Source organism: Phyllobates terribilis, unplaced genomic scaffold (genome assembly GCF_046119375.1).
Source record: "Phyllobates terribilis strain yellow unplaced genomic scaffold, ASM4611937v1 Scaffold_9__5_contigs__length_417890890, whole genome shotgun sequence".
Classification (NCBI taxonomy): domain Eukaryota; kingdom Metazoa; phylum Chordata; class Amphibia; order Anura; family Dendrobatidae; genus Phyllobates; species Phyllobates terribilis.
Genome location: NW_027362769.1, coordinates 229,073,941 through 229,362,298, shown reverse-complemented (window position 1 = coordinate 229,362,298; position 288,358 = coordinate 229,073,941). Strand labels below are relative to the sequence as shown.

The window sequence follows — 288,358 nt, the reverse complement described above, 5'->3', positions numbered from 1 at the left end:
GGTAAGCTGCCAATTGACCTAGAAATGGGAGTCCTGACACCCGAGGACACCTCACCAGAAGCAGACTGGGACACTGAACGGCAGCAGCAGTACCGGAAAGTACAGGAGACCGTGGAGCGAAGTCTGTCTCAAGCAAGAGGAAGGCAAGAGAGGACTTGCTCCCGCTGTTCCCCTGGCACCTGGAGAGCAGGTCTTGAAGAGGAAGAGACGGCTCCAGAAGTTGGATGACCAGTGGGAGAAGGACCCGTACACCGTACTGCCCTCAAGCCATGAGAACCCAAAAGTATGTGTCATCAGTAAGGACGGAGGAGAGACCACAGCCACTGTCTCCAGAGACCACTTGAAGAAGTGTCCCGAGCAGCTACAAGGTGCTGAAGAAGACCAGGATATCCTTCAACCCGCAGAGGGAAAGGAAGAAATGATCAGTAACGTACTCGGAGACTTTCCCCGATCCTGGACTCAAATCAACAACGGAGTCGTGGTACCCGTCATCACCTTTCTCCAGCCAGCCCCTCAAGGGCCTACAGAAGAACAGGGAGAGTCGGGAGAGCAGCCAGCCCAGGAGGCAGAAGGATCCATACATGCAGCCCAGGAGAATCAACCCTCTGCTAGTAGTGAGCCTGTCGTGCCCCTAGTAAGCCAAAGAGTACGCAGGAAGCTGCCAGGCCTACCCGCAACACCTCCTACACCCTGTAGTGCAGAGCCAGATAGTGGGTTACGTAGGTCCACCAGGAGTACTAGAGGACAAATGCCCGCTCGCTGGAAAATCTAAAATGTAATGTGAATTTACCTGTAAATTGCAAATGCTGAAAATGGTTTATGTTTTGTTGCCTGTTTATTAATTATGTTTCTCTAGTTACCCTGCAGGTTTATTTGGACTGACAGGTTATGGACGCTGAATAACCGGAACTACATTGTAAAGAGTTGCACTTGGTGCCTCTTGCGAAGACGGCCACGGAAGAAAAACCTGTCTGGCGTGGCCCCGTGTGGTCCAAAGTAATACGCTTCGCCTTGCACCAACGCCCAGGGCAAACGTTTGGGGTTTGCTTTGGACAGGTCCCCTACTACGTTCTAAAACTTCACCTTGGGTGATATGGACACCCGGTTACGGAAATGCCATGACCATCAAGACAAAATGTACTTTTTCCTGTTATTGTTTATACCCTTGTATTTGTGTTTTTCTTAAAAATGTGTTTAGTCCCGGAGTACTAAATTTCACTAGGGGGGAATGTGGCACCCCAGGGGTCTGGTTACAACAGTAATAGAAATATTACGTCTGAGAGCAAGTGGGAGGTTTCCTGGTCAGGAGCCTTTAAACATGCAACACCTCCTGTCCCAGACCAGATAGGGGAGGAATCTGCCCTATATAAACTGGGTCTGGGGCGGGGTTAGAGAGAGAGAACAGAGAGAGAACAGAGAGAGAACAGAGATAGAGTTCAGAGAGAGTGAAGTTCCAGACACAGGGAAAGCAACAGCTAGGAGCTCTGTAGGAGCAGGAGCTGAGTGCCAGTGAGTGGAAGCAGATATTGCTCGTCCTGGCTGAAGACACTACGACCAGACAACGGAGTCCGAGGCTGTGGTGATCTCTAAGTCCAGCAGTAGAAACCAGCCGGCAGGGGATTCCAGGTCCTCTGGTCATAGAAGCCGGAGGCTCAGTCACGAGCAAGGGACCAGCACCGCCATCGAGGAGCGGAGGCTATCAGAAGGCCCCAAGTCACCAGCCATACGGGTGAGCACCACACGGTATACTCAGGGACGTGGGCTACTTCCACTCGCTTACAGCAAGGTAGCCAGGAAGAGTGCAGACAGACGGGGAGGCCTACTACTCCACCTGGCCAGGGGAACTCCTGTTTGTTCACAGACTCACCAGGCCCCTTATGCTAGCCAGTACTCCTGGGAGGGTCTGCATAATCATCATCAGTAAAGACCCTGAACTGCACTGCAAAGGCTCTGAGTCGTTCCTGCTTCACCCGTGCACCATCACTCCCATCATCCACACTCACTGCCCTGAGGCTATACTCCTCCCGTGGTGAGTTGTCCCATCCTCTGCTGCGCACACAACACCAGCCTCAGCGGTCTGCCTCGCAGCGACGGTACACCCTGACCGCAATCCACGGGTGGCGTAGTCGGACATTAAATCATAAAAACCCTATAAAAGACTGCCACTGGTTTGACCACCCTGAGCCACGGGACCGGGTCGCCGCCACGCGGAGACTACAACCCCCAGCATCCCACAAGAGACCAAGCTCCGGGTAACCCACACGCGTGCATACACGGCCCAGGGGGCGCGTCATTTACCCAGTGTGCCGTCAGGGAGATGTACCGTCCCTGGCCACAAGCACTTGTCCACGTGTCCGTTGTCAGGTGGACTCTCCCAATAACTGCGTTGTTGAGGGCACGACAGATGTTTTGGACACGTGCTTGTGGAGTGCGGGGATGGCACACTGGGCAAAATAGTGTCGGCTGGGGACCGAGTACCGAGGTTACGGCCACCGCCATAAGGTTGCGGAAGGATTCCGTCTCCACCAGCCTAAAAGGCAGCATTTCCAACGCAAGCAGTCGTGAAATGTGCGAATTTAGGACTGTGGCCTCTGGGGCGTTGGCAGCGAATTTGCGCTTTCGTTCAAAGCTCTGGGATATGGACAATTGAACGCTGCGGTGAGACGTGGACGTGGACGTTGATGCTGTTTCTTGAGAAACTGCCATAACAAGTGAAAACTGAGAGGAGGGGACATCTTTGCATGCAGTATGGACAGGGGATTGCCTTGCATGCACAACAGGGGGTTCTCTTACACACACAACAGCGGAAGAAGCAGTGGTGACACCCGCTGACACTGGTCGTGGACTCTGCGGTTCACCCCACAAAGTTGGGTGCTTTGCTGACATGTGCCTGATCATGCTGGTGGTGGTCAGGCTGGTAGTTTTGTCACCCCTGCTGATGCTGGCCTGGCAGGTGGTACAAATGGCCTTTTTGGGGTTATCAGCAGAGTCTTTAAAAAAATTCCAGACTCTGGAAGACCTACCGGTTGTACTGGCAACGTCCCTTGTGTTGGTGTTATGGGGAACGGTTGCCCGCCTTCTTCCTGCCTGTTGGGGTACTCTGCCTACCTCCCCCTGTGTGCTGCTGGCCTCGCTCTGCGTGTCCTCCTGCCACGTTGGGTTTGTTACTAGATCATCTACCACCTCCTCCTCTTCCACTTCCGCACCACGGTCCTCCTCCTCACTTCGTGGCAATTGTGTCTCGTCATCATCCACCTCTTGTGACAAATTGGCAGCGTCGCCTTCCTGTGGCTGTGGCTGTTCAAACATTTGACCATCGCTACATGGGATCTCCTCTTCCACCACTTCAAGCGGAGCAGGCGAGGGGCCCAAACATGGAAATGGACCAGGGAACAGCTCTTCAGAGTGTCCAACTGTGGGATCAGTTGCTGTCTGACGACACTCGGCATGATGGGAGGTAGGAGCATCAGGGTGAGGAGGAGTATATGGTCGAGACTCACGACTGCTAACACTTGACCATGTGGAAGACAGACCGGAGGTGGTGGTGCCCAGGTGACTGGAAGTATTATCTGCTATCCAATTAATAACCTGTTAACACTGATCTGTTGGCAATAGTGGTGTTGTTGTGTGCTTCCCTAGTAATTCGGTCAAGAACTGGGAGCGAGAAGATGTGGCTGTTGGTTGTTCCACATTTTCACCTTGGCCACGGCCCTGTCCTCTGCATGCACCATCACCAGAACGTCCAGTTCCACCTTCCTTGCCACGCGCCTTGCCATTGTAAATGAAGTAAAATAGCTTACACTCGCACTATCAATGGCAAAAGGGTAATAAAAAGGAGATTAGAACCGTGGAAGAGGAAAACCACAGTTCTATTTCTCTGGCCTACGCCAGAATCTTTTAAACAGATATATTTGTGTCTGATCAGTCAGCGAGACACTCAAACTGTTTTTTTTTTATGGAAAAAAGGCAAAAAAGTGGATAATACAGAGATTTGAACTGTGAACTGCAAAACCACAGTTCTAGTTATGTGGCCGAAACCTGACTCTTTTAAACAGATATATTTGTGTCTGAACACTCACAGACACACTTAATTTTTTTTTTTGGGGGGGGGGGGGATATCAAAAGGTTAATAAGACGGGTATTTGTACAGTCTGACTGACGGAAAAAAAAAAAAAGAGGATTTAGATGAAAAAATAAAGGATTTTTCCTGGCCCCTGAGACCTGGTGCTAAGTCTAGCAATTTGACCAGCGGCAGCACACAGGACTGTAATGCAGTGTTTGTTGGTATAACCACTGCGTCTCCTATACAGCCTGCCTGCCTGATATCTGGGATGGATATTAGTCCTGAGAAGGACTGTTTGTTTGATTTTGCAGGCTTTAAAGACCCTACACTACCTATTTCGCAGTATAAATGTCTACCTAGTTCAGCAGCACTCTCCCTACACTGTGTGATCCGGAGCGACTGTGTCCAAGATGGCGGTGCCCCGGTTTTAAATAATCGAGGTGACGCTGTGCGGCCAGCCAATCTCTGTAATGCCCACAACCAACATGTCTGCGGCATTACAGTGACTGGCTGGCAATCCCTGCATGTTCATTGGCTCTGTAAAGAGCGCCAAACATGCAGGGCGGAGACCCGAGTAGGGAGATGCTCGGGTCAGTACCGAGCAGTGTCGAGCATGCTCGCTCAACACTAATAAATATACTTGGAAAAGGGGTAAATAAAAGAAGTTAAAGTGGACCTGTCACCAAATTTCATGATACATTCTGAATACATTATCTTAGACTTTGAATATCCTTTTAAGACAGGCTGTATGATACTATATGAAAGCTTTCCTGCCTAATTTGAAAATTATTTTTTGAGTCTAGGTCTAGCTGGACTCATAAAATGCTGTTTTAAATTTGAGAATTAGACAGCTATTTTGATATTAATTTACATGGTAAGTACACCAATCTCATCAGCTTTAAAAGACATGACTAACAGATCCACTGTTAAGGCGTATTCCCATCTTAGACAGTTCTGTCCATTGAATATGCCATAAATGTCTGACAAATGCCGTTTTCACATTTGTACTCCACGCCTTTTTTCAGAATGATGTTCCCTATCCTGCTTTTACTTTTTTTTCCTTAACTCCCATGGAAATCAATGAAGAAGACCACGAATATGCATGATCATCTCTCTATTCATAGTAAATTGGAGTGCATCTATCAGACAGTGATGACATATCCTGTGGATAGGCAATAACTATTTATGTTGGAAATACCCTTTTATTAGACTGTTTAATGTTTAAAGGGGTTTTCTATGAGTTAAGAAATTCTTAGCCTGAAACTTTTTTTGTGTTGGAAGTTATTTCAATGCATTTTCTCTTGATTTGGTGTTTTTTTCTGGTACCATTATCCTGGGCACATGCCACTCAATGGCTTTCAGGTTTGTGGTCATGTTGCCTATTCAGCTTACTATAATTATAACTTTACATTGTGGTATTCCGTTCCCACCATCTTTATCCCGCCACTATACCTCCTTGTTCTGTAAGATCAGCGACACCTCCTTTTTCCATCTATAACCACAGAATACATTTCTTGCTGCACTAATATATTCTACTAGCTATTGAGCCCATTCTACGCCTGGGTGGCAAGCATTTTTATTGGTATATGGTCTCCCATGCTGGTATGTGCTGCCCCCATCCTGGTATTTGTGCTGCACCCATCCTGGTATTTGTGCTGCCACCATCCTGGTATTTGAGCTCCCCAATCCTGTTCCTCCATCCTGTCATGTACTGCCCTCATCCCTATCTTGGTATGCATGGCATGTCTCATCCCTATCCTGGTATGCATGGCACCCCTCACCACTAATCCTGGTATGCACGGCACCCCTCATCCCCCAATCCTGGTATGCACGGCACCCCTCATCCCCAATCCTGGTATGCATGGCACTACTCATCCCTATCCTGGTATGTATGGTACCCCTCATCCTGGTATGCATGGCACCTTCATCCCCAATTCTGGTATGTATGGTACCCAATCCCTCATCCTGGTATGCATGGCATCCTCATCCCCAATACTGGTATGCATGATACCCCTCTTCCCCAATCCTGGTATGCATGGCACTACTCATCCCTATCCTGGTATGTATGGTACCCCTCATCCTGGTATGCATGGCACCCCATCCCTCATCCTGGTATGCATGGTACACCTCATCCCTATTCTGGTATGTATGGTACCCCTCAACCTGGTATACATGGCACCCCTCATCCCAATTCTGGTATGTATGGCCTCCTCATCCCTCAATCCTGGTATGCATGGTACCCCGCATTCCTATCCTGGTATGCATGGTACCCATCATCCCTATTCTGGTATGTATGGTGCCCCTCATCCTGGTATACATGGCACCCCTCATCCCAGTTCTGCTATGTATGGCCTCCTCATCCTTCAATCCTGGTATGCATGGTACCCCACATTCTTATCCTGGTATGCATGGTACCCATCATCCCTATTCTGGTATGCATGGTACCTCTCATCCTAGTATGCATGGCACCCCATCCCTCATCCTGGTATGCATGGTACCCCACATCCCTTTTCTGGTATGTATGGTACCTCTCATCTTGGTATACATGGCACCCCTCATCCCAATTCTGTTATGTATGGCACCCCTCATCCTCCAATGCTGGTATGTATGGCACCCAACCCCTCATTCTGGTATGCATGGCTCCCTCATCCCCAATCCTGGTATGTATGGCACCCTCATCCCTATCCTGGTATGCATGGCACCACATATTCCTATCCTGGTATGCATGGTACCCCTCATCCCTATTCTGGTATGCATGATACCCCTAATCATGGTATGCATGGCACCCCATCCATCATCCAGGTATGCAAGGTACCCCCCATTCCTATCCTGGTATGTATGGTACTCCTCATCCCCATTGCTGGTATGCATGGCACCCCTCACCCCCCAATCCTGGTATGCATGGCACCCCTCATCTCCAATCCTGGTATGCATGGCCACCCTCATCCCCCAATCCTGGTATGCATGGTACTCCTCATCCCTCAATCCTGGTATGCACGGTCCCCTCACCCCCAATCCTGGTATGCAGCATGGTTTCCTCATCCCTGCAAATGTGTCTTCAGTAAAATGGCGCCAGATAGCGGTATGCGCATTTGCCGACTCCGATGCCTTCACTCCTGCCCCGGTCTCCGGCGAGAAGAGAGGCGTCGTGGCAACACTCCTCCCAGTCAGGTAAGTATGTAAGTATGGCACCGGAGATCGCGGTATGCGTTCAGTGTATACGCATACCGCGATCTCCAGCGCCATACACTCCTTTCACCTGTAACGGCTCCATGCTTTCTTCTGTCTGGAGCCAGACTACGCGTCGCAGATGCGCAGTCTATAGAGGCTTCAGACAGAGGGACGCTTGCAGCGTTATATTATAGATTCCCATTACAACCCCTTGCACCAGGTCCATCTTTCCATATGTGATGGGCTGGAAGCTGCTGAATTGGTGTACAGTTTGGAGCGACAGTGGGGTAAGTACAGTGACTATGGAATATGACCGTTCTCAACATGAACTGTGATATGCAGGGAATTTAGTGGAGGAGACTACACTGGTGTTACAGAGCAGTAGCTGATGATGTTAGCCCTATCCCCATGTGTGACAAGCAGAAGTAATGCTGTTGCTTCAAAAGCATCCAGCAACTAGAAGAGTTAACATAATCACAGGGACAGGAAGTGGTTTTCTTCAGAAGCATACAGCAACTAGAGGGGTTAACACAGTGACAGGAGACAGGGAGTGGTTAGCAGATCCCCAGGGGGATTGTGGGGAACTTGTTTACTATTCTGGCAGCAGCCAAAGGGATGAGTGGTGTGTGATCTGTCTCTCACAGAAGTTCAGGCATGTGAACCATAATGGAACAAGATTCCAGTACAGAGTGAAGCTGGGAAAAGGTCAGAATCCCATTGTACTCCTAGTTGAGAAAGTCTATTATCGGGCAGGAAGATAAAGACTGGAAGGAATTGTGTCACAGCGATCATCTCCCTCACCAAACCCTCCCCCTCCTCCATTTGACTGAGCTATAAAGAAAGCTGTTGATTACTGTGCCTTTGTGAAGAAGCAGTTTAATGTTGAAGAAGGACTTGATTTGTACTGGCTGTGCTTCTACATTAAATTCTATTGTTCACCTGATCATGAGAACTCTGTCAAGTGTGTCTCTGCCAGCAAGTGAATACATCTTATGCCTGAGAAAGCTGCAATGTATGGGCGTTCTGAGTAACTGTTCCCCCACGATTCCAAGAATTCATGAGACCTGTCTCGCCCCATTCTTAACCTAGCGGCATGCACGTAACACATGTACAACATGTGATTGATGATGTGGAGCATATTGGGGCAGTGACATTAATTTGGGAAAGCCATATGACAGATGGCCATAACATCACTGTCATGATCGGAAATAATCGGCAGCGAGATCAAGTGACCCAACTCCCCACAAAAAAAAGTTGGATTAACTCTAAATTCCTTGCCATGTGCATATTCACTACAGCATTCAAAAATGAAAAGAGTCACAGCGGAATGAACAGAATATAAAGACGCAGACACAATGAATAGAGTTTATCAATTTATTTTTATTCTCATCTATTATCAAATTTAGTTACATTTTTCATCCAGTGCCATTTATAGGATTTACTGCATAAAAAGTATATGAACCAGAGGAAGGCAAAACAACCCCATGTGTGGGGAAAAATTCCTTCCTGACCCCAAGCACTGGCGATCGGCTAATCCCTGGTTCACTGCAGTGTCAGCTCTGGATGGGACCCTGTCACACCTTTACATGGAATATTTTATATGAACCTAAAACATATATGTCTAACTTATCTTTATATCTAGACTATTTAAAGCTTATGTCTAACTAAGGGCACACTTACACTGGTCGATTTTTGGGAATTGGAGTTTACCTATACTTATTACATACCTATGCTTATCCTTTCTTACATATGCTTTTCTTTACTTAACTATGCTTATCCTTTTTTATTTTTTATTGAATGCTAAATATACTTATCCTTTTCTATCAGCACTAATATTTTTTTACCTATTCTAATCCTTTCCCACCTATAATACTCCATTTTTACTTATACTTATCTTTTTTTATTAAATTTTAAATATGCTTCTTCATTACTTATTCTTATCCTTTTTTTACCTATACTTTTCTTACCTACACGTATCCTTTTTTACCTATACTAATGATTTTTTTTCCTAAACTTACCTATACTTATTTTTTTTTCTACCTATAATTATCCTTTTTAGGCTGTGTGCCCACGATGCATTTTTAAGCGTTTCCGCAGCGGCAAAAACGCTGCTGAAACTCTTAAAAAACGCATGGTAGAAGGCCTCTCATGTTCCCCAATGATAATCCGCATGTGCTGTGCACATGCTGCAGAAATTTCCGCTGCGGATTATTATTGCAAAAAAAAAACGCGGCACTACCAATTATTTTGCGGAAGTGCTGCGTTTTCGCCGCCATTGACTTGCATTAGACCGCATGGACTACATATGTAGATGCGCATTCCATGCGTTCTAATGTGCGGATGGTAACCAGGTCTAGAGGAGAGAAGACTTTCCTCCGGGCCCGGGTACCATAGAAAACTGTAAAAAAAAAAAGAATAGAATAAAAACTAAATATATACTTACCTTCTGGCGGCCAGCGATGCGCTCCTCCTTGCATGACAACAGTTCGCGATGTACTGAAGGACCTGCCTTGACGTCATAGTCATGTGACGGGTCAAGCGACGCTGACGTCGGCAGGTCTTTCAGTGTACCGCTGCTGGCAGCTAGGACGGAGTGAAGCAAAACAGCACGGGCCATCAGAGGGTAAGTATAGATTTATTTTTTTATTTTTTGACATTCTCTCGGGTCACACTATATAAATGCAGGCTGTTTGCATGGATTTATATAGTGTGACCTAGTTGACAAGCACTTTCCAAGTGATGCTAAAATCGCTTGGAAAGCGTTTGTCAACCCACATGCGGAAATGCAAGTGAAGAACGCTTCACATCCGCATGTCCCTGGCAGGAAAATGCATGTACAATCTGCATGCGTTTTTTTCTGCCAGGGAGATGCAGAAATGCTCAGGAAAAAATCCTGAGCATTTCTGCATCGTGGGCACATAGCCTTAATCTATACTTCTTCTTCCTTACCTATACTTACATATACTTATCCTTTTTAACCTATACTTATACTTTCATACCTATACTAAGCCTTTTTTGTCTATACGTATCCTTTCTTCTTACCTATACTTTCTTATACATACCTATATTTATTCTTTCTTACCTATATTTACCTTTACATGTCCTTTTTACCTATACTTATCCTCTCTTACTTATATTTAGCTATACTTATACTTTCTTACCAATACTTACCTATTCTATCTTACTAAGACTTATTCTTTTTTCCTATACTTATCCTCTTGTACCTACACTTATCCATACTTACCTATACTTATCCTTTCTTACTTATATTTACCTATACTTATACTTTCTTATATTTACCTACACTTATCACTTATAGATATCTATGTGGAGGCTCCTCATGATGTTGGACGTCCGATCTTCTGGTCTTCTCTGCATGGTCTTCTGGAAGCTCAGGTACACAGCTTGCTCTGAGATTTTTGAGCTGGTGTCTTGTTGAGGGTTTTCTAGTTGACAAATGAAAACCCTCTGAACACGGCCTGGTCCTTTGGTGTTATAGATAATGTAGCCTCTGCCGCTTGGATCTTGTCAAGCTTAAAAGCACGGAACCTGGGTTTAGGCTTAGTTGGCTATAGAAAAGATACAGAAAAAAGTAATGGTGAACTTGGTGTCTAATCAAAACAGTCTTGACTTGAAGTATTGAAAAAAAATTGCGCAATATTAAATTAATGTCTTCAAATGTAAATAAAATATCTTATAGACAACACCAGCACCATGAGTATTGCAGCTCTAGTCTAGTTACTTCAAAGAGCTGAAGTGCCACTAATAATCTCTATGACCAATCATACTTCTTTCTCATCATGCATAGGATGCAGAATTATGTGCAGGTACAACGAGAAGTTTCTAAATTAGTACAATCTGTAATTACTTCAACTCTGAACACTTTGACCTGTTAACAGACTCTTTCCAAATTGGTCTAGCTCCATCAGTAATTTTTTGTTAACAAAATTGGTTCATATTTTTTGTTTTACTTTTTCTTCTGGTCAAAAACAGCAGTGGAGACTATAAAAAGGAGAATTATTATTGAAAAATGTAAACTAATCTTCTTTAGATGCACTTCCAGGTTTGCCTGAAAAATGATCAAAATGTTGTGAACTGGTCCTTATGGAGAGCTCATTAAAAACATTTTTTAGCCAAGAATCTTCTTTAGCTCCAGCTACAGATCCCTATGCAATATTTTGCCAGATTAAATGGCTTGCACCTGACAGAACGTATAGCTAGTTAATTATTTGCATATTGCCTACAAAAGAGTCTGAAAGAAGTATAATACTATAGACTAGACATGCACGCTAATAAATTAAATAGTCCAACCAGCCCAATCGTCTATAATAGTAAAGTAAAGATTAACGCTGTCTAAATCATTTTCCAACCCTGACCTTAAACATAATGTATCACAGAGCCCAAAGCGTGGAAGCTTGTGGGAGATCCATGTAACAATCTGTACATTTACTTACTACAGGGATGTATGGTGGGGCCATCCTAAGGGCTTCCACTGAGACCCAATCGATTCGCTGGAAGAAGGGGTGTTCTCGGATGTTACCATTGACTCCTAATCGCTGGACAGGATCTTCCTGGAGGAGCTGTTCAATGATGTCCTTGGCGCCGGAGGAAGATTCATCAAAGAGTGTGGGATGGTAGTTACACTCACTGGTCAGCATTTCGTTTAAGATGACTCCAAACGAATACCAGTCTACTCCGGCGTTATACTCCTCCATGTCCAGGATCTGCCATAGAGAAGCATTATTAGTAGTGCTACCTCTTGTATGTCACCGTACTTATATGTCACTCATATTATTATGTGATTCTATAGTAAATGACAGTAAGTCTTATTACTTAATCAAGAGACAAAAAGGATCTCTCATAATTATGCTCCAAAAAAGAAATTAATAAAGGTTATTAAAAATGTAATATGTATGATTGTGATGGCACGCACAACACTCAGCTCAGTGTATTACTGGCTAAGACTTTTAGCTCTTCACCCTGGGTGATTTTTCATTTTTTCGCCCCTTTCTTACAATAGCTTTTTTTTTTAATCTACATAACCATATGAGGGCTTGTTTATTGCGGGATGAGTTGTACTTTTGAATGATACCATTGATTTTATCATGTGATGCACTTGAAAGTGGTAAAAAAAAATTCAATTGCGTTGAAATTGCAAAAAAAGTTCAATTTCAATATTATTTTTTATTTTTTTTTAAATTTAGCATGTTCACTATACGGTAAATCTGATCTGGCAATATGATTATCGAGGTCAGTACAATTACGCAGATACCAAACATGTGATTAAATTTTTACGGATACCATTTTGAGGTAGATACAATGTTTTGATCACCTCTTATTGCATTTTATTAAAATGTTGCAGAGTGATCGGACTTTTACCAACACAGCAATACCAGATATATGTATTTTTATTGGGCAAAAGGATGGGGGGGTGATTTGAACTTTTCTGTATTTTTAGTTTCCTCATATTTATGAAAACATTTTTTTTACTTTTTACTGTATTTATTAGTCCCCTTAGGGGAATTAAAGCTGTGACTGTCTGATCGCTGATGCACTGCAATGTATAGCTAAAATCACAATCTCCAATGAAATCAGCCATCATCAGCTGGAAAAGATGCGGGCTCGGCGTGCGACCCCGCATCAAAGGCAGGGACATGACATATGACCAACATGTACGCCATATGTCATGAAGGGGTACTTTTATATTGATGACCAGAAAAGGTCATCAATATAAGTTTGGTGGAACACCCGGCAGTCCCACTGATTGGCTGTTATCTCCTCCACTGGTGGTTGGATATAACCAATAAACAGACGTCACAGCTCCGTTCACTAGTTAGTGGCAGCTGCTGGTATTACAGATTACCCCCTACTGAAATGAACACGGGCTAATCTGCAGATCTCGGTACTGCCCAATATACAGTACAGAGGTGTGATGTTCTGCTTTGATGATTACATCAGGTTGCAGCCAGAGATAAGAACAGCTAATCAGTGTGATTGGACCCCCAATGATTTTATATTGATGAACTAGCCTAAATAAAGCTCATCAATGTGAAAGTACCTGAAAACCTTCTAAACACAAAAAATTAAAACATTCTATTCTCACCTCAGGAGCCATGTAACCCATGGTCCCAGCGAAACCGGTGGCTGTTCGGTCTCCATGCATGTTCTCAAGTGCAAGACCGTAATCCGTGATCTTAATGTGGCCCATATCAGCCACCAGGATGTTCTCGGGCTTCAGGTCTCTGAAAGAAAAATAAAAGTAACCTGAGTATAAAGTAAGTATTCTTATGTCTGTGGTCGAATGATGACATTTGTGAATAAGCATATTTTCTCTTACTGCTGCACTTTCCTCATTTGAGAACTCCTTTACAGTATGCCCTAACTGTACCACTGTAGAGATCACTGTATTACATGTGACGGCCGCTCAGCTGCCGCTTCCTGACAGTGATACCAGATTGGACTTCTAGACCCCAGTTACAGGGCATCAGTCAGCGGATCACCAGGGTGGAGGAACTGAGTGCAGCCAAGCTTTAAGGGCTTGTACACATGACCGTATTTTTTTCTTAGGACCGATCGCAGCATGCCCGATTTGGAGCTAATCATCGGATCACATTCGGCCATGCAAGTCAATGAGTCCATGGAAAACATCAGACAGCACTCAGATGACATCTGAGTGCAGTCCGATTTCCACGGACTGACAGAATGGAGAAGATGGAGAATAGTTTTTCCATTTTCTCTTCATCAGAAAAAATTGGATCACACTGTGATCAAATTCTGTTCAGTGTTTAATCAAAGTGTGATTTGCATAATCGTCCGGATTCTGTTAGATGAGAGTATATACGCTGGTGTGACCCAGCCTCACACTGACTACATTACCTGTGGATGACGCCCTTAGAATGGAGGAACTGGATCCCACACACTAGTTCGGCGGCATAAAATCTGACAAGGAGAAAATTAATAAGTATCAGATCCCATAGGTAGTAAACTTAGGAATTCATATTAGTCAAGGACAATTTTCTGTCATTCTAAGCATTTTCATTTCAGATACTTTACACAACAATGAGAATGAATCTGAGCTCTTGACTGTTCTAAAGTATTTCCACATTCAGAAGTAGAGAAAATCTCAGGAGTCAGGACCTGACATGTCAGGAGTGGAAGTAACACTGTGACCTACAGTATCTAACTGCCCTTTTATATACAACGTAATTTAGAGTTTTGTTTAAAGAGGTTATCCAGTCTCAGAAGAAAAGTCTGCAGTCACTCTATGTGGCTGCGGAATCGTGACAGTGTAAAAAGTGCACACTGTCAATATTGCAGTCTCGAGAATGCATGTATGAAAATTACATCCTAGCAATTATATACCAACTACACTCCTGCAGGTCTCTCAATTTCTTGAGAGAAGCTGGGCGAGACTAGTCGGCATGTGACCACAAGTATGCAAATTGTACCTGTGATCATAGGATCGCCCCCCTGAACTGGGTATGGACATTGCACACTTCCACGATTTGGCAGTCTGCCATCATGTAGAGTGCCTGCTGACTTTTCTTCTAAGACTGGACAACTCCTTTAACACATTACCTGGCACTGGTGATGTCAAGTGGCCCCTTCCTATGTAGAAGTTGGTAAAAGTCCCCGCAGCTCATGTATTCCATACCAAGAAAAACATTCATCTGTAACATGGAACATTTGCATTTATTATACAGTAAAGGCAAATACACATTTCTGTACTTGAAGCGGGTTTCCATCGAAGAAAGTTAAAGTATATTGCTAAGATATGTAGTCACTCAATAAAAAGGTGGTTTAACTGCTGCGACCCCTAAAATTCTAAACAATGATATAGAATATATTAATAAATTTAGAAATTCTTCTTTCAGCCAATGTTTGGTAATAATTATTTTTCTTTTAATTATAGACATAATGTCACGGGTGTGTCTGGTGTGACAGACAGTCGCTGCAGATCTGTCTGCAGAAGGTCACTGCACTTGGCATTGCAGACGCCTTCTTAATCCCCTCATCTGTGCAGTATAGTTATATGCTTCTCCCTTCAGGACCCAGCAGCGACCTCAACCTTCTGCTGCTGATTGACACACCCTTGCTTGGTAGTTAAAAACTCTCAGTTTCTCCAGAGACTCGCCAGTGATAGTTCTATGCACCTCTGTACAGGCTTGGAGTACTAGCAGTCGGCTAGCCTCGTCTTTGGTGCCCTTGGAGGACAATTGGTGTTATCTTTCTGCTGTCTGCTCAAGTTAAGTGTATCCCCTTTGTTTGTTTGTTTGTTTACCTTGTTGTCTTTAGTTTGTAGTGGGGCCTGACTAGAGCTCACCCTGTCCCCTCCCTATCTAGGGCCAAGCTCTAGGGACATTCAGGGTTTAGGTTCCTGCTCAGCGATAGGTGCAGAACCTTTATGGGGACGATAGTGTAGGCAGGGTGATATTAGATCTTCATAGGGGTCTCCACTACCTTTTTCCCTAGTTGTTTGGCTCCCTCCCCCCTGTTTCTGCTGTTGTACACTTACTCCTTCCCTCACCTTGATTGACACGTAGGCCCAGATTCATTATTTGCATTTTTTTAATCACTTTCTTTTTTTGACTTGTGGTATTTGTTGCTCTTTTTGGTGCTAAATTCTTCAAAATGGAGCACACAATTCCAGAATTTGTTGCAAAGTCAATGGTCTTTTTCTGCCTTGAACTGTTTTTGCAACTTTTTGGCGTCAAAAATCACACATTTTGCAAATTGGCCCAAAAATTTGGCCAAAAAACTGGCTTACTCAAAAAACATGCCAAGACGGACTGAAATGAAGACTGTGTCATATTTGCGGCTATACAGTAGCCGTTTTCTGTGCATCCCGTTTCCCAAAAAGTGGAATAAAAGACAGTTATAAAGTCCTGTGTACTCCATAATAATATCAACGTAAAGTGCAGGCTATGCAGAAAAAAACAGCTATGTTAATAACAACAACAACAAAGTAATGAGTCTTGTAAAACAGTAAAACAAAGCATGCTTTGTTTTTTTTTTTGTTTTGTTTTATTTTTTCAGTATGCTAATATAGCAAAACATAAAAATTATATAAATCATTTTTTTCCATAATCCTAAAGACCCCGAGCATAAAGTTAACATATTATGTAAGTGGCATAAAACCCCCAAAATACTAACATACTTGCTGTTTTTTTCAATCCAACCTTAGAAAATGAATAAATGTTATCCAATACATATGTGCACTCTAAAATGGTGCAATTTAAAATACAACTCATCATGCAAAAATAAATATAGACTTTCAAACAGCTATAGTGATAGAAGAATAGAAAAGTTACACTTTTAGATTGTGGAGATGAAAAAAAAACAAAATAAAAATTGCTGCTCTCTTACAGTCTATGCTGCTTCTTTATGGGGATAAAGGGGTTGTTCAAGTTAGGAAAAAGGCTTGCTTTTTTTCCAGAAAAAAGTATTGCTGCCCATGAGCTGCGCCTGGTATTTCAGCTCAGCCTCATTCAAGACTATACAGAACCATTTTGCTCTGAACATTAATACCCTTTATGTCCCCTCTGTAGAGTTTGTCCCTGGCAGAGGTATTGTCCATTGAGCAGTGAAGCTTGTAGTGCATGCAGTGACAAACATTTGTTAAAGGGGTTTTCCACTCTTATGATGTACCTATCCTTAGAATAGGTCATTAATATCAGTTTTGTGGGGGTCCAATCAGCTGTTACCATCTCTGCCAAAAGCCGGATGTAAACAGTGTACAGAGCAAACAAGGTTTAGTGATCGCTCTTGGTACAGCAGGGCAGCTCCTATTTAGGCGAATAGGTCATCAACATCAAAGACGTGGCCAAACCTCTTAGCACTAAGTAGTCACAATTCTACCTTGGTCTGGAATCCAAAGTCCGCGTGGACGAGGAAGGGGCTTCCAGATGCCAGCTGAAGAACTCGCCTCTCCACCATGACATCCAGCCTATCACCTCCGGCTAGCAGGGCTCTTTTGCTGATGATCTTAACAGCAAATTCTTGGCGGGTTAAAGTATCTTCCGCCATCAGGACCTTTCCAAAGCTTCCGATGCCGAGCACATGGTGGAATAATAATCTCTCTTTGATGGAATGAGAGATTGTGCTGGAGCTGAATGGCCGAACACCGCTGCATCCTATCAGGGGAGAAAAATGGGAAATATTACAATAAATCTAACATTTACAGGACATTATTCAGACTGAGCAAATCTTCTGTTCTAAGTAAAGCTTGTACTTCATTTTATAAATTGTCTTAATGGATTTTATTAGTAAGAAACTTCGTATTCATGTAATCAATCTGACAAAGTTTTGTCTGTTAAAGAGGAGAAGTCATAAAATGATTCCATTTCCATTATACACTTGGTTGTGATGAGGTTGAACAATATGAACATTTAAAGGGTTTTTCCATAATGACACTTATCACTAGCGACAAATCGCATAGATTTTACCAGGACATTCGATTAACAGTGAATTTATACTCCTCAAATTCAATTTCCTTTATTAAGCTCTGGAGTACTGGGGTATGTAAAGACTCCCAAAGCATAGTAAAGGTAAGATGTAGAAAAAAAGAACCCAAAAAACTAATACTCATCTCACTTCTCACCTTTTCTTCTCTCTGTCTCCCGCAAGGTCCTTGTCGCTGCTCCTTACCACCAGCATGCGCTGATGGAATCTGGTCATCTTCACACTAAGCCAGGACTTCCGGCCGCAACTAGGCCTGGGATGTCCTTGCGCGTGCGAAGGAATATCCTGGGCCTACTCGCAGCTGGTAGTCCTGGTCTAGAGTCATGAAGCAAGTCATGATGTTACGACATGCGCCACGATCTTACGATGAGCGCTCTAGACCAGTGGTTCCACTACATCAATTTTGGATTCCTGAGCTGTGATTGACGTCCATGTTATACCTATGTACACCATGCCGTTCATGGCCATGTTTTCTGGATGTTTTTATTCAATTTTGTATTTTTGCTGATTTGCATTGGTGTTCCACAATTGTATTGATCAGTGCTTGTTATATATTGTATTGATGTCTATGTACATGTTTAACCCTTTGAATATAGCCTACCACATGTATATTGAGACTTTAATGATATATATAGATGGGAAATGATAATATTATAATCTGTATACTACTTGCACCGCCCATATATCATGTACATCCTTTGTCTCCCTTGATGTGCGATATATGTGTTTGTATGTTATTATTCTGGCAGTGTCCTACCCATGACCATTGATGTAGGCGGTGTGCAAAGATACAAATATACTGCCATTCTTTTTATATCGGCACTTACACTTCACAGCATTGTACGCAGTCCCCGCCGGCTCTCCGTATCTCCTTGTGCCTTCTGACGTTGGGTCACGTGTGGCACACGTGATCTTGATGTTGGTTGTCACATGACGCGGACGCCGGCTGGCATCGCTGTTACCGCAGTGCCGCATGCATCACTTCCGGGCCGCAACATCACATGCATTCCTTATTTAAATAGCTACTATTTTCAACCATTATGCCCCCTGACGAAGGATTTTCCAAAAGGCGGGTGGGGGCGGCCGGGCGGCAGTTTGGAAGTATATGTAGCACCCCGAGGGCTCGGCTGCTACAGGGGTATTGCACCTCAAACCAGAGGTGTGGTATTCCACTCCCGGGTAAGGATGGAGTGTGGACCAGGACTCAGTAAGCTGCATGCACCACACACACCCCATTTCCGAGGGACAGCTCAACGGTGCTCCCACTAGACAGAAGTGCAGGCACGACAGCATTTGTTCCTGGCTGGAGTGGGGAGGGGGAGGAAAACCCAGTGGTGTAGGAGCAGATAGGGGTAGGTCTCTGGGCATAGGTAGGAGCCCATTGGTTGCTAGTCACCTGGGCTCTGGTGTCAGAAGGAGGTATAAAAGGTGGGCACCATCTTAGAACAGTGTTCAGTGCAGTGCAGAGAAGAAGCTAAGAGTGAGAGGAGAAGACAGGAAGCAGAGCCCCTGCATGGGCTCTGCTCCGCAGGCAGGCCTTGTCAGGAGGCTGGAGCCTGAGAGAGAGAGAAAGGAGAATGGAAAGTAAGAAAGGAAGCAAGGAACAGGAACACACAGAAAGGCCCAGAGACAGGAGGATAGAAAGAACCCCATATGCCCTGGAGATACAGGGTGAAGGGTTGGCAGAGCAGGGTACCGGAACCCAAATTGGTGGAGGCGACTAATCCTCAGCCAAAACCGGAGGTTGTGACCACATCTTGGTGCGACCCCTCACTACATCCACCAGGAAAGCATACCACATAGGGTCAGGGAAACCGGAGAGAGGTTTCGCCAACAGAAGGCCCGAGGAAGCTGGACAAAGGTGGGTCACTGGTGGGGACGGCCAGAGAAAGGAAAGGAAGGGAGTCCTGTGCCACGCTCTGGAATTGCCTGGGAGTTGGTCGAGCCCCTTGCCTGGTGGACGCAGCACGGCTTGGGCAGTCACCGCCGGTACCGAGGTGACTAGGACCAGTAAAGAACTGTGAGTAAAGCATTGGAAACTGCAACCACACATCTCTGTGTTTCATCGCCGCACCAGCACCATTAGTACTGGGACGCTCACACCATTACCACCATCATCCACATTAGCTGCCCCGAGGCAATACTTCTCCCATGGGGAGTTATCCCATACTTGGCTGCGCATACAACACCAGCCTCAGCGGTCTGCAGCGCAGCGGCGGTCCCCACTGACCGCAATCCACGGGTGGCATAGTCGGACACTTATTATAACACCAATAGACTGCCACTGGTTTGACCACCCTGGGCACGGACCGGGTCAGCGCCACGGAGACTACAACCCCCAGCATCTTACAGAAGGCCCGGTTCCGGGTTCCCCAGCACAGGCCCAGTGGGCGCGTCAACTTTGGCGTAGTCGGCAGGATCGAGACCAACCCGCCACAAACGGGTATTGCGTGCCTGAAGAAAATTGTACATGTACCTGGAAAAGAAGTCTCCCGCCATTTCCCGAAGTTTCCCGCCGTCCGGAGTCGTTTCCCGCCATCCGGAGCCGATTCCCGCCATCAGACGCCATCTTGGACCGTTTCCCGCCATCGGACGCCATCTTGGGTCATTTCCCGCCGTCTTCCCGCCATCCGCAGTCGTTTCCCGCCATCGGGCGCCATCTTCGGGACGCCGCGCTGGAAGAAGAGGGGCGTGGACGCCGAAAGCGCGCGAGATCCGAAGCTCTGCCCCACGCACTGATGCTGCGTAAGGTCCTGGAAGGGAGAGAGAGCGACGCTGACGTCACAGGAGCGCGACGCAAGGTCCTCAACCCCGACGATCAACTGCGGAGCCGAGGCCTACGGAGGAAGATCAACGCAAGGTAGGCCACGGTCCACCAGGGGGGAGGAGGACACCAGGAACGGAGAGCAAGATGGCGGACCGGCAGCAGACTAAGCTGCCCGGCATCGGCAGTGCCCCAGCCGTCATGGGCCCCGACCAGTGCCAGGAGAAGACGCGTGATGCAGGAACGGTCGCGGGAGCAGGTAAGAGGAGTCTCCCTGTCCCGGACGCTGCCAGCGTCAGCCTGCTCCCGGGCCCCCTGGTGGAGCCGCCGATCCCGGGCGCTGCAAACACCGACCTGCTCCAGACCCCGCAACAAGCCCTGCTGCCGAGCCCTCCAGCCCTGGTCACTGCCGCCACCAGCCCGCGCCCAGGCCCAAAGTCGCACCCTCTGACCCCGGGCGTCATTAACAGCGACCTTCTCCAGGCCCGGTCGCAAGGCCTGCTACACAAGGGCGCAAAGGGACTGTATGCCCTCCATGTCCACCATCTAACAGAGGAGGAACTGCGGTACCGCCCAGACATGGACTACCCTTAGGGCCCGGACTGGTCTGAAGAGTACAAGAAGGAAGCATCAGGAGGACACCGTTACCAGTGAACGGTAAATGGAACTGTATATAGTTACCCGTAAGGGTATAGAAACTGTTACTGAGTGGAGTATGGTCCCCGTTGGGACTGATATAGAACTGTGTAGAAGTTACCCCCTATATCCCTTATCTGGCTGGGGACTGAGAACAGCCATCCCTTTTTCCTAATCTGGCTGGGGACTGAGAGCAGCCATTCCCCTAAGAAGAAAGAACACCTGGTCGCAAGTCGCACCACGGCCAGAACTCAAGAATGTGTTTTTGAAGAAAATGTTTTACTTGAAAATGTCTTAAATTGGAAAGTTTAATATGCTGCTAAAAGAGTTTATAGTATTTTATATGTGTGTGAAGAAAGTCTTATAATGTTTTATGATGTTTATACCAGTAACGTTAAAAGGAAAAAAGAGTACCTCCCATAAAGGGATGGGTTAAAAGTTAATGTCTTATATGCGAATGCATTCTAAAAATTTGTATGTTTTAAATTGTTTTGCTCTTTTCCAGCCCGAGGACGTGCTGTGATTTACCAGGGGGGAATGTAGCACCCCGAGGGCTCGGCTGCTACAGGGGTATTGCACCTCAAACCAGAGGTGTGGTATTCCACTCCCGGGTAAGGATGGTGTGTGTACAAGGACTCAGTAAGCTGCATGCACCACACACACCCCATTTCTGAGGGACAGCTCAACGGTGCTCCCACTAGACAGAAGTGCAGGCACGACAGCATCTGTTCCTGGCTGGAGTGGGGAGGGGGAGGAAAACCCAGTGGTGTAGGAGCAGATAGGGGTGGGTCTCTGGGCATAGGTAGGAGCCCATTGGTTGCTAGTCACCTGGGCTCTGGTGTCAGAAGGAGGTATAAAAGGTGGGCACCAGCAGAGAAGAAGCTAAGAGTGAGAGGAGAAGACAGGAAGCAGAGCCCCTGCATGGGCTCTGCTCCGCAGGCAGGCCTTGTCAGGAGGCTGGAGCCTGAGAGAGAGAGAAAGGAGAATGGACAGTAAGAAAGGAAGCAAGGAACAGGAACACAGAGAAAGGCCCAGAGACACGAGGATAGAAGGAACCCCATATGCCCTGGAGATACAGGGTGAAGGGTTGGCAGAGCAGGGTACCGGAACCCAAATTGGTGGAGGCGACTAATCCTCAGCCAAAACCGGAGGTTGTGACCACATCTTGGTGCGACCCCTCACTACATCCACCAGGAAAGCATACCACATAGGGTCAGGGAAACCGGAGAGAGGTTTCGCCAACAGAAGGCCCGAGGAAGCTGGACAAAGGTGGGTCACTGGTGGGGACGGCCAGAGAAAGGAAAGGAAAGGAAGGGAGTCCTGTGCCACGCTCTGGAATTGCCTGGGAGTTGGTCGAGCCCCTTGCCTGGTGGACGCAGCACGGCTTGGGCAGTCACCGCCGGTACCGAAGTGACTAGGACCAGTAAAGAACTGTGAGTAAAGCATTGGAAACTGCAACCACACGTCTCTGTGTTTTATCGCCGCACCAGCACCATTAGTACTGGGACGCTCACACCATTACCACCATCATCCACATTAGCTGCCCTGAGGCAATACTTCTCCCGTGGGGAGTTATCCCATACTTGGCTGCGCATACAACACCAGCCTCAGCGGTCTGCAGCGCAGCGGCGGTCCCCACTGACCGCAATCCACGGGTGGAGTAGTCGGACACTTATTATAACACCAATAGACTGCCACTGGTTTGACCACCCTGGGCACTTACCGGGTCAGCGCCACGGAGACTACAACCCCAGCATCTTACAGAAGGCCCGGTTCCGGGTTCCCCAGCACAGGCCCAGGGGGCGCGTCATATACACCTGTGGCACCCCTGTGGGTTCCGTCGCCAGAGAGGTACTGCATTTACAGCAGGGACATCCGGCGCAGGATCAGTACCCTGGTGACAAGGTCACCTACACCAGGCACAGAGGAGAGCGGGGCTGGTACACCCTCCATGTTCACAGGGTGGTGGAGGAGAGTGTACCCTCGCCATCTGAAGATGATGACCCGGCTGAGCCATCTAGTGGTGGGCCATTGTTCCCCCGGAGGGGATACCACTACTGACTGCTTACTGAAAAGTTGAACTATATATAGTTACCCGGAAGGGTAAATCCTTGGTTGAGTGAACTGAAAAGGTTTTGTGTGTTACCTAGTTACCCGGTGAGGGTATAAAAACTGACAGGCTGAGGACTGTGAGCAGCCAAAAACTTTTAAACTGTAAATAGTTTGCACTTCTTAAAGTTCTTCTTATTGGTTTTATGCAGACCGCAGAACAAAAACCCGTTTGGCGTGGCCGAAGATGTGGTCCAACAGCTGGATCACCTATGCCCTGCAGCCACGCCCAGGGCCTATGTTGAGGGTTTTCGGACGGGTCCCTCAAATTGCACCTTCTTCAGTAAGATGGACACCCGGCGATAGATTTCACTGTAGTTTATTGAAAAAGTTTGATATGGAAAAATGTTTTATAAATGTGAAGAGAATTTAATTGGAAAAAAGTTTTATAATGTTTTATAAGCTAATAAGAAACATGTAACGTTCAAGAAATGTGCCTCCCATAAAGGGAAGAAAAAGTTTTGATTATTCTTCTAAGTGAATGCATTCTAAAATTTTTGTATGTCTAAAGTACCTTGTTTTTACTCTGTTCCAGCCCGCGGAGGTGCTGTGTTTTACCAGGGGGGGTATGTGGCACCCCTGCGGGTTCAGTCGCCACAGAGGTACTGCATCTCACCCAGAGGTGTGGTATCCCTCTCTCAGGTAAGGATGGAGTACTGCCCGGGACCCACACACTTGCATCCATTACACTCCACTTCAGAGGGAAGGGTGAAATTGCTCCTAAGGGAGAGCACAGTCCCAGGTCCCAGGCTGGAGGGTGGAACCATGTAGTGGGTGGGTGGAGGAAGTAGTTTAGGGGAGCACTTCAGTAGGAGTATAAAAAAGCAAGGAACCATCTAGAAGCAGCCAGTCCTGCTCAGGAGAGCAGTGGAGGAGGTCCAGGCTCCTGGCTCCAGGAGAGAGAGAGAGGACGGGAGCAGAGGGAAGGCTCCAGGAACAGAGGGGATCCTAGGGGTATGGGAAGTGCGGATGCCACCCGTGCGCCCGAATCTGCAGGATCGTGGAGGGATCAGGCCGCAGAGGGGACCGGCCCCTAACTAGTGGAGAACTATAAGGCTCAGCTAGAAACCGGAGGCTGCTGTACTTGCAAGGTTTGGGACACTGATTGTGAGGCGCAGGGCAGGAGGGCGAGAGCCAGCGCAGGAAGACGACCGTGAAAGGAACATAGAACGGGGTCCCGTTTAAGTACTCCTGAAATACCTGAGGGATTGCTGAACCCCTTCCTTGGTGAACGCAGGACGACGTGGGTGGTTATAAGCTGGCAGTTGTAACCAAGAGCAGCGTCATAACTGTGAGTAAAATCTGAAGACTGCACCCCACTATGTCATTGAATAATTGCTGCACCATCACCAGCCCTGCACTATACACCACTAGCAACATCTACCTCATAACATCACTATTACTTGCCCTGGAGCATTGCTCTACCTGTGGAGAGCTGAACCAACTCTGCTGCGTCACCATCAGCTCCAAGGGATCTGCACCGCAGCGGCGGCTCCATATAGACGCATACCACAGGTGGTGTTACGAACATTAAACTATAAAAACTATAAATCCCCTTTTATTGACCGCCCTGGGTCACGGACCGAGCCACTGCCACTGTGACATCCCCTGCACCGATCGGCCCGGCACCGAGTACCCCACGGCCCAGGGAACGCGTCACACCCATCGCCTCATATTGGTCATCGCCTTCAGGTCTCTTGTTGATATAGATAAGCCTTTATTTATATGGGTATAAATTTGAACCAATATTTGCAGTATTATTTGCCTTACAATCAATTTACCCTATAATGATTAACCAGTATGTGGATATATATAGCCCTGCACATACTGAAGTGGTTCTATACTGCCTTTAAGAGTGACATATCATACTAAGACAGACATATATTGGTTCACTCTTAGATTTATGGATTCCAGGATATATAGGGGGTGTACACATATATACAAATTATACTGTTTAACTTATTGCTCTTACTATGTATCTTCACTGCTGCGCGTTCTTATGCATAGCCATTTGTACAGTGTTCCTCTCACTTCCATGCCCTGTGATTGATTATTGTTACTAATAAAGATTATTGTAGTTTTACAAAACGGCCTTTGATCGTTTACTATTTTATTTTTGCTTTTTTCATTTTTTGTTTCAGATATTTTACACAATATGCCTCTATAAGGCCTTAAAAGACCTTACAACCAAGCAGCTCCTGTTCCTACCCTACACCTAGCGATCACATGTTTCCTGGATCCGGAGGAGGCAGCACGGTCAGCGCTTTCTAATCTCTTCTTCTTAACCAGTATACAAAAGTGCTGGTTTACCTCTGTGTATACAGCCATGGAGATGGTACAGTTGTGCTCAAAAGTTTACATAACCTGGCAGAATTTTTCCTTTCTTGGCCTTGTGTCACGGGTATGTCAGAGGTGACAGACAGTCGCCCTGCTGTGGTTTGCAGGAGGTCTCCACGTTTGCCAATGCAGACAGCTGCCTAGATAGGAGGCTGTTTTTAGGACCCAGCGACTACCTCCCTTTAGTCTGGGTGTATATATACTTGGTGTGTCTAGGTGGGCGTCGCCAGTTATACTCATTTCTACTTGGAACTTGGCTGAAGCAGCATCATGTCCTCTTTGGAGTCTTGAGGCTGTGTGCCCTGTTGGAGCTCTTCTAAAGCTAAGTTATTATTTGCCTGTGTTGTCTTCCCATTTTGTCTTTAGAATGCTAGTGGAGGTTGACTAGTGCTCACCTCCTTCCCCCCCAGCTTTAGCCTTACGCCAGGGATAGTAGGGAGAGGCACGTGATCGGCGACAGCTGCGGAGGCTGTATAGGGACGTTAGGGGGAGACAGGGTGACGCTAGTCCAGATTAGGAGGTCACCTCTTCCCCCTTTCCCTAGTGTCTGGGCTCCCTTTCCCTTTACACTCTGTGTTGCACTCACACCTGGTGTGACACCTTGTTTCAGAGAATATGAATGATAACAAAAAACTTTTTGTCCACTCATGGTTATTGGTTGGGTGAAGCCATTTATTGTCAAACTACTGTGTTTTCTCTGCCGGGGTATGTAAACTTTTGAGCACAACGGCAAGTATGGTAATAACCCATGTTCTAACTTCTGTCTGAGAAGTCTGTCTGTATATGAGAGCCTGCTCCCCACCCCACAGGTTCACGATCTTGTGCAAACTGCTTATTACACTCCTTTGATGTTTTAGAACGTCAGTACAGAGTAATGAACTGACTGCCCAGAAATGTATAATCTATGGGTCGTCCAGAAGTAGTTTATTTCATCCCACCTTCATTATAGGGAATTGGGTTATGTGATCTCCAGTCTGACAACTATTCCAGTACATGCTCTAATGTGTTGACAGGAAGTCAGTCTGACATCATGTGAACTGTAAGATGACCTCATCACCTATCAAATCCCTCCTGGCAGCTAGGACTTTTCCGCTCACCACCCAGCTTCAGCCTCTTTGTATGTCCTCCCATGCAGTTAAAGATATGTACTGTATGAAGACTTGTCTAAAAGAAATCCTGTCTTTGCTGCCATAGCAGCCAATCATAGAGCAGCTTTCATTTAGTTTATTTATACAGTGATGAGCAAAAGGGTAACAATTAGTGATGAGCGAGCATGCTCGCCACTGCTCGGTACTCGCCCGAGCATCTCAGTACTCCAGATGCTCGGAGCTCGCCGAGTATTTTCAAGATGCTCGGGCGGGAGCTCGGGTCCCCGTCCTGCATGTTTGGCGCTATTTAGAGCACCAATCATGCAGGGATTGTCTGCCACTCACTGTAATGTCACAGCCATGGTGGTTGTGGCATTACAGTGATTGCCCAAATCGATGGGAACAGTGCTCACAGTGAAACATGAAAAGCCGGCAATTCAGCTGCGGCATACATCGGTACCTGACAATTTAGAACAAAAGAATAGAGCATCACACATAGATTAAATAGATAGAAACATGTCAGTCACATATATAATAAGTAGAGTGACAGTGTTGGTTACTGTACTTGTCATTTAGTGTTAAAATAAAGGATTTATTAAAAAAAAAATTGGCGTAGGGTTCCCCGTAATTTTAGTCTCTAGCGGAGGTTAAGCAGACGGCTGGGGCAGATGTTTGAAGCCTGGGAAGGGGGTAATACCCACGGAGCTTCCCAGGCTACTAATATCAGCCCCCAGCTGCATACCTAGCCTTTACTAGCTATTAAAATGGGGGATCCCAAAAAAAAATGACGTCGGGTCCCCCCTATTTTAATAGCTAGCAAAGGCTAGGCATACAGCTGGGGGCTGATATTAATAGTCCAGGAAGGGTGCCATGAATATTGGCCCCCTCCCAGGCTAGAAACGCCAGTCGTCAGCCGCCCCAGAAATGGCGCATCCATAGGATGAGACGATGTCCATGTTCAATTCTCCCACGCTGTCAGTGACGTGCATGAGGTGAGCTGAGTTCATTGGACATGAACTCGGCTCATCTGGATGCCGTCACAGCCAGACACTGAGGAGCGCAAGCATGCCTGCGCTTCTTAGTGTCTGCGGCATGGCAAGCTGGATGGCAGCTTTCTGCTGCGATCCAGCCTGTCATGTGAATGTAGCAGAGCTGGAGCCGTCCTGGGAACCATGGAAAGGTAAGGATGAGGTTGGTTTATTATTGTAGCGCTGGCGTCCCTGCCCTCTGCTAGGCAGGGACGCTGCTCCCCTCACCGCTCTGCTGTCAGCGCGCGCTCCGTCCCGGCGTCCTCTCCCCGCTCTGCTGTCAGCGCGCGCTCCGTCCCGGCGTCCTCCTCCTGCTCTGCTGTCAGCGCGCGCTCCGTCCCGGCATCCTCCTCCTGCTCTGCTCTCAGCGCGCGCTCCTTCCCGGCCCCTGTGCTTAGGGCGCGCGCGCGCGCGCTCCCCTCCTCTTAAAGGGGCCGCGCGCGCCGCCCTAAAGAGTCCCCGGCCAATGGCCGGAGGACTTCATCATATATAAGGCACCTCCTCCAAAATGGAGGTGCCCGAGCAATGTTGTTTGCACCTGTGTCTCACCTGTGCTTCAGCCCTCAGGTCCCGTTGCCAGTTTCCTGCCAGTTTCCTGCCAGTTTCCTGCCAGTTACCTGCCAGTTACCTGCCTGAATACTTGTTACCTGTCTGCCAGTCTGAGGTCCGACGGTCTGCCTTACTACTCCTGTCAGTCTGTCTAAAGGACCAGCCTGCCCGCTCACCTGGGAGCGCATATCAGCTACCTGCCTGCTTGCCTGAGGTCCGACGGTCTGCCTTACTACTCCGGTCAGTCTGTCTATGGACCAGCTTGTCCGCTCACCTGGGAGCGCTTCTCCGTTATCTGCCTGCTTGCCAGCCCGGAGGCTCCGTTGTCACGTGCTGTGACCACCAGCTATCTCAGAGACTCTTGCCCGCTCACCTGGGAGCACATCTCCGTTACCTGCCTGCTTGCCAGCCCGGAGGTCCCGTTGTCACGTGCGGTGACCACCAGCTATTCCAGAGACTCTTGCCCGCTCACCTGGGAGCGCTTCTCCGTTACCTACCTGCCTGCCTGCCCGGAGGTCCCGTTGTCACGTACGGTGACCACCAGCTATTCCAGAGACTCTCGCTTGCTCACCTGGGAGCACACATTTACCATCTGCCTGCTAGCCTACCCGGAGGCTCTGCCATCACAGGTCGTACCTACCCCTTACCCAGAGACTGCCCTGATCACTTGCCGTAACTCCCTGTCCGTTCACCCAGAGACTGCCACCCGCTCCCTTACAAGGGCCGCCCCCTTGTATAGTAGCTCAGAGGTTCCGCCTCCCGGACCCGTTACAGTTTGCTCGGGCCATGGAACCCGGTGGCACCCAAGCTCCCTCGCTCACGGACCTGTGTCATGAACTGTCCCGTCAAAGGTCCCAACAGGAGTCCATCCTGGGTCACCTGCGGAATGTCAATACTCGCCTGGATACTCTGACAACACCACCTGCAACTACGGCCAGTACCATGGTATCCTTTTCCGGACCCCGGCTCTCTGCACCTCCTCGCTTCGGAGGCGACCCCGTCCAGGCTCGGGGCTTCATAAATCAGTGCACCCTGCATTTTGAACTATTGTCCCACCAGTTTAACTCCGACCGAGCAAAAATTGCATTCATCATGTCCCATCTCACCGGGGAGGCCCTGGCCTGGCTAAATCCTCTATGGGAGAGAGGAGACCCCCTGGTGTCCAACTTGCCTGCTTTTCTCTCGGCTTTCCGGAAAGTCTTCGACGAACCCGGACGGAAGACCTCATCCGCATCCTCTCTGCTACGCCTCCGTCAGGAGGGTCTCACCGTGGGCCAATATGCCATACGGTTCCGCACCCTTGCCTCGGAGCTGGCCTGGGATAACGACGCTCTGGTATCCGTCTTCTGGGAGGGTCTGTCCGGTCGTATTAAAGATGAACTTGCTGGTCGGGACATTCCTACCTCTCTCGATGATCTAATAACCCTTGCCACCCGGATTGACCTACGGTTCCAGGAACGTGCCAAAGAGGTCACCCGTGAAAAGGGGCTTCCACGTCTGGTTCCTACTTTTCTGAAACCCGTCACTCCTTCCGTTTCTCCCCAGGTACACTCTCCTGAGCCTATGCAGGTCGACCAGACCAAGATGGTCAAATCCCGTCAGGACTTTCGCCGTGCCGAGGGGAGCTGCTTCTACTGTGGCAGTAAGGAGCATCGGATCCGTGCCTGCCCGGAGAGGTCGGGAGAACGCCTGTGTCTAGGTTCGCTCAGAGGACTTGATCTAGACAAAAATAAATCCTCTCCATCCCTGCTGCTGTCTGTCTCAATCATCTGCGGGGAGAATCGTTATTCCGAACTAGCCCAACTTGACTCTGGAGCAGCCGGAAATCTTATTTCACTGTCCCTGGTGGAGAAATACCGCATCCCCACCAAACCTCTGGCTGTACCCTTGTCTGTTGTTGCCGTGGATGGGCGCCTCTTATCTCGCCCCATCCAATTCATCACCGAATCCATTACTCTGCAAGTGGGTATGCTGCATTCAGAGAGTATCTCCCTTCACGTTCTGCCTGGACTCTCTCACGCCCTCTTGCTAGGTCTGCCTTGGCTCCAGAGACATGCACCCGTGCTTGACTGGCAAACCGGAGAAGTCCTTCGCTGGGGACAAGACTGTCATAAAACCTGTCTGGTTCCCGTCCATTCCGTCCGTCCCTCTCCTATCCCAGCTAATCTACCTGGACTTCCGATTCCTTTTTGGTCTTGTGCTGATGTCTTTGATATGGAGGAGGCAGAGATATTACCACCTCATAGACCATGTGACTGCCCCATCGATCCCGCCAGAGTAATGCAGGTGGCTCCCGTGAGTCTAAATTGTCTCCCTCCTGGTAAGACGTTCGTATCAGTACCTGATCGGGAGAGGATCCTACACTGGGGTCATTCGTCTAAACTAGCTGGCCACGCCGGTCAGAAAAAGACCCTCCAGCTTATTACCCGGCACTACTGGTGGCCTAACCTGCACAAGGATGTTATGGACTTTGTTTCTGCCTGTGTGTCCTGCGCCCGCAACAAGGTTCCGAGACACCTGTCGGCCGGCCGCCTTCTTCCTCTGCCAGCACCTGCTGCCCCCTGGCAGCATATAGCGATGGACTTCGTAACTGATCTGCCCGTCTCTGCCGGTTGTACGGTCATTTGGGTGGTCGCTGACCGCTTTTCCAAGATGGCTCACTTCATTCCCCTGCCAGGTCTTCCGTCTGCACCCGAGCTGGCTAGAGTCTTTATCCGCCACATCTTCCGTCTTCATGGCCTGCCCCGTCACATCGTGTCGGATCGAGGAGTACAGTTCACTTCTCGTTTCTGGAGAGCCACTTGTAAATTGCTAGACGTCACTCTGGACTTCTCCTCCGCTTACCACCCACAGTCTAATGGTCAAGTGGAGCGGATCAATCAGAACCTGACCAGTTACCTCCGGCACTTCGTTAATGCCCACCATTCTGACTGGGTGGATCTCCTGCCATGGGCCGAATTCTCGTACAACAATCACGAGAGCGAGTCTTCCTCCATATGGGAGAGTACCCGGTCCGCACTCCTTCTGTCATCCGAGCGTATGAAAAGGCACGCTGACAAAGGACGTCTGGATCCTCCTCAATTCCGTCCTGGGGATAAAGTCTGGCTCTCGTCCAAATATGTCCGGCTCAAGATCCCTTCCTATAAGTTGGGGCCTCGGTTCATCGGCCCACTGGAGGTTATCAGTCAGATCAACCCGGTGGCCTATAAATTGAAACTCCCGGCCAACTTACGGATCCCTAACTCCTTCCATGTATCTCTCCTCAAACCTGTGGTACTTAACTCTTTTTCTAAGTCTACAGGTACGCCTCTTGCTCCGGTTTCTGCTGAGGACGAGTTTGAGGTAGAGAACATTCTTGCCACCAAAAGGGTAAGAGGAAAGACCTTTTTCTTGGTAGATTGGAGGGGGTTTGGTCCTGAGGAGAGAACGTGGGAGCCCCGGGAGAATATCCATGCCCCTCTCATCCTAGCTAAATTTCTGTCTGGCCTAAAAAAGGGGGGGCCTAAAGGGGGGGGTACTGTAGCGCTGGCGTCCCTGCCCTCTGCTAGGCAGGGACGCTGCTCCCCTCACCGCTCTGCTGTCAGCGCGCGCTCCGTCCCGGCGTCCTCTCCCCGCTCTGCTGTCAGCGCGCGCTCCGTCCCGGCGTCCTCCTCCTGCTCTGCTGTCAGCGCGCGCTCCGTCCCGGCATCCTCCTCCTGCTCTGCTCTCAGCGCGCGCTCCTTCCCGGCCCCTGTGCTTAGGGCGCGCGCGCGCGCGCTCCCCTCCTCTTAAAGGGGCCGCGCGCGCCGCCCTAAAGAGTCTCCGGCCAATGGCCGGAGGACTTCATCATATATAAGGCACCTCCTCCAAAATGGAGGTGCCCGAGCAATGTTGTTTGCACCTGTGTCTCACCTGTGCTTCAGCCCTCAGGTCCCGTTGCCAGTTTCCTGCCAGTTTCCTGCCAGTTTCCTGCCAGTTACCTGCCAGTTACCTGCCTGAATACTTGTTACCTGTCTGCCAGTCTGAGGTCCGACGGTCTGCCTTACTACTCCTGTCAGTCTGTCTAAAGGACCAGCCTGCCCGCTCACCTGGGAGCGCATATCAGCTACCTGCCTGCTTGCCTGAGGTCCGACGGTCTGCCTTACTACTCCGGTCAGTCTGTCTATGGACCAGCTTGTCCGCTCACCTGGGAGCGCTTCTCCGTTATCTGCCTGCTTGCCAGCCCGGAGGCTCCGTTGTCACGTGCTGTGACCACCAGCTATCTCAGAGACTCTTGCCCGCTCACCTGGGAGCACATCTCCGTTACCTGCCTGCTTGTCAGCCCGGAGGTCCCGTTGTCACGTGCGGTGACCACCAGCTATTCCAGAGACTCTTGCCCGCTCACCTGGGAGCGCTTCTCCGTTACCTACCTGCCTGCCTGCCCGGAGGTCCCGTTGTCACGTACGGTGACCACCAGCTATTCCAGAGACTCTCGCTTGCTCACCTGGGAGCACACATTTACCATCTGCCTGCTAGCCTACCCGGAGGCTCTGCCATCACAGGTCGTACCTACCCCTTACCCAGAGACTGCCCTGATCACTTGCCGTAACTCCCTGTCCGTTCACCCAGAGACTGCCACCCGCTCCCTTACAAGGGCCGCCCCCTTGTATAGTAGCTCAGAGGTTCCGCCTCCCGGACCCGTTACAATTATTTTATTTTTATTGCAGGAGATCGTTGGCTTCAGCTGGAATGGACGTGATGGTAAGTATGGTTTAATTTAGAACATTAAAGAATTGTGTGTTTATTTCAATTAAAGGACTTTATTCTGGGTGTTTGTGTTTTTTTTTAACTTTAACTATGGGGGTGTCTTATAGAAGCCTCTCCATTACTAACATGGGCTTGATGTTAGCTGGCATTATAAGCTGACATCAACCCCAGCCCTATTACCCCACTGCCACCGCTACAGGGCAGTTGGAAGAGCGAGGCTAAGTGCCAGAATTGGCGCATCCTATGGATGCGTCATTTCTGGGGCGGCTGACGGCTGGTGTTTCTAGCCTGGGAGGGGGCCAGTATTCATGGCACCCTTCCTGGGCAATTAATATCAGCCCCCAGCCGTCTACCTAGCCTTTGCTAGCTATTAAAATAGGGGGGACACCACTTCATTTTTTTTTTGGGTCCCCCATTTTAATAGCTAGTAAAGGCTAGGTATTCAGCTGGGGGCTGATATTAGTAGCCTGGGAAGCTCCGTGGGTATTACCCCCTTCCCAGGCTTCAAACATCTGCCCCAACCGTCTGCTTCACCTCCGTTAGAGACTAAAATTACGGGGAACCCCACGCCAATTTTTTTTTTAATAAATCCTTTATTTTAACACTAAATGACAAGTACAGTAACCAACACTGTCACTGTACTTATTATATATGTGACTGACATGTTTCTATCTATCTAATCTATGTGTGATGCTCTATTCTTTCTGTTCTAAATTGTCTGGTACCGGTGTATGCTGCTGATGAATGGCCGGCCGGCTTTTTTAAAGAGACGGGTGCATGAAAATCGGAGGGCACTAGTGTGTTCCAAGTGCCCTGCTATGTTTTTCATGCACCTTCCTATATACCCTGCCTGCCTGTCTGCCTATATATTCTGCCTGCCTGACGTTTAATTGAGCACCGTTCCCATCGATTTGGGCAATTTTTGACCTTCTGCAGACCGCCGGGGGCACAAGCAGAGAAATGCTCGAGTTTCCCATAGACTTACATTGGGCTCGTTGCTCGGGTCGAGCACCCGAGGATTCCAATGTGCTCGACCCGAGCTTCGAGCACCCGAGCATTTTAGTGCTCGCTCATCACTAGTAACAATGTTTTGAACTTTTGACTTTCAGGCTCCATATCTCACCATCCACTACTGCTTCGAATGTGAGACTACCATCATTTTATAGACAATCATTTTGGCTATCTCATACATAAATTTGACTTGCAACTGTTTCACATATGATTAGTTATGCAGATTCTTGTCATGTCACTGCATTGTTACTATTTTGCTCCTGGTGATGGAAAAATCTTTTTCTTCTTGCATACTGCAAAGTACAACCTGTTATCACATGCCCTAATAGCTCAGTGTGTTATTAAATTGATTCCCAAGTGAAAGGTCACTGGTTTGAATAGAGGAGAAGCTAAGAAGATTTCCCAAGAAAAAAGAAACAGCATCATCCAGCTCATCGATAGCGGTCTCTCAGCCAAGAACATTGCCAAACTGCATCATGTGAGTGCCATGACAGTTGGAAAAATATTAAATGAAATCCATCCATTCAAAAGCCAAGAGGTGGACGTCCAGGCAAAATGTCGGAGTCAACAAGTCGACTCATCACAAGGTCTATCAGTTCTGGCACAACAAACAAGGCAGTTGAAGTGGCTCGTATGCTTCATAATAGTGAGATCACAAACATACATGGAAGCACTGTGCGATGCACATTACACAAGTCTGAAGTGATGGCTCGAGAAAAGGTGAAGAAGCCTCGACTTCAATATCGTCATAAGAAGCGTCGGCTCGAGTTTGCAAAACAGTGGACTGTAGAAGATTGGAAATAGATGATTTGGAGCGAGAGACAAAAGTCAATAGACTAGGCTCTGATGGATGCAAATGAGTCTTGTAGAAACAAGGAAAAAAGTGACTAAAGAAGGGAGAAATCAAAGGAACTGTCAAGTTCGGTGAAGGAAGCCTGATGATATGGGGTTGTTTCACAGCCAAAGGCATTGGGTGCTTGACCAGGATTGATGATGGTCTTAATGCTGAGATATATGTGAATATCCTACAAGACAAGTTACTTTGTACAATCGAGTGCTATGGGAATGAAAAGGACGACATAGTGTTCCAGCAGGACAACCCGAAGCATATGTCGAGATTGGGGTAGAAATGGTTCAATGACAATGAAGTAGATGTGCTGGATTGGCCCCCACAGTCCCCAGACCTCAATCCAATTGAAAACTTGTGGGTAAAGTTGAAGAAAAAACTGTATACATATCCAAATGAGTCAACCAGTATGCACCAACTTTGGGAACGTGTAGAAGAGAACTGGGATCGGATTTCGATTGCGACATGCCTGAATTTGATCGAGAGCATGCTCAGAAGGATTTAGGCAGTGTTGAAAGCCAAAGGTGGATTTACAAAATAATGAAAATTAAAATTTAGATTTTTAGGAGCAAAACAGTAACAATGCAGTGACATGACAAGACTGCATAACTAATCATATGCTAAATAGTTGCAAGTCAAATTTATGTATGAGATAGCCAAGATGATTGTCAAAAAATGATGGTAGTCTCACGTTCAAAGCAGTAGTGGATGGTCAGATATGGAGCCTGAAAGTCAAAAGTTCAAAACATTGTTACCCTTTTGTTTTTCACTGTATAAGTGAGCAGTGACATAGTAGGGGAGACCAGCTGAAGCTGCATCAAATAAGGCATCATCAAACCTGTCTAAGGGTATGTGCCTACATTAAGTATTTGGTGCAGAAATTTCTCCACCATTTCTGCATCTTTTGGCAGGAAAAATGCAGCAGGAAAAACACACGTTTTTGTTGCATTTTTACTTGCATTTTTGGTCCAAATGTTTCCCCACTCATTAGTATGGGTGAAATCTGCACGAAAAATGCTGAAAGAATTGATATTCTGCAGATTTAACTCTTTAACGACATCCGCTGTACATGTACAGCGCAAGTTGGAAGCGAGTCTATGAAGTGAACTCACGGGGTGAGCTCGCCCCATACCCGGCAGGTGATGGCTGTGTATTACAGCCAGGACCTGACACTAACAATCGTGGGTGGAGCACTGCTCTGACTGCTATTGTTAACCTGTTAAATGCCGCTGTCAATCTCTGACAGCGGCATTTAACAGGAGACGGCATGTCTGTCGTTACGAAGCTCCATTGAAACCTTGCCTGTGGCAGAGCTTCAAAGGAGACTATCATGTCTGCTATAACCAGCGATGCTGTGGCATCGCTGTATATAGCACAAGTAATCGGACGAACGCATCTTCAAGTCCTCTAAGGGAGCTAACAATAGTGAAGAGTAAAAAAAATCTTTGAAAAAAATTTTTTTTTTTAAATGTAACCTTTATTAAAGTTTATTAAAATTGTAGAGATCAATGTAGGGATGCCCAGATTATGGTTTGCTGCAGGGCATCCCTACATTTAACCATTTACCATAGATTTCCTGATGAACCAACATCTGGTGGGGAAACGCTGAAGGGCTAAGAATTTACATATGAATCAATGGGCATATTTGTGTGATGTAATATCCTGTATATATATCGACATTGAAGCGTATACAATATTATATTGCTGCCTTGCTGACCTTTATGCATATTTTGGACTCGAGATAATCTCCTACGCTTATATATTGTTTGCATACCCTGCAGACATTTTTTATGTGGTTACAGTGGATGATTTATTTATATATACATTTCTAATCCCATTCCTATCATACTAGCCCTGCGCTATCCCTCTCTATTGGTGTTCAGGGACTTTTAGGGATAGAAGACTTGTGAGTGGGTGCTTCATTGTCCTACAAATTCTAAGGTGCCAACCCCTGCGGTCAGGAAGGGTCACCCTAGGGGAATATAGGAGGACACTAATTCCCGTAGTATCATTGATAACTTATTATATTTATTCAATCCCTCGATTATCATATTAGCCCTAATCTATTGCTCACTTTTGGTTCCAGGGACTTATAGGGACTTTGAGGGATAGACGACTTGTGAGTGGGGGCATCATTGTTGTACTATATTAAGCGTGCCACTGCCAACCCCTGTCGTCAGGAAGGGTCATTATAGGCGACAATAGGAGCAGGCTAGTTCCCATTGATATATTGTCTATCATACACATACTTTTGTATTTTTATATCACTAGTTTTGCACATTTATTATTTTTCCCTTTGATCTTTGGGATATTTGTTTGCAGGGAAAAAATCAATTATCTTTAATTATCCTTTAGGGATAGACAACTTGTGAGTGGGGGCGCTATTGTTGCACAAATTCTAGGGTGCCAACCCCTGCGGTCAGGAAGGGTCATCCTAGGGGACAATAGAAGATGACTAGTATCATTGATATATTATGATATTTGTTCAGTCCCACTATTATCATATTACAGGTGGACGAACCTTCTGTTCCCACCCTATACTTGCTCCCCAAGGTCCATAAGTGTCTACAAGACCCTCCGGGACGCCCCATTGTCTCAGGCAATGGGAGTCTATCTGAACCAATTTCTAGTTTCTTGTATTACTATCTAAAACCTATTGCTATGGAACTTCCATCTTTCATAAAAGACAGTACAGAAGTTTTACAGAGATTGGATAATATTCATGTTGATTTGGATATGTTTCTCATCACATGTGATGTAGAATCATTATATACTTGAATTTCATATGAATATGGATTTTCCGCTACTAGGTTTTTTCTATCAGCCTGGGTTTGGATGAATCTCTTGTGGATTTTCTCATGATTCTTTTGGAATATGTTTTGTTATATAATTATTTTGTATTCAAAGGTCACTATTACCTACAGAAGAGAGAAGTGGCAATGGGCGCTTGGGCCCCATCTTCCACAGAGGTGTATCTAAGCTTTTTGGCACCCGGGGTAACAGTTCAGTTTGGCGCCCCCCTCCCCCTAAGTACATAAGCGATTTGCACACTTAGTCACGTGCCGACGAGCTGCTCTGCCTAATTCTCTCAATGTTCAGTGAAAAACTGAGAGAACCAGAAAGAGAAGCGATTTGTCACATGACCGTAAGTATGAAAATCGCATATGAGTGAGGTATCCATGTGATGGCTGCTGGAACCCGCAAGCAGAGCTGAATCCTGACAGCGAGTATATTACACACAGTTAGGATTGGCTACAAGGCTTAATTTTATAATTAAAGGGCTTGTCCAGGTTTGAGATTAAAGTCTGCAGTCACTATGTGACTGCATGCTTCTGAATTCTCACAGCATATGCACTGCACACTTTTAGGATTCTGCCTTGAACAAGTATGTGATTTGTACACTTCTGGCCACAATCCGACTAGACGTGTCCGGCCTCGTTCAATTCATTGTCATTGAGTGAGGCCACGCATGTCTAGTCGGCATGTGACTGCATGTATACAAATCACCGGCACCAGAGAATCCTGACAGCGTGCAGTGCGCACTGTGAGAAGTCAGAAGTCTGCAGTCACATAGAATGACTGCAGACTCATGACAAACTTAAATAACCCCTTTAATGCTTCTAACATAAATAAAAATATGAGAATTAGTCAGTATTATAAAAAACATTTACAACCAGGTACCTGATAGATGACGTTGTCTCTGGAGTCATTCTCTTTCTTCTTCATCTTCACCAAACGCCATGATGATTTTTCTCATCCACAGCTCGTCTCTATAGACTTCCATCTTCTCCGGTCTTCTGCAGCACATCCCCACACAATGCCCTGAAAGATAGCAGAGTTATTATAATGCTCCTGAATAAAAATATCTTCCCTACGCTGAGCCCCTGAATAAATAATTGCCCCTCACTATATTCCCTGCACAAAATATCACCCCCACATTGTCCCTCTTATGCTACATGCCCTCCACATTGCCCTCTCCTTACCATACTAGGCCTCCGTTTCACACTATTCTCTCACACTGTGTCCCCCTATAGGTACCATTCTCTATACTGTGCCCCCTCATCACACTCCCCCTCCTTGACTTACTGTCCCTTCCTGGCTGTGCCCTTACACTGTCCCCCCATACTACACCCCCAACACTACTCAGTCTCTATTCTGTGTCCACTCTCACTTTTCTCCACCCATTATTTCCCCCTCATCCTCTTACTGTCTTCTCTCACATCCCCCTGCTAACCATACTGTCTCCTCATATATTTACCCTCACACACCCCCCCAATTCCCCATGCTGTGTCTGCACACATCACATCACCCTCGCTCCACATGCTGTGTCTGTATACATTCACCTCCTTCGCTCCCCATATTGCGTATGCACCCATTCTCCCCATTCCGCACCAATCAACCCCACAAAAAATCTCCCCCACCCCTTCAGCCACACTAAATCCCCCCTACCCATACAATTAATCTCCCCCACACTAAATCTTCCCCCAAGCATACAATAAATCTCCCCCCATAGTAAATCTTCCCCAACCATACAATAAATCTCCCCCAGCCATGCCATAAATCACCCCAATAGTATATCACCCCCAGCTATACAATAAATCCCCCCCATAAATACAATAAATCTACCCCTATAGTAAATCACCCCCCAGCCACATCATAAATCACCCCCCATAGTAAATCTCCCCCGAGCCATACCATAAATCTGCCCCTAGCCATATCATAAATCACCCGCAGCCATGCCATAAATCAAACCCATAGTATATCACCCCCAGCCATACAATAAATCCCCCCCTATAAACACAATAAATCACCCCCAGCGATATCATAAATCACCGCTATAGTAAATCACCCCCCAGCCATACCACAAATCACCCCCACAGTAAATAAACCCCCAACCATACCATAAATCACCCCCAAGCCATACCAAAAATCACCCCCCATAGTAAATTACGCTCCAGCCATACTGTAATCACACCCCATAGTAAATAACCCCCCAGCCATACGACAAATCACCCCCCAGCCATACCATAAATTACCCCCTATAGTAAATCACCCCCCCAGCCATAGCATAAATAAACCCCTATAGTAAATCACCCCCCCAGCCATAGCATAAATCACCCCCCATAGTAAATCACCCCCTAGCCATACCATAAATCAACCCCTATAGTAAATCACCTCCCCAGCCATACCATAAATCACCCCCCATATCATGTCACCCCCTAGCCATAGCATAAATCACTCCCCCTTAGTAAATCACCCCCAGCCATACAAATTGCCTCCCAGCCATACTATAAATCACCCCCCATGGTAAATCACCCTCTAGCCATACCATAAATCACCCCCCAGCCATACCATAAATCACCTCCTATAGTAAATCACCCCCCCAGCCATAGCATAAATCACCCCCCCAGCCATAGCATAAATCACCCCCCCAGCCATAGCATAAATCATCCCCAGCCATACAATAAATCACCCCCCATAGTAAATTACGCCCTAGCCATACCATAAATCACCCCCATAGTAAATCACCCCCTAGAAATACCATAAATCACCCCCCAGCCATACCATAAATCACCCCCTATAGTATATCACCCCCCCAGCCATAGCATAAATAAACCCCTGTAGTAAATCACGCCCCCTAGCCATACGATAAATCAACCCCAATAGTAAATCACCCCCCAGCCATACCATAAATCACCCCCATAGTAAGTCACCCCCTAGCCATATCATAAATCACCCCCCATAGTAAATCACCCCCCATCCATACCAAAAATCACCCCCAGCCATACAATAAATCACCCCCCATAGTAAATCACCCCCAGCCATACAATAAATCACCTCCCATAGTAAATTACGCCCCAGCCATACTATAAATCACTCCCCATAGTAAATCACCCCCTAGCCATACCATAAATCACCCCCATAGTAAATCACCCCTAGCCATACCATAAATCACCCCCCAGAGTGAATCACCCCCTAGCCATACCATAAATGACCCCCATAGTAAATCACCCCCTAGCAATACCATAAATCACCCCCATTGTAAATCACCCCCTAGCCATACCATAAATCACCCCCTAAAGGAAAATCACCCCCTAGCCATACTATAAATGACCCCCCAGCCATGGCATACATCAACCCCCATAATAAATCACCCCAAGCCATAACATTAATCACCTCACATAGTAATTCATCACCTAGCCATACCATAAATCACCCCCTATAGTAAAACACCCACTATAGTAAAACACTCCCAGCAATACTAAAAATCACCCCCAGCCATACAAATCACCCCCCATATTAAATTATGCCCCAGCCATTCTATAAATCACCCCCCATAGTAAATCACCCCCTAGCCATGCCATTAATCTCCCCCCAGCCATACCATAAATCACCCCCTATAGTAAATCACCCCCCCAAGCCATAGCATAAATCACCCCCCATAGTAAATCACCCCCTAGCTGTACCATAAATCAACCCCTATAGTAAATCACCTCCGCAGCCATACCATAAATCACCCCCCGTAGTAAGTCACACCCTAGCCATATCAGAAATCACCTCTATTGCAAATCACCCCCCAAGCCATACCAGAAATCACTCCCAGCCATACAATAAATCACCCCCCATAGTAAATCACCCCCCAGCCATACCATAAATCACCCGCTATAGTAAATCAACCCCCCAGCCATAGCATTAATAAACCCCTAAAGTAAATCACCCCCACAGCCATAGCATAAATCACCCCCCATAGTAAATCACCCCCTAGCCATACCATAAATCAACCCCTATAGTAAATCACCCCCCCAGCCATACCATAAATCACCCCCCATAGTAAGTCACCCCCTAGCCATATCAGAAATCACCCCTATAGCAAATCACCCCCCAGCCATAGCAGAAATAACCCCCAGCCATACGATAAATCACCCGCCATATTAAATTAAGCCCCAGCCATACTATAAATTACCCCCCATAGTAAATCACCCCCTAGCCATACCATAAATCACCCCCCAGCCATACCATAAATCACCCCCTATAGTATATCAACCCCCCAGCCATAGCATAAATAAACCCCTATAGTAAATCACCCCCCCCAGCCATAGCGTAAATCACCCCCCATAGTAAATCACCCCCTAGCCATACCATAAATCAACCCCTATAGTAAATCACCTCCCCAGCCATACCATAAATCACCCCTATAGTAAATCACCCCCCAAGCCATACCATAAATCACCCCACATAGTATATCACCTCCAGCCATACCATAAATCACCCCCCATAGTAAATCACCCCCTAGCCATACCATAAATCAACCCCTATAGTAAATCACCTCCCCAGCCATAGCATAAATCAACCCCTAGAGTAAATCACCCCCCAACAATACCATAAATCACCCCACAAGGTAAATCACCCCCTAGTTATAGCATAAATCAGCCCCCATAGTAAATAACCCCCTAGCCATGCCAGAAATCACCCCCCATAGTAAATCACCCCCTAGCCATACCATAAATCACCCCCCATAGTAAAACACCCCCTAGCCATACCATAAATCACCCCCCAGCCATAGCATACATCACCCCCATAGTAAATCACCCCCTAGACATACCATAAATCACCCCCCGAAGTAAATCACCCCCTAGCCATACCATAAATCACCCCCCAGCCATAGCATACATCACCCCCATAGTAAATCACCCCCTAGCCATACCATAAATCACCCCTCATAGTAAATCACCACCCAGCCATACCATAAATCACCCCCCAAAGTAAATCACCCCCTAGCCATACCATAAATCACCCCCAGCCAAACAATAAATCATCCCCCTAAAGTAAATCACTCCCCCCATCCATAGCATAAATCACCCCCTCTAGTAAATCAACCCCCCAGCCATACCATAAATCACCCCCTATAGTAAATCACCCCCCCAGCCATAGCATAAATAAACCCCTATAGTAAATCACCCCCCCCCCAAGCCATAGCATAAATCACCCCCCATAGTAAGTCACCCCCTAGCCATAGCATAAATCTCCCCCCATAGTAAATCATCCCCTAGCCATGCCATAAATCAACCTCTATAGTAAATCACCCCCATAGTAAATCACCCCCCAGGCATAGCATAAATAAACCCCTATAGTAAATAACCTTTTAGCCATAACATAAATCACCCCCATAATAAATAACCCCCTAGCCATACCATAAATCACCCCCCATAGTAAATCACCCCTTAGCCATACCGTAAATCACCCCCATAGTAAATCACCCCCTAGCCATACCATAAATGAACCCCCAGCCATAGCATACATCACCCACCATAGTAAATCACCCCAAGCCATACCATTAATCACCCCACAAAGTAACTCATCCCCTAGCCGTAGCAAAAATCACACCTCATAGTAAATGGACACCCAGCCTTACCATAAATCACCCCCCATAGTAAATCACCCCTTAGCCATACCATAAATCAACCCCAGCCATACCATAAATCATCCCCTTATAGTAAATCACCCCGCCATCCATAGCATAAATCACCCCCTATAGTAAATCACCCCCCCAGCCATAGAATAAATCACCCCCATAGTAAATAACCCCTGGCCATACCATAAATCACCCCCATAGTAAATCACCCCATAGCCATACCATAAATCACCCATCATAGTAAATCAACCCCTAGCCATACCATAAATCACCCCTATAGTAAATCACCCCCCAAGTCAAACCATAAATCACCCCCATAGTAAATCACCCATAGCCATACCATAAATCACCCCCCCATAGTAAATCCCCCACCCCAGCCATAGCATAAATCATCCCCATAGTAAATCACCCAACAGCCATACTATAAATCACCCCCATAGTAAATCACCCCTAGCCATACCATAAATCAGCCCCCAGCCATACAATAAATCACCCAGTAGAGTAAATCACCCCCATAGTAAGTCACCGCCCAGCCATACTATAAATCACCCACTATAGTAAATCACCCCCCCAGCCATAGCATAAATCACCTCCCATACTAAATCACCCCTACCCATGCCATAAATCACCGCCCAGCCATGCCATAAATCAACCCCATAGTATATCACCCCCAGCCATACAATAAATCCCCTCCATAAATACAATAAATCTACCCCTAAAGTAAATCACCCCCCAGCCATATTATAAATCACCCCCTATAGTAAATCACCCCGCATAGTAAATCACCCCCCAGCCATACCATAAATCACCCCCATAGTAAATAACCCGCCAGTCATACCACGAATCACTCCCAATAGTAAATCACCCCCCAGCCATATCAAAAATCACCCCCCAGCCATACAATAAATCACCCCTCATAGTAAATTACGCCTCAGCCATACTATAAATCACACCCCATATTAAATCACCCCCATCCATAACATGAATTACCCCCATAGTAAATCACCCCCTAGCCATATCATAACTCACCCCCCAGCCATACCATAAATCACCCCCTATAGTAAATCACCCCCCCAGCCATAGCATAAATCACCCCTCAAAGTAAATCACCCCTACGCATACAATAAATCACCACCCAGCCATACAATAAATCCCCCCATAAATGCAATAAATCTACCCCTATAGCAAATCACCCCCAATAGTAAATCACCCCCAGCCAAAGCATAAAACACCCCCTATAGTAATTCACCCCAACAGCCATAGAATAAATCACACCCTTAGTAAATCACCCCTAGCCATACCATAAACCACCCCCATAGTAAATCAACCTCCAGCCATACAATAAATCACCCCCCCATAGTAAATCACCCCCTAGCCATACGATAAATCACCCCTATAGTAAATCACCCCCCCCAAGCCATACCATAAATCACCCCCTATAGTAAATCACCCCCCCAGCCATAGCATAAATCACACCCATGGTAAATCACCCCCCCAGCCATACCATAAATCACCCCCATAGTAAATCACCCCTAGCCATACCATAAATCACCCCCCATAGTAAATCACCCCCCCAGCCATAGCATAAATCACCCCCATAGTAAATCACCCCCCCAGCCATACTATAAATCACCCCCATAGTAAATCACCCCCAGCCATACCATAAATCAGCCCCCAGCCATACCATAAATCAGCCCCCAGCCATACCATAAATCACCCCCTATAGTAAACCACTGCCCCAGCCATAGAATAAATCACCCCCATAGTAAGTCACCCTTCAGCCATACTATAAATCACCCCCCCATAGTAAATCATCCCCCATTCATAACACAAATCATCCCCATAGTAAATCACCCCCTAGCCATACCATAAATCACCCCCCAAAGTAAATCACCCCTTAGCCATACCATAAATCACCCCCAGCCATACAATAAATCATCCCCCTATAGTAAATCACCCCCCCATCCATAGCATAAGTCACCCCCTCTAGTAAATCAACCCCCAGCCATACCATAAATCACCCCTATAGTAAATCACCCTCCCAGCCATAGCATAAACCACCCCCATAGTAAGTAACCCCCCAGCCATACTATAAATCACCCCCATAGTAAATCACACCCATCGATAACATAAATCATCCCCATAGTAAATCACCCCCTAACCATATCATAACTCACCACCCAGCCATACCATAAATCACCCCCTATAGTAAATCACTGCCCCCAGCCATAGCATAATCACCTCCTATAGTAAATCACTCCTACCCATGCCATAAATCAACCCCATAGTATATCACCCCCAGCCATACAATAAATCCCCTCCATAAATACAATAAACCTATCCCTATAGTAAATCACCCACAAGCCATATCATAAATCACCCCCTATAGTAAATCACCCCCCATAGCAAATCACCTCCCAGCCATACAATAAATCACCCCTCATAGTAAATTACGTCCCAGCCATACTATAAATCACACCCCATATTAAATCACCCCCATCCATAACATAAATCATCCCCATAGTAAATCACCCCCTAGCCGCATCATAACTCAACCCCCAGCCATACCATAAATCACCCCCTATAGTAAATCACCTCCCCAGCCATAGCATAAATCATCCCCATAGTAAATCACCCCTAGCCATACCATAAATCACCCCCAGCCATACAATAACCACCCCCATAAATGCAATAAATCTACCCCTATAGTAAATCACCCCCTATAGTAAATCACGCCCCATAGTAAATCACCCCCAGCCATAGCATAAATCACCCCCTATAGTAAATCACCCCCCCAGCCATAGAATAAATCACCCCCATAGTAAATCACCCCTAGCCATACCATAAATCACCCCCAGCCATACCATAAATCACCCCCATAGTAAATCACCCCATAGCCATACCATAAATCACCCTCCATAGTAAATCACCCCTCATAGTAAATTACCCCCTATTCATACCATAAATCACCCCCATAGTAAATCAACCGCCAGCCATACCATAAATAACCCCCCATAGTAAATCACCCCCTAGCCATACCATAAATCTCCCCTATAGTAAATCACCCCCCCAAGCAATACCATAAATCACCCCCTATAGTAAATCACCCCCCCACCCATACCATAAATCACCCCCATAGTAAATCACCCCCCCCAGCCATACCATAAATCACCCCCATAGTAAATCACCCCTAGCCATACCATAAATCATCCCCCATAGTAAATCACCCCCCCAGCCATAGCATAAATCACCCCCATAGTAAATCACCCCCCCAGCCATGCTATAACGCACCCCCATAGTAAATCACCCCAAGCCATACCATAAATCACCCCCATAGTAAATCACCCCTAGCCATACAATAAATCACCCCCATAGTAAATCACCCCTAGCCATACCATAAATCACCCCCATAGTAAATCACCCCATAGCCATACCATAAATCAACCTCTATAGTAAATCACCCCCTATTCATGCCATAAATCACCCCCATAGTAAATCAACCGCCAGCCATACCATAAATAACCCCCCATAGTAAATCACCCCCCAGCCATACCATAAATCAACCCCTATAGTAAATCACCCCCCAGCAATACCATAAATCACCCCCCATAGTAAGTCACCCCCTAGCCATAGCATAAATCACCCCCCATATTAAACCACCCCCAAGCCATAACAAAAATCACCCCCAGCCATACAATAAATCACCCCCCATAGTAAATTACGCTATAGCCATACCATAAATCACCCCATATAGTAAATCACCCCCCCAGCCATAGCATAAATCAACCCCTAGAGTAAATCACCTGCCCAACAATACAATAAATCACCCCACAAAGTAAATCACACCCTAGTTATAGCATAAATCAGCCCCCATAGTAAATAACCCCCTAGCCATGCCAGAAATCAACCTCTAAAGTAAATCACCACTCATAGTAAATCACCCCCTAGCCATACCATAAATCACCCCCATAGTAAATCACCCCCATAGTAAATCACCCCCTAGCCATACCATAAATCACCCCCCATAGTAAATCACCCCCTAGCCATACCATAAATGACCCCCCAGCCATAGCATATATCACCCCCATAGTAAATCACCCCCTAGCCATACCATAAATCACCCCTCATAGTAAATCACCCCCTAGCCATACCATAAATCACCCCCAGCCAAACAATAAATCATCCCCCTATAGTAAATCACTCCCCCCATCCATAGCATAAATCACCCCCTCTAGTAAATCACCCCCCCAGCCATAGCATACATAAACCCCTATAGTAAATCACCCCCCCAAACCATAGCATAAATCACCCCCCATAGTAAGTCACCCCCTAGCCATAGCATAGATCACCCCCCATAGTAAATCACCCCCTAGCCATACCATAAATCAACCCCCATAGTAAATCACCCCACAGCCATACCATAAATCACCCCCATAGTAAATCACCCCCCAGCCATAGCATAAAAACAACCCTATAGTAAATCACCCTTTAGCCATACCATAAATCACCCCCCATAGTAAATCACCCCTTAGCCATACCATAAATCACCCCCATAGTAAATCACCGCCTAGCTATACCATAAATGACCCCCCAGCCATAGCATACATCACCCCCCATAGTAAATCACCCCAAGCCATACCATTAATCACCCCAAAAAGTAATTCATCCCCTAGCCGTACCAAAAATCACACCTCATCGTAAATGACCACCCAGCCATACCATAAATCACCCAACATAGTAAATCACCCCTTAGCCATACCATAAATAAACCCCAGCCATACCATAAATCATCCCCCTATAGTAAATCACCCCGCCATCCATAGCATAAATCACCCCCTATAGTAAATCACCCCCCCAGCCATAGCATAAATCACCTCCATAGTAAATCACCCCATAGCCATACCATAAATCACCCTCTATAGTAAATCACCCCCTATCCATACCATAAATCACACCCATAGTAAATAAACCTCCAGCCATACCATAAATCACCCCCCATAGTAAATCACCCCCTAGCCATACCATAAATCACCCCTATAGTAAATCACCCCCAATCCATACCATAAATCACCACCTATAGTAAATCACCCCCCCAGCCATAGCATAAATCACCCCCATATTAAATCACCCCTAGCCATACCATAAATCACGCCTATAATAAATCACCCATAGCCATACCATAAATCACCCCCCATAGTAAATCCCCCACCCCAGCCATAGCATAAATCACCCCCATAGTAAATCACCCCCCCAGCCATACTATAAATCACCCCCAGAGTAAATCACCCCTAGCCATACCATAAATCACCCCCTATAGTAAATCACCCTCCCAGCCATAGCATAAATCACCCCCATAGTAAGTAACCCCCCAGCCAAACTATAAATCACCCCCCATAGTAAATCACACCCATCGATAACATAAATCATCCCCATAGTAAATCACCCCCTAACCATATCATAACTCACCACCCAGCCATACCATAAATCACCCCCCTATAGTAAATCACCCTCCCAGCCATACTATAAATCATCTCCCATAGTAAATCACCCCTACCCATGCCATAAATCAACCCCATAGTATATCACCCCCAGCCATACAATAAATCCCCTCCATAAATACAATAAATATCCCTATAGTAAATCACCCCCCAGCCATACCATAAATCACCCCCATAGTAAATAACCCGCCAGCCATATCATAAATCACCTCCCAGCCATACAATAAATCACCCCTCATAGTAAATTACGCCCCAGACATACTATAAATCACACCCCATATTAAATCACCCCCCATCCATAACATAAATCATCCCCATAGTAAATCACCCCCTAGCCGTATCATAACTCACCCCCCAGCCATACCATAAATCACCCCCTATAGTAAATAACCCCCCCAGCCATAGCATAAATCATTCCCTAAAGTAAATCACCCCTACCCATACCATAAATCACCACCCTGCCATACAATAAATCCCCCCCATAAATGCAATAAATCTACCCCTATAGTAAATCACCCGCTATAGTAAATCACCCCCCATAGTAAATCACCCCCAGCCATAGCATAAATCACCCCCTATAGTAAATCACCCCCATAGTAAATCACCCCATAGCCATACCATAAATCACCCTCTATAGTAAATCACCCCTCATAGTAAATTACCCACTATTCATACCATAAATCACCCCCATAGTAAATCAACCGCCAGCCATACCATAAATAACCCCCCATAGTAAATCACCCCCTAGCCATACCATAAATCTCCCCTATAGTAAATCACCCCCCCAAGCAATACCATAAATCACCCCCCCAGCCATACCATAAATCACCCCCATAGTAAATCACCCCCCCAGCCATACCATAAATCACCCCCATAGTAAATCACCCCTAGCCATACCATAAATCATCCCCCATAGTAAATCACCCCCCAGCCATAGCATAAATCACCCCCCAGCCATACTATAAATCACCCCAAGCCATACCATAAATCACCCCCCATAGTAAATCACCCCTAGCCATACCATAAATCACCCCCATAGTAAATCACCCCTAGCCATACCATAAATCACCCCATAGCCATACCATAAATCACCCTCTATAGTAAATTGCCCCCTATTCATACCATAAATCACCCCCATAGTAAATCAACCGCCAGCCATACCATAAATCAACCCCTATAGTAAATCACCCCCTAGCCATAGCATAAATCACCCCCCATATTAAACCACCCCCCAGCCATAACAAAAATCACCCCCAGCCATACAATAAATCACCCCCATAGTAAATTAAGCCATAGCCATACTATAAATCACCCCCCAGCCATACCATAAATCACCCCATATAGTAAATCACCCCCCCCAGCCATAGCATAAATCAACCCCTAGAGTAAATCACCTGCCCAACAATACCATAAATCACCCCACAAAGTAAATCACCCCCTAGTTATAGCATAAATCAGCCCCCATAGTAAATAACCCCCTAGCCATGCCAGAAATCAACCTCTAAAGTAAATCACCACTCATAGTAAATCACCCCCATAGTAAATCACACCCTAGCCATACCATAAATCACCCCCCATAGTAAATCACCCCCTAGCCATACCATAAATGACCCCCCAGCCATAGCATACATCACCCCCATAGTAAATCACCCCCTAGCCATACCATAAATCACCCCTCATAGTAAATCACCACCCAGCCATACCATAAATCACCCCCAGCCAAACAATAAATCATCCCTCTATAGTAAATCACTCCCCCCATCCATAGCATAAATCACCCCCTCTAGTAAATCAACCCCCCAGCCATACCATAAATCACCCCCTATAGTAAATCACCCCCCAAGCCATAGCATAAACCCCTATAGTAAATCACCCCCCCAAGTCATAGCATAAATCACCCCCCATAGTAAGTTACCCCCTAGCCATAGCATAAATCACCCCCCATAGTAAATCACTCCCTAGCCATACCATAAATCAACCTCTATAGTAAATCACCCTTTAGCCATAACATAAATCACCCCCATAATAAATCACCCCCTAGCCATACCATAAATCGCCCCCCATAGTAAATCACCCCTTAGCCATACCATAAATGACCCCCAGCCATAGCATACATCACCCCCCATAGTAAATCACCCCAAGCCATACCATTAATCACCCCACAAAGTAATTCATCCCCTAGCCGTACCAAAAATCACACCTCATAGTAAATGACCACCCAGCCATACCATAAATCACCCCCCATAGGAAATCACACCTTAGCAATACCATAAATCAACCCCAGCCATACCATAAATCATCCCCCTATAGTAAATCACCCCGCCATCCATAGCATAAATCACCCCCTATAGTAAATCACCCCCCCCAGCCATAGAATAAATCACCCCCATAGTAAATCACCCCTGGCCATACCATAAATCACCCCCATAGTAAATCACCCCATAGCCATACCATAAATCACCCACCATAGTAAATCACCCCTATAGTAAATCACCCCCCCAGCCATACCATAAATCACCCCCATAGTAAATCACCCATAGCCATATCATAAATCACCCCCATAGTAAATCCCCCACCCCAGCCATAGCATAAATCACCCCCATAGTAAATCACCCCCCAGCCATACTATAAATCACCCCCATAGTAAATCACCCCTAGCCATACCATAAATCACCCCCTAGAGTAAATCACCGCCCCCAGCCACAGCATAAATCACCCCCATAGTAAATCACCCCTGGCCATACCATAAATCACCCCCATAGTAAATCACCCCATAGCCATACCATAAATCACCCACCATAGTAAATCACCCCCTAGCCATACCATAAATCACCCCTATAGTAAATCACCCCCCAGCCATAGCATAAATCACCCCCATAGTAAATCACCCCCCAGCCATACCATAAATCACCCCCATAGTAAATCACCCATAGCCATATCATAAATCACCCCCATAGTAAATCCCCCACCCCAGCCATAGCATAAATCACCCCCATAGTAAATCACCTCCCCAGCCATACTATAAATCACCCCCCATAGTAAATCACCCCCATCCATAACATAAATCATCCCCACAGTAAATCACCCCTACCCATGTCATAAATCACCGCCCAGCCATGCCATAAATCAACCCCATAGTATATCACCCCCAGCCATACAATAAATCCCCTCCATAAATACAATAAATCTACCCCTATAGTAAATCACCCCCAGCCATACCATAAATCACCCTCATAGTAAATAACCCGCCAGTCATACCATGAATCACCCCTCATAGTAAATTACGCCTCAGCCATACTATAAATCACACCCCATATTAAATCACCCCCCATCCATAACATAAATTACCCCCATAGTAAATCACCCCCTAGCCAAATCATAACTCACCCCCCAGCCATACCATAAATCACGACCCAGCCATACAATAAATCCCCTCCATAAATGCAATAAATCTACCCCTATAGTAAATCACCCCCCAGCCATATCATAAATCAACCCCCTATAGTAAATCACCCCCAGCCATAGCATAAAACACCCCCTATAGTAATTTACCCCCCCGCCATAGAATAAATCACCCCCTTAGTAAATCACCCCTAGCCATACCATAAATCACCCCCATAGTAAATCACACCATAGCCATACCATAATTCACCCTCTTTAGTAAATCACCCCTCATAGTAAATCACCCCCTATTCATGCCATAAATCACCCCCATAGTAAATCAATCTCCAGCCATACCATAAATCACCCCCCATAGTAAATCACCCCCTAGCCATACCATAAATCACCCCTATAGTAAATCACCCCCCAAGCCATACCATAAATCACCCCCTATAGTAAATCATCCCCCCAGCCATAGCATAAATCACCCCCATAGTAAATCACCCCCCCAGCCATACCATAAATCACCCCCATAGTAAATCACCCCTAGCCATACCATAAATCACCCTCCATAGTAAATTACCCCCCCAGCCATAGCATAAATCACCTCCATAGTAAATCACCCCCCAGCCATACTATAAATCACCCCCATAGTAAATCACCCCTAGCCATACCATAAATCAGCCCCCAGCCATACCATAAATCACCCCCTATAGTAAACCACCCCCCCAGCCATAGAATAAATCACCCCCATAGTAAGTCACCCTCCAGCCATACTATAAATCACCCCCCATAGTAAATCATCCCCCATTCATAACATAAATCACCCCCCAAAGTAAATCACCCCTTAGCCATACCATAAATCACCCCAGCCATACAATAAATCATCCCCCTATAGTAAATCACCCCCCATCCATAGCATAAGTCACCCCCTCTAGTAAATCAACCCCCCAGCCATACCATAAATCACCTATAGTAAATCACCCCCCCAGTCATAGCATAAATAAACCCCCATAGTAAGTCACCCCCTAACCATAGCATAAATCACCCCCCATAGTAAATCACCCCCTAACCATACCATAAATCAACCTCTATAGTAAATCACCCCCCCATAGTAAATCACCCCACAGCCATACCATAAATCACCCCCATAGTAAATCACCCCCTAGCCATAACATAAATCACCCCCATAGTAAATCACCCACCAGCCATAGCGTAAATAAACCCCTATAGTAAATCACACCCCAGCCATACTATAAATCACCCCCCATAGTAAATCACCCCCTAGCCATACCATAATTCACCCCCTAGCCATACCATAAATCACCCCCCATTGTAAGTCACCCCCTAGCCATAGCATAAATCATTCCCCATAGTAAATCACCCCCTAGCCATACCATAAATCTCCCCTATAGTAAATCACCCACCCAAGCAATACCATAAATCACCCCCATAGTAAATCACCCCCCCCAGCCATACCATAAATCACCCCCATAGTAAGTCACCACCCCAGCCATACCATAAATCACCCCTAGCCATACCATAAATCACCCCCCATAGTAAATCTCCCCTAGACATTCTATAAATCCCCCCCAGTCATACAATAAATCACCCCTTAAGTAAATCACCCCCCCAGCCATAGCATAAATCACCCACTATAGTAAATAACCCCAAAGCCATACAATAAATAACCCCCCACAATGAATCTTTACCTCCATTCCATCTTCGGTGTCTTCAGCTCTGAAGCACAGAGCACTTTCCACCAATGTGCACCTCTGCAGCAGCAGCACCGGTGAGCGACATCAGCAGCGCGATCACATGACCTGATCTCACTGCTGGCATCGCTCTGACCATGAGGTCAGAGCTTCAACGCTGGGAGCCGCCACGCTGCAGCTTCTCTGAGCACGGTGTCAGCTTGATACTCTGCTCAAAGAATTGCCGACTCCCAGTCCGGGGGGCGGCAGAACGCTTTCGCCGATGGACACACATTGGACCGGTGCATTAGCGCCCACCCCCCCACCAGCTGCGCCTTGGAACATGTCCCGGCTGCCCCCCTAGATATGCCTGTCTTACGCCAATCTCTTCTTGAGATTTTGGGAGCGTGAATACATCCAAAACATTGAACTTACGTCATTGGCATCAGTGATATCTTGGATGACATTCATAGACGATGTGTTGTTTATTTGGCAGGGCTCCGGTGAGGAATTTGAAAAATTCTTAAAACATCCCATCACATTGATCAAAGAAAAGTGATTTTCTGGATTTGGATATTCGTGTTGATGACCATGGACAGTTGCATACAAATATTTATTGCAAGAAAACTAGTGTCAATGCTTTCATGCATGCCAAATCAGCACATCCGGCACATGTAATACGGGCAATACTGACCGGCAATTTATTAGGGCACATCGTTTTTGTGACCAAGACAAAGCTTTTGAAGAACTGGCATGTGATATGACCAGTAGATTCTTACAATGTGGGTACAAAATGGAAAATATTCAACAGACCTACTATCAGGCCAAACACACCAATAGACAATCTCTTCTCATTACTAAAAAGAAAAAGGAATCTGATGGGCATGTTCGATTCATCACGAATTATCATGCGAGGTGGAAGGAGACGACCAACATCTCCAAATTTTGGCCAATTCTCCAACAGGATCAGACAATAATTCCTTTTCTATCAAATCGTCCATTAATTACGGCTAAACGTAATAAGACACTATGTGATATACTGGCTCATAATCATCATGTACACGATACGGCTACATATATCTTTGGCTCTAAGGGTCCCAAATGGGGCACATGGATGTGTGGCAACTGGAAAGCAGACAGATATATTGAAAAAACGGATACCTTTCAGGATTCGATGGGTGAGCGGATGTACAAGATTCTGCATTTCATCAATTGTAGAACATCTATGGTCATCTACCAAGCCACATGTTCCTGTGGACTCTTGTATATTGATATGCCAACTCAGGAGCTGAAGGTGCGTACTTTGTAACACATCAAACATATTATAGCAGCGAGAAAATTTCTCAAGATGAGGTGGGTGCTATTTCTAAACTTAAACCTTTGGCGAGACACTTTTGGGATTGCCACCCTCATCAATGGCATCTCTTGCATGTCAAAGGGATTGACCATCTGTATCCTGGGAATAGGAGGGAAAATCTAGCCAAAAAGCTGGCCCAGATTGAATGTAAATGGATCACCACTCTAAGTATGACCCTCAGAGGTTTAAATGAACAGTGGGGTTTTTTGAGTTTTCTTTAAGTATACACTTGGATTTTTTAGTATATTCTCATTATCAGTGTCTTGTCCTTATTATCAATCGAATCTTATAATCTATATAGTCAAAGTGGATTTGATTGAATAATATAATATATACATGTATTGTTGGTTTTATTGTATATATAAATGGTGGTTTATGAGTTTGTGGAGGTATTTTTATGGGATATATGTGGATACTAATTTTTATTATATCTTTCAGATTGGAGGATTCCTTGTATTATCATCATCGCCCAAACAGCCATACAGTCTCACATGTATTCCGTCACGAAGTACAACATTGGATATATATTTTTTGTATTATCCTCTCTATCATGATCACGTCTCTTTTTCATATATATTCTTAGTATATTTTATGTTTTTTTATTTTTCATATATACACATATATAACTATCACTTACATACACTTATACATTGAATTAAGGTTATAAAATTATTACATGGAAATAGCTTCTAGTATATTCATTCACCTCTATACATACACAAGGTAATTAGATATATTCATTTGTAGATGTCATATTTTTATGGGTTCGTACAAGAATCAACATTTTAATACATACACTCATACTTTATTATGGTTGGTTTGTCTCCATCTTTGCTCTGTTTTAACTTGGCTGCGCTGGCTCTGCATGTTATATTACGCATGTGCTGCACAGAATAATTGAGCAAACTGTTCACCTATATCATATACATGTTGAGAGTTTATAGTGTGTTTATTCACTTTGACATATACACATTATATATGGCATTATATTGTGTGTGCGCACATTAACTATATTATATATAGATCTTTTTCTGTATTTCATACAGTTCTATTTTGGGACATATAATTATATTTCGGCTTTGATGTTGACCCACACATTTGGCCTTTTCTAATATGCGTGCAGGGCCGCTCTGCGCCACACTGCGCATGCTCCGGTGTGCTCTCGCGCCCAATACTGGGGTCTGGTCATTGAACTGCGACCTTCGGTCGTGCTTCGGTGATGCACATCCGGTCGCAGACAGGACAGCTATCCGGACGCAAGGGACAGTAATGGCGCCTGATAATATGGCACCCTTGATTTGTAAGTAACCACAGCTGTAATCCCCCTATAAAACATCGCCCCTTCCTCCTCCACCTCAATCCCTGACGAAGCGCTAGCGAAACGTGCGTTGGAGCAGGTGGAGAGGGTGATGATGTGCCTCTGATCAGTACCTATTCATATGCATAAATGAAACTTACTATGATCTTTTGCTCTTTGATTATTTTTTGCATTATGACATTTGATATCACATGGTGATCACTTTTACTGTTCATCCTGTGGTTTGGATATGTATAGTTCCTTACATATATAAATTTATCTTTCTGCGTTCGTAATTTAAATATATTTGGATATACACATGCATATGTATATAACATGCACAATGCACTTTTTGGATAAAATCCATTTTATAAATAGCAGATTTTTGTGCATTAACAGTGGAATTATGTTTGGACATGCAGCAGACATATATATAACATGCATTATGCATATTTCTTGGGTTATATCCTTTGGATGAACAGTAGTTTTTTTGCACATAGGTATATATAATCTCAGTATTAAATCTTTAGACTTAATATAATACTTGTTTGTGCAATATATCCTTTTTTTGGTCTATATATATTAAAAATAAAATTATATTGATATTATTCAGTGGGACCAATGAAGTTATGTCATCAGGATTTTGCATATGCACTTTAAATTTAATTATCATGTAATGTATAATAATATTCTATGCAATTTATCATATATGGACCTTTTGGAATTGGTATTCCCTGTATGTAGCATGGAGTGCACACTCACCCCCCTCCCCCTATAACATCATTTTATTCCTTTTCACCCCTTTCTTTCCTCTCCTCAGAATTTTTTATTACATTCATTTATGTTTTGTTTTTAATTGATTTAATAAAGAGATACATATTTTACTATATACTCTTGTTGCCTAATTCATGGATGTAGTTTTCTAGGTTTATATTATCATATTAGCCCTAATCTATTGCTCACTGTTAGGGCAGTTTCACGCGACTGTATATTACCGGTACCGGAGATATCCGTGTCTCGTGTGTCCGTGTGTGTCACACATGTGGCAACCGTGTGCCGCAACAGGATCACATGGACCGGCGCCTGTGAATCAGTGGTACAGTTAGTGTTGTTCCCAAGCGCCTGGTGCTGAACGTTGCCCTCATCATGGTTCCCTGTCAGTGCTGCGATCAGCACCAGCAGGGACAAAGATGAGGGTAGTAGTAGTCGGCTCCAGCAGTGTCCCTGTGTAAAAATAAGAATAAAATAATAAAATCCATGTTCTTACCTGTCCCCCGCTGTAATCCTCTGACCACTGATGCCGAGGTGCCCTTTTCTATTGCTCACTGTTGGTTCCACTTATAGGGACTTCGAGGGATAGACGACTTGTGAGTGGGGCATCATTGTCGTACTATATTTAGGGTGCCAAGCCCTGAGATCAGGAAGGGTCATCATAGATGACAAAAGGAGTAGACTAGTACCCATCGATACAGTATATTGTGTATCATACACATACTTTTGTATTTTTATATCACTAGTTTTGCACATTTATTATTTTTCACTTTGATCTTCAGGATATTTGTTTCTATGGACAATTGTAATTATCTTTAATTAAGGTTACATTTTAAGGGTTTTATATGCAAATTATATTTCTATACCCTTTAATTGTTTGATATGCTGTTAGTTGGTCAAATAAAAAAAAGCAAAATAAAAATTCAAATCACCTCTTTTCCCCCATTGAAAGTAAAGATATTAAAATGAAAAAATACACACATGTGGTTTCATTTTTTTAGTTGCTGCAATTCCACAAAAAATGCTGTAACAAGCGATCAAAAAGTCACATCTATCCCAAAATGGTATTAATAACAACGTCTTCTCACATCACAAAAAAAGCCATTAGACAGCTCCATCGACTGAAAAATGAAAATGTTAGTGGTCTCGGAAAATGACGACACAATCCATAAAATTTTTGGGGGAGGGACTTGGGATTTTTTTTTTTCACCCCTAAAAAAACTGGACATGTTGGGTATCGCCATAATTGCACTGAAGAGGAGAATATTACTGCAAGGAAATTTTTACTACAAAATGTACACCATAAAAACAATTCCCAAAAAGCAATGTCCAAATTGCGTTTTTTCCACAATTTCATTTGGAATTGTTTCCCATTTTCGAGTACACTAGTGGTAAAATGAATGGTGTCATTCAAAAGTAAAACTAGTCCCGCAAAAAACAAGCCCTTATACGTAAGTGTGGACAGAAAAATAGTTATGGCTCTGGGAAGAAGGGGAGGAAAAAACGGAAACACAAATGGAAATTATCTGCGACTTGAAGGGGTTATGTCACAAATAAGCAACATGTGCATGAGACTTCAGGATTCTCATTCACTTTGCTGGCATCAGGAAACTCTTCAGGTTTTGTGACAAATCTGCACTGAAAAAAAAAAGCTGCAAAAATACGTGTGCACACAGCCTTACAGTAGGAGTGTGTATTTTGCCCATAACAACCAATCAGAGATCAGCTTTCCTTTTACCAAAGCAGGTTGAGAAATGAAAGCTGAGCTCTGGTTGGTTGCTATGGACAACAAAGACAATGTAATGAACAGTTTGATAATTGAGGCTCTGAGACCCTGCATTATACATCAGGGGACTGCAGCTCTATGTCACTGATCTACCACTGCTGTCAGGAGATGGGATCAAGGACAATTGATGAGAATCTAGCAATATGGGTGATGTGGTCTGCATTACAGGAACCCTATAGGAGAAGACCTCAATATGGCGGATAACGCAGACATGGCACATCCGCTACAGCAGGTACACAAGAATTTCTAAATGAACGGCGTATGGTGCTGAGGAGAAACTGCAATGCTCATGAAATAAACCTCCTAAGAGATGGACAATCCTATACAATTATCACTAGGATTATTATTATTTATTATTATAGCGCCATTGAATCCATGGCACTTTACATGTGAGAAGGTGTATACATAGTAAAGACAAGTACAATAATCTTGAATAATAAAGTCGGCGACTGGTCCAGGAGGAGAGAGGACCCTGCCCATGAGGGCTCACAGTCTACAAGGGGTGGGTGAGGATACAGTACGAGAGGGTACAGCTGGTCATGCAGCGGTATGGTGGAGCGAGGGTTACTGCAGGTTGTAGGCTTGTCAGTAGAGGAGGGTCTTCAGGTTCCTTTGAAGGTTTCCCCAGTAGGCGACAGTCTGATATGTTGGGGTAGAGCGTTCCAGAGTAGGGGGGATGCACGGGAGAAATCTTGTATGCGATTGTGGGAAGAGGAGATAAGAGGGGAGTAGAGAAGGAGATTGCAATATTCTAACATTTGCACAAATTTGGCAACTTTTTGGGACAGTTTTCTGCAGAGAAAGTCACTTAAGGTGTTGTCCACTACTGGTCAACCTCCTCTGAAATTCTAGAGTGCAACAAATAAAGTTAAAAACGCTTCATATTTACCTCAGCGCCAACATCGCTGGAATAGCGCCATTCCAGGAGCAGACTTGCCAACCGTCCAGAAATTCCAGGACAGTCTTTAAAAAATAGGACACTTTTTTTTAACCCTGTTCGCAAAAAAAAACTTAAGGTGTCCGTGATTTTTTTGAAGAAACTTATACAGATTATTGTGACTGCAATTGTCATGATTTTACAGTGTACAGATAAAGCAGCTGATGTTATTATCAGAATTATTGGCTGTAGACATGTGTCGCTTATCATCGTAATGATTTATTATGGTTTTCCAATGTGTCTGTCAAAATATTGTCTGTCCATGATTGTTTGATAAGCTGCCCAGAAAAAAAAAAAAAGTAATTTGGCAACACTGTCCAGGAGGTATGTGTTTTTTATTTTATTTCAGGCACTGTAGCATTTATAGGGACTATGTCTCCAAGGTTTTGACAAGTAATCTGAGATATAATATACAGTATATAGAGATATACTGTATAGATATATAATATATAGAGATAAATGTGTCACTTATTCGGCTGCTTGCTGAAGTTTTGATACCTGCTGCCAGGTAGTCATCCATATTCATGAGCTATGTATAACCCCGCCCCTCATCACTAATCAGGAGCTTTCTGCCTATGCACGGGGTACACATACAGAAAGCTTCCAATCAGTGTTGTTAGTAGGGTTATACAGAGCTCAGCATTCAGAGAACTGGTAAATCGGTAGCAGATAAAACTGTGATGTTATCAAAATTATACCATGTAGCACAATGAGTAGTCTCTGTCCCTATTTCATGCTGTTCTCAGATAGGGTAAAAAAAACTTCTGACAGATTCCCTTTAAAAAGGTGTCAGCAGTTTCCATGTATTGTGGTAAATCTCAGCAGAACTGAACCTGGACATTACACAATGATAAGAACATTTCACCATGATTTGGGAACAGATACTCTGACCACTTTGTATTGGTAAACTGCCTACAACCCCTATAATCATCTGCTGTAATATAAAACAGTTTTTGGCAATTTTTCATTGTAAAGGTAGATTTGGAATAGTTTTGCTGACTTTATCCCTGGATTACATGTGGAGGTATAAACATGTACAATAATGTTCCTTATAATTATTAGTTACATTTCTCTACTTACCTGAGCCTCCAAGGTCTTCTTTCTTCTGGCTATTAGCCTGGATTGATGATGTCTTTCCTTCCTCTGAACAGTCCAGGCTGATTCTTCTGTTCTTCGGTCCTTTACTCTGGGCAATTACGTCTTCATCCACTTGCTTCATCTCTGGGGTGGGAGACATCTTCTGTCCCGAGTCTCGTTTCTTCCTCTTTTTTCCCTTCATTTTGGGCTTCTTGATTGAAGACTTCTCATCAGCTGATGAGTCCAAGTGTCTTCTGTTCTTCAGTTCTTCACTCTGGGCAATGACGTCTTCATCCACTCGCTCCATCTCTGGGGTGGGAGACATCTTCTGTCCCGAGTCTGGTTTCTTCCTCTTATTTCCCTTCATTTTGGGTTTTTTGATTGAAGACTCCTCATCAGGCGATGAGTCCAAGTGTCTTAATTTCCTCACTCTCTTCCTCCCTTCAACCTCCTTTTTCTCCATATTAACGTTTTGCTCACAATCCTAGACAACAACTTCACTATCACCAGTCACCTCCAACTGTCACTTTCCTCAACTGTCAACTGAGCGCACGGGCACCTGGATGGCACTGGTCATGTGATCAGTAACTGACCAATAAGATTCCAAGGTGTATGCTACAGTATAAGTATTGGACTGTATCAGTTTGATACAAGTGTTGTAATAAAATTAAATCTGTTTCTGTTCTACTGTTTTTTAATTAGTTGATTTAAACTTTATTTTTTCTATTTTCCATCACTTCAGTATTATCTCACAGATAATTTTAGGATTTTAGGGCCCATTTTAACAATATGCTGTATTATTTATCCACACGAAAATCAATAAACTAAACATTATATTTATTGAGAAAGAGTTGAGAGCTCTACATTATTTGCATCAAGTGGCTGCGAACAAAGCAAGCAAAATGAGTTTCTCATCCACTGCTGTACTCAGCATAAGCAGCGGCTGAAATGATAAAGCTAAGTACAATAATGTTTGTTTTGATTGCTGCCTATGCAGAGCGAAAAAGTCTATGACAAACTCATTTCGACTTCAGTGCTATGTATAAGCAGTGATCAAGATGAAAGGAAATGAGCAGCTAATTATTGGAGACAGCTATAATCATGTGCTGTGCATATAACCAGTGTTCATTCATTCGCTACTGATTTTCTGTTGTCTCAGTCGCTGCCTATGTAGAGTGAAGCACTCGAGAGGAGTTTCCCATGGGCTGTTGTGCTCTGCTTAAGCAGAAACTTACATGATAAAGCTAATTTCATTATACTAAGCATTGTAATTTCGATCTTTGCTTATGTAGAGAGCAGTAGCCACTGGCAAACTCATTCCTTCATCTGCGCTCTGCGTAAGTAGTGTCAGGTGGGCATTCGCTTTGCCACTCAATACTGTCTTCATTTAGAGCTGCGTTTATAGTTTTACATTTTTTCTAACCCGAACTTGTGTTACAAGTAAGGCAAGGGACTGGTTTAGGATTAGGCTTATGGTTAGGGCTAGAGCTTGGCTTAATGCTGGGGTTAGGGATCAAGTTAGGAATAGGGTTAAGGATAGGATTAGCATTATGGTTAGGGTTAGGAATAAGGCTAATGTAATAAAATTGTTACAGAAAAAATATAATAAGAAAATAAAAAGCAAAGGAATAAAATTTATAACGTTTGATATTTTTAAAATTTGAGATCTGATTTCAGCAAAAAGCAGAAAAAAATTAAGAGATAAAAATGCAAAGTATAATTACATCAGTATTTTCCTTAAATTGCAATACATGTGCAATACTGGGCTTTTGGAAAGGACTCAAGAAGTGCTAATGGTTCACGGTTAGGGAGGCACATACTTGTCTTGTCCTGGGTGCTCGCATCCCACGCTGTGACAGTGTGCTATCAGCATAGTGGACAGCAACCATCAAGTTTTCTTATTTAACATTTTTTTCTGCATTTTTTCATCTGTAACCTAAAAGACAACAAGTAAATATTAAATGCACTACAAATGACGCGCCCCCTGGGCCATGTGCAAGGGATACCCGGAGCCGGATCTCAATGGGGGTAGTAGTCCTTGTGGCGGTGACCCGGTCCGTGCCCAGGGTGTCAAACTAAGTGGCAGTCTATGGCAGTAGATGTTAATTTGATCGACTACGCCACCCGTTGAGTGTGGCTTTGAAGCCGCCGCTGCAGAGCAGTCCGCTGAGGCCGGTGGTATATGTGCAGCAGTGATGGTATAACCCCCAACGGGAGGGGTATGGCCTCAGGGCAGCAGGTGTGGATGATGGGTGTAGTTATGTTGTAGAAAGGAGAGTCAGAGACTTGAGGTGCAGTTTCAGGGTTTTTACTCACAGGTGTTCTCTCAGTCACTCTGGCCTTGAGTGACCACCCGAGCCGTGCTGCGTCCACCAGGTCCTGGACTCGGCCAACCCCCAGGCAGTCCGGAGCGTGGTCCTGAGCTTCCCTGTCTCTCTCTCTTCCTCCTGGCCGTTCCCACCAGGGATCCACCTTTGGCCGGCTCCCTCGGGTCTCTTGGTGGTCAAACCTCCTCTGGGTTCCCTGACCCTATGCTTGGTGTGCCTTTCTGGTGGATTTGGTGAGGGTCGTGGCAAATCTTGACCACGACCTCCGGTTCCTGGCTGAGGATAAGTGGCCTCCACCAGTTCGGGTTCCGGTACCCGTGTCCGCCAACCCTTCACCCTTTCTGGTCTGTTTCTGGGTTCTTGGGGTTCCCTCTGTCTTTCTCTCTGGGTCCTTCTTACTCCTCTCTCTGCAGGCCTTGCTCTGGAGCTGGGCCCAGCCGGAGCCACAGCTCCCTGTCAGCCCTCCTGGCTGAGCTCCTCTGCTAAAAAGACCCTGTCCTAAGATGGTGCCCACCATATATACTCCCTCTATGTGTGAGCCCAGGTGACTAGCACCCAATGAGCTCCTAGCTTTACCCAGAGTACTCCCCCTATCTGCCCCTACACTACTGGGATGTTCCACCCCCCTCCCACTCCAGCCAGGGACAGACGCTGTCGTACCTGCACATATACTGGTGGGAGTACCGTAGTTCTGTCCCCCGGAAATGGGATGTATGTAGTGCATGCAGCCTACTGAGCTCAGTCCCACACTCCATCCTTACCCGGGAGTGGAATACCACACCTCTGGAGTGAGGTGCAATACCCCTGTAGCAGCCGAGTCCTCAGGGTGCTACACAAACTTCAGGCTTTTTTTTTTTTATTGTGTGATAGCTCACTTTAGGTGTGTTTTTTGACAAGCCCTAAGTGAGTATGAGTATGCATATAATGATATGGTATGTCTTATTTTTTCATGTGTATGGTATATTTATATGTATATTGGAGGCTATGTGGGGTTCACACTGCATATATGGAGGCTATGTGGGGCTCACTATATATGGAGTCTATACTGGGCTGACACTGTATATATGGAGGTTTTGTGGAGGGCTCATGCTGTATATAGGAGCCTATGTGGGTGTCTCATACTGTATATTGGTTGCTATGTGGGTGGCTCATGCTTTATATAATGAGGCTATGTGGGTGGCTCATACTGTATATAGGGAGGCTATATGGGGCACATGCTGTATATAGTGAGGCTACGTGGGAGCTCACGCTGTATGTAGGGAGGCTATGTGGGAGTTCAAGCTGTATGTAGGGAGGCTACGTTGGGCTCACACTGTATTTAGGAGGCTATGTGAGGGCCCATACTGTAAATAGGAGGCTATGTGGTGGCTCATACTGAATGTAGGAGGCTATATGGGGGCTCAAACTGTATATAGGAGGCTATGTGGAGGCTCATGCTCTATATATGTGGGGTTATGTTGGGGCTTACGCTGTATATAGGGAGGCTATGTAAAGGCTCATGCTGTATATAGGAAGGCTATGTGGGGGCTCATACTGAATGTAGGAGGCTAAGTGAAGGCTCATACTGAATGTAGGAGGCTAAGTGAAGGCTCATACTGAATGTAGGAGGCTAAGTGAAGGCTCATACTGAATGTAGGAGGCTATGTCATGGCTCATACTGAATGTAGGAGGCTATGTCATGGCTCATACTGAATGTAGGAGGTGATGTGGGGGCTCATACTGAATGTAGGAGGTGATGTGGGGGCTCATACTGAATGTAGGAGGTGATGTGGGGGCTCATACTGAATATAGGAGGTGATGTGGGGGCTCATATTGTATATGGAGAGGCTATGTGGGGGCTCATACTGTATATAGGGGGCTTTGTTGGGGCTCACACTGTATATTGGAAGGCTATGTGTGGCTCATGCTGTATATAGGAGGTAGTGTGGGGCTCACATTATATGTAGGGGCTCGCGCTGTATATACGGAGGCTATGTGGGGCTCATGCAGTATATAGGTTATGTGGGGCTCATGCTATAAATAGGAAGGCTATGTGGGGGCTCATACTGAATGTAGCAGGCTATGTTATGGCTCATATTGTATATAACGAGGCTATGTGGGGGCTCATACTTTGTATAGGAGGCTATGTGAGGGCTCATATTGTATATAGAGAGGCTATGTGAGGCTCATACTGTATATAAGGGGCTGTGTGTGAGCTCTTATGGTATAGAGGTGTGCAGTATTCCTCTTTTCCTTCTGCTCCAATATGGCCACAGGTAATATTTATCCATTGTGATGTTTATTCGTTATGGTGTTTTTCTACTACATGTTAATTCATATGGCAATACTGGGGTGAAGGATTTATTTATCCATTTTGAACGCTATAAGAGCGATTACTGTATTATCATAATATATATGGCACAAGTCATTTGGTTCTGCCATGTTTTTCTGGCCTAGATTAGCCAAGAGTTAAAAGTATGTCTGCTATAATATTGCCAATACATATGTCCTGCATTATACTGTATTACATAACTCTACGTGCCACACCATATGAACTGTCTATAGGGTTCCAGTTTGTGTTCTCTGTATTCTGTCTGCATAATATGTTGATTTTATGGACAACTGACAACAGATTGTTCTTTTTATTGATTTTGGTATTTTGTATCTTTAATAAAATTATTCTATATTAAAATATTGTTGATCATATGCTCCTTCATAGTCTCTATAGGCTTACATGTGTCGTTTTGAAGTGATCTTTTCTCTTTATTTTTTGAGGAAAAATATATAGTGTCTATAGATATATAGGGGGCTGTGTGTAGTCTCATACAGTATATACAGTGGCATGGAAAAGTTTGGGCACCCCCGGTTAAAATTATAGTTAAGCAAGTTAAAGATGAAATGATTTAGGCAAAAAAATATAAATATAAATATTGATATATATAATATATATATATATTATATATATATTAGCTATTGAGCCCATTCTACGCCCGGGCGGCGAGCATTTTTATTGGTATATGGTCTCCCATGCTGTTATGTGCTGCCCCCATCCTGGTATTTGTGCTGCCTCCATCCTGTTCCCCCATCGTGTTGTGCTGCCCTTATCTCTATCCTGTTATGCATGACACCCCTCATCCCTATCCTTGTATGTATGGCACCCCTTACCCCCAATCCTGGTATGCATGGCACCCCTCACCCCCAATCCTGGTATGCATAGCACCCCTCACCCCCAATCCTGGTATGCATAGCACCCCTCACCCCCAATCATGGTATACATGGCACCCCTCACCCCTATCCTGGTATGCATGGCACTCCTCATCCCTATCCTGGTATGCATGGTACCCCTCATCCCTATCCTGGTATGCATGGCACCCCATCCCTCATCCTGGTATGCATGGTACCCCTCATCCCTATCCTAGTATATATACTGTATTGCCCCTCATCCCTATCCTGGTATACATGGCCCCTCATCCGAATCCTGGTATGCATGGCCCCCCCACATCCCTATCCTGGTATGCATGGTACCCCTCCTTTCTATCCTGGTATGCATGGTACCCTCATCCCCAATCCTGGTATGCATGGCACTCCTTATCCCCAATCCTGGTATGCATGCCACCCCTCATCCCCAATCCTGGTATGCATGGCACCCCCCATCCTGGTATGCATGGCACCCCTCATTTCAAATCTGGTGTACATGGCACCCCTCATCCCCAATCCTGGTATGCATGGCCCCCTCATCCCCAATTTGATATACATGGCACCCCTCATCCCAATCCTGGTATTTATGGCACCCCTCATCCCCTAAGCCTGGTATGCATGGCATCCCCCAATCCAGGTATGTATGGTACCCAATCCCTCATCCTGATATGCGTGGCTTTCTTATCCCCAATCCTTGTACGTATGGCCCCCTCATCCCTATCCTGGTATGCATGGCACACCTCATCCCCCAATCCTGGTATGCATGGCACACCTCATCCCCCAATCCTGGTATGCATGGCACACCTCATCCCCCAATCCTGATATGTATGGTACCCCTCATCCTGGTATACATGGCACCCCTCATCCCAATTCTGGTATGTATGGCATGCCTCATCCTCCAATCCTGGTATGCATGGCACTCCCATCCCTCATCCTGGTATGCATGGTACCCCACATTCCTATCCTGGTATGCATGGTACCCCACATTCCTATTCTGGTATGCATGGTACCCCATCCCTCATCCTGGTATGCATGGTACCCCTCATCCCAATTCTGGTATGTAAGGCTTCCTCATCCCCCAACCCTGGTATGCATGGCTCCCAATCCCTCATCCTGGTATGCATGGCTCCCTCATCCCCAATCCTGCTATGTATGGTACCCCCCCATCCCCCAATCCTGCTATGTATGGTACCCCCCATCCCCCAATCCAGATATGCATGGTACCCCTCATCCCCCAATCCAGATATGCATGGCACCCCTTGCCCCCAATCCTGGTATGCATGGTACCCCACATCCCCCAATCCTGGTATGCATGGTACCCCACATCCCCAATCCTGTTATGCATGGTACCCCACATCCCCCAATCCTGTTATGCATGGTACCCCACATCCCCCAATCCTGGTATGCATGGTACCCCTCATCCCCCAATTTCTTTTTTAATACATTTGCAAAGATTTCTACATCTCTTTTTTTTTTCAGTCAAGATGGGGTGCAGAGTGTACTTTAATGAGGAAAAAAAAAATGAACTTTAGAATTTACCAAATGCCTGCAATGAAACAAAGTGAAAAATTTAAGGGGGTCTGAATATTTTCCGTACCCACTGAATATGTATACATGCACTATATATATTATATATACAGTGGTGGCCAAAAGTATTGGCACCCCTGCAATTCTGTCAGAAAATAGTTTCTTCCTGAAAATGTTTGCAATCACAAATTCTTTGGTATTATCTTCATTTAATTTGCTTGCAAGGAAAAAACACAAGAGAATGAAGCAAAAATCAAATCATTGATCATTTCACACAGAACTCAAAAAATGGGCCAGACAAAAGTATTGGCACCCTCAGCCTAATACTTGGTTGCACAACCTTTAGCCAAAATAACTGCGAACAACCGCTTCCGGTAACCATCAATGAGTTTCTTACAATGCTCTGCTGGAATTGTAGACCATTCTTCTTTGGCAAACTGCTCCAGGTCCCTGATATTTGAAGGGTGCCTTCTCCAAACTGCCATTTTGAGATCTCTCCACAGGTGTTCTATGGAATTCAGGTCTGGACTCATTGCTGGCCACCTTAGAAGTCTCCAGTGCTTTCTCTCAAACCATTTTATAATACTTTTGGAAGTGTGTTTTGGGTCATTGTCCTGCTGGAAGACCCATGACCTCTGAGGGAGACCCAGCTTTCTCACACTGGGCCCTACATTATGCTGCAAAATTTGTTGGTAGTCTTCAGACTTCATAATGCCATGCACACGGTCAAGCAGTCCAGTGCCAGAGTCAGCAAAGCAACCCCAAAACATCAGGGAACCTCTGCCATGTTTGACTGTAGGGACCGTGTTCTTTTCTTTGAATGCCTCCTTTTTTTTACTGTACACTATGTTGATGCTTTTTCCCAAAAAGCTCTACTTTTGTCTCATCTGACCAGAGAACATTCTTCCAAAACGTTTTAGGCTCTCAGGTAAGTTTTGGCAAACTCCAGCCTGGCTTTTTTATGTCTCGGGGTAAGAAGTGGGGTCTTCCTGGGTATCCTACCATACAGTCCCTTTTCATTCAGACGCCGACGGATAGTACGGGTTGACACTGTTGTTCAAGCTGTCCTGCAGTCCGAGGGTACTTGTTTGGATGTTAGTCGAGGTTCCTTATTCACCATCCGCACAATCTTGCGTTGATATCTCTCGTTAATTTTTCTTTTCCGTCCACATCTAGGGAGGTTAGCCACTGCAATTCTGTCAGATAATACTCAGTTTATTCCTGAAAATGATTGCAATCACGTTCTTTGGTATTATCTTCATTTAATTTGTCTTCAATGAAAAAACACAAAATGAATTGTCCCAAAGCCAAATTGGATATAATTCCACACCAAACCTAAAAAAGGGGTGGACAAAAGTATTGGCACTGTTTGAAACATCATGTGATGCTTCTCTAATTAGTGTAATTAACAGCACCTGTAACTTACCTGTGGCACCTAACAGGTGCTGGCAATAACTAAATCACACTTGCAGCCAGTTAACATGGATTAAAGTTGACTCAACCTCTGTCCTGTGTCCTTGTGTGTACCACATTGAGCATGGAGAAACGAAAGAAGACCAAAGAACTGTCTGAGGACTTGAGAAACCAAAATTGTGAGGAAGCATGAGCAATCTCAAGGCTACAAGTCCATCTCCAAAGACCTGAATGTTCCTGTGTCTTCCGTGCGCAGTGTCATCAAGAAGTTTAAAGCCCATGGCGCTGTGGCTAACCTCCCTAGATGTGGACGGAAAAGAAAAATTGACGAGAGATATCAACGCAAGATTGTGCGGATGGTGGATAAAGAACCTCGACTAACATCCAAACAAGTTCAAGCTGCCCTGCAGTCCGAGGGTACAACAGTGTCAACCCGTACTATCCGTCGGCGTCTGAATGAAAAAGGACTGTATGGTAGGATACCCAGGAAGACCCCACTTCTTACCCCGAGACATAAAAAAGCTAGGCTGGAGTTTGCCAAAACTTACCTGAGAAAGCCTAAAACGTTTTGGAAGAATGTTCTCTGGTCAGATGAGACAAAAGTAGAGCTTTTTGGGAAAAAGCATCAGAGTGTACAGTAAAAAAAAGGAGGCATTCAAAGAAAAGAACACTGTCCCTACAGTCAAACATGGCAGAGGTTCCCTGATGTTTTGGGGTTGCTTTGCTGACTCTGGCACTGGACTGCTTGACCGTGTGCATGGCATTATGAAGTCTGAAGACTACCAACAAATTTTGCAGCATAATGTAGGGCCCAGTGTGAGAAAGCTGGGTCTCCCTCAGAAGTCATGGGTCTTCCAGCAGGACAATGACCCAAAACACACTTCCAAAAGCACTATAAAATGGTTTGAGAGAAAGCACTGGAGACTTCTAAGGTGGCCAGCAATGAGTCCAGACCTGAATCCCATAGAACACCTGTGGAGAGATCTCAAAATGGCAGTTTGGAGAAGGCACCCTTCAAATATCAGGGACCTGGAGCAGTTTGCCAAAGAAGAATGGTCTACAATTCCAGCAGAGCGTTGTAAGAAACTCATTGATGGTTACCGGAAGCTTCGGTGATGTAGGACCCGGAGAAGCAGGCTCCAGCACACATAGTGCTGAGAGGAATTTAATGGGCCCGGATTACAGGGCCGGGTTTTACGAGCAGCTGAAGGGAGGGGGGGGGCAGCTGCTCACTTACTTCCAGTCCAGATCTTGGAAGGCTAATTTAAGACAGCTGAGCCTGTCTGTCTGTCTGTGTTTGTTGGGCAAGGTGAGCAGACCTTGCATGTGCTTCTCAGAGTCTGCTGGAGGCAGAGAAAAAGCACTTTGTTTATATGGCTGAGGCCGTGCTGCATGGACCTGTTATTTTGAGCTTTGTTCTGTTATTCCTTTTCGTGCCAGGAAAGGGCTGTTACTTTTGTTTCCACACTGGTGTATGGACACTAAATAAAGCACCAGTTTGTTTGAACCCGTGGACTGCATCACTGTGTGAACCTGTGCCTACCTCCAACGCGGCTCAGTGAGTACAAATCCATACAATTGGTGCTAGAAGCAAGGGCACAGATCCCAAGCGGCAGTGTCACTGCTACAAGAAGACGCATATGTCTTGGGTGAAGTCGGCCATAAGCTCGCAAGTGTCGTTGGACAAAATGGAGGACCTACTTAAACATCTGTTGCAGGCACAACAAGCGCAGCACCAGCAGCAGCAAGCGCAACACCAGCAGAGCATGCTGCAGCAGGAAACAAATAAACTTCTGATGCAGCAGATCCAACAGCAGCAAAGACAAATGGAAATCTTAGCAGAGCAGATCCGTGGCAGGACGACCGCCACATCCTCAGATCCAGGTGATGACTCGTATGTCAGGAAGACGGTAAGAAGAGCATTACAAAAGATGACCCCGGGTGACGACGTTGAGGCGTTCCTGACTGTCTTTGAGAGGGTGGCAGAGCGGGAGAAATTGCCTCCGGAGCAGTGGGCGGAGATTCTGGCGCCATATTTGACAGGCGAGCCTCAGAAGGCCTATTATGACTTGGCCTTGCAGGACGCGAAAGAGTACGCTAAGTTGAAAACTGAGATTTTGGCACGCTTAGGAGTGACTGACTGTCAGGGTGCACCACTGGGCCTATTGCAGTGACAAACCTCCCCGATCACAGATGTTCGACCTCCTACACCTGGTCCAAAAGTGGTTGCAACCTGAATCTTCCTCCCCAGCACAGATGGTGGAGAAGGTAGTTATAGACAGGTTTATACACTCTTTCCCAAAGTCGGTGAAATCCTGGGTTGCCCAGGGAGATCCCCAAAATGCCGATGACTTGGTGGGGTTGGTGGAAAGATACCAGGCGGTTGAGAGTCCGTTGGGAAAACAAGGGGTCGTAGCCTCTCATTACTGGGGATCCCAAAAGGCGTCCGACAACCAAAAGAAGTGAGCCAACGCCACACCTGGGGGGCATCCTAGAGTTCAGGAGGGGTCTGAGTTGCTGCCCAAGGTCCCACCCCATAATATAGTGTGTTGGAGAGGTCATACCCCTGGCCATATTGCCGCCCGGTGTCCCATAAACTCTGAGCCAATGGACTGCAACATGGGCCGGCGTTGCTTTTATTTTGCCTACCCTGCCTGCAGCGCGGTTCCTCAACATGGCGATGGCCCTCAGGCATGCTCAGTGTCAGTAAACGGGGCACAAGTCTCTGGACTATTGGACTCAGGAAGTTTGGTGACCCTGATAAGGGCCACACTCCCTCATCGACTGGTTCCTGGGAAGGTGGTGGGTGTACGGTGTATGCATGGGGACGCTAAGAACTATCCTGTGGCCCAGGTGGATGTAAACACGGACTGTGGCACCACATCTCATGAAGTGGCTGTCGTTAAAGACCTATTGCATCCCATAATAATTGGATGCGACTTTGCATTATTCTGGGAAATGTGGGGGAAAGCGGGGACACCAGGTTGCTCGAACGACAGCCAGATCGCCCCTAAGGAAACTTACCCGCAGAACATGGTAGATGAGTTTCCCATGTGTGAGTTTGTGGGCGATGAGGATGAGGCAACATGAGGGAAACTTTGGAACTGCCCAACTCAGGGATTTAACTCTGAAAGTGGCCTTTGAAAATGTTACTGTGTTAAATGGGGTGCCTCAGGAACCGGGGCTGACACTCAGTTCCCTCATTTTGCTGTGAATGGGGATTTGCTGTACAGAGTAACCAAGCCAAGGGGTGAGGTAATAGAACAGTTGCTTGTGCCAGGGCCCTATAGACGCAGGGTGTTAGACATGGCTCATTCTCATGTGTTGGGTGGTCACCTGGGTGCAGACAAGACTCAGGAACGGATCTTCCAGAGATTCTACTGGCCAGGTTGCTATAGAGAAATAAAGAGTTATTGTCGTTCCTGCCCCACATGCCCGATAACCTCCCCAGTGGCCCACTTCCGCAGTCCCCTAGTGCCCCTACCCGTCATCGGGGTTCCATTCGAACGCATAGCAATGGATCTAGTGGGGCCTCCGGTCAAGTCCGCCCGAGGGCATCAGTATATCCTGGTGGTATTAGATTTTGCTACACGGTATCCGGAGGCCATACTGTGGCGCCCCTGAGGGTCCGGTTGCCACAGAGGTACTGCACCTCAACCAGAGGTGTGGTGTCTCCTTCTCTCAGGTAAGGAGGGAGTGCTGCCCGGAACCCCAACACCTGCATCCAACACTACACTGCTCCAGGCCGGCTGGAAGGGCAAGATGCAATGTGTTTTCCGGCTGAGCCCTGTCCCTGGCTGGAGTGGGGGGGGGGGAACCCAAAGGAAGGGGGAACCAGTAGTGGGTGGAGGAAGAAGTTTAGGGGAGCACCATAGTAGGTATATAATGGGAAGCCATCTTAGGGTGGCAGAGTGGAGTAGATTAGATGAGTGGGAGAAGTCTGTCAGGGAGAAGAGTCTCTTGAGGAGCTCTGTCCACAAGCCGGGCCCAGTCCTAGAGGCCCAGGAGGGGAGCAGAGGAGTAGGCTCCGATTTAAAGAAGGGATCCCAGGGTGTACGGCGAGTGCGGGACAGCACCCGTATGCCCCGAATCTGTCAGAAAACAGAGGGATCATAGGCCGCAAGAAGGGGACCAGCCCCTGGACCAGTCATGTAATTCCAAGTCTCGGCTGGAAAAACCGGAGGCTTCTGGCTTTCATAGTCCAGTTGCCGAAGCCCTATTCTAAACTCCGTGAGGGTCAAGCAGGTCTGGGAACTCCAGTGAGAAAGGAGGGACCTCCGAGCACCTGAGCGGGATTGAGAGTGGGGAAGCGCAGGGCAGGAGGGAGAAAGACCCAGTGTGAAGACGGTCTAGCTAGGAACACAAGAATGTGGGGTTCCGTCAAGTGCTCCCAATCTGCCTGAGTAAGAGCTGAACCCCGGCCTGGTGAACGCAGCGCGACGTGGGAGGCTGACACCAGTATAGTGCACCAGTGGAACTGTCATAAGAACTGTGAGTAAAGACTCGGGTGACTGCACCGTACTGCCTCCGTCCATTCTTTCATCTGCGCCATCTTTCCCTCCCTGCACTACAACGCCCAGCGCAACTCACTTCCTTCACTGCCCTGGAGCTAGCTCTACCTGTGGAGAGTCACACCATCCCTGCTGCCGTAACACCAGCTCCAGAGGACTGCTCCGCAGCGGCGGCTCCCTTTGGCCGCATTCCATAGGTGGCGTCACGAACACTATTACAAAACCCCCCTATAAATATTCCCCTTTTTGTTGACCACCCTGGGCCATAAACCGGGCCAGCCACCGTGATATCCCACACCGGCATCCATAGACCCGGCTGCCGAGTACCCCACGGCCCTGGGGGCGCGTCCGTACCACTACGAAACTCCTCCGCCAGGTGTATAGCCCGGGAGTTAGTCCACATGTTTTCAAGAACGGGGTTGCTTAAGGAGATCCTAACAGACCAAGGAACTCCATTTATGTCGAAGGTCATGAGGGAATTGTGCAAGACATTGCAGATTGCACAACTGAGAACCTCCGTGTATCATCCCCAGACGGACGGACTGGTCGAGAGATTTAACAAAACCTTGAAAGCAATGTTGAGGAAAGCAGTGAAAAAGGATGGTCGAGACTGGGACTGTCTGCTTCCCTATCTGTTATTAGCCATCAGGGAAGTTTCCCAAGCTTCCACAGGTTTCTCCCTATCTAAACTACTCTATGGACGACACCCTCGAGGACTCCTGGATGTGGTGAAAGAGTCCTGGGAAGCTGAGACCTCTCCCTATAGGAGCGTGGTGGAGCACATTGCCCAGATGCAAGAGAGGATTGCCCACGTGATGCCCATTGTGAGGGAGCACCTCCTCAAGTCACAAGAGGCACAGTCCAGGGTATATAATAGGTCGGCCAGGGTGAGGTCGTTAAACCCAGGAGGTCGAGTGCTTGTGCTAGTGCCCACAGTGGAGAGCAAGTTCATGGCCAAGTGGCTGGGCCCCCATGAGGTGGTAGAGAAAGTGGGGGAGGTCAACTATAAAATCCACCAATCAGGGAAGAGGAAGCCCTACCAAATTTACCATGTTAACGTGATTAAGCCATAGCAAGATAGAGAGCCCATGGAAGCTCCCTGTTCAGTGGCTGAGGCCGATGTGAAAAAGATCAAGGTGGCAGAGTCACTGTCATGTGTCCAAAAGCAACAGTGCAAAGAGTTGCTACAGTGAAATAAAAACCTGTTTTCGGAGTTGCCAGGACTCACTCAGGTCATAGAGCATGAGGTTCTCACAGAGCCTCATGTTCGCTTCAATCTAAAACCATACCAGATACCAGAGGCCCGCAGAGAGGAGATATCAAAAGAAGTGAGGCGGATGTTTAACCTGGGAGTCATTGAAGAGTCCAAAAGTGGATGGTCCAGTCCTATAGTCTTAGTGCCGAAACCAGAAGGGGAATGGCGGTTTTGCAATGACTATAGGAAGCTGAACGAGGTCTCGAAGTTTGACGCCTACCCAATGCCTAGGGTAGATGAGCTTATCGAAAGGCTAGGACCCGCTCGGTACATCACCACAGGATATTGGCAAATTCCCCTGTCCAAAGAGACCAAGTAGAAGACAGCCTTCTCGACGCCAGATGGATGTTATCAATACGTCAGGATGCCTTTTGGGTTGCAGGGAGCTCTGGCCACCTTCCAGAGAGCCATGGACCTGATCTTAGCACCCCACAAAAAGTATGCAGCGGCCTACCTAGATGACATCATCATATTCAGCCAGGACTGGGAAAGTCATCTGGACAAAGTTCAAGCCATACTTGATACCAAAAGGAAGGCGGGCTTTACTATCAACCCAAAGAAATGTGCCATGGAGGAAGCCAAGTATCTAGGGTGCGTGGTTGGTAGAAGGGGAAATAAAGCCACAAATAAATAAGTTCGAGGCGATCTTGAACTGGCCACAGCCCCCCTCGAAGAAGCAGGTCAGGGCGTTTCTAGGCATTGTGGGCTACTATGGAAGATTTGTCCCTAACTTTGCCCTGATAGCAGCCCCACTGATGGATCTTCTGAAAGGGATTAAGTCGGCTATGGCCAAGTGGTCCCCGGAAGCAGAAGCGGCCTTCCAGGAATTGAAACTGGTCCTCTGTAAACAGCCAGTCTTGGTGGCACCCAACTTCTCCAAGGAGTTTGTGGTCCAGACGGATGCATCGGATGTCGGGCTGGGAGCAATCTTGTCCCAGGAGATTAACGGAGAAGAACATCCTGTAATATACCTCAGTCGGAAGCACTTCATTGTAGAAAAAGAATGTTTGGCCATTAAGTGGGCGTTAGACACTCTGAGGTATTACCTGTTAGGTAGAAGGTTCAGGTTAGTGTCAGACCATGCCCCACTGAGGTGGATGCGAGAAAAGAAGGGGAAAAATGTCAGAGTGACTGGGTGGTTCCTGGCTCTACAAGATTTTAGTTTCCGGGTAGAGCATAGGCCTGGGAAACAACATGGGAATGCTGATGCCTTGTCGAGGGTTTATTGTATGGTGACAAAAGGTGTGAAGCCCCTAGGCTTTGGGCACGGGGTGGGGGGGGGGGGGTATGTGAATGTAGCACCCTGAGGATTCGGCTGCTACAGGGGTATTGCACCTCAAGCCAGAGGTGTGATATTCCACTCCCGGGTAAGGATGGAGTGTGGAACTGAGCTCAGTAGGCTGCATGCACTACATACATCCCATTTCCGGGGGACAGATGGACGGTACTCCCACCAAAATATGTGCAGGTACGATAGTGTCTGTCCCTGGCTGGAGTGGGAGGGGGTTGGAACATCCCAGTAGTGTAGGGGCAGATAGGGGGAGCAGTCTGGGTAATGCTAGGAGCTCATTGGGTGCTGGTCACCTGAGCTCACACATAGAGGGAGTATATAAGGTGGGAACCATCTTAGATCAGGGTCAGACAGGCAGACAGTTACCAGTCAGTCTGTTGTAGAGGGTCAAGCAGTCCTGAAAGAAGAGAGAGAGGAGAAGAAAAGGACCCAGAGGGGAAGAAGAGGGAACCCCAAGAGCCCAAATACAACCAGAAGGGTGAAGGGTTGGCACAAGGGTACCGGATCCCAAGCTGGTGGAGGGCACTAATCCTCAGCCAGAGACCGGAGGTTGTGGGCAGGATCTGCCACGACCCCCCACTAAATCCACTGCGAAGGCACACCAAGTATAGGGTCAGGGAACCCGGAGACAAGGGTTTTACCAACAAGAGGCCCGAGGGAGCCGGACATAAGTGGATCCCTGGTGGGGAAGGCCAGAGAAAAGGAACGTCAGAAAGGGAGCTCAGGATCACACTCCAGAATTACCTTGGGGTTGGCCGAGTCCAGGACCTGGTGGACGCAGCACGGCTCGGGCGGTCACTCAAGGCCGGAGTGACCAGCACAACAGCAGTAAGTAAAAACCCTGAACTGCACAGCCCGACTCTGAGTCTTATTACCACCCTCACTGCACCACCACAACCACCACCCTCTACAACTGACCCCCTGAGGCTATACCCCTCCCGTTGGGGGTTATACTACCAGAAGCTGCACACACACCACCAGCCTCAGCGGACCCTGCTGCAGCGGCGGCCGTATTGACCGCAAATCAACGGGTGGCGTAGTCGACACTAAAGAACATCCAGCAACATCTGTAGGACTGCCACACACTGAGCTTGACACCCTGGGCACGGACCGGGTCACCGCCACTCGGAGACTACAACCCCCATCTGATCTTGATCCGGGTATCCCCCAAACAACACTGGCCCAGGGGGCGCGTCATAAGGCGGCTGTCGGGCAGGTCGTGGATGGAAGGTATGTGTCCCCGAAGTGCCAAGCTTCGGTGATGTAGGACCTGGAGAAGCAGGCTTCAGCACACAGTGCTGAGAGGAATTTAATGGGCCCGGATTACAGGGCCGGGTTGTACGAGCAGCTGAAAGAGCTGGAGTGGGGGGGGGGGGGGGGGGGACAGCGGCTCACTTATTTCCAGTCCAGATCTTGGAAGGCTAATTTAAGACAGCTGAGCCTGTCTCTGTCTGTCTGTGTTTGTTGGGCAAGGTGAGCAGACCTTGCATGTGCTTCTCAGAGTCTGCTGGAGGCAGAGAAAAAGCACTTTGTTTATATGGCTGAGGCCGTGCTGCATGGACCTGTTGTTATTTTGAGCTTTGCTCTGTTATTCCTTTTTGTGCCAGGAAAAGGCTGTTACTTTTGTTTCCTCACTGGTATATGGACCCTAAATAAACCAACTAGTTTTTTTGAACCCGTGGACTGCATCACTGTGTGAACCTGTGCCTACCTCCAACGCGGCTCAGTGAGTACAAATCCCTACCATACACTTTTTTTTTTTTTTTTTCCTACAATGCAAATGAAATGTGTCATTTTTAGGCCTTTTAGAGATCATTGCATCTTCAAATTGCTTTACTGTTCACAACAACAGTAATTTTTACAAGGGTTGCTCATACTTTTACATGCCACTGTAGGGGGGCTGTGTGCACGCTTATACTGTATAGGGGAAAGTATTCATACTTAATTCTGAATTAATTCAGAATTAATTTCAGCCTATTGGTTCGGCCCTCCACAAGTCACGGTCTCATGTGGCCCCACGGAAAAATGAACTGCTCACCCCTGATCTAACCCAATGTATCTACCAGTGCCAATTAAAACTATTTTCACACGTTGCGATTTTGCTGCCTTTTTTAACCACTTCGCGCCAGAGCCTGTTTTTGCCTTCATGACCGGGCCAATTTTTTCAATTCTGACCACTGCCAGTTTATGAAGTAATTACCCTGGAACGCTTCAACGTATTCCCCTGATTCTGAGACTGTTTTTTCGTGACATATTGTACTTCATGATAGTGGTAAAATTTCTTCGATATCACTTGCGTTTATTTGGCGAAAATTTTGAAAATTTTGCAATTTTCAAACTTTGAATTTTCATGCCCTTAAATCAGAGAGATATGTCACACAAAATAGTTAATAAATAACATTTCCCACATGTCTACTTTACATCAGCACAACTTTGGAACCCAAATTTTTTTTTGTTAGGGATCTATAAGGGTTAAAAGTTGACCAGCGATTTCTCATTTTTCCAACAAAATTTACAAAAACATTTTTTTAGGGACCACATCATTTGAAGTCACTTTGAGGGGTCTTTATGACAGAAAATACCCAAAAGTGACACCATTCTAAAAACTGCACCCCTCAAGGTGCTCAAAACCACATTCAAGAACTTTATTAACCCTTCAGGTGCTTCACAGGAATTTTTGGAATGTGGAAGAAAAAAATGAACATTTAACTTTTTTCACAAAAATGTTACTTTAGACCCAATTTTTTTATTTTCACAGGGGTAACATGAAAAAAATGGACCCCAAATTTTTTTGTGCAATTTCTCTTGAGCGTGCTGATACCCCATATGTGAGGGAAAACCACTGTTTGGGCGCACGGCAGGGTTCGGAAGGGAAGGAGCGCCATTAGACTTTTTGAATGTAAAATTTGTCTGAATAATTAGCGGACGCCATGTCACATTTGGGGAGCCCCTAATGTGCCTAAACAGTGGAAACCCCCCACAAGTGCCACCATTTTGGAAACTAGACCCCTTAGGGAACTTATCTAGATGTGTGGTGAGCACCTTGCACCCCCAGCTGCTTCACAGAAGTTTATAATATTGAGCCGTAAAAATAAAATTTTCACATTTTTCCCTCAAAAAATGTTTTTCATTCCCTAATTTTGTATTATCATAAGGGTAACAGGATAAATTGCACCATGAAATTTGTTGTGCAATTTCTCCTGAACACGCCGATACCCCATATGTGGAGGCAAATTACTGTTTGGGCACATGGCAGGGTTTGAAAGGGAAGGAGCGCCATTTGACTTTTTGAATGTAAAATTTGTTTGAATAATTAGCGGACGCCATGTCACATTTGGGGAGCCCCTAATGTGCCTAAACAGTGGAAACCCCCCACAAGTGCCACCATTTTGGAAACTAGACCCCTTAGGGAACTTATCTAGATGTGTGGTGAGCACCTTGCACCCCCAGCTGCTTCACAGAAGTTTATAATATTGAGCCGTAAAAATAAAATTTTCACATTTTTCCCTCAAAAAATGTTTTTCATTCCCTAATTTTGTATTATCATAAGGGTAACAGGATAAATTGCACCATGAAATTTGTTGTACAATTTCTCCTGAGTACGCCGATACCCCATATGTGGGGGAAAACCACTGCTTTGGTGTACGGCAGGGTTCGGAAGAGAAAGAAGCGCTATGTTGGCTGGGATAGGCAGCAGACACCATGTCACATTTGAAGAGTCGCTGACATGCCAAAACAGCAGAAACCCCCACAAGTGACCCCATTTTGTAAACTACACCTCTCAAGGAATTCATCTAGGGAAGTAGTGAGCATTTTTTAATTTTTAAATTTATACCATTGGGCAGTGAAAAAAGCATAATTATATTTTTACCACAAAAAAATGTTTTACCCTCAGATTTTACATTTTCACACAGGGCAATGGGTAAAAATGGTGCCGAAATGTGTCACACAATTTCTTCTAAAAGTGTCAATACCCCATATGTGGCTGTATCGTACCACTTAGCCATACGGTGAGATTTGAGGGGCAAGGAGCGCTATTTGACAATTGGAGAACAAATTATTGTAGAATAGGCATTTGGATTTGGGAGCACAAAATTTTCTGAATTTCTTTTGGGGGGCAAGGACCATTTTGCTTTTCCAGAGCCTTTCTGCTACCAGTAACTTGGAAGTCCCTTATATTTTTAACAGATGATGGACCTGAGTGGGGACTAGCTTTTTTTGAGGACTGAGTTGAAGCTTTTATTGGGAACATTTTACGTAACATTTATATGGCGCTCTAGGCTGAGCACTTACATCGGGGTTTCCATCTAATTTTCCAAGTGATGTAATTCAGATGAAACCCCTGCAGGATCCATTCACTGTAATGAGGCAGCAGAGTTACTCTGGACTCCGTCTGGCCTCTGTTTAGTGGTGTCCTTTTTTTCAGAAGTGCACAAAACTGTGGCCAACCGCACTTTTATGCACGCCTAAAACAAATGACACCGTGGGATCCCAGGCTAGACGGCATCCACAGTGGCCTATATCTGCCTCATTACAGGGAATCTTCCATCATGGGTTCTGGCTGAATCACGTATTTCAGAGATTTACACGGAAACTCTGGTGTAAGTGTAGCACCCTGAGGATTCGGCTGCTACAGGAGTATTGCACCTCAACCCAGAGGTGTGATATTCCACTCCCGGGTAAGGAAGGAGTGTGGAACTGAGCTCGGTAGGCTGCATGCACTACACACATCCCATTTCCGAGGAGCAGACCGACGGTACTCCCACTTAGAAATGTGCAGGTACGACCGAGTCTGTTCCTGGCTGGAGTGGGAGGGGGGAGGTACATCCCATGTAGTGTAGGGGCAGATAGGGGGAGCAGCCTGGGTAAAGATAGGAGCTCATTGGGTGCTGGTCACCTGAGCTCACACATAGAGGGTGTATATAAGGTGGGCACCAACTAAGATCAGGGTCAGATGCAGAGGATCAGATGCAGAGAGGATCAGCTGCAGAGAACAAGTCAGGAGAGGAGAGAAGAAAGACCAAGACCCAGAGTGAGAGAGGAGAAAAGAGAGAGACCCAGAGCACAGAAGAGAAGGACTCTGAGATCCCAACTAAAAGCACCGGGTGAAGAGTCGGCATCAGGGTACCGGAACCCAAGCTGGTGGGGGTAAAAACATTCCCCAGCCAGAGACCGGAGACCGTGGGCAGCGTCTGCCACGGTCACCCATCACATCCACCCCGAAGGCACACCACATGAAGGGTCAGGGAACCCAGGGCCAAGGGTGTCCCAACAGAAGGCCCGAGGGAGCTGGACCTAGGTGGATTACTGGTGGGGACGGCCAGAGAACGGGACAGAAAGAGAGCTCAGGGCCACGCTCCGGACTTGTTTGGGGGTTGGCTGGATCCAGGACCTGGTGGACGCAGCACGGCTCGGGTGGTCACTAGCAGCTGGAGTGACCAGTACAACATCTGCAGTAAGTAAACACCCTTAACTGCACAACCCGACTCTGTCTTCACTGCCGTCTGCACTACACCACCACAACCCCCATCCTCTGCGCCTGTCCCCTCTGAGGCTATACCCCTCCCGTTGGGGGTTATCCCACCAAGCTGCGCACCCACCATCAGCCTCAGCGGACCCTGCTGCAGCGGCGGCCACAGTGACCGCATCACAACGGGTGGCGTAGTCGACACAAAAGAACTCTTAATAACATCTGTAGGACTGCCACATAACACTGAGCTTGACGCCCTGGGCACGGGGCCGGGTCACAGCCGCTCGGAGACTACAACCCCCCATCTGATCCGGTGCCGGGTATTCCCCTCAAAAAGGAATATGTCCCAGGGGGCGCGTCATAAGTGCTCAGCGCAGAGCACAGGATAAATGTGAGCAGAGCCTTAGGGTATGTGCACACGATGCAGAAATGAAGCAGAAAATTTCTGCATCATTTCTGCATCTCCCTGGCAGAAAAAACGCATGCAGATTGTGCATGCGTTTTTCCTGCAGAATACATGCGGATCCACATGCAGATTGACATGCGTTTCCGCATGCAGATTGACAAGCGCTTTCCAGGCGATGTTAGCATCACCTGGAAAGTGCTTGATAACTAGGTCACACTATATAAATCCATGCAAACAGCATGGATTTATACAGTGTGAACCGAGAGAGTGTATATACTTACCTCCGATGGCCCGCGCTGTCCTGCTCACTCCGTTCTCCCGGCTGCCGGCAACTTTGAATTGAAAGACCTGCCGACGTCAGCGTCACGTGACCCGTCACATGACTCTGACGTCACCGCAGGTCCTACAACTCACTGCAAGTGCCGGGAACCAAGCGGGAGCGCTGCGCGGGCCGACAGAAGGTAAGAATACATTTATTTTTTATTTTATTCTTCTTTTTACAGCTTTTTTAATGGTACCTGGGTGTGGATGAGACTCTCCTCTCCTCCACACCCGGGTACCATCCGCACATTAGAACGCACCAATTACTCAAGTACAAATGCTGTCTTGCGGAATTGGCGCGTTCTAATGCAAGTCAATGGCGGCGAAATCGCCGCGTTTCCGCAAAATTAATTGATATGCTGCGGATTTTTGACCGCAGCGTTAACGCTGCGGAAAAATCCGCATCATGGGCACAGCACATGCGGATTTCCATTGGGGAACATTGCTGCCCTTCTACCATGCGTTTTTCATGCGTTTCCGCGGCGTTTACGCAACTGCAAAAACGCCGCGGAAACGCATGAAATACGCATCGTGTGAACACAGCCTTACTGGGATCTTTGGGAGACATAATAAACAAATCAGTAGCAGGTGAATAATATTTGTTTTATTTATTTTTTATGCCGTTCCTAGTGTGATATAACTGATTAGATTACTTTATTCTTCGGGTCGGTGCGATTACAGAGATACCAGATTTATATCGGGTTTTTATGACTGACAGCTGTCACACACTAAAATACGCTTTTTTTGCAAAATCTAGTTTTTGCATCACCATATTTTGAGAGCTATAATTTTTCCATATTTCGGCCGATAGAGTCATGTGACGGTTTGTTTTTTGCGGGACGAGTTGAAATTATTGGAACCATTTTTGGGCACGTGACATTTTTTGATCGCCTTCTATTCTGTTTTTTGGGAGGTAAAGTTAACAAAAACAAACACTTCAGGAATTGTTTTTTGAGTTTTTTTTTTATGCCGTTCTGCGTGTGGTAAAAGTGATCAGGCAGCGTTTTTCTTCGGGTCAGTACGTTTACAGCGATACTACACTTACTGTATTTTTTTATGTTTTGGCGCTTTTACACAACAATTTTCTAGAAAAAAATTTTTTTGCATTGCTTTATTCTGAGCGCTATAACTTTTTTATTTTTTGGCTGATGGAGCTGTATGGTGGCTTTTTTTGCGGAACAAGATGACGGTTTCAGTGGTACCATTTTTATTTCTATTCTGCTTTTTGATCACATTTTTTTCCCACTTTTTGTTTGGCGATATGATGAAAAAGCATATTTTTTTGCTCCTTTTTTATTTATTTTTATTACGGTGTGCACAGAAGGAGTTAGTGTGACAGTTTTATAGCTCGGGTTGTTTCGGACGCGGCGATACCAAATATGTACTTTTTTGGTTTTGTAATAATTTACGGATTTATTGGTTTAATATTTTATTTATTTTTTTTATTTATTTTGTGATTTTTTTTTTTTAAGTTTAAAAACTTTTTTTTTACATTTTTACTTAGTCCCTGTATGGGACATTAATTTTTATTTTTCTGATCACTGATCTCATGTAATGTAACACACATATATTACATTATATGAGATATTCACTGACTGTTTCAGTCAGTCTCCTGTCTGACTTCAGCTACATACAAGCTGAAGCCAGACAGGAAGGACACCATATATGGCAGAGCTGGAGGCGGTCATGTGACCTCCAGCTGCCATAGCAACCCCAGGTCCTCAAACGAAACGGAGGTCTTCGGCGGTAAGTAAGACGACCCCCTCTCTTCCTGCTGTCTCCTATATGCCGCGATCACTACATATAGAAGACAGCAAAGGGTTAACATCACTGGGACCTGATCTAATCAGGTCCCGATGATGTACCCTGTCAGAGCTAACGCTCTGCACCGGAATCGCAGTGCTTGCAGGACCCTGGGGGTCCTGAGCACTGCGAGACCACCCACCGTTTTTAAACGTCGGCACTGCACAGAGCCTGGCAAGCGCCGACGTTTATCTACAGTTGGCGGTCGGGAACCGGTTAATGAAAATTTATGTAAATTATAAGTTGCATTTTACAGTACCAGCAAAAAGCTACGAGATTTCAGAAATGTTATGCACACACTTTTTTTTTCCTGACTGCATTGTAAAACTGCTGCGTTTTTCAATAAAAGGCAGCATGTCACTTTCTTCAGCATTTTTGCAGCGTTTTTTCACCCATAGAAGCAATTAGTAAGTGCAAAAATGCAGCAAAAAAAGCAGGTATCAGGTTTTGCTGCGTTTTTAGTGAAAAAAAGAGGTACAGCATTATGTGAAATATATTTATTTTTGTGATTTTCCCCAAGTTTAAATCATAATGTCTTGGTGTTCTCACATGAGCATGGCAGTTAGGATTAGTACAGTTTAATTAAATTAGTGATATGTGAAAGGAATCATTGGCTCACCAAGGTGTGAAATTGAACAATACCTGAACGACTCAAGGGATTACCAAAGGGTGAAAGTAAACAGTGTCCTACAATCTCAATGCTTTGCCAATGTCTAAAGGAAAATATTTCCAACCAATTCACCTCCCCCCTGCTGTTACATTTGTAATTGTGTATTTTTTCATGAACTCATATGAGCTTTTTTGTTCAGAATAGCCACTATCTTTTCAGACAAAGATCTTTTTCAAATAAAAAATTTGATTAAATTGCCCTTTTTTCCAAAAGTGGTTTTATGGTTTCACATATGTCTTGCATTGGTACCCTGTGTTCATGCTTCAGTGGTGGAAGCAAAGCTGAACTTTGGGATCCTGCAAAAAATGCAGCAAAGCCTGCTTTTGTAAGCACCTTCTTTACTGCCAAGAGAGCAGGTTTTGCCTGCAGAAAAAAAAAAAAAAAACAGAAAAAATGGAACGTGTGAACATAGCCTTATGTAAGACTTAGGCTATGTGCCCACGATGCAGAAATGCTGCATATTTTTTACGCTTCTCCCTGGCAGGAAAAAACGCATGCGGATTTTACATGCATTTTTCCCACCAGGTAGAAGCGTTTGTAAAGCGTCTTTGCATGCATTTCTGCATGCAGGTTATCAAGTGCTTTTCCAAGCGATTTTAGCATCACTTGGAAAAGTGCTTGACAACTTGTTCACACTATATAAATCCATGCACCCGGCATGGATTTGTAGTAGTGTGACCAAGTTAGTTAAAAAAAAAGAAGAATGGTAAAAAATAAAATAAAGTTTATACGCACCTTCCGTTGTCCTCCCGGTGTTATCTCTGCTGCGTCCGGTGTGTTGCACTGCTCGCGGTGGTGTGAAGGACCTGCGGTGACGTCATTGAGCCATGTGATGGGTCACATGACTCAGTGACGTCATGGCAGGTCCTTCACAACAGCGCAAGAAGTGCAAGACACCGGATGGAGCAGACAAAACACCCGGAGGACATCAGAAAGAAAGTATAAACTTTATTTATTTTAAATTCTTCTTTTTTTTTTTTTTTTTTTTTTTTTTTTTACAGTTTCTATGGTACCCAGGTCTGGATGAGAGTCTCCTCTCCTCCAGACTTGGGTACCATCCGCACATAGAAACGCATAATATCCGTGTATACAAATGTACTGACACGGATATTATGCGTTTCAATGTAAGTCAATGGCGGGCTGCGATTACGCTGCGTGTCCGCAAAATTAATGGACATGCTGCGGATTTTTGAGCGCAGCATGGGCATTGACATTGCGGCTTGTCATTGGGGACCATGAGGGGCGGATTACCAAGCGTTTCCCAAGCGTTTCATATACGCTTGTAAAATGCTACATGGGCACATACCTTCAAGGTTTTAACACTGACACACAGTGTAGGGATTGTACTCACTCAGGTGCGATGACAGGCAAAAAGGAGGCATGTTTCTTTAAATGTCCATAGCAGTTTATTGGCTTCATAAACTGTGAAAAGAAAAATGCAAACAAACAGCCTTTAGTCCAGGCAAAAGCAAAAGTAAGACAGTCCTTTAGCAAAGTCTCTGGTAAGCCAGACCTGTGGTCACACAGGCTGGTTTTCTGGTCCAGCACTCAGCTCAGTCTGGAGACACCACACAGGAGGCCTTCTCCCTCCAAACACAGCCCATGTGCCAAACAACAGCCTCCATTTTATAGGCTGTTAACCACACCCAGAGGTGAGATATGTGGGTTGCTAGAGCCGCCCATTCTCTCCTAACAACCCTTAACCCGTCTCACAGGTGCACCAATTAGTCCTCTTAGTGCATGCATGCACTAGAGAAAACACTCTGGGTTACATTAGAGACCAGCCATCTCTGTGATACATACCTCCCATCAACTATGCGACCATTAGCCACCTTACATCAGCAACAAACTTGCATTCATTTTCATGAACATTAGAGCAATTTTTAGTATATACTGTATTTTGCAGGTTATAAGACGCACCCCAAATTTGAGAAGGAAAATAGAAAAAAAATGTTTTTAATAAAATGGTGGTTCGTCTTATAGTCTGATTTTACCATAGCTTACTGGGGGAGGAAGACTGTGGTGGATCGGGGTCCGAGAAGGTTGGGTCGCTGCTGCAGGAAGTGGAGCCTCCACACTTCCCATGGTTTTCAATGCATTGGACTTCGGGTCTTACTGTAATAATGTTCATCATCCTGGCCTCTTCCTGTAATAATGTCCCCCATCCTGGGTCTCTTTCTATAATGATAATAATATCCCCCGTCCTAATTCCTTTTTGTAACAATGTCCCCTATCCTGTAACCATGAACCAGTTTGATAACAAACATCCTACCCTCACCCGCCCACCACCAACAAATCAAAGCTTTAAGGCATAACTACAAGACCTAAACATTTTATTTATTTTTTGAGGGCATTATTTTCACACTTTTTTCAAATTTCCAAACTAAAACCACAAGGGTAAAAATAAAATATGTTTTCACATGACCATTCTTTTAACCAAATTAATTAAATTTAAAATAAAAAAAAGTGTTCAGTTAGATTAGACACTCCTAGTTTATTTCTAAACATCATTTAAAGGGGTTATTGACGCGCCCAGGGGATAGGGATGACTACTCGGCGCCCGGGCCTTGCTGCTAGTTTTGGGGGATGCCGCGGTGGCCGGCTCCCAGGGCCGTACCCTGGGGTCACTCTTAAAAGCAAGGAATAATGGGGGAAAGGTGTATGTGAAAGGGGGAATGTTCGTGGCGCCACCCGTGGTGTCTGGTGAGGATCACCAGCGCTGCTACAGTCCTCTGAGGCCGGTGATCAGGCAGCTTAGTTGGTGTGGCTCCCTACAGGTGGAGCGGGGCCTCAGGGCAGCGTAGGAGAAGGGATGCAGGACAGAGGGGACCCAGCCGGGTCAGAAGAAGAATAGGCACACTCACAACAGTTCACTTCAGTACCTTTTACTGGTGGTGTTTCAGGCACGATCCAGGGCACTGTAGGGTGAAATGTGCATTTCAGGACTCTCCCCAGTGAGCGAGTGTGGGGCCTCCTGTTTCTTGCCTTTTCCTGATAAGTTTATGACCTGCCTGGAGCTAGGCCTAACTTGGTCTCTGTCTTGCACCGGCTGACCTGGTGGTAGGGCCTTCTGTTGGAGATCACACTCCCAGGTCTCTTGGGCCTCAGTGACTCCTGACCCTGGTATAACAGTCAGCTTTTGGTGTTCCTGGGACATGTAGTTCACCAGGGGTTCCGGTAGTTTCTGCTGGTCCTAGAGATCCTTGCAGACGCGGACCCGGTGTCCGGTAAATGATCCTGGGGTGAGCTGGCTAAGCTCCTCTGCCCCCTATGTAGCTCGCTTACTCCACTTACCTTCGGCCATGCTCGGGGCCCTCACTAGGCTTCACACTGGTAGTAGGCCTCGCTACTCTTCACCGCTCTTATGGCGTCAGTACGCCTTAGGCTCACTAACCTGAGCTCCCTGAGTCTGGGCTGGACTGACAACCTCTCTCTGGCTGCAGCAGACTGACTTTAGACTGTGTCTCCAGGCTGTAGATTCCAGACTTAGACTTCAGACCAGACTGAACTGCCTAGCTCCACCTTCCCTTTTTATATCCCTATCCGGGCTCCCTCTGGTGGTCTGAGGTGGAAGGTGGAGGTGTGTGTATGCTATGAGGGCCTCTTGTGGAGGAATCCGTCCATGCACCCCTCTAGGATCTGTGGCACCAATGCGCAGCAGGGCGCCACATTCCCCCCTAGCAAAGCTCAGTACTCCCCGACTGAAGTACTTTTTATAACAACAATACAATAACTCTTCTCTTTATGGGAGGCACTTGACTTAAACGTTACATATAAAACATTATAAATAATAAATAGATATGTACATATAATAAGCAACCCCAGAATTCAAGTCTCTTCGGTGAGGTTCCCCGACAGGATGTCCATCTCACAGGGTAGAGTACTTGGTAGCTTGAGGGACCTGTCCAAAGCAAACCCTCCATGTAGGCCCTGGGGTGGCTGCTGGGCATGGCGATCCTGAGTTGGACCTCCGTTTGTGCCACACCAGACAGGTTTTTCTTCTGAGGTCACCTAAAGGGGCAAGTTAAGGAATTCATACATGAAAATACACAATATAATACCCCAAGGGCAACTATCTACACTGTCAGAGTTTCCTTCATTATTCTCTGTATCTGACAGGGGTCTGACCTCGTGTGCTACGTGTCGACCTACGTGGTACTGGGATGCGTGAGGCACTAGTATTTGCACTACCACCCATTCTGTCAGTTCTAAGTGTTTGGAAACTGCTGGGTTGCCTTAACCTCTCTAGAGGACTGGCAAGTATATCATTGGCTGGGCCTTCTTGCTCTGCTCCAACTGGGGATCCTTCTTCCGGGGATTCTTCTTGAGCAGGCTCTTCTGAAGCACTTACAGGTTCTACTTGCTGTGGAGGGTGTAGCGTCGGCGTCCCTGCCTCCTGCTAGGCAGAGACGCTGTTCCCCTCACCTCTCCACTCCGTGCCCGGTGTCCTCCTCCCGCTCTGCTGGCAGCGCGCGCTGCTTCCCGGCCACTGTGCTTAGGGCGCGCGCGCTCCCCCTCTCTTAAAGGGGCCGCGCGCGCCGTCCTAAGGAGTCCCCGGCCAATGGCCGGAGGACCTCACCATATATAAGGCACCTCCTCCAAAATGGAGGTGCCCGAGCAATGTTGTTGCAAAGCCTTCACTCTGCTTCAGCCCTCAGGTCCCGTTACCAGTCACCTGCCAGTCACCTGCCAGATTCCTGCTTGTTACCTGCCAGTTACCTGCCAGTCACCTGCCAGAATCCTGCTTGATACCTGCCTGATATCCGTTTACCTGCTTGCAAGCCTGCGGTCCGACGGTCTGCCTTCCGACACCTGTCAGTCTGTCTATGGACCAGCCTGCCTGCTCACCTGCTACCTGCCTGCTAGCCTACCTGGAGGCTCTGCCGTCACTTGCCGTGACCACCTGCCTGTCCAGAGACTCTTGCCTGCTCACCTGGGAGCGCTCACCTGCTACCTGCCTGCTAGCCTACCTGGAGGCTCTGCCGTCACTTGCCGTGACCACCTGCCTGTCCAAAGACTCTCGCCCGCTCACCTGGGAGCGCTCACCAGTCACCTGCCTACTGTCCTTCTACCCAGAGACTGTCCCTGTCCTTTGCGGTGAGTACCTGTCCTTCTACCCAGAGACTGTCCCTGTCACTTGCCGTGACTACCTGCCCTTCTACCCAGAGACTGTCCCTGTCACTTGCCGTGACTACCTGCCCTTCTACCCAGAGACTGTCCCTGCCACTTGCCGTGAGTACCTGCCCATCTTTCCTGGGAGCCACCCGCTTCCTCACAAGGACTGCCCCCTTGTAGAGTTGCTCAGAGGTTCCGCCTCCCAGACCCGTTACAGTTTGCTCGGGCCATGGAACCCGGTGGCACCCAAGCTCCCTCGCTCTCGGACCTATGTCATGAACTGTCCCGTCAGAGGTCCCAACAGGAGTCCATCCTGAGTCATCTGCGGAATGTCAACTCTTTCCTGGACACTCTGACTGCTCCACCAGCAACCACCGCTAGTGTCACGACTCGCAGCCCGGCAGCGCCGCTGCCCACCAATACCATGGCATCCTGCCCCGGACCCCGGCTTTCTACACCTCCACGCTTCGGAGGCGACCCCGCTCAAGCTCGGGGCTTCATAAACCAGTGCACCCTGCACTTTGAACTCCTGTCCCACCAGTTTATCTCCGACCGGGCCAAAGTAGCCTTCATCATGTCCCATCTCACGGGGGAGGCACTGGCTTGGCTAAATCCTCTATGGGAGAGAGGAGACCCCCTGGTGTCCAACCTGCCAGCCTTTCTCACGCCTATCCGGAAAGTCTTCGACGAACCCGGACGGAAGACCTCATCCGCATCATCTCTGCTACGCCTCCATCAAGGAAATCTCACCGTGGGCCAATATGCCATACGGTTCCGTACCCTTGCTTCGGAGCTGGCCTGGGATAACGACGCCCTGGTGTCTGTCTTTTGGGAGGGTCTGTCCGGCCGTATTAAAGATGAACTCGCCGGTCGGGACATACCTACCACTCTCGACGACTTAATAACTCTTGCCACCCGGATTGACATCCGGTTCCAGGAACGCGCCAAAGAGGTCACCCGTGAGAGGAGGTTTCCACGTCTAGCCTCTACCTTTCAGAAACCTGTCACTTCTCCCGCTACTCCCCAGGCGCACTCATCCGAGCCTATGCAGGTCGACCAGACCAAGATGGTCAAGACCCGTCAAGAGTTACGCCGTGCCGAGGGGAGCTGCTTCTACTGTGGCAGTAAGGAGCACCGGATCCGTTCCTGCCCGGAGAGGTCGGGAAACGCCTGTGTCTAGGATCGCTCAGAGAGGTCGTCCTAGACAAGAGTAAACCCTCTCCATCTCTGTTGCTGTCGGTCTCTATGATCTGCGGGGAGAACCGTTATTTTGAACTAGCCCAACTTGACTCTGGAGCTGCCGGAAATCTCATTTCTCAGTCTCTGGTAGAGAAATACCGCATTCCCACCAAACCTCTAGCTGTACCCTTATCTGTCGCTGCCGTGGATGGGGTCCTCTTACCACATTCCATCCAACTCATCACCGAATCCATAACCCTGCAGGTGGGAATGCTGCACTCTGAGAGCATCTTCTTTCATGTTCTGCCTGGACTCTCTCACGCCCTCTTGCTAGGCCTACCTTGGCTTCAGAGACATGCACCCGTGCTTGATTGGCAGACCGGAGAAGTCCTTCGCTGGGGACAGGACTGCCATAAGACTTGTTTAGTTCCCGTCCATCCTGTCCGTCCTTCTCCTACTCCAGCCAATCTACCTGGTCTTCCGGCTCCTTATTGGTCGTATGCGGACGTCTTTAATAAAACGGAGGCAGAGACATTACCCCTTCATAGACCATACGACTGCCCAATCGACCTGATGCCCGGCGCTACTCCTCCCCGTGGGCGCATTTACCCTTTGTCCGCTGCTGAGACCCGATCCATGTCAGAATATATTGAGGAGAATCTGGCCCGGGGATTCATCCGGAAATCTACTTCCCCGGCGGGAGCAGGTTTCTTCTTCGTCAAAAAGAAGGACGGCTCACTCCGTCCCTGTATAGACTATAGAGGCCTTAACCAGATCACGGTGAAGAATAAATACCCCCTTCCGCTCATTCCGGAATTATTTGACCGTCTGAGGGGGGCTAGAATCTTCACCAAGCTGGACCTCCATGGGGCGTATAACCTGGTCTGTATCCGTCAGGGGGATGAATGGAAGACGGCATTCAACACCCGGGACGGCCACTATGAATACCTGGTAATGCCCTTCGGTCTCTGTAATGCTCCCGCCGTCTTTCAAGAGTTGGTCAATGACATCTTCCGGGACTTTCTCTACTCCTGCGTAGTGGTGTACCTGGACGACATCTTGGTCTTCTCTCCGGATCTCCCCACACACCGGAGGGATGTTCGTCAGGTTCTGCTCAGGCTCAGGCAGAACCACCTCTACGCCAAATATGAGAAGTGCCTCTTTGAGCAGACCTCGCTTCCGTTTTTGGGCTACATAATTTCTCAGACCGGCCTACGAATGGATCCTGAGAAACTGTCTGCCATCGAGAAGTGGCCTCGACCAGAGGGGTTGAAGGCTATTCAGCGGTTCCTGGGCTTCGCCAACTACTACCGCCTCTTCATACCGCACTTCTCTTCCCGGACTGCCCCAATCTCTGCGCTCAGCCGTAAGGGCACTAATCCCAGAGAATGGCCGCCCGAAGCTGAGGAAGCCTTTCTTTCCTTAAAACAGGCTTTCTCTTCCGCCCCGGTGCTGCATCGCCCGGACGGCAACAAACAATTCTTCCTGGAAGTTGACGCCTCCTCCTCTGGAGCCGGAGTGGTACTTACCCAAAAATCGTCTTCCGGGAGAATGGTAACTTGCGGCTTCTTCTCCAAACTCTTCTCCTCTTCCGAGCGCAATTATTCTATAGGAGACCGAGAGTTATTGGCCATTAAGCTGGCATTGGAGGAGTGGCGTTACCTGCTCGAGGGGGCTCTTCACCCGGTAATAATTTACACGGACCACAAGAACTTGGCTTTCCTCCAGAGTGCCCAGAGACTTAACCCGCGCCAAGCCCGGTGGGCCTTGTTTTTTGCTCGCTTTGATTTTGTTTTTCATTTTCGCCCGGCTGACAAAAACATCAAGGCTGACGCCTGGTCCCGATCCTTCCTGGTGTCTGATCTTGAGGAGGAACGTAAACACATCATCGATCCCGCCAGAGTAATGCAGGTGGCCCCCGTGAGTCTAAATCGTCTCCCTCCCGGAAAGACGTTCGTAACGGTACCTGATCGGGAGAAGATCCTACACTGGGGTCACTCGTCTAATCTTGCTGGCCATGCCGGTCAGAAAAAGACCCTCCAGCTTATCACCCGGCACTACTGGTGGTCTACTCTGCACAAGGACGTAATAGACTTTGTTTCTGCCTGTGTGTCCTGCGCCCGCAACAAGGTTCCGAGACACCTGCCAGCCGGTCGCCTCCTTCCTCTTCCAGTACCTGCTGCCCCCTGGCAGCATATAGCTATGGACTTTATAACAGATCTCCCTGTCTCTACCGGTTGTACGGTCATTTGGGTGGTCGCTGACCGCTTTTCCAAAATGGCTCATTTCATTCCCCTGCCAGGCCTCCCGTCTGCACCCGAGCTGGCTAAAGACTTTATCCGCCACATCTTCCATCTCCATGGCCTGTCCCTCCACATCGTGTCGGATCGTGGGGTTCAGTTCACCTCACGCTTCTGGAGAGCCACATGTAAGCTGCTAGACGTCACCCTGGACTTCTCCTCCGCATACCACCCACAGTCCAATGGTCAAGTGGAGCGGATCAATCAGATCCTGACCAGTTACCTCCGGCACTTCGTTAATGCCCACCATTCAGACTGGGTGGATCTCCTGCCATGGGCCGAATTTTCTTACAATAATCACGAGAGCGAATCTTCCTCCAAATCCCCGTTTTTTGTAGTCTTCGGTCAGCGTCCTCGGATCCCATTTCCCGTCTCCACCTCGGTGGACAATCCGGCTGCGGAATCTCTCGTTAGCAAATTTTCCTCCATTTGGGAGAGTACCCGATCCGCACTCCTTCAGTCGTCCGAGCGGATGAAAAAACACGCTGACAAAAAACGCCTGGATCCTCCACAATTCCGTCCTGGAGATAAAGTCTGGCTCTCGTCCAAGTATGTCCGGCTCAAGATTCCTTCCTACAAGTTAGGGCCTCGGTTCATCGGCCCACTAGAAGTTATCAAACAAATCAACCCAGTGGCATATAAATTGAAACTCCCGGCCAACTTGCGGATCCCTAACTCCTTCCATGTATCTCTCCTCAAACCCGTGGTACTTAACTCTTTTTCCAAGTCTACAGGTACGCCTCCTGCTCCGGTTTCCGCTGAAAACGAGTTTGAGGTAGAGAACATTCTGGCCACCAAAAGGGTAAGAGGAAAAACCTTTTTTCTGGTAGATTGGAAGGGGTTTGGTCCTGAGGAGAGAACGTGGGAGCCCCGGGAGAACATCCATGCCCCTCTCATCCTTGATAAATTTCTGTCTGGCCTAAAAAAGGGGGGGCCTAAAGGGGGGGTACTGTAGCGTCGGCGTCCCTGCCTCCTGCTAGGCAGGGATGCTGTTCCCCTCACCTCTCCACTCTGTGCCCGGTGTCCTCCTCCCGCTCTGCTGGCAGCGCGCGCTGCTTCCCGGCCACTGTGCTTATGGCGCGCGCGCGCGCTCCTCCTCTCTTAAAGGGGCCGCGCGCGCCGTCCTAAGGAGTCCCCGGCCAATGGCCGGAGGACCTCACCATATATAAGGCACCTCCTCCAAAATGGAGGTGCCCGAGCAATGTTGTTGCAAAGCCTTCACTCTGCTTCAGCCCTCAGGTCCCGTTACCAGTTACCTGCCAGTCACCTACCAGATTCCTGCTTGTTACCTGCCAGTCACCTGCCAGATTCCTGCCTGTTACCTGCCAGAATCCTGCTTGATACCTGCCTGATATCCGTTTACCTGCTTGCAAGCCTGCGGTCCGACGGTCTGCCTTCCGACACCTGTCAGTCTGTCTATGGACCAGCCTGCCTGCTCACCTGCTACCTGCCTGCTAGCCTACCTGGAGGCTCTGCCGTCACTTGCCGTGACCACCTGCCTGTCCAGAGACTCTTGCCTGCTCACCTGGGAGCGCTCACCTGCTACCTGCCTGCTAGCCTACCTGGAGGCTCTGCCGTCACTTGCCGTGACCACCTGCCTGTCCAAAGACTCTCGTCCGCTCACCTGGGAGCGCTCACCAGTCACCTGCCTGCTGTCCTTCTACCCAGAGACTGTCCCTGTCACTTGCCGTGACTACCTGCCCTTCTACCCAGAGACTGTCCCTGCCACTTGCCGTGAGTACCTGCCCGTCTTTCCTGGGAGCCACCCGCTTCCTCACAAGGACCGCCCCCTTGTAGAGTTGCTCAGAGGTTCCGCCTCCCAGACCCGTTACAGAGGGTCTTCTGGCTGTTGAAAGAAGTGGATCACAGGTATTATTACTGCTCCTCCTAGTTGGGGCCAATCTGCCGGGAAATCTCCTAAGTCAGTATGGAGTACTGCTTCTTTAGGCTCCTCCAGTACGGTGAGAGGCACTTCTTTTTGGGGCTTTAGCAGGTCTGGACACAACTTCAGATGGTCTCTAGATACCGTTGCAGTCGTTATTCCTCTGTCTTTACTAATCAAACAGGTCTTCTTGTTATCAAATCTTGAATTTAACACAGTGTAGGGTTCTCTCTCCCACTGGTCATCAAGATTGTGGTTTCTCCTTTTCCTCTTTAACACCACTTCTCCTGGTGTGAAGGGTTCTGCGGGCGCACTTTTATTGTAGTGGGCTTCCTGATTGTCCCTTACCTGAGTGAGACTGTCTTCGACAGAGGCCTGTACTCTTCTGTACTGCTCCTGTCTGGTCGTGTCCCAGTCTTCAGTGGACATATCTGCTTCTGGTTCTACTACACCAAGATCCAGGTCCATGGGCAACTTCCCGGGTCTGGCTCGCATGAGATATGCTGGAGTACAATTGGTGGAACTCACAGGTATGTGGTTGTACAAATCTACCAGGTCAGGTAGTAGGTCTGGCCACTGATTTCTCTCCCCTGTGGTAAGGTTTTCAGCAGATTGATGACGATGTTATTCATCTTTTCACAGAGACCGTTGGTTTGGGGGTGGTACGGTGTGGTCCGGATCTTTTTACACCCGTACAGATGGCAGAACTCCTTGAACAATTCGGCTTCAAAGGCTGAGCCTTGATCTGTCAGCACCTGCTCCGGGTATCCATGGGGCCTGCAGAAGTATGCCTGAAACGTCCTCGCTGCTGTCTCTGCCGTCAGATCCTTGAAGGGGGCAACCACCAGGAACCGGGAGTAGTGATCCACCATGGTCAGGGCATAGGAATATTCTGACCTGCTGGGTGACAGCTTGACATGATCCAGGGCCACGATCTCCAAGGGTTGAGTCGTCTTGATGGGTTGCAGGGGTGCCTCCTGGCTGCTGTAGTCTTTTCTTCTGAGGCTACAGGGTCCACAATTCCAGCACCGCCTCTCAATGGAACTGCGCATTCCTACCCAATAAAACCAACACTTCAGCAGGGTTTCTAGCTTCTTCCAGCCAAAGTGCCATGCCTGATCGTGGTAGGCTTCCAACACCATCTGGATGTCTGTCTTGGGCACCACTATCTGCCATACCATCTCATGGGTTTTGAGGTTGACGTACCTTCGGCACAGCTTCTCTCTATAGATGAACAGCCGGCTCTTCTCATTCCACAGCTGCTTGGCTTGTAGAGACTAGTGTTGAGCCACCCCCGTAGTGTTCGAGTTCGGTTCGGTTCGTCGAACACCCGTGTGTTCGCCGAACTGTTCGTCGAACTGTTCGTCGAACACCTTCGAACACCGTTAAAACCAATGGCAGGCAAACAAAAACACATAGAAACACATAGAAAACACCTTCAAAGGTGTCCAAAAGCTGACAAACTGCTCAGAAGACACAACTAACACATGGAAAAGTGACAAGTACATATAGTCATGCGAAAAGAAAAGAGGTGGAGGAGTAAAAGGAGGGGGAGACACAGATATAGGCATGTCATGCCCTTCTAAAATCCAAAAAGTGAGAAGCCGAGACGGCCAGTCCGCTCCTGCCCGTGCCACCTCCGTGTCGCCGGGTTTGTGCCAGAGCCGCGGTGAACCCTGACGGCCAGCCCCCCTCTCCCAATACTGGTGCCTGTCCGCTGGTGGGTCGAGAGAGCCCCCCTGTGGTGGAGGCAGCTCTAAGCTTTTTAATTTAAATTGTCCCTCTAATTTGAATGAATACACTTTAAATCCATTTACAAGGATCTATTGGAGGGCAAGTCTCATGCCAGCAGCCGCGTAATTCCAGCTCCAGTAGCGTCCACTAAAGCTGCTGCAGTTAAAAAGCTTTTATAAGGATCGAGCTCGGCTGTCCACCGCAAGGCATCCTAGTGCCAGTCCCAGCCCCTATGCCTTGGGGTGCCTCCTGATGCTCTTCACTAAGTATCCCGTGGTCCCGAAGCATTTCCTTTGAAAAAATTAAGTGTCCAAACTACAGGTGGTGTAGCTTGCTTAACAGCCGGGATAATCCGCTGACTAGCAGACACTGCTACTAGGCACAAAGTATTTCCTGGGCTAGATGCAGTTAAAAATTTGTAAGTAGATACTCTCGTTGGATGCTGAGAAAGCATTCCATAGAGTCTCCTGGCACGCCATATATGATTCTCTTAAAAAGCTTGGGGTAGGGGTCTAGGGGACCCTTTTATAGCCAAAATCACGGCCCTGTATCACAATACGTCACCTAGGCTGAAGATAAATGGAACTGTAGCACCGAGGGCTCGGTTGCTACAGACGTATTGCACCTCACCCAGAGGTGTGATATCTCACTCTCAGATAAGGATGGAGTGTGGATCAGGACCCGACACCTGCATGCATTACACCACATTGCCGTGGGGCAGGGCGACCAATATGCCCCTGAGATGGGCACGACAGTCCCTGTCCCTGGCTGGAGTGGGGGGAGGGAACACTGAGGAAGGGGAACCCTGCAGTGCAGGAGCAGGGAGGAAGCAGTTCCTGGGTGCATTGAGAAGGGAGTATAAAAGGTGGGCACCATCTTAGTTCAGTGCAGAGAAGTCTGAGCAGAAGTGGCAGGGAGCAGGGGCTCTGCATGAGCTCTGCTCCGGAGGCGGGCCTAGTAACAGAGGCCCAGGCCTGCAAGAGGGAGAAGGAAGGAAGAGGAGCGGAGAAGGCTCCAGGAACGAGGAATGAAGGGATCCCAGGGGTGCGGACGGGCGAGTCGCCACCGCACGCCCGAATCCACCTGCGTGGAGGGGTCAGGCCAAAGGGGGAGACCGGTCCCCCAACTAGTGGAGGCAGGAAACGACCCTCAGCTAGAAACCGGAGGCTCTGACATTTTATGTGGCGCAGCCCCTTGCTCCACCCGCTAGGAAGGCACCACATAGGGTCAGGGAAACTGGCGCCAAGTTTACCAAGAGGAGGCCCGAGGCAGCCGGACAGAAGTGTTGGTAAGAAAGGCCAGACAAAGGACACACAAAGGGGGTCCTGTGAAGCGCTCCAAAGTTATCTGGGAGTTGTCTGAGCCCCTCACCTGGTGAGCACAGTACGACGTGGGCAGCCGTTACCTGCAGACGTGGTCTGGATAATAAGAACTGTGAGTAAAGGCCCTGAACTGCATCACTGACTCCGTGTCGTTACTGCTGCTGCCCTGCACCATCACCCCCATCCTCCGCATACACTGCCCTGAGGCTATACTCCTCCCGTGGGGAGTTATGCTACGCTCTGCTGCACCCACAACACCAGCCTTAGCGGTCTGCCCTGTAGCGGCGGTTCACTCTGACCGCAATCCACGGGTGGCGTAGTCGGACATTTAAACATCAAAACCACATAAATAGTTCCGCCACTGGTTTGACCGCCCTGAGCCATGGAACCGGATCGCCGCCACGAAGACTACAACCACCAGCATCCACCAAAAAGGGTCCGGCTCCGGGTGTCCCAAGGCCCAGGGGGTGCGTCAGAACATTTTCATCACCTTTCACAATCACCAATGGGACAAGGCAGGGATGTCCTCTGTCCCCTCTCTTATACATCCTAGTGACGGAGCACCTGCTCTCATCAATTCGCCATAACCCCAATATTAGGTGGATTGAGGTGGGAGGCACCGAGTACAAGTGCTCTCTATTTGCTGATGATGTCCTAGTATATATCACTCAATCACATATATCCATCCCTGCTGTTATGGCTGAAATAGATCACTTTGTTACATGGTAAAATTTTAAAATCAATGCAGCGAAGTCTGAGGCCCTCGATGTCTCCCTCCCTAAATCCATATAGGATTCCATCCAGTCCAACTTTCCCTTTGCCTGGCCCTCACAGGGTATCAAATACTTAGGAATTCCTATTCATAGAGACCTCTCCCATCTATGTTATCTTAATTTTGGGCCCTTTATTGAACAATTCCATACAGACCACGGTTGGCAAGTTAGAACTGTAAGATTCACTACGTGAACCACTGGTGTTTTGTGGAAAAGCACATGTACACCGCGTTCCAAATTATTATGCAAAAAGTGTTTAGGAGTGATAAGGGAAGAATTTGTTTGTTTGTCAGTTAAACTCATTGATGGTGATGTGTGTCAGGGCTCTTTATATCACTGTAAGCAATTGCAGACACCTGTGCTAATTAGTTTGGCAGGTGTGTCCAATGAAAGGCAAGACTACTTAAGAAGGCTCTCTCACATTATTAAGCAGCCTACATTTTCTGCCAAAATGGGAAAGAAAAAGGATGTGTCGGCTGCTGAGAAGCAACAAATTGTGGAGTGTTTAGGTCAAGGCATGACTACAATCAACATTGTGCGATGATCAGGATGAAGTGTCTTGGCAATCAAGAAGTATGTAGCTGATTCACAGTACACACGTGTGCGTGCTGATAAGGGCAAATTGAGGACTCTTTCCTACAGGCAATTACGTCAGGTTGAAAGAGCAGCGGCAAAAAAGCCTTGTCATAGCAGCAGACAAGTTTTTGAAGCTGCTTGTGCCTCCAACGTCCCCCGAACAACAAGATGCAGGGTCCTTCAGAGGTTTGCAGCTGTGCATACGCCATCCTGTCGACCTCCTCTATCCACTTCACACAAGCAGAAACGGCTCCAGTGGGCCAAACATTACATGAAGACTGATTTCAAAACTGTTTTGTTCACGGATGAGTGCCGTGCAGCGCTCGATGGTCCAGATGAATGGAGTGGAGGATGGCTGGTTGATGGACACCCCACGCAAACACGGCTACAGCGCCAACAAGGAGGAGGTGGAGTAATGTTTTGGGCTGGAATCATGGGGAGAGAGATTGTCGGCCCCTTTAGGATCCCTGAAGGCGCTAAAGATGAACTCCATAATGTATGTGGATTTTCTCAAACAGCACTTCCTGCCATGGTTCAAGAAGAAGAACCATGTATTTCACAGCAAGATCATTTTTCTGCATGATAATGCATCATCTCATGCTGCACATAAAACATCTGCATCTCTGGCTGATATGGGCATAAAAGGGGACAAACTTATGGTGTGACCCCCATGCTCCCCTGACCTCTACCCCATTCAGAACCTTTGGAGCATCATTAAAAGGAGTGTCTATGATGGCGGGAGGCAGTTCACATCTAAGCAACAGCTCTGGGAGGGTATTCTGTCCTCATGCAAAACAATTGAAGCAGAAACCATCCAAAACCTGACAAATTCAATGGACGAGAGAGTTCAGAAGCTCCTTTCGAACAAGGGGTCCTATGTGAAAATGTAACATCACCTAGAATAAAGTTTTGAGTTGAAAACTGTTTGATTTCAGTTTCTAACAACCTGCTAATGCTTATAATTTCAAAAATGACCATTTTTTTGGTCTTTATTAAAATGAAAAGGTTGATCGAAAAGTTTGGGGGATCTAAGAGTGTGGCAACCCAGTAGTCATGATTACTTCGAATTCTGACAATATGAGGGTCATGCTGCAGGTAGTGCAGCAAGAAGGCACTTATGTGTCTTGCGCATCTCGGAGCCCCAAAATTATTTTCCGGGCTAGATGCAGCTAAAAATTATTTTTAATTTTAAATCTGGTGAAGCTTATTATAGATGGCCTAATAGGATCAGTGCTGCACACTGCTACAAAGCCCAAATTATTTTCCAGTCAAGATACAGATAAACATGATTAGTAATTTGAAAGCTTAAAACGGTTGGTAGGGTGATTTTAACCAATCATCAAGCTTTTACTCTCCCCAGGATGACACAGGGGTAGAAAAGTCGTTTCGGATCCATGATTTGTTCATCTTTATGAACGTGAGTCTGTCTACATTATCAGTGGAGAGCCGCGTGCGCTTATCTATCAGCACACCACCAGCAGCGCTGAACACACGTTCAGACAGAACGCTGGCTGCGGGGCATGACAAGATCTCCAAGGCGTAAGTGGCTAGCTCCGGCCATTTATCCAGATTGGAAGCCCAAAAAGAGCAAGGGTCCAGTGACACAGTCGTGGCTTCAATGTTTACTTGGAGATACTCCTGTACCATCGTCTCTAGGCGTTGACTATGTGTCAGACTTCTTGTCTCCTGTGGCCTTGCAAAGGATGGGCTAAAAAAGTGGTGAAATGATTGCGCAAAATTGATGTTACCAGCAGATACTGTGGTTCTGTTACGGTTTGAGTGCTGAACACTTGACGGTCCCACGGTTGGCAAGTTGGAACTGTGAGATTCACTACGTGCACCACTGGTATTTTGTGGAAAAGCACATGTAAGATTCTGCAACAGTCTCTGCTGATACTCCTGCATGCGTGCATCCCTTTCTATGGCAGGAATAATTTCTGCAAATTTACTTTTGTACCGGGGATCTAACAGTGTGGCAACCCAGTAGTCAGGATTATTTCTAATTCTCCCAATTCGAGGGTCATGTTGCAGGTAGTGCAGCAAGAAGGCACTCATGTGTGTTGCGCATCCAGGAGCACCAAGTCCCTGTTGTGTTGGTGGCGAGGTAACAATCATGCTTCCTTCCTCTGTCCTCTCCCCCCAACCTCGCACAACAGAAATGTGATCAAGGTCTCCCTCATCTGATGAGTCTTCCATCAGTTCGTCCTCCACGTCTTCCTGGGCTCCTGCACCTTCCTCACTAGTTTGGCTGCTACCATGCGCCCTGGTAAAATCATCTCCCCCACCCTCACATGCCTGCCGCCCTGGTGCTGCCGACCGTCTGGACCTTGCAGATGTTAGCCCTTCCGCATACAACTCCTCCTCCTCTACTTCCTCCACCTCCTCTTGTGCCACCACCTGACTCCGAATTCTGTTTAACATGTGCTCCAGCATGTAAATCACCGGAATAGTCATGCTGATAATGGCATCGTCAGCACTAAACATCTTCGTCGCCATTTCAAAACTGTGCAGAAGGGTGCATAGGTCCCTGATCTGAGACCACTCCTCCAGCGTGATTTGCCCCACCTCTGAATCTCGTTGGCCCAGGCTATACGTCAGAACGTATTGCACCAGGGCTTGTCGGTGCTGCCACAGTCGCTGCAACATGTGCAGAGTTGAATTCCACCGGGTAGGCACATCGCATTTTAGCCGGTGAAGTGGCAGGCCCAACGACTTCTGTAGAGATGTAAGTCGCTGAGCTGCGGGATGCGAACGGCGGAAGTGAGCACACAGCGACCGTGCCCTCTGCAGAAGGCCATCTAGTCTGGGATAGTGGGCTAAAAATTGCTGGACAACCAGGTTCAACACGTGAGCCATACAAGGCACGTGTGTGACATTGCCCCGGCGAAGGGCCGCACCCAGGTTTGCAGCATTGTCGCACACGGCCTTCCCTGGTTTCAGGTCCAGTGGAGACAACCATTCATGAAATTGGTTCTCCAGAGCTGACCACAACTCCTCAGCTGTGTGACTCACATTTCCCAGACATTTCAATGTAAAAACCGCCTGATGACGTTGAGCCCTACTGCCAGCATAGTAAGGAGGTGTGCAGGATCCCTTCTGCGCAGTTAGAAAGCTTGTGGCATGACCAGACAGGCTTTGGGTGCAGGTGGAAGACCGAGAGGAGGTTGAGGAGGCAGAAGCAGTGGAGGAAAAATGACATAAAGAGGATTGACGCACAACTCGTGGGGACGGCAAGACTTGGACAGCAGCCCCTTGTCCTGCTGTCACCATAGTTACCCAGTGCCCAGTCAGCGACATGTAACGCCCCTGTCCATGCCTACTCGTCCAAGTGTCTGTGGTGAAATGCACCCTGTCACACACACAGTTTCTCAAAGAAGCGGTGATGTTGTGTGCGACATGCTGGTGGAGCGCAGGCACACCTTTCTTTGAGAAGTAGTGCCGACTGGGCATCTGGTACTGGGGCACTGCGACGGACATAAGGTCTCGAAAATCCTCTGTGTCCACCAGGCGGAAAGGCAGCATTTCTGTAGCCAAGAGCTTGCAGATGGTGAAATTCAACCTCTTAGCTTTCTCATGGCTAGGAGGAAATGGTCTTTTACTTGTCCACATCTGAGGGACCGAGGGCTGGCTATTGTGCTTAGACGGGGTTGATAAGGGTGTCCCCGGCAAACTGCCGGTCTGTGAGGAAGATGCAGGCGGACATGTTAGGTTGCCTTGATCCAAAGGTGGTGCTATCGATGTCGGACAGCGCTCAAGACCAGCTGGTGTTACCACCTCCAAAGAAAATGATGACCTGCCAATCACGCTGGCTGTTGCGGGTAAAGAGGTGGCAGGTCTGCGCCCCAAAACAGGTGTGACTACTGTCCCCCCAGTCACAGAGGATGAAGAGGCCGCGGATGCACAAGATATGGCAGACGGTGGTTGGCCCGGCCGGCTAGACCGCATTGTAGCACACTGAGCTTCCCACTGCAACTTATGCTTCATGTCCATGTGCCGGTTCATGCATGAAGTACTCAAACTATGTATTTTTTGGCCTCTACTTAGCTTTTGCTGACAAATGTTACAGATAACACGAGTTGGGTCATCTTTATCGATCTGAAAAAATGCCCAGGCTATGCAAGGCTTAGCACCCATGCGACCTGAAGAGCCACCACGACTTGTGGTGAGAGGCAGAGTTGTGTTTGAGGATGCAGTTGTTGACGTGCTTCCAGTACTACGTCTCTGTCCAGGAAGGCGCAACCTGACCTCGTCGTCACTAGCATCTTCCTCCACCTCCTCTGCTGACCTCATCTCTTGGCTGACTGTGGGTTGACAGTAAGTGGGATCTCCGACCTCATCATCATCACCCTGTGCGTTATCACACCCGTCGTCCTCAGAGCCAACCTGTTCCTGCCCTGACAAAAAACTAAAGTTGTCGCTCCAATCAGGTATTTGAGTCTTATCATCGTCTTCCTCATTGTCTCCACCAACAGGAGTTACAGTTTGGGAATGAGGGTCTACATTATGGTCAGAACCTTCTGCGTCTGGTCCTGGATCCGACTCATAAAGATTCTGGGCATCAGTGCAGATCATTTCCTCGTCTGGATTCACAGAAGCGCTGGAGTCGACCTCTGATTCCCAGGCTATAGTATGAGTAAACAGCTCTGCAGACTCAACCATCTGTTCTACCTCATACTCAGACGGGCAGCTGGAGATTTGGGAGCTGTGAGGAAGCAAGTGCGATTTGGGTGACACCTTTGAGGACTGGAGTATTTGTGATGTTGAAGTTGATGTGGAGGAGAGCCCACTTAAAGGAGCACTTGATATCCGTTGAAGCACCTGCTGTTTTTGTGCCTCATCTGGAATTTGTAGCGATTGGCGTGGCCGTAAGAAAGGGATCTTATCACATTGTCCGCTAAAAGAAGTAGACATTTTAGTTTGGCTGGAAGATGGTCTTTCTTCTGCACCTACCCCACGGACACAACCTTTTTTCCCCTTCCCAACACGCCTATTCCCCTTTCCACCAGCAGCAGGCCTTTTTCCACTCATTTTGGTGGTTAACTAATTCACAACTCTGGAGTTGTTTGCACAAAAAAACAATGGATGGTAACCGAGCAGAGCTGAGTGGCCAAACTGTGGTATTAGGCCAAAACTATTGGCTGGGTTAGATGCAGAAAAAAATTATTTTTAATTTGCAACCTGATGGAGGTCAGTATAGATGGACTAATAGACCAAGTCCCACACACCGCTAGAAGCCCAAATATTTTTTCAGAGCTAGATGCAGAAAATTTTTTTATTCAATTTGCAACCTGATGGAGGTCAGTATAGATGGACTAATAGACCAAGTCCCACACACTGCTAGAAGCCCAAATATTTTTTCAGAGCTAGATGCAGAAAAAAATTATTTTTAATTTGCAACCTGATGGAGGTCAGTATAGATGGACTAATAGACCAAGTCCCACACACCGCTAGAAGCCCAAATATTTTTTCAGAGCTAGATGCAGAAAAAAATTATATTCAATTTGCAACCTGCTGGACGTCAGTATAGAAGGACTAATAGAACAAGTCCCACACACTGCTAGAAGCCCAAATATTTTTTCAGAGCTAAATGAAGAAAAAAATTATTTTTAATTTGCAACCTGATGGAGGTCAGTATAGATGGACTAATAGACCAAGTCCCACACACTGCTAGAAGCCCTAATATTTTTTCAGAGCTAGATGCAGAAAAAAATTATTTTTAATTTGCAACCTGATGGAGGTCAGTATAGATGGACTAATAGACCAAGTCCCACACACTGCTAGAAGCCCAAATATTTTTTCAGAGCTAGATGCAGAAAATTTTTTTATTCAATTTGCAACCTGATGGAGGTCAGTATAGATGGACTAATAGACCAAGTCCCACACACTGCTAGAAGCCCAAATATTTTTTCAGAGCTAGATGCAGAAAAAAATTATTTTTAATTTGCAACCTGATGGAGGTCAGTATAGATGGACTAATAGAACAAGTCCCACACGCTGCTAGAAGCCCAAATATTTTTTCAGAGATAAATGAAGAAAAAAATTATTTTTAATTTGCAACCTGATGGAGGTCAGTATAGATGGACTAATAGACCAAGTCCCACACACTGCTAGAAGCCCAAATATTTTTTCAGAGCTAGATGCAGAAAAAAATTATTTTTAATTTGCAACCTGATGGAGGTCAGTATAGATGGACTAATAGACCAAGTCCCACACACCGCTAGAAGCCCAAATATTTTTTCAGAGCTAGATGCAGAAAAAAATTATATTCAATTTGCAACCTGCTGGAGGTCAGTATAGAAGGACTAATAGAACAAGTCCCACACACTGCTAGAAGCCCAAATATTTTTTCAGAGCTAAATGAAGAAAAAAATTATTTTTAATTTGCAACCTGATGGAGGTCAATATAGATGGACTAATAGACCAAGTCCCACACACTGCTAGAAGCCCAAATATTTTTTCAGAGCTAGATGCAGAAAAAAATTATATTCAGTTTGCAACCTGATGGAGGTCAGTATAGATGGACTAATAGAATGATGCTATGCACAAAAGATTTTACTTCACTAGGTGCAGTAAAAAAATTGGTATTCTATACACAGGTGGTATATCTTGCAACACAGATAGGCTACTCCACTGACTAACACACTCTGCAATAGGCCAAAAAGGATTAGCTTTGCTAGATTCAGCCAAATGCTGTGAAAAAAACTTGCACAGCACTGGCACAGACCTGCCTGGCAAAAACTGATAGGAACTGATGTAACCTAGTCCTGAAAAGGACTCCAATTACAATTAGTCTTTACTCCCACAATCTATCTATTTAAGAGCACAGACCTGCCTGATAAAAGTCGTAGGAAATGCTGTAACCTAGTCCTTAAAAGGACTGCAATCACAACTATTCCCTACTCCCAAGCTATCTGTATATTTGTGCGAAAATTGGCTTGAAATTAACAAGGTATAGCGCACACAGCAACAGCGGTGCCGTCTAACACGCAGCTGCAGCAGTGAGAAAATGGTGGCGACGGGGAAAATGGCTTGGTCTTATAGGGCAAGGACATGTGACATACACTGCCAATCACACATGCCCTTGCTTGTGTGAAAAAAAGCACTTCGCTCCGTGTGTGCGCTGCTGATAGGCTGACAGATTGCACCTCCCCACTGCAAATGCGGGAAAGAGAAAAAAAAATGGAGATCTTCATTGTTCCTGCAGAGATCCATCCCCTGCCCCTCCCCCCGCCCCGCTGTACACTCAAACTGCGTATTAACATTAATTTTCATCATTACTGAGAAAAAATCCAGTTATGATTTTGGTGCACGAACAGTTATCGAACATAACCTCGAACAGCCGAATTTTTCTCAAATTGTTCGTGTTCGCCGACCGGCTCGAACACCGCCCAAAACAGCTCGAATTTGAGATTGGCGAACAGTTCGAGTAGAACAACGCTCATCTCTAGTAGAGACGAGTCCTTCTCCAGGGAGGAACCTTCCGGGATTATCAGCTCTTTGATACGGCTGACAACCGGGTCGCTGTCCTGGGTCTCCTTCCAGCTGTGGTGAGGCAGGGGGTTTAACATCTTACCGCGATGCCTCCTGGAGGCTCGCTGCTCGTGGACCATTCCATTCCGATAAAAGGCAGGTAGTTCAATCTCCTCCAGGTCATCCACTTCTTCTTCAGTGTCCGACTGGTGAGACATCCTGGACAGGGCATCGGCGTTGGTGTCCTTGCGGCCCGCCTGGTACTTAATAGTGAATTGGTAGTTTGACAGCCGAGCCATCCATCATTGTTCCATGGCTCCTAACTTGGCTGTTTCTAGATGAGTCAAGGGGTTGTTATCAGTGAAGGCAGTGAATTTACTGGAGGCTAGGTAGTGCTTGAACCGCTCGGTGATGGCCCAGACCAGGGCCAGGAACTCCAACTTAAAGCTGCTATAGTTCTCTGGGTTCCTCTCGGTTAGGCGGAGCTTCTTGCTTGCATAGGCAATCACCTTTTCTCTGCCATTCTGCTTCTGACTTAGTACAGCTCCTAATCCCTCGTTGCTGGCATCGGTGTACAGCAGGAACAGTTGGCTGTAGTCAGGGTAGGCTAGGATCTCTTCGCCGGTCAGGATCCCCTTCATCACCTCAAAGGATTCAGCTTGCTCCTTACCCCATTGGAACGGGGGGTTTCTGCCTCTCCCGGACTGTCCTACCAGAAGATCTTGCAAAGGCGCTGCTTTCTTGGTATAGTCCTTCACAAACCTCCGGTAATACCCGACTAGTCCCAGGAACTGACGTACCTCCTTGAAGCTCTTCGGCTCCAGCCATTTCTGGATGGCAGTGACTTTCTCCGGGTCCAGTGCTAATCCTTCTGGACTAACGATGTGCCCCAGGTACTGTACCTTTCGCTTGAGCAGGTGGCACCTAGAGGGCTTCAGCTTCATCCCATACCGGGACAGCGACTCAAATACCTCCGCCAGGTGCTTCAAGTGGTCCTCATACGTTTTGGAGTACACTATCACGTCGTCCAGGTATAGTAGTACAGTCTCGAAGTTGCGGTGTCCCAGGCAGCACTCCATCAATCTCTGGAACGTTCCGGGGGCGTTGCAGAGTCCAAACGGCATACTATTGAACTCGCAGAGTCCCATCGGGGTGGTGAAGGCCGTCTTCTCCCGATCCTCCTCAGCAACAGCTACTTGCCAGTACCCACTAGTGAGGTCAAGGATGGAGAAGTAATTTGCAGACTTTAAGTCAGCCAGGGATTCCTCTATACGTGGTAAAGGGTATGCATCTTTGTGTGTAATGCGATTTACTTGCCTGTAATCTACACACATTGTCATTAGTGTTGAGCGAGCAGGCTCGACACTGCTCGGTACTCGCCCGAGCATCACGCTACTCGGGATGTTCGGCGAGCACCGAGCATTTCCGGGTTACTCGGGCGGGAGCTCGGGTCTCCGCCCTGCATGTTTGGCGCTCTTTACAGAGCCAATGAACATGCAGGGATTGCCAGACAGTCACTGTAATGCCGCAGCCATGTTCTTTGTGAGCATTACAGTGATTGGCTGACTGCACAGCGTCACCTCGAGTATTTAAAACCAGGCGCCGCTATCTTGGACACAGTCGCTCCAGATTAGACAGTGTAGGGACAGCGCTGCTGAGCTAGGGAGAGATTTTTCCTGCGAAATAGTTAGTGTAGGGTCTGTAAAGGCTGCCAGAACAAACAAACAGTCCTTCTCAGGACTAATATCCATCCCAGATATCAGGCAGGCAGGCTGTATAGGAGATGCAGTGGTTATACCAGCAAGCGCTGCATTACAGTCCTGTGTGCTCCTGTTTCTGAAATTGGTGGACTTAGCTCCAGGTCTCGGGGGCCAGTAAAAATCTTTTTTTTTTTCATCTAAATCCTCTTTTTTTTTTCCTCCTTCACACTGTACAAATACGCGTCTTATTAACCTATTGCTGCCCCCCCCCCCCCCCAAAAAAAATAAATAAAAATGTGTGTCTCTGATTTTTCAGAGTCTGGTATAGGCCACAGAAACAGAAGTGTGGTTTTGCATTTCCACAAGTCAAATCTCTGTAGTATCCAGTTGTGGGGCTTTTGTATCTAAAAAAAAACTGTTTAAGTGTGTCGCTCACTGTTCAGCCGCAAATCTATATATTTAAAAAAGTCTGGTATGCACCAGTAAATTATAACTGTGGGTTTGCTGTTCCACGGTAAAAAATCTCTATTATCCTGCTTTTCGCTTTTTTGGCCTTAAAGAAAAACAGTAGTGTCTCCTGACTGTTCTGACACAAAAATATATCTTAACCACAAAGAGACTAGAGCTGCATAAACTCATGCTCAAGGAAGATACATTTACATATGTTAAAATAAATATATTTTTATTTCAATAATTTAAAACAAAAAAATATGTAAAATCAATTAAAAGCAAAAAGCCTTCCAATTCCAATTTGCAAAAACCCTTAGTATAAACTCCAAAAACATGTATCAATGGTTAATAACCTAAAAAATGGCCCACATAATATGTGAGTGTCAGTATTGCACTTTGACCAGTTAATAAATTATACATGTAAGGGAATTCCTTATCATAAATAAAGGGAACTGCTAAGATTATAATAACTGTAATGCTGATTTCATATGGTACATATATCTGCAAAACCCCAAATAACTGGTCTATATCCAAGTTGCAATCAAAATCGTGTAGTTAAACGCGGTATATCAAAAACAAAGTGTCTGAAACATAATGCAGAGCCAAGTTGTGGGATTATACTTACAAATAGACAAGGTTTGCAAAGAGGAATCAACCCCGACGACGCCATTTCGCCAAGTGCTTCATCAATGGGGGCGTGTTTGTATGTATGCAGCACCCCGAGGGCTCGGCTGCTACAGGGGTATTGCACCTCAAACCAGAGGTGTGATATTCCACTCCCGGGTAAGGATGGAGTGTGGACTAGGGCTCGTTAGGCTGCATGCACCACACACACCCCATTTCCGAGGGACAGCTCAACGGTGCTCCCACAGAAGTGCAGGCACGACAGCTTCTGTCCCTGGCTGGAGTGGGGAGGGGGAGGAAAACCCAGTGGTGTAGGAGCAGATAGGGGTGGGTCTCTGGGCATAGGTAGGAGCCCATTGGTTGCTAGTCACCTGGGCTCGGGTGTGAGAAGGAGGTATATAAGGTGGGCACCATCTTAGATCAGTGTGCAGTCTGAGGAGAAGTGACAGGGAGCAGAGCTGCTGCTTGGGCTCTGCTCCACGGGCAGGCCTTGTCAGGAGGCCGGAGCCTGAGAGAGAGAGAGAGATGAAAGAACAGAAAGGAAAGTAAGAAAGGAAACAAGGAACAGGAACACAGAGAAAGGCCCAGAGACATGAGGACAGAGGGAACCCTAAGGACCCAGGAGACTGCGGGTGGCGGGTTGGCAGAACAGGGTACCGGAACCCAAATTGGTGGAGGCAACAGATTCCTCAGCCAAAGACCGGAGGTTGTGACCACATCTTGGTGCGACCCCTCACTACATCCACCAGGAAAGCATACCGCATAGGGTCAGGGAAAACGGAGATAGGTTTCGCCAACAGAAGGCCCGAGGAAGCTGGACAAAGGTGGGTCACTGGTGGGGATGGCCAGAGAAAGGTAGAGAAGGGAGGCCTGAGCCACGCTCTGGAATTGCCTGGGAGTTGACTGAGTCCCTCACCTGGTGGACGCAGCACGGCTTGGGCCGTCATCGCCTGCAGGATTGACCGAATAACAACTGTGAGTAAAGCATTGGAAACTGCAATTACAAGTCTCTGTGTTTCATCGCCGCACCAGCACCATTAGGACTGGGACGCTCACACCATTACTCCCATCATCCACACTAGCTGCCCTGAGGTAATACTTCTCCCGTGGGGAGTTATCCCATACTCGGCTGCGCAAACAACATCAGCCTCAGCTGTCTGCAGCGCAGCGGCGGTCCCCACTGACCGCAATCCACGGGTGGCGTAGTCGGACATTGTTATTACCTAAGACTGCCACTGGTTTGACCGCCCTGGGCACGGACCGGGTCACCGCCACACTGAGACTACAACCCCCAGCGATCCGGCTCCGGGTATCCCCTGCACAACACAGGCCCAGGGGGCGCGTCATGTACATAGTGTCCCGTTTTATATATACTCATGGTCAGCTGTTTAGGATCACCTGGATAATCAGAGTGGTCAGGTGCATGCGCAGGTTACTAAGACTTCCGTTTTGAAAAAAGTGACTTCCGGAATCTAGCGTCTGACACGCATGCGATGGAACGCATGACGTGTCTAATGCGCATGACCGGAAGTCCAACGGGTCCGTTCACGCGCATGCGCGCTCTCTGTTCCAAGATCCCCTTATGGCAATAGCGGAGCTTGGAGGGGGTGTGTATTATTTAAATAAGGTAATGTGCTCCAGTGATGGATATTAATAGATGTGAGTGAAATAGAAAACAATGAGATTGAAAAGTGCAACTTAAGACTATATCACAATAATTAAACAAGTAGGGACATAGATTAAATATAATGTGGGAAGTATACTGGGAAGTATTATCAGTGACCTGTGTGGTATATACAAAAATATATCTGTTGAAAATAGTCTGGTGTAGGCCCGAAAAATCCCAGTGTGGTTATGCATTTCCACAGGTCAAATCTCTGTAGTATCCAGTTGTGGGCCTTTTGTATCTAAAAAAAACCAGTTTGAGTGTGTCGCTCACTGTTCAGCCGCAAATATATATATTTAAAATTTTATGGTATACCCCAATAAACAATAACTGTGGTTTTGCCATTCCACGGTAAGAAATCTCTATTATTCAGGTTTTGGTATTTTTTCCGTAAAGAAAAACAGTAATAGTTTATCCCTGATTGTTCTGATTGTTTAAAAGAGTCGGGTGTAGGCCAGAGAAATAGAACTGTGGTTTTCCTCTTCCACGGTTCTAATCTCCTTTTTATTACCCTTTTTCCATTGATAGTGCGAGTGTAAGCTATTTTACTTCCTTTACAATGGGCAAGGCGCGTGGCAAGGGACGTGGAAGTGGACGTTCTGGTGATGGTGCGTGCAGAGGACGGGGCCGTGGCCAAGGTGAAAATGTGCCACAACCAACAGCCACATCTTCTCGCTCCCACTTCCGACCGAATTACTAGGGAAGCACAGAACAACACCAGTATTGTGAACTGATCAGTGTGAACAGGTTAAAAATTGGATAGCACATAATACTTCCAGTTACCTGAGCACCACCACCTCCGGTCTGTCTTCCACACGGTCAAATGTTAGTAGCCGTGATTCTCGATCGCATACTCCTCCTCACCCTGATGCTCCTTCCTCCCACCATGCCGAGTGTCGTCAGACAGCAACTGATCCCACCCTTGGACACTCTGAAGAGCTGTTCACTGGTCCATTTCCATATTTGTGCCCCTCGCCTGCTCCGCTTGAAGTGGTGGAAGAGGAGATCCCATGTAGCGATGTTCAAATATTTGAACAGCCACGGCCACAGGAAGTCGACGCTGGCAATTTGTCACAAGAGGTGGACGATGACGAGACACAATTGCCAGGAAGTGAGGAGGAGGATCGTGGTGCGCAAGTGGAAGAGGAGGAGGTGGTGGATGATCTAGTAACTGACCCAACGTGGCCGGAGGACATGCAGAGTGAGGCCAGCAGCACACAGGGGGAGGGAGGCAGAGTACCCCAACAGGCAGGAAGAAGCAGTGTGGTGGCCGCAGACAGAAGGCGGGCAACGGTTCCCCTTAACACCAACACGAGGGACGTTGCCGGTACAAGCGGTAGGTCTTCCAGATTCTGGAATTTTTTTAAAGACTCTGCTGATAACCCCAAAAAGGCCATTTGTACCACCTGCCATGCCAGCATCAGCAGGGGTGACAAAACTACCAGCCTGACCACCACCAGCATGATCAGGCACATGGCAGCAAAGCACCACGACCAGTGTCAGCGGATGTCACCACTGCTTCTTCCGCTGTTGTGCATGCAATAGAACCTCCTGTTGTGTGTGAAAGGCAATCCCCTGTCCATACTCCATGTAAAGATGCCCACTCCTCTCAGTCTTCACTTGTTATGGCAGTTTCTCAAGAAACAGCATCAACGTCCACGTCCACGTCCCACCGCAGCGTTCAATTGTCCATATCCCAGACCTTTGAACGAAAGCGGAAATTCGCAGCTAACGCCCCAGAGGCCACAGTCCTAAATTCGCATATTTCACGACTGCTTGCGTTGGAAATGCTTCCTTTTAGGCTGGTGGAGACAGAATCCTTCTGCAACCTTATGGTGGTGGCCGTCCCTCGGTACTCGATCCCCAGCCGACACTATTTTGCCCGGTGTGCCATCCCCGCACTACACAAGCACCTGTCCCAAAACATCTGCCATGCCCTCAACAACGTAGTTACTGGGAGAGTCCACCTGACAACGGACACATGGACAAGTGCTTGTGGCCAAAGACAGTACATCTCCCTGACGGCACACTGGGTAAACATAGTGGAAGCCGGGACCCAGTCGGACCTTGGGACGGAACACATCCTCCCCACACCGAGGATTGCGGGCCCTATGTCAGTCAGAGTTGCCCGCACAGTGTACAGCTCCTGCGCATCATCCTCCTCCTTCTCCTCATGCTCAGCCTCCAACTCAGATATCACCACATCAGTTACAAGCTGGAAGCACTGCAGTACTGCCTCCGCCAAGCGGCAACAGGCTGTGCTGAAACTCATAAGCTTAGGTGATAAACCTCACACTGCTTGTGAGTTGTGGACAGCTGTGAAAGACCAGGCAGATCTGTGGCTGAGACCGCTGAACCTACATCCAGGCATGGTCGTGTGTGACAATGGCCATAACCTGGTGGCGGCTCTGAGGCGAGGCGAGATCACACACGTACCATGCCTGGGTCATGTGCTTAACCTCGTGGTTCAGCGGTTTCTTAAATCGTACCCCGAGTTGCCAGATCTGCTCGTGAAAGTACGCTGCCTGTCAGCTCATTTTCGCAAGTCGGCTACATCTTCCGCCGCCCTTGCTGTGTTGCAGCAGCGTTTGCAGCTTCCGGCACACTGACTGGTGTGTGATGTCCCCACACATTGGAACTCTACCCTTCACATGTTGCTAAGGATTTGTGAGCAGAAGAGAGCAGTTGTGGAGTACCAGCTGCAACAAGGCCGTCGATATTCAGGTCAGACTCCACACATAAGACCTCAGGAGTGGACCTGGATGTCTGACATATGTACCATCCTGACAAACTTTGAGGAGGCCACCAAGATGGTGAGTGGCGATGACGCCATCATTAGTGTCAGCATCCGACTTGTCTGTCTTTAGCATCGCTCTCTGCAGAGAATTAAAGAGGAGGCATTGCAGCCAGAGTATGATGGGATGGATCAAGAAGCCGTAATGGGCGATTACACACAGCCCAGCCTCATCTCATCCCAACATGCATTGGGGGACAATGAGGGAGAGGAGGAGGAAGAACAGGAGCTGGTATCATGCGCTGTAGACGGTAGTACCTCTACAACTGTCATACCGTCGGTTCAGCGTGGGTGGACTGAGGACAGGGGGGGGGAGGGAGGAAGAGGAGGAGGAGAGCATGGTCAGTCGTCATCTTGGTGAGGACATGGAAATCTTGCCCGTTACCAGTCTGGCACGCATGGCTGACTTTATGTTACGCTGCCTTAACCGTGACCCTCGCGTTGTTAAAATGTTGGGTGACAGTCATTACTGGTTGGTGACACTTGTAGACCCCCGCTACAAGGAGAACTTTCACTCTTATTCCTGAGGTGGAGAGGTCTACAAAAATGGGGCAGTACCAGAAGGTCCTTGCTGCAGAGCTGTTAAAAAAATTCCCATCTGAACACGCTAGCAGCAGAGGTCACAGTTCGTTGTTGCCCAACCAAGGCGTACATGCGAGTGAGACGCAACTCCAATCCAGCAGAGGCAGGGGAACACTGTCAACGTTCTGGGACAGTTTTCTCAGACCCTGCCTTCGGACAGACCCTGAGGTGCGTGGTACTCTCACAAGGAGTGGAAAGTTTCAAAAGATGGTGAGGGAGTACCTTGCCGACCGTACCAGCGTCCTCCGTGATTCCTCTGTGCCTTTTAATTATTGGGTATCCAAGCTGGACACTTGGAATGAACTCTCTCTGTACGCTTTGGAGGTCCTGGCCTGCCCTGCAGCTAGCGTGTTATCGGAGCGTTTTTTTAGTGCCGCTGGGGGAATTATAACTGATAAGCGCACTCGCCTGTCAACTAACAATGCTGACAAGCTGACCCTTATCAAAATGAACAAGGGCAGGATTTGGCCAGACTTCTCATCACCACCAAATGACAGTAGAGTAACATAAAGTCAAATCCACTGTGGTATTTTGGGAGGTGTATTCACATGCACCGCTTCACACCCACACATGGGTATACGCTTCCTCATTTCGGCTGTTTTATGTTCTTCTCCTTATCCTCAGCCTCCACCACCACTACACCACCAGGGTGACCGTGGTCCATGTTGCCATTATTGAACGTTACTGCATCCTGATTTTTGTCAGCTTTTGCTTGGAAGGCATGAGCAAAGACTGTGGGAGACCCACTCCCCAATAATGTGAATAATATTTTTAAGATGCTGTACTGTATGGCTCTTCCAAGGGGCATTAAAAGCGTCTTGTTATACCACTCTGACGTCCACGTCTCTTCCGAGACGCATTAAAAGCATCTTGTTATACCACTCTGACCTCCAAGTCTCTTGTAAGGGGCATTAAAAGCATCTTGCTATACCACTCTGACCTCCACGTCTCTTGTAAGGGGCATGAAAACTGTCTTTTTATACCACTCTAACCTCCACGTCTCTTCTGAGGGGCATTAAAAGCGTCTTGTTATACCACTCTGACCTCCACGTCTCTTCTGAGGGGCATTAAAAGCATCTTGTTATAACACTCTGACCTCCACGTCTCTTGTAAGGGGCATTAAAACCGTCTTGTTATACCACTCTGACCTCCACGTCTTTTCTGAGGGGCATTAAAGCGTCTTGCTATAACACTGTGACCTCCACGTCTCTTCTGAGGGGCATTAAAAGCGTCTTGTTATACCACTCTGACCTCTACGTCTCTTGTAAGGGGCATTAAAAGCATCTTGTTATACCACTCTGACCTCCACGTCTCTTGTAAGGGGCATTAACAGCGTCTTATTATACCACTCTGACCTCCACTTCTCTTCTGAGAGGCAATAAAAGCGTCTTGTTACAACACTCTGACCTCCACGTCTCTTGTAAGGGGCATTAAAAGCATCTTGTTATACCACTCTGACCTCCACGTCTCTTCGGAGCGGCATTAAAAGCATCTTGTTATACCACTCTGACCTCCACGTCTCTTCTTAGGGGCATTAAAAGCGTCTTGTTATACCACTCTGACCTCCACGTCTCTTGTAAAGGGGCATTAAAAGCGTCTAGTTATACCACTCTGACCTCTACGTCTCTTGTAAAGGGGCATTAAAAGCGTCTTGTTATACCACTCTGACCTCCACGTCTCCTGTAAGGGGCATTTAAAGCATCTTGTTATACCACTCTGACCTCCATGTCTCTTCTGAGCGGCATTAAAAGCGTCTTGTTATACCACTCTGACCTCCACGTCTCTTGTAAGGGGCATTAAAAGCGTCTTGTTATACCACTCTGACCTCCACGTCTCTTGTAAGGGGCATTAAAGGTGTCTTATTATACCACTCTGACCTCCACGTCTCTTCTGAGGGGCATTAAAAGCGTCTTGTTATACCACTCTGACCTCCACGTCTCTTCTGAGGTGCATTAAAAGCGTCTTGTTATACCACTCTGACCTCCACGTCTCTTCTGAGGGGCATTAAAAGCGTCTTATTATAACACTCTGACCTCCACATCTTTTGTAAGGGGCATTAAAAGCGTCTTGTTATACCACCCTGACCTCCACGTCTCTTCCGAGGGCATTAAAAGTGTCTTGTTATACCACTCTGACCTCCACATCTCTTCTGAGGGGCATTAAAAATATCTTGTTATTACACTCTGACCTCCACGTCTCTTGTAAGGGGCATTAAAAGCGTCTTGTTATACCACTCTGACCTCCACGTCTCTTGTAAGGGGCATTAAAAGCGTCTTGTTAAGCTACTGGGACCTCCACGACCTTTCGAACGGGCATTACATTTCCTCAAAATTTTTGGAAGCCTTTGCTTGGAAGGCATAAGCAAATACTATGGGAGACCCACTCCCCAATAATGGGACTAATGTTTGTCATATGCTGTACTGCATGGCTCTTGTAAGAGGCATTGCAAGTTTCTCCTTCCTAATTTTTGCAATCTTTTGCTTGGAAGGCATAAGCAAATAGTATGGGAGACCCACTCCCCAATTATGGGACTAATGTTTGTAATATGCTGTACTGCATGGCTCTTGTATGGGGCATTAAAAACGTCTTGTTAAGCTACTGTGACCTCCACGTCTCTTCCGAGGGGCATTAAAACCATCTTGTTAAGCTACTGTGACCTCCACGTCTCTTCCAACGGGCATTGCATTTCCTCCTAATTTTAGTCAGCTTTTGCTTTTCAATGCATAGGCGAACACTAAGGGAGACCAACTCCCCAATAATGGGTAGAAGGTTTTTAGTATGCTGTAATCCACGTCTGTTTCAAGGGGCATTGCAGTTCCTCATAATTTTTGGAAAGCCTTCCATTCACTGCTTAGGCCAACAGTGCACAGGAGACCGAGTTGCTATAAATGGAAAAAAAGGTTTAGTTAAGGCCCTCTGACCTCCATGTCATTTCCAAGGGGCATTGGAGTGCCTCAAATTTTTTGGTAGGCATTGCACTCACTGTATGCCCTATAACTGTGTAGCCGAACCGCTCCTTTTGTTACAGAAACATATCCTACAAGACATGTGTGGTTGACTGGTCTGATATTGATGTGAATGGTCCCTGTTCCTCCTGCTCTTTCTCAATTGCCACTACCACATCCATCATTTATCAACTGAAGCTTTGTTTTAACGGGAGTCATAGAACTTGGATAGGAGCAGGAAAACATCCAGTAATCCTCGGAGGAGGTAGGATATGCGCCAAAATTCTGACCACCTCAGGCCTAGCCGCTACTACATACATGTGCTTGCATTCCTTGAAAACATAGCAGATGCTAACTTCTATCATCCTCATCATGCTCCTCACCTTGGCACTCTCAATTCCCCTGATGGGGAAGCCAGGGCCCACTGGAGGAGTCGGGTTCTCTGGTGGGCTCGTCCAATGCTGCCCAAAAGCAGGCCAGTCTAAGAAAAGTGTGTGGGGATGTTCCGCGGAGAAATCGGGGCGGCTGGGGACCGTTTATAGACACCCGGCCGCCCCCAGGTGGCTGGGGACCATGTGTGGACACCCGGCCACCGGGCGGCTAGGGACTGAGTATGGATAAAAGGGCCGCCGACGCAGCCATGACATGGTGGCCACCGTCTGCCTCAACATGCCTAAAAGTCCAAATTTCAAGTGCAAGCAAGCTAGCAGTATGGTATTGCAGCCTGAGGGTGGGTGGGTGGCAGGTTGCACACTTACGCTTGCATTCGAAGAAAACAAAGCAGATGCTAACTTCTATCATCATCATGCTCCTCACCTTGGCACAAACAACTCCCCTGATGGAGAAGCCAGGGCCCACCGGAGGAGTCAGGTTCTCTGGTGGGCTCGTCCAATGCTGCCCTAAAGTAGGGCAGTCTAAGAAAAATCTGTTTGGATGTTCCTCAGAGAAATCGGGGCGACTGGGGACCATTTATGGACACCCAGCCACCCCCAGGCGGCTGGGGACCATGTGTGGACACCCGGCCGCGGGACGGCTGGGGACCGAGTGTGGAAACCCGGCCGCCGGGCGGCTGGGGACTGAGTATGGATACCTTGCTGCCGAAGCAGCCATGAGGTAGTGGCCAGCTTCAGCCTCCTCAAAACTAAAAGGCCCCATTTCAAGTGCAAGCTAGCAGTATAGTATTGCAGCCTGGGGGTGGGTGGGTGGTTGGCTGCATATTTGCGCTTGCATTGCAAGGAATGGGGGAGGTACAATTGAACACTGCCCTGGGACAAGGACTTGCATGGGGATAGTTGCAAGTCTGCATCTTCTGATGCGGCAAGGATCACTTCTGATGGGCACACTTTTAGGCAGTGACCTGGGAGTCAGAGATGCTTCCAGGGGTCTTCCCCATGCTGTCCCCATGTCTTTTCAGCACTGTATGCATGTGTCACACAGCACATGGCCAGATAAGGTTGTAAAATGTTAAAATGACATTTCCCGGTGAATGCATTTGTCGCAGTTGAAAGCAATACAAAAGTGCAAAAACACATAAAAAATGCTACTTGTGAACATAGCCCAAGGTGTGGAGGAGTATTTTTGTTTTTGGTTATTTATTTTACCTTATACACAAGTCTTTACCCTGGAAAAGAAATTCCTTCACATATTTCACAGGAAAAAAGTTTCACTTTCGTTTTTGAACGTTTTATTATGAGCCTGTAAAAGTGGCTTAATACCTCTGAAGACGTTATTGACAACAGTGACCTGGGGGTCAGAAATGCTTTCTGGGGCGATCCCCATGCTGTCCCCATGTCATTTGAGCACTGTCACTATCGTTTTGGGCACTTTTTAGGCTTTCTACAGACTGCCGGGGGTGCCGCCGCAAAAATGCTCGGGTCTCCCATAGACTAAGATTGGGCTCGTTGCTCGGGTCGAGCACCCGAGTATCACGGCGAGCTCGGGCCGAGCTTCGAGCACCCGAGCATTTTAGTGCTCGCTCAACACTAATTCTCATGCTTCCGTCCTTTTTCCTGACTAGAACTAGGGGAGCTGCCCAGGGACTACAACTATCCCTTATTACCCCTGCCTTCTTCATGTCGTGCAACATCTCTTTCGCCTTCTGGTAGTGTGCTGGTGGTATAGGCCTGTAACGTTCTTTGATGGGTGGATGGTCACCTGTGGGGATATGGTGTTGAACCCCCTTAATCCTCCCAAAGTCAAGTGGGTGCTTACTGAATACCTGCTCGTATTCCTGAACCACCCGGTGTACACCCTACTTCTGATGGGCAGGAGTTGTGTCTGTCCCAACATGGATCTGTTGACACCAATCCTCCACCTGAGTTGCCGGGTCATTATCCTCCACTTCGTCTGGTGAGGTTAAGGACTCCGCCATGTGTATGGAGTTGTTATTTACTGTGTACAGTTTGGCAACAGTGGCATAGCATGGTAATCTAACCTCGTCCTCCCCATAGTTTAGGAGGCGTACGGGCACCCTCCCATTGCGTACATCCACTACCCCTCTGGCAGTCAAGAGTGTAGGCCTATGATCCGAGCTAAGGGGCTCTATTACCGCCTGGTAGCTCCGTCCTTTGAGACCTATTGTTGCTCTACACCAAATCAGCATTTCACTCATCGGGGGAATCACAATGGGTACCGGGTCTGTCACCCGTACATTACCAATTTCACCGCCTGTTAGCTTTACCTGTTGCTGGTACTTAAGGGCTCGGATCTCTTTCTGGAGCGCCCTTCTCTGCCCTGGTCTGGCAGTGTCAGCTATCTGTTGGAGCAAGAACAACACTTCTCCCAAACAGTTACTAACAATATTTGTGCCAAGTACCATATACAAGTCTGTATCATCAGAATTAGTCTCTACTACAATTAGTTCCTGGTCCTTCAGTTCCACTCTTCCCACCTTTACTGCCACATCCTTAACCCCGACTAGGTTAAGGGGGAGGCCGTTTGAGGCATACACGGAAAGATTTGGATTTGGTGGGTGAAGTTCGTCTATGGACCAGAACCTTTTGTAGAGGACATCAGGTATGATGGTTACCTGAGATCCCGTGTCCAGCAGAGCGGGTGTCGCGATGCCGTCCAGCACGATGGACAGGAAAGGTCTTCCTCCCACGAACCTGCGGTACCAGTTTGATGGGCCTGAGGGGTCTACTCCTGGGTGTCGGCCCTCGGCCCCAGGGTTTGCTCGTTTAAAGGACAGCTCTGGACGGCGTGACCTGTCTTGTGGCAGCGGTGGCAGACAGGGTCCTTCGGCGGGCGGCATTGGTCGCTGGTCCTCCCAGGGGGTGGCGTTGTCCTCCTTCTCATCCAGGGGACATCCTTAGGGCTGTCGGCTAGCAGGATCCTTCCTTCCTCCTCGGGCTCCGTCTGCAGCTGCAGGGCACTCAGTACAGTGGTCAGGGTTTTGCTCAACTGACGCACTTCAGAGCGCAGGCTGTTCATCTCACTAGGGGACGTTGCTGGAACCTTGGCTACAGCAGCCACCGGGGAAAAGGTGGACGTTGCAGGCACTGGGGTGGCCCCACCCTGGTAACATTGGATAGCAGTTGTTTCCAGGAGCTGCAGTCCTTTTATAGCCATGTCCTTAAGGGTGTCAAAGGTGGCATCTGGATGATCCAGGGACCACCAACGCACAGTCCTGCTCTCCTCTTGAGACCTCAGTCCCCGGATAAACTGTTCCTTCAGCATTTTATTTTCATTATCGATGCTGGTTGGACTAACCTGTTTCAGAGCTCGCAGGGCCCCTTGTAAACGCCAGGCATAGTCCCGAACACTGTCCTCCGGTTGCTGAGAGCAGTTGTAGAACCTCATCCAGAGGTCTGTCTCAGTACGATTCTCAAAGACAGTCTGTAACTTTTTAAAGATTGCGGACACTTACTCCTGGACTGCGGCCGACCAGGTTTCTACTTCTCGCTCCGCAGCACCAGTCAATTGTCCCAATACAACAGCGGCTCTTTGCTTGCCTGTCATAGAGTACATGTCCAGTATACCGCATATTTTCCTTTTGAATCCAGACAGGGTACTGGGGGAGCCACTTCGCTCCAGGGATGTACGGTAGGGTCATGGGTATGACAGCGGTTTAGACGGTCTTCATACGTCCTCGAGTACACGATAACGTCATCCAGGTATAGCAGCACTGTCTCAAAGTTCTGGTGTTCCAAGCAACACTCCATCAACCTCTGGAACGTTCCAGGTGCGTTGCAGAGTCCAAATGGCATGCTGTTGAATTCGCATAATCCCATCGGGGTGGTGAAGGCTGTCTTCTCCCGGTCTTCCTCAGCAACAGACACTTGCCAGTACCCGCTAGTGAGATTCAATGTAGAGAAATAATTGGCAGATTTTAGTGCAGCCAGGGATTCCTCTATACGGGGCAAAGGGTATGCATCTTTATGTGTTATTCAATTAATTTGTCTATAATCTACACACATCCTCATGCTACCGTCCTTCTTTCTGACCAGGACCAGGGGAGCTGCCCAGGCGCTACAGCCATCCCTTACTACCCCTGCCTTTTTCACGTCATGCAACATTTCTTTTGCTTTTTGGTAATGTGCTGGTGGTATGGGTCGGTCACGCTCCTTAATGGGTGGATGGTTACCTGTGGGTATGTGGTGTTGTACCCCTTTGACCCTTCCAAAATCAAGTGGGTGTTTACTAAACACCTGTTCATATTCCTGAACCACTCTGTAAACACTGTGTTTTTGATGGGCAGGAGTGGCGTTAGTTCCAACATGGAGCTGTTGACACCATTCCTCCGGCTGGGTTTTGGAGTCATTGTCCTCCACCGTATCTGGTGGGGTGAAGGATTCCACGGTGTGTATGGCATTATTATTCACAGTATATAGTCTGGCAACAGTGGCGTATCGTGGCAATTTGACTTCCTCCTTCCCACAATTTAGGAGGCGTACGGGTACCCTCCCATTGCGCACATCAACTACCCCTCTAACAGGAGCATAGGTCTGTGCCCTGAGTTTACGGGCTCTACTAGTGCCTGGTAGTTCTGTCCCTTGAGACCTATTGCTGCCCTACACCAAATCAGCATTTCACTCATTGGGGGAATCACAATGGGTATCGGGTCTGTCACCCGTACATTACCAATTTCACCACCTGTTAGTTTTACCTGTTGCTGGTACAGGAGAGCTCGAATCTCTCTCTGGAGCACCTTCCTCTGCCCGGGTTTGGCAGTGTCAGCAATCTGTTGGAGTAAAAACAACACTTCTCCCAAACAGTTACCAACAACATTTGAGCCAAGTATCATGTATGGGTTTGTATCACCAGGCTTAGACTCTGTTACAATCAGTCCTTTGTCCTTTAGTTCCACTCTTCCCACCTACACTGTCACTTCCTTAACCCCGACTAGGTTAAGAGGAAGGCCATCAGAGGCATACACAGAGAGGTTTGGGGCTGGCGGGTGGAGTTCATCTATTGACCAGTACCTTTTGTAGAGGACATCAGGTATGATGGTTACCTGTGACCCGGTGTCCAGTAGTGCAGGTGTTGCTATGCCGTCCAGCACGATGGACAGGAAAGGCTTTCCTCCTACAAACCAGTCGTACTTCTACTCCTGGGTGTCGGCCCTTGGCCCCAGGGTTTGCCCGTTTAAAGGACAGGTCCGTGTGGTGTGGCCTGCCTTGTGGCAACGGTAGCAAATGAGTTCACCTGGAGGGCGAGGTCGGTCGTTGGTCCTCCCACGGGGTGGCGCTGTCCTCCCTCTTCTCCTCATCCAGGGGACATCCTCAGGACTGTCGGCGAGTATAATCCTTCCTTCTGGCTCGGGCTCCGTCTGTAGCTGCAGGGCGCTCATTACAGTGGCCAGGGTTTTACTTAGCTGACGCACTTCAGAGCGCAGACTGTCCAGCTCGCTAGGGGACTCTGCTTGCACTTTTGCCTTAGCCGCTAATGAAGGGGCAGTGAGTGCCATGAGCATTGCGGTGGCCCCACCCTGGTAACGCTGGATAGCAGTATCTGATGTTTCCAGGGGCTGAAGGCCCTTAATAGCCATGTCCTTCAGGGCATCAAAGGTGGCATTTGGGTGATCTAATGCCCACCACCGTACAGTTCTGCTCTCCTCCTGGGATCTTAACCCCCGGATGAATTTGACTCGCCCCCTGGGCCGTGCGGCACTCGGAGCCGGGCAACAGGGCAATAATGGGGGTAGTAGTGGCGACCCGGTCCGTGGCTCAGGGTGGTCAGACCAATGGCAGTCCTCTATATGTTTTGCAATGTCCGACTACACCACCCGTGGATTGCGGTCAGGGCTAACCGCCGCTGCAGTGCAGACCACTGGGGCAGATGTAAATGTGCAGCACTGAATAGTACAACTCCCCACGGGAGGAGTATGGCCCCAGGGCAGTATATAATGGATGATGGAGGGGATGATTCCGACAGCAATAGCCAGGAAACGGAGGCCTCTTAAACAGTTCAGGGTCTTTATTAGGACAGGTGAGACGACCCAAAAACAGTCCCGGCTAGGAGGGGGCCTGGATGTCTGAGAACAAGTGGGAAGCTGGCCCTGATCAGGGTGAGGGTGTAGGTCTACCGTGCTCTCTGCGCTCTCTCTCTGGCTATTTCCCTCCTCGTGGTGTAATAGCCCACGTTCCTGAGCTTGCCCTGTCTTCTCGCCCGTATGTCTTGCAACTTGGGTCCCTTTCTACTCCCGGCCTGGTATTGCTTTGCTGGTCCCTTCTGCTGTGGCGGAACCTCCGGGCTTCTTAGGCCAGGGAACATACAATCCCCTGCGGACTGGTTATTTGCTGTAGGACTTGGAATCCTCACAGCCTCAGACACCAAAGTCTGGTAGATTAGTTTCTCTATCTGCCAGGACAGGCTCGCTTCGCCTCTTGTCCCTGGCTCGTGGCTCTCCTACTGCCACACGGCCTCTTAGGCTGCAACACAACTGTCTGTCCCTGCTCTGGGACACCTCTTTCTTCAGACACAGGTTGTCCAGTTCTCTCTAACCCTGCCCCCAGTTCCAGCTTTTATAGGGGCAGCCTGCTCCCCCTACTGGCCTGGGACAGGAGGTATTGCATGCTAATGGTCCTTGACCAGAGAACCTCCCCTTTGCTCTCAGACACAGCTTTATTATACATTTGTGGCATCCAGGCCAGGGTGACACATTCCCCCCTAGTAAAATTTAGTACTCCGGGACTAAACAAGAAACAAGTAATATGCATGACCATAAAACATTAGTAGACAAACGACGCACAGGTTGAGTTCTTATGGTCACAGTGTGGTCTATGACCAGGTGTCCATTTCCCCAACACAACGGGGAGCCTTAACCAGGTGGGGGTCTGTCCTAGCCCCAAGTCCTTTACAGTCTTAGTTCATTCCTTGGTTAGGCTCCGAACCGCAGTTCATACAAGGTCCCGATTATTAAAAGTTCATAACCTTTGAGTCCGTACGGCAACTGTAAGAAACTGAAATACACAATTACTAATCATGCATGTAACTTTGCAAACATTTCAACACTTGGCAACAGGGTTATTTACAGTTTTAGTGCACCCTATATTCTCCAGCGAGCGGGTATCTGCCCCTTTGTGCTCCTGGTTGACCTGTGTAACCCACTGTCTGGTGGTGGTCTAACCTGGTTTTCTTCACTACCATTTAGGGTACAGTCACTGGCTAGACTTACAGGCAGGGCAGGCAGCTGTCTGCGGGTCCTCTGGCTTACCGCAGGCATGGCAGGCTCACTGTCAGCTGAGGGTTGATTCTCCTGGGCTGCTGGTACAGGCTCTTCTGCCTCTGGAACTGCTTGTTCTTCTTCACTTTCCCGCCCTGGTGTAGGTTGTTGCTGAGTTGGTTGCAGGAAATGCAGGACGGGTACCACTATGGCATTGTTTATTCGAGTCCAGGACTGAGGGAACTCCCCAAGAACGGTGCTGATCATTTCTTCCTTGTCCTCTGCGGGTTCAAGGTCACTTTGATCCTCTGCTGCATTCCGTAGTTGCTCGGGGCACCTTTTTAGATGGTCTCTGGAGACGGTACTAGTGGTTTCTCCTCCATCCTTGGTGATCACGCACACCTTTGGGTTGTTGTGATCAGACTGCAGTACGGTGTAGGGTTCCCTTTCCCACTGGTCGTCCAACTTGTGTAGCCTTCTCTTTCGCTTCAGGACCTGCTCACCAGGTTCTAGGGGACCAGCAGGGGCATGTTGGTTGAAGAGTCTTTCTTGCCTTTGTCTCACCTGGGCCAGGCTCTTCTCCACACTCTCCTGTACCTTCTTGTACTGCAGTCGCCTTTCCGTATCCCAGTCCACATCTGGGGAGGAGTCCTCGGGTGTTAGGACTAGTGTTGAGCCACCCCCGTAGTGTTCGAGTTCGGTTCGGTTCATCGAACACCCGTGTGTTCGCCGAACTGTTCGTCGAACTGTTCGTCTAACACCTTCGAACACCGTTAAAACCAATGGCAGGCAAACAAAAACACATAGAAACACATAGAAAACACCTTCAAAGGTGTCCAAAAGCTGACAAACTGCTCAGAAGACATAACTAACACATGGAAAAGTGACAAGTACATATAGTCATGCGAAAAGAAAAGAGGTGGAGGAGTAAAAGGAGGGGGAGATACAGATATAGGCATGTCATGCCCTTCTAAAATCCAAAAAGTGAGAAGCCGACACAGCCAGTCCGTTCCTGCCCGTGCCACCTCTGTGTCGCTGGGTTTGTGCCAGAGCCGTGGTGGACCCTGACGGCCAGCCCCCCTCTCCCAATACTGGTGCCTGTCCGCTGGTGGGTCGAGCCCCCCCCGCGGTGGGGGGGGGTAACATCTGCAGAAGAAAGACCATCTTCCAGCCAAACTAAGATGTTGACTTATTTTCGTGGACAATGTGATACGATCCCTTTCTTACGGACACGCCCATCGCTACAAATTCCAGATGAGGCACAAAAACAGCAGTTGCTTCAACGGATATCAAGTGTTCCTTCAAGTGGGCTCTCCTCCACCTCAATTTCAACATCACAAATACTCCAGTCCTCAGAGGTGTCACCCCAATCGCACTTGCTTCCTCACAGCTCCCAAGTCTCCAGCTGCCCGTCTGAGTATGGGGTAACACAGATGGTTGAGTCTGCAGAGCTGTTTACTCATACTATAGCCTGGGAAACGGAGGTCTGCTCCAGAGCTTCTGTTAATCCAGACGAGGAAATGATCTGCACTGATGCCCAGAATCTTTATAAGTCAGATCCAGGACCAGATGAAGAAGGTTCTGAGCATAATGTAGACCCTCGTTCCCAAACTGTAACTCCTGTTGGTGGAGACAATGATGAAGACGATGATGAGACTCAAATACCTGATTGGAGCGACAACTTGACTTTTCGGTCAGGGCAGGAAGAGGTTGGCTCTGAAGACGACGGGTGTGATAACACACAGGGTGATGATGACTAGGTTGGAGACCCCACTTACTGTCAACCCACAGTCAGCCAGTCGATGAGGTCAGCGGAGGAGGTGGAGGAGGATGTGACTAGCCCGGAGGATGGGGATGACTCGGTACCCAGGCCTTTGCCTAGCCTTGGGGATATCGGGGTGGTCGGCCCCCTGGCCCATACCCTGGGGTCACTCTTTAAAAGGGTGGATAATTGTTAATTTTATAAGAGTTCATGACGCCACCTGTGGTATCTGGTGAGAAGCACCAGTGCTGCAGCAGTCCACTGAGGCCCGTGATAAGGCAGTTCGATGGTATAGCTCCCCACAGGTGGAGCTAGGTCTCAGGGCAGCGTATGCAGGGGGAATGCAGGACAGGCGAGACCCAGCTGGGTCAGAGCAAGAACGGGAACGGACACGGTAGTCACTTCAGTACCTTTTACTGGAGGAAATTCAGGCACATCCAGGAGCACTGTAGGGTGAAGGGTGCATATCAGGATCCTCCCCAATGAGCGGGTGTAGGGCCTCCTGTTTCTTGCCTCTGCGTAGTAAGTTTCTGACCTGCCTGGAGCTAGGCCTAACTTTGTCTCTGTCCTGCGCTGGCTGACCTTGTGGTAGGGCCTTCTCTTGGAGTTCACGCTCCCAGTATGCGGGGCTATGCGTCTCTTGGCTCTGTTACGTATCAGCACCTTAGCGATCCTGGGACTTGTAGTTCTCCAGGGATTCCAGTTATGCCTTACTGGGTCATAGAGATCCCGGTAAGCTCGGATCCGGTGTCCGGTAAATGCTTTGGGGTGAGCTGGTTAAGCTCCTCTGCCCCTTATGTACTAACTCGCCACTCGCCTTCAGCCTACTCAGGCCCTCACTAGGCTATACACACTAACGGCAGCTTGCCGCGCTTCACCGATCTTATGGCGCCGGCACACCTTAAGCTCTAACTGGGCTCCCTGAATCTAGCTAACAGGAGCCTCGTGCTCCACTGCTGAACTATTAACTGAGTTCTCTAGACAAGACTGAGCTCCACTGCAGACTGGCCTCTCTTAGGCTTCTCTACTGCAGGAACTCTTCAGAGGAGCTGAACTGCCTAGCTCCACCTTCCCTATTTATATCCCTAATGGGCTCCCTCTGCTGGTCTGAGGTGGAAGGTGGAGACTTGTGAATGTTTATGGGGGCCTCTTGTGGAGGATTCCATCAATACACTCTTCTAGGATCTGTGATACCAAGCGCAGCAGGGCGTCACAGATGCTATTGACGACGAGGTTAGGTTGCGCCTTCCTGGACAGAGACAGAGTACTGGAAGCACGTCAACAACTGCATCCTCAACCACAACTCTGCCTCTGACCACAAGTCGTAGTGGCTCTTCAGGTCGCATGGGCTCTAAGCTTTGCATAGCCTGGGCATTTATTCAGATCGATAAGGATGACCCAACTCGTGTTATCTGTAATATTTGTCACCAAAAGGTAAGTAGAGGCCAAAAAATCCATAGTTTGAGTACTTCATGCATGTACCGTCACATGGATTTGAAGCATAAGTTGCAGTGGGAAGCTCACTGTGCTACAATGCAGCCTAGCAGGCTGGGCCAACCACCGTCTGCCCCATCTCTTCATCCTCTGTGACTGGGGGGACAGCAGTCACACATGTTTTTGGATGCAGACCTGCCACCTCTTTACCTGCAACATCCAGTGTGATTGGCAGGTCGTCAGTTCATTGGGAAGTGGAAACACCTGCTGGTGTTGAGCGCTCTCCGACATCGAGAGCACCACCTTTGGATCAAGGCAACCTAACATGTCCGCCTGCATCTTCCTCACAGTCCGGCAGTTTGCCGGGGACACCCTACTCAACCCCGTCTAAGCACAACAGCCAGCCCTCGGTCCCTCAGATGTGGAAAAGTAAAAGACCATTTCCTCCTAGCCATGAGAAAGCTAAGAGGTTGAATTTCACCATCTGCAAGCTGTTGGCTACAGAAATGCTGCCTTTCCGCCTGGAGGACACAGTGGATTTTCGAGACCTTATGTCCGTCGCAGTGCCCCAGTACCAGATGCCCAGTCGGCACTACTTCTCAAAGAAAGGTGTGCCTGCGCTCCACCAGCATGTCGCACACAACATCACCGCTTCTTTGAGAAACTCTGTGTGTGACAGGGTGCATTTCACCACAGACACTTGGACGAGTAGGCATGGACAGGGGCATTACTGTTATGATCTGCTACAAGCACTAAGGAAAGACAGGAGATCTGTCCCTACAATAGAACTAAACTGGATCCCTACAATGTAACTGGGAACCTGATCCTGCGATCAGACCCTCTAAAGTCCTCAGCTAGTCTGTACGAAGACCTATAGATGCAAGGGAGGGATCCCTACAAGAACTAGGGACTGGGATAAAGTTAGACACCTCCTAGCAGAAATTGTAGCAGAAAAGACAAACACACAACATAGAACATAGAGGTCAGAAGACCTAGCAAAACTAACAGAGAAAGGTAACAGAGCACCAAGCTAGCTCAAGAGTAGTAACTACAATGAAGTCCAGCAAGGCCAGGAGGGCGGAGCCTGATTAAATAGGCAAAAAAAAAGGTCATGTGACCAGCAAACAAGAAAAAAACCAACAGGAGAGTTCTAACAGTACCCCCTCTTCAAAGAGGATCCTCCGGATCCCCTAGGCCCGGGCTTATCAGGAAACCTCCTGTGAAACGCTCTGACAAGTCTGGAAGCAGAAACATCATCCGCCCTCACCCATGAGTTATCCTCGGGTCCGAAACCCTTCCAAGCGAAGAGATACTGCAAACTCCCTCTATACCGTCTAGAATTTAGGATGCGGGAAATTTCATATTCCCCGTCCTCCACCACCGGAGGAACAGTGACAGAGGCGTCACCAACCGACACATCAGCTCTTTTCCATAGAGAAACATGAAACACCGGATTAATCTTCCAGGAGGTAGGAACCTCCAACCTAACAGCACATTGGTTAACTATCTGAAGCACCTTAAAGGGCCCTACAACTTGGGACCCAATTTTTTAGAAGGAATCCTCAATCGCAGATTCTTAGAGGACAACCAAACCATGTCACCAATAGCAAACAAAACCTCTTGCCGTTTCCTATCAAAGTACCTCTTAGATTTTTTGTTAGCTCCTGAAGATTATCACGCACATCCGTCCAAACTCTCTCCAAATCACCGGAAAAACTCTCCTCCTCAGGCACAGCCGATACCAATTTGGAGAATGACCCAAAAGACGGATGTCTCCCAGAACAACAAAAAAAAGGCGAACACCCAGCAGAAGAGGATGTATGGTTGTTAAGAGCAAATTCAGCAAGAGGCAGAAACTCAGACCACCCCTCTTGATTGTCTGCAACAAAGCAACGCAAGAACTGCTCAACATCCTGGTTCTTTCTTTCTGTCTGGCCATTAGACTCAGGATGATATCCGGATGAAAACGACAAATGAACTCCCAACCTGTCACAAAAGGCACGCCAAAAACGAGCCACGAACTGAGGTCCCCTATCAGAAACAATGTCAGTAGGAACGCCATGTAGTCTGACAATTTCCTTGACAAAGGCCTTAGCGAGTGTCTTAGCGCAAGGCAGTTTGATGAAGGGAACCAAGTGACACATCATGCTAAAACGGTCCACGACCACCCAGATGACCGTGAAACCTTCAGAGGGGGGAAGGTCAGTAATAAAGTCCATAGCCAGATGTGTCCAAGGTGCACTAGGAACCTCCAGAGGGCAAAGCAACCCGGCAGCAGGAGCATGCGAAGACTTAGATCTAGCACACACAGTACATTGACGCACCCACTTAATGACTTCCTTCTGCCATCCAGGCCACCAAAAACTGCGACCCACAAGTCTCTTGGTCTCAGAAATTCCTGGATGACCTGCCAACCGAGACTCATGACACTCAACAAACAAATCTCTCCTAAAGGTCCTAGGCACAAACAACCTCCCATGGGGAGTGTTAGATGGGGCATTCTCCTGAGCTTTAAGAATCTCATCCTCCAAAACGGAGTCCAAAGCAGCAATCACAACACCTTCTTGTAAAATGCTCTCCTCCTCCTCCTCAACACCGACCATGGGAGAAAAGCTGCGAGACAAAGCATCCGCTTTAACATTCTTGGTACCCGGGATGTAAGTAACGGAAAAATTAAACCGCGAGAAAAAAAGTGCCCACCTAGCCTGACTGGCATTCAAGCGCTTGGCAGCATCAAGATAGATCAGATTTTTATGATCAGTGAAAACCTGAATGGGAAATTCAGCACCTTCCAAGAGATGACGCCAGTGTTCAAATGCGAGTTTAATAGCCAATAATTCCCGATTACCAATATCGTAAATCAGTTCAGTCTCCGAAAAAAATTTTGAAAAAAAGGCACAGGGATGTAATCCATCCCCGTTATCCTGAGACAATACTGCGCCAACCCCCACAGAGGAAGCATCAACCTCAACCAAAAACGGCTTAGTCACATCAGGCTGCATAAGGATGGGAGCAGAGGTGAACCTCTCCTTGAGATACACAAAAGCTTCAATGGCCTCAGAAGACCACTGAACCGCATCAGCACCTTTCCTGGTGAGATCGGTCAGAGGTTTGACAATACTAGAAAAAATTTTTATGAATTTTCTGTAATAATTGGCGAAACCTAAAAACCTCTGTATCGATTTCAAACCAATAGGCCTAGGCCATTCCTGTACAGCTTGAACTTTAACCGGGTCCATCTCAAAACCTTCGCTGGAGATAATGTAACCCAAAAAACTAATTCTCTGTACAGCGAACTCACATTTCTCCAGCTTAGCAAAAAGCGAATTGTCCATTAATAACTGTAATACCTCACGTACGCTCCGCCAATGAGACTCCAGATCCGGCGAATAAATCAAAATGTCATCCAAATACACAACCACATTTTTGCCGATCAAAGGTCTAAGGATGTCATTAATAAGATTCTGAAAAAATGCAGGAGCATTAGTAAGACCAAAAGGCATAACGAGATTCTCAAAATGACCCACAGGAGTGTTAAAAGCAGTCTTCCATTCGTCACCCTCCTTCATGCGCAACAGATTGTATGCCCCCTTAAGGTCAATTTTAGAGAACCACTTGGCCCCCATTAACTGGTTAAACAGATCAGGAATCAATGGCAGTGGGTAAGGATTGCGTACAGTAATTTTGTTAATCTCACGAAAATCCAGACAAGGACGTAAGCCGCCGTCCTTTTTTTTTACAAAAAAAAATCCAACCGCCACAGGAGACTTAGAGGGCCTAATGTGGCCGGCGGCCAAACTTGTCTGTATGTATTCCTCCAAAGCCTTCCTCTCAGGAATAGTAAGGTTAAATAAACGACTTTTAGGAAGAGTCGCTCCAGGGACAAATTCAATAGAACAATCATAGTCTCTATGGGGAGGCAAAACCTGCGATTCCTTCTCAGAAAAAACTCTCCAAAAATCCTGAATAGGAACAGGCAATTCTCCCCTATCCAAAGCTGCAATACGCCCGTTACAACACTTGTCATAACATTTATGGCTCCAGGATTTAATTTCACTGGTAGACCAATCCAGTACAGGATTGTGAAATTTTAACCAGGGCAATCCCAATATTACTGGAGAAGGCAAGTTATTCAAAACTACCAAATCCAATTTCTCATGGTGAACACCATTAATAGTGAGAGGAAATTCACAGACCTTGAGAGTAATATTCTTCAAAGGGGAACCATCCACAGAAACCACAGCAATGGGGGATGATAAAGGTTCGGGTTTTAAATTGAGTCTTTCCAAGAATCCCCCATCAATAACATTCAGAGTAGACCCGCAATCAACAAACACCCGAAATTCCATTAATTTTTCCTGAGCAATCGTGGAAGCAGCTAAAAATACACCCTTGGAATTTAAACAGGCAATACGGGCATGACTGACCATTTTTTTTTTCTTTCTTCATACGAAGCTCACAGCCTTTAATCAAATGACCAGATTTTCCGCAATAGAAACACAAGCCTTCAGAAAATCTACGATCTTTTTCTTGAGAGCGAGGTGCCACCGATCCAATCTCCATCGGTTCACCACTGTTAGTACACACATTCTCATAACCAGAAACTGACATAGCAGAGGATTTGCTCTCATTAACCCTTGCACGCAGTCTCCTATCCACCCGTATAGCTAATTGCATAGCCTGTTGCAAATCTTCAGGTGTAGAATAAGCAATTAGCAGGTCTTTAACCCTTTCATTGAGCCCAGCAAGAAATAGACTTTTCAGAGCAGAATCGTTCCACCCTGTTTGAGTAGACCAACGACGGAAATGAGTACAATATTTTTCCACATTACCTGATCCCTGTCTCAAACGTCTCAACTCAGTCTCAGCTGATGCGACACGGTCAGGATCATCATATAATAGTCCCAAAGCAGAAAAAAAACTATTCACTGATCTGAAGCATGTATCACTAGGTTGCAAAGAAAAGGCCCACTCCTGAGGCTCTTTGCGCAAAAGTGACATTATGAACCCTATGCGCTGGGATTCATCCCCAGAGGACTTGGGTCTCAAACGAAAATACAATAAGCAAGCATTTTTAAATGAAAAAATTCTCGGTGTTCACCAAAAAATAAATCCGGCAAACATACCTTAGGCTCCAAGAAATGTGCTCCAGGACAGTTACTCACGTGCTGACGGAGCTCGGCCACTTCCAGAGAGAGTCCCTGCAGGTGTTTAGCCAAATCCTGAACCGACACCATGATGGAACAGAAAAATCTTTCCTTAGAGAATTTGCAGGCTGGACTTACTGTTATGTTCTGCTACCAGAGCTAAGGAAAGAGAGGAGATCTGTCCCTACGATAGAACTCAGCTGAATCCCTACGATGTAACAGGGAACCTGATCCTGCGATCAGACCTGCTAAAGTCCTAAGCTAGTCTGTACGGAGACCTATAGATGTGGGGAAGGAATCCCTACAAGTACTAAGGACTGGGAGGAAAATGGGACACCTCCTAACAGAAATAGTAGCAGACAGACGAACAAACAAAATATATAGAACATACAGGTCCGTAGACCAAGCAAACTAACAGAGTTAGATACAGAGCACAGGCTAGCTAGAAAGTAGATATACAATGAAGTCCAGCAAAGCCAGAAGGGCGGAGCAGGATTAAATAGGCCAACAAGGTCATGTGACCAGCAAAGGAAAAAAAACCTAAGAGCAAGGTTCTAACAGTCCAAGTCTTACCGTCCCCACGAGTTGTGCGTCAATCCTCTTTATCTCGAAGTTCCTCCACTGCTTCTGCCTCCTCAACCTCCTCTCGGTCCTCCACCTGCACCCAAAGCCTGTCTGGTAATGCCACCTGCTTTCTAACTGCGCAGAAGGAATCCTGCACACCTCCTTACTATGCTGGCAGCAGGGCTCAACGGCATCAGTGTTTACTTTGAAATGTCTGGGAAATGTGAGTCACACAGCTGAGGAGTTGTGGTCAGCTCTGGAGACCCAGTTTCATGAATGGTTGTCTCCACTGGAACTGCAACCAGGAAAGGCCGTGTGCGACAATGCTGCAAACCTGGGTGCGGCCCTTCGCCGGGGCAATGTCACACACGTGCCTTGTATGACTCACGTGTTGAACCTGGTTGTCCATAAATTTTTAGCCCACTATCCCGGACTAGATGGCCTTCTGCAGAGGGCACGGTCGCTGTGTGCTCACTTCCGCCGTTCGCATCCCGCAGCTCAACGACTTACATCTCTACAGAAGTCGTTGGGCCTGCCAGTTCACCAGCTGAAATGCGATGTGCCGACACGGTGGAATTCAACTCTGCACATGTTGCAGCGACTGTGGCAGCATCGACAAGCCCTGGCGCAATACGCTCTGATGTATAGCCTGGGCCAACGAGATCCGGAGGTGGGGCAAATCAGGCTGCAGGAGTGGTCTTAGATCAGGGACCTATGAAGTTGACGCACCCCCTGGGCCGTGGGGTACCCTGAGCCGGGCCGGTAGACGCTGGGGGTTGTATTCACTGTGGCGGTGACCCGGTCCGTTACACAGGGCGGTTAATCCAAGGGTAATTTGTATATATGGATTTTATAATGTCCGACTACGCCACCTGCGGAGTGCGGCCAAAGGGGCCGCCGCTGCGGAACAGTCCTCTGAAGCTGGTGGTTTTGCAGCAATGGTATTATTACTCCCCACAGGAAGGGTGTAGCTTCAGGGCAGTGTGGGTGGATGATGGTAGTTGTATTGCAGGGAGTCAGTAATGAACACAGAGTCCGTGTGATGCAGTCCCAAGATCTTTACTCACAGTTGTTGCAGTCCAGATTACAGGTACCAGAGCAATCTCATCCGTCGTGCTGTGCATACTCAGTGAGGGGCTCAGTCCACCCCCAGATAGCTCCGGAGTACTTTGCAGGACCCCCTTCTGTGTGTCCTTTCTCTGGCCTTCTCCCTGCACCTCACACCCAGTGACACTTCTATCCGGTATCCTCGGGCCTTGGCGGGCGACTTGTGTTCCGTCCCCTGGGTCCTATGTGGCTACCTTCTTAGTGAGACTGGTGTGGACTTTGGCCTGCAGTACATGAAATGCTGCAGCCTCCGGTTTCTAGTTGAGCCTTGCTGTTTCTCCGCTAGTTGAGGGACCGGTTCCCCTTATCTTGCCTGACCCCTCTACCTCCTGGTAGCAGCGGGAGTAAGGGTGGCCTTCTGCACGGCCCATAGCCCTAGGGTCCCTTCGGTTCCTGGAGCCTTCCTGCTCCCACTCCTCTCTTCTCTCCTTCAGTCCTGGGCCTCCCAGGCTAGGCCCGCCTCCGGAGCAGAGCTCATGCCGAGCCTCTGCTCCTGTCACTTTTCCTCCTCTGACTAGCTTGCTCTTTCTAAGATGGCTTCCTATTTATACTCTCCCTGTCATGTGCTCCCCTAAGCTGCTCCCCTAAGCACCCACTACATAGGACCCTCCCACCAGCTAGGACCTGGGACTGTGCTCTCCCTTAGGAGCAATCTCGCCCTACCCCCACTGCGGGTATGTGTTGGATGCAGGTGTTAGGGTCCCGAGCCATACATCTTCCTTACCTGAGGGTGAGATACCACAACTCTGGGTGAGATGCAGTAACTCTGTGGCGACTGAACCCTCAGGGGCGCCACACACCCTTCTGCACAGTTTTGAAATGGCGACGAAGATGTTTAGTGCTGACGACGATGCCATTATCAGCATGACTATTTTGGTGATTTACATGCTGGAGTACACATTAAACAGACTTCAGAGTCAGGTGGTGGGACAAGAGGAGGTGGAGGAAGTAGAGGAGGAGTCGTATGCTCAAGGGATAACATCTCCAAGGTCCAGACGGTTGGCAGCACCAAGGCGGCAGGCATGGGAGGATGGGGGAGAGGGACTAACCAGGGCGCATGGTAGCAGCCAAACTGTTGAGGAAGGTGCAGGAGCTGAGGAAGAACTGGAGGACGAACTGGCGATGGGCATGGAAGACTCATCAGATGAGGGAGACCTTGATCACATTTCTGTTGTGCGAGGTTGGGGGGAGAGGGCAGAGGAAGGAAGCATGATTCTTACCTCGCTACCAACACAACAAGGACTTGGTCCTCCCGGATGCGCAAGACACATGAGTGCCTTCTTGCTGCACTACCTGCAACATGACCCTCGGATTGTCAGAATTTGAAGTAATCCCGACTACTGGGTTGCCACACTCTTAGATCCCCGGTACAAAAGTAAATTTGCCGAAATAATTCCTGACATAAAAAGGGATTGACGTATGCAGGAGTATCTGCAGACGCTGTTGCAGAATCTTACATGTGCTTTTCCACAAAACACCAGTGGTGCACGTAGTGAATCTCACAGTTCTAACTTGCCAACCGTGGGACTGTCGAGTCTTCATCACTCAAACCGTAACAGTAACACAGTATCTGCTGGTAACAGCAATTTTGTGGAATCGTTTCACCACTTTTTTAGACCATCCTTTGCAAGGCCACAGGAGACAAGAAGTCTGACACATAGTCAATGCCTAGAGAGGATGGTGCAGGAGTATCTCCAAGTGAACATCGAAGCCATGACTGTCACTGGACCCTTGCTCATTTTGGTATTCCAATCTGGAAAAATGGCCGGAGCTCGCCACTCATGCCTTGGAGATCTTGTCATGCCCTGCAGCCAGTGTTCTCTCTGAACGTGTGTTCAGCGCTGCTGGTGGTGTGCTGACAGATAAGCGCACGCGGCTGTCCACTGAGAATGTAGACAGACTCACGTTCATAAAGATGAACAAATCATGGATTCGCAAGGACTTTTCTACCCCTGTGTTATCCTTGGGAGACTAAAAGCTTGAGGATTTGGTAAAATCACCTCACCAACCGTTTTAAGCAACTGTGGGGCAATTGATGCCACTTAACCCTAGAACGCATGACCATAAAAATCTACACTTTCACATACCTAGGGCCTTTTAGGCCCGTGTGCAAATAACATGGAATAACTCAAACTGAAAGCTGTTTACTCAGAGGTCTGCTCCAAATCTTCAGTGTCTGCTAGTCAGCGTAGAATTTTTAACTGCATCTAGCCTAGGCAATACTTTGGGCATAGTAGCCCAGCTGCGAAGCAAGCTGCACCGCCTGTGTATCTAATAAGAATTTTTAAATGCATCTAGCCTAGGCAGACTGTGGGGACCCCCAACCAAACCCAGACGCTCAGCCCCCCTACCGCCCCCCTTTCCTTGACAATACAATAATTTAACTCTTACAACTGGATGGGTGAGGATCAGTCACAGCTTTATTAACTCTTTATACTCATTCCATTAGAAAGGCATTTTATTTCTAAAATAATTCAGCTTGTTGCAGCATGCCCTGGGTCTCCACTCCGGCAAGTTGGCCAACAAGTGTAACTCTCCAACATGTCCTTTCTATTTCCAGGCCACTCATACTCGTATGCAGGACCTTGACCCCCACCCATCACTCTTAACGCTTGTTCCACTCCATCCTGGAGTCCTGACAGGAATATGTCCAGTCCAATATCCATTAAGCGAACATCGTCGGGCCGTATGAGGCCTGCTTTATCTCCTTCCAGTTGTCGGTGTCGTACCACTACACCGCCTCTGTCTCTTCTAAATTTTGCCATCCGAATATTTATTACCCGCCTTGTCCGTTCGATGGCCGTGATGTCTCGCGCACCTTGCCATACCGCTTTCGGCACTATCTCTGACCATACTATAGCTAGTTTTGTGAAAAATTCTCTGAAGAGCTCAGTGTCTAGTTTCATTATTACCATTAGTTATGCGCTCTTGTGATGACCTAGGTTGTTTCCCCCGGCCTGTATAACTAAGATGACCGGACCTCTTGCCTCTCTCCCTACCTTAATTACCTCCATTAGTACCTGTGGCCATAGCAGGCCTCTAATACCTGTCCAGTTGAAATATGTGTTATGAAACTCTAATTTCCTCCCGCCTGAGTGGACTTTCGCCCTTTTTTCTGCCCAATATATATACGAGTGGCCTATCACCCACACTGTTGACTTAGCGTCACCTGTAAAAGAAACAAACCACGTTAGGATAACAAGTCCAGTCTTATGTATCTCGCCAAACATGTGGATCGCCATCTCCCTATCTTCTGAACTTCCGTTTCTGACAGTCCTGCTCTTGCTGCTTCCGTGGCCGCGCCTATGCGGAATGAGTGTGTCCCGTAATCTTTGGGGTGGTTCCCTGCCGATGTTATGCATTTATTAAATATAGCTTGGAACTGGTATCTTGTTAATGGCGTTCCATCAATGTGTAATAGGAAGAAATTACTTTGTGATCTGATGGTTAGATATGTTTTTACTATTGTTACCTGACTCAGTGTACCGTTTGTGGGTTGTAGAAGTACCCAAGTGCCCCTGCCCGCTGGAACCGTTTTCGATTGGTGTATGCGTAGACGTATTGCATTATTGGCTATGACTACGTCCTGGTGTAATAAGCCTTCAACTATTCGCCACTAGATCCCATAGGGAAGGTGGGCAACTGTTGCCCGATGGGTGGGCGTTGTGGAGGAGCTCTGTGAAAATCTGCCAATTGAATTGTTATAAAGCGTTAGCAGCAGCTTTAGACCCCTCAGCATAGTGGCTAGCGCGGACCCATACATTGTGTTTTAGGCACAGGAATGCTAGCCTGCATAGTAGGCCTAGCACTGGGAGAGACGATGATGCCATCTTATTAAAGCAGTGCGCTAGCCTGGTGTTTTTTGCAATGAAGCGTATCTTTTTGTAAGCCAGGCGCGCGCCCCATATTTCTATCGCTACCACTATTGGGAAGAAAAATTATTTTCAGGGCTAGATGCAGCTAAAAATTATTATTAATTTCAAAGCTGGTGGAGCTTGGTATAGATGGACTAATACAATGAGTACCACACACTGCTAGAAGCCCAAATATTTTTTCAGAGCTAGATGCAGAAAAAAATTATATTCAATTTGCAACCTGATGGAGGTCAGTATAGATGGACTAATAGAACAAGTCCCACACACTGCTAGAAGCCCAAATATTTTTTCAGAGCTAGATGCAGAAAAAAATTATATTGAATTTGCAACCTGATGGAGGTCAGTATAGATGGACTAATAGAACAAGTCCCACACACTGCTAGAAGCCCAAATTTTTTTTCAGAGCTAGATGCAGATAAAAATTATATTCAATTTTCAACCTGATGGAGGTCAGTATAGATGGACTAATAGAACAAGTCCCACACACTGCTAGAAGCCCAAATATTTTTTCAGAGGTAGATGTAGATAAAAATTATTTTTAATTTGCAACCTGGTGGAGGTCAGTATAGATGGATTAATAGACCAAGTCCCACACACTGCTAGAAGCCCAAATATTTTTTCAGAGGTAGATGCAGATAAAAATTATTTTTAATTTGCAACCTGGTGGAGGTCAGTATAGATGGACTAATAGAACTAGTCCCACACACTGCTAGAAGCCCAAATATTTTTTCAGAGGTAGATGCAGAAAAAAATTATATTGAATTTGCAACCTGATGGAGGTCAGTATAGATGGCCTAATAGAACAAGTCCCACACACTGCTAGAAGCCCAAAATTTTTTCAGAGCTAGATGTAGAAAAAAATTATATTGAATTTGCAACCTGATGGAGGTCAGTATAGATGGACTAATAGACCAAGTCCCACACACTGCTAGAAGCCCAAATATTTTTTCTGAGGTAGATGCAGAAAAAAAATATATTCAATTTGCAACCTAATGGAAGTCAGTATAGATGGACTAATAGAACAAGTCCCACACACTGCTAGAAGCCCAAATATTTTTTCAGAGGTAGATGCAGATAAAAATTATTTTTAATTTGCTACCTGGTGGAGGTCAGTATAGATGGACTAATAGACCAAGTCCCACACACTGCTAGAAGCCCAAATTTTTTTCAGAGCTAGATGTAGAAAAAAATTATATTCAATTTGCATCCTGATGGAGGTCAGTATAGATGGACTAATAGAACAAGTCCCACACACTGCTAGAAGCCCAAATATTTTTTCAGAGGTAGATGCAGAAAAAAATTATATTCAATTTGCAACCTGATGGAGGTCAGTATAGATGGACTAATAGAACAAGTCCCACACACTGCTAGAAGCCCAAATATTTTTTCAGAGGTAGATGCAGATAAAAATTATTTTGAATTTGCAACCTGGTGGAGGTCAGTATAGATGGACTAATAGACCAAGTCCCACACACTGCTAGAAGCCCAAATATTTTTTCAGAGGTAGATGCAGATAAAAATTATTTTTAATTTGGAACCTGGTGGAGGTCAGTATAGATGGACTAATAAAACAATTCCCACACACTGCTAGAAGCCCAAATATTTTTTCAGAGCTAGATGCAGATAAAAATTATTTTTAATTTGCAACCTGGTGGAGGTCAGTATAGATGGACTAATAAAACAAGTCCCACACACTGCTAGAAGCCCAAATATTTTTTCAGAGGTAGATGCAGAAAAAAGTTATATTGAATTTGCAACCTGATGGAGGTCAGTATAGATGGACTAATAGAACAAGTCCCACACACTGCTAGAAGCCCAAATATTTTTTCAGAGGTAGATGCAGATAAAAATTATTTTTAATTTGCAACCTGGTGGAGGTCAGTATAGATGGACTAATAGACCAAGTCCCACACACTGCTAGAAGCCCAAATATTTTTTCAGAGGTAGATGCAGAAATTTTTTTATTGAATTTGCAACCTGATGGAGGTCAGTATAGATGGACTAATAGAACAAGTCCCACACACTGCTAGAAGCCCAAATATTTTTTCAGAGCTAGATGCAGAAAAAAATTATATTCAATTTGCAACCTGATGGAGGTCAGTATAGATGGACTAATAGAACAAGTCCCACACACTGCTAGAAGCCCAAATATTTTTTCAGAGGTAGATGTAGATAAAAATTATTTTTAATTTGCAACCTGGTGGAGGTCAGTATAGATGGACTAATAGAACAAGTCCCACACACTGCTAGAAGCCCAAATATTTTTTCAGAGGTAGATGCAGAAAAAAATTATATTGAATTTGCAACCTGATGGAGGTCAGTATAGATGGACTAATAGAACAAGTCCCACACACTGCTAGAAGCCCAATTTTTTTTCAGAGCTAGATGTAGAAAAAACTTATATTGAATTTGCAACCTGATGGAGGTCAGTATAGATGGACTAATAGAACAAGTCCCACACACTGCTGGAAGCCCAAATATTTTTTCAGAGGTAGATGTAGAAAAAAATTATATTGAATTTGCAACCTGATGGAGGTCAGTATAGATGGACTAATAGAACAAGTCCCACACACTGCTAGAAGCCCAAATATTTTTTCAGAGCTAGATGCAGATAAAAATTATTTTTAATTTGCAACCTGATGGAGGTCAGTATAGATGGACTAATAGACCAAGTCCCACACACTGCTAGAAGCCCAAATATTTTTTCAGGGCTAGATGCAGAAAAAAATTATATTGAATTTGCAACCTGATGGAGGTCAGTATAGATGGACTAATAGAACAAGTCCCGCATATTGCTATAAGCCCACATATTTTTTCAGAGCTAGATGCAGAAAAAAATTACATTCAATTTGCAACCTGGTGGAGGTTAGTATAGATGGACTAATAGAATGATGCTATCTCCAAAAGGATTTACTTCACTAGGTGCAGTAAAAAAATTGGTTTTCTATACACAGGTGGTGTAGCTTGCAACACAGATAGGCTACTCCACTGACTAACACACTCTGCAATAGGCCAAAAGGATTAGCTTTGCTAGATTTAGCCAAATGCTGTGAAAAAAACTTGCACAGCACTGGCACAGACCTGCCTGGCAAAAACTGATAGGAACTGATGTAACTTAGTCCTGAAAAGGACTGCAATTACAATTAGTCTTTACTCCCAACCTATCTATTTAAGAGCACAGACCTGCCTGATAAAAGTCGTAGGAAATGCTGTAACCTAGTCCTTAAAAGGACTGCAATCACAACTATTCCCTACTCCCAAGCTATCTGTAGATTTGTGCGAAAATTGGCTTGAAATGAACAAGGTATAGCGCACACAGCAACAGCGGTGCCGTCTAACACGCAGCTGCAGCAGTGAGAAAATGGTGGCGACGGGGAAAATGGCTGGGTCTTATAGGTCAAGAACATGTGACATACCATGCCAATGACACATGCCCTTGCTTGTGTGGAAAAAAGCACTTCGCTCCGTGTGTGCGCTGCTGATAGGCTGACAGATTGCACCTCCCCACTGTAAATGCGGGAAAGAGAAAAAAAAATGGAGATCTTCATTATTCCTGCAGAGATCCATCCCCTGCCCCTCCCCCCGCCCCGCTGTACACTCAAACTGCGTATTAACATTAATTTTCATCATTACTGAGAAAAAATCCAGTTATGATTTTGGTGCACGAACAGTTATCGAACATAACCTCGAACAGCCGAATTTTTTTCAAATCGTTCGTGTTCGCCTAACGGCTCGAACACCGCCCAAAACAGCTCGAATTTGAGATTGGCGAACAGTTCGAGTCGAACAACGCTCATCTCTAGTTAGGACTCCCATCTCCAGGTCTATGGGAAGCTTACCTGGTCTGGCTCGCATCAGGTAAGCCGGGGTGCAGTTTGTAGCGTTCACCGGGATATGGTTGTATAAGTCTATCAGGTCCGGCAGTTTCTCTGGCCACAGGCTGCGTTCCTCCAGGTGCAACATCTTCAGGAGATCAATGACTATATTGTTCATTTTCTCACACATCCCGTTGGTTTGTGGGTGGTAAGGCGTTGTCCGAATCTTCTTACAGCCATAGAGGTTGCAGAACTCTTGGAAGATTTCGGCCTCGAACGCTGGACTCTGGTCTGTCAGGACCTGTTCCGGATACCTGTGTTGGCGGCAGAAGTATTGCTGGAAGGCTCTGGCCGCCGTTTGAGCTGTCAAGTCTTTTACAGGGACCACCACTAGAAATCGGGAATAGTGTTCCACTATTGTCAGGGCATAAACTTATCCTGACCAGATTGGAGCCAATTTGACGTGGTCCAGAGCTACAAGCTCAAGAGGCTGCGTGGTGACGATGGGCATCTAGGGTGTCTTCTGGCTGGTGCGGTCCTTCCTCCTTAGGTTACAAGGGCCATAGTCTCTGCACCACTTCTCTACAGCCTCTCTCATGCCGATCCAGAAGAACCGGCCTCTTAAGAGGAACTCCAGTTTCTTCCAGCCGAAGTGTCCCGCTCTGTCATGGAAAGTCTCCAGGACCATAGCTGCATATCGCCTTGGGACCACGACTTGCCAGGTCAGCTCGTGCTTCCGGTGGTTGACGAGCCTTCTGCACAGCTTACCTTCGTAGAAGAACAGCCTGCTCTTCTCTTTCCATAGCTGCTTGGCTTCCTCTGGGGCATCCGGATCTAGACGGAACTCTTCTCGGGTCAGCAGCTCTTTCACCATGCTGATTGCAGGGTCACTATCTTGGGTCTCGGCCCAGCTGTGGTGAGGTAGGGGATTGATCATGATGGTTGTTAAGTCTTCCTCCTTCACGCGGTGGGAGTATTGAGTGGCTCCATACTGGTGAAACGCAGGGAGTTCTACCTCCTCCAGCTCTTCTGGGTCTTCGCCTCCGTCAGGTAAGTGAGGCATTCTCGATAGGGCGTCAGCGTTGGCATTGGTTCTGCCTGCCCGGTACTTGATCGTGAAGTCATAATTCGAGAGTCGCGCCATCCACCGTTGCTTTAGGGCACCTAGTCTTGCATTGTCCAGGTGTCTCAACGGGTTGTTGTCCGTGTACACGGTGAACTTTGCGGAGGCCAGGTAATGCTTAAACTGTTCTGTGACGGCCCACACCACTGCCAAGAATTCTAGCTTGAAGGAGCTGAAATTCTCCGGGTTTCTTTCAGTGGGCCTCAGCTTCCGGCTGGCATATGCGATCACCCTTTCTCTGCCCTGTTGGTTTTGCGACAGTACGGCTCCCAGCCCCACATTACTGGCATCTGTGTGGAGAATAAAAGGCTGGCCATAATCGGGGTAGGACAGGATCTCATCCCCTGTGAGGGCCATCTTCAACTGGCGGAAGGACTCCTCTTCCGGCTTGTCCCACTTGAAGGGTGGCTTTTGGCTTCTAGACTTAGACTGTCCTATCAGGAGGTCCTGCATAGGGGCTGCCATCTTAGTGAACCCGAGGATGAACCTTCGGTAGTAGCCTACCAACCCGAGAAATTGCCTCACTTCTTTGATGTTTGAGGGGCTTGGCCAGCTCTTGATTACTGTGACCTTGTCAGGGTCGGGAGCTACTCCTTCTGCACTTACCACGTGCCCTAGGTACTGGACCTTCGGTTTCAATAGGTGACACTTTGATGGTTTCACATTCAGGCCATAGCCTGCCAGGGCTTCGAACACCTCTGCCAGGTGTTTTAGATGGTCCTTGTAGGTCTTCGAATAGACGATCACGTCGTCCAGGTAAAGTAGGACTGTCTCGAAGTTTCGGTGCCCTAGACAGCATTCCATCAGCCTCTGGAAGGTCCCTGGTGCTTTGCAGAGCCCCAAGGGCATACAGTTGAACTCGCTCAGTCCCATCGGGGTGGTGAAGGCGGTCTTCTCCTTGTCAGCCTCTGCCACAGGAACCTGCCAGTACCCGCTAGTAAGGTCCAAAGTAGAAAAGAAGTTAGCTGATTTTAGTGCGGCTAAAGACTCCTCTATTCTAGGCAGCGGATATGCGTCTTTATGGGTGATACGGTTGATTTGTCTATAGTCCACGCACATTCTCATGGTGCCGTCTTTCTTTTTCACCAGAACCAAGGGGTCTGCCCAGGGGCTACAGCTATCTCTAATGACCCCGGCTTCTTTAATTTCCCTCAGCATGCCCTTTGCGTTCTGATAATGTGCAGGGGGTACAGGTCTGTGCCTCTCCTTTATTGGTGGGTGGCTCCCCGTGGGGATGTGGTGTTCCACTCCCTTTACTTGGCCGAAGTCTAGCGGGTGCTTACTAAAAATTCTCTCATACTCCTGGACCACCCGGTAGACTCCTTGTTTTTGGTGCAGGGGAGTGGAGTCAGCACCCACATGGAGTTTCTGGCACCAGTCCTCCTTTTGTTTCTGGGAGCCATTACCCTCCGCCTGTGGAGATGGAGGCAAAGGCTCCACGGCCCTGATAGCTTTGTGTTCGACAGCAGTTTGGCAAGTGTAGCGTACCTGGGTAAGTGTACCTCCCTCTCCCCAATGTTGAGAATGCAAACGGGCACCCTCCCATGATGGACATCAACCACCCCCCGGCCTGTCAAAATGGTGGGCCTGCTGTCTGAGTACACGGGTTTTACCATGGCTTGGTAGTCTCTACCTCTCAACCCGATTGCAGTCCGACACCAGATCATCATTTCACTTTTGGGAGGCATGGAAATGGGGAATGGGTCACTCATTCTTACGCTACCGATCTCACCACCAGACAGTTCTACCTGCTGCCGTCTCATCAGGGCTTTTATCTCTTTGTTGAGGACTCTCTGTTGGCTGGAACTAGCATTCACCACCACCTGTTGTAGAATTACAATTACCTCTGAAAGACAATTTTCAATCACGTTAGTACCCACAGTTATTTTAGGGTGACTTTCACGACGGTCAATGTCCACAATAATCACTCCCTGTGCCGGCAGTTCAACTTTACCAATCTTAATGGTCATCTCCTTGAACCCCGTCTGCGGCACGGGCAAGCCATTACTGGCGATGATGCTCAAGTTACTGTCTGGATACCGTGTTATATCAGCATCAGTCCAATACTGCTTAAAAAGTACATAAGGGATAGTAGTTACTTGCGACCCGGTATCCAGCAAGGCGCTCATGGGGATACCGTCCAGCACCACGGGTAAAACCGGGCGCCCCCCAACGTACTTATTACGCCAATTGTAAGGGCCTGGTGATCTTATGCCTGGGGGTTGGCCCTCTGCCCCAGGTTGGACCCGTTTAAATTACAGAACCGGGAAATGTGTCCGGGCTGGTTGCATCGACTGCAAATGGGCTGTCCATCCTCTGCGTAGCGGTCTGTGGACCTCCCTCGGAATGACGGGGTCCTCCTCTGTCGACGCCACGGGACATCCTCTGGGCTTGAAGCCAACTTGATGGGTCTTGACGGGTCCACTTGTAACGCCTGGATGGTCCTGGTCAACTCCGCGACGCTCCTGGTCAGCTCCTGGACTTGGTGGTGCAGATCTTTCGATGGGGCTTGGTTCAGGGCCTGTGCATCGGCCCCCTCAGAGTCCATAGAGGAGGGTGCCGCCTCCTGGTGGTAGGTGAGAGCAGGGCGCCGGGGGTTTATAGCGCCACTGGTTGCGGGTTCACGGAGCACCCTTATGGCCCTGTCCTTGAATTGGGCAAAGGTCAGATCAGGGTTCTGAAAGAACATGAGGCGCAGCTGGGTCCTGTGGGTGCTAGACAGCAGACCTTCTATGAACTGTTCTGTTAATAGCTTATCTGTATCCTGCACGCTGCCAGGGTCAGCTTGTTTGATGGCTCTCAAAGCTTCCTGCAAATTTAAGGCATAGTCTCTGATGCTGTCATGTGCCCGCTGCTTACATCCGTAGAACCGCATTTTAATTTCAGCGGAGGTACGTGTATCAAAGGTACCCCGCAGCCGGGCCAGAATGTCCTTTACAGTTCTTTTCTCCTCAGCGGGCCATGACTTTACCTCCCGCTGGGCTGCGCCAGTTAACTGCCCTGTCAGTATGCTGATCTTCTGTTCCTCTGTCAGGGGGTAAACTTGGAATAAACTGTACAGCCTTTCCTTAAAGTCAGTTAGTGCATGGGGCTCCCCTGAATACTTGGTCAGACAGGCCGCCCCAGGGATGTAAGGCAGGGAGAATGGCATCACCGCTGCTGCAGCTGCGCTGGTGGTAGTGGGCGCCTCCGCGTCCGACATCTTCCTCCCCCCCTAGTTAAGCGTGGCCTACCTTCCGACGATCCTCTTCTGTAGGCTGCGACTCCGCTGGGGCTGCTCCGGACGAGGACCTTGCGTCACGTCCTGGTGACGTCAGCGTCGCTCTCTCTCCCTTCCAGGACCTTGCGCAGCGTCGGTGCGTAGGGCGGAGCTTCAGGTCTCGCGCGGTTTGGACGTCCACGCCCCTATTCTTCCCGCGTGGCATCCTGCAGATGGCGTCCGATGGCGGGAAAACGGCTGAAGATGGCGGGAAGCTGCTGAAGATGGCGGGAAACGGCTCCGGATGGCGGGAAACCTGTTTCTAAGGTACGTGTACACTCTTTTTCAGGCACGCAATACCCGTTTGTGGTGGGTTGGTCACAATCCTGCCGACTACGCCAAAGCTGACTCGCCCCCTGGGCCGTGGGGCACTCGGAGCCGGGCAACAGGGCAATAATGGGGGTAGTAGTGGCAACCCGGTCCATGGCTCAGGGTGGTCAGACCAATGGCAGTCCTCTATATGTTTTGCAATGTCCGACTACGCCACCCGTGGATTGCGGTCAGGGCTAACCGCCGCTGCAGTGCAGACCGCTGGGGCAGATGTAAATGTGCAGCACTGAATAGTACAACTCCCCACGGGAGGAGTATGGCCCCAGGTTTGTATATAATGGATGATGGAGGGGATGATTCCGACAGCAATAGCCAGGAAACGGAGGCCTCTTAAACAGTTCAGGGTCTTTATTAGGACAGGTGAGACGACCCAAAAACAGTCCCAGCTAGGAGGGGGCCTGGATGTCTGAGAACAAGTGGGAAGCTGGCCCTGATCAGGGTGAGGGTGTAGGCCTACCGTGCTCTCTGCGCTCTCTCTCTGGCTATTTCCCTCCTCGTGGTGTAATAGCCCACGTTCCTGAGCTTGCCGTGTCTTCTCGCCCGTATGGCTTGCAACTTGGGTCCCTTTCTACTTCCGGCCTGGAATTGCTTTGCTGGTCCCTTCTGCTGTGGCGGAACCTCCGGGCTTCTTAGGCCAGGGAACATACAATCCCCTGCGGACTGGTTATTTGCTGTAGGACTTGGAATCCTCACAGCCTCAGACACCAAAGTCTGGTAGATTAGTTTCTCTATCTGCCAGGACAGGCTCGCTTCGCCTCTTGTCCCTGGCTTGTGGCTCTCCTACTGCCACACGGCCTCTTAGGCTACAACACAACTGTCTGTCCCTGCTCTGGGACACCTCTTTCTTCAGACACAGGTTGTCCAGTTCTCTCTAACCCTGCCCCCAGTTCCAGCTTTTATAGGGACAGCCTGTTCCCCCTACTGGCCTGGGACAGGAGGTATTGCATGCTAATGGTCCTTTACCAGAGAACCTCCCCTTTGCTCTCAGACACAGCTTTATTATACATTTGTGGCATCCAGGCCAGGGTGAAACAAATTGTTCTATCAGCATTTTGTCTTCATCATGTATGCTGGCTGGACTAACCTGTTTCAGGGCCCGCAGGGCCTCTTGTAAATGCCAGGCATAGTCCCGGATACTGTCCTCAGGTTTCTGGGTACAGTGGTAGAACCTCATCCGAAGATCTGTCAAAGTGCGGTTTTCAAAGACAGTTTGCAGTCTCTTAAATATAATAGATACTGATTCCTGGTCTGCGGCTGGCCAGGTTTCAACTTCCCGCTCTGCGGCACCAGCCAATTGTCCCAGCACAACAGCAGCTCTCTGTTTACCAGTCATTGAGTACATGTCCAATACACCGCATATTTTTCTTTTGAACCCAGACAGGGTGTCTGGTTTGCCAACATACTGGGGAAGCCAATTCGCTCCGGGGACGTACGACAGGGCCATGGGTATCACTGGAGTCACGACCCCTGCTGGTGGGGCGGCCGCTCCGGCCTGAGCAGCGCCGGGCGCGAGTTGAGCATCGAGAGCCTTAACCGGTGCTCCGGCGTCTTGCTGGTCGTCGGCCATGGTTGCGCCCCCCTAGTAAACCGTAGCCTACCTTCTTTACTTTTATCAGGTAGGCCGCAGCTCCGCAGATCACGGTCTCCTTCCAGGACCTGACGCTTCCTGGTGCTTCGTCAGAGCGCGAGGCGGGGCTTGAGCTTTGCGCGCTACCAACGGTCACGCCTCTCTGGTTCCCGCGGTTACGCCCCTCTTCTTCCCGCGCGGCGACGCGGTAATGGCGGCGATGTTCACCACAGTTCAAATACGGCACACAGAACCCGGTGGCAACGGGCACGAAATCCTGTTCGTGACGCCAGGAAGAGATGACTCGCCCAGGGGGATATGGGGGACTCGGTACCCCGGCCTTTACCTTCTGGGGATGTCACGGCGGTCGGCTCCCGGGCCCTTACCCTGGGGTCACTTTTTAAATGGGGGTTTGTTAACAGTTTTGTCTCATGACGCCACCTGAGGCTCCTGGTAATGGGTACCAGTGCTGCTGCAGACCTCCGGGAGTGATGTGTTGGCAGCTGGGATGTTTCTGCTCCCCACAGGCGGAGCGGGCCCCCGGGGCAGGGTTGATGGAAGGGATGCAGGTAAGAAGTGACCCGGTTGGGTCAGGGGGAATGACGTACATGCACACAGGGGATTCGCTTCAGTACCTTTACTGGTGTAACGGCAGGTATGGTCCAGGGTACCTAGCAGGAAGGGTGCACTTCTGGACTCTTTCCAGTGAGCGGGTAGTAGGCCTCCTGGTCCGTTTCTTCCTCTTTCTAAAGCCACTGGCCAGCCTGGAACTAGGCCTAGCTTCTATGTTGTTTCACTCTCTCACCTGTCCGCTTGGTAATAGAACTTTTCTCCGGCTACCACTATCCCTGGACGCTGGGGCCTTCGTGGTTCCTAGTTCTGTAAAATGATGGTAGCTTCAGGTTGACCAGGGGTCTGGAATCCTCCTGGTATGCCGGTTGTCCCTACTGGGTGTGGAGGACCCTGTAGGCGCTGACCCGGTGTCCGGCTTGTGTCCTGGGGTGAGCTTCAGATGCTCCTCTGCCCCCTTAACTCCTCTCTCCTCGCCTCGGCCACACTCGGGGCCCTCAACACAGCAGCTCACATGCTGCTTCTTCACTGGTCTCAGTACCAGCACACTCTTCCCCCACCTAGCTCCACCCTCCAGTATATATATCCCTAACAGGGCTCCCTCTGGTGGTATGAGGTGGAAGGGTGGAGGTGTCTGTTATGTAATGAGGGCCTCTTGTGGAGAAGTCCGTTCGTGCACCCTTTTGGGTCCTGTGGTACCTGTGGGTAGCAGGGTGCCACAGTTCTGCAGGTGGGGACCACAGACCACATCTCAGTACCAATGCATGTTTTGGTCACTTTTGAATGTTGGTTGTGCTTTCACAGCCGTGGTAGCATGAGACGAACTCTACAACCCACAGAAATTGCTCAGGTAGTGCAGCTCATCCAGGATGGCACATCAATGTGAGCTGTGGCAAGAAGGTTTGCTGTGTCTGTCAGCGTAGTGTCCAGAGGCTGGAGGCGCTACCACGAGACAGGCCAGTTCACCAGGAGATGTGGAGGGGGCCGTAGGAGGACAACAACTCAGCAGCAGGACCGCTACCTCCACCTTTGTGCAAGGTGGAACAGTAGGAACACTGCCAGCGCCCTGTGCTCTTCACAGATGAAAGCAGGTTCACACTGAGCACATGTGACAGACATAACAGAGTCTGGAGACGCCGTGGAGAGTGATCTGCTGCCTGCAACATCCTTCAGCATGACCAGTTTGGCAGTGGGTCAGTAATGGTGTGGGGTGGCATTTCTTTGGAGAGCCGCACAGCCCTTCATGTGCTCGCCAGATTTAGCCTGACTGCCATTAGGTACCGAGATGAGATCATCAGACCCCTTGTGAAACCTTATGCTGGTGCGGTTGGCCCTGGGTTCCTCCTATTGCAGGACAATGCAAGATCTCATGTGGCTGGAGTGTGTCAGCAGTTCCTGCAAGATGAAGGCATTGAAGCTATGGACTGGCCCGCCCGTTCCCCAGACCTGAATCCGATTGAGCACATCTGGGACATCATGTCTCGCTCCATCCACCAACGTCACATTGCACCACAGACTGTCCAGGAGTTGGCGGATGCTTTAGTCCAGGTCAGGGAGGAGATTCCACAGGAGACCATCTGCAACCTCATCAGGAGCATGCCCAGGCGTTGTAGGGAGGTCATACAGGCACATGGAGGCCACACACAATACTGAGCCTCATTTTGACTTGTTTTAAGGACATTACTTTAAAGTTGGATCAGCCTGTTGTGCGTTTTTCCACTTTAATTTTGGGGCTGACTCCAAATCCAGGTAATAAATTTGATTTCCATTGATGATTTTTGTGTGATTTTGTTGTCAGCACATTCAACTTTGTACAGAGCAAAGTATTCAATGAGAATATTTCATTTATTCAGATCTAGGATGTGTTATTTGAGTGTTCCCTTTATGTTTTTGAGCAGTGTATATATATATATATATATATATATATATAAATATATATATATATATATATATATATATACAGTACAGACCAAAAATTTGGACACACCTTCTCATTTAAAGATTTTTCTGTATTTTCTTGACTATGAAAATTGTACATTCACACTGAAGGCATCAAAACTATGAATTAACACATGTGGAATTATATACTTAACAAAAAAGTGTGAAACAACTGAAAATATCTCTTATATTGTAGGTTCTTCAAAGTAGCCACCTTTTGCTTTGATGACTGCTTTGCACACTCTTGGCATTCTCTTGATGAGCTTCAAGAAGTAGTCATCGGAAATGGTCTTCCAACAATCTTGAAGGAGTTCCCAGAGATGCTAGGCACTTGTTGGCCCTTTTGCCTTCAGTCTGCAGTCCAGCTCACCGCAAACCATCTCGATTTGGTTCAGGTCTGGTGACTGTGGAGGCCAGGTCATCTGGCGTAGCACCCCATCACTCTCCTTCTTGGTCAAATAGCCCTTACACAGCCTGGAGGTGTGTTTGGGGTCATTGTCCTGTTGAAAAATAAATGATGGTCCAACTAAACGAAAACCGGATGGAATAGCATGCCCATGCAAGATGCTGTGGTAGCCATGCTGGTTCAGTATGCCTTCAATTTTGAATAAATCCCCATCAGTGTCACCAGCAAAGCACCCCCACACCATCACACCTCCTCCTCCATGCTTCACGATGGAAACCAGTCATGTAGAGTCCATCCGTTCACCTTTTCTGCGTCGCACAAAGACAAGGTGGTTGGAACCAAAGATCTCAAATTTGGACTCATTAGACCAAAGCACAGATTTCCACTGGTTTAATGTCCGTTCCTTGTGTTCTTTAGCCCAAACAAGTCTCTTCTGCTTGTTGCTTGTCCTTAGCAGTGGTTTCCTAGCAGCTATTTTACCATGAAGGCTTGCTGCACAAAGTCTCCTCTTAACAGTTGTTGTAGAGATGTGTCTGCTGCTAGAACTCTGTGCGGCATTGACCTGGTCTCTAATCTGAGCTGCTGTTAACCTGCGATTTCTGAGGCTGGTGACTCGGATAAACTTATCCTCAGAAGCAGAGGTGTCTCTTGGTCTTCCTTTCCTGGGGCGGTCCTCATGTGAGCCAGTTTCTTTGCAGCGCTTGATGGTTTTTGCAACTACATTTGGGGACACTTTCAAAGTTTTCCCAATTTTTCGCACTGACTGACCTTTATTTCTTAAAGTATTGATGGCCACTCGTTTTTCTTTCCTTAGCTGCTTTTTTCTTGCCATAATACAAATTCTAACAGTCTATTCAGTAGGACTGTCAGCTGTGTATCCACCAGACTTCTGCACAACAGAACTGATGGTCCCAACCCCATTTCTAAGGCAAGAAATCCCACTTATTAAACCTGACAGGGCACACCTGTGAAGTGAAAACCATTTCCGGTGACTACCTCTTGAAGCTCATCAAGAGAATGCCAAGAGTGTGCAAAGCAGTCATCAAAGCAAAAGGTGGCTACTTTGAAGAACCTAGAATATAAGAGATAATTTCAGTTGTTTCACACTTTTTTGTTAAGTATATAATTCCACATGTGTTAATTCATAGTTTTGATGCCTTCAGTGTGAATGTACAATTTTCATAGTCATGAAAATACAGAAAAATCTTTAAATGAGAAGGTGTGTTCAAACTTTTGGTCTGTACTGTATATATATATATATATATATATATATATATATATATATACAGTGCCTACAAGTAGTATTCAACCCCCTGCAGATTTAGCTGGTTTGATAAGATGCAAATAAGTTAGAGCCTTCAAACTGCAAATGAGAGTAGGTTTTATGAACAGAGGCATAAATCTTACAAACCAAAAAGTTATGTTGCTCAGTTGAATTTTATTAAATTTTAAGCATAAAAGTGTGGGTCAATTATTATTCAACCCCTATGTTTAATATTTTGTGGAATAACCCTTGTTTGCAATTACAGCTAATAATCGTCTTTTTTAAGACCTGATCAGGCCAGCACAGGTCTGTGGAGTTATCTTGGCCCACTCCTCCATGCAGATCTTCTCCAAGTTATCTAGGTTCTTTGGGTGTCTCATGTGGACTTTATTCTTGAGCTCCTTCCACAAGCTTTCAATTGGGTTAAGGTCAGGAAACTGACTAGGCCACTCCAACACCTTGACTTTTTCCCTCTTGAACCAGGCCTTGGTTTTCTTGGCTGTGTGCTTTGGGTCATTGTCTTGTTGGAAGATGAAATTACGACCCATCTTAAGATCCTTGATGGAGGAACGGAGGTTCTTGGCCAAAATCTCCAGGTAGGCCGTGCTATCCATCTTCCCATGGATGCAGACCAGATGGCCAGGCCCCTTGGCAGAGAAACAGACCCACAGCATGATGCTGCCACCACCATGCTTGACTGTAGGGATGGTATTCTTGGGGTCGTATGCAGTGCCATCCAGTCTCCAAACGTCACGTGTGTGGTTGGCACCAAAGATCTCGATCTTGGTCTCATCAGACCATAGAACCTTCAAACAGTCTGTCTCAGAGTCCTCCAAGTGATCATGAGCAAACTGTAGACGAGCCTTGACATGACGCTTTGAAAGTAAAGGTACCTTACGGGCTCGTCTGGAACGGAGACCATTGCGGTGGAGTACGTTACTTATGGTATTGACTGAAACCAATGTCCCCACTGCCATGAGATCTTCCCGGAGCTCCTTCCTTGTTGTCCTTGGGTTAGCCTTGACTCTTCGGACAAGCCTGGCCTCGGCACGGGAGGACACTTTCAAAGGCTGTCCTGGCCGTGGAAGGCTAACAGTAGTTCCATAAGCCTTCCACTTATGGATGATGCTCCCAACAGTGGAGACAGGTAGGCCCAACTCCTTGGAAAGGGTTTTGTACCCCTTGCCAGCCTTGTGACCCTCCACGATCTTGTCTCTGATGGCCTTGGAATGCTCCTTTGTCTTTCCCATGTTGACCATGTCTGAGTGCTGTTCACAAGTTTGGGGAGGGTCTTAAATAGTCAGAAAAGGCTGGCAAAATAGATCTTTAATCCACACATGTGAAGCTCATTATTCTTGGTGCCTGAACTACTTCTTAATACTTTAGGGGGACCAAACAGAATTCTTGTGGTTTGAGGGGTTGAATAATAAATGACACTCTGAATTAACTTTTAACATTTAAAAAAAAAAACAAAAAAAAAAAACAAAAGCAAAATTTGCTGCAGTGCATTTCCCACTTCCAGGCTGATTTACAGTACAAATGTCACAATGCCAAGTTAATTCCACATGTGTCAACCAGCTAAATCTGCAGGGGGTTGAATACTACTTGTAGGCACTGTATGTGTGTGTATATATATATATATATATATTATTTCAAAACCAGCATGCCCAGTTTTAAAGTATAAATAAAATAATGCACAGGCCATTTAACTAGTTTTCTAATCTGTCTGTTCACCAGCAATCAAAAGTATGTTTATCTCAGGGACTGATGAGGGGCTTGTAAAGGGGACAAGGGTTCCTCATGAGCTGCTAACTGAGAAAGATCTAAATGGCTAATGCTACTAAATGACTCATTATTATTATTATTATTATTATTATTATTATTAATTTATATAGCGCCATTGATTCCATGGCGCTGTACATAAGGGGGTTACATACAAAATAAGAATATCACTACAGTAAACAAACTAACAATGATAGACTGGTACGGAGGGAAAAGGACCCTGCCCTTGCGGGCTTACATTCTTCTGGAATAGGGAGAAGACAGTAGGTTGGGAGGTTGCAGTAGTAGTAGCTTCAGCGTTGTTGAGGAGGCAGCGGGGTCATTGCAGGCTGTAAGCTTTCTTGAAGAGATGGGTTTTCAGGTTCTGTCTGAAGGATCCGGATGTGGTGGATAATCGGACGTGTTGAGGCACAGAATTCCATAGGATGGGGGATGTTCGGGAGAAATCTTGGAGGCGATTGCGTGAGGAACGGATAAGTGTGGAGGAGAGAAGGAGGTCGGGGGAGGACCGGAGGTTACGTGAGGGAATATATTGGGAGATTAGTTCAGAGATGTACGGAGGAGAGAGGTTATGGATGGCTTTGTAGGTCAGTGTTAGTAGTTTGAACTGGATGCGCTGGGCAATTGGGAGCCAGTGAAGCGATTTGCAAAGGGGCTGAGCAGAGGAGCAGCGAGGCGAGAGATGAACGAGTCGTGCAGCAGAGTTGAGGATGGACTGGAGGGGTGTGAGAGTGTTAGCAGGGAGGCCACAGAGGAGGATGTTGCAGTAGTCGAGGCGGGAGATGATGAGGGCATGCACAAGCAGTTTAGTAGAGTTAAGGTTGAGGAAAGGACGGATTCTGGAAATGTTTTTGAGCTGGAGGCGACAGGAGGTGGCGAGAGCTTGGATGTGGGGTTTGAAGGACAGGGCAGAGTCAAGGGTTACTCCGAGGCAGCGGATTGTCGGTACAGCGGAAAGTGTGATGTCGTTTATTGTGATAGATAGATCAGGTGGGGAAGATATGCGAGATGGGGGAAAGATAATGAGTTCAGTTTTGTCCACATTGAGCTTGAGGTAGCAAGAGGAGAAGAAGGAGGATATGGCTGCTAGACATGCTGGGATTCTGGACAGCAGAGAGGTGACGTCTGGGCCAGAGAGGTAGATCTGGGCGTCATCAGCGTACAGATGGTACTGGAAGCCATAGGATTTTATGAGCTGTCCCAGGCCAAGGGTATAGATTGAGAAGAGTAGGGGTCCTAGGACAGAGCCTTGAGGGACTCCAACAGAGAGGGGGATGGGTGAGGAGGTAGCATGGGAGTGGGAGACGCTAAATGTGCGGTTAGAAAGGTATGAGGAGATCCAGGATAGGGCAAGGTCTTTGACACCAAAGGAAGAGAGGATCTGCAGTAGGAGGCAGTGGTCAACTGTATCGAAAGCAGAAGACAGGTCAAGTAGAAGGAGTACAGAGAATTGTCTGTTAGCTTTGGCTGTAAGTAGGTCATTGGTGATTTTGGTAAGGGCAGTTCGGTGGAATGGTGGGGGCGGAAGCCGGATTGTCGGTTGTCGAAGAGAGAGTTAGATGAAAAGTGGGAGGAAAGTTGAGCGTGAACATGTTGCTCAAGGAGTTTGGAGGCAAATGGGAGCAGTGATATGGGGCGATAGCTGGACAGGGCGGTTGGGTCGAGGGATGGCTTTTTGAGGATGGGTGTGATTGTGGCATGTTTGAAGGCAGCAGGGAAAGTACCAGAGGATAGTGATAGGTTGAAGAGATGGGTTAGGGATGGGACGAGTGTGGGGGTGATGTTAGGGAGGAGGTGGGATGGGATGGGGTCGAGTGCACATGTGGTGATGTGTGATTTGGAGAGGAGACGAGTAAGTTCTCTTTCCATGATGTTGGGAAGGGAGGTTATAGGGGGGGGGGGAAGTGGTGTGGAAGACAGAGGGGTTGTGGTGGTCGGACAGTAAAGACTTGCCGTGTTTGGTCAATCTTGTTTTTGAAGTGTGTTGCAAACTCCTCAGCAGAGATGATGGAGGTTGGAGGGGGCAGTGGAGGGCGGAGGAGAGAGTTGAAAGTGTTGAATAGTTGTTTGGGGTTGTAGGATAGGGAAGATATGAGGGTTGTGAAGTAGGGCTGTTTAGCAGAGGTGAGTGCTGATTTGAATGCGAGTGTTGCTTGTTTGAATGCAGTGAAGTCATCTTGAGTATGTGTTTTCTTCCAACGCCGCTCCGCAACCCTGGACGCTTGTCGAAGCTGTTTAGTGAGGTTGTTGTGCCAGGGTTGCCTGTTGACTCGTCGCTCTCTGCCATGCATAAGAGGGGCGACCGAGTCAATAGCTGATGCGAGAGTGGCATTGTAGAAAGCAGTGGCGCTGTCTGTGTCATGGAGTGAGGATATGGCTGTCAGTGGTAGAACAGAATCCGAGAGTGTGTGAGTGTCTAGATGTGCAAGGTTTCTGCGGGGGTGTGTTAGTTGCTGGACATGGGTGACAGGTGAGGAGGACAGGGATAAGAATGTGAGTAGGTGATGGTCAGATAGGGGTAGGGGGGAGGTTGTGAGGTTAGATAGGGAGCAGAGTCGGGTGAAGATGAGTTCTAGTGTGTGTCCGTCTGTGTGGGTGGCTGAGGAGGACCACTGAGTAAGTCCAAAGGATGAGGTAAGCGACAAGAGTTTTGATGTTGCTGACTGGCGAGTGTCAGTGGGGATGTTGAAATCGCCCATGATGATTGTGGGAATGTCAGCCGAGAGAAAGTGAAGAAGCCAGGTGGAGAATTGGTCGATAAAGGCAGTGATCGGGCCCGGGGGTCGGTATATGACAGCCACTTGGAGGTTGGAGGGAGAGTAAATGCGGACGGAGTGGACTTCAAAAGAAGGGAGAATAAGGGAGGGAAGAGAAGGAGAAGGGCTAAAGGTGCAGTTGTTAGAGAGGAGAAGACCCCCTCCTCCACCATGTCTGTTTCCAGTGCGAGGAGTGTGGGTGAAGTGGAGGCCGCCATAACACAGCGCAGCAGGGGAGGCAGTGTCAGAAGGTGTTAGCCATGTCTCTGTGATGCCCAGGAAGGAGAGATGACGAGAGGTAAAGAGGTCATGGACAAAATGGAGCTTGTTGCAGACAGAGCGGGCATTCCACAGTGCTCCAGAGAGAGGGAGCAGCAGGGTGGGCGTCAGGGGGACAGGTTTTGCGCAAGAGAGGTTGTGGTACTTTGCAGTTGGTTTGATGCGACAGGTGGGAGAATTGGTGGAAGGTGCAAGCTGTGGGGGTCCAGGATTGGGAGATATGTCGCCAGCAGTGAGGAGAAGCAGAGAGAGGGGCAGCAGGTGGGAGAAAGAGAGTGACCGGCTTGTTTTATGTTTTGGGAGGATTGATCTGAGGTTGAGGAGCAGGTCTGTAAATGAGGTTAGATGGGGAGGAAGGAGAGAAGGAGAGATGATGATTTGGTTAGAAGGTGCTGGGGTGTGGGGAATACGAAGGAGAGTGAGAATTAGAGGGGCAAAAACAGTTAAAGCATATGTAAGCATGTTGAAAGGGTGAGGGAGAATGAGAAGGAGTATCTAGATGCAAGTAGTAAATAGTTCTTTGCACCTTCTGGTCACTTCTGGCCCATTTCTGGCATATTTCATTTTAGACCCTTAGAAAGCCAGACCGTCTGTCTGAGCCAGACCTGCCTCCCTTAATTTATGGAGTTCAGGCCAGCACATTAGGAGGGTCAGGTGTGCAGGAGGGGAGGAGTCGCAGGGACGCAGCTCACAACATGGGTGGAGGGGGACTAATTAGAACACAGAGGCTAAATTAATTCAGGAAACACACAGCTAGGGACCAGTGTGTATTGGGATCAAAGGTTTGAGGTGATGAATATGCAGATTGAGACAAACAGACCAAGGACATATAGAATGAAATTAGCAGTGGTCAGTGTATACACAGCAGGAAACATACCAGGATACAAATACAGTTATGAAAGTCAGATATGCGGCATGGAGTGTGCAGGGAGATTCAGATGAGACGTACCAGGATACAAACTCATCAATCAAAATAATGAGACATGAGTTCTTTAAATATTAAGAAGCAACATACACTGCTCAAAAAAATAAAAGGAACACTCAAATAACACATCCTAGATCTGAATGTATGAAATATTCTCATTGAATACTTTGTTCTGTACAAAGTTGAGTGTGCTGACAACAAAATCACACAAAAATCATCAATGGAAATCAAATTTATTAATCAATGGAGGCCTGGATTAGGAGTCACCCCCAAAATTCAAGTGGGAAAACACACTACAGGCTGATCCAACTTTGATGTAATGTCCTTAAAACAAGTCAAAATTAAGCTCAGTATTGTGTGTGGCCTCCACGTGCCTGTATGACCTCCGTACAACGCACCTGATGAGGTTGCGGATGGTCTCCTGTGGGATCTCCTCCAGGATTGCACATCAATGCGAGCTGTGGCAAGAAGGTTTGCTGTGTCTGTCAGCGTAGTTTCCAGAGGCTGGAGGCGCTATCAGGAGACAGGCCAGTACACCAGGAGACGTGGAGGGGGCCGTAGGAGGGCAATAACCCAGCAGCAGGACCGCTACCTCCGCCTTTGTGCAAGGAGGAACAGGAGGAGCACTGCCAGAGCCCTGCAAAATGACCTCCAGCAGGCCACAAATGTGCATGTGTCTGCACAAACGGCTAGAAACCGACTACATGAGGGTGGTAAGAGGACCCGACGTCCACAGATGGGGGTTGTGCTCACAGCCCAACACCGTGCAGGACGCTTGGCATTTGCCACAGAACACCAGGATTGGCAAAGTCACCACTAGCGCCCTGTGCTCTTCACAGATGAAAGCAAGTTCACACTGAGCACATGTGACAGACGTGACAGAGTCTGGAGACGCCGTGGAGAGCGATCTGCTGCCTGCAACATCCTTCAGCATGACCGGTTTGGCAGTGGGTCAGTAATGGTGTGGGGTGGCATTTCTTTGAAGGGCCGCACAGCCCTCCATGTGCTCGCCAGAGGTAGCCTGACTGCCATTAGGTACCGAGATGAGATCCTCAGACCCCTTGTGAGACCATATGCTGGTGCGGTTGGCCCTGGGTTCCTCCTAATGCAGGACAATGCCAGACCTCATGTGGCTGGAGTGTGTCAGCAGTTCCGGCAAGATGAAGGCATTGAAGCTATGGACTGGCCCGCCCGTTCCCCAGACCTGAATCCGATTGAGCACATCTGGGACATCATGTCTCGCTCCATCTGTGTCACCCTGACCTGGATGCCACAAGTGTAATAAAGCTGTGTCTGAGAGCAAGGGGGAGGTTCTCTGGTCAGGGGAACATTAGCATGCAATGCCTCCTGTCTCAGGCCAGTAGGGGGAGCTGGCTGCCCCTATAAAAGCTGGTGCTGAGGGCAGGGTTAGGGAGAACTGTATTGCCTGTCTCAGCACTGAGACGTGTCCCAGAGTGGAGCAGGGACAGACAGGTGCAATACGACTAAGAGGAAGTGTGGCAGGAGGAGAGCCACAAGCCAGAGACAAGAGGCGAAGAGAGCCTGTCTTGGCAGATAAGAGACTGACTTTACCAGACTTTGGTGTCTGAGGCTGAGAGGATTCTACATCCTCCAGCAGATAACCAGTCCGCAAGGGACTGTATATTCCTTGGCCTAAGAAGCCTGGAGGCCCTGCCACAACTGAAGGGACCAGTAAAGCCGTACAAGGCTGGGAGCAGAAAGGAACCCACGTCGCAGGCCATACAGGCGAGAAAGCACGGAAAGCTCGGAAACGTGGGCTGTTACCCTATCAGGAGGAGATAGCCAAAAGGAGCGCAGAAAGCACGGTAGGCCTACACCCTCACCCTGACCAGGGCCAATTTTCCCGTTGCTCTCAGACATCCAGGTCCCCTCCTAGCTGGGACTGTTTGTGGGTCAGTTTACCTGTTTAGTAAAGACCCTGCACTGCAACCTGTTGTCTGTGTGCTCCTTACTCCTCCAGCACTATAATCACTGGGACTCCCACTACCATCACTCCCACCATCCACTACACTGCCCTGGGGCTGCACTCTTCCCGTGGGGAGTCACACTACCCTAGCTTCACACCTCATCAGCCCCAGCGGTCTGCATGCAGCGGCGGTTCCTAATAACCGCAATCCACGGGTGGTGTAGTCGGACATTATCAATAACACATAACGGACTACTACTGGCCTGACCACCCTGAGCCACGGAACCGGGTTGCCACTACTACTCCCATCGCTTCCCTAATTGCCCGGATCCGAGTGCCCCACGGCCCAGGGGGCGAGTCAGCTTTGGCGTAGTCGGCAGGATTTCGTGCCCGCAACCACCGGGTACTGCGTGCCTGAAAAAGACTTTTGTAACTTACCTGTGTCGAAGTTTCCCGCCGTCCGGAGTCTTTTCCCGCCATCCGGAGCCGATTCCCGCCATCAGACGCCATCTTGGACCGTTTCCTGCCGTCTTCCCGCCATCGGACGCCATCTTCAAGGCGCCGCGCGGGAAGAAGAGGGGCGTGGACGTCAAAACCGCGAGAGATCCGAAGCTCCGCCCCACGCACCGACGCTGCGCAAGGTCCTGGAAGGGAGAGAGAGCGACGCTGACGTCATCGGAGTGCGACGCCAGGTCCTCGTCCAGAGCAGCAGCGGAGCCGCGGCCTACAGAAGAGGATCGTCGGAAGGTAGGCCGCACTTCACTAGGGGGGGAGGAAGATGTCGGACACAGAGGCGCCCACTACCACCAACGCAGCTGCAGCAGCGGTGATGCCCTTTTCCTTGCCCTACATCCCTGGAGCGGCCTGGCTGCCCAAATACTCAGGGGAGCCCCATGCCCTAACTGACTTCAAGGAAAGACTGTATAGTTTGTTCCAAGTTTACCCCCTGACAGAGGAACAGAAGGTCAGCATATTGACAGGGCAGTTAACTGGCGCAGCCCAAAGGGAGGTAAAATCATGGCCCATTGAGGAGAAAGGGACAGTGAAGGGTATTCTGGCCCGGCTGCGGGGTACCTTTGATACACGTACCTCCGCTGAAATTAAAATGAGGTTCTATGGATGTAAGCAGCGGGCACAGGACAGCATCAGAGACTATGCCCTAAATCTGCAGGAAGCCTTGAGGGCTATTCAACAAACTGACCCTGGCAGTGTGCAGGAAACCGATAAGCTGCTAACAGAACAATTCATAGAGGGTCTGCTGTCCAGCGCCCACAGGGCCCAGCTGCGCCTCATGTTCTTCCAGAACCCCGACCTGACCTTTGCCCAATTTAAGGACAGGGCCATAAGGGTGCTCCGTGAATCTGCAACCAGTGGCGCTATAAACCCCCGGCGCCCTGCTATCACCTACCACCAGGAGGCGGCGCCCTCCTCTATGGACTCCGTGGAGGCTGATGCACAGGCCCTGAACCAAGCCCCGTCGAAAGGCCTGCACCACCAAGTCCAGGAGCTGACCAGGAGCGTCGCGGCGTTGACCAGGACCGTCCAGGCGTTGCAAGTGGACCCGTCAAGACCCATCAAGCTGGCTTCAAGTCCGGAGGATGTCCCGTGGCGTCGACAGAGGAGGATCCCGTCGTTCCGAGGGAGGCCCACAGACCGCTACGCAGAGGATGGACAGCCCATTTGCCGTCGATGCAACCAGCCCGGACACATTTCCAGGTACTGTAATTTAAACGGGTCCAACCTGGGGCAGAGGGCCGACCCCCAGGCATAAGATCACCAGGCCCTTATAATTGGCGTGATAAGTACGTTGGGGGGCGCCCGGTTTTACCCGTGGTGCTGGACGGTATCCCCATGAGCGCCTTGCTGGATACTGGGTCGCAAGTAACTACTATCCCTTATGTACTTTTTAAGCAGTATTGGACTGATGCTGATATCACACGGTATCCAGACAGTAACTTGAGCATCATCGCCAGTAATGGCTTACCCGTGCCGCAGATGGGGTTCAAGGAGATGACCATTAAAATTGGTAAAGTTGAACTGCCGGCACAGGGAGTGATTATTGTGGACATTGACCGTCATGAAAGTCACCCTAAAATAACTGTGGGTACTAACATAATTGAAAATTGTCTTTCAGAGGTAATTGTAATTCTACAACAGGTGGCGGTGAATGCTAGTTCCAGCCAACAGAGAGTCCTCAACAAGGAGATAAAAGCCCTGATGAGACGGCAGCAGGTAGAACTGTCTGGTGGTGAGATCGGTAGCGTAAGACTCAGTGATCCATTCCCCATTTCCATGCCTCCCAAAAGTGAAATGATGATCTGGTGTCGGACTGCAATCGGGTTGAGAGGTAGAGACTACCAAGCCATGGTAGAACCCGTGTACTCAGACAGCAGGCCCACCATTTTGACAGCCCGGGGGGTGGTTGATGTCCGTCATGGGAGGGTGCCCGTCCACATCCTCAACATTGGGGAGAGGGAAGTACACTTACCCAGGTACGCTACACTCGCCAAACTGTTTGTCGTCGAACACCAAGCTATCAGGGCCGTGGAGCCCTTGCCTCCATCTCCACAGGCGGAGGGTAATGGCTCCCAGAAACAAAAGGAGGACTGGTGCCAGAAACTCCACGTGGGTGCTGTCTCCACTCCCCTGCACCAAAAACAAGGAGTCTACCGGGTGGTACAGGAGTACGAGAGAGTCTTAAGTAAGCACCCGCTAGACTTCGGCAGAGTAAAAGGGATAGAACACCACATCCCCACAGGGAGCCACCCACCAATAAAAGAGAGGCACAGACCTGTACCCCCTGCACATTATCAGAACGCCAAGGGTATGCTGCGGGAAATGAAAGAAGCTGGGGTCATTAGAGATAGCTGTAGCCCCTGGGCAGCCCCCTTGGTTCTGGTGAAAAAGAAAGACGGCACCATGAGAATGTGCGTGGACTATAGACAAATCAACCGTATCACCCACAAAGACGCATATCCGCTGCCTAGAATAGAAGAGTCTTTAGCCGCACTAAAATCTGCTAACTTCTTTTCTACTTTGGACCTTACTAGCGGGTACTGGCAGGTTCCTGTGGCAGAGGCTGACAAGGAGAAGACCGCCTTCACCACCCCGATGGGACTGAGCGAATTCAACTGTATGCCTTTCGGGCTCTGCAACGCACCAGGGACCTTCCAGCGGCTGATGGAATGCTGTCTAGGGCACCGAAACTTCGAGACGGTCCTCCTTTACCTGGACGACCTGCAGCGGCGGTTCCTAATAACCGCAATCCACAGGTGGCGTAGTCGGACATTATCAATAACACATAACGGACTACTACTGGCCTGACCACCCTGAGCCACGAAACCGGGTTGCCACTACTACTCCCATCGCTTCCCTAATTGCCCGGATCCGAGTGCCCCACGGCCCAGGGGGCGAGTCACATCCACCAACGTCACGTTGCACTACAGACTGTCCAGGAGTTGGCGGATGCTTTAGTCCAGGTCTGGGAGGAGATCCCACAGGAGACCATCCGTAACCTCATCAGGAGCATGCCCAGGCGTTGTAGGGAGGTCATACAGGCACGTGGAGGCCACACACAATACTGAGCCTCATTTTGACTTCTTTTAAGGACATTACATCAAAGTTGGATGAGCCTGTAATGTGTTTTTCCACTTTGATTTTGGGGGTGACTCCAAATCCGTGCCTCCATTGGTTAATAAATTTGATTTCCATTGATGATTTTTGTGTGATTTTGTTGTCAACATATTCAAATTTGTACAGAACAAAGTATTCAATGAGAATATTTTATTCATTCAGATCTAGGATGTGTTATTTGAGTGTTCCCTTTATTCTTTTGAGCAGTGTATTTTTGAACAACATTTAACAATGAAAAACAGTAGTAAAAGATATGTTGGCTGGATCAAATAAACTGTATTATTATTAGATGACATTTGTATTAATTTCCTCTACAATTGGGAAAAAATGTTAATGAGCCCATACCTGCAGGCTATATAATTTCCATCGATGACAGATACTGCAGGAAAGACCGATCGGGTGTTCTGGATTTCATCATGCTGGATCTTTCGTTTTCACAGGAGGCATAACAATCCTGAAGACCTTGGCAGCGGCTTATTCTCACGTTCAGCTGTACACGTGCACGCTCGTCTGCTCCAGGAGTGCATGCATATGGGGGACTAGTGAGAGATGATAACTGTCAATCAAAGAAGTGCTTAAAGAAAATCTGTCACCAGATTTTTATCATTTAATCTGACAGCAGCATAATGTAGGACCAGAGACCCCAATTCCAATGATGGAATGGGCTGTTTGCTGTAGTTTTTATAAAATTATTTAGTTATCAGCAGATTATCACTAGTAGACTAGTAAACCTGCAGCCACGTAGTCCTCCACATTCATGAGCTCTGTATAAGCCCGGCCACACCACTGATTGGCAGCTTTCTGCCTATGCACAGTGTACACAGAAAGCTGCCAATCAGTGGTGTGGGCGGGGTAATACACAGCTCAGCATTCAGAGAACTGCTAGATCTGCCGCAGATAAAACCGTGATTTTATCCACTGCAATAAGCAGCGTAGTAAGTGATACATCACTGGAATCTGCGTCTCTGTCCCTTTATTATAATGCTCTTAGATGGGGAAGCAAAGACCTGGTGACAGATTCCCTTTAACTGACATCTAAGATGTATGACTGCCTTTACTCTGACTAAAAACGGAATGTATAAAATCAGTATGTCATACAACAGTTGCAGAAATAATGGGCTAGCTGGCTTTTTTTATTTTTTGGACTACTTTACTATTTTTTGCAGCAATTGTATATTTCTAGGGTTCAGAAAATGTAGAATCCTGGCAAAAACAAACTCCAGAGTACGATGAAGACCTGGTTATATACACTATTTAACACTATATTTAATTTACATCATACATTACTGGGATTTAAAAAATAAGGAAACCCCTCTCCAAATGATGTTTAAGGGCAGTGGTAAGGAACCATCAGCTCGCAGGCCATTTACGGCCCAAGATTTCCTTTTCTCCAGCAGCCGGGCAGGTTCCTGGGGACTGCAGTGCTTGGGCCGGGGATTGCAGTGCTCTGTGCTGGCTGCCGGCACTACTGAATGCTGCGGTGCGTAGAATAAATGATTACATCCTATGTCAGCGTACTCTGCCCTCCGGTCCCACCGACAGCAGTAGCAGCAGCCCCTCCTGTGATGTATACTGTATCTACCACCCAACATGGACCAAACCTCCAGATACCACTGACCACCAGAATAAATAATATACGCAGCTGCAAAACTGTCAGCTGGGCCTTAGTAAGGTAAGTCCTTGTTTTATATCGCCATCTCACAGTAGATGGGATATTATCCAGGGGGCAGGATACACAATGGTCGCAAAAGTAAAGCTTTCCTGGCTCTCCCGTTTTGGCATTTACAAAAAGTGATTCTACAATATTTTGCTTTATGGGGGGAGGTTTTGTAGTTGCTTTTATAGCTTTCTTTTTAGAAGTGTTGGCATAAAATTTTACATAAATATACTTGGAAAAGGAGTAAATAAAAGAAGTTAAAGTGGACCTGTCACCAAATTTCGTGATACATTCTGAATACGTTATCTTAGACTTTGAATATCCTTTTAAGATAGGCTGTATGATACTACAGTATATGAAAGCTTTTCTGCCTTATTTGAAAATGATTTTTTATGAGTCTAGGTCTAGCTGGACTCATAAAATGCTGTTTTAAATTTGAGACGTAGACAGCCATTTTGATATTGATTTACATGGTAAGTACACCAGTCTCATCAGCTTTAAAAGACATGACTAACAGATCCACTCATAAGGTGTATTCCCATCTTAGACAGTTGTGTCCGTAGAATATGCCATAAATGTCTGACAAATGCCGTTTTCACATTTGTACTCCACGCCTTTTTTCAGAATGATGTTCCTGCTTTTACGTTTTTTTCCGTAACTCCCATGGAAATCAATGAAGTAGACCATGAATATGCATGATCATCTCTCTATTCATAGGAAATTGGAGTGCATCTATCATACAGTGATGACATATCCTGTGGATAGGCAATAACTATTTATGTTGGAAATACCCTTTTATTAGACTGTTTAATGTTTAAAGGGGTTTTCTATGAGTTAAGAAATTCTTAACCTGAAATATTTTTGTGTTGGAAGTTATTTCAATGCATTTTCTCTTGATTTGGTGTTTTTTTCTGGTACCATTATCCTGCGCACATGCCACTCATTGGCTTTCAGGTTTGTGGTCATGCTGCCAGTTCAGCTTACTATAATTCTAACTTTACATTGTGGTATTCCTTTCCCACCATCTTTATCCCGCCACTATACCTCCTTGTTTTGTAAGATCAGCGACACCTCCTTTTTCCATCTATAACCACAGAATACATTTCTTGCTGCCCTAATATATTCTACTAGCTATTGAGCCCATTCTACACCTGGGTGGCGAGCATTTTTATTGGTATATGGTCTCCCATGCCCCCATCCTGGTATTTGTGCTGCCCCCATCCTGGTATTTGTGTTGCCCCCTTCCTGGTATTTGTGCTCCCCAATCCTGTTCCTCCATCCTGTTATGTGCTGCCCTCATCCCTATCCTGGTATGCATGGCACGCCTCATCCCTATCCTGGTATGCATGGCACCCCTCACCACTAATTTTGGTATGCATGGCACCCATCACCCCCAATCCTGGTATGCATGGCACCCCTCACCCCCAATCCTGGTATGCATGGCACCCCTCATCCCCAATCCTGGTATGCATGGCACCCCTTGTGGCGCCCCTGAGGGTTCAGTCGCCACAGGGGTACTGCACCTCAGCACTACACCACTCCTGTCCTGCAGGAGGGCCTAAATGCACCAGGGTGCTGCCCCGTTCCGGGATAAAGGAGATGGGGGGAACCAAAGATAGGGGGAACCAAGTAGTGGGTGAGGGTGGAGGAAACACTTACAGGAAACACTTATAGAATCATATATAATATATGGCCATCTTAAGTTCAAGGTCTTTTGATTGTGGTCTTCTGTCATGGTCCAGCAAGAGTCTGTAGCTGGCTGAAGATTCACGGTCCTCGCTCTCTGGCCTAGAGATGAGGAGCGGGTCAGAGTTAACTAGGCTGAGTTCCTCCACGTTGAAACACAGGATCTAACCCGGAGGGTCGAAGAGGCCCAACGACTGGCCGCCGCTGGATGGAGGGAAGAGGTGCTGCGGAAGATCAAGGCCCGCCGCCAGAGCTTGTCGAGCCTGACTACTGAGGCCTCGGCCCAGGCGGAGGAAGCCCAGGAGGCCCTGTGCAGTCCAAGAGCGGGTAAGGTAGAAACCCCTATCCCTGGTGCGGGACGCACCGAAGCCCTCCTAGATCTCCTGCCGTCACCCCTGTCCCCGGGCTCCTGGCTCCGGAGGCCGAGGCCCAAGCCACCGCCACTGCCTGAGACCTGCTATGCCTCCCGACTCCCGATCCGGAGAACCTTGCACTCACCTGGGTGTACACCTGCCCCAACCCGGACTGGTCCGCACCAATAGAGGGCCCGCAACAACCCCTGCTATTGCTGCTGCCCGCACCTCCGGTCACCTGCCCGGCGGCAGAAGAGTTTGCCTGGGACAACCGGGGGGGCGACCTGATGGGCTTCCCCCGGGAGACCCAGTCCGAAGCGCGGAGGCGGGAGGAGACCTGCCGTAAGGAGCTCCTCCAGCTCGACAAGGAGCGGCGAGAGAGGAGGATCCGCTGGGAGCGCCTGGAGGTGCGCACCAAGGCTGCCAAGTCACAGGCCCGTCAGGCGGAGGCCACCCATCCAAGCCCCCAGGAAGAAGGCCTTATCGTGCGCTTCCACCAGGCAAGATGGGGCTTCATACGTAGCCCACAGTTCAGCCGGGACGTCTTTGTCAACCGGCGGGACATCGAGCCGCGGCTGGAGCAGGGCCACCCTGGCCGGAACCTCTACTCGGGTGATCTAGTATCCTACCCCCGCCACCATGGGGAGCATGGGTGGTATGCCCTGGATGTACACAGGGTATTCAAGGAAGATGCCCCCACGCACCTAGCTACAGAGGACCGGTCAGGCTCCGTTGGAAAGAATGAGCCGTTTCCCCGGTGGGGATACCACTGTTAAGCAGCCCCGGAGGATGCACCTCCCTGTTGTTTGAACTTTTGTTTTCATGTTCTTTTTTTTTGCACCTGGATCATTTGAAATAGACATTTGTCCCTGCGGACACTGAGCATGGGACAGACTTACATTGTATATAGTTTGCACCTATTTAGGTGCCCCCTATTGGTTTTATGCAAAACCACTTCTACCTCTGACCTCAGAAGCAAAACCTGTCTGGTGTGGCTCTACTGGAGGTCCAACTCGGGATCTCCATGCCCTGCAGCCACCCCAGGGCCTACGTTGAGGGTTTTGGGCAGGTCCCTCATGCTGCTGAATTAGCACTTTCTACCGTATTTTCTATAATATTTACTATATGTATAATGTCTCTTTAATGTTTTATATATTTATACTATATATATCTTGCAACGTTAAAAGTGTCCAAACCTCCCATAAAGGGAAGATTGTTTTACTGTTTACAAAAGCATTTAAAATTTTGAATGTCTGTCCTAATACTTTGCTCTATTGTAGCCCGCGGACGTGCTGTGTTTCACCAGGAGGGAATGTGGCGCCCCTGAGGGTTCAGTCGCCACAGGGGTACTGCACCTCAGATAGAGGTGTGGTATCTCCTCTTCCAGGTAAGGATGGAGCATCACTCAGGACCCCACTTCACACTCAACACTACACCACTCCTGTCCTGCAGGGGGGCTTAAATGCACCAGGGTGCTGCCCTGTTCCGGGATAAAGGAGATGGGGGAACCAAAGATAGGGGGAACCAAGTAGTGGGTGAGGGTGGAGGAAACACTTACAGGAAACACTTATAGAATCATATATAATATATGGCCATCTTAAGTTCAAGGTCTTTTGATTGTGGTCTTCTGTCAGGGTCCAGCAAGAGTCTATAGCTGGCTGAAGATTCACGGTCCTCGCTCTCTGGCCTAGAGACAAGAAGCGGGTCAGAGTTAACCAGTGTCTCTGCCCGGTCAGGGTCCTGTTCTAAGAAGGTCTTGGAGGGGAGCAGAGGAGATAGGCTCCACAGGCAAAAGGATCCCAGGGGGATACGGACAGAGCGGAGTCGCCACCTGTATTCTTCATTCTGGCCTAGCCAGAGGGATTCCTGCTGCAAAAGGGGTAACCGGTCCCCGATATCTGACTTTCTCACTTCACGTCTCAGTCAGAAAAGCCTTAGTGGATCCCAGGCGGATACGGACGGAGCGGAGTCGCCACCTGTATCCTTCAAATTGCGTTTACCCAGTGGGACCCGGCCTTACACCACGTTCATACCACACACAGTCAGGAGAAGACTTAGTGGGAGAACTTACTAAGGAGAGGAACACACCAGCGGGGTCTCGACAGGTGCTCCTGATCTACCTGGGAAGTGCTGAACCCCCCTTCCTGGTGGCCGCAGTACGCCGTGTTTAGCAGAGAGAAACTTTGCAGCTGAAAGTTCATCTAAAGTGAGTAAAGACCGGGATGATTTCATTCACTGACTCCGCTTGTTTATTCCTGCGCGGCACTGCACCCACCATACTTCCACACAGTTCATCAAACACTGCCCTGAGTCCTACTCCACCTGTGGGGAGTAGTACCAACCAAGCTGCCAGAACACCAGCCTCAGAGGACAGTTGCAGTGCTGGTGGCCTTCACCAGAAACCACAGGTGGCGTAGTCGAACAACCACTCAACCAAAAGCCCATTTTTTTTTCATGTGACAGCCCTGGGCACGGACCGGGTCATGGCCACGACTGCATCCCCACAACATCTGCAAGGCCCGGCTCCGAGTATGCCCCATTTGCTCAGGGAGGGCGTCACACCCTCATCCCCAATCCTGGTATGCATGGCACCCTTCATCCCCAATTCTGGTATGTATGGTACACAATCCCTCATCCTGGTATGCATGGCATCCTCATCCCCAATACTGGTATGCATGTGTGTCACCCCAGGCCTGGATGCCACAAATATTAAAGGCTGTGTCTGAGAGCAGGAGGGAGGTTCCCTGGTTAGGGACAATTAGCATACAGCACCTCCTGTCCCAGGCTAGTAGGGGGAGCAGGCTGTCCCTATAAAAGCTGGAACTGGGGGCAGGGTTAGGGAGAACTGGACGACCTAGCTCAGGACTGAGACTAGTCCCAGAGAAGGAGGGACAGTTCAGGTGTAGCTGAGGAATCCGTGAGGCAGAGGAGAAACTGCAAGCCAGGGACAGAGGCGACAAGAGCCGGTCCTGGCAGAGAACCAATCTACCGGACATTGGGGTCTGAGGCTGTCAGGGTTATAAGCCCAGCAGCAGAGAACCAATCCGCGAGGGATTTCATGTCCTTTGGCCTAAGAAGCCCGGAGGCTCCGCCACAACAGAAGGGACCAGCAAGGCCAAGAGAGGCCAAAGGTAAAAGGAACCCAAGTTGCAAGCCATACGGGCGAGAAGTACACGGCCAGCTCAGGGACGTGGGCTATTACACCACGAAGAGGGGGATAGTCAGAAAGAGCATAGAGAGAACGGTAGGCCTACGCACTCACCCTGACCAGTGGGGCTCTCCCGAATGCTCTCAGACACCCAGGCCCATTCCTAACCGGTACTACTGTTGGGTCATTAATAATTCCTACAATAAAGACCCTGGACTGTTTGAAGCGGACTCTGAACTCTTACTGTTGCGGCCTGCACTATCACCCCCAGCATCCACCTACACTGCCCTGAGGCTACACTCTTCCCGTGGGGAGTTATCCTATCCCTGTGCTGCACACCAACACCAGCCTCAGCGGTCTGCCTTGCAGCGGCGGTTATCCCTGACCGCAATCCACGGGTGGCATAGTCGGACATTCAAAACACTGATAAATAGACTGCCACAACATTGGTCTGACCACTCTGAGTCACGGGACCGGGTCGCCACTACTACAACCCCCATCAGCACCGCACACCCCAGAAGACCCGGTTCTGGGTACCCCACGGCCCAGGGGGCGAGTCACATGGTACCCCTCATCCCCAATCCTGGTATGCATGGCACTACTCATCCCTATCCTGGTATGTATGGTACCCCTCATCCTGGTATGCATGGCACCCCATCCCTCATCCTGGTATGCATGGTATCCGACATCCCTATCCTGGTATGTATGGTACCCCTCATCCTGGTTTGCATGGCATCCCATCCCTCATCCTGGTATGTATGGTACCCCTCATCCCTATTCTGGTATGCATGGTACCCCTCAACCTGGTATACATGGCACCCCTCATCCCAATTCTGGTATGTATGGCCTCCTCATCCCTCAATCCTGGTATGCATGGTGCCCCACATTCTTATCCTGGTATGCATGGTACCCCTCATCCCTATTCTGGTATGCATGGTACCCCTCATCCTAGTATACATGGCACCCCTCATCCCAGTTCTAGTATGTATGGCCTCCTCATCCCTCAATCCTGGTATGCATGGTACCCCACATTCTTATCCTGGTATGCATGGCACCCCATCCCTCATCCTGGTATGCATGGTACCCCACATCCCTATTCTGGTATGTATGGTACCTCTCATCCTGGTATGCATGGTACCCCACATCCCTATTCTGGTATGTATGGTACCTCTCATCCTGGTATACATGGCACCCCTCATCCCGATTCTGGTATATATGGCACCCCTCATCCTCCAATGCTGGTATGTATGTCCTCTTCATCCCCCAATCCTGATATGCATGGCACCCAACCCCTCATCCTGGTATGCATGGCTCACTCATCCCCAATCCTGGTATGTATGCCCCCCTCATCCCTATCCTGGCACCACATATTCCTATCCTGGTATGCATGGTACCCCTCATCCCTATTCTGGTATGCATGGTACCCCTCATCCTGGTATACATGACACCCCATTCATCATCCAGGTATGCATGGTACCCCCCATTCCTATCCTGGTATGTATGGTACTCCTCATCCCCATTGCTGGTATGCATGGCACTAGTGTTGAGCGAACATGCTCGACACTGCTCGGTACTCGCCGAGCATCACGCTACTCGGGATGTTCGGCGAGCACCGAGCATTTCCGGGTTACTCGGGCGGGAGCTCGGGTCTCTGCCCTGCATGTTTGGCGCTCTTTACAGAGCCAATGAACATGCACGGATTGCCAGCCAGTCACTGTAATGCCGCAGCCATGTTGGTTGTGGCCATTACATTGATTGTCTGGCCGCACAGCGTCACCTCGAGTATTTAAAACCGGGAGCCGCCATCTTGGACACAGACGGCTGGGATCAGACAGTGTAGGGACAGCGCTGCTGATTTAGGGAGAGATATATACTGCGAAATAGTTAGTGTAGGGTCTGTAAAGGCTGCCAGATCAAACAAACAGTCCTTCTAAGGACTAATATCCATCCCAGATATCAGGCAGGCAGGCAGGCTGTATAGGAGACGCAGTGGTTATACCAGCAAACGCTGCATTACAGTCCTGTGTGCTCCTGTTGCTGAAATTGCTGGACTTAGCTCCAGGTCTCAGGGGCCAGGAAAATCCTTTTTTTTCATCTAAATCCTCTTTTTTGTTTCCTCCTTCACACTGTACAAATACCCGTCTTAGCAACCTTTTGGTGTGTCCCCCCCGCCCCCACAAAAAAAAAAAATGTGTCTGTGACAGTTCAGACACAAATATAGCTGTTGAAAATAGTCTGGTGTAGGCCAGAGAAACAGAAGTGTGGTTTTGCAGTTCCACAGTTCAAACGTCTGTATTATCCACTTTTGGGCCATTTATATCTAAAAAAAAACAGTTTGAGTGTGTCACTCACTGTTCAGCCGCAAATATACAGTACAGACCAAAAGTTTGGGCACACCTTCTCATTTAAAGATTTTTCTGTATTTTCTTGACTATGAAAATTGTACATTCACACCGAAGGCATCAAAACTATGAATTAACACATGTGGAATTATATACTTAACAAAAAAGTGTGAAACAACTGAAAATATGTCTTATATGCTAGGTTCTTCAAAGTAGCCACCTTTTGCTTTGATGACTGATTTGCACACTCTTGGCATTCTCTTGATGAGCTTCAAGAGGTAGTCACTGGAAATTGTCTTCCAACAATCTTGAAGGAGTTCCCAGAGATGCTTAGCACTTTTGCCTTTACTCTGCGGTCCAGCTCACCCGAAACCATCTCGATTGGGTTCAGGTCTGGTGACTGTGGAGGCCAGGTCATCTGGCGTAGCACCCCATCACTCTCCTTCTTGGTCAAATAGCCCTTACACAGCCTGGAGGTGTGTTTGGGGTCATTGTCCTGTTGAAAAATAAATGACGGTCCAACTAAACGCAAACCGGATAGAATAGCATGCTGCTGCAAGATGCTGTGGTAGCCATGCTGGTTCAGTATGCCTTCAATTTTGAATAAATCCTCAACAGTGTCACCAGCAAAGCACCCCCACACCATCACACCTCCTCCTCCATGCTTCACCGAGGGAACCAGGCATGTAGAGTCCATCCGTTCACCTTTTCTGCATCGCACAAAGACACGGTGGTTGGAACCAAAGATCTCAAATTTGGACTCCTCAGACCAAGCACAGATTTCCACTGGTCTAATATCCATTCCTTTTGTTCTTTATCCCAAATAAGTCTCTTCTGCTTGTTGCCTGTCCTTAGCAGTAGTTTCCTAGCAGCTATTTTACCATGAAGGCCTGTGTAACATCCCTGGCGGCGTGCTTGCATAGTGCACCACCTCCCACTATGCAAGACCGCAATCTTACCTGTCAGTCCAGCCTGCAAATCTTGCTCCAGTTCATGCTGTGTGCATGCCTCTTGACTGATTGCTTAGTGCGGCGGCCCGGTTACTTCCTGATTCTTATAGCTGCTGTGGGCGCACCCCTAATGCGTCTCCAGCCTATTGCTGTGAGTCACTGGATATTTAAACTCCCTCCACCCAGTAGGAGGTGCCTGAGCAACACTAACATTCAGTGTGCTCCTTGACTCTGAAGTTGCCAGGTCCAGTTTTGCTTCTTGTCCGTTTCCGCCATCTCTGGGGGCTGCATACCCAGACCTGTTATCTGTGACTTCTTGTCCGTTTCCGCCATCTCTGGGGGCTGTATACCCAGGCTCGTTCTTGTATCTCTTTGCAGTAGCAGTTCCTGTCTGAACTGTATCCTAGCCTGTTACCTGTTTGTCTCTATGTCCGTACCTTGCCTTTTCCTGCAGTATCTGAACCTGCACCTAACTCCAACTCATTGTCTCTGCACTTCTGTTTGTGAGTTTTGTGTCCACTCGCTACTTCATAGGCAGTACCCTGTGTGTATCTGGTTCTGCTTGTCCCTTTTCCCTTCCTCCATATCTTCCTGTATTTTCCAGTCTGTTCCATGTGAACAGAGCCCTGTCCTCTCTGCCTTGCCCACCGCTCCGGTGATTTCTCTCTGCTCTGACTTGCCCACCGCTCCGGCGGTTTCCCTCTACTCTGCCTTACCCACCGCTCCGGCGGTCTCTCTCTGCTCTGCCTTGCCCACCGCTCGGGCGGTTCCGCTCTGCTCTGCCTTGTCCACCGCACCTGCGATTTCTCTCTGCTCTGCCTTGTCTACCGCTCCAGCGGTTCCACTCTGCTCTGCCTTGCCCACCGCACTTGCGGTTTTCGCTTCGCTCTGCTTGCTCACCGCACCAGCAGTTCATCTTGGCTCTGCCTTGTCCTCCGCTCCAGCGGTTTCGCTTTACTCTGCTTGTCTACCGCATCTGCGGCTCTGTACCTGTCTCTGTATTGCCAAGTTTTTGGCAATAAGGTTCGGATACGGCTTTAAAGAAGGCAATCACTTGTAATATAACACAATTTTATTTATAATAGTTAATTTGCAAGATAAAATACAGAATCAAAGAAATTGTATGATATTATGATATTGCATACACTTTTGTAGATTAAAGGTTACTAAGGCTAAATATTTATAAAGGTTACATACTTACTATTGGATAGAAGAAGAAAAAGATTTCCCTAGTAGCATATACATCATCTGTCCGGAAACTTCAGCTGGAGAAGCGCTCAGCGATGGGCAGAGAATGTGTCCTAGGTCCCCCTACACTTTGAAGAGCGTCCTCTTCAGAGGTCTATAATGCTTCTGCCATAACTGAATTCTTCAACAGCTTTATACTTTTTAGAAAAGGCTTACCCAACCTAATATTACGTAAGCATGAAAGTTCATAGGTTGTTGTCCAACATTCAAATCCCGTGATAGTGGCCAGCTATCACAGATAAACAATAGCGGACAAGACCTGTTCACGGACCATTCTCCTTTTGTCAGAATGTTTACATATGATAAGAGTAAATGCTACACAGGGTTATAAATCAGAACAAGGTTTTCTTCCCAGACAGTATATTGTGTTAAGAAGCTATGTATCAGTGAGATACATTCACTGATAAAGTACACCTTAACACAGAATATATAATTGGAATATTGATTAAAGGTTGGATACATCACAAAGGGTTTCAGATAGCCACTTATATTTTTGGTACTACAATAAGCTTCTCCATCTTAAGCCATATATCTGTAGTTTTATTTACAATATTGTGCAATCGTCTGTCTCTGGTTCTAGCAAACACAGAGTATACAAAAGGCTAATTCCCTTCAGTAATAAAGATTAAACCTCAGCAAACTTAACCTAATGCTTTAGTATGTCTGAACTAATGACCCCTAGTCTACGTGAGGTAAGACATCTACACATGCTGATATGTCTGGTTTATATTTCAATATGAATTTGAAATATAAAATAGCCATTTTTCATGTTCATAATACAGTCTCCCAGTCTGTACTGGACCCTATCCAGCCTGCGCTCCAACCTGCTAGTACCTCCCGGTCTGCACTCCAGCCGTGCTTGCCAGTATCTCCCTGTCTGCATACCAGCCGTGCTTGCCAGTGCCCACCTGTCTGCATACCAGCCGTACTTGCCAGTACCCATCTGTCTGCATACCAGCCGTACTTGCCAATACCCACCTGCCTGTATGCCAGTCTGACCTGCCTGTTCCTGCATTCCCCGGTGTGGGTCAACAACTGTGACCGGGGTCTGACCTGGAGTCGCACCTGTTCCCTCTGCTCGGTTCCTCCTTGGTCCACGGAGTCGACTAAGCCGCCGTGCGACCTTGGTCGAATCGGGTTGATACTTAGTTACGCCCCTCCAGGCACTCCTCAGTTCATGCTCCATTGGGATCACTAATCACGCTCATGCCAGTCAGTCCGGGCGCGAACGTAACAGCCTGCTGCACAAAGTCTCCTCTTAACAGTTGTTGTAGAGATGTGTCTGCTGCTAGAACTCTGTGTGGCATTGACCTGGTCTCTATTCTGAGCTGCTGTTAACCTGCAATTTCTGTGGCTGGTGACTCGGATAAACTTATCCTCAGAAGCAGAGGTGACTCTTGGTCTTCCTTTCCTGGGGCGGTCCTCATGTGAGCCAGCGCTTGATCGTTTTTGCAACTGCACTTGGGACACTTTCAAAGTTTGCCCAATTTTTTGGACTGACTGACCTTCATTTCTTAAAGTAATGATGGCCACTTGTTTTTCTTTACTTAGCTGCTTTTTTTCTTGCCATAATACAAATTCTAACAGTCTATTCAGTAGGACTATCAGCTGTGTATCCACCAGACTTCTGCACAACACAACTGATGGTCCCAACCCCATTTATAAGGCAAGAAATCCCACTTATTAAACCTGACAGGGCACACCTGTGAAGTGAAAACCATTTCCGGTGACTACCTCTTGAAGCTCATCAAGAGAATGCCAAGAGTGTGCAAAGCAGTCATCAAAGCAAAAGGTGGCTACTTTGAAGAACCTAGAATGTAAGACATATTTTCAGTTGTTTCACACTTTTTTGTTAAGTATATAATTCCACATGTGTTAATTCATAGTTTTAATGCCTTCAGTGTGAAAGTACAATTTTCATAGTCAAGAAAATACAGAAAAATCTTTAAATGAGAAGGTGTGTCCAAACTTTTGGTCTGTACTGTATATATTTAAAAAAGTCTGGTATACGCCAGGAAATTAGAACTGTGGTTTTGCTGTTCCACTGTAAAAAATCTCTATTATCCTGCTTTTGGCATTTTTTGCCGTAAAAAAAAAAACTAATAGTGTCTCCCTGATTTTTCAGACACAAATATATCTGTTGAAAATAGTCTCGTGTAGGCCAGAGAAACAGAAGTGTGGTTTTGCAGTTCCATGGTTCAAACCTCTGTATTATCCACTTTTGGGCCATTTGTATCTAAAAAAAAAACAGTTTAAGTGTGTCGCTCATTGTTCAGCCGCAAATATATATATTTAAAAAAGTCTGGTATACACCAGTAAAGTATAACTGGTTTTACCGTTCCACGGTAAAAAAAATCTCTATTATCCAGCTTTTGTTATTTTTTCCGTAAAGAAAAACCGTAATAGTTTCTCCCTGATTGTTCAGATTGTTTAAAAGAGTCGTGTGTATGCCAGAGAAATAGAACTTTGGTTTTCCTCTTCCACGGTTCTAATCTACTTCTTATTACCCTTTTTCCTTTGATAGTGCGAGTGTAAGCTATTTTACTTCCTTTACAATGGGCAAGGCGTGTGGCAAGGGACGTGGAACTGGACGTTCTGGTGATGGTGTGTGCAGAGGACGGGGCGGTGGCCAAGGTGAAAATGTGCCACCTAACAAGCACATCTTTTCGCTCCCACTTCTTGACCGAATTACTAGGGAAGCACAGAATACCAGTATTGCGAACTGATCAGTGTGAACAGGTTATTAATTGGATAGCAGATAATACTTCCAGTTACCTGGGCACCACCACCTCTGTTCTGTCTTCCACACGGTCAAATCTTAGTAGCCGTGAGTCTCGACCGCATACTCCTCCTCACCCTGATGCTCCTTCCTCCCACCATGCCGAGTGTCATCAGACAGCAGCTGATCCCACGCTTGGACACTCTGAAGAGCTGTTCACTGGTCCATTTCCAGATTTGTGCCCCTTGCCTGCTCCGCTTGAAGTGGTGGAAGAGGAGATCCCATGTACCAATGCCCAAATATTTGAACAGCCTCTGCCACAGGAAGTCGACGCTGGCAATTTGTCATAAGAGGTGGACGATGACAAGACACAATTGCCAGGAAGTGAGGAGGAGGATCGTGGTGTGCAAATGGAAGAGGAGGAGGTGGTGGATGATCTAGTAACTGACCCAACGTGGCAGGAGGACATGCAGAGCGAGGTCAGCAGCACACAGGGTGAGGGAGGCAGAGTACCCCAACAGGCAGGAAGAAGCAGTGCGGTGACCGCACACAGAAGGCAGGCAACAGTTCCCCGTAACACCAACACGAGGGACGTTGCCATTACAACCTGTAGGTCTTCCAGAGTCTGGAATTTTTTTAAAGACTCTGCTGATAACCGCAAAAAGGCCATTTGTACCACCTGCCATGCCAGCATCAGCAGGGTTGACAAAACTACCAGCCTGACCACCACCAGCATGATCAGGCACATGGCAGAAAAGCACCCGACTTTGTGGGGCGAACCCCAGGGTCCACGACCAGTGTCAGCGGGTGTCACCACTGCTTCTTCCACTGTTGTGCGTGCAATAGGACCCCCTGTTGTGTGTGCAAGGCAATCCCCTGTCCATACTGCATGCAAAGATGCCCCCTCCCTTTTAGGCTAGTGGAGACGGAATCCTTCCGCAACCTTATGGCGGTGGCCGTCCCTTGGTACTCGGTCCCCAGCCGACACTATTTTGCCCGGTGTGCCATCCCCGCACTACACAAGCACGTGTCCCAAACCATCTGCCGTGCCCTCAACAACGCAGTTACTGGGAGAGTCCACCTGACAACGGACACGTGGACAAGTGCTTGTGGCCAGGGACGATTACATCTCCCTGACGGCACACTGGGTAAACATAGTGGAAGCCGAGACCCAGTCGGACCTTGGGACGGAACACATCCTCCCCACACCGAGGATTACGGGCCCTATGTCAGTCAGAGTTGCCCGCACAGTGTACAGCTCCTGCGCATCATCCTCCTCCTCATGTTCAGCCTCCATCTCAGATATCACCACATCAGTTACAAGCTGGAAGCACTGCAGTACTGCCTCCGCCAAGCGGCAAAACGCTGTACTGAAACTCATAAGCTTAGGTGAGAAATCTCACACTGCTTGTGAGTTGTGGACAGCTGTGAAAGAGCAGGCAGATCTGTGGCTGAGACTGCTGAACCTATATCCAGGCATGGTCGTGTGTGACAATGGCCGTAACCTGGTGGCAGCTCTGAGGCGAGGCGAGATCACACACTTACCATGCCTGGGTCATGTGCTTAACCTCGTGGTTCAGCGGTTTCTTAAATCGTACCCCGAGGTGCCAGATCTGCTCGTCAAAGTACGTCGCCTGTCAGCTCATTTTCGCAAGTCGGCTACAGCTTCCGCCGCCCTTGGTGTGTTGCAGCAGCGTTTGCAGCTTCCGTCACACCGACTGGTGTGTGATGTACCCACACATTGGAACTCTACCATCCACATGTTGCAAAGGATTTGTGAGCAGAAGAGAGCAGTTGTGGAGTACCAGCTGCAACAAGGCAGTCGATATTCAGGTCAGACTCCATACATAAGACCTCAGGAGTGGACCTGGATGTCTGACATATGTACCATCTTGACAAACTTTGAGGAGTCCACCAAGATGGTGAGTGGCGATGACGTCATCATTAGCGTCAGCATTCCACTTGTCGGTCTTTTGCAACGCTCTCTGCAGAGAATTAAAGAGGAGGCTTTGCAGCCAGAGTATGATGAGATGGATCAAGGAGCCGTAGCGGTCAATTACACACAGCCCATCCTCATCTCATCCCAACGTGCATTGGGGGACAATGAGGGAAAGGAGGAGGAGGAGGAGGAGGAAGAACAGGAGCTTGTATCATGCGCTGTAGACGGTAGTACCTGTACAACTGTCATACCGTCGGTTCAGCGTGGGTGGCCTGAAGACAGGGGGGAGGAGGAGGAGAGCATGGTTAGCCATCATCTTGGTGAGTACACGGAAGTCTTGCCCGTTACCTGTCTGGCACCCATGGCTGACTTTATGTTACGCTGCCTTAACCATGACCCTCGCGTTGTCAAAATGTTGGGTGACAGTCATTACTGGTTGTGGTGACACTTTTAGACCCCCGCTACAAGGAGAACTTTCACTCTCTTATTCCTGAGGTGGAGAGGTCTACAAAAATGGGGCAGTACCAGAAGGCCCTTGCTGCAGAACTGTTAAAAAATTCCAATCTGAACACCCTAGCGGCAGAGGTCACAGTTCGTTGCCCAACCAAGGCGTACATGCGAGAGAGACGCAACTCCAATCCAGCAGAGGCAGGGGAATACTGTCAACGTTCTGGGACAGTTTTCTCAGACCCTCCCTTCGGACAGGGTTTCAAAAGATGGTGAGGGAATACCTTGCCGACCGTACCAGCGTCCTCCGTGATTCCTCTGTGCCTTTTAATTATTGGGTATCCAAGCTGGACACTTGGAATGAACTCGCTCTGTACGCCTTGGAGGTCCTGGCCTGCCCTGCCGCTAGCGTGTTATCGGAGCGTGTTTTTAGTGCCACTGGGGGAATTATAACTGATAAGCGCACTCGCCTGTCAACTGACAATGCTGACAAGCTGACCCTTATCACAATGAACAAGGGCTGGATTGTGCCAGACTTCTCATCACCACCAAATGACAGCAGAGTAACATAAAGTCAAATCCACTGTGTTATTTCGGGAGATGTATTCACATGCACCGCTTCACAACCACACATGGGTATACGCTTCCTCATTTCGGCTGTTTTATGTCCTTCTCCTTATCCTCAGCCTCCACCACCACTATCCCACCATAGTGACTGTGGCCCGTGTTGCCATTATTGAACGTTCCTCCGTCCTTATTTTTGTCAGCTTTTGCTTGGAAAGCATAAGCAAAGACTGTGGGAGACCCACTCCCCAGTAATGGGAATAATATTTTTAAGATGCTGTACTGTATGGCTCTTGTAAGGGGCATTAAATCCATCTTGTTAAGCTACTGCGACCTCCACCACTTTTCCAAGGGGCATTTAAACCGTCTTGTTAAGCTACTGGGACCTCTATGTCTCTTTCAAGGGGCATTAAAACCATCTTGTTAAGCTACTGTGACCTCCACGTCTCTTCCGAGGGGCATTAAAACCGCCTTGTTAAGCTACTGTGACCTCCACGTCTCTTTCGAGGGGCATTCAAACCGTCTTGTTAAGCTACTGTGACCTCCACCACTTTTCCAAGGGGCATTAAAACCGTCTTGTTAAGCTACTGGGACCTCCACGTCTCTTCCGAGGGGCATTAAAACCGTCTTGTTAAGCTACTGGGACCTCCACGTCACTTACGAGGGGCATGAAATCCATCTTGTTAAGCTACTGTGACCTCCACGTCTCTTTCGAGGGGCATTAAAACCGTCTTGTTAAGCTACTGTGACCTCCACATCTCTTTCGAGGGGCATAAAAGATGACTTGTTAAGCTACTGTGACCTCCACCACTTTTCCAAGGGGCATTAAAACCGTCGTGTTAAGCTACTGTGACCTCCACCACTTTTCCAAGGGGCATTAAAACCGTCTTGTTAAGCTACTGGGACCTACACGTCTCTTCCGAGGGGCATTAAAACCAGCTTGATAAGCTACTGTGACCTCCACCACTTTTCCAAGGGGCATTAAAACCGTCTTGTTAAGCTACTGGAACCTCCACGACTCTTCCGCGGGGCATTAAAACCGTCTTGTTAAGCTACTGACTGTGACATCCACGTCTCTTCCGAGGGGCATTAAAACCATCTTGTTAAGCTACTGTGACCTCCACATCTCTTTCGAGAGGCACTAAAAACGTCTTGTTAAGCTACTGTGACCGCCACGACTCTTCGAACGGGCATTGCATTTCCTCCTAATTTTTGGCAGCTTTTGCTTGGAAGGCATGAGCAAAGACTATGGGAGACCCACTCCCCAATAATGGGAATAATGTTTGTAATATGCTGTACTGCATGGCTCTTGTAAGGGGCATTGCAAGTTCCTCCGTCCTAATTTTTGGCAGCTTTTGCATGGAAGGCATAAGCAAAGACTATGGGAGACACACTCCCCAATAATGGGAATAATGTTTTTAAGATGCTGTACTCTTTGGTTCTTGTAAGGGGCATTAAAACCGTCTTGTTAAGCTACTGGGACCTCCACTTTTCTTCCAAGGGGCATTCAAACCGTCTTGTTAAGCTACTGGGACCTCCAAGTCTCTTCCGAGGGGCATTAAAACCGTCTTGTTAAGCTACTGTGACCTCCACTTCTCTTCCAAGGGGCATTAAAACAGTCTTGTTAAGCTACTGTGACCTCCACCACTTTTCCAAGGGGCATTAAAACCGTCTTGTTAAGCTACTGCGACCTCCACATCTCTTTCGAGAGGCACTAAAAACGTCTTGTTAAGCTACTGTGACCTCCACGACTCTTCGAACGGGCATTAAAACTGTCTTGTTAAGCTACTGGGACCTCCACGTCTCTTCCAAGGGGCACTAAAACCGTCTTGTTAAGCTACTGGGACCTCCACGTCTCTTCCGCGGGGCATTAAAAGCGTATTGTTAAACCACTCTGAACTCCACAGCTCTTCCAAGGGGCATTGAAATGTTGTTTTAATTAATTCTAACCTCCACGACTCTTCGAACGGGCATTGCATTTCCTCCTAATTTTTGGCAGCTTTTGCTAGGAAGGCATAAGCAAAGACTATGGGAGACCCACTCCCCAATAATGGGAATAATATTTGTAATATGCTGTACTGCATGGCTCTTGTAAGGGGCATTGCAAGTTCCTCCGTCCTAATTTTTGGCAGCTTTTGCATGGAAGGCATAAGCAAAGACTATGGGAGACACACTCCCCAATAATGGGAATAAAGTTTTTAAGATGCTGTACTCTATGGCTCTTGTAAGGGGCATTAAAACCGTCTTGTTAAGCTACTGTGACCTCCACTTCTCTTCCAAGGGGCATTCAAACCGTCTTGTTAAGCTACTGGGACCTCCAAGTCTCTTCCGAGGGGCATTAAAACCGTCTTGTTAAGCTACTGTGACCTCCACTTCTCTTCCAAGGGGCATTAAAACAGTATTGTTAAGCTACTGTGACCTCCACCACTTTTCCAATGGGCACTAAAACTGTCTTGTTAAGCTACTGCGACCTCAAACACTTTTCCAAGGGGCATTAAAACTGTCTTGTTAAGCTACTGGGACCTCCACGTCTCTTCCGAGGGGCATTAAAACTGTCTTGTTAAGCTACTGTGACCTCCACGTTGTAACATACCTGGCGGCGTCCTTGCATGGTGGTCCATCTCCCACTGTGCAAGAGCGCGCACTTGATCTCCAGTCCAGAATGTCTCTCTGGCTTCCCTCCATGCTGTCTGTTTGTGTCTGTTTCTGCTGCTTAAGGGCGGCGCCCGATCACTTCCTGCTTTTTGTACCTGCTGTGGGTCACACCCCTTGTGCATCCTCAGCCTATTGCTGTCTGTCACCTGGTATATAGCTCAGCTGCTCCCATCTATTCCTGCCTGAGCATAGTGTTTCATTCAGTGTGTGCTTGCACTCTGAAGGTGCCAGGTCCCGTTCTGTGTTCTCTTGTCTGCCTATCCTGGAGGCTGTATTTCCAGGCCTGTCTGAACACGCTCCTAGCCTGTTCCTCCTGCCTTCTAGGGGCCGATTACCTAGACCCGTTCCTGTATCTTGTCTGACCTGTCTGAACACGCTCCTAGCCTGTTCCTCCCGCCTTCTAGGGGCTGATTACCTAGACCCGCTCCTGTATCTTGTCTGTCCTGTCTGAACACGCTCCTTGCCTGTTCGTCCTGCCTCTCTGGGGGCCGTATTCCCAGACCCGCTCCTGTATTCCGCTGCAGTGTCGGTCTCCTCCGTACACTCAGTTCCAGTCTGAACTCTCTCCTATCCTTTACCTGTTTTGCCTCTATGTCCGTTCCCTTCCTTTTTCTGCAGAGTCTGAACTCGTACCTAACTCCTGCTTGTTGTCTCTGTACTCCCGTTTGTGAGTTTGTGGTCCACTCGCTACTTCTCTGCTAGTACCCTGTGGGTGTCTGGCTCTGCCTTTCCCTTCCTGTCTGTTCCGTGTGAACAGAGCCCTGTCCCCCCTACTCAGCCTAGCCTGCTCTGACTCCTTTGCTCCCCGCTCCGGCGATTCTAGCCTGCTCTGACTCCTTTGCTCACCGCTCCGGCGGTTCTAGCCTGCTCTGACTCCTTTGCTCACCGCTCCGGCGGTTCTAGTCTGCTCTGACTCCTTTGCTTACCGCTCCGGCGGTTCTAGCCTGCTCTGACTCCTTGCTCACTGCTCCGCAGCCTTGCTCCGCTCTGACCCTTTTGCTCACTGCTCCGGCAGCCTTGCTCCGCTCTGACCCTTTTGCTCACTGCTCCGGCAGTCCTGTCCTGCCCTGCTTCTACCCGCTGCTCCGGCAGTCCTGTCCTGCCCTGCTTCTGCCCGCTGCTCCGGCAGTCCTGTCCTGCCCTGCTTCTGCCCGCTGCTCCGGCAGTCCTGTCCTGCCCTGCTTCTGCCCGCTGCTCCGGCAGTCCTGTCCTGCCCTGCTTCTGCCCGCTGCTCCGGCAGTCCTGTCCTGCCCTGCTTCTGCCCGCTGCTCCGGCAGTCCTGTCCTGCCCTGCTTGTGCTCGCTGCTCCTGCAGCCCCGTCCTGCTCTGTTCTTGCCCACCGCTTCGGGCGTTCCCTCTCTGCTGTGGTTGTCTACCGCATCTGCGGTTCTGTGACCCAGTCTGTACTGGGTCTTAACCTTTCTGTGCTCCAGCCCGTCCTTTCGGCCAGTACCTCCCTGCCTGCATACTCGCCTGTATCCACCCATCTGCATACCTGCCGTGTTTGCTTACATCCACCAGTCTGTGCCAGCCTAACCTGCCTGTTCCTGAGTCCCAGTGTGTACTGGGTCCTATCCCGCCTGTGTTCCTACCTGCTAGTGCCTCCCTGTCTGCACTCTAGCTGTGCTTGCCTGTACCCCTCTGCCTGTATTGTTCCTGAGTCCCAGTGTGTACTGGGTCCTATCCCGCCTGTGTTCCTACCTGCTAGTGCCTCCCTGTCAGCACTCTAGCTGCGCTTGCCTTTACCCGCCTGCCTGCATACCAGTCGTGCCTGCCTATACCCTCCAGTCTGTGCGCCAGCCTAACCAGCCTGTTCCAGTAATCCCTGTGTGGGTCAACCCCCGTGTCCGGAGTTTGACCTGGAGTAGCACCTGGTCCCTCTGCCCAGTTTCTCCCTGGTGCACTGGCGTCGTATGCCGTCGTGCCATCTTGGTCGGATCGGCCAGATACTTAGTCACGCCCCTCCAGGCACTCTCCGGTTCATGGTCCAGTGGAACCACAACACCCGCACACGCCAGTCAGTCCGGGCGTGTGCATAACACACGTCTCTTCCGAGGGGCATTAAAACCATCTTGTTAAGCTACTGTGACCTCCACATCTCTTTCGAGGGGCATTAAAAACGTCTTGTTAAGCTACTGTAACCTCCACGTCTCTTTCGAGGGGCATTAAAACCATCTTGTTAAGCTACTGTGACCTCCACCACTTTTCCAAGGGGCATTAAAACCGTCTAGTTAAGCTACTGTGACCGCCACCACTTTTCTAAGCGGCATTAAAACCATCTTGTTAAGCTACTGTGAACTCCACCACTTTTCCAAGGGGCATTAAAACAGTCTTGTTAAGCTACTGTGACCTCCACCACTTCTCCAAGTGGCATTAAAACCGTCTTGTTAAGCTACTGCGACCTCAACCACTTTTCCAAGGGGCATTAAAACCTTCTTGTTAAGCTACTGGGACCTCCACGTCTCTTCCGAGGGGCATTAAAACCGTCTTGTTAAGCTACTGTGACCTCCACGTCTCTTTCGAGGGGCATTAAAACCGTCTTGTTAAGCTACTGTGACCTCCACCACTTTTCCAAGGGGCGTTAAAACAGTCTTGTTAAGCTACTGTGAACTCCACATCTCTTTCGAGGGGCATAAAAACCGACTTGTTAAGCTACTGTGACCTCCACGTCTCTTTCGAGGGGCATTAAAACCGTCTAGTTAAGCTACTGTGACATCCACCACTTTTCCAAGGGGCATTAAAACCGTGTAGTTAAGCTACTGTGACTGCCACAACTTTTCTAAGGGGCATTAAAACCGTCTTGTTAAGCTACTGTGACCTCCACCACTTTTCCAAGGGGCATTAAAACCATCTTGTTAAGCTACTGGGACCTCCACGTCTCTTCCAAGGGGCATTAAAACCGTCTTGTTAAGCTACTGGGACCTCCACGTCTCTTCCGCGGGGCATTAAAAGCGTCTTGTTAAACCACTCTGAACTCCACAGCTCTTCCAAGGGGCATTGAAATGTTGTTTTAATTAATTCTAACCTCCACGACTCTTCGAACGGGCATTGCATTTCCTCCTAATTTTTGGCAGCTTTTGCTTGGAAGGCATAAGCAAAGACTATGGGAGACCCACTCCCCAATAATGGGAATAATGTTTGTAATATGCTGTACTGCATGGCTCTTGTAAGGGGCATTGCAAGTTCCTCCGTCCTAATTTTTGGCAGCTTTTGCATGGAAGGTATAAGCAAAGACTATGGGAGACACACTCCCCAATAATGGGAATAATGTTTTTAAGATGCTGTACTGTATGGCTCTTGTAAGGGGCATTAAAACCGTCTTCTTAAGCTACTGTGACCTCCACTTCTCTTCCAAGGGGCATTAAAACAGACTTGTTAAGCTACTGTGACCTCCACCACTTTTCCAAGGGGCATTAAAACCGTCTTGTTAAGCTACTGCGAACTCAACCACTTTTCCAAGGGGCATTAAAACCGTCTTGTTAGACTACTGTGACCTCCACGTCTCTTCCGAGGGGCATTAAAACCGTCTTGTTAAGCTACTGTAACCTCCACGTCTCTTCCGAGGGGCATTAAAACCGTCTTGTTAAGCTACTGTGACCTCCACGTCTCTTTCGAGGGGCATTAAAACCGTCTTGTTAAGCTACTGTGACCTCCACCACTTTTCCAAGGAGCGTTAAAACAGTCTTGTTAAGCTACTGTGAACTCCACATCTCTTTCGAGGGGCATAAAAACCGACTTGTTAAGCTACTGTGACCTCCACGTCTCTTTCGAGGGGCATTAAAACCGTCTAGTTAAGCTACTGTGACATCCACCACTTTTCCAAGGGGCATTAAAACAGTCTTGTTAAGCTACTGTGACCTCCACCACTTTTCCAAGGGGCATTAAAACCGTCTTGTTAAGCTACTGCGAACTCAACCACTTTTCCAAGGGGCATTAAAACCGTCTTGTTAGACTACTGTGACCTCCACGTCTCTTCCGAGGGGCATTAAAACCGTCTTGTTAAGCTACTGTAACCTCCACGTCTCTTCCGAGGGGCATTAAAACCGTCTTGTTAAGCAACTGTGACCTCCACGTCTCTTTCGAGGGGCATTAAAACCGTCTTGTTAAGCTACTGTGACCTCCACCACTTTTCAAGGGGCGTTAAAACAGTCTTGTTAAGCTACTGTGAACTCCACATCTCTTTCGAGGGGCATAAAAACCGACTTGTTAAGCTACTGTGACCTCCACGTCTCTTTCGAGGGGCATTTAAACCGTCTGGTTAAGCTACTGTGACATCCACCACTTTTCCAAGGGGCATTAAAACCGTGTAGTTAAGCTACTGTGACCGCCACCACTTTTCTAAGGGGCATTAAAACCGTCTTGTTAAGCTACTGTGACCTCCACCACTTTTCCAAGGGGCATTAAAACCATCTTGTTAAGCTACTGGGACCTCCACGTCTCTTCCAAGGGGCACTAAAACCGTCTTGTTAAGCTACTGGGACCTCCACGTCTCTTCCGCGGGGCATTAAAAGCGTCTTGTTAAACCACTCTGGACTCCACAGCTCTTCCAAGGGGCATTGAAATGTTGTTTTAATTAATTCTAACCTCCACGACTCTTCGAACGGGCATTGCATTTCCTCCTAATTTTTGGCAGCTTTTGCTTGGAAGGCATAAGCAAAGACTATGGGAGACCCACTCCCCAATAATGGGAATAATGTTTGTAATATGCTGTACTGCATGGCTCTTGTAAGGGGCATTGCAAGTTGCTCCGTCCTAATTTTTTGCAGCTTTTGCATGGAAGGTATAAGCAAAGACTATGGGAGACACACTCCCCAATAATGGGAATAATGTTTTTAAGATGCTGTACTGTATGGCTCTTGTAAGGGGCATTAAAACCGTATTCTTAAGCTACTGTGACCTCCACTTCTCTTCCAAGGGGCATTAAAACAGACTTGTTAAGCTACTGGGACCTCCACCACTTTTCCAAGGGGCATTAAAACCGTCTTGTTAAGCTACTGCGAACTCAACCACTTTTCCAAGGGGCATTAAAACTGTCTTGTTAGACTACTGTGACCTCCACGTCTCTTCCGAGGGGCATTAAAACCGTCTTGTTAAGCTACTGTAACCTCCACGTCTCTTCCGAGGGGCATTAAAACCGTCTTGTTAAGCTACTGTGACCTCCACGTCTCTTTCGAGGGGCATTAAAACCGTCTTGTTAAGCTACTGTGACCTCCACCACTTTTCCAAGGGGCATTAAAACAGTCTTGTTAAGCTACTGTGAACTCCACATCTCTTTCGAGGGGCATAAAAACCGACTTGTTAAGCTACTGTGACCTCCACGTCTCTTTCGAGGGGCATTAAAACCGTCTAGTTAAGCTACTGTGACATCCACCACTTTTCCAAGGGGCATTAAAACCGTGTAGTTAAGCTACTGTGACTGCCACAACTTTTCTAAGGGGCATTAAAACCGTCTTGTTAAGCTACTGTGACCTCCACCACTTTTCCAAGGGGCATTAAAACCGTCTTGTTAAGCTACTGGGACCTCCACGTCTCTTCCAAGGGGCACTAAAACCGTCTTGTTAAGCTACTGGGACCTCCACGTCTCTTCCGCGGGGCATTAAAAGCGTCTTGTTAAACCACTCTGAACTCCACAGCTCTTCCAAGGGGCATTGAAATGTTGTTTTAATTAATTCTAACCTCCACGACTCTTCGAACGGGCATTGCATTTCCTCCTAATTTTTGGCAGCTTTTGCTTGGAAGGCATAAGCAAAGACTATGGGAGACCCACTACCCAATAATGGGAATAATGTTTGTAATATGCTGTACTGCATGGCTCTTGTAAGGGGCATTGCAAGTTCCTCCGTCCTAATTTTTGGCAGCTTTTGCATGGAAGGTATAAGCAAAGACTATGGGAGACACACTCCCCAATAATGGGAATAATGTTTTTAAGATGCTGTACTGTATGGCTCTTGTAAGGGGCATTAAAACCGTCTTCTTAAGCTACTGTGACCTCCACTTCTCTTCCAAGGGGCATTAAAACAGACTTGTTAAGCTACTGTGACCTCCACCACTTTTCCAAGGGGCATTAAAACCGTCTTGTTAAGCTACTGCGAACTCAACCACTTTTCCAAGGGGCATTAAAACCGTCTTGTTAGACTACTGTGACCTCCACGTCTCTTCCGAGGGGCATTAAAACCGTCTTGTTAAGCTACTGTAACCTCCACGTCTCTTCCGAGGGGCATTAAAACCGTCTTGTTAAGCTACTGTGACCTCCACGTCTCTTTCGAGGGGCATTAAAACCGTCTTGTTAAGCTACTGTGACCTCCACCACTTTTCCAAGGAGCGTTAAAACAGTCTTGTTAAGCTACTGTGAACTCCACATCTCTTTTGAGGGGCATAAAAACCGACTTGTTAAGCTACTGTGACCTCCACGTCTCTTTCGAGGGGCATTAAAACCGTCTAGTTAAGCTACTGTGACATCCACCACTTTTCCAAGGGGCATTAAAACAGACTTGTTAAGCTACTGTGACCTCCACCACTTTTCCAAGGGGCATTAAAACCGTCTTGTTAAGCTACTGCGAACTCAACCACTTTTCCAAGGGGCATTAAAACCGTCTTGTTAGACTACTGTGACCTCCACGTCTCTTCCGAGGGGCATTAAAACCGTCTTGTTAAGCTACTGTAACCTCCACGTCTCTTCCGAGGGGCATTAAAACCGTCTTGTTAAGCTACTGTGACCTCCACGTCTCTTTCGAGGGGCATTAAAACCGTCTTGTTAAGCTACTGTGACCTCCACCACTTTTCCAAGGGGCGTTAAAACAGTCTTGTTAAGCTACTGTGAACTCCACGTCTCTTTCGAGGGGCATTAAAACCATCTGGTTAAGCTACTGTGACATCCACCACTTTTCCAAGGGGCATTAAAACCGTCTAGTTAAGCTACTGTGACCGCCACCACTTTTCTAAGGGGCATTAAAACCGTCTTGTTAAGCTACTGTGACCTCCACCACTTTTCCAAGGGGCATTAAAACCGTCTTGTTAAGCTACTGGGACCTCCACGTCTCTTCCAAGGGGCACTAAAACCGTCTTGTTAAGCTACTGGGACCTCCACGTCTCTTCCGCGGGGCATTAAAAGCGTCTTGTTAAACCACTCTGAACTCCACAGCTCTTCCAAGGCGCATTGAAATGTTGTTTTAATTAATTCTAACCTCCACGACTCCTTGAACGGGCATTGCATTTCCTCCTAATTTTTGGCAGCTTTTGCTTGGAAGGCATAAGCAAAGACTATGGGAGACCCACTCCCCAATAATGGGAATAATGTTTGTAATATGCTGTACTGCATGGCTCTTGTAAGGGGCATTGCAAGTTCCTCCGTCCTAATTTTTGGCAGCTTTTGCATGGAAGGTATAAGCAAAGACTATGGGAGACACACTCCCCAATAATGGGAATAATGTTTTTAAGATGCTGTACTGTATGGCTCTTGTAAGGGGCATTAAAACCGTCTTCTTAAGCTACTGTGACCTCCACTTCTCTTCCAAGGGGCATTTAAACAGACTTGTTAAGCTACTGTGACCTCCACCACTTTTCCAAGGGGCATTAAAACCGTCTTGTTAAGCTACTGCGAACTCAACCACTTTTCCAAGGGGCATTAAAACCGTCTTGTTAGACTACTGTGACCTCCACGTCTCTTCCGAGGGGCATTAAAACCGTCTTGTTAAGCTACTGTAACCTCCACGTCTCTTCCGAGGGGCATTAAAACCGTCTTGTTAAGCTACTGTGACCTCCACGTCTCTTTCGAGGGGCATTTAAACCGTCTTGTTAAGCTACTGTGACCTCCACCACTTTTCCAAGGGGCGTTAAAACAGTCTTGTTAAGCTACTGTGAACTCCACATCTCTTTCGAGGGGCATAAAAACCGACTTGTTAAGCTACTGTGACCTCCACGTCTCTTTCGAGGGGCATTAAAACCGTCTGGTTAAGCTACTGTGACATCCACCACTTTTCCAAGGCGCATTAAAACCGTGTAGTTAAGCTACTGTGACCGCCACCACTTTTCTAAGGGGCATTAAAACCGTCTTGTTAAGCTACTGTGACCTCCACCACTTTTCCAAGGGGCATTAAAACCGTCTTGTTAAGCTACTGGGACCTCCACGTCTCTTCCAAGGGGCACTAAAACCGTCTTGTTAAGCTACTGGGACCTCCACGTCTCTTCCGCGGGGCATTAAAAGCGTCTTGTTAAACCACTCTGAACTCCACAGCTCTTCCAAGGGGCATTGAAATGTTGTTTTAATTAATTCTAACCTCCACGACTCCTTGAACGGGCATTGCATTTCCTCCTAATTTTTGGCAGCTTTTGCTTGGAAGGTATAAGCAAAGACTATGGGAGACACACTCCCCAATAATGGGAATAATGTTTTTAAGATGCTGTACTGTATGGCTCTTGTAAGGGGCATTAAAACCGTCTTCTTAAGCTACTGTGACCTCCACTTCTCTTCCAAGGGGCATTAAAACAGACTTGTTAAGCTACTGTGACCTCCACCACTTTTCCAAGGGGCATTAAAACCGTCTTGTTAAGCTACTGCGAACTCAACCACTTTTCCAAGGGGCATTAAAACCGTCTTGTTAAGCTACTGTAACCTCCACGTCTCTTCCGAGGGGCATTAAAAACGTCTTGTTAAGCTACTGTGACCTCCACGTCTCTTTCGAGGGGCATTAAAACCGTCTTGTTAAGCTACTGTGACCTCCACCACTTTTCCAAGGGGCGTTAAAACAGTCTTGTTAAGCTACTGTGAACTCCACATCTCTTTCGAGGGGCATAAAAACCGACTTGTTATGCTACTGTGACCTCCACGTCTCTTTCGAGGGGCATTAAAACCGTCTAGTTAAGCTACTGTGACATCCACCACTTTTCTAAGGGGCATTAAAACCGTCTTGTTAAGCTACTGTGACCTCCACCACTTTTCCAAGGGGCATTAAAACCGTCTTGTTAAGCTACTGGGACCTCCACGTCTCTTCCAAGGGGCACTAAAACCGTCTTGTTAAGCTACTGGGACCTCCACGTCTCTTCTGCGTCTTGTTAAACCACTCTGAACTCCACAGCTCTTCCAAGGGGCATTGAAATGTTGTTTTAATTAATTCTAACCTCCACGACTCTTCGAACGGGATTGCATTTCCTCCTATTTTTTGGCAGCTTTTGCTTGGAAGGCATAAGCAAAGACTATGGGAGACCCACTCCCCAATAATGGGAATAATGTTTGTAATATGCTGTACTGCATGGCTCTTGTAAGGGGCATTGCAAGTTCCTCCGTCCTAATTTTTGGCAGCTTTTGCATGGAAGGTATAAGCAAAGACTATGGGAGACACACTCCCCAATAATGGGAATAATGTTTTTAAGATGCTGTACTGTATGGCTCTTGTAAGGGGCATTAAAACCGTCTTCTTAAGCTACTGTGACCTCCACTTCTCTTCCAAGGGGCATTAAAACAGACTTGTTAAGCTACTGTGACCTCCACCACTTTTCCAAGGGGCATTAAAACCGTTTTGTTAAGCTCCTGCGACCTCAACCACTTTTCCAAGGGGCATTAAAACCATCTTGTTAAACTACTGTGACCTCCACGTCTCTTCCGATGGGCATTAAAACCGTCTTGTTAAGCTACTGTGACCTCCACGTCTCTTCCGAGGGGCATTAAAATCGTCTTCTTAAGCTACTGCGACCTCCACCACTTTCCCAAGGGGCATTAAAACCGTCTTGTTAAGCTACTGTGACCTCTACGTCTCTTCCGAGGGGCATTAAAACCGTCTTATTAAACTACTGTGACCTCCACATCTCTTCCGAGGGGCATTAAAACCGTCTTGTTAAGCTACTGCGACCTCCACCACTTTCCCAAAGGGCATTAAAACCGTCTTGTTAAGCTACTGTGACCTCCACGTCTCTTCAAAGGGGCATTAAAAGCGTCTTCTTAAACCACTCTGAACTCCACAGCTTTTCCAAGGGGCATTGCATTTCCTCCTAATTTTAGTCTGCTTTTGCTTTTCAATGCAAAGGTGAAAACTAAGGGAGACCAACTCCCCAATAATGGGTAGAAGGTTTTTAGTACGCTGTAATCCACGTCTGTTTCAAGGGGCATTGCAGTTCCTCATAATTTTTGGAAAGCCTTCCATTCACTGCTTAGGCCAACAGTGTACAGGAGACCGAGTTGCTATAAATGGAAAAAACGGTTTAGTTAAGGCCTTCTGACCTCCATGTCATTTCCAAGGGGCATTGGAGTGCCTCGAAATTTTTGGTAGGCATTGCACTCACTGTATGCCCTATAACTGTGTAGCCTAATTGCTCCTTTTGTTACAGAAACATATCCTACAAGACATATGTGGTTGACTGGCCTGATATTGATGTGAATGGTCCCTGTTCCTCCTGCTCTTTCTCCTTTGCCACCACCTCATCCATCATTTATCACCTGAAGCTTTGTTTTAACGGGAGTCATAGAACTGGGATAGTAGCAGGAAAGCATCCAGCAATCCTCGGAGGAGGTAGGATATGCACCAAAACGCTGACCACCTCAGGCCTAGCCGCTACTACATACATGCGCTTGCATTCCAAGAAAACAAAGCAGATGCTAACTTCTGTAATCATCATCATGCTCCTGACCTTGGCACTCTCAACTCCCCTGATAGAGAAGCCAGGGCCCACCGAAGGAGTCTCTTTCTCTGGTGGGCTCGTCCAATGCTGCCCTAAAGCAGGACAGGCTAAGAAAAGTGTGTGGGAAGGTGACAGGAGAAATAGGGGCGGCTGGGGACCGTTTATGGACACCCGGCCGCCCCCAGGCGGCTGGGGACCGTGTGTGGACACCTGGCCGCAGGGCGGCTGGGGACCGAGTATGGACACCCGGCCGCCCCCTGGCGGCTGGGGACCGAGCGTGGACACCCGGCCGCCCCCTGGCGGCTGGGAACCGAGTATGGACACCCAGCCGCCGGGTGGCTTGGGACTGAGTATGGATACCAGGCCGCCAACGCAGCCATGACGTGGTGGCCAGATTCCGCCTCCACTTGCCTAAAAGGCCCAATTTAAAGTGCAAGCAAGTAGTATGGTATTGCAGCCTGGGGTGGGTGGGTGGCAGGATGCATACTTGCGCTTGCATTGCAAGGAATGGGAGAGGTACAATTGAACACTGCCCTGGGACAAGGACTTGAATGGGGATAGTTGCAAGTCTGCAACGACAGGTGCAAGGTGGGAGGCATCTTCGCATGTACCATTAACAGGGGTTTACATGCACACACTACAGCGGAATAGGCTGTGCTTCCCACTAAATACACTGGGGAGGGCACAGGTAATGTTTTGGTATGCGCTCTTAATCTTATGTATAAGGTGCACCGGGACAAATAGGGGCGGCTGAGGACCGAGTATGGATACCTCGCTGCCGAAGCAGCCATGACGTAGTGGCCAGCTTCGGCCTCCTCCAAACTAAAAGGCCCCATTTCAAGTGCAAGCTAGCAGTATGGTATTGCAGCCTGGGGGTGGGTGGGTGGCAGGCTGCACACTTACTCTTGCATTCCAAGAAAACAAAGCAGATGCTAACTTCTATCATCATCATCATGCTCCTCACCTTGGCACTCTCAACTCTTCTGATGGAGAAGCCAGGGCCCACCGGAGGAGTCTCTGGCTGTCTGGTGGACTCGTCCAATGCTGCCCTAAAGCAGGCCAGGCTAAGAAAAGTGTGGGGAAGGTTCCCGGGACAAATAGTGGCGGCTGGGTACTGAGCATGGAGACCTCGCTGCCGACACAGCCATAAGGTAGTGGCCAGCTTCGGCCTCCTCCAAACTAAAAGGTCCCTTTTCAAGTGCAAGCTAGCAGTATGGTATTGCAGCCTGGGGGTGGGGGGGTGGGTGGGTGGCAGGCTGCACACTTACGCTTGCATTCCAAGAAAACAAAGCAGATGCTAACTTCTATCATCATCATCATGCTCCTCACCTTGGCACTCTCAACTCCCCTGATGGAGAAGCCAGGGCCCACCGGAGGAGTCTGGTTCTCTGGTGGGCTCGTCCAATGCTGCCCTAAAGCAGGCCAGGCTAAGAAAAGTGTGTGGGAAGGTGACAGGAGAAATAGGGGCGGCTGGGGACCGTTTATGGACACCTGGCCGCCCCCAGGCAGCTGAGGACCGTGTGTGAACACCCGGCCACGTGGCGACCGAGTATGGACACCCGGCCGCCCACTGGCGGCTGGAGACCGAGCGTGGACACCCGGCCGCCGGGCAGCTGGGGACTGAGTATGGATACCTCGTTGCCGAAGCAGCCATGAGGTAGTGGCCAGCTTCGACCTCCTCCAAACTAAAAGGAACCATTTCAAGTGCAAGCTATCAGTATGGCATTGCAGCCTGGGGGTGGGTGGGTGGCAGGCTGCACACTTACGCTTGCATTAAAACAAAGCAGATGCTAACTTCTATCATCATCATCATGCTCCTCACCTTGGCACTCTCAACTCCTCTGATGGAGAAGCCAGGGCCCACCGGAGGAGTCTCTGGTTGTCTGGTAAGCTCATCCAATGCTGCCCTAAAGCAGGCCAGGCTAAGAAAAGTGTGGGGAAGGTTCCCGGGACAAATAGTGGTGGCTGGGGACTGAGTATGAAGACCTCGCCGCCGACGCAGCCATGAGGTAGTGGCCAGCTTCGGCCTCCTCAAAACTAAAAGGTCCCATTTCAAGTTCAAGCTAGCAGTATAGTATTGCAGCCTGCAGGTGGGTGGGTGGGTGGTTGGCTGCATATTTGCGCTTGCATTGCAAGAAATGGGAGAGGTACAATTGAACACTGCCCTGGGACAAGGACTTGCACGGGGATAGTTGCAAGTCTGCATCTTCTGATGCGGCAAGGATCACTTCTGATGGGCACACTTTTAGGCAGTGACCTGGGAGTCAGAGATGCTTCCAGGAGTCTACCCCATGCTGTTCCCATGTCTTTTCAGCACTGTATGCATGTGTCACACAGCACATGGCCAGATAAGGTTGTAAAATGTTAAAATGACAATTCCCGGTGAATGCATTTGTCACGGTTAAAAGCAATACAAAAGTGCAAAAATGTATAAAAAATGCTACTTGTGAACATAGCCCAAGGTGTGGAGGAGTATTTTTTGGGGGGGTTATTTATTTTACCTTTTACACAAGACTTTACCCTGGAAAGGAACTTCCTTAACATATTTCACAGGAAAGCAGTTTCAGTTTCGTTTTTGAACGTTTTATTGTGAGCCCTTAAAAGTGGCTTAATACCTCTGACCACGTTGTTGACAGCAGTGACCTGGGGGTCAGAAATGCTTCCTGGGGCGATTCCCATGCTGTCCCCATGTCATTTGAGCACTGTCACTATCATTTTGGGCACTTGTTAGGCTTTTAAAAGACTGCCGGGGGTGCAGCCGCAAAAATGCTCGGGTCACCCATAGACTAACATTGGGCTCGTTGCTCAGGTCGAGCACCCGAGTATCACGGCGAGTTCGGCCCGAGCTTTGAGCACCCGAGCATTTTAGTGCTCGCTCAACACTACATGGCACTCCTCACCCCCCAATCCTGGTATGCATGGCACCCCTCATCCCCAATCCTGGTACGCATGGCCCCCCTCATCCCCCAATCCGGGTATGCATGGTACCCCTCATCCCCCAATCCTGGTATGCAGAATCCCCTCACCCCCAATCCTGTTATGCATGGTTTCCTCACCCCCCAATCCTGGTATGCATGACACCCCTCATCCCTATCCTTGTATGCATGGCACCCCTCATCCCCCAATCCTGGTATGCATGGCACCCCTCATCTCCCAATCCTGGTATGCATGGTACCTCTCATCCCCCAATCCTGGTATGTGTGGCCCCCTCATCTCCCAATCCTGGTATGTGTGGCCCCCTCATCCCCCAATCCTGGTATGTATGGCCCCCTCACCCACCAATCTTCGTATGTATGGTACACTTCATTCCTTTCACGCTGCACACATACAAAATATACTCACCTTTCTTCCCTGTGCTCCAGCGCTGCGGTGTCCTGTTCTGCCAGAGGTTGGGGGAGGAGTGAGCGCCGGAGTACGCGCATGCCCATACCGCACTGTCCGGCACCATTTTGCTGAAGACACAATGCAAATGTGTCTTCAGTAAAATGGTGCCAGATAGCGGTATGCGCATTCACCGACTCCGACGCCTTCACTCCTGCCCCGGTCTCCGGCGAGAAGAGAGGAGCCGTGGCAATGCTCCTCCCAGTCAGGTAAGTATGTAAGTATGGCGCCGGAGATCGCGGTATGCGTTCAGTGTCTACGCAAACCGCGATCTCCGGCACCATTCATTCCTCTTACCTGTAACGGCTCCATGCGTTCTTCTGTCTGGAGCCAGACTGCGCGTCGCACATGCGCAGTCTATAGAGGCTTCAGACAGAGGGACGCTTGCAGCGTTATATTATGTATTCCCATTACATCCCCTTGCACCAGGTCCACCTTTCCATATGTGATGGGCTGGAGGCTACTGAAATGGTGTACAGTTTGGAGCGACTGTGGGGTATGTACAGTGACTATGGAATATGACCATTCTCAACATGAACTGTGATATGCAAGCAATTAAATGGAGGAGACTACACTGGGGTTACAGAGCACTAGCTGATCATGTTAGCCCTATCCCATGTGTGACATGCAGAAGTAATGCTGTTGCTTCAAAAGCATCCAGCAACTAGAAGAGTAAACATAATCACAGGGACAGGAAGTGGTTTGCTTCAGAAGCATCCAACAACTAGAGGGGTTAACACAGTCACAGGAGACAGGGAGTGGTTAGCAGATCCCCAGGGGGATTGTGGGGAACTTGTTTACTATTCTGGCAGCAGCCAAAGGGATGAGTGGTGTGTGATCTGTCTCTCACAGAAGTTCAGGCATGTGAACCATAATGGAACAAGATTCCAGTACAGAGTGAAGCTGGGAAAAGGTCAGAATCCCATTGTACTACTAGTTGAGAAAGTGTATCATCGGGCAGGAAGATAAAGACTGGAAGGAATTGTGTCACATGGATCATCTCCCTCACCAAACCCTCCCCCTCCTCCATTTGACTGTGCTATAAAGAAAGCTGTTGATTACTATGCCTTTGTGAAGAAGCTGTTTAATGTTGAAGAAGGACTTGATTTGTACTGGCTGTGCTTCTACATTAAATTCTACTGTTCACCTGAGCATGAGGACTCTGTCAAGTGTGTCTGTGCCAGCAAGTGAATACATCTTATGCCTGAGAAAGCTGCAATGTATGGGCGCTCTGAGTAACTGTTCCCCCAGGATTCCAAGAATTCATGAGACCTGTCTCGCCCCATTCTAAACCTAGCGGCATGCACGTAACACATGTACAACATGTGATTGATGATGTGGTGGATATTGGTGCAGTGACATTAATTTGGGAAAGCCATATAACAGAAGGCCATAACATCACTGTCATGATGGGAAAGAATCGGCAGCGAGATCATGTGACCCAACTCCCCACAAAAAAAAGATGGATTAACTCTAAATTCCTTGCCATGTGCATATTTACTACAGCAGTCAAAAATGAAAATAGTCACAGCTGAATGAACAGAATATAAAGAAGACGCAGACACAATGAATAGAGTTTATTAATTTATTTTTATTCTCATCTATTATCAAATTTAGTTAAATTTTTCATCCAGTGCCATTTATAGGATTTACTGCATAAGAAGTATATGAACCAGAGGAAGGCAAAACAACCCCATGTGTGGGGAAAAATTCCTTCCTGACCCCAAGCACTGGCGATCGGCTAATCCCTGGTTCAACGCAGTGTCAGCTCTGGATGGGACCCTGTCACACCTTTACATGAAATATTTTATATGAACCTAAACATATATGTCTATCATATCTTTATATCTAGGCTATTTAAAGCTTATGTCTAACTAAGGGCACACTTACACTGGTCGATTTTCGGGAATTGGAGTTTACCTATACTTATTACATACCTATGCTTATCCTTTCTTACATATACTTTTCTTTACTTAACTTTGCTTATCCTTTCTTATTTTTTATTGAATGCTAAATATACTTATCCTTTTTAATCAGCACTTATCCTTTTTTACCTATTCTAATCCTTTCCCACCTATAATTCTCCTTTTTTACCTATACTTATCTTTTTTTATTAAATTTTAAATATACTTCTTCATTACTTATTCTTATCCTTTTTTCCCTATACTTATCTTAACTACATGTATCCTTTATTACCTATACTAATGATTTTTTTTCCTAAACTTACCTATACTTAGTTTTTTTACCTATATTTATCCTTTATAATCTATACTTATTCTTACTTACCTATACTTACATATTCTTATCCTTTTTAACCTATACTTATACTTTCTTACCTATATTAATCCTTTCTTGTCTATACGTATCCTTTCTTTTTACCTATACTTATACTTTCTTACTTATACATACCTATATTTATTCTTTCTTACCTATATTTACCTTTACATGTCCTTTTTACCTATACTTATCCTCTCTTACTTATATTTACCTATACTTATACTTTCTTACTAGTGTTGAGCGAGTATGTTCTATTAACCCTTTCGCCGCGTATGCTCGGGCTGAGCTCCGAGTATTTACAGCTGCTCGGTGATAAGGTTAAATCGCTCCCATGTGCATGATTTGCAACTGTTTGACAGCTTTATTACATGTGAGGAATGTCTATTTCACATTGCTCACATGTAATAAAGCTGTCAAACATTTGCAAATCATGCACACAGGAGCGATTTAACCTTATCACCGAGCAGCTGTAAATACTCGGAGCTCGGCCCGAGCATACTCGGACAGAACATACTCGCTCAACCTTATTTCTTACCAATACTTACCTATAGTTATTCTATCTTACTAAGACTTATTCTTTTTTCCTATACTTATCCTCTTGTACCTACACTTATCCATACTTACCTATACTTATCCTTTCTTACTTATATTTACCTATACTTATACTTTCTTACACTTATCACTTATAGATATCTATGTGGAGGTTCCTGATGATGTTGGACGTCCGATCTTCTGGTCTTCTCTGCATGGTCTTCTGGAAGCTCAGGTACACAGCTTGCTCTGAGATTACTTGAGCTGGTATCTTGTTGAGGGTTTTCTAGTTGACAAATGAAAACCTCTGAACACGGCCTGGTCCTTTGGTGTAATAGATAATGCAGCCTCTGCCGCTTGGATCTTGTCAAGCTTAAAAGCACGGAACCTGGGTTTAGGCTTAGTTGGCTATAGAAAAGATACAGAAAAAAGTAATGGTGAACTTGGTGTCTAATCAAAACTGTCTTGGCTTGAAGCATTGAAAAAAATTGCTCAATATTAAATGAATGTTTTCAAATGTAAATAAAATATCTTAGAGACACCAGCACCAAGAGTATTGCAGCTCCAGGCTAGTCATTTCAAAGAGCTGCAGTGCCACTAATCATCTCTATGACCAATTATACTTCTGTCTCATCATGCATAGGATGCAGAATTATGTGCAGGTACAACGAGAAGTTTCTAAATAAGTACAATCTGTACTTATTTCTTCAACTCTGAACACTTTGACATGTTAACAGACTCTTTCCAAATGGGTCTAGCTCTATCAGAATTTTTTTGTTAACAAAATTGGTTCATATTTTTTGTTTTATTTTTTCTTCTGGTCAAAATCAGCAGTGGAGACCATAAAAAGGAGAATTATTATTGAAAAATGTAAACTAATCTTCTTTAGATGCACTTCCAGGTTTGCCTGAAAAATTATCAAAATGTTGTGAACTGGTCCTTATGGAGAGCTCATTAAAAACATTTTTTAGCCAAGAATCATCTTTAGCTCCAGCTACAGATCCCTATGCAATATTTTGCCAGATTAAATGGCTTGCACCTGATAGAACGTATAGCTAGTTAATTATTTGCATATAGTCTGCAAAAGAGTCTGAAAGTACAATACTATAGACTAGACATGCACGCTAATAAATTAAATAGTCCAACCAGCCCAATCGTCTATAATAGTAATGTAAAGATTAGCGCTGTCTAAATCATTTTCCAACCCTGACCTTAAACATAATGTATCACAGAGCCCAAAGCGTGGAAGCTTGTGGGAGAGTATCTTATTCAGATCCATGTGACAATTCTGTACATTCACTTACTACAGGGACGTATGGTGGGGCCATCCTAAGGGCTTCCACTGAGACCCAATCGATTCGCTGGAAGAAGGGGTGTTCTCGGATGTTACCATTGACTCCTAATCGCTGGACAGGATCTTCCTGGAGGAGCTGTTCAATGATGTCCTTGGCGCCGGAGGAAGATTCATCAAAGAGTGTGGGATGGTAGTTACACTCACTGGTCAGCATTTCGTTTAAGATGACTCCAAACGAATACCAGTCTACTCCGGCGTTATACTCCTCCATGTCCAGGATCTGCCATAGAGAAGCATTATTAGTAGTGCTACCTCTTGTATGTCACCGTACTTATATGTCACTGATATTATTATGTGATTCTATAGTAAATGACAGTAAGTCTTATTACTTAATCAAGAGACAAAAAGGATCTCTCATAATTATGCTTCAAAAAGGAAATTAATAAAGGTTATTAAAAATGTAATATGTATGATTGTGATGGCACACACAACACTCAGCTCAGTGTATTACTGGCTCAGACTTTTACCTCTTCACCCTGGGTGATTTTTCAGTTTTTCCTCCCCTTCTTACAATAGCTTTTTTTTTAATCTACATAACTTGTTTATTGCGGGATGAGTTGTACTTTTGAATGATACCATTGATTTTATCATGTGACGCACTTGAAAGTGTTAAAAAAAATTCCAATTGCATTGAAATTGCAAAAAAAGTTCAATTTCAATATTTATTTATTTTTTTTTAAAAAATTTATTTAGCATGTTCACTATACGGTAAATCTGATCTGGCAATATGATTATCGAGGTCAGTACAATACGCAGATACCAAACATGTGATTACATTTTTACTGATACCATTTTGAGGTAGATACAATGTTTTGATCACCTCTTATTGTATTTTATTAAAATGTTGCAGAGTGATCGGACTTTTACCAACACAGCAATACCAGATATGTGTATTTTTATTTTTTTTTAATTGTTTTATTTTTATTGGGGCAAAAAGATGGGGGGGTGATTTGAACTTTTCTGTATTTTTAGTTTCCTCATATTTATGAAAACATTTTTTTTTACTTTTTACTGCGTATTTATTAGTCCCCTTAGGGGAATTAAAGCTGTGACTGTCTGATCGCTGATGCACTGCTATGTATAGCTAAAATCACAATCTCCAATGCAATCAGCCATCATCAGCTGGAAAAGATGCGGGCTCGGCGTGCGACTCCACATCAAAGGCAGGGACATGACATATGATCAACATGTACGCCATATGTCATGAAGGGGTACTTTTATATTGATGACCAGAACAGGTCATCAATATAAGTTTGGTGGAACACCCGGCAGTCCCACTGATTGGCTGTTATCTCCTCCGCTGGTGGTTGGATATAACCAATAAACAGACGTCACAGCTCCGTTCACTAGTTAGTGGCAGCTGCTGGTATTACAGATTACCCCTACTGAAATGAACACGGGCTGATCTGCAGATGTGGGTACTGCCCAATATACAGTACAGAGGTGCGATATTCTGCTTTAATGATTACATCAGGTTGCAGCCAGAGATAAGAACAGCTAATCAGTGTGAACGGACCCCCAATGATTTTATATTGATGAACTAGCCTAAATAAAGCTCATCAATGTGAAAGTACCTGAAAACCTTCTAAACACAAAAAATAAAAACATTCTATTCTCACCTCAGGAGCCATGTAACCCATGGTCCCAGCGAAACCGGTGGCTGTTCGGTCTCCATGCATGTTCTCAAGTGCAAGACCGTAATCCGTGATCTTAATGTGGCCCGTATCAGCCACCAGGATGTTCTCGGGCTTCAGGTCTCTGAAAGAAAAATAAAAGTAACCTGAGTATAAAGTAAGTGTCCTTATATCGGTGGTCATATGATGACATTCGTGAATAAACATATTTTCTCTTACTGCTGCACTTTCCTCATTTGAGAACTCCTTTACAGTATGCCCTAACTGTACCACTGTAGGGATCACTGTATTACATGTGACGGCCGCTCAGCTGCAGCTTCCTGACAGTGATACCAGATAGGACTACTAGACCCCAGTTACAGGGCATTAGTCAGCGGATCACCAGGGTGGAGGAACTGAGTGCAGCCAAGCTTTAAGGGCTTGTACACATGACCGTATTTTTGGAAAGAGTGTGATCTGACAAAACATCGGATAGCACTTTGACCAATATTATTCTATGGGCCCGTGTACATGTCCAATTTTTTCCTAGGACCGATCGCAGCATGCCCGATTTGGATCTAATCATCGGATCACATTCGGCCATGCAAGCCAATGAGTCCATGGAAAACATCAGACAGCACTCGGATGGCATTTGAGTGCAGTCAGATTTCCACGGACTGACAGAATGGAGAAGATGGAGAAATTTAGTTTTTCCATTTTCTCTTCATCAGAAAAAATTGGATCACACTGTGATCAAATTCTGTTCAGAGTTTAATCAAAGTGTGATTTGCATAATCGTCCGGATTCTGTTAGATGAGAGTATATACGCTGGTGTGACCCAGCCTCACACTGACTACATTACCTGTGGATGACGCCCTTAGAATGGAGGAACTGGATCCCACACACTAGTTCGGCAGCATAAAATCTGACAAGGAGAAAATTAATAAGTATCAGATCCCATAGATAGTAAACTTAGGAATTCATTTTAGTCAAGGACAATTTTCTGTCATTATTCTAAGCATTTTCATTTCAGATACTTTACACAACAATGAGAATGAATCTGAGCTCTTGACTGTTATAAAGTATTTCCACATTCAGAAGTAGAGAAAATCTCAGGAGTCAGGACCTGACATGTCAGGAGTGGAAGTAACACTGTGACCTACAGTATCTAACTGCCCTTTTATATACAACGTAATTTAGAGTTTTGTTTAAAGAGGTTATCCAGTCTCAGAAGAAAAGTCTGCAGTCACTCTATGCGGCTGCTGAATCGTGACAGCGTAAAAAGTGCACACTGTCAATATTGCAGTCTCGAGAATGCATTTATGAAAATTACATCCTAGCAATTATATACCGACTACACTCCTGCAGGTCTCTCAATTTCTTGAGAGAAGCCGGGTGAGACTAGTCGGCATGTGACCACAAGTATGCAAATTGCACCTGTGATCATAGGATTGCCCGCCTGAACTGGGTATGGACATTGCACACTTCCACGATTTGGCAGTCTGCCATCATGTAGAGTGCCTGCTGACTTTTCTTTTAAGACCGGACAACTTCTTTAACACATTACCTGGCACTGGTGATGTCAAGTGGCCCCTTCCTGTGTAGAAGTTGGTAAAAGTCCTCGCAGCTCATGTATTCCATACCAAGAAAAACATTCATCTGTAACATGGAACATTTGCATTTATTATACAGTTGTTAGAACCTTGCTGTTAGGTTTTTTTTCCTTTGCTGGTCACATGACCTTGTTGGCCTATTTAATCCTGCTCCGCCCTTCTGGCTTTGCTGGACTTCATTGTATATCTACTTTCTAGCTAGCCTGTGCTCTGTATCTTACTCTGTTAGTTTGCTTGGTCTACGGACCTCTATGTTCTATCTATTTTGTTTGTTCGTCTGTCTGCTACTATTTCTGTTAGGAGGTGTCCCATATTCCTCCCAGTCCTTAGTACTTGTAGGGATTCCCTCCCCACATCTATAGGTCTCCGTACAGACTAGATTAGGACTTTAGCAGGTCTGATCGCAGGATCAGGTTCCCTGTTACATCGTAGGGATTCAGCTGAGTCCTATAGTAGGGACAGATCTCCTCTCTTTCCTTAGCTTTGGTAGCAGAACATAACAACAGTAAAGGCAAATACACATTTCAGTACTTGAAGGGTGTTTACATCCAAGAAAGTTAAAGTATATTGCTAAGATATGTAGTCACTCAGTAAAAAGGTGGTTTAACTGCTGCGACCCCTAAAATTCTAAACAATGATATAGAATATATTAATAAATTTAGAAATTCTTCTTTCAGCCAATGTTTGGTAATAATTATTTTTCTTTTAATTATAGACATAATGTCACGGGTGTGTCTGGTGTGACAGACAGTCGCTCCAGATCTGTCTGTAGAAGGTCACTGCACTTTGCATTGCAGACGCCTTCTTAATCCTCTTATCTGTGCAGTATAGTTATATCCTTCTCTTTTCAGGACCCAGCAGCGACCTCAACCTTCTGCTGCTGATTGACACACCCTTGCTTGGTAGTTAAAAACTCTCAGTTTCTCCAGAGACTCGCTGGTGATAGTTCTCTGCACCTCTGTACGGGCTTGGAGTACTAGCAGTCAGCTAGTCTCGTCTTTGGTGCCCTTGGAGGACCGTTGGTGTTATCTTTCTGCTGTCTGCTCAAGTTAAGTGTATCCCCTTTGTTTGTTTACCTTGTTGTCTTTAGTTTGTAGTGGGACCTGACTAGAGCTCACCCTGTCCCCTCCCTATTTAGGGCCAAGCTCTAGGGACATTCAGGGTTTAGGTTCCTGCTCAGCGATAGGTACAGAACCTATGTAGGGACGATAGGGTAGGCAGGGTGATATTAGGTCTGCATAGGGGTCTCCGCTCCCCTTTTCCCTAGTTGTTCGGCTTCCTCCCCCCTGTTCCTGTTGTTGTACACTTATTCCTTCCCTCACCTTGATTGACACGTAGGCCCAGATTCATTATTTGCATTTTTTTAATCACTTTCTTTTTTTGTCTTGTGGTATTTGTTGCTCTTTTTGGTGCTAAGTTCTTCAAAATGGAGCATACAATTCCAGAATTTGCTGCAAAGTCAATGGTCTTTTTCTGCCTTGAACTGTTTTTGCAACTTTTTGGCCTCAAAAATCACATATTTTGCAAATTGGCACAAAATTTTGGCCAAAAAACTGGTTTACTCAAAAAACATGCCAAGACGGACTGAAATGAAGACTGTGTCATATTTGCAGCTATACAGTAGCTGTTTTCTGTGCATCCCGTTTCCCAAAAAGTGGAATAAAAGACAGCTATAAAGTCCTGTGTACTCCATAATAATATCAACGTAAAGTGCAGGCTATGCAGAAAAAAACAGCTATGTTAATAACAACAACAAAGTAATGAGTCTTGTAAAACAGCAATACAAAACATGTTTTGTTTTGTTTTATTTTTTCAGTATGCTAATATAGCAAAACATAAAAATTATATAAATCATTTTTTTCCATAATCCTAAAGACCCCGAGCATAAAGTTAACATATTATGTAAGTGGCATAAAACCCCCAAAATACTAACATACTTGCTGTTTTTTTCAATCCAACCTTAGAAAATGAATAAATGTTATCCAATACAATATGTGCACTCTAAAATGTGCAATTAAAAATACAACTCGTCATGCAAAATTAAATATAGACTTTCAAACCGCTATAGTGATAGAAGTATAGAAAAGTTACACTTTCAGATTGTGGAGATGAAAAAAAAACAAAATAAAAATTGCTGCTCTCTTACAGCCTATGCTGCTTCTTTATGGGGATAAAGGGGTTGTTCAGGTTAGGAAAAGGACTTGCTTTTTTTCCAGAAAAAAGTATTTCTGCCCATGAGCTGCGCCTGGTATTTCAGCTCAGCCACATTCAAGACTATACAGAACCATTTTGCTCTGAACATTAATACCCCGTACATCACCTCTGTAGAGTTTGTCCCTGGCAGAGAGGTATTGTCCATTGAGCAGTGAAGCTTGTAGTGCATGCAGTGACATTTGTTAAAGGGGTTTTCCACTCTTATGATGTACCTATACTTAGAATAGGTCATTAATATCAGTTTTGTGGGGGTCCAATCAGCTATTACCATCTCTGCCAAAAGCCGGATGTAAACAGTGTACGGAGCAAACAAGGTTTAGTGATCGCTCTTGGTACAGCAGGGCAGTTCCTATTTAGGCGAATAGGTCATCAACATCAAAGAAGTGGCCAAACCTCTTAGCACTAAGTAGTCACAATTCTACCTTGGTCTGGAATCCAAAGTCCGCGTGGACGAGGAAGGGGCTTCCAGATGCCAGCTGAAGAACTCGCCTCTCCACCATGACATCCAGCCTATCACCTCCGGCTAGCAGGGCTCTTTTGCTGATGATCTTAACAGCAAATTCTTGGCGGGTTAAAGTATCTTCCGCCATCAGGACCTTTCCAAAGCTTCCGATGCCGAGCACATGGTGGAATAATAATCTCTCTTTGATGGAATGAGAGATTGTGCTGGAGCTGGATGGCCGAACACCGCTGCATCCTATCAGGGGAGAAAAATGGGAAATATTACAATAAATCTAACATTTACAGGACATTATTCAGACTGAGCAAATCTTCTGTTCTAAGTAAAGCTTGTACTTCATTTTATAAATTGTCTTAATGGATTTTATTAGTAAGAAACTTCGTATTCATGTAATCAATCTGACAAGGTTTTGTCTGTTAAAGAGGAGAAGTCATAAAATAATTCTGTTTCCATTATACACTTGGTTGTGATGAGGTTGAACAATATGAACATTTAAAGGGTTTTTCCATAATGACACTTATCACTAGCGACAAATCGCATAGATTTTACCAGGACATTCGATTTACAGTGAATTTATACTCCTCAAATTCAATTTCCTTTATTAAGCTCTGGAGTACTGGGGTGTGTAAAGACTCCCAAAGCATAGTAAAGGTAAGATGTAGAAAAAAAGAACCCAAAAAATTAATACTCACCTCACTTCTCACCTTTTCTTCTCTCTGTCCCCTGCAAGGTCCTTGTCGCTGCTCCTTACCACCAGCGTGCGCTGATGGAATCTGGTCATCTTCACACTAAGCCAGGACCTCCGGCCGCAACTAGGCCTGGGATGTCCTTGCGCGTGCGAAGGAATATCCCAGGCCTACTCGCAGCTGGTAGTCCTGGTCTAGAGTCATGAAGCAAGTCATGATGTTACGACATGTGCCACGATCTTACGATGAGCGCTCTAGACCAGTGGTTCCACTACATCAATTTTGGATTCCTGAGCTGTGATTGACATCCATGTTATACCTATGTACACCATGCCGTTCATGGCCATGTTTTCTGGATGTTTTTATTCAATTTTGTATTTTTGCTGATTTGCATTGGTGTTCCACAATTGTATTGATCAGTGCTTGTTATATATTGTATTGATGTCAATGTACATGTTTAACCCTTTGAATATAGCCTACCACATGTATATGGAGACTTTAATGATATATATAGATGGGAAATGATAATATTATAATCTGTATACTACTTGTACCGCCCATATATCATGTACATCCTTTGTCTCCCTTGATGTGGGATATATGTGTTTGCATGTTATTATTCTGGCAGTGTCCTACCCATGACCATTGATGTAGGCGGTGTGCAAAGATACAAATATACTGCCATTCTTTTTATATCGGCACTTACACTTCACAGCATTGTACGCAGTCCCCGCCGGCTCTCCGTATCTCCTTGTGCCTTCTGACGTTGGGTCACGTGTGGCACACGTGATCTTGATGTTGGTTGTCACATGACGCGGACGCCGGCTGGCATCGCTGTTACTGCAGTGCCGCATGCGTCACTTCCGGGCCGCAACATCACATGCATTCCTTATTTAAATAGCTGCTATTTTCAACCATTATGCCCCCTGACGAAGGATTTTCCAAAAGGCGGGTTGGGGCGGCCGGGCGGCAGTTTGGAAGTATACACCTGTGGCACCCCTGTGGGTTCAGTCGCCACAGATGTACTGCATTTACAGCAGGGACATCCGGCGCAGGATCAGTACCCTGGTGACAAGGTCACCTACACCAGGCACAGAGGAGAGCGGGGCTGGTACACCCTCCATGTTCACAGGGTGGTGGAGGAGAGTGTACCCTCGCCATCTGAAGAAGATGACCCGGCTGGGCCATCTAGTGGTGGGCCAATGTTCCCCTGGAGGGAATACCACTACTGACTGCTTACTGAAAAGTTGAACTGTATATAGTTACCCGGAAGGGTAAATCCTTGGTTGAGTGAACTGAAAAGATTTTGTGTGTTACCTAGTTACCCGGTGAGGGTATAAAAACTGACAGGCTGAGGACTGTGAGCAGCCAAAAACTTTTAAACTGTAAATAGTTTGCACTTCTTAAAGTTCTTCTTATTGGTTTTATGCAGACCGCAGAACAAAAACCCGTTTGGCGTGGCCGAAGATGTGGTCCAACAGCTGGATCACCTATGCCCTGCAGCCACGCCCAGGGCCTATGTTGAGGGTTTTCGGACGGGTCCCTCAAATTGCACCTTCTTCAGTGAGATGGACACCCGGCGATAGATTTCACTGTAGTTTATTGAAAAAGTCTGATATGGAAAAATGTTTTATAAATGTGAAGAGAATTTAATTGGAAAAAAGTTTTATAATGTTTTATAAGCTAATAAGAAACATGTAACGTTCAAGAAATGTGCCTCCCATAAAGGGAAGAAAAAGTTTTGATTATTCTTCTAAGTGAATGCATTCTAAAATTTTTGTATGTCTAAAGTACCTTGTTTTTACTCTGCTCCAGCCTGCGGAGGTGCTGTGTTTTACCAGGGGGGTATGTGGCACCCCTGCGGGTTCAGTCACCACAGAGGTACTGCATCTCACCCAGAGGTGTGGTATCCCTCTCTCAGGTAAGGATGGAGTACTGCCCGGGATCCACACACTTGCATCCATTACACTCCACTTCAGAGGGAAGGGTGAAATTGCTCCTAAGGGAGTGCATAGTCCCTGGTCACTGGCTGGAGGGTGGAACCATGTAGTGGGTGGGTGGAGGAAGTAGTTTAGGGGAGCACTTCAGTAGGAGTATAAGAAAGCAAGGAACCATCTAGAAGCAGCCAGTCCTGCTCAGGAGAGCAGTGGAGGAGGTCCAGGCTCCTGGCTCCAGGAGAGAGAGAGAGGATGGGAGCAGAGGGAAGGCTCCAGGAACAGAGGGGATCCTAGGGGTACGGGAAGTGCGGATGCCACCCGTGCGCCCGAATCTGCAGGATTGTGGAGGGATCAGGCCGCAGAGGGGACCGGCCCCTAACTAGTGGAGAACTACAAGGCTCAGCTAGAAACCGGAGGCTGCTGTACTTGCAAGGTGCAGCTGGCAACCATCCCAATTATATCGCCGAAAAGGTGGCCACAGAGGGTCTAGGGGACAGCAGGTCGCCCAACAAGGTCTGAGGCTACCGGCTTGGGACACTGATTGTGAGGCGCAGGGCAGGAGGACGCAGGAAGACGAGCGTGAAAGGAACATAGAACGGGGTCCCATTTAAGTACTCCTGAAATACCTGAGGGATTGCTGAACCCCTTCCTTGGTGAACGCAGGACGACGTGGGTGGTTATAAGCTGGCAGTTGTAACCAGGAGCAGCGTGATAACTGTGAGTAAAATCTGAAGACTGCACCCCACTATGTCCTTGAATAATTGCTACGCCATCACCAGCCCTGCACTACACAGCACTAGCAACATCTACCTCATAACATCACTATTACTTGCCCTGGAGCATTGCTCTGCCTGTGGAGAGCTGAACCAACTCTGCTGCATCACCATCAGCTCCAAGGGATCTGCACCGCAGCGGCGGCTCCATATAGACGCATACCACAGGTGGCGTTACGAACATTAAACTATAAAAACTTTAAATCCCCTTTTATTGACCGCCCTGGGTCACGGACCGGGCCACTGCCACTGTGACAGCCCCTGCACCGATCGACCCAGCACCGAGTACCCCACGGCCCAGGTGGCGCGTCACACCCATCGCCTCGTATTGGTCATCGCCTTCAGGTCTCTGGTTGATATAGGTAAGCCTCTATTTATATGGGTATCAGTATTATTTGCCTTACAATCAATTTACCCTATAATGATTAACCAGTATGTGGGTACATATTACCCTGCAAATACTGAAGTGGTTCTATACTGACTTTAAGAGTGACATATCATACTAAGACAGACTTACAGTACAGACCAAAAGTTTGGACACACCTTCTCATTTAAAGATTTTTCTGTATTTTCATGACTATGAAAATTGTACATTCACACTGAAGGCATCAAATCTATGAATTAACACATGTGGAATTATATACTTAACAAAAAAGTGTGAAACAACTGAAAATATGTCTTATATTCTAGGTTCTTCAAAGTAGCCACCTTTTGCTTTGATGACGGCTTTGCACACTCTTGGCATTCTCTTGATGAGCTTCAAGAGGTAATCACCGGAAATGGTCTTCCAACAATCTTGAAGGAGTTCCCAGAGATGCTTAGCACTTGTTGGCCCTTTTGTCTACACTCTGCAGTCCAGCTCACCCCAAACCATCTCGATTGGGTTCAGGTCTGATGACTGGAGGCCAGGTCATCTGGCGTAGCACCCCATCACTCTCCCTCTTGGTCAAATAGCCCTTACACAGCCTGGAGGTATGTTTGGGGTCATTGTCCTGTTGAAATATAAATGATGGTCCAACTGTCACGGGTGTGTCGCCACGAAGATCGTCACGATTACACAGCCTGACTTCTCGCAGCTGACTTTTTGGTGCTTTGTGTTTTTCGGCAGTGAGGGAGTTAATTCTCTCTCTCTCTGTGCTAGACGAGGTCCAGCCTCGCCCAGCTGCAATCAATGCTGCTGTAGTGAGACTCCTTCAAATGCCTGCTGGTCTGTTAGGGAAGTGTCGGTGAAACATTTCATGCAGACTAACAGAGCGGATCGTGGTATTTGGAGTTTCAGAGCTAAGTGCATTTGGAGTGTTTTTTCCCTTCATCGCTTTATCATTTATCTCCTTTCCCGTTGGTGCTCCCTCTGTTGTAGTTGTGTAGTTTTTGTATGCAAGGTGGTTTTGGTTTTTCCCTTGTACTGTCTCGTTCGTCTAAGTACTGTGTGTGGGCATATTATTACTTGTCCCCTTTTGTTGTGATTGGGGTCCTTCTCAGGACTAGATTACTTAGGTGCAGGGATCCTCAGGAGGTAGGGGTTACGCTGGCGGCCTGGACCTCTGTACCTTTAACAGTACCTCCAGGTTGAGGGATTAGTCAGGGCCCCAGCTTAGGGTCAGCTTAGGCCCCCTACCTCCAGTATACAGAGACAGCGTGACATTTTCACCGACCACTTAGTTTTTCTCCAGCTACCATGGATCCAGTAGCCGGTCTAGCTCGGCAGTTGCAGAGTTTGTCCATGGAGCTGGCGGACGTTAGGTCCAAGGTTTTGTATCCTCAGGAGCAAGCCGGACCAGAACCTAAAGTAGCTCTCCCTGACAGGTTCACTGGGGGGCGGGACAAGTTTTTTGTTTTCCGGGAGGCATGCAAGTTGTACTTTCGGCTGCGGCCTCGGTCATCGGGGAGTGAAGAACAAAGGGTGGGAATTGTCATCTCGCTCCTACAAGGGGACCCACAATCTTGGGCGTTCTCTCTTCCCCCGGGCTCCCCGGCTCTCCAGTCAGTGGATAGGTTTTTCGCTGCTCTGGGACTCGTATATGATGACCCAGATCGGATCTCCCTTGCTGAGTTTAAGTTACGTAGGATCCAGCAGGGAGATCGTCCGGCGGAGGAATTCTGTTCGGAGTTCCGTAGGTGGGCCACGGACACCCAGTGGAATGACCCGGCTCTTAGGAGCCAGTTTTGTCAAGGTTTATCCGACAAATTACAGGATGTGTTGGCACAGTATGACTCTCCCGCGTCACTGGAAGCCGCTATGGCCCTTGCTATTCGCGTTGACAGACGGCTTCGGGAGAGGTGCGGGATAACTCTACCCCCTGTGATGACTCCACCTCCTACAAGGTCCCCTCATATGGTGGTTCCCCTGGTCAGTCCAGAGGAGCCTATGCAATTAGGAGGGACATCATTTCGGGGGAGGGGACCGGTGGTGCGCCATAAGACAGGAAGGTGTTTCTTCTGCGGGAGAAAGGGACATTTTATTGGGGGGTGTCCATCCCGTCCCTTGCAGAGTGAAGAGTCGTCGGAAAACTGTTGATCCCAGGTTGTGTGGTGGACGGCAATCTGGGAGTAGGTATTTCGTCCCTAGGTTCGTCTCAGTTTCTCGTACCGGCGGAGGTGGTGGTGGGTACGAGAACTGAGAGGATATCTGTTCTTCTGGATAGTGGGGCCGGGGCTAATCTGGTTGATGCTCGGTTTGCCCGGGTTCAAGGTATGCGATTGAGTGAGTTGGCTAAACCCATCCCCATATTCTCGATCGATGCCAGGCCTCTCGGTCAGGGAAGTTTTTTGCAAGCTGTGCATGACGTAAAACTTCAAGTGGGGGCGATACATAAAGAACTGTTGTCTTGCTACGTGTTGGAGGGTCTTCCCACTCCTATAGTGTTGGGCCTTCCTTGGTTAACTAAGCATAACCCGGTTATTAATTGGCAAACCAGAGAGATAAGCCAATGGAGTAAATTCTGTAATAAAAACTGCATGAACACGGTAATCGGTGCGGTTACTCCTTGGGTCTTACCTCCATTTCTGGCGGACTTTGAGGATGTATTCTCGGAGAAAGGGTGTCAGGAACTACCTCCTCATCGCGAGTATGACTGTTCTGTAAAACTGCTCCCTGAGGCCAAGTTACCTAAAGCTAGGTTGTATAACCTTTCTGGTCCTGAGAGGCAGGCCATGAAGGATTATATTTCAGAAAGTCTGGCTAAGGGGCATATTAGACCTTCATCTTCACCGGTGGCTGCAGGGTTCTTCTTTGTTAAGAAGAAAGATGGAGGCCTACGCCCTTGCCTGGATTTCCGTGAACTTAATCGGATTACGGTCCGAGATCCGTATCCGCTCCCACTTATTCCCGATCTCTTTAATCAGATCGTGGGCGCCAAATGGTTCTCTAAGTTGGATCTCAGGGGGGCGTACAATCTGATTAGGATGAAGGAGGGGGATGAGTGGAAGACGGCGTTTAACACTCCGGAGGGGCATTATGAGAACCTTGTCATGCCATTCGGTCTGACTAATGCCCCGGCGGTGTTCCAACACTTTGTTAATGACATTTTTCGCCGCCTGGTGGGACAGTTTGTTGTCATATATCTGGATGATATCTTAATTTACTCGCCGGATCTGGTGTCTCATCAGGAGCACGTTAGGCAGGTGTTACAGATCTTGCGGGATAATAAACTGTATGCCAAATGGGAAAAGTGTGTGTTCGCCGTACAGGAACTCCAGTTTTTAGGCTTCCTGGTTTCAGCGTCCGGTTTTCGTATGGACCCTGGGAAAGTGCGGGCAGTTCTTGAGTGGGATCGGCCAGAGAATCTTAAGGCACTACAACGTTTCCTGGGGTTTGCTAATTATTACCGGAAGTTCATTCGTAATTTCTCGTCCATGGTTAAGCCTCTCACAGACATGACTAAAAAGGGGACGGATTTTTCTAGGTGGTCTGACAAGGCTTGTCAAGCATTCTCCTCCTTGAAAAAATGTTTTGCCTCGGCACCCATACTCATTCAACCGGATGCGTCACAGCCATTCATTGTAGAGGTAGACGCTTCCGAGGTAGGGGTGGGAGCAGTATTGTCACAAGGTTCGTCCCCTGGTAAGTGGCATCCGTGCGCCTTTTTCTCTAAAAAATTGTTGTCCGCTGAGAGGAATTACGATGTCGGCAATAGGGAACTCTTGGCCATTAAGTTAGCTTTTGAGGAGTGGCGCCATTTTTTGGAGGGGGCAGTCCATCCGGTCACCGTCATCACCGATCACAAGAACCTGCTATATCTGGAGTCCGCGAAACGTCTGAATCCCAGACAAGCTAGGTGGTCATTGTTTTTTACCAGGTTTAATTTTGTCGTTACATATCGTCCTGGGTCAAAAAATGTAAAGGCAGATGCCTTATCTCGTAGTTTCCCTGGGGCCGGGAATACGGACGACCCGATTCCTATCCTTCAGGAGGGGATGGTGGTTTCGGCAGTATGCTCTGAGCTGGAGGAGGAGGTATTGGAGGCTCAGGGGGACGCCCCTGTTGGACCTCCGGGGAGACTGTTTGTTCCAGATCAGTTGCGACAAAAGGTGATCGAGGCACACCATAACTCAGTTTTTGCAGGACACCCGGGGAGTAGAGCAACTGTGGATCTCCTCTCGCGTCGGTTTTGGTGGCCTAACTTACATAAGGAGGTGGTAACTTTTGTCGCGTCCTGTTGGGTTTGTGCGCGCTCTAAGACCTCACATACCCGTCCGTCTGGGGCCCTCTTACCTTTGAAGATCCCGGAGCGTCCTTGGACTCATCTGTCTATGGACTTTATTACGGACCTCCCTCCGTCTTCGGGTAAAACGGTCATACTCGTTGTAGTGGACAGGTTCAGCAAGATGGCACATTTTATCGCTCTTCCGGCTCTCCCTAATGCTAAAACTCTTGCGCAGGTGTTCATTGGGGAGATTGTGAGGCTTCACGGGGTACCCTCCAAGGTGGTGTCTGATCGGGGGTCTCAGTTTGTGTCCAAGTTCTGGAAGGCGTTTTGTGCACGGCGGGGTATGCATTTGTCGTTCTCATCGGCTTTTCATCCTCAGACCAATGGTCAGACGGAACGTATGAACCAGAGCTTGGAGACATATCTCCGGTGTTTTGTGTCAGAGAACCAGGAGGACTGGTCTTCTTTCTTACCTCTGGCAGAGTTTGCTCTTAATAATAGGCGGAGTGAGTCCACTGGTAAGTCCCCGTTTTTTGGGGCATATGGTTTTCACCCCCAGTTTTGTACTTTCAGTAGGGGGGGCTCTTCGGGGGTTCCTGAGGTGGAAAGATTTTCCTCATCACTCGCTTCAGTATGGAGAGGGGTGCTGAAGAATCTGAATACTATGGGGAACCGATACAAATGTATGGCTGATAGGAGGAGAGTGTCTGGTCCGGACCTAAGTGTGAACGATCGGGTATGCTTGTCTACCAGGAATATAAAACTTAAGGTTCCCTCCTGGAAACTGGGTCCCAGGTTCATCGGGCCGTACAGAATCAGTTCTATTATTAATCCGGTGGCATTCCGTCTTGACCTCCCCCCTACGTTTAAAATTCACAACGTGTTCCACAGATCGTTGCTTAAGAGGTATGTGGCGCCGGTGGTACCGTCACCTTTACCTCCCCCTCCAGTGGTGGTCAAGGGTAACTTGGAGTTCCAGGTATCGAGGGTCATCGATTCACGCTTTAATCGCCGGTCCCTTCAGTACCTGGTTCATTGGAAAGGGTATGGTCCTGAGGAGAGGATGTGGGTTCCTGCGTCGGATATTAACGCAGACCGATTAGTTCGGGCCTTCCACACGACTCACCCGGATAAACCTGGCCCTGAGGGTCCGGAGGCCCCTCGTAGAAGGGGGGGTACTGTCACGGGTGTGTTGCCACGAAGATCGTCACGATTACACAGCCTGACTTCTCGCAGCTGACTTTTTGGTGCTTTGTGTTTTTCGGCAGTGAGGGAGTTAATTCTCTCTCTCTCTGTGCTAGATGAGGTCCAGCCTCGCCCAGCTGCAATCAATGCTGCTGTAGTGAGACTCCTTCAAATGCCTGCTGGTCTGTTAGGGAAGTGTCGGTGAAGGCATTTCATGCAGACTAACAGAGCGGATCGTGGTATTTGGAGTTTCAGAGCTAAGTGCATTTGGAGTGTTTTTTCCCTTCATCGCTTTATCATTTATCTCCTTTCCCGTTGGTGTTCCCTCTGTTGTAGTTGTGTAGTTTTTGTATGCAAGGTGGTTTTGGTTTTTCCCTTGTACTGTCTCATTCGTCTAAGTACTGTGTGTGGGCATATTATTACTTGTCCCCTTTTGTTGTGATTGGGGTCCTTCTCAGGACTAGATTACTTAGGTGCAGGGATCCTCAGGAGGTAGGGGTTACGCTGGCGGCCTGGACCTCTGTACCTTTAACAGTACCTCCAGGTTGAGGGATTAGTCAGGGCCCCAGCTTAGGGTCAGCTTAGTCCCCCTACCTCCAGTATACAGAGACAGCGTGACACCAACTAAACGCAAACCGGATGGAATAGCATGCCGCTGCAAGATGCTGTGGTAGCAATGCTGATTCAGTATGCCTTCAATTTTGAATAAATCCCCAACAGTGTCACCAGCAAAGCACCCCCACACCATCACACCTTCTGATCCATGCTTCACAGTGGGAACCAGGCATGTAGAGTCCATCCGTTCACCTTTTCTGCGTCGCACAAAGACACGGTGGTTGGAACCAAAGATCTCAAATTTGGACTCATCAGACCAAAGCACAGATTTCCACTGGTCTAATGTCCATTTCTTGTGTTCTTTAGCCCAAACAAGTCTCTTCTGCTTGTTGCCTGTCCTTAGTAGTGGTTTCCTAGCAGCTATTTTACCATGAAGGCCTGCTGCACAAAGTCTCCTCTTAACAGTTGTTGAAGAGATGTGTCTGCTGCTAGAACTCTGTGTGGCATTGACCTGGTCTCTAATCTAAGCTGCTGTTAACCTGCGATTTCTGAGGCTGGTGACTCGGATAATCTTATCCTCAGAAGCAAAGGTGACTCTTGGTCTTCCTTTCCTGGGGCGGTCCTCATGTGAGCCAGTTTCTTTGTAGCGATTGATGGTTTTTGCAATTGCACTTAGGGACACTTTCAAAGTTTTCCCAATTTTTCGGACTGAATGACCTTCATTTTTTAAAGTAATGATGGCCACTTGTTTTTCTTTACTTAACTGCTTTTTTCTTGCCATAATACAAATTTTAACAGCCTATTCAGTAGGACTATCAGCTGTGTATCCACCAGAGTTCTGCACAACACAACTGATGGTCCCAACCCCATTTATAAGGCAAGAAATCCCACTTATTAAACCTAACAGGGCACACCTGTGAAGTGAAAACCATTTCCGGTGACTACCTTTTGAAGCTCATCAAGAGAATGCCAAGAGTGTGCAAAGCAGTCATCAAAGCAAAAGGTGGCCACTTTGAAGAACCTAGAATATAAGACATATTTTCAGTTATTTCACACTTTTTTGTTAAGTATATAATTCCACATGTGTTAATTCATAGTTTTGATGCCTTCAATGTGAATGTACAATTTTCAGTCATGAAAATACAGAAAAATCTTTAAATGAGAAGGTGTGTCCAAACTTTTGGTCTGTACTGTATATTGGTTCAATCTTAGATTTATTGATTCCTGGATATATACTGTACGGGGTGTACACATATATACAAATTATACTGTTTAACTTATTGCTCTTACTATGTATCTTCACTGCTGCGCGTTCTTATGCATAGCAATTTGTACTGTGTTCCTCTCACTTCCATGCCCTGTGATTGATTATTGTTACTAATAAACATTATTGTAGTTTTACAAAAAGGCCTTTGATCGTTTTCTATTTTATTTTTGCTTTTTTCATTTTTTGTTTCAGATATTACACAATATGCCTCCATAAGGCCTTAAAAGACCTTACAACCAAGCAGCTCCTGTTCCTACCCTACACCTAGCGATCACATGTTTCCTGGATCTGGAGGAGGCAGCACGGTCAGCGCTTTCTAATCTCTTCTTCTTAATCAGTATACAAAAGTGCTGGTTTACCTCTGTGTATACAGCCATGGAGATGGTACAGTTGTGCTCAAAAGTTTACATAAGCTGGCAGAATTTTTCCTTTCTTGGCCTTGTGTCACGGGTGTGTAAGAGGTGACAGACAGTCGCCCTGCTGTGGTTTGCTGGAGGTCTCCACGTTTGGCAATGCAGACAGCTGCCTAGATAGGAGGCTGTGTTTAGGACCCAGCGACTACCTCCCTTTAGTCTGGGTGTATATATACCTGGTGTGTCTAGGTGGGCGTCGCCAGTTATACTCATTTCTACTTGGAACTTGGCTGAAGCAGCATCATGTCCTCTTTGGAGTCTTTAGGCTGTGTGCCCTGTTGGAGTTCTTCTAAAGCTAAGTTATTATTGCATGTGTTGTCTTCCCCTTTTGTCTTTAAAATTCTAGTGGAGGTTGACTAGTGCTCACCTCCTTCCCCCGCAGCTTTAGCCTTACGCCAGGGATAGTAGGGAGAGGCACGTGATCAGCGACAGCTGCGGAGGCTGCATAGGGACGTTAGGGGGAGACAGGGTGACGCTAGTCCAGATTAGGAGGTCACCTCTTCCCCCTTTCCCTAGTGTCTGGGCTCCCTTTCCCTTTACCATCTGTGTTGCACTCACACCTTGTTTCAGAGAATATGAATGATAACAAAAAACTTTTTTTCCACTCATGGTTATTGGTTGGGTGAAGCCATTTATTGTCAAACCACTGTGTTTTCTCTACCGGGGTATGTAAACTTTTGAGCACAACGGCAAGTATGGTAATAACCCATGTTCTAACTTCTGTCTGAAAAGTCTGGCTGTGTATGAGAGCCTGCTCCCCACCCCACAGGTTCACGATCTTGTGCAAACTGCTTATTACACTCCTTTGATGTTTTAGAACGTCAGTACAGAGTAATGAGCTGACTGCCCAGAAATGTATAATCTATGGGTCGTCCAGAAGTAGTTTATTTCATCCCACCTTCATTATAGGGAATTAGGTTATGTGATCTCCAGTCTGACAACTATTCCAGTACATGCTCTAATGTGTTGACAGGAAGTCAGTCTGACATCATGTGAACTGTAAGATGACCTCATCACCTATCAAATCCCTCCTGGCAGCTAGGACTTTTCCCCTCACCACCCAGCTTCAGCCTCTTTGTATGTCCTCCTATGCAGTTAAAGATATGTACTGTATGAAGACTTGTCTAAAAGAAATCCTGTCTTTGCTGCCATAGCAGTCAATCATAGAGCAGCTTTCATTTAGTTTATTTATACAGTGATGAGCAAAAGGGTAACAATTAGTGATGAGCGAGCATGCTCGCCACTGCTCGGTACTCGCCCGAGCATCTCAGTACTCCAGATGTTCGGAGCTCGCCGAGTACTTTCGAGATGCTCGGGCGGGAGCTCGGGTCCCCGTCCTGCATGTTTGGCGCAATTTAGAGCACCAGTCATGCAGGGATTGTCTGCCACTCACTGTAATGTCACAGCCATGGTGGTTGTGGCATTACAGTGATTGCTCAAATCGATGGGAACAGTGCTCACAGTGAAACATGAAAAGCCGGCAATTCAGCTGCGGCATATATCGGTACCCGACAATTTAGAACAGAAAGAACAGAGCATCACACATAGATTAGATAGATAGAAATATGTCAGTCACATATATAATAAGTACAGTGACAGTGTCGGTTACTGTACTTTTATTTAGTGTTAAAATAAAGGATTTATTAAAAAAAAAAAAATAATAGTGTTTTCATGCACCCGTCTCTTTACAAAAGCCGGCCGGCAATTCTTCAGTGGCATACATCGGTACCCGACAATTTAGAACAGAAAGAATAGAGCATCACACATAGATTAGATAGATAGAAACATGTCAGTCACATATATAATAAGTAGAGTGACAGTGTTGGTTACTGTACTTGTCATTTAGTGTTAAAATAAAGGATTTATTAAAAAAAAAATTGGCGTAGGGTTCCCCGTAATTTTAGTCTCTAGGGGAGGTTAAACAGATGGCTGGGGCAGATGTTTGAAGCCTGGGAAGGGGGTAATACCCAAAGAGCTTCCCAGGCTACTAATATCAGCCCCCAGCTGAATACCTAGCCTTTACCAGCTATTAAAATGGGGCACCCCCCAAAAAAATGACGTGGGTCCCCCCTATTTTAATAGCTAGCAAAGGCTAGGCAGACAGCTGGGGGCTGATATTAATAGCCCAGGAAGGGTGCCATGAATATTGGCCCCCTCCCAGGCTAGAAACACCAGCCCTCAGCCGCCCCAGAAATGGCGCATCCATAGGATGCGCCAATTCTGGCACTTAGCCTCGCTCTACCCACTTCCCTGTAGAGGTGGCAGTGGGGTAATAGGGCTGGGGTTGATGTCAGCTTATAATGCCAGCTGACATCAAGCCCAGGTTAGTAATGGAGAGGCGTCTATAAGACACCCCCATTACTAACCCCATAGTCAAAGTTAAAAAAAAAACACAAACACCCAGAATAAAGTCCTTTAATTGAAATAAACACACAATTCTTTAATGTTCTAAATTAAACCATACTTACCATCACGCCCATTCCAGCTGAAGCCAATGTCTTCTGCAATAAAAGTAAAATAATAAACCAACCTCATCCTTACCTTTCCATGGTTCCCAGGATGGCGCCAGCTCTGCTATATTCACATGACAGGCTGGATCGCAGCAGAAAGCTGCCATCCAGCGCTGCCATCCAGCTTGCCATGCCGCAGACACTGAGAAGCGCAGGCATGCTGGCGCTCCTCAGTGTCTGGCTGTGACAGCATCCAGATGAGCAGAGTTCATGTCCAATGAACTCAGCTCACCTCATGCACATCACTGACAGCGTGGGAGAATTCTCCTGCGCATGCGGTGAGAGTGAGAGAATTCTCCTGCGTTCACTGCAAGCGCAGGAGAATTCTCCCACGCTGTCAGTGACGTGCATGAGGTGAGCTGAGTTCATTGGACACGAACTCGGCTCATCTGGATGCCGTCACAGCCAGACACTAAGGAGCGCAAGCATGCCTGCGCTTCTCAGTGTCTGCGGCATGGCAAGCTGGATGGCAGCTTTCGGCTGCGATCCAGCCTGTCATGTGAATGTAGCAGAGTTGGAGCCGTCTTGGGAACCATGTAAAGGTAAGGATGAGGTTGGTTTATTATTTTATTTTTATTGCAGGAGATCGTTGACTTCAGCTGGAATGGGCGTGATTGTAAGTATGGTTTAATTTAGAATATTAAAGAATTGTGTGTTTATTTCAATTAAAGGACTTTATTCTGGGTGTTAGTATTTTTTTTTAACTTTGACTATGGGGTTAGTATTGGGGGTGTCTTATAGACGCCTCTCCATTACTAACCTGGGCTTGATGTCAGCTGGCATTATAAGCTGACATCAACCCCAGCCCTATTACCCCACTGCCACCGCTACAGGGCAGTGGGAAGAGCGAGGCTAAGTGCCAGAATTGGGTAATACCCCCTTGCCAGGCTTCAAACATCTGCCCCAGCCATCTGCTTAACCTCCGCTAGAGACTAAAATTACGGGGAACCCCAAGCCAATTTTTTTTTTAATAAATCCTTTATTTTAACACTAAATGACAAGTACAGTATTCAACACTATCACTGTACTTATTATATATGTGACTGACATGTTTCTATCTATCTAATCTATGTGTGATGCTCTATTCTTTCTGTTCTAAATTGTCTGGTACCGGTGTATGCTGCTGATGAATTGCCGGCCGGCTTTTTAATAGAGACGGTTGCATGAAAATCGGAGGGCACTAGTGTGTTCCAAGTGCCCTGCTATGTTTTTTATGCACCCTCCTATATACCCTGCCTGCCTGTCTGCCTATATATACTGCCTGCCTGACGTTTAATTGAGCACCGTTCCCATCGATTTGGGCAATTTTTGACCTTCTGTAGACTGCTGGGGGGGGACCACCAAAAAAATGCTCGAGTTTCCCGTAGACTTACATTGGGCTCGTTGCTCGGGTCGAGCACCCGAGGATTCCAATGTGCTCGACCCGAGCTTCGAGCACCCGAGCATTTTAGTGCTCGCTCATCACTAGTAACAATGTTTTGGACTTTTGACTTTCAGGCTCCATATCTCACCATCCACTACTGCTTTGAATGTGAGACTACCATCATTTTATAGACAATAATTTTGTCTATCTCATACATAAATTTGACTTGCAACTGTTTTGCATATGATTAGTTATGCAGATTCTTGTCATGTCACTGCATTGTTACTATTTTGCTCCTGGTGATGGAAAAATCTTTTTCTTCTTGCATACTGCAAAGTACTACCTGTTATCACATGCCCTAATAGCTCAGTGTGTTATTAGGTTGATTCCCAAGTGAAAGGTCACTGGTTTGAATCGAGGAGAAGCTAAGAAGATTTCCCAAGAAAAGAGAAACAGCATCATCCAGCTCATCGATAGCGGTCTCTCGGCCAAGAAAATTGCCAAACTGCATCATGTGAGTGCCATGACAGTTGGAAAAATATTAAATGAAATCCATCCATTCAAAAGCCAAGAGGTGGACGTCCAGGCAAAATGTCGGAGTCAACAAGTCGACTCATCACAAGGTCTATCAGTTCTGGCACAACAAACAAGGCAGTTGAAGTGGCTCGTATGCTTCACAATAGTGAGATCACAAACATACATGGAAGCACTGTGCGATGCACATTACACAAGTCTGAAGTGATGGCTCGAGAAAAGGTGAAGAAGCCTCGACTTCAATATCGTCATAAGAAGCGTCGGCTTGAGTTTGCAAAATAGAGGACTGTAGAAGATTGGAAATAGGTGATTTGGAGCGATGAGACAAAATTCAATAGACTAGGCTCTGATGGGTGCAAATGAGTCTTGTAGAAACAAGGAAAAAAGTGACTAAAGAAGCGAGAAATGAAAGGAAATGTCAAGTTCGGTGAAGGAAGCCTGACGATATAGGGTTGTTTCACAGCCAAAGGCGTTGGGTACTTGACTAGGATTGATGATGGTCTTAATGCTGAGATATATGTGAATATCCTACAAGAAAAGTTACTTTGTACAGTCATGGCCAAAAGTATTGAGAATGAGACAAATAGTAATTTTTCCAAAGTTTACTGCTTCATTTTTGTAATGGCAATTTGCATATACTCCTGAATGTCAAAGAGTGATCAGCTTAACAGCAATTACTGTACTTGCAAAGTCAATATTTGCCCAGAAAATGAACTCTAACCCCCAAAACACATTTCAACATCATTGCAGTCCTGCCTTAAAAGAAGCAGCTAACATCGTTTTAGTGATTGATCCATTAACACAGGTGTGGGTGTTGATGAGGACAGGGCTGGCGATCAATCAGTCATGATTAAGTAAGAATGACATCACTGGACACTTTAAAAGGAGGCTGGTTCTTGGTATCATTGTTTCTCTTCAGTTAACCATGGTTATCTCTAAAGAAACACGTGCAGCCATCATTGCACTGCACAAAAATGACCTAACAGGGAAGAGTATCGCAGCTACAAAGATTGCACCTCAGTCAACAATCTATCGCATCATCAAGAACTTCAAGGAGAGAGCTTCCATTGTTGTCAAAAAGGCTCCAGGGCGCTCAAGAAAGACCAGCAAGCGCCAGGACCGTGTCTTAAAACTGTTTCAGCTGCGGGATCGGACTACCAGCAGTGCCGAGCTTGCTCAGGAATGGCAGCAGGCTGGTGTGAGTGTTTCTGCACGCACTGTGAGGCGGAGACTCTTTGAGCAAGGGCTGGTTTCAAGGAGGGCAGCAAAGACGCCACTTCTCTCCAGAAAAAACATCAGGGACCGACTGATATTCTGCAAAAGGTACAGGGAGTGGACTGCTGAGGACTGGGGCAAAGTCATTTTCTCTGATGAATCCCCTTTTCGATTGTTTGGGACATCTGGAAAACAGCTTATTCGGAGAAGAAGAGGTGAGCGCTACCACCAGTCTTGTCTCATGCCAACTGTAAAGCATCCTGAAACCATTCATGTGTGGGGTTGCTTCTCAGCCAAGGGAATCGGCTCACTCACAGTCTTGCCTAAAAACACAGCCATGAATAAAGAATGGTACCAGAATGTCCTCCAAGAGCAACTTCTCCCAACCGTCCAAGAGCAGTTTGGCGCCCAACAATGCCTTTTCCAGCATGATGGAGCACCTTGCCATAAAGCAAAGGTGATAACTAAATGGCTCATGGAACAAAACATAGAGATTTTGGGTCCATGGCCTGGAAACTCCCCAGATCTTAATCCCATTGAGAACTTGTGGTCAATCATCAAGAGACGGGTGGACAAACAAAAACCAACAAATTCTGGCAAAATGCAAGCATTGATTATGCAAGAATGGACTGCTATCAGTCAGGATTTGGTCCAAAAGTTGATTGAGAGCATGCCAGGGAGAATTACAGAGGTCTTGAAGAAGAAGGGGCAACACTGCAAATATTGACTTGCTGCATTAACTCATTCTAACTGTCAATATAACCTATTGGTACTTATAATATGATTGCAATTATATTTCTGTATGTGATATAAACATCAGACAAACACTAATAAAAACCAGAGGCCAGCAGATCATGTGAAAATATAATTTTGGTGTCATTCTCAAAACTTTTGGCCATGACTGTACACTCGAGTGCTATGTGTATGAAAAGGAAGACATAGTGTTCCAGCAGGACAACAACCCGAAGCATATGTCGAGATTGGGGTAGAAATGGTTCAATGACAATGAAGTAGATGTGCTGGATTGGCCCCCACAGTCCCCAGACCTCAATCCAATTGAAAACTTGCGGATAAAGTTGAAGAAAAAACTGTATACATATCCAAATGAGTCAACCAGTATGCACCAACTTTGGGAACGTGTAGAAGAGAACTGGGATCTGATTTCGATTGCGACATGCCTGAATTTGATCGAGAGCATGCTCAGAAGGATTTAGGCAGTGTTGAAAGCAAAAGGTGGATTTACAAAATAATGAAAATTTAAATTTAGATTTTTAGGAGCAAAACAGCAACAATGCAGTGACATGACAAGACTGCATAACTAATCATATGCTAAATAGTTGCAAGTCAAATTTATGTATGAGATAGCCAAGATGATTGTCAAAAAATGATAGTAGTCTCACTTTCAAAGCAGTAGTGGATGGTCAGATATGGAGCCTGAAAGTCAAAAGTTCAAAACATTGTTACCTTTTCGTTCTTCACTGTATAAGGCTATGTGCCCACGTTGCATTTATGAAGCAGAAAATTTCTGCTTCATTTCTGCAAGTCCTCTCCCGGAAAAACGCATGCGGAATTCCGCACGCGTTTATCGCGCATTTTTCGCGCGTTTATCACGCGTTTTCCACATGCGGAATTGCCTTGCGTTTTTTATGCATTGGACAAAGACAATTCCGCTTGCGGAAACGCAAAATTAAATGACATGCTGCGGATTTTTGAACGCAGCATAAACGCTGCGGAAAAATCCGCAGCATGTGCATAGAACTTGCGGAATCACATTGGGGACCATGGGGTGCGGATTACCAAGCGTTTCCGCTGCGGAAATTCCGCATCAAAAACGCTTGAAAAACGCTACGTGGGCACACAGCCTAAGTGAGCAGTGACATAGTAGAGGAGACCAACTGGAGCTGCATCAAATAAGGCATCATCAAACCTGTCTAAGGGTATGTGCCTACATTAAGTATTTGGTGCAGAAATTTCTCCACCATTTCTGCATCTTTTGGCAGGAAAAATGCAGCAGGAAAAACACAAGTTTTTGTTGCATTTTTACTTGCATTTTTGGTCCAAATGTTTCCCCACTCATTAGTATGGGTGAAATCTGCACGAAAAATGCTGAAAGAATTGATATTCTGCAGATTTAACTCTTTAATGACATCCGCTGCACATGTACAGTGCAAGTTGGAAGCGAGTCTATGAAGTGGGCTCACGGGGTGAGCTCGCCCCACACCCAGCAGGTGATGGCTGTGTATTACAGCCAAGACCTGACGTTAACAATCGTGGGTGGAGCACTGCTCTGACTGCTATTGTTAACCTGTTAAATGCCGCTGTCAATCTCTCACAGCGGCATTTAACACGAGACTGCATGTCTGTCGTTATGAAGCTCCACTGAAACCTTGCCTGTGGCAGAGCTTCAAAGGAGACTATCATGTCTGCTATAACCAGCGATGCTGTGGCATCGCTGTATATAGCACAAGTAATCGGACGAACGCATCTTCAAGTCCTCTAAGGGAGCTAACAATAGTGAAAAGCAAAAAAAATCTTGGAAAAAATATATATTTTTTAAATGTAACCTTTATTAAAGTCAATTAAAATTGTAGAGATCAATGTAGGGATGCCCTGATTATGGTTTGCTGCAGGGCATCCCTACATTTAACCATTTACCATAGATTTCCTGATGAACCAACATCTGGTGGGGAAACGCTGAAGGGCTAAGAATTTACATATGAATCAATGGGCATATTTGTGAGATGTAATATCTTGTATATATACATCAACATTGAAGCGTATACAATATTATATTGCTACCTTGCTGACCTTTATGCATATTTTGGACTCGAGATAATCTCCTACTCTTATATATTGTTTGCATACCCTGCAGACATTTTTTTTATGTGGTTATAGTGGATGATTTATTTAAATATATATTTCTAATCCCATTCCTATCATACTAGCCCTGTGCTATCCATCTCTATTGGTGTTCAGGGACTTTTAGGGATAGAAGACTTGTGAGTGGGTGCTTCATTGTCCTACAAATTCTAAGGTGCCAACCCCTGCGGTCAGGAAGGGTCACCCTAGGGGAATATAGGAGAACACTAATTCCCGTAGTATCATTGATTAGTTATTATATTTATTCAATCCCACTATTATCATATTAGCCCTAATCTATTGCTTACTTTTGGTTCCAGGGACTTATAGGGACTTTGAGGGATAGACGATTTGTGAGTGGGGGCATCATTGTCGTACTATATTTAGCGTGCCACTGCCAACCCCGGTGGTCAGGAAGGGTCATTATAGGCGACAATAGGAGCAGACTAGTTCCCATTGATATATTGTCTATCATACACATACTTTTGTATTTTTATATCACTAGTTTTGCACATTTATTATTTTTCCCTTTGATCTTTGGGATATTTGTTTGCATGGAAAGATCAATCTTTAATTATCCTTTAGGGATAGACAACTTGTGAGTGGGGGCGCTATTGTTGCACAAATTCTACGGTGCCAACCCCTGCGGTCAGGAAGGGTCATCCTATTGGACAATAGAAGATGACTAGTATCATTGATATATTATGATATTTATTCAGTCCCGCTATTATCATATTACGGGTGGACGAACCTTCTGTTCCCACCCTATACTTGCTCACCAAGGTCCATAAGTGTCTACAAGACCCTCCGGGACGCCCCATTGTCTCAGGCAATCGGAGTCTATCTGAACCAATTTCTAGTTTCTTGTATTACTATCTAAAACCTATTGCTATGGAACTTCCATCTTTCATAAAAGACAGTACAGAAGTTTTACAGAGATTGGATAATATTCATGTTGATTTGGATATGTTTCTCATCACATGTGATGTAGAATCATTATATACTTGAATTTCATATGAATATGGATTTTCCGCTACTAGGTTTTTTCTATCAGCCTGGGTTTGGATGAATCTCTTGTGGATTTTCTCATGATTCTTTTGGAATATGTTTTGTTAAATAATTATTTTGTATTCAAAGGTCACTATTACCTACAGAAGAGAGAAGTGGCAATGGGCGCTTGGGCCCCATCTTCCACAGAGGTGTATCTAGGCTTTTTGGCACCCGGGGTAACAGTTCAGTTTGGCGCCCCCCTCCCCCTAAGTACATATGCGATTTGCACACTTAGTCACGTGCCGACGAGCTGCTCTGCCTAATTCTCTCAATGTTCAGTGAAAAACTGAGAGAAGCAGAAAGAGAAGCGAGTTGTCACATGACCGTAAGTATGAAAATGGCATATGAGTGAGGTATCCATGTGATGGCTGCTGGAACCCGCAAGCAGAGCTGAATCCTGACAGCGAGTATATTACACACAGTTAGGATTGGCTACAAGGCTTAATTTTATAATTAAAGGGCTTGTCCAGGTTTGAGATTAAAGTCTGCAGTCACTCTATGTGACTGCATGCTTCTGAATTCTCACAGCACATGCACTGCACACTTTTAGGATTCTGCCTTGAACAAGTATGTGACTTGTACACGTCTGGCCACATTCCGACTAGATAGTAAATCACCCCCAAGCCATACCATAAATTACCCCCATAGTATATCACCCCCTAGCCATAGCATAAATCAACCCCCATATTAAATCACCCCCTAGCCATAGCATAAATCAACCCCCATATTAAATCACCCCTAGCCATAGCATAAATCACCCCCCATAGTAAATCACCCCCATAGTATATGACCCCCAGACATACAATAAATCCCCCCATAAATACAATAAATCACCCCTATAGTAAATCACCCCCCATAGAAAATCTTCCCCAACCATACAATAAATCTCCCCCGAGCCATGCCATAAATCACCCCCAGCCATACAATAAATCCCCCCATAAATACAATAAATCTACCCCTATAGTAAATCACCCCCCGAGCCATACCATAAATCTCCCCCCAGCCATATCATAAGTCACCCCCAGCAATGCCATAAATCAAACCCATAGTATATCACGCCCAGCCATACAATAAATCCCCATAAATACAATAAATCTACCCCTATAGTAAATCACCCCCAGCCATATCATAAACCACCCCTATAGTAAATCACCCCACATAGTAAATCACCCCCCAGCCATACCATAAATCACCCCCATGGTAAATAACCCCCCAACCATACCATAAATCACCCCCCATAGTAAATCATCCTGTTATGCACACGCCCGGACTGACTGGCGTGTGCGGGTGTTGTGGTTCCACTGGACCATGAACCGGAGAGTGCCTGGAGGGGCGTGACTAAGTATCTGGCCGATCCGACCAAGATGGCACGACGGCATACGACGCCAGTGCACCAGGGAGAAACCGGGCAGAGGGACCAGGTGCTACTCCAGGTCAAACTCCGGACACGGGGGTTGACCCACACAGGGATTACTGGAACAGGCTGGTTAGGCTGGCGCACAGACTGGAGGGTATAGGCAGGCACGACTGGTATGCAGGCAGGCGGGTAAAGGCAAGCGCAGCTAGAGTGCAGACAGGGAGGCACTAGCAGGTAGGAACACAGGCGGGATAGGACCCAGTACACACTGGGACTCAGGAACAGGCAGGTTAGGCTGGCACAGACTGGTGGATGTAAGCAAACACGGCAGGTATGCAGATGGGTGGATACAGGCGAGTATGCAGGCAGGGAGGTACTGGCCGAAAGGACGGGCTGGAGCACAGAAAGGTTAAGACCCAGTACAGACTGGGTCACAGAACCGCAGATGCGGTAGACAACCACAGCAGAGAGGGAACGCCCGAAGCGGTGGGCAAGAACAGAGCAGGACGGGGCTGCAGGAGCAGCGAGCACAAGCAGGGCAGGACAGGACTGCCGGAGCAGCGGGCAGAAGCAGGGCAGGACAGGACTGCCGGAGCAGTGAGCAAAAGGGTCAGAGCGGAGCAAGGCTGCCGGAGCAGTGAGCAAAAGGGTCAGAGCGGAGCAAGGCTGCGGAGCAGTGAGCAAGGAGTCAGAGCAGGCTAGAACCGCCGGAGCGGTAAGCAAAGGAGTCAGAGCAGACTAGAACCGCCGGAGCGGTGAGCAAAGGAGTCAGAGCAGGCTAGAACCGCCGGAGCGGTGAGCAAAGGAGTCAGAGCAGGCTAGAACCGCCGGAGCGGTGAGCAAAGGAGTCAGAGCAGGCTAGGCTGAGTAGGGGGGACAGGGCTCTGTTCACACGGAACAGACAGGAAGGGAAAGGCAGAGCCAGACACCCACAGGGTACTAGCAGAGAAGTAGCGAGTGGACCACAAACTCACAAACGGGAGTACAGAGACAACAAGCAGGAGTTAGGTACGAGTTCAGACTCTGCAGAAAAAGGAAGGGAACGGACATAGAGGCAAAACAGGTAAAGGATAGGAGAGAGTTCAGACTGGAACTGAGTGTACGGAGGAGACCGACACTGCAGCAGAATACAGGAGCGGGTCTGGGAATACGGCCCCCAGAGAGGCAGGACGAACAGGCAAGGAGCGAGTTCAGACAGGACAGACAAAATACAGGAGCGGGTCTAGGTAATCGGCCCCTAGAAGGCGGGAGGAACAGGCTAGGAGCGTGTTCAGACAGGTCAGACAAGATACAGGAACGGGTCTAGGTAATCGGCCCCTAGAAGGCAGGAGGAACAGGCTAGGAGCGTGTTCAGACAGGCCTGGAAATACAGCCTCCAGGATAGGCAGACAAGAGAACACAGAACGGGACCTGGCACCTTCAGAGTGCAAGCACACACTGAATGAAACACTGTGCTCAGGCAGGAATAGATGGGAGCAGCTGAGCTATATACCAGGTGACAGACAGCAATAGGCTGAGGACGCACAAGGGGTGTGACCCACAGCAGGTACAAAAAAGCAGGAAGTGATCGGGCGCCGCCCTTAAGCAGCAGAAACAGACACAAACAGACAGCATGGAGGGAAGCCAGAGAGACATTCTGGACTGGAGATCAAGTGCGCGCTCTTGCACAGTGGGAGATGGACCACCATGCAAGGACGCCGCCAGGTATGTTACACATCCCCCAGCCATACCAAAAATCACCCCCCAGCCATACAATAAATCACCACCCATAGTAAATTACGCCCCAACCACACTATAAAACACACCCCATAGTAAATAACCCCTCAGCCATACCACAAATTACCCCCAGCCATACCATAAATCACCCCCCCACCCATAGCATAAATAAACTCCTATAGTATATTACCCACCCCAGTCATAGCATAAATCACCCCCTATAGTAAATCACCCCTAGCCATACCATAAATCACCCCCTATAGTAAATAACCTCCCCAGTTATACCATAAATCACTCCCCATGGTAAGTCACCCCCTAGCGATAGCATAAATCACGACCCATAGTAAATCACCCCCCAGCCATGCCAAAAATCACCCCAGCCATACAAATCACCCCCATATTAAATTACGCCCCAGCCATACTATAAATCACCCCCTAGCCATACCATAAATCAACCCCCAGCCATACCATGAATCATACCCTATAGTAAATCATCCCCTCAGCCATAGCATAAATAAAACCCTATAGTAAATCACCCCCCCAGCCAAAGCATAAATCACCCCCCATAGTAAATCACCCTCCAGCCATACCATAAATCACCCCTCATAGTAAATCACCCCCTAGCCATACCATAAATCAACCCCTATAGTAAAGGACCTCCCCAGCCATACCAAAAATCACCCCCCATAGTAAGTCACCCCCTAGCCATACCATAAATCACCACCTAGCCATACCATAAATCACCCGCTATAGTATATCATCCCCCAGCCATAGCATAAATAAACCCCTATAGTAAATCACCCCCCAGCCATAACATAAATCACCCCCCCATAGTAAATCACCCCCTAGCCATACCATAAATCAACCCCTATAGTAAATCACTTCCCCAGCCATACCATAAATCACCCCCCCATAGTAAGTCACCCGCTAGCCATACTATAAATCACCCCCCATAGTAAATCACCCCCAAGCCATGCCAAAAATCCCCCCCAACTATACAATAAATCACCACCCATAGTAAATTACGCCCGAGCCATACCATAAATCACCCCCTATAGTAAATCACCCCCCCAGCCATAGCATAAATAAACCCCTATAGAAAATCAACCCCCCCAGCCATAGCATAAATCACCCTCCATAGTAAATCACCCCCTAGCCATGCCATAAATCAACCCCTATAGTAAATCGCCTCCCCAACCATACCATAAATCACCCCCCATAGTAAGTCACCCCCTAGCCATAGCATAAATCACCCCTCATAGCAAATCACCCCCAGCCATTCCAAAAATCACCACCATACATACAAATCACCCCCCATACTAAATTACGCACCAGCCAAACTATAAATCACCCCCCATAGAAAATCACCCCCTAGCCATACCATAAATCACCCCCCAGCCATACCATAAATCACCTCCTATAGTAAATCAGCCCCCCAGCCATAGCATAAATCAACCCCTATAGAAAATCACAGCCCCGGCCAGACCAAAAATCACCCCCAGCCGTACCATAAATCACCCCCTATAGTATATCACCCCACCAGCCATAGCATAAATAAACCCCTATAGTAAGTCAGCCCCCCCAGCCATACCATAAATCACCCCCATAGTAAATCACCCCCTAGCCATACCATAAATCAACCCCTATAGTAAATCACCCCCCAGCCATACCAAAAATCACCCCCAGCCATACAAATCACCCCCCATATTTAATTACACCCCAGCCATACTATAAAACACCCCCCATAGTAAGTCACCCCTAGCCATACCATAAATCACCCACTGTAGTAAATCACCCCCCCAGACATAGCATAAATCACCCCCCCATAGTAAAACACCCCCCAGCCATATCAAAAATCACCTCCAGCCATACAATAAATCACCCCCCATATTTAATTACGCCCCAGCCATACTATAAATCACCCCCCATAATAAATTACCCCCTAGCCATACCATAAATCACACCCCAGCCATACCATAAATCACCCCCTATAGTAAATCAAACCCCCAGTCATAGCATAAATAAACCCCTATAGTAAATCACCCCCCCAGCCATAGCATAAATCACCCCCCATAGTAAATCACCCCCTAGCCATACCATAAATCAACCCCTATAGTAAATCACCGCCCAGCCATACCATAAATCACCCCCATAGTAAGTCACCCCCAAGCCATAGCTTAAGACACCCCACATAGTCAATCCCCCCCAAGCCATACCAAAAATCACCCCCAGCCAAACAATAAATCACCCCCCGTAGTAAATTACGCCACAGCCTTACTATAAATCACCCCCCATAGTAAATCACCCCCTAGCCATACCATAAATCACCGCCAGCCATACCATAAATCACCCCCTATAGTAAATCACCCCCCCAGCCATAGCATAAATAAACCCCTATAGTAAATCACCCCCCCAGCCATAGCATAAATCAGCCCCCATAGTAAATCACCCCCCAGCCAAACCATAAATCACCCCTATAGTAAATCACCCCCCCAGCCATAGCATAAATAAACCCCTATAGTAAATCACCCCCCCAGCCATAGCATAAATCAGCCCCCATAGTAAATCACCCCCCAGCCATACCAAAAATCACCCCCAGCTATACAATAAATCACCACCCATAGTAAATTACGCCCCAGCCATACTATAAAACACACCCCATAGTAAATAACCCCCAGCCATACCATAAATCACCCCCTATAGTAAATCACCCCCCCCAGCCATAGCATAAATCACCCCCCACAGTAAATCACCCCCTAGCCATACCATAAATCACCCCCCATAGTTTGTCACCCCCTAGCCATAGCATAAATCACGCCCCATAGTAAATCACCTCCAGCCATACAAATCACACCCCATATTAAATTACGCCCCAGCCATACTATAAATCACCCCGCAAACCATATCATAAATCACCCCCCAGCCATACCAAAAATCACCCCCAGCTATACAATAAATCACCACCCATAGCAAATTATGCCCCAGCCATACTATAAATCACACCCCATAGTAAATAACCCCCCAGCCATACCACAAATCACCCCCCAGCCATACCATAAATCACCCCCTATAGTAAATCACCCCCCCAGCCATACCATAAATCACCCCCCCATAGTAAATCAACCCCTAGCCATACCATAAATCAACCCCTATAGTAAATCACCTCCTCAGCCATACCATAAATCACCCCCCATAGTAAGTCACCCCCTAGCCATAGCATAAATCACCCCCCATAGTAAATCACACCCAGCCATACCAAAAATCACCCCCAGCCATACAAATCACCCCCCATATTAAACTACGCCCCAGCCATACTATAAATCACCCCCCATAGTAAATCACCCCCTAGCCATACTATAAATCAGCCCCCAGCCATACCATAAATCACTCCATATAGTAAATCATCCCCCCAGCCATAGCAAAAATGACCCCCCATAGTAAATCACCCCCTAGCCATACCATGAATCAACTGCTAAAGTAAATCACCCCTTCAGCCATACCATAAATCACCCCCATAGTAAGTCACCACCTAGCCATATCAGAAATCACCACTAAAGCAAATCACCCGCCAGCCATATCAGAAATCACCCCCAGCCATACTATAAATCACCCCCCATATTAAGTTACACCCCAGCCATACTATAAATCACCCCCATAGTAAATCACCCCCTAGCCATACAATAAATTACCCCAGCCATACCATAAATCACCCCAATAGTTTATCATCCCCCCAAAAATAGCATAAATAAACCCCTATAGTGAATCACCCAACCAGCCATAGCACAAAATCATCCCCCATTGTAAATCACCTCCTAGCCATACCATTAATTAACCCCTATAGTAAATCACCCCCCCAGCCATACCATAAATCACTCCCCATAGTAAGTCATCCCCTAGCCATAGCATAAGACACCCCACATAGTAAATCACCCCCCAGCCATACCAAAAATCACCCCCAGCCATACAATAAATCACCCCCCATATTTAATTACGCCCCAGCCATACTATAAATCACCCCCCATAGTAAATCACCCCCTAGCCATACCATAAATCACCCCCCAGCCATACAATAAATCACCCCCTATAGTAAATCAACCCCCCAGCCATAGCATAAATAAACTCCTGTAGTAAATCACTCCCAGCCATACCGTAAATCACTCCCCATGGTAAGTCACCCCCTAGCCATAGCATAAATCACGACCCATAATAAATCAACCCCCAGCCATACCAAAAATCACCCCAGCCATACAAATCACCCCCATATTAAATTACGCCCCAGCCATACTATAAATCACCCCCCATAGTAAATCACCCCCTAGCCATACCATAAATCACCCCCAAAGTAAATCACCCCTTAGCCATACCACAAATCACCCCCCTATAGTAAATCACCCCCTAGCCATACCACAAATCACCCCCCTATAGTAAATCACCCCCTAGCCACAGCATAAGACACCCCACATAGTAAATCCCCCCAAGCCATACCAAAAATCACCCCCAGCCATACAATAAATCACCCCCCATAGTAAATTACGCCACAGCCTTACTATAAATCACCCCCCATAGTAAATCACCCCCTAGCCATACCATAAATCACTGCCAGCCATACCATAAATCACCCCCTATAGTATATCACCCCCCTAGCCATAGCATAAATCAGCCCCCATAGTAAATCACCCCCCAGCCATACCAAAAATCACCCCCAGCTATACAATAAATCACCACCCATAGTAAATTACGCCCCAGCCATACTATAAAACACACCCCATAGTAAATAACCCCCCAGCCATACCATAAATCAACCCCTATAGTAAAGGACCTCTCCAGCCATACCAAAAATCACCCTCCATAGTAAGTCACCCCCTAGCCACAGCATAAGACACCCCACATAGTAAATCACCCCCCAGCCATATCAAAAATCACCCCCAGCCATACTATAAATCACCCCCCATAGAAAATCACCCCCTAGCCATACCATAAATCACCCGCTATAGTATATCATCCCACCAGCCATAGTATAAATAAACCCCTATAGTAAATCACCCCCCCAGCCATAGCATAAATCACCCCCCATAGTAAATCACCCACTAGCCATACCATAAATCAACCCCTATAGTAAATCACCGCCCAGCCATACCATAAATCACCCCCATAGTAAGTCACCCCCAAGCCATAGCTTAAGACACCCCACATAGTCAATCCCCCCCAAGCCATACCAAAAATCACCCCCAGCCATACAATAAATCACGCCCTATATTAAATTACGCCACAGCCTTACTATAAATCACCCCCCATAGTAAATCACCCTCTAGCCATACCATAAATCACTGCCAGCCATACCATAAATCACCCCCTATAGTATATCACCCCCCCAGCCATAGCATAAATAAACCCCTATAGTAAATCACCCCCCTAGCCATAGCATAAATCAGCCCCCATAGTAAATCACCCCCCAGCCATACCAAAAATCACCCCCAGCTATACAATAAATCACCACCCATAGTAAATTACGCCCCAGCCATACTATAAAACACACCCCATAGTAAATAACCCCCCAGCCATACCATAAATCACCCCTTATAGTAAATCACCCCCCCAGCCATACCATAAATCACCCCCCATAGTAAATCACCCCTTAACCATACCATAAATCAACCCCTATAGTAAATCACCTCCCGAGCCATACCATAAATCACCCCCCATAGTTTGTCACCCCCTAGCCATAGCATAAATCACGCCCCATAGTAAATCACACCCAGCCATACCAAAAATCACCCCCAGCCATACAAATCACCCCCCATATTAAATTACGCCCCAGCCAAACTATAAATCACCCCCCCATAGTAAATCACCCCGCAAACCATATCATAAATCACCCCCCATGGTAAATCACCCCCCCAAGCCATACCATAAATCACTCCCCCATAGTAAATCACTCCGCAAACCATATCAAAAATCACCCCCCATGGTAAATCACCCCCCAGCCATACCATAAATCACCCCCAGCTATACAATAAATCACCACCCATAGTAAATTATGCCCCAGCCATACTATAAATCACACCCCATAGTAAATAACCCACCAGCCATACCACAAATCACCCCCCAGCCATACCATAAATCACCCCCTATAGTAAATCACCCCCCCAGCCATAGCATAAATCATCCCCCATAGTAAATCAACCCCTAGCCATACCATAAATCAACCCCTATAGTAAATCACCTCCTCAGCCATACCATAAATCACCCCCCATAGTAAGTCACCCCCTAGCCATAGCATAAATCACCCCCCATAGTAAATCACACCCAGCCATACCAAAAATCACCCCCAGCCATACAAATCACCCCCATATTAAATTACGCCCCAGCCATACTATAAATCACCCCCCATAGTAAATCACCCCCTAGCCATACTATAAATCACCCCCCAGCCATACCATAAATCACTCCCTATAGTAAATCATCCCCCCAGCCATAGCAAAAATGACCCCCCATAGTAAATCACCCCCTAGCCATACCATAAATCAACTCCTAAAGTAAATCACCCCTTCAGCCATACCATAAATCACCCCCCATAGTAAGTCACCACCTAGCCATATCAGAAATCACCACTATAGCAAATCACCCGCCAGCCATACCAGAAATTACCCCCAGCCATACTATAAATCACCCCCCATATTAAGTTACACCCCAGCCATACTATAAATCACCCCCATAGTAAATCACCCCCTAGCCATACAATAAATTACCCCCAGCCATACCATAAATCACCCCAATAGTTTATCATCCCCCCAGAAATAGCATAAATAAACCCCTATAGTGAATCACCCAACCAGCCATAGCACAAAATCATCCCCCATTGTAAATCACCTCCTAGCCATACCATTAATCAACCCCTATAGTAAATCACCCCCCCAGCCATACCATAAATCACTCCCCATAGTAAGTCATCCCCTAGCCATAGCATAAGACACCCCACATAGTAAATCACCCCCCAGCCATACCAAAAATCACCCCCAGCCATACAATAAATCACCCCCCATATTTAATTACGCCCCAGCCATACTATAAATCACCCCCCATAGTAAATCACCCCCTAGCCATACCATAAATCACCCCCCAGCCATACAATAAATCACCCCCTATAGTAAATCAACCCCCCAGCCATAGCATAAATAAACTCCTATAGTAAATCACTCCCAGCCATACCATAAATCACTCCCCATGGTAAGTCACCCCCTACCCATAGCATAAATCACGACCCATAGTAAATCAACCCCCAGCCATACCAAAAATCACCCCAGCGATACAAATCACCCCCATATTAAATTACGCCCCAGCCATACTATAAATCACCCCCCATAGTAAATCACCCCCTAGCCATACCATAAATCAACCCCTATAGTAAAGGACCTCCCCAGCCATACCAAAAATCACCCCCCATAGTAAGTCACCCCCAAGCCACAGCATAAGACACCCCACATAGTAAATCACCCCCAGCCATACTATAAATCACCCCCCATAGTAAATCACCCCCTAGCCATACCATAAATCACCCCCCAGCCATACCATAAATCAACCCCTATAGTATATCACCCCACCATCCATAGCATAAATAAACCCCTATAGTAAGTCAGACCCCCCAGCCATACCATAAATCACCCCCATAGTAAATCACCCCCTAGCCATACCATAAATCAACCCCTATAGTAAATCACCCCCCAGCCATACCAAAAATCACCCCCAGCCATACAAATCACCCCCCATATTTAATTACACCCAAGCCATACTATAAAACACCCCCATAGTAAGTCACCCCTAGCCATACGATAAATCAACCCCCAGTCATACCATAAATCACCCACTGTAGTAAATCACCCCCCCAGACATAGCATAAATCACCCCCCCATAGTAAAACACCCCCCAGCCATATCAAAAATCACCCCCAGCCATACAATAAATCACCCCCCATATTTAATTACGCCCCAGCCATACTATAAATCACCCCCCATAATAAATTACCCCCTAGCCATACCATAAATCACACCCCAGCCATACCATAAATCACCCCCTATAGTAAATCAAACCCCCAGCCATAGCATAAATAAACCCCTATAGTAAATCACCCCCCCAGCCATAGCATAAATCACCCCCCATAGTAAATCACCCCCTAGCCATACCATAAATCAACCCCTATAGTAAATCACCGCCCAGCCATACCATAAATCACCCCCATAGTAAGTCACCCCCAAGCCATAGCTTAAGACACCCCACATAGTCAATCCCCCCCAAGCCATACCAAAAATCACCCCCAGCCATACAATAAATCACCCCCATAGTAAATTACGCCACAGCCTTACTATAAATCACCCCCCATAGTAAATCACCCCCTAGCCATACCATAAATCACCGCCAGCCATACCATAAATCACCCCCTATAGTATATCACCCCCCCAGCCATAGCATAAATAAACCCCTATAGTAAATCACCCCCCCAGACATAGCATAAATCAGCCCCCATAGTAAATCACCCCCCAGCCAAACCATAAATCACCCCTATAGTAAATCACCCCCCCAGCCATAGCATAAATAAACCCCTATAGTAAATCACCCCCCCAGCCATAGCATAAATCAGCCCCCATAGTAAATCACCCCCCAGCCATACCAAAAATCACCCCCAGCTATACAATAAATCACCACCCATAGTAAATTACGCCCCAGCCATACTATAAAACACACCCCATAGTAAATAACCCCCAGCCATACCATAAATCACCCCCTATAGTAAATCACCCCCCCAGCCATAGCATAAATCACCCCCCACAGTAAATCACCCCCTAGCCATACCATAAATCAACTCCTAAAGTAAATCACCCCTTCAGCTATACCATAAATCACCCCCCATAGTTTGTCACCCCCTAGCCATAGCATAAATCACGCCCCATAGTAAATCACACCCAGCCATAGCAAAAATCACCCCCAGCCATACAAATCACACCCCATATTAAATTACGCCCCAGCCATACTATAAATCACCCCCCATAGTAAATCACCCCGCAAACCATATCATAAATCACCCCCCATGGTAAATCACCCCCCAGCCATACCAAAAATCACCCCCAGCTATACAATAAATCACCACCCATAGTAAATTATGCCCCAGCCATACTATAAATCACACCCCATGGTAAATAACCCCCCAGCCATACCACAAATCACCCCCAGCCATACCATAAATCACCCCCTATAGTAAATCACCCCCCCAGCCATAGCATAAATCACCCCCCCATAGTAAATCAACCCCTAGCCATACCATAAATCAACCCCTATAGTAAATCACCTCCTCAGCCATACCATAACTCACCCCCCATAGTAAGTCACCCCTAGCCATAGCATAAATCACCCCCCATAGTAAATCACACCCAGCCATACCAAAAATCACCCCCAGCCATACAAATCACCCCCCATATTAAATTACGCCCCAGCTATACTATAAATCACCCCCCATAATAAATCACCCCCTAGCCATACTATAAATCACCCCCCAGCCATACCATAAATCACTCCATATAGTAAATCATCCCCCCAGCCATTGCAAAAATGACCCCCCATAGTAAATCACCCCCTAGCCATACCATAAATCAACTGCTAAAGTAAATCACCCCTTCAGCCATACCATAAATCACCCCCCATAGTAAGTCACCACCTAGCCATATCAGAAATCACCACTATAGCAAATCACCCGCCAGCCATATCAGAAATCACCCCCAGCCTTACTATAAATCACCCCCCATATTAAGTTACACCCCAGCCATACTATAAATCACCCCCATAGTAAATCACCCCCTAGCCATACAATAAATTACCCCAGCCATACCATAAATCACCCCAATAGTTTATCATCCCCCCAGAAATAGCATAAATAAACCCCTATAGTGAATCACCCAACCAGCCATAGCACAAAATCATCCCCCATTGTAAATCACCTCCTAGCCATACCATTAATCAACCCCTATAGTAAATCACCCCCCCAGCCATACCATAAATCACTCCTCATAGTAAGTCATCCCCTAGCCATAGCATAAGACACCCCACATAGTAAATCACCCCCCAGCCATACAATAAATCACCCCCCATATTTAATTACGCCCCAGCCATACTATAAATCACCCCCCATAGTAAATCACCTCCTAGCCATACCATAAATCACCCCCCAGCCATACAATAAATCACCCCCTATAGTAAATCAACCCCCCAGCCATAGCATAAATAAACTCCTGTAGTAAATCACTCCCAGCCATACCATAAATCACTCCCCATGGTAAGTCACCCCCTAGCCATAGCATAAATCACGACCCATAGTAAATCAACCCCCAGCCATACCAAAAATCACCCCAGCCATACAAATCACCCCCATATTAAATTACGCCCCAGCCATACTATAAATCACCCCCCATAGTAAATCACCCCCTAGCCATACCATAAATCACCCCCAAAGTAAATCACCCCTTAGTCATACCACAAATCACCCCCCTATAGTAAATCACCCCCTAGCCACAGCATAAGACACCCCACATAGTAAATCCCCCCCAAGCCATACCAAAAATCACTCCCAGCCATACAATAAATCACCCCCCATAGTAAATTACGCCACAGCCTTACTATAAATCACCCCCCATAGTAAATCACCCCCTAGCCATACCATAAATCACTGCCAGCCATACCATAAATCACCCCTTATAGTATATCACCCCCCCAGCCATAGCATAAATGAACCCCTATAGTAAATCACCCCCCTAGCCATAGCATAAATCAGCCCCCATAGTAAATCACCCCCCAGCCATACCAAAAATCACCCCCAGCTATACAATAAATCACCACCCATAGTAAATTACGCCCCAGCCATACTATAAAACACACCCCATAGTAAATAACCCCCCAGCCATACCATAAATCAACCCCTATAGTAAAGGACCTCTCCAGCCATACCAAAAATCACCCTCCATAGTAAGTCACCCCCTAGCCACAGCATAAGCCACCCCACATAGTAAATCACCCCCCAGCCATACCAAAAATCACCCCCAGCCATACTATAAATCACCCCCCATAGAAAATCACCCCCTAGCCATACCATAAATCACCCGCTATAGTATATCATCCCACCAGCCATAGTATAAATAAACCCCTATAGTAAATCACCCCCCCAGCCATAGCATAAATCACCCCCATAGTAAATCACCCCCTAGCCATACCATAAATCAACCCCTATAGTAAATCACCGCCCAGCCATACCATAAATCACCCCCATAGTAAGTCACCCCCAAGCCATAGCTTAAGACACCCCACATAGTCAATCCCCCCCAAGCCATACCAAAAATCACCCCCAGCCATACAATAAATCACCCCCTATAGTAAATTACGCCACAGCCTTACTATAAATCACCCCCCATAGTAAATCACCCTCTAGCCATACCATAAATCACCGCCAGCCATACCATAAATCACCCCCTATAGTATATCACCCCCCCAGCCATAGCATAAATAAACCCCTATAGTAAATCACCCCCCTAGCCATAGCATAAATCAGCCCCCTTAGTAAATCACCCCCCAGCCATACCAAAAATCACCCCCAGCTATACAATAAATCACCACCCATAGTAAATTACGCCCCAGCCATACTATAAAACACACCCCATAGTAAATAACCCCCCAGCCATACCATAAATCACCCCTTATAGTAAATCACCCCCCCAGCCATACCATAAATCACCCCCCATAGTAAATCACCCCTTAGCCATACCATAAATCAACCCCTATAGTAAATCACCTCCCGAGCCATACCATAAATCACCCCCCATAGTTTGTCACCCCCTAGCCATAGCATAAATCACGCCCCATAGTAAATCACACCCAGCCATACCAAAAATCACCCCCAGCCATACAAATCACCCCCCATATTAAATTACGCCCCAGCCAAACTATAAATCACCCCCCCATAGTAAATTACCCCGCAAACCATATCATAAATCACCCCCCATGGTAAATCACCCCCCCAAGCCATACCGTAAATCACTCCGCAAACCATATCATAAATCACCCCCCATGGTAAATCACCCCCCAGCCATACCAAAAATCACCCCCAGCTATACAATAAATCACCACCCATAGTAAATTATGCCCCAGCCATACTATAAATCACACCCCATAGTAAATAACCTCCCAGCCATACCACAAATCACCCCCAGCCATACCATAAGTCACCCCCTATAGTAAATCACCCCCCCAGCCATAGCATAAATCATCCCCCATAGTAAATCAACCCCTAGCCATACCATAAATCAACCCCTATAGTAAATCACCTCCTCAGCCATACCATAAATCACCCCCCATAGTAAGTCACCCCCTGCCATAGCATAAATCACCCCCCATAGTAAATCACACCCAGCCATACCAAAAATCACCCCCAGCCATACAAATCACCCCCATATTAAATTACACCCCAGCCATACTATAAATCACCCCCCATAGTAAATCACCCCCTAGCCATACTATAAATCACCCCCCAGCCATACCATAAATCACTCCCTATAGTAAATCATCCCCCCAGCCATAGCAAAAATGACCCCCCATAGTAAATCACCCCCTAGCCATACCATAAATCAACTCCTAAAGTAAATCACCCCTTCAGCCATACCATAAATCACCCCCCATAGTAAGTCACCACCTAGCCATATCAGAAATCACCACTATAGCAAATCACCCGCCAGCCATACCAGAAATTACCCCCAGCCATACTATAAATCACCCCCCATATTAAGTTACACCCCAGCCATACTATAAATCACCCCCATAGTAAATCACCCCCTAGCCATACAATAAATTACCCCAAGCCATACCATAAATCACCCCAATAGTTTATCATCCCCCCAGAAATAGCATAAATAAACCCCTATAGTGAATCACCCAACCAGCCATAGCACAAAATCATCCCCCATTGTAAATCACCTCCTAGCCATACCATAAATCAACCCCTATAGTAAATCACCCCCCCAGCCAAAGCATAAGTCACCCCCCATAGTAAATCACCCGATAGCCATACCATAAATCAACCCCTATAGTAAATCACCCCCCCAGCCATACCATAAATCACTCCCCATAGTAAGTCATCCCCTAGCCATAGCATAAGACACCCCACACAGTAAATCACCCCCCAGCCATACCAAAAATCACCCCCAGCCATACAATAAATCACCCCCCATATTTAATTACGCCCCAGCCATACTATAAATCACCCCCCATAGTAAATCACCCCCTAGCCATACCATAAATCACCCCCCAGCCATACCATAAATCACCCCCCAGCCATACAATAAATCACCCCCTATAGTAAATCAACCCCCCAGCCATAGCATAAATAAACTCCTATAGTAAATCACTCCCAGCCATACCATAAATCACTCCCCATGGTAAGTCACCCCCTAGCCATAGCATAAATCACGACCCATAGTAAATCAACCCCCAGCCATACCAAAAATCACCCCAGCCATACAAATCACCCCCATATTAAATTACGCCCCAGCCATACTATAAATCACCCCCCATAGTAAATCACCCCCTAGCCATACCATAAATCAACCCCTATAGTAAAGGACCTCCCCAGCCATACCAAAAATCACCCCCCATAGTAAGTCACCCCCTAGCCACAGCATAAGACACCCCACATAGTAAATCACCCCCAGCCATACCAAAAATCACCCCCAGCCATACTATAAATCACCCCCCATAGAAAATCACCCCCTAGCCATACCATAAATCACCCCCCAGCCATAACATAAATCACCCGCTATAGTATATCATCCCCCCAGCCATAGTATAAATAAACCCCTATAGTAAATCACCCCCCCAGCCATAACATAAATCACCCCCCCATAGTAAATCACCCCCTAGCCATACCATAAATCAACCCCTATAGTAAATCACTTCCCCAGCCATACCATAAATCACCCCCCCATAGAAAATCACCCCCTAGCCATACCATAAATCACCCCCCAGCCATAACATAAATCACCCGCTATAGTATATCATCCCCCCAGCCATAGTATAAATAAACCCCTATAGTAAATCACCCCCCCAGCCATAACATAAATCACCCCCCCCCATAGTAAATCACCCCCTAGCCATACCATAAATCAACCCCTATAGTAAATCACTTCCCCAGCCATACCAAAAATCACCCCCCCATAGTAAGTCACCCGCTAGCCATACCATAAATCACCCCCCATAGTAAATCACCCCCAAGCCATGCCAAAAATCACCCCCAGCTATACAATAAATCACCACCCATAGTAAATCATCCCCTCAGCAATAGCATAAATAAAACCCTATAGTAAATCACCCCCCCAGCCAAAGCATAAGTCACCCCCCATAGTAAATCACCCGATAGCCATACCATAAATCAACCCCTATAGTAAAGGACCTCCCCAGCCATACCAAAAATCACCCACCATAGTAAGTCACCCCCTAGCCATAGCATAAGACACCCCACATAGTAAATCACCCCCCAGCCAAACCAAAAATCACCCCAGCCATACTATAAATCACCCCCCATAGTTAATCACCCCTAGCCATACCATAAATCACCCGCTATAGTATATCATCCCCCCAGCCATAGCATAAATAAACCCCTATAGTAAATCACCCCCCCAGCCATAACATAAATCACCCCCCCATAGTAAATCACCCCCTAGCCATACCATAAATCAACCCCTATAGTAAATCACTTCCCCAGCCATACCATAAATCACCCCCATAGTAAGTCACCCGCTAGCCATACCATAAATCACCCCCCATAGTAAATCACCCCCAAGCCATGCCAAAAATCGCCCCCAGCTATACAATAAATCACCACCCATAGTAAATTACGCCCGAGCCATACTATAAATCACACGCCATAGTAAATCACCCCCCAGCCATACCATAAATCACCCCCTATAGTAAATCACCCCCCCAGCCATAGCATAAATAAACCCCTATAGAAAATCCCCCCCCCCGCCATAGCATAAATCACCCCCCATAGTAAATCACCCCCTAGCCATGCCATAAATCAACACCTATAGTAAATCACCTCCCCAGCCATACCATAAATTACCCCCCATAGTAAGTCCCCCCCTAGCCATAGCATAAATCAGCCCTCATAGTAAATCACCCCAGCCATACCAAAAATCACCACCAGACATACAAATCACCCCCCATATTAAATTACGCAACAGCCAAACTATAAATAACCCCCATAGTAAATCACCCCCAAGCCATGCCAAAAATCACCCCCAGCTATACAATAAATCACCACCCATAGTAAATTACGCCCGAGCCATACTATAAATCACACCCCATAGTAAATCACCCCCCAGCCATACCATAAATCACCCCCAGCCATACAATAAATCACCCCCCATATTTAATTACGCCCCAGCCATACTATAAATCACCCCCCATAGTAAATCACCCCCTAGCCATACCATAAATCACCCCCCAGCCATACCATAAATCACCCCCCAGCCATACAATAAATCACCCCCTATAGTAAATCAACCCCCCAGCCATAGCATAAATAAACTCCTATAGTAAATCACTCCCAGCCATACCATAAATCACTCCCCATGGTAAGTCACCCCCTAGCCATAGCATAAATCACGACCCATAGTAAATCAACCCCCAGCCATACCAAAAATCACCCCAGCCATACAAATCACCCCCATATTAAATTACGCCCCAGCCATACTATAAATCACCCCCCATAGTAAATCACCCCCTAGCCATACCATAAATCAACCCCTATAGTAAAGGACCTCCCCAGCCATACCAAAAATCACCCCCCATAGTAAGTCACCCCCTAGCCACAGCATAAGACACCCCACATAGTAAATCACCCCCAGCCATACCAAAAATCACCCCCAGCCATACTATAAATCACCCCCCATAGAAAATCACCCCCTAGCCATACCATAAATCACCCCCCAGCCATAACATAAATCACCCGCTATAGTATATCATCCCCCCAGCCATAGTATAAATAAACCCCTAAAGTAAATCACCCCCCCAGCCATAACATAAATCACCCCCCCATAGTAAATCACCCCCTAGCCATACCATAAATCAACCCCTATAGTAAATCACTTCCCCAGCCATACCATAAATCACCCCCCCATAGAAAATCACCCCCTAGCCATACCATAAATCACCCCCCAGCCATAACATAAATCACCCGCTATAGTATATCATCCCCCCAGCCATAGTATAAATAAACCCCTATAGTAAATCACCCCCCCAGCCATAACATAAATCACCCCCCCCATAGTAAATCACCCCCTAGCCATACCATAAATCAACCCCTATAGTAAATCACTTCCCCAGCCATACCAAAAATCACCCCCCATAGTAAGTCACCCGCTAGCCATACCATAAATCACCCCCCATAGTAAATCACCCCCAAGCCATGCCAAAAATCACCCCCAGCTATACAATAAATCACCACCCATAGTAAATCATCCCCTCAGCAATAGCATAAATAAAACCCTATAGTAAATCACCCCCCCAGCCAAAGCATAAGTCACCCCCCATAGTAAATCACCCGATAGCCATACCATAAATCAACCCCTATAGTAAAGGACCTCCCCAGCCATACCAAAAATCACCCACCATAGTAAGTCACCCCCTAGCCATAGCATAAGACACCCCACATAGTAAATCACCCCCCAGCCAAACCAAAAATCACCCCAGCCATACTATAAATCACCCCCCATAGTTAATCACCCCTAGCCATACCATAAATCACCCGCTATAGTATATCATCCCCCCAGCCATAGCATAAATAAACCCCTATAGTAAATCACCCCCCCAGCCATAACATAAATCACCCCCCCATAGTAAATCACCCCCTAGCCATACCATAAATCAACCCCTATAGTAAATCACTTCCCCAGCCATACCATAAATCACCCCCATAGTAAGTCACCCGCTAGCCATACCATAAATCACCCCCCATAGTAAATCACCCCCAAGCCATGCCAAAAATCGCCCCCAGCTATACAATAAATCACCACCCATAGTAAATTACGCCCGAGCCATACTATAAATCACACGCCATAGTAAATCACCCCCCAGCCATACCATAAATCACCCCCTATAGTAAATCACCCCCCCAGCCATAGCATAAATAAACCCCTATAGAAAATCCCCCCCCCGCCATAGCATAAATCACCCCCCATAGTAAATCACCCCCTAGCCATGCCATAAATCAACACCTATAGTAAATCACCTCCCCAGCCATACCATAAATTACCCCCCATAGTAAGTCCCCCCCTAGCCATAGCATAAATCAGCCCTCATAGTAAATCACCCCAGCCATACCAAAAATCACCACCAGACATACAAATCACCCCGCATATTAAATTACGCAACAGCCAAACTATAAATAACCCCCATAGTAAATCACCCCCAAGCCATGCCAAAAATCACCCCCAGCTATACAATAAATCACCACCCATAGTAAATTACGCCCGAGCCATACTATAAATCACACCCCATAGTAAATCACCCCCCAGCCATACCATAAATCACCCCCCCAGCCATAGCATAAATAAACCCCTATAGAAAATCCCCCCTCCCAGCCATAGCATAAATCACCCCCTAGTCATGCCATAAATCAACCCCTATAGTAAATTACCTCCCCAGCCATACCATAAATCACCCCCCATAGTAAGTCACGCCCTAGCCATAGCATAAATCAGCCCTCATAGTAAATCACCCCCAGCCATACCAAAAATCACCACCAGACATACAAATCACCCCCCATATTAAATTACGCACCAGCCAAACTATAAATCACCCCCCATAGTAAATCACCCCCTAGCCATACCATAAATCACCCCCCAGCCATACCATAAATCACCTCCTATAGTAAATCACCCCCCCAGCCATACTATAAATCACCCCTATAGAAAATCACAGCCTCGGCCAGACCAAAAATCACCCCCAGCCGTACAATAAATCACCTCCCATAGTAAATTACGCCCTAGCCATACTATAAATCACCCCCCATAGTAAATCACCCCCTAGCCATACCATAAATCACCCCCCAGCCATACCATAAATCACCCCTATAGTATATCACCCCACCAGCCATAGCATAAATAAACCCCTATAGTAAGTCAGCCCCCCCAGCCATACCATAAATAACCCCCATAGAAAATCACCCCCTAGCCATACCATTAATCAACCCCTATAGTAAATCACCTCCCCAGCCATGCCACAAATCACCCCCCTTAGTAAGTCACGCCCAAGCCATAGCATAAATCACCCCCCATAGTAAATCACCCCCAGCCATGCCAAAAATCACCTACAGCCATACAAATCACCCCCCATATTTAATTACACCCCAGCCATACTATAAAACACCCCCCATAGTAAGTCACCCCCTAGCCATACCATAAATCAACCCCCAGCCATACCATAAATCACCCCCTGTAGTAAATCACCCCGCCAGACATAGCATAAATCACCCACCATAGTAAAACACCCCCCAGCCATACCAAAAATCACCCCCAGCTATACAATAAATCACCACCCATAGTAAATTACGCCCCAGCCATACTATAAAACACACCCCATAGTAAATAACCCCCCAGCCATACCATAAATCACCCCCATAGTAAATCACCCCCTAGCCATATCATAAATCACCCCCCAGCCATACCATAAATCACCCCTATAGTATATCACCCCACCAGCCATAGCATAAATAAACCCCTATAGTAAGTCAGCCCTCCAGCCATACCATAAATCACCCCCATAGAAAATCACCCCCTAGCCATACCATTAATCAACCCCTATAGTAAATCACCTCCCCAGCCATGCCACAAATCACCCCCCTTAGTAAGTCACGCCCAAGCCATAGCATAAATCACCCCCCATAGTAAATCACCCCCCAGCCATGCCAAAAATCACCCCCAGCCATACAAATCACCCCCCATATTTAATTACACCCCAGCCATACTATAAAACACCCCCCATAGTAAGTCACCCCCTAGCCATACCATAAATCAACCCCCAGCCATACCATAAATCACCCACTGTAGTAAATCACCCCGCCAGACATAGCATAAATCACCCCCCATAGTAAAACACCCCCCAGCCATACCAAAAATCACCCCCACCCATACTATAAATCACCCCCCATATTTAATTACCCCCTAGCCATACCATAAATCACCCCCTATAGTAAATCAACTCCCCAGCCATAGCATAAATAAACCCCTATAGTAAATCAACTCCCCAGCCATAGCATAAATCACCCCCCATAGTAAATCACCCCCTAGACATACCATAAATCAACCCCTATAGTAAATCACCGCCAAGCCATACCATAAATCACCCCCATAGTAAGTCACCCCCTAGCCATAGCTTAAGACACCCCACATAGTCACTCCCCCCCAAGCCATACCAAAAATCACCCCCAGCCATACAATAAATCACCCCCCATAGTAAATTACGCCACAGCCATACTATAAATCAACTCCCATAGTAAATCACCCCCTAGTCATAACATAAATCACCGCCAGCCATACCATAAATCACCCCCTATAGTATATCACCCCCCAGCCATAGCATAAATAAACCCCTATAGTAAATCACCCCCCTAGCCATAGCATAAATCAGCCCCCATAGTAAATCACCCCCCAGCCATACCAAAAATCACCCCCAGCTATACAATAAATCACCACCCATAGTAAATTACGCCCCAGCCATACCATAAATCACCCCCTATAGTAAATCACCCCCCAGCCATAGCATAAATCACCCCCCATAGTAAATCACCCCCTAGCCATACCATAAATCAACCCCTATAGTAAATCACCTCCCGAGCCATACCATAAATCATCCCCCATAGTTTGTCACCCCCTAGCCATAGCATAAATCACGCCCCATAGTAAATCACCCCCAGCCATACAAATCACCCCCCATATTAAATTACGCCCCAGCCATACTATAAATCACCCCCCATAGTAAATCACCCCGCAAACCATATCATAAATCATCCCCCATGGTAAATCACCCCCCAGCAATACCAAAAACCACCCCCAGCCATACTATAAATCACACCCCATAGTAAATAACCCCCCAGCCATACCACAAATCACCCCCCAGCCATACCATAAATCACCCCCTATAGTAAATCACCCCCCCAGCCATAGCATAAATCACCCCCCATAGTAAATCAACCCCTAGCCATACCATAAATCAACCCCTATAGTAAATCACCTCCTCAGCCATACCATAAATCACCCCCATAGTAAATCACCCCCTAGCCATAGCATAAATCACCCCCCATAGTAAATCACACCCTAGTCATGCCAAAAATCACCCCCAGCCATACAAATCACCCCCCATATTAAATTACGCCCCAGCCATACTATAAATCACCCCCCATAGTAAATCACTCCCTAGCCATACCATAAATCACCCCCCAGCCATACCATAAATCACTCCCTATAGTAAATCATCCCCCCAGCCATAGCAAAAATCTCCCCCCATAGTAAATCACCCCCTAGCCATACCATAAATCACCCCCCATAGTAAGTCACCACCTAGCCATATCAGAAATCACCACTATAGCAAATCACCCGCCAGCCATACCAGAAATCACCCCCAGCCATACTATAAATCACCCCCATATTAACCACTTCGCGCCAGAGCCTGTTTTTGCCTTCGTGACGGGGACAATTTTTTCAATTCTGACCACTGCCAGTTTATGAAGTAATTACCCTGGAACGCTTCAACGTATTCCCCTGATTCTGAGACTGTTTTTTCGTGACATATTGTACTTCATGATAGTGGTAAAATTTCTTCGATATCACTTGCGCTTATTTGTGAAAAAATCGGAAATTTGGTGAAAATTTTGAAAATTTTTCAATTTTCAAACTTTGAATTTTCATGCCCTTAAATCAGAGAGATATGTCACACAAAATAGTTAATAAATAACATTTCCCACATGTCTACTTTACATCAGCACAATTTTGGAACCCAAATTTTTTTTTGTTAGGGAGCTATAAGGGTTAAAATTTGACCAGCGATTTCTCATTTTTCCAACAAAATTTACAAAAACATTTTTTTAGGGACCACATCATATTTGAAGTCACTATGAGGGGTCTTTATGACAGAAAATACCCAAAAGTGACACCATTCTAAAAACTGCACCCCTCAAGGTGCTCAAAACCACATTCAAGAACTTTATTAACCCTTCAGGTGCTTCACAGGAATTTTTGGAATGTGGAAGAAAAAAATGAACATTTAACTTTTTTCACAAAAATGTTACTTTAGACCCAATTTTTTTATTTTCACAGGGGTAACATGAAAAAATGGACCCCAAATTTTTTTGTGCAATTTCTCTTGAGCGTGCTGATACCCCATATGTGAGGGAAAACCACTGTTTGGGCGCACGGCAGGGTTCAGAAGGGAAGGAGCGCCATTTGACTTTTTGAATGTAAAATTTGTCTGAATAATTAGCGGATGCCATGTTGCGTTTGGAGAGCTCCTGATGTGCCTAAACAGTGGAAACCCCCCACAAGTGACACCATTTTGGAAACTAGACCCCTTAGGGAACTTATCTAGATGTGTGGTGAGCACCTTGAACCCCAAGGTGCTTCACAGAAGTTTATAATATTGAGCTGTAAAAATAAAATTTTCACATTTTTCCCACAAAACCGTTTTTCATCCCTTAATTTTGCATTATCATAAGGGTAATAGGATAAATTGCACCATGAAATTTGTTATGCAATTTCTCCTGAACACGCTGATACCCCATATGTGGAGGCAAATTACTGTTTGGGCACATGGCAGGGTTTGAAAGGGAAGGAGCGCCATTTGACTTTTTGAATGTAAAATTTGTTTGAATAATTAGCGGACGCCATGTCACATTTGGGGAGCCCCTAATGTGCCTAAACAGTGGAAACCCCACACAAGTGCCACCATTTTGGAAACTAGACCCCTTAGGGAACTTATCTAGATGTGTGGTGAGCACCTTGCACCCCCAGCTGCTTCACAGAAGTTTATAATATTGAGCCGTAAAAATAAAATTTTCACATTTTTCCCATAAAAAATGTTTTTCATTCCCTAATTTTGCATTATCATAAGGGTAACAGGATAAATTGCACCATGAAATTTGTTGTACAATTTCTCCTGAGTACGCCGATACCCCATATGTGGGGGAAAACCACTGCTTTGGTGTACGGCAGAGTTCGGAAGAGAAAGAAGCGCTATGTTGGCTGGGATAGGCAGCAGACACCATGTCACATTTGAGAGCCCCTGACATGCCAAAACAGCAGAAACCCCCACAAGTGACCCCATTTTGTAAACTACACCTCTCAAGGAATTCATCTAGGGAAGTAGTGAGCATTTTTTAATTTTTAAATTTATACCATTGGGCAGTGAAAAAAGCATAATTATATTTTTACCACAAAAAAATGTTTTACCCTCAGATTTTACATTTTCACACAGGGCAATGGGTAAAAATGGTGCCGAAATGTGTCACACAATTTCTTCTAAAAGTGTCAATACCCCATATGTGGCTGTATCGTACCACTTAGCCATACGGTGAGATTTGAGGGGCAAGGAGCGCTATTTGACAATTGGAGAACAAATTATTGTAGAATAGGCATTTGGATTTGGGAGCACAAAATTTTCTGAATTTCTTTTGGGGGGCAAGGACCATTTTGCTTTTCCAGAGCCTTTCTGCTACCAGTAACTTGGAAGTCCCTTATATTTTTAACAGATGATGGACCTGAGTGGGGACTAGCTTTTTTTGAGGACTGAGTTGAAGCTTTTATTGGGAACATTTTACGTAACATTTATATGGCGCTCTAGGCTGAGCACTTACATCGGGGTTTCCATCTAATTTTCCAAGTGATGTAATTCAGATGAAACCCCTGCGGGATCCATTCACTGTAATGAGGCAGCAGAGTTACTCTGGACTCCGTCTGGCCTCTGTTTAGTGGTGTCCTTTTTTTCAGAAGTGCACAAAACTGTGGCCAACCGCACTTTTATGCACGCCTAAAACAAATGACACCGTGGGATCCCAGGCTAGACGGCATCCACAGTGGCCTATATCTGCCTCATTACAGGGAATCTTCCATCATGGGTTCTGGCTGAATCACGTATTTCAGAGATTTACACGGAAACTCTGGTGTAAGTGCTCAGCGCAGAGCACAGGATAAATGTGAGCAGAGCCTTACTGGGATCTTTGGGAGACATAATAAACAAATCAGTAGCAGGTGAATAATATTTGTTTTATTTATTTTTTATGCCGTTCCTCGTGTGATATAACTGATTAGATTACTTTATTCTTCGGGTCGGTGCGATTACAAAGATACCAGATTTATATCGGGTTTTTATGACTGACAGCTGTCACACACTAAAATACGCTTTTTTTGCAAAATCTAGTTTTTGCATCACCATATTTTGAGAGCTATAATTTTTCCATATTTCGGCCGATAGAGTCATGTGATGGCTTGTTTTTTGCGGGACGAGTTGACAATTTTATTGGAACCATATTTGGGCACGTGACATTTTTTGATCGCTTTCTATTCCGTTTTTTGGGAGGTAAAGTTAACAAAAACAAACACTTCAGGAATTGTTTTTTGAGGTTTTTTTTATGCCGTTCTGCGTGTGGTAAAAGTGATCAGGCAGCGTTATTCTTCGGGTCAGTACGTTTACAGCGATACTACACTTACTGTATTTTTTTATGTTTTGGCGCTTTTACACAATAAAACAATTTTATAGAAAAAAAAATATTTTTTTTGCATTGCTTTATTCTGAGCGCTATAACTTTTTTATTTTTCGGCTGATGGAGCTGTATGGCGGCTTTTTTTTTGCGGAACAAGGTGACGTTTTCAGCGGTACCATTTTTATTTCTATTCTGCTTTTTGATCGCATTTTTTTCCACTTTTTGTTTGGCGATATGATGAAAAAGCATATTTTTTTGCTCCGTTTTTTATTTATTTTTATTACGGTGTGCACAGGAGTTAATTAGTGTGACAGTTTTATAGCTCGGGTTGTTTCAGACGCGGCGATACCAAATATGTGTACTTTTTTTGGTATTGTAGTAATTTACGGATTTATTGGTTTAATATTTTATTTATTTATTTTGTGATTTATTTTTTTTTTAATAGTTTAAAAACTTTTTTTTTACTTTTTTTTACATTTTTACTTAGTCCCTGTATGGGACATTAATTTTTATTTTTCTGATCACTGATCTCATGTAATGTAATAGACATATATTACATTACATGAGATCTTCCCTGACTGTTTCAGTCAGAGTCTCCTGTCTGGTATCAGCTACATACAGGCTGAAGCCAGACAGGAAGGACACCATATATGGCAGAGCTGGAGGCGGTCATGTGACCTCCAGCTGCCATAGCAACCCCAGGTCCTCAAACGAAACGGAGGTCTTCGGCGGTAAGTAAGACGACCCCCTCTCTTCCTGCTGTCTCCTATATGCCGCGATCACTATAGATCACAGCATATAGAAGACAGCAAAGGGTTAACATCACTGGGACCTGATCTAATCAGGTCCCGATGATGTACCCTGTCAGAGCTAACGCTCTGCACCGGAATCGCAGTACTTGCAGGACCCTGGGGGTCCTGAGCACTGCGAGACCACCCACCGTTTTTAAACGTCGGCGCTGCACAGAGCCCGGCAAGCGCCGACGTTTATCTACAGTGGGCGGTCGGGAACCGGTTAAGATACGCCCCAGCCATACTATAAATCACCGCTATAGTAAATCACCCCCTAGCCATACAATAAATTACCCCCAACCATACAATAAATCACCCCTATAGTTTATCATCACCCCAGAAATAGCATAAATAAACCCCTATAGTGAATCACCCAACCAGCCATAGCACAAAATCATCCCCCATTGTAAATCACCTCCTAGCCATACCATTAATCAACCCCTATAGTAAATCACCCCCCCAGCCATACCATAAATCACTCCCCATAGTAAGTCATCCCCTAGCCATAGCATAAGACACCCCACATAGTAAATCACCCCCCAGCCATACCAAAAATCACCCCCAGTCATACAATAAATCACCCCCCATATTTAATTACGCCCCAGCCATACTATAAATCACCCCCCATAGTAAATCACCCCTAGCCATACCATAAATCACCCCCCAGCCATACAATAAAACACCCCCTATAGTAAATCAACCCCCCAGCCATAGCATAAATAAACCCCTATAGTAAATCACTCCCAGCCAAAGCATAAATCACCCCCATAGTAAATCAACCTTTAGCCATACCATAAATCAACCACTATAGTAACTCACCCCCCCCAGCCATACCATAAATCACTCCCCATAGTAAGTCATCCCCTAGCCATAGCATAAGACACCCCACATAGTAAATCACTCCCCAGCCATACCAAAAATCACCCCCAACCATACAAATCACCGAGCATATTAAATTACGCCACAGCCATACTATAAATCAACCCCCATAGTAAATCACCCCCTAGCCATACCATAAATCACCCCCCGACATACCATGAATCACCCCCTATAGTAAATCACCCCCCCAGCCATAGCATAAATCATCCATCATAGTAAATCACCCCATAGCCATACCATAAATCAACCCCTATAGTAAATCATCCCCCCAGCCATACCATAAATCACCCCCCATAGTAAGTCACCCCCTAGCCAGAGCATAAGACACCCCACATAGTAAATCACCCCCTAGCCATACCAAAAATCACCCCCAGCCATACAATAAATCAACCCCCATAGTAAACTATGCCACAGTCATACTATAAATCACCCCCCCATAGTAAATCACCGCCCAGCCATACCATAAATCACCCCCTATAGTATATCACCCTCCCAAGCCATAGCATAAATAAACCCCTATAGTAAATCACCCCCCAGCCATACCATAAATCAACCCCCATAGTAAGTCACCCCCTAGCCAGAGTATAAATCACCCCCCATAGTAAATCGCCCCCAAGCCATACCAAAAATCTCCCCCAGCCATGCAATAAATCCCCCCCCATAAATACAATAAATCTATCCCTATAATAAATCACCCCCCGCCATATCATAAATCACCCCTATAGTAAATAACCCCCAAACCATATCATAAATCACCTCCCATAGTAAATAACCCCCCAGCCATACCACAAATCACCCCCCAGCCATACCATAAATCACCCCCTATAGTAAATCACCCCCCCCAGCCATAGCATAAATCACCCCCCATAGTAAATCACCCCCTAGCCATACCATAAATAAACCCCTATAGTAAATCACCTCCCCAGCCATACCATAAATCACCCCCCATAGTAAGTCACCCCCTAGCCATAGCATAAATCACCCCCCATAGTAAATCACACCCAGCCATACCAAAAATCACCCCCAGCCATAGAATAAATAAACCCCTATAGTAAATTCCCCCCCCAGCCATAGCATAATTCACCCCCCATAGTAAATCACCCCCTAGCCATACCATAAATCACCCCCCAGCATACCATAAATCATCCCCTATAGTATATCACCCCCCCAGCCATAGCATAAATAAACCCGTATAGTAAATCACACCCCTAGCCATACCATAAATCACCTCCCAAAGTAAATCACCCCCAGCCATAGCATAAATAAACCCCTATAGTAAATCACCCTCCAGCCATAGCATAAATAAACCCCTATAGTAAATCACCCCCCCAGCCACAGCACAAATCACCCCCCACAGTAAATCACCCCCTAGCCATACCATAATTCAGCCCCTATAGTAAATCACCCCCTCAGACATACCATAAATCACGCCCCAGAGTAACTTACCCCCTAGCCATAGCATAAATCATTCCCCAATAGTAAATCACCCCCCAGCCATACCATAAATCACCCCCCATAGTAAATCTCCCTCGAGCCATACCATAAATCTCCCCCAGCCATATCATAAATCACCCCCAGCAATGCCATAAATCAAACCCATAGTAAATCACCCCCCAGCCATAACATAAATCACCCCCATAGTAACCCCTCCCCGAGCCATACCATAAATCTCCCCCAGCCATATCATAAATCACCCACAGCAATGTCATAAATCAAACCCATATTAAATCACCCCCCAGCCATAACATAAATCACCCCCATAGTAAATCTCCCCCGAGCCATACCATAAATCTGCCCCAGCCATATCATAAATCACCCCCAGCAATGCCATAAATCAAACCCATAGTATATCACCCCCAGCCATACAATAAATCCCCCCCCCACCATAAATACAATAAATCTACCCCTATAGTAAATCACCCCCAGCCATATCATAAATCACCCCTATAGTAAATCACCCCCATATTAAATCACCCCCCAGCCATACCATAAATCACCCCCCATAGTAAATCTCCCTCGAGCCATACCATAAATCTCCCCCCAACCATATCATAAATCACCCCCAGCAATGCCATAAATCAAACCCATAGTAAATCACCCCCCAGCCATAACATAAATCACCCCCATAGTAACCCCCCCCGAGCAATACCATAAATCTCCCCCAGCTATATCATAAATCACCCACAGCAATGCCATAAATCAAACCCATATTAAATCACCCCCCAGCCATAACATAAATCACCCCCATAGTAAATCTCCCCCGAGACATACCATAAATCTGCCCCCAGCCATATCATAAATCACCCCCAGCAATGCCATAAATCAAACCCATAGTATATCACCCCCAGCCATACAATAAATCCTCCCCACCATAAATACAATAAATCTACCCCTATAGTAAATCACCCCCAGCCATATCATAAATCACCCCTATAGTAAATCACCCCCAGAGTAAATCACCCCCCAGCCATACCATAAATTACCCCCATAATAAATAACCACCCAACCATACGATAAATCACCCCGCATAGTAAATCACCCACCAGCCATACAATAAATCACCCCCCATAGTAAATTTCGCCCCAGCCATACTAAAAATCACACCCCATAGTAAATCACCCCCCAGCCATACCACAAATCACCCCCAGCCATACCATAAATCACCCCCTATAGTAAATCACCCCCCAAGCCATACCAAAAATCACCCCCAAACATACAATAAATCACCCCCCATATTAAATTACGCCCCAGCCATACTATAAATCACCCCCCATAGTGAATCACCCCCTAGACATACCATAAATCACCCCCTAGTCATATCATAAATCACCCCCTATAGTAAATCAACCTCCCAGCGAAAGCATAAATAAACCCCTATAATAAATCACCCTCCCAGCCAAACCATAAATCACCCCCCCATAGTAAGTCACCCCTAGCCATAGCATAAAACACCCCACATAGTAAATCACCCCCCCAGCCATACCAAAAATCACCCCCAGCCATACAATAAATCACACCCTATAGTAAGTCACTCCATAGCCATATCATAATTCACCCCCCATAGCAAATCGCCCCCTAGCCATACCATAAATCAACCTCTATAGTAAATCACCCCCCATAGTAAATCACCCCACAGCCATACCATAAATCACCCCATTGTAAATCACCCCCCAGCAGTAACATAAATCACCCCTATAGTAAATCATCCCCTAGCCATACCATAAATCACCCCCCATAGTAAATCAGCCCCTAGCCTTACCATAAATCACCCTATAGTAAATCACCCCCTAGCCATACCATAAATCACCCCCCATAGTAAATCATCCCCTAGCCATACCATAAATCAACCCCATAGTAAATCACTCCCTAGCCATACGATAAATGATCCACCAGCCATAGCATACATCAACCCCCATATTAAATCACACCAAGCCATACCATTAATCACCCCACATAGTAATTCATCACCTAGCCATACCATAAATCACACCCTATAGTAAAACACCCCCCATCCACACCATAAATCAACCCTCATACTAAATCACCCCTTAGCCATACCATAAATCACCCCTAGCCATACAATAAATCATCCCCCTAGAGTAAATCTTCCCCCCAGCAATAGCATAAATCACCCCCATAGTAAATTTCCCGCCCATACTCATACCATAAATCAACCCCTATAGTAAATCACCCCCCCAGCCATACCATAAATCACCCCCCATAGTAACTCACCACCTAGCCATACCATAAATCAACCTCTATAGTAAATCACCACTCATAGTAAATCACACCCATAGTAAATCACGCCCTAGCCATACCATAAATCACCCCCCATAGTAAATCACCCCCTAGCATACCATAAATCACCCCCTATAGTAAATCACCCCCTAGCCATACCATAAATCACCCCCTAAAGTAAATCACCCCCTAGCCATACCATAAATGACCCCCCAGCCATAGCATACTTCACTCCCCATAATAAATCACCCCAAGCCATACCATTAATCACCCCACATAGTAATTCATCCCCTAGCCATACCATAAATCACCCCCTATAGTAAAACACCCCCCAGCCATACCATAAATCACCCCTCATAGTAAATCACCACCCAGCCATACCATAAATCACCCCCCAAAGTAAATCACCCCATAGCCATATCATGATTCAACCCCTATAGTAAATCATCCCCCCAGCCATACCATAAATCACCCCCCATAGTAACTCACCCCCTAGCCATAAAATAAATCACCCCCCAGAGTAAATCTCCCCCGAGCCATACCATAAATCTCCCCCCAGCCATATCATAAATCACCCCCAGCAATGCCATAAATCAAACCCATAGTATAATACCCCCCCAGCCATTCCATAAATCACCCCCCATAGTAACTCACCCCCTAGCCAAACCATAAATCACCCCCCATAGTAAATCTCCCTCGAGCCTTACCATAAATCTGCCCCCAAGCCATATCATAAATCACCCCCAGCAAAGCCATAAATCAAAATCATAGTAAATCACCCCCAGCCATACCATAAATCACCCCCCAAAAGAAAATCTCCCCCGAGCCATGCCATAAATCTCCCCCCAGCCATATCAGAAATCACCACCAGCAATGCCATAAATCAAAACCATAGTATATCACCCCCAGCCATACAATAAATATCCCCCCATAAATACAATAAATCTACCCCTAAAGTAAATCACCTCCAGCCATATCATAAATCACCCCTATATTAAATCACCCCCATAGTAAATCACCCCCCAGCCATACCATAAATAACCCCCATAGTAAATAATCCCCCAACCATACCATAAATCACCCCCCATAGTAAAATCACCCCCCAGACATACCAAAAATCACCCGCCCAGCCATACAATAAATCACCCCCCATAGTAAATTACGCCCCAGCCATACTATAAATCACACCCCATAGTAATTCACCCCCCAGTCCTACCACAAATCACCCCACAGCCATACCATAAATTACCCCCTATAGTAAATCACCCCCCAAGCCATAGCAAAAATCACCCCCAGGCATACAATAAATCACCCCCCATATTAAATTACGCCGCAGCCATACTATAAATCACCCCCCATAGTGAATCACCCCCTAGACATACCATAAATCATCCCCCAGACATATCATAAATCACCCCTATAGTAAATCACCCTCCCAACCAAAGCATAAATAAACCCCTATAGTAAATCACCCCCCATAGTAAATTACTCCCTAGCCATACCATAAATCACCCCCCATAGTAAGTCACCCCTAGCCATAGCATAAAACACCCCACATAGTAAATCACCCCCCAGCCATACCAAAAATCACCCCCAGCCATACAATAAATCACACCCTATAGTAAGTCACTCCCTAGCCATATCATAAATCACCCCCCATAGTAAATCACCCCCTAGCCAAACCATAAATCAACCTCTATAGTAAATCACCCCCCAAAGTAAATCACCCCACAGCCATACCATAAATCACCCTCATAGAAAATCACCCCCCAGCCATAACATAAATCACCCCCATAGTAAATCACCCCCTAGCCATACCATAAATCATCCCCCATAGTAAATCACTCCCTAGCCTTACCATAAATCACCCCCATAGTAAATAACCCCCTAGCCTTACCATAAATCACCCCCCATAGTAAATCACCCCCTAGCCATACCATAAATCAACCCCCATAGTAAATCACTCCCTAGCCATACCATAAATGACCCACCAGCCATAGCATACATTACCCCCCATTAATAAATCACCCCAAGCCATACCATTAATCACCCCAAATATTAAATCACCACTTAGCCATACCATAAATCACCCCCAGCAATAGCATAAATCACCCCCCATAGTAAATCACCCCCTAGTCATATCATAAATCAACCCCTATAGCAAATCACCCCCCCAGCCATACCATAAATCACCGCCCATAGTAACTCACCCCCTAGCCTTACCATAAATCACCCCCCATAGTAAATCACCCCCTAGCCGTACCATAAATCAACCTCTATAGTAAATCACCACTCACAGTAAATCACCCCACAGCCATACCATAAATCACACCCATAGCAAATCACCCCACAGCCATACCATAAATCACACCCATAGCAAATCACCCCACAGCCATAACATAAATCACCCCCATAGTAAATCACGCCCCAGCCATACCATAAATCACCCCCCATAGTATATCACCCCCAGCCATACCATAAATCACCCCCTATAGTAAATCACCCCCAAGCCATAGCATAAATCACCCCCTATAGTAAATCACCCCCTAGCCATAGCATAAATCACCCCCTAGCCATACCATAAATGACCCCCCAGCCATAGCATACATCACCCCCCATAATAAATCACCCCAAGCCATACCATTAATCACCCCACATAGTAATTCATCCCCTAGCTATACCATAAATCACCCCCTATAGTAAAACACCCTCCAGCCATACCATAAATCACCCCTCATAGTAAATGACCACACAGCCATACCATAAATCACCCCCCAAAGTAAATCACCCCCCAGCCATAGCATAAATAAACCCCTATAATAAATCACCCCCCAGCCATAGCACAAATCACCCACCATAGTAAATCACCCCCTAGCCAAACCATAATTCAACCCCTATAGTAAATAACCCCCCCAGCCATACCATAAATCACCCCCCAGAGTAAATCTCCCCCGAGCCATACCATAAATCTCCCCCCAGCCATATCATAAATCACCCCCAGCAATGCCATAAATCAAACCCATGGTAAATCACCCCCCAGCCATACCATAAATCACCCCCCATAGTAACTCACCCCCTAGCCATACCATAAATCACCCCCCAAGCCATATTATAAATCACCCCCAGCAAAGCCATAAATCAAAATCATAGCAAATCACCCCCCAGCCATACCATAAATCACCCCCCATAGAAAATCTCCCCAGAGCCATACCATAAATCTCCCACCAGCCATATCATGAGTCACCCCCAGCAATGCCATAAATCAAACCCATAGTAAATCACCCCCCAGCCATAACATAAATCACCACTATAGTAAATCTCCCCCGAGCCATACCATAAATCTACCCCCAGCCATATCATAAATCACCACCAGCAATGCCATAAATCAAAACCATAGTATATCACCCCTAGCCATACAATAAATATCCCCCCATAGTAAATCAACCCCTAGCCATAACATAAAACTCCCCTTTAGTAAATCACCCCCCAAGCCATACCATAAATCACCCCCTATAAAAAATCACCCCGCCAGCCATACTATAAATCACCCCCATAGTAAATCACCCCTAGCCATTCCATAAATCAGCCCCCAGCAATACCATAAATCATCCCCCCCCCCCAGCCATAGCATAAATCACCCCCATAGTAAATCACCCATAATCCATAACATAAATCATCCCCATAGTAAATCACACCCTGGCCATACCATAAATCACCCTCCATAGCAAATCACCTCCTAGCCATATAATAACTCACCCCCCAGCCATACCATAAATTACCCCCTATAGTAAATCACCCCCCCAGCCATAGCATTAATCACCCCGCAAAGTAAATCACCCCTACCCATACCATAAATCACCACCCAGCCATACAATAAATCCCCCCCATGAATGCAATGAATCTACCCCTATAGTAAATCACCCACCAGCCATATCATACATCACCACCTATAGTAAATCACCCCCATAGTAAATCACCCCCATCCATAACATAAATCATCCCCATAGTAAATCACACCCTAGCCATACCATAAATTACCCCCATAGTAAATCATCCCTTAGCCATATCATAACTCATCCCCCAGACATACCATAAATCACCCCCTATAGTAAATCAACCCCCCAGCCATAGCATAAATCACCCCCAATAGTAAATCACCCCCATAGTAAATCACCCCCCAGCCATACCATAAATTTACCCCTATAGTAAATCACCCCCGAGCCATATCATAAATCACCCCCAATAGTAAATCACCCCCATAGTAAATCACCCCCCAGCCATACCATAAATCAACCCCTATAGTAAATCACCCCCCAAGCCATACCATAAATCACCCCCCATAGTAAGTCACCCCCTAGCCATAGCATAAATCACCCCCCAGCCATACCAAAAATCACCCCCGGCCATACAATATATCATCCCCCATAGTAAATCACCCCCTAGCCAAACCATAATTCACACCCCAGCCATAGCATAAATCACCCCATATAGTAAATCACACCCCCAGCCATAGCATAAATCAACCCCTATAGTAAATCACCCCCCCCAACCATGTCATAAATCATCCCCCATAGTAATTCACCCCCTAGCCAAGGCATAAATCACCCCCCATAGTAAATAACCCTCTAGCCATATCATAAATCAACCTCTAAAGTAAATCACACTTGTAGTAAATCACTCCACAGCCAAGCCATAAATCACCCCCATAGTAAATCACCCCCAGCCGTAACATAAATCACCACCATAGTAAATCACCCCATAAGCATACCATAAATAACCCACCACAGTAAATCACCCACTAGAAATACCATAAATCACCCCCATAGTAAATCATCTCCTAGCCATACCATAAATCACCCCCCATAGTAAATCACCCCTTAGCCATACCATAAATCAACCTCAGCCATACCATAAATCATCCCCCTATAGTAAATCACACCCCCAGCCTTAGAATGAATCACCCCCATAGTAAATCACCCCTAGCCATACCATAAATCACCCCCATAGTAAATCACCCCAAAGCCATACCATAAATCACCCTCTATAGTAAATCACCCCTCATAGGAAATCACCCCCTAGACATACCATAAATCACCCCTATAGTAAATCACCCCCCCAAGCCATACCATAAATCACCCCCTATAGTAAATTACCCCCCCACCCAAAGCATAAATAAACCCATAGTAAATCACCCCCCCAGTCATACCATAAATCACCCCCATAGTAAATCACCCCTAGCCATACCATAAATCACCCCCCCAGCCATAGCATAAATCACCCCCATAGTAAATCACCCCTCCATCCATACTATAAATCACACCCATAGTAAATCACCCCCAGCCATACCATAAATCAGCCCCCAGCCATACCATAAATCACCCCCCCAGCCATAGCGTAAATCACCCCCCATAGTAAATCACCCCTACCCATGCCATAAATCACCGCCCAGCCATGCCATAAATTAACCCCATAGTATATCACCCCCAGCCATACAATAAATCCCCTCCATAAATACAATAAATCTACCCCTATAGTAAATCACCACCCAGCCATATCATAAATCACCCCTATAGTAAATCACTCCCCATAGTAAATCACCCCCCAGCCATACCATAAATCACCCCCAAAGTAAATAACCCGCCAGCCATACCATAATTCACCCCCCATGGTGAATCACCCCCCAGCCATATCAAAAATCACCCCCCAACCATACAATAAATCACCCCTCATAGTAAATTACGCCCCAGCCACACTATAAATCAAACCCCATATTAAATCACCCCCTATCCATAGCATAAATCATCCCCATAGTAAATCACCCCCTAGCCATACTATAAATTACCCCCATAGTAAATCACCCCCAAGCCATATCATAACTCAACCCCCAGCCATACCATAAATCACCCCTATAGTAAATCACCCCCCAGCCATAGCATAAATTACGCCCCAAAGTAAATCACCCCTACCCATACCATAAATCACCACCCAGCCATACAATAAATCCCCACCATAAATGCAATAAATCTACCTCTTATAGTAAATCACCCCCTAGCCATATCATAAATCACCCCCTACAGTAAATCACCCCCCATAATAAATCACCCCCTACCATAGCATAAATAACCCCCTAGAGTAAATCACCCCCCCAGCCATAGAATAAATCACCCCCATAGTAAATCACCCCTAGCCATACCATAAATCACCCCCATAGTAAATCACCCCATAGCCAAACCATAAATCACCCTCTATAGTAAATCACCCCTCATAGTAAATCACCCCCTATTCATACCATAAATCAACCCCATAGTAAATCAACCTCCAGCCACAGCATAAATCACCCCCATAGTAAACCACCCCACCAGCCATACCATAATTCACCCCCATAGTAAATCACCCCTAGCCATTCCGTAAATCAGCCCCCAGCAATACCATAAATCACCCCCCCCCCAGCCATAGTGTTGGAATAATACATATTAATCTGTATGTGTATTGCAACAACTACTGTGCTGTTTCATATGTTGTTCATATTGTGAGGTTGTTAACAAAGTTGTTTTGAAAAAAAAAAACACACAGACAGGATGCCCCCTCCTTCTCTTCCTGTATTGTTATATATGTCTTTGATTTCCTCATGCTGCAGTAGCACCAGACTCCATGCTGTGCCTATGCTGGATATGAATAAACCTACATTCTGTGTTCTAAACTCTGGATGTCACGCGGATTAATCCTCTGCTAACAGGTTTTGGGCCCAGAGTACCAGATGTACCAGAGTCCCCAGAGTCCCAGAGTCACAGATCCCCAGAACACAGAGGAAAGAAAAGAAAGAAAGACAGCAAACTGAGAAGAAGCAAAGATGGCCACCAGCTGCAGCTCCATGAAATTTACAGTACCGAGTCTCACTAACCAGAATTATCAATCCTGGAAATTCAAAGTGAAAATGCTGCTGATAAGAGAAGGTACGTGGAAATACACACAGGAGCCTAAACCTGACCCAGTGCCACAGGAGTGGACAGAGATGGACCAGAAAGCACAAAGTACCATATCACTCAGTATAGATGATGACCAGATTGCAGTATTACATTTACACACATGCACAAAGGAAATGTGGGAGCAGTTGCAAAAGGTACATGAGAGGATAAATTTAAGCAATAAGCTCTATCTCATGAGAAAGCTGTACCAGTCTAAGCTACAGAAAGGTCAGGATATGCAGGATTACATAAGAAGTGTTCTGGAAGTTGTAGAACGCCTGAGAGGCATTGGGGAAGATCTAAAGGACTTTCATGTGGCCGCATTACTGCTTAGTGGCCTTCCAGAGAGCTATGATACGCTTGTAACCCCACTAGATGCGCGTCCAGATGATGAGCTTACACTGGAGTATGTCAGGGGGAAGCTCATAGATGAATATAAGCGAAAGGCAGAAGGTATAAACAGTAGGATATGCAACACAGAATCTGCTTTACAGACACAAAACCTAACTGATAACAGGAAGCACACAAAAGAAACACGTGAATGTTTTGTTTGCAAGAAATCAGGACATTTGAAAGCTGACTGCAGAGTCTGGAAAGCTAGAATGAATCAGCTGAAAAAGCAAAGCAGTCATCAAAGGGTTAAAAGTGCTGTATCTGGAGAAAATGATTCTGTGAATACTGAAACTGCATTTACTGTCAGTGCAAATACATCAAAGCATGCATGGTGTATAGACTCTGGAGCAACTAGTCACATGACTAATAACAGAGACTTCTTTTCTAAGCTTGACCAAAGTAAATCAGAGAAAGTGATTATGGCTAATGGTCAGTACATGACTTCAGAAGGCATAGGAGATGGTTATATTGATTGTCAAATCTCACCAAAACAAAGCAGGAAGATCCCAGTAAAGGATGTGCTGTATGTGCCTAGTCTTGAAAGTAATCTACTATCTGTGAAGAAACTCACAAAACAAGGAAATGAAGTTACATTTAAGCATGATAACTGCATCATCTCAAAGGAAGGTCACACACTAGCAGAGGGAAACATCACAGATGAACTTTATCAGCTGAAATGCAAAGAGTGTGTGTATACAGCGCAACAAGAAGAGCATAAAAACTGTATTCATGTGTGGCATAGGCGTCTGGCACACAGAGACCCAGAAGCAATAAGAAAGTTAGTCCAAAAGCAACTAGCTGAGGATATTACAATTGATCTATGTAACCCGACAATGAAGTGTACTAGCTGCATCAAAGGGAAAATGTCTAGGAAAGCTTTTCCTAAGAGAATTAGTACAACAACAGCACAGCCACTAGATTTAATACACACAGATGTCTGTGGTCCAATGAGCACTCTGACTCCAGGGAAGAAGAGATATTTTCTCACATTTATTGATGATCATTCAAGATATACAGTTGTCCACCTGCTTCACAGCAAGAAGGAAGTTCCAGAGAAACTTGAAATATACCTAGCTGAAGTATATAATAAATTTGGAAGAATGCCAAAGATTCTACGTGCAGATAATAGGACTGAATATACAAGTAATGAGACACAGAGCATTTTAAAGAAAAATGGAATCCTATTTCAGACCACTGTACCGTACAACTCAGAGCAAAATGGTGTCGCGGAAAGAAGGAACCGAACACTATGTGAAAGTGGAAGAAGCATGTTATTTGATGCAAATCTGCCCACAGCATATTGGGGTGAAGCAATCATGACAGCTTGCTATCTTCAGAACAGACTACCAGGTAAAGCTACAGAGAAAACTCCATTTGAGCAATGGAATAGCAGAAAGCCAAAACTACATGACATAAGAATATTCGGAAGTAAAGCATTTGTACATGTTCCCAAAGAAAAGCGAACTAAGTGGGAAGCTCACGCTAAGGAAGGTATCCTGGTAGGCTACAGCGAAACCCAGAAAGGTTATAGGATTCTACACCCAGAAACAAACAAGGTCACAATAAGTAGAGATGTAGTGATTGATGAGAACTTTGTATCACCCAAGTTTTGTGACATCACGCCAGTAGTCCAGCTGAAGTCACAATTACAAGACAGCAACAAAGAGGATGTAGAGGTCTGGCTGGATTCTTCAACTAATGAAGGAACAACAGAAAAATCAGGTGAATCTGAAATCAGGAGATCGTTAAGATCAAACAAAGGTATACCAGCTAAACGTCTATCCTACATTGTCAAGACACTACCTGAATCAGAGCCGCAGTCATGGGATGAAATGCACGCACTACCTGTCCATGAAAGAACAAAGTGGATCGATGCCGCTAATGAGGAAATCAAATCGCTTCATTAACTCCAAACTTGGAAACTCACCAAGCTACCACAGGGCAAAAAGGCAATCAAGTGCAAGTGGGTCTTCAAAACCAAATATGACTCTGAAGGTAAAGTCCACAGATTCAAAGCAAGGTTGGTCGCAAAAGGATATTCTCAAAAGTATGGCAAAGATTACGATGCTACATTTGCTCCAGTCGCTAAACAGACCACGTTCAGAGCTTTGTTAGCTGTAGCTGCTGTACAAAAGATGTATGTCAGGCATTTGGATATAAAAACTGCCTTTTTAAATGGTGACATTGAGGAGGACTTATACATGACTCAACCTGAAGGTTATGTAAAAGGAGGTGAAGAGAATCTTGTTTGCAAACTACAAAAATCTCTCTATGGTCTTAAGCAATCAGCAAGAGCATGGAACACCAAGATGAATAAAGTCTTGTTGGAAGAAAGATTTAAAAGAGGTCAAGCAGATCCGTGCTTATACACAAAATATACAGATGGAAAGTGGATGTATATTCTTATATGTGGACGACGTGATTGTTGTTCATCAAGACGACGCAGAAATTGGAAAAATGACTGAAATTCTGAATCAGCACTTTGAAACAAAAGACCTTGGAAGTGTGACATATTATCTAGGAATCCAAATCCAGAGAGAGGAAGATGGAAGTTTTCTTCTAAACCAAAGTGCAAAAATTAATTTGATTCTGAATCAGTTTAAAATGTCAGAGGCCAAAGGTATATCAACCCCAATGGAACCATCCTACCTGAAGCTGGAAGGAGAAGATGACCTGTTGCCTAACAATGAGAAATATCGTCAGGCAGTGGGGGCACTTCTATACATATCAACTATGACTCGACCGGATATCACAACAACAGTTGGAATCCTTTGCAGATATGTGGAAAAACCGCGCCAAAGAGACTAGAATGCTGTTAAGAGACTTCTCCGATATTTGAAAGAAACGCAAGATGTAAATTTAAAACTATCTGCAGCAGGAGATCTAGAACTTACCGGCTATGTAGATGCGGATTGGGCTGGTGATTCGCGTGATCGTAAATCCACAAGTGGATACTTGTTTAAAGTTGGAGAAAGTTCAATCTCCTGGTCTAGTAGGAAACAAGTGTCTGTTGCCTTGTCATCTACAGAAGCGGAGTATGTGTCCGCAGTCTATGCAAGCCAGGAGGTTGTTTGGCTAAGACAATTGATGGACGATCTTGGCAAACCGACAACTCAGCCGACGGTGATTTATGAGGACAACCAAGGATGCATTAAACTTGCATGCAGTGAAAAGATCAGTGCTAGAACCAAGCACATTGACGTCAGACATCATCATCTACGTGATTTGATAGATCGTGGCATAATTCAGTTTGTCTATTGTGAAACTGATAAGATGGTTGCTGACATTATGACAAAGCCATTGCCACGAGCTAGGTTCCAAGAATTGAGAACCACAATGGGACTAATAGGATAAGTAGTTGTTGAGTGGGGGTGTTGGAATAATACATATTAATCTGTATGTGTATTGCAACAACTACTGTGCTGTTTCATATGTTGTGCATATTGTGAGTTTGTTAACAAAGTTGTTTTAAAAAAAAAAACACACAGACAGGATGCCCCCTCCTTCTCTTCCTGTATTGTTATATATGTCTTTGATTTCCTCATGATGCAGTAGCACCAGACTCCATGCTGTGCCTATGCTGGATATGAATAAACCTACATTCTGTGTTCTAAACTCTGGATGTCACGCGGATTAATCCTCTGCTAACACATAGCATAAATCACCCCCATAGTAAATCACCCATAATCCATAACATAAATCATCCCCATAGTAAATCACACCCTGGCCATACCATAAATTACCCCCATAGCAAATCACCCCCTAGCCATATAATAACTCACCCCCCAGCCATACCATAAATTACCAACTATAGTAAATCACCCCCCCAGCCATAGCATTAATCACCCCGCAAAGTAAATCACCCCTACCCATACCATAAATCACCACCCAGCCATACAATAAATCCCCTCCATGAATGCAATGAATCTACCCCTATAGTAAATCACCCACCAGCCATATCATAAATCACCCCCCATAGTAAATCACCCCCATAGTAAATCACCCCCATCCATAACATAAATCATCCCCATAGTAAATCACACCCTAGCCATACCATAAATTACCCCCATAGTAAATCATCCCTTAGCCATATCATAACTCATCCCCCAGACATACCATAAATCACCCCCTATAGTAAATCAACCCCCCAGCCATAGCATAAATCACCCCCCATAGTATATCACCCCTACCCAAACCATCCATAAATCACCGCCAAGCCATACCATAAATCACCCCCGAGCCATCCCATAAATCACCCCCATAGTATATTACTCCCAGCCATACAATAAATCCCCCCCAATAAATACAATAAATTTACCCCTATAGTAAATCACCCCCCAGCCATATCATAAATCACCCCCAATAGTAAATCACCCCCATAGTAAATCACCCCCCAGCCATACCATAAATCAACCCCTATAGTAAATCACCCCCCAAGCCATACCATAAATCACCCCCCATAGTAAGTCACCCCCTAGCCATAGCATAAATCACCCCCCAGCCATACCAAAAATCACCCCCAGCCATACAATATATCACCCCCCATAGTAAATCACCCCCTAGCCAAACCATAATTCACACCCCAGCCATAGCATAAATCACCCCATATAGTAAATGACACCCCCAGCCATAGCATAAATCAACCCCTATAGTAAATCACCCCCCCAGCCATACCATAAATCATCCCCCATAGTAAGTCACCCCCTAGCCAAGGCATAAATCACCCCCCATAGTAAATAACCCTCTAGCCATATCATAAATCAACCTCTAAAGTAAATCACACTCATAGTAAATCACTCCACAGCCATGCCATAAATCACCCCCATAGTAAATCACCCCCAGCCGTAACATAAATCACCACCATAGTAAATCACCCCATAAGCATACCATAAATAACCCACCACAGTAACTCACCCCCTAGAAATACCATAAATCACCCCCATAGTAAATCATCCCCTAGCCATACCATAAATCACCCCCCATAGTAAATCACCACCCAGCCATACCATAAATCACCCCCCATAGTAAATCACCCCTTAGCCATACCATAAATCAACCTCAGCCATACCATAAATCATCCCCCTATAGTAAATCACCACCCCCAAGCCTTAGAATAAATCACCCCCATAGTAAATCACCCCTAGCCATACCATAAATCACCCCCATAGTAAATCACCCCAAAGCCATACCATAAATCACCCTCTATAGTAAATCACCCCTTATAGGAAATCACCCCCTAGACATACCATAAATCACCCCTATAGTAAATCACCCCCCCAAGCCATACCATAAATCACCCCTATAGTAAATCACCCCCCATAGTAAATCACCCCCCAGCCATACTATAAATCACCCCCATAGTAAATAACCCGCCAGCCATACCATAATTCACCCCCCATGGTGAATCACCCCCCAGCCATATCAAAAATCACCCCCCAACCATACAATAAATCACCCCTCATAGTAAATTACGCCCCAGCCATACTATAAATCAAACCCCATATTAAATCACCCCCTATCCATAGCATAAATCATCCCCATAGTAAATCACCCCCTAGCCATACTATAAATTACCCCCATAGTAAATCACCCCCAAGACATATCATAACTCAACCCCCAGCCATACCATAAATCACCCCTATAGTAAATCACCCCACAGCCATAGCATAAATCACGCCCCAAAGTAAATCACCCCTACTCATACCATAAATCACCACCCAGCCATACAATAAATCCCCACCATAAATGCAATAAATCTACCTCTTATAGTAAATCACCCCCCAGCCATATCATAAATCACCCCCTACAGTAAATCACCCCCCATAATAAATCACCCCCTACCATAGCATAAATAACCCCCTAGAGTAAATCACCCACCCAGCCATAGAATAAATCACCCCCATAGTAAATCACCCCTAGCCATACCATAAATCACCCCCATAGTAAATCACCCCTAGCCATACCATAAATCACCCTCTATAGTAAATCACCCCTCATAGTTAATCACCCCCTATTCATACCATAAATCAACCCCATAGTAAATCAACCTCCAGCCATACCATAATTCACCCCCATAGTAAATCACCCCTAGCCATACCATAAATCACCCCCTTTAGTAAATCACCCCCCCAGCCATACCAGCTATACCATAAATCAGCCCCCAGCCATACCATAAATCACCCCCAAAGTAAATTACCCCTACCCATACCATAAATCACCACCCAGCCATACAATAAATCCCCCCATAAATGCAATAAATCTACCCCTATAGTAAATCACCCCCCAGCCATATCATAAATCAACCCTTATAGTAAATCACCCCCCATAGTAAATCACCACCCGCCATACCATGAATCAACCCCTATAGCAAATCACCCCCAGCCATACTATAAATCACCCCCCATCGTAAATCACCCCCCATCCATAACATAAATCATCCCCATAGTAAATCACCCCCTAGCCATACCATAAATTACCCCCTAGTAAATCACTCCCTAGCCAAATCATAACTCATCCCGCAGCCATACCATAAATCACCCCCCCAGCCATAGCATAAATCACCCCCCAAAGTAAATCACCCCTACCCATACCATCCATAATTCACCGCCCAGCCGTACCATAAATCACCCCCAAGCAATGCCATAAATCACCCCCATAGTATATCACCCCCAGCCATACAATAAATTCCCCCTTTTAGTAAATCACTCCCCATAATAAATCACCCCCTAGCCATACCATAATTCACCCACCAGCCATACCATAAATCACCCCCCATAGTAATTCACCCCCTAGCCATACCATAAATCGCCCCCATAGTAAATCACCCCCCAGCGATAACATAAATCACCCCCATAGTAAATCACCCCCTAGCCATACCATAAAGCACCCCCATAGTAAATCACCCCTTAGCCATACCATAAATCACCCCCCATAGTAAATTACCCCCTAGCCACACCATAAATGACCCCCCAGCCATAGCATACATCACCCCCCATAGTAAATCACCCCAAGCCATACCATTAATCACCCCTCATAGTAAATCACCCCCCCAGCCATAGCATAAATCACCCCCCAAAGTAAATCACCCCTACCCATACCATCCATAAATCACCGCCCAGCCATACCATAAATCACCCCCAAGCAATGCCATAAATCACCCCCATAGTATATCACCCCCAGCCATACAATAAATTCCCCCTTTTAGTAAATCACCCCCAAGCCATACCATAATTCACCCACCAGCCATACCATAAATCACCCCCCATAGTAATTCACCCCCTAGCCAAACCATAAATCACCCCCATAGTAAATCACCCCCCAGCGATAACATAAATCACCCCCATAGTAAATCACCCCCTAGCCATACCATAAAGCACCCCCATAGTAAATCACACCTTAGCCATACCATAAATCACCCTCCATAGTAAATCACCCCCCCAGCCATAGCATAAATAAACCCCTAAAGTAAATCACCTTCCCAGCCATAGCTTAAATCACCCCTCATAGTAAATCACCGCCTAGCCATACCATAATTCAACCCCTGTAGTAAATCACCAACCCAGCCATACCATAAATCACCCCCCATAGTAAGTCACCCCCTAGCCATAGCATAAATCACCCCCCATAGTAAATCTTCCCCTAGCCATACCATAAAACAACCTCTATAGTAAATCACCACTCATAGTAAATCACCCCACAGCCATACCATAAATCAACCCCCATAGTAAATCACCCCCCAGCCAAATCATAAATCACCCCCCATAGTAAGTCACCCCCAAGCCATAGCATAAATCACCCCCCATATTAAATCACCCCCAGCCATACCAAAAATCACCCCCAGCCATACAATAAATCACCCCCCATAGTAAATTACGCCCCAGCCATACTATAAATCACCCCCCATAGTAAATCACCCCCTAGCAATACCATGAATCACCCCATATAGTAAATCACCCCCAGCCATACCATAAATAAACCCCTATAGTAAATCACCCCCCCAGCCATACCATAAATCACCCCCCATAGTAATTCACCCCCTAGCCATAGCATAAATCATCCCCCATAGTAAATCACTCCCTAGTCATACCATAAATCAACTTCTATAGTAAATCACCCAACTGCCATACCATAAATCACCCCCATAGTAAATCACACCCCCCAGCAATAACATAATACACCCCCATAGTAAATCACCCCTAGCCATACCATAAATCACCCGTAAAGTAAATCACCCCCTAGCCATACCATAAATCACCCCCATAGTATATCACCCCCAGTCATACAATAAATCCCCCCCATAAATACAATAAATCTACCCCTATAGTAAATCACCCCCAGCCATATCATAAATCACCCCTATAGTAAATCACACCCCATAGTAATCACCCCTCAGCCATACCTTAAATCAACCCCTATAGTAAATCACCCCCCAGCCATACAATAAATCAACCCCCATAGTAAGTCACCCCCTAGCCATAGCATAAATCACCCCCCATATTAAATCACCCCCAGTCATACCAAAAATCACCCCCAGCCATACAATAAATCACCCCCCATAGTAAATCACCCCCTAGCTATACCATAATTCACACCCCAGCCATACCATAAATCACCCCCCATAGTAAGTCACCCCCTAGTCATAGCATAAATCATTCCCCATAGTAAATCACTCCCTAGCCATACTATAAACAACCCCCCATAGTAAATCACCCCCCATAGTAAATCACCCCCTAGCCATACTATAAACAACCCCCCATAGTAAATCGCTCCCTAGCCATGCCATAAATCAACCTCTATATTAAATCACCTCCCATAGTAAGTCACCCCTTAGCCATAGCATAAATCATTCCCCATAGTAAATCACCCCACAGCCATACCATAAATCACCCCATAGTAAATCACCCCCTAGCCATACTATAAACAACCCCCCATAGTAAATCACCCCCTAGCCATACCATAAATCCCCCCTATAGTAAATCACCCCCCAGCCATAGTATAAATAAACCCCTACAGCAAATCAACCCCCCCAGACATAGTATAAATCACCCCCCATAGTAAATCACCCCCCATCCATACCATAAATCACCCCCCATAGTAAGTCACCCCCTAGCCATAGCATAAATCAACCTCTATAATAAATCACTTCCCCAGCCATACCATAAATCAACCTCTATAGTAAATCACCACTCATAGTAAATCACCCCACAGCCATACCATAAATCACCCTCTATAGTAAATCACCCTTCATATTATATCACCCTCTAGCCATACCATAAATGACCCTCCAGCCATACTATAAATCATCCCCCCATAGTAAATCACTCCCCAACCATAGCATAAATCACCCCCCTTAGTAAATCACCCACAAGCGATACCATACATCATCCCCCATAGTAAATCGCCTCCTAGCCATACCATAAATCACCACCCAGCCATACCATAAATCACCCCCCATAGTAAATCACCCCCCATAGTAAATCACCCCCTAGCCATACCATAAATCACCCTCTATAGTAAATCACCCCTCATAGTAAATCACCCCCCAGCCATACCATAAATCACTCTCATAGTAAATCACCCCCCAGCCATACCATAAATCCCCCCCCATAGTAAATCACCACCCAGCCATACCATAAATCACCCCCCATAGTAAATCACCCCTAGCCATTCCATAAATCACTCCTAGTCATAGCATAAATCATACCTATAGTAAACCACCCCCCAGCCATAGCATAAATCACCCCCATAGTAAATCACCCCCCAGCCATACCATAAATCACCCCACATAGTATATCACCTCCAGCCATAGCATAAATCACCCCCCATAGTAAATCACCCCCTAGCCATACCATAAATCACCCCCTAGCCATACCATAAATGAACCCCCCAGCCATAGCATACATCACCCCCCATAGTAAAATCACCCCAAGCCATACCATTAATCACCCCACATAGTAATTCATCACCTAGCCATACCATTAATCACCCCCTATAGTAAATCACTTCCCCAACCATACCATAAATCACCCCTCATAGTAAATCACCACCCAGCCATACCATAAATCACCCCCAAAGTAAATCACCCCTTAGCCATACCACAAATCACCCCCCTATAGTAAATCACCCCCCTATCCATAGCATAAATCACCCCCTATAGTAAATCACCAACCCCAGCCATAGCATAAATAAATCCCAATAGTAAATCACCCCCTAGCCATACCATAAATCACCCCCCAGCCATACCATAAATCAACCCCTGTAGTAAATCACCCCCCCAGCCATACCATAAATCACCCCCCATAGTTTATCACCCCCTAGCCATACCATAAATCACCCCCCATAGTAATTCACCCCCTAGCTATACCATAAATCAATCTCTATAGTAAATCAACCCCTTGCCGTAACATAAATCACCCCCCATAGTAAATCACCCCCTAGCCATAAGATAAACCACTCCACATAGTAAATCACCACCCAGCCATACCATAAATCACCCCCCATAGTAAATCACCCCTTAGCCATACCATAAATCAATCCCAGCCATACCATAAATCATCCCCCTATAGTAAATCACCCCCCCATCCATAGAATAAATCATCCCCATAGTAAATCACCCCTAGCCATACCATAAATCACCCCCATAGTAAATCAACCCATAGCCATACCATAAATCACCCTCTATAGTTAATCACCCCTCATAGTAAATCACCCCCTATTCATACCATAAATCACCCCCATAGCAAATCAACCTCCAGCCATACCATAAATCACCCCCCATAGTAAATCACGCCCTAGCCATACCATAAATCACCCCTATAGTAAATCACCCCCCCAACCATAGCATAAATCACCCCCATAATAAATCACCCCCCAGCCATATCATAACTCACCCCCCAGCCATACCATAAATCACCCCCCATAGTAAACCACCCCTACCCATGCCATAAATCACCGCCCAGCCATGCCATAAATCTACCCCATAGTATATCACCCCCAGCCATACAATAAATCCCCTCCATAAATACAATAAATCTACCCCTATAGTGAATCACCCCCAGCCATATCATAAATCACCCCCCATAGTAAATCACCCCCCAACCATGCCATAAATCACCCCCATAGTAAATAACCACTCAGCCATACCATAAATCACCCCCCATAGTAAATCACCCCCCAGCCATATCAAAAATCACCGCCCAGCCATACAATAAATCACCCCCCATAGTAAATTGTGCCCCAGCCATACTATAAATCACACCCCATAGTAAATGAGCCCCAGCCATACCACAAATCACCCCCATAGAAAATCACCCCCAGTCATACCATAAATCACCCCCCATAGTAAATCACCCCTTAGCCATACCATAAATCAATCCCAGCCATACCATAAATCATCCCCCTATAGTAAATCACCCCCCATCCATAGAATAAATCATCCCCATAGTAAATCACCCCTAGCCATACCATAAATCACCCCCATAGTAAATCAACCCATAGCCATACCATAAATCACCCTCTATAGTTAATCACCCCTCATAGTAAATCACCCCCTATTCATACCATAAATCACCCCCATAGCAAATCAACCTCCAGCCATACCATAAATCACCCCCCATAGTAAATCACGCCCTAGCCATACCATAAATCACCCCTATAGTAAATCACCCCCCCAACCATAGCATAAATCACCCCCATAATAAATCACCCCCCAGCCATATCATAACTCACCCCCCAGCCATACCATAAATCACCCCCCATAGTAAACCACCCCTACCCATGCCATAAATCACCGCCCAGCCATGCCATAAATCTACCCCATAGTATATCACCCCCAGCCATACAATAAATCCCCTCCATAAATACAATAAATCTACCCCTATAGTGAATCACCCCCAGCCATATCATAAATCACCCCACATACTATATCACCTCCAGCCATAGCATAAATCACCCCCCATAGTAAATCACTCCCTAGCCATACCATAAATCAACCCCCAGCCATACCATAAATCACCCCCCATAGTAAATCACCCCTAGACATTCTATAAATCCCCCCCAGTCATACAATAAATCACCTCTATAGTAAATCACCCCCCAGCCAGAGCATAAATCACCCACCATAGTAAATAACCCCCCAGCCATACAATAAATCACCCCCCACAATGAATCTTCACCTCCATTCCATCTTCGGTGTCTTCAGCTCTGAAGCACAGAGCACTTTCCACCAATGTGCACCTCTGCAGCTGCAGCACTGGTGAGCGACATCAGCAGCATGATCACATGACCTGATCTCACTGCTGGCATCGCTCTGACCCTGAGGTCAGAGCTTCATCGCTGGGAGCCGCCACGCTGCCGCTTCTCTGAGCACGGTGTCAGCTTGATACTCTGCTCAGAGAACTGCTGACTCCCAGTCCGGGGGGTGGCAGAACGCAGCCGCCAACGGACACACATTGGACCGGTGCATTAGGTGGCCCAACTGCACCCCCCCCACCAGCTGCGCCTAGGAACATGTCCCGGCTGCCCCCCTAGATATGCCTCTGTCTTACGCCAATCTCTTCTTCTCACCTCCCTGCTCCGTCCTCGGCATCCTTTTCCCGCGTTGCTGGCAGCGCTCGCCGCTTCCCGGGCACTGTGCTTAGGGTGCGCGCGCTCCCTCTCTCTTAAAGGGGCCGCGCGCACCGTCCTAAGGAGTCCCCGGCCAATTGCCGGTGGAGCTCCCATATATATGGCACCTCCTCCAAAATGGAGGTGCCCGAGCAAAGTTGTTGCAAAGCCTTTCACCTCTGCTTCAGCCCTCAGGTCCCGTTGCCAGTCTGTTTTCCAGCTCTGTCTACCTGCTTGCGTTCCCTGCGGTCCAACAGTCTGTCTACCAGCATCCGCCAGTCTGTCTATGGACCAGTCTGCCTGCGGGTCAGGAAGCACCTGACTGATACCTGCCTGACACCTGCCTGATACCTGCCTGATACCTGCCTGAGACCACCTGCCAGCCAGCCGAGAGACTCTTATCCGCTCACCTGGGAGCGCTCACCTGCTACCTGCCAGCTAGCCTACCTGGAGGCTCTGCCGTCACTTGCCGTGACCACCTGCCAGCCAGCCGAGAGACTCTTACCCGCTCACCTGGGAGCGCTCACCTGCTACCCGCCAGTTAGCCTACCTGGAGGCTCTGCCGTCACTTGCCGTGACCACCTGCCAGCCAGCCGAGAGACTCTTACCCTGCTGTTATTTGCAGTGACCACCTGCCTGTCTAAGAGACTCCTACCCTGCTGTCACTTGCCGTGACCACCTGCCTGTCAAGAGACTGTTCCCGTCACTTGCCGTGACCTCCTGCCCTTCTATCCAGAGACTGTCCCTGTCACTTGCCGTGACTACCTGCCCGCCTTCCCTGGGAGCCACCCGCTTCCTTACAAGGACTGCCCCTTTGTATAGTAGCTCAGAGGTTACACCTCCCAGATCCGTTACAGTTTGCTCGGGCCATGGAACCCGGTGGCACCCAAGCTCCCTCGCTCTCGGACCTATGTCATGAACTTTCCCGTCAGAGGTCCCAACAGGACTCCATCTTGGGCCACCTGCGTAGTGTTCACTCCCGCCTGGACACACTGACTACCTCGTCAGGAGCTGCTTCCACTCGCACAACTACTACCCCGGCAGCGCCGCTGCCCATCAATACCATGGCATCCTTTCCCGGTCTCCCGCCTTTCCGCTCCGCCTCGTTTTGGTGGAGATACCGGTCAGGCACGGGGCTTCATTAACCAGTGGACCCTGCACTTCGAACTTTTGGCACACCAGTTTTCCACCGACCGAGCCAATGTGGCCTTCATCATGTCCCATCTCACTGGGGAGGAGCTGGCCTGGCTAAATCCTCTATGGGAGAGAGGAGACCCCCTGGTGTCCAACCTGCCAGCCTTTCTCACGGCCTTCCGGAAAGTCTTCGACGAACCAGGACGAAAGACCTCATCCGCCTCATCTCTGCTACGCCTCCGTCAAGGGAGTCTCACCGTGGGCCAATATGCCATACGGTTCCGTACCCTTGCTTCTGAGCTTGCCTGGGATAACGACGCCCTGGTGTCCGTCTTCTGGGAAGGTCTATCCGGCCGGATTAAAGATGAACTTGCCGGTCGGGACATTCCTATCACTCTCGACGACTTAATAACTCTTGCCACGCGGATTAACATCCGGTTCCAGGAGCATACCAAAGAGGTCACCCGTGAGAGGAGGTTTCCTCGCCTTGCTCCTACCTTCCAGAATCCCGTCACTTCCTCTGTTACTCCCCAGGCACACTCACTCGAGCCTATGCAGGTCGACCAGACCAAGATGGTCAAAACACGTCAAGAGTCACGCTGTGCCGAGGGGAGCTGCTTCTACTGTGGCAGTAAGGAGCACCGGATCCGTTCCTGCCCGGAGAGGTCGGGAAACACCTGTGTCTAGGATCGCTCAGAGAGGTCGTCCTAGACAAAAGTTAACCCTCTCCATCTCTGATGCTGTCGGTCTCTATCATCTGCGGGGAGAACCGTTACTTTGAACTAGCTCAACTTGATTCTGGAGCTGCCGGAAATCTCATTTCTCAGTCCCTGGTAGAGAAATACCGCATTCCCACCAAACCTCTGGTCGAACCCTTACCTGTCGCCTCTGTGGACGGGGGTCTCTTACCGCATCCCATCCAACTTATCACCGAACCCATAACTCTGCAGGTGGGAATGCTGCACTCTGAGAGCATCTTCTTTCATGTTCTACCTGGACTCTCTCATGCCCTTTTGCTTGGCCTACCTTGGCTCCAGAAACATGCACCCGTGCTTGATTGGCTGACCGGAGAAGTCCTTCGCTGGGGACAGGACTGCCATAAGACTTGTTTAGTTCCCGTTCGTCCTGCCCGTCCTTCTCCTCCCCCAGCCAATCTACTCGGCCTGCCGATACCCTATTGGTCTTATTCTGATGTCTTTAATAAAAAGGAAGCAGAGACATTACCTCCTCATAGACCATATGATTGCCCCATCGACTTGGTACCTGGAGCTACTCCGCCCCGAGGGCGTATCTACACTTTGTCCGCTGCTGAGACCCGGTCCATGTCTGAATATATCGAGGAGAACCTGGCCCGGGGATTTATCCGGAAATCTACCTCCGCGGTAGGAGCAGGCTTCTTCTTCGTTAAAAAGAAGGACGGCTCACTCCGTCCCTGCATAGACTATAGAGGCCTTAACCAGATCACGGTGAAGAATAAATACCCCCTTCCGCTCATTCCCGAATTATTTGACCGTCTGAGGGGTGCTAGAATCTTCACCAAGCTGGATCTCCGGGGGGCCTATAACCTGGTTCGTATCCAAAAGGGGGATGAATGGAAGACGGCATTCAACACCCGGGACGGCCACTATGAATACCTCGTAATGCCCTTCGGTCTCTGTAATGCTCCCGCTGTCTTTCAAGAGTTGGTCAATGATATCTTCCGTGACCTTCTCTACTCCTGCGTGGTGGTATACCTGGACGACATCTTGGTCTTCTCTCCAGATCTCCCCACTCACCGGAGGGACGTTCGTCAGGTCCTGCTCAGGCAAAACCAACTGTACGCAAAATTTTAGAAGTGCCTCTTTGAGCAGACCTCGCTACCATTTCTGGGCTACATCATCTCTCAGACCGGTCTACGAATGGATCCTGAGAAACTTTCTGCCATCCAGAAGTGGCCCCGACCAGAGGGGTTAAAGGCTATCCAGCGGTTCCTGGGCTTCGCCAACTACTACCGCCTCTTTATTCCGCACTTCTCTTCCCGGACTGCCCCTATCTCTGCGCTTACCACTAAGGGCGCTAATCCCAAAGAATGGCCGCCCGAGGCAGAGGAGGCCTTCCTGTCTTTGAAACAAGCTTTCTCCTCCGCTCCTGTGCTGCACCGTCTGGACAGCCACAAGCAATTCTTCTTAGAAGTAGACGCTTCCTCCTCCGGAGCCAGAGCGGTGCTCACCCAAAAGTCGTCTTCCGGAAGAATGGTAACCGGCGGCTTCTTCAAACTCTTCTCCTCATCTGAGCGCAATTATTCTATAGGAGACCGAGAATTGTTAGCCATTAAGTTGGCACTGGAGGAGTGGCGTTACCTGCTCGAGGGGGCTCTTCACCCGGTAATAATCTACACGGATCACCAAAACTTGGCTTATCTCCAGAGTGCCCAAAGACTTAACTCGCGCCAAGCCCGGTGGTCCTTGTTCTTCGCCCGCTTTGATTTCATTCTTCATTTTCGCCCGGCAGACAAAAATATCAAAGCTGATGCCTTGTCCCGATCCTTTTTGTTCTCCGATCTAGAGGAGGAGCCAAAGCACATCATCGACCCCGCCAAGGTAATGCTGGTGGCTCCCGTGGATCTTAATCGTCTTCCACCCGGTAAGACGTTCGTAACAGTACCTGATCGTGAGAAAGTCCTACACTGGGGACATTCGTCTAAGCTAGCTTGCCATGCTGGCCAGAAAAAGACCCTCCTGCTTATTACCCGGCATTACTGGTGGCCTACCCTGCACAAGGACGTAATAGACTTTGTCTCAGCCTGTGCGTCCTGCGCCCGCAACAAGGTTCCTAGACATCTGCCAGCCGGCCGCCTTCTGCCTCTTCCCATACCTGCTGCCCTGTGGCAGCATATAGCCATGGACTTTCTAACGGATCTCCCTGTCTCTGCTGGTTGTACGGTCATCTGGGTGGTCGCTGATCGCTTCTCTAAGATGGCTCACTTCATTCCCCTGCCGGGCCTTCCGTCTGCATCTGAATTGGCTAAAGACTTTATCCTTCATATTTTCCGTCTTCATGGTCTCCCTCTCCACATCGTATCCGACCGAGGAGTTCAGTTCACCTCTCGCTTCTGGAGAGCCATGTGTAAACTGCTGGGGGTCTCCTTGGACTTCTCCTCTGCTTATCACCCACAGTCCAATGGTCAAGTAGAGCGGATCAACCAAAGTTTAACCCGTTACCTCCGGCACTTTGTTAATGCCCACCATTCCGACTGGGTGGATCTTTTACCGTGGGCCGAATTTTCCTATAACAATCACGAGAGCGAGTCTTCCTCCAAATCCCCGTTTTTTATTGTCTACGGTCAACATCCTCGGATCCCGTTTCCCTTCTCCGCCTTGGTGGATAATATGGCCCCGGAATCTCTTGTTAGCGAATTCTCCTCCATTTGGGAGAGTACCAGATCCGCACTTCTTCAGTCCTCCGAGCGGAAGAAGAAACAGGCTGACAAGAGACGTCTGGATCCGCCCCAATTCAGTCCTGGAGATAAAGTCTGGCTCTCGTCCAAGTATGTCCGGCTCAAGATCCCTTCCTACAAGTTAGGGCCTCGGTTCATCGGCCCACTGGAAGTTATCAAACAAATCAACCCGGTGGCCTATAAATTGAAACTCCCGGCCAACTTGCGGATCCCTAACTCCTTCCATGTATCTCTCCTCAAACCTGTGGTACTTAACTCTTTTTCCAAGTCTACAGGTACGCCTCCTGCTCCGGTTTCCGCTGAATACGAGTCTGAGGTAGAGAGCATTCTGGCCACTAAAAGGGTAAGAGGAAAGACCTTTTTTTCTAGTGGATTGGAAGGGGTTTGGTCCTGAGGAGAGAACATGGGAGCCCCGGGAGAACATCCAAATTTCTCTCCGGCCTAAAAAAGGGGGGGCCTAAAGGGGGGGGTACTGTAGCGTCGGCGTCCCTGCCTCCTGCTAGGCAGAGACGCCGTTCCTCTCACCTCCCTGCTCCGTCCTCGGCGTCCTCTTCCCGCGCTGCTGGCAGCGTTCGCTGCTTCCCGGGCACTGTGCTTAGGGCGAGCGCGCGCTCCCTCTCTCTTAAAGGGGCCGCGCGCGCCGTCCTAAGGAGTCCCCAGCCAATTGCCGGTGGAGCTCCCATATATAAGGCACCTCCTCCAAAATGGAGGTGCCCGAGCAAAGTTGTTGCAAAGCCTTTCATCTCTGCTTCAGCCCTCAGGTCCCGTTGCCAGTCTGTTTTCCAGCTCTGTCTACCTGCTTGCATTCCCTGCGGTCCGACAGTCTGTCTACCAGCATCCGCCAGTCTGTCTATGGACCAGTCCGCCTGCGGGTCAGGAAGCACCTGCCTGATACCTGCCTGATACCTGCCTGATATCTGCCTGATACATGCCTGACACCTGCCTGACACCTGCCTGATACCTGCCTGAGACCACCTGCCAGCCAGCCGAGAGACTCTTACCCTGCTGTCACTTGCCGTAACCACCTGCCTGTCTAAGAGACTCCTACCCTGCTGTCACTTGCCGTGACCACCTGCCTGTCAAGAGACTGTTCCCGTCACTTGCCGTGACCTCCTGCCCTTCTATCCAGAGACTGTCCCTGTCACTTGCCGTGACTACCTGCCCGCCTTCCCTGGGAGCCACCCGCTTCCTTACAAGGACTGCCCCTTTGTATAGTAGCTCAGAGGTTACACCTCCCAGACCCGTTACAATGAGATTCATAGACGATGTGTTGTTTATTTGGCAGGGCTCCGGTGAGGAATTTGAAAAATCCTTAAAACATCCCATCACATTGATCAAAGAAAAGTGATTTTCTGGATTTGGATATTCGTGTTGATGACCATGGACAGTTGCATACAAATATTTATTGCAAGAAAACTAGTGTCAATGCTTTCTTGCATGCCAAATCAGCACATCCG

The 288,358-nt window shown here is 47.0% G+C and overlaps 1 long non-coding RNA gene across 1 annotated transcript; it reads left to right on the top strand.

The window, feature by feature from the left end:
- The first annotated feature begins 77,910 nt into the window (after positions 1-77,910).
- LOC141160941 (uncharacterized) lies at positions 77,911-203,665 on the top strand. The gene is made up of 3 exons (XR_012250585.1): positions 77,911-78,227; positions 202,019-202,095; positions 203,170-203,665. It is a non-coding gene; the product is annotated as an uncharacterized lncRNA (long non-coding RNA).
- Positions 203,666-288,358: the final 84,693 nt, after the last annotated feature.